The sequence below is a fragment of the Typopeltis vanoorti genome, chromosome 17 (genome assembly GCF_054136105.1).
Source record: "Typopeltis vanoorti isolate ZY-2024b chromosome 17, IOZ_Tvanoo_1.0, whole genome shotgun sequence".
Classification (NCBI taxonomy): Eukaryota; Metazoa; Arthropoda; class Arachnida; order Uropygi; family Thelyphonidae; genus Typopeltis; species Typopeltis vanoorti.
Window position 1 is genome coordinate 69,551,356 of NC_143565.1, and position 288,358 is coordinate 69,839,713.

General features: G+C 34.5%; 3 protein-coding genes across 3 annotated transcripts; all 3 read right to left on the minus strand.

The window, feature by feature from the left end:
* Window positions 1-29,714: 29,714 nt before the first annotated feature.
* Window positions 29,715-155,969, minus strand: LOC150097465 (salivary peroxidase/catechol oxidase-like). The gene is made up of 17 exons (XM_090406928.1): window positions 155,944-155,969; window positions 144,540-144,557; window positions 86,068-86,253; window positions 82,540-82,619; window positions 79,736-79,844; window positions 77,478-77,695; window positions 75,586-75,756; window positions 61,732-61,899; window positions 57,244-57,345; window positions 56,668-56,790; window positions 54,973-55,214; window positions 52,423-52,555; window positions 47,691-47,818; window positions 43,993-44,195; window positions 34,916-35,085; window positions 32,870-32,978; window positions 29,715-29,799 (listed from the first exon to the last, which is right to left on the minus strand). The coding sequence occupies exons 1-17, from the start codon at window positions 155,967-155,969 to the stop codon at window positions 29,715-29,717; spliced, it is 2,271 nt and encodes a 756-aa protein (XP_090263054.1).
* A 69,341-nt stretch (window positions 155,970-225,310) lies between these two features.
* LOC150097466 (zinc finger BED domain-containing protein 5-like) lies at window positions 225,311-225,811 on the minus strand. The gene has a single exon (XM_090406929.1). It carries the CDS (start codon window positions 225,809-225,811, stop codon window positions 225,311-225,313), a length of 501 nt encoding a protein of 166 aa, XP_090263055.1.
* A 33,084-nt stretch (window positions 225,812-258,895) lies between these two features.
* Window positions 258,896-277,072, minus strand: LOC150097467 (peroxidase-like). Its single transcript, XM_090406930.1, has 14 exons — window positions 276,886-277,072; window positions 273,013-273,118; window positions 271,322-271,539; window positions 270,267-270,440; window positions 269,851-270,018; window positions 267,463-267,564; window positions 266,977-267,099; window positions 266,561-266,802; window positions 264,898-265,030; window positions 264,572-264,699; window positions 264,289-264,491; window positions 263,131-263,300; window positions 262,745-262,853; window positions 258,896-259,007 (listed from the first exon to the last, which is right to left on the minus strand). Exons 1-14 carry the CDS (start codon window positions 277,070-277,072, stop codon window positions 258,896-258,898), a joined length of 2,175 nt encoding a protein of 724 aa, XP_090263056.1.
* Between the last annotated feature and the right edge of the window lie 11,286 nt (window positions 277,073-288,358).

Genomic DNA, 288,358 nt, shown 5'->3' on the forward strand with positions numbered 1-288,358 from the left:
CAGCATGTAGCTTTTTCTAATACTTTCTGAAGATGACCTCAATATAGGGGTCGAAACGTCAAGTTATTATTTTATTATTAATCAGTAAAATAATCTTTTCAACACGTGTATTTTGTGTCCCTAAATTCATAAATATGAATGCTGATCACCACGTAACCTAAAAAGAAAGAGTTATTTATTATGCTGTTTGTTTAAATTAATTCTTTTCGTTCCAATCTGCTATCTATCTGCTGCAGAAACATATATATAGACACATTAAAATATCTCTGATACCCCGATTAACTATTTATTTCTCCCGAATATGAAAAACAGAAAAAATATTTGTATTCAATACATTTTATCAATAAATTACACAAAAGCATTTGCAGCTACTTACATGATTCTATTGCTATAGTAGTTATTTCAATATGTTGATAGTGGCTTTCAAAAATCACTTTATATAAAACTTTTTGTTGCTGAAGCACGTCCAGTAGGCCCAAAGTTGAAAAAGACAAAGAATCAGTTCGTTCATCGCCTGTATAGGATCAGTTGGATTGTGACGTCACAATGTTGAGTTTCATATCTAAGCTTTGTTTCCAAAAGCATTCGTTAACAAAGAGAAACTATAGTAAATGCGTTTGTTATATGGAAGTGACATTTTCTTTTTGTAAAAAAAAATATGTTTAAATTCAAATTCGTTATCATCATCTAAAGTCCCGATGATGTGTACGCTGAAGAAGTGTACAGGATTATACAATGATAGTATGTTAATTGTTTTCCCCTGGGTGGAAAGTCGTATTGCAGATAAATAAATACATAAATGAATAAATAAAACGAGTTTCTGGGTGGGAAAACTCGCCTAATCCCTTACTAAACTAACTCATCTTTACTTGAAAGATCTTCTCGTATTATGGGATTCCAATCCAGTTCTTAAAGCGCTTCGGCAAAGCCGATTGAATTACGAAGGTCGTGTTACAAATCTATAAATGAATGCATGAAAAGAAATTTGATAATTATTCTTTCGCAGAAGTGAAATGGAAACCGAAAATAAATAAACAGCCATCTCTCGGATCTAACTTCCGGGGTGGGTTTTAGGGTGGACAGCATGTCCAAATCATGGAGACGATGGGGATGATGGTTCTCAACAGAATTTCTATTCATAAGTAAGAGTTTAGGACCACCCTTTTGTTATCCTTTCTCCGCTGTTTATTGGCATTTTGGATTTTTCATAAAATTTTGATTCATAATAAACCAATCACGACTCTCCATGTTGGTTATCGCAATATTATACTGTAATAATTAAAATGGTAGCGACATCCTACAAATTAATTTCACAGTCGCTGTGGTAAATTTCGTAACGAAGAAACACACAGGAGCGTCCAACATCTACGATACAAAATGTCACACCAAATGCAGAAACTTAATTTTATTCAAATATCGCAAGTTTTCTTTCTTCCGGAATGTTCGTACATTCCCAAAGATTTTAAAAAGTCATACAGTAACGCGGATATTTGAAGAGATATTTCTCATTGCAGGAATTTTTCATTGTTTTAGATAATGGATAATGGTTTCTCTCTCTCTCTCTCTCTCTCTCTCTCTGTATAGCTTTTCTTTTGTCGCCTTAAACTCACCACTCCTCAATGCACGCGTGATTTTTATTTTCAGATTATTTTGGTTCACCGATAATTTATTGTCTCAACCAAATGTGGAAATCCTGTTAATTATTGCTTAGCTATATATATATATATATAACGTGAAACCAATAGATTCTTTCCCCTTCACTCCCTCCCTCCCTCTACATGGCTTCAGAGTCAATTGAAACAGCAGGAAATGTATGGAAGAACGGAGAAGTTGCACACAGTCTATAATACAATAGTGCTGTATGCGGGAAGCAGTTAAGAGAAGGATGCAGGGGGGGGGGGCATCTATTCGTGTTCTTTGGAATAGCTCATGGTTGCTTCTGTGCGTAGGACAGATGCCAGCTGAGTCTTCTTACCCTAACGTGGTATTAACAGCATCCTCGGATAATGCACATTAAAACCAGACCTTATTTTTAAACCTTATTTAAAACCAGACTCCCTTCCCAGGGTGGTCTGGCAGAGTAGATGGCGCTAAATTATTCGCCAATTTGCATCCTGCATTGCTATTAGGTTAGTTCTAGTACTCTAGCTGTTGTCTTGCGGAACCTCTTCTAGAATTCTGCCCACTTGAAGGTCAATAAAGTATTACTCCAATGAAAGCGACACCATTTCTACCACATTAATACAGAACATAATTTTAATATTTGGGAACTCGCTATCGATCGCCTATTCATGCTGTAATAACAGCAATAATAAAATCAGTTTCATTCCTTTATTATCGGGTCGTGCAGTCAAATAAGTTTTATATTCTCCTGTAATTATCATAAATAACGTCCTGAAGAGGGTGTGTGCAATGTGCAGTTTTATCATTTTATCTTGCAACCATTGTAGCCTGTTAAGTCTGTAGTCTGCGCGGAATGCGTATGATGTGATTGCATATCTTAAAATGCTTTCACATAATGCTTTATAGATTAGTATTTTTATGTGGGTTGGGGCAATGTCTTTTAATCTGTATAGTTTGCTTGCTATTATCCTAAGCTTGGTATGTAGGTAGTTTGTATGGCTATTCCAACTTTGATCAGCATCGAAGTGAAGTCCAAGGTAGCGTGTTGTTTTCACCTGTGTGATGGTTGTGATTTTAGGTTCTGCACTTTGTGTATAGGAGGATGAATGTTTGATAGTGAGATATTTAGTTTCTATGGGCAGGGTTTGGGGGTTTTTGAATATCATTAGCTTTCTTTTTCCAGGGTTTATATATATGCCGTTTTCGGTTAACCAGATAGTGATTTGATTGATGTCGTGTTGCATATTTTTGTAAGTGATATTTGCATTGTTGTGAATGGATACTATGGCAGTGTCGTCTGCATACTAGAAGATTTTACTTTTTAGGGGGAGTTGGCTTATGTCGTGTGTGTATATGTTAAATAGAATGGGAGATAGGACAGCTCCTTGCGGTACTCCACAGGTTACATGTATCTCTTTGCTGTGTGCTGATCCTATACGTGTGATGTGCTTTCTGTTTTTCGTGTATGCTTTAAACCACTGGAGTAGACGACCTCCAATTCCGATATGGGTAAGTTTCGTTAACAAGGTTTTATGTGTTAGTGTGTCAAATGCTTTTGTTAGGTCAATGAATACCACTAATGTTATTCTGTTTTTATCCAATGCAGCGTTTATTAGATCTGTGAAATCTTCCAGGAGTGTTGCTGTTCCTTTATTTTTTTGAAAGCCATATTGTGTTTTGGGTATGATTTGAAAATTTTCAACGTATGTGGAGAGTTTCTGATGGACAATGCGCTCCATGATTTGGTTGATTACAGGCAGCTTGGCGATAGGTTTGTAATTACTTATTATGTTTCTTTTTCCCTGTTTGTGTATGGGTGTGATTAATGATGCAGTCTTCAGTGTTTCAGGTATGTGTCCCGTTTCGAAGATTTTATTTAACAGTTTTTGTATAACTGGAAGTAGGTCGGTTAAGTGTTTCTTGATGTCTTTTGGTCTGATTCCGTCTATCTCCGGTCCTTTGTTAGGATTAATTTGTCGTAATGCCAGTGATAGTTCTTCTTTTGTTACTGTGGGGAACCACATCGACTGGGTTGCTCGTGAACCTAGTGGAGAATGTTCATTTGTGTGAGGAAAGGTTGTTTCTTGTAGCTTATGGACAGAGTTCACGAAGTGCTGATTAAAGTTGTTTGCCAACTGTTTGAGGGATTTGGGGGCGCAGGCAAAGCTGTGTATTATTGTTTCTGTGGCAGTGGTTCTGTGTATATTGTCCAGCATTTCATTAATCAGGTGCCAGGTTTCCTTTATGTCATTCTGTGCTGTTGTTAATTTGTTGCTGTAATAGTTTCTTTTTGCCGTTCGAATCTGGGTTGTTAGGAGATTCCGTTTTCTTTTGTATTCAGCTTTTAAAGCGATATTGTTCGGCGACTTCTTAAGTTTTTTCCATAGGGCATCTTTTCTTTGTATGTCTGTTAGTATGTTGTCTGTTATCCATGGATTTTGTTTCGTTTGGGGGTTTATTTTTGTTAATGCTTTGTTATATATTTTGTTAAATGCAAGTTTAAGATTATTATACACAGCTTCAGCAGAGTCTAAAGATGCTATCTGCATCCAGTCTGTTTTTCTGATTTCATCGTTCACTAATGCTTCGTTTACAATGCTATGATACTGTTTTGTAGTCTCAGTGATTTTTATGGGTTCTGGTTCAGTGTAACTGCAATGCTGTGAAATAATGGTCTGCTAGTTTGCTGTTTGGAGGGGCCCTTATATTTATATGATCAATGCAGGTTGAGGTTGTTGTGTTTCCGACTATCTCTTCTCGTGTATACGACTGTATGGATGGGGTTATGTTATATGCCGATAATAGGTCTAGGTATTGTTCTGTGTTGTTATTTATGTTCCCAATGTTTATATTAATGTCTCCTATTATTATCAAGTATTTTGAGGTGCCTACTTTCGTGGCTGAAAGCCATCTGTTTAGTTCTTCTAGGAATTTTGGGGTGCTTAAGTTGGGTGGTCTGTATATTGCGTTTAATATCAGGGAGTTTTCTTGTTTGATGTTTTTAATTTCGATGCATATATTTTCTGCGTATTCTAATTTATAGTTTATTTCTGTTACTTCTAGTTTATGTTTGGTAAATATTATTACACCACCGCCTCGTTTTGTTTGTCTGCAGTGTTTGTGTTGTTGGAAGTGTGGCATTTGGTAGGAGAATGCCAGTTCGTTTGTCGTAGATACTTCAGTCAGTATTAAAATGTCTATTTCGTCTATATCTTCCTTCAGATAAGCTTGCAGGGTCAGCCAGTATTTTTGAATGCTTCTGATGTTGATGTGGAGAATAGATAGTCCTTTTTTGGGGATTGTCAGTTGTTTCCATTCTGATATTGATTTCGAAATGTGGCAATTATCATGTTCCGGGGTGATTACATCTGCTTGATGGTGTTCATTCATGTTGGTTGGGGTGCTGGTCCTTCTTTACGAGTTGTCAATATTCCTTTCAATGTGACAGCCTGTTGAGGTCATCTGAGGATTTTATTTCGATTGGTTTTGCGTCTTGTGTCTTTCTAAGGAATATTTTGCTGTCTCTTATCCATATAAACTGGTAATTGTTTTCTGTTTTTACTTTCCTTGCTTGGTAGAATATTTTCTGATAGTGTGGAGTAAGGTATTCAGACAAGTATATTGGGGTGTTGTCGTGGTCTCCTTTCAGATCCTTTACTACTGGATTTTTAATCCTGCTAGCTTTTATAAGTGTAGTTTTTGTTAGGCTGTTGGTTAGTCGCACTACGACGGGAGAAGGACGGGTATTATTTTCTCTTTTCCTTTTTTGTGGTAACCGATGCACTGACTGGATGTCTCTTGGTTCAATGGGAGAGCCGATTTTTTGGCTTAGTTGTATTACAGTGTCTCTTAGATGTTCCGTAGCTATTTCTGGGAGCCCATTTATGAGGAGGACATTTTTGTGCTGCTGTTGGTTTGAGAGCTCATACTGTTGCTTTAGAGAGTTTAGTTCTTGCCGTAGGTCCGTTGTCTCTTTAATTAAATTATGCTGTCTTTCAGTTAGCTCTTTGACGCAGTTTTTAATTTCTCTAACGATCTGTAACATAACTTCTACCGAGTTATTATTAAATTTAATAAACTCCTAATATTGGTTGAATTTTTCTGTAATTTGTGCGGTATGTTTTTGAAATAGTTCTCCAACAAAATCGATTAAACAGTCTTTTAGGTTTTGTAATCTATTTTCAAGTAATGCATCTAAAGATGGCTCACATAGGTTTCCGTTGTTGTTTTCTTTGTTTTTAATTCCCTCTGTTGTTGATAGCTGTTTACTGCCTGCGGTTGTTTTCTGCATTGGCTGTTTTCCGCCTGCGGTCGAAGGCGACGTTCCTTTGTTGTCTCTGCAATGGGGACACTTCCACTCGTCACAATTCTTGTTTGATTTTCGCTGCCAAGTAGTCTCGGATAATCCTGAACATAAAAAATGCATGTTTCATTGGCAGTTCATAATGTTACGTGGTTCCCCCGTTAGGTCTTCTTGGCATTTGTAGCACTTCATATTTCTTGTTTGACGATCTTGCTCTAATTTCTAATATGGCGTCTTCCTTTGTTCTCTTCTCGCGTAGTTGAAGCGCCCAACGTATACTTCGAACTTTGAATACTTATATTTTACTTATTACTTAACAGATACTTACAGTTTTTATATCTATATGTTCGTCTTGAAGAACGGAGTTCACTGATGTACTTTAAATTTCAATTCACAAGAAAAGATCTACTTTGCAACTTAAGATATGGGAGCCTGAAATAGCGTGCTTGCGACTTGTCTTCCTATCCGAATAATAATAATAATAATAATAATAATAATAATAATAATAATAATAATAATAGAGGAATAAGCTTATTTTGAAATGGTGTTTTCATCTTTAGAATCGAGATTAAGATCGTTCAAATTTTGATTCTCGTCGTCCTCTAAAGCAATTTATTTTATATTCCTCTTTTAGTGGTTTCTGAGTTTGCCAATCTCTGACAATAGTAAATAGGATTTCCAGAAAACGTAGGTTTTTTACCAGCATCTCAAGAAAATAGAACATTGCACACTATTTTAGACAATAATATATAGTGTAAGGATTAAGGACCATGACATAGCACCAGTTGTCTGTCGAATTATCTATACTGGATTCCAATTAAAACTACTAATGGTATTGGCTTACTATTTGTAATTGACTAAGGCAACAGATGGGTTTCTCCCTCCAGGTTCCAATACTCCCTTTGCACATGAAAGGCTTTAGTAGATTTATTTATTTTTTAATATCAGACATGTTTGTTGAGAATGGGAAACAACGTTTTTCCTTACAGTCTCGTTTGGGGTAAGTGGAACTTATCTCAATCACTTCTCAAAACATGTAACCGGTGAAATGGCAAATTCTCCACAATAATGTAACAGCATGATAAATCGAAAGGCTATTTTACCGGCGAATTTTTTAATAGAAAGGGGGATGGTAAATCCCGTTTTATTTCATAGCCGGGTACGAAACTCGGATCGAAATCCATAGAATTTCATGCCGAAAAACTATCGGCGGGTCCAAGTGTAAATGATCACTTGGGTAATACAACACCAGGGCAATTCCATGCAAAGGTGGAGCAAGTTCCGCCACTAACTTTAATATTCTCTCGTAATGTAAAACCCAGCTCCTAAGAGATATATACATGTATATTCCAGGTCTACCTACTCACTGATGTTTTTCGGCATGAAACTCTATGGATTTCGATCCGAGTTTCGTACCCGGCTATAAAATAAAACGGAATTTACCATCCCCCTTTCTATTAACAAATTCGCCGGTAAAATAGCCTTTCGGTTTATCATCTTAGATAGCAGAGGTATCTAAGTTCGTGTTCATTTTACATTACATTCGTTTACATTCATTACATTATTTACATTTCATTATGATTTCATTTCATTTCATTATATTATATTTCATTACATTTCATTTCATTATATTTACATTACATTATGAGTAGGTAGACCTGGAATATCAAGGTTTTAAGTGAACACGAACTTAGATACCTCTGCTATCGAATTACCGAAGTGGTGCACTCCACTCCTATATTGTTAATTACTAAAAAAATAAATAAAATATCCATCGATATTAAAGTTATCCATCCATATTAAAGTTAGTGACGGAGCTTGCTCCACCTTTGCATGGAGTTGTCCTGGTGTTATACTACCATGTAATCATTTACACTTGGACCCACCGATAGTTTTTCGGCATGAAACTCTATGGATTTCGATGGATTTCGATCCGTGTTTCGTACCCGGATATAAAATAAAACGGGATTCCCCCCTCCCCTTTCTATTGTAACAGCAGTGTTCAAGAATTTTATATCAAAGTTGGATCAATTTCAATAATACCTCCTGTTCATTTTTTCAAGGTTTTTTTTTTAATTTGTTTTTAAATTTTTGCGTTCGTCGACAGTTAACCTTTGAAGATACATTTTCGTTATGACTTGCTATAGCATGTCCTTGCATTCCTTGGAGACTTCGTTGTATAGAGCAGAGTTTCCCAAACTGTGTTCCGCAGAAGGTGAATAAGTGTTCTGCAAGAAGTTCTACTGTAATTTTTCATTTTAGTTTTCTAAGCATTTTTCATGAATAAACATTTTCTAGTGGAAATACTGCTGGCCTGGTTGGCCGAGTGGTTAGCGTATCCGCACTCCAGCCAAAAGGCTGGGGGTTCGAATCCCGCCGTGGGCATGGATGTTTGTGGTTGTCTGTGAATAGTGGTAGTGGTGGACGGTAGATGGTGTTGGTGTAGATATGGTTCATTGTGGAGAGAGTTGTAGAGTAGATGCCCTCCCTTGATGAGTCTTTGGACTCTCTGGAGGTGTCAAGTAATAATAATAATAAAATATTCTGAGGAGAATAATATTCGTGAATATGTCGAAAAGCTCAGACCCAGAACGCCTAATAACATCTGTGTAGCAAATGTTAATGACCAAGCCGTGTATTTTTAAACTTGGAAGTTTTCATGAATTATCGTTAATTTTCACACATCGAAATCGTTTCAACAATCGGGAAAGAGAATACCGCTGTTTATGACCGATCATAAAAATTGCCTGCAAGCCGATTATAACAATGGGCGGCGTATTCTCTGTCAAAATTGGAAGAAATAGCATCTGTGTTGCAAATGTTAGTGACCAATCAGCAAGGAAGTATAAAAAAATTTTTTCCACTAAAATCGAAGATAAAAGTAGTCTGAATCCGGTTCTCAAATCTAGTAATACTGAATATTTTCTTCCCAAGTTCGATAATAGGGTGAAAGTTTCGAAACCGTTGTGTCGTGATTTTTTAATAGAAATCGGCTTACAGATTTAAATGTTAATATGAATAAGAGACAAGGGACTTTGTTTAATTTTGGTATTAAGAAATCTCTTATTGAAGGTGTTTGTGACGCAACAGATAGTGAGTCATCGATCACCAGCCTACACAGCGATCTCCAGGATGTACAAATGAGGGCAAAACTACCAGCACACAAGAGAAAAAGTCAGCATTCACTCGTAAGTACTTATAATAATGTTATAAATTTTTAGTGATCAGAATGGGATATGTCAATGAAAGTCACCGCAAATTAATTTAATGAGGTTGATGTTTAATTGATGTTTAATTAATTATTAAATAATAATAAAATCAGCTAAATTAAGAATTATTAATTAATAAACTTAATTAATTAACAAAATTGTATTTTGGTGTATGTTATTTTGTAATAAATTAATTACAAATATAATATAATACCATGGAACACATTGGTTATTTTGTAATAAATTAATTACAAAATAACCAAGGTGTTCCATGAAAATTTCAGGATTTGTGAAGTGTTCCGTCGTAGGAAGAGTTTGGGAAACTCTGCTTTGATAAAGGGATTGTTGTTGTTTTTTTTTAATTAGTTATTTAAAATTATCACCAGGCAAAAACGTCGATTGGTTTCGCCCTCTCTTTAAGAAAAATGCCTTTCATTTTTTATCAAGGAATCCAGCATCATCATTCATTCACATAACTCTCTCTCTCTCTCTGAACAAAAACAAAGTGCTCATTTAAAGTGATGTCTGGAAGTCATTGATTACATCTCTCAATACAACTGAGTTGAACTTTTCAATCATCTCCAACAATCCAAGACGACTGCTTGTGTTATCAGTCTTCTGGGATTGTTATACCACACATCACTGATTCCTCATTCTTCGATTACAAATGTTTAATCGTTTTTTTTTTTTTTTTTTTAAATTTTTCCCATCCGCTAAAGGTTATATGCAAACTTATAGTACATTTTGTACCGTGGGAAGGCTAAAGATTTTTTTTCTATTTTTATCACACACACACACACACACAGTGTTTTTTTTTTTTTTTTTTTTCAGTTTTTACATACACCAAAAACCCTGCCATAGGGACCAAACGTAGAAGTTTTTCCAAACTACTTCAGGCCTCCAGTAAGCAGTGCAGTGGTCTCACACTGGACGATGAAAATCATCTTCCACCTATCACAAACATCATAATCACAGATGACCAAAAACATCCTTATCCATGGCGAGAAACGAACCCATTCGTCCGACCAGGCTGATTTGACTTGTATTTAACTTATAATCCTTACTTTATTTTTCAAAAAGAAGCTACTGTACATTGAGACAAAACTAGTTTTGTTTTTCTCTCATACAGTTCTAACATCCAACAGCTCATAAAGCCCAGTCCTTTTATTATTGAACTCATAGTCACAAAATTGATTATTAAATTATTTTTAGTTTTTTTGGATTATAGTAACTCACCATAATTAATGCTTTTCATTTTTGTGATTCAGAATTTTGATTCGTCTTGAATCGATTTAATCTTTGATGATGTTCTTAGTTTCCTTCTTCATTATTTAATTAATCGACCAGTTTGACTATTAATTTAAAACAGATTTAAAATAGTTTTTAGCGTTATCTTTTATTTGAACATGGATGCGTAATCTTAGTAAACAACGGACCAACTTCAGCGTGTTTATTTACACCTCAATAATTACATGGATGCGAAGTGTCATTGAAATTAATATAACATTTGAATACTACTGAAATAATATAGCTATTAAGTTTAAATGCAAGAGATTCTTAAGAAGTAGGTGATTTGGAAGAAATAAGGTGTGAATAAGTATGGCATTAATTATAAAAATTATAACGCGCAAGCGATGTCTGTGTAGCTCAGTGGAAGTGGCAGTGCTCCTAAAAGATATGTATTTTTTTCGTATTTTAGTTGATAATATTATGTTATTTTATTGTAGGAAGAGCCGGCGTAGCTCAGTGGAAGTGGTGTAAACTAATATAGGCCTGTGTAGCTCAGTGGAAGTGTTACGCCGCGCTCTGCGATTTTAAATGTGCAGTGTCATGGAACATTCCTCGCCATTCAAGCTGATCGGTGGCGATGCAAGTTCGTCACTGGTTCATTCGCAATTAACAGGGAAGGTCAGTTTAACAAGTAAAGTAAGTAACTTTGAATCTCATTTTTCGTTAAATTCATGAAAATGGAAAATAATAATGTTAAACTGGCCAAGTCAACCAAGAGTAATGGCGAAGAGAATTTATTACCGGTTAGTGGAACGAAGTCGGTGAATTTTGCAATTATTAATTAGACCTTTTAAAGTCATTAAACCTACCCTCGCACATGGACTGGTCAAAGACAGTTATCTTGAAATGTGACCCTAAGTTTGGTCCTTATATAAAGGAAGATATAATAAAGGGCTTGGGAAAGGAAGTGACGTATGGCACCTTGGCCAATTGATGTACACTTATGTCTTTCTTCTATCTTTTAAAAAATAGTGTTTAAGGAATGGTTTACGAATATGGACAACGTTAAAGTGAGAAAAGGAACGTGCGAAATTATTAACATAAATTCTTCCAGAAAAGCAGAAATTCTCGTGCATTGGGTGCCACCGCATGTGCCAAACAAATTGGCTGCATTACATTTTTAAAAACATGGTAAAAAAGAGTTTATAGACAATATCGCTACGATTAAAAATGATGATTGGGCACATGTTCTCAGCAATTAAAAGAAAGTTATTCTAGAATTAAAAGAACGAGTGAAAATTGAGGAAATTCCGTATGTTATCCGGGTAAAGAAGATAACCGGAATTGTGGTGATTCCAGAAAGATCCCCGTTGTGCTTTAGATTAAGAAAACAGGTCATCTGAGAAGGCAATGTGTGGAACCAAAATGCAAGAATTGCTTTCGCATCGGACATAATTTTAAGGAGGAAAGTGGATGATCAGGAAACGAATGAAATAGAAGAACTGAAAAATGATGTGCAAGATAATGAAACATCAAAAAAATCTGCAGACACAAGCAGAGAGGATTCAAGATAAGAAAACAATGTTGTAGAAAGGCATTCAGACAAATACTCATCCTGTGACAGAAACTACTGGGAAAAATGAAGAGAAAACTGAAGCAGAAGATGATAAAAGGCGTCCAGGTACACAGAAAGATGATGCCGCAAAAAGAACCTGAAACAACTATGAAAAATTAAGAAAGCATTAAAAAAACAATCTACAAAATACATGGAAATAGAATCTGAACAAGAGATTGAGAAAATTGGGAAAAAAAGACCAAAGTATTAAAAAACAAAACACAAAATGTATAACTACTGTGGAGACAGAATCTGAACAGGAAAAGGAAATGGAAATAAGTCAAATTGAGAAAAGTGAAGAAACAAAGGGTGTTCTTTCGGAAACCACTGGTAGCATTAAAATGCAAAGAGAAGTAAAGAATATATTCCCAGTGGAAACGAGTGGCCCTTATAACCCAAAACAAAGAATGATGAAAATAAAAGTCACTCCAAATATCACAAGAACAGGGAGCAAAAAAAGTAAACAAGAAAACAGAAATCTGCAGAAATAATAATATAAACAACACACAGCATGAAAGTGATGAGCCTAAATTGTAATGGTCTAAGCCATAAGGATACTCAAAATTTATTAGTAAACCAAATATTTAAATCCTTTCCAGATATTATAATGCTACAAGAAACAAAAACAAAATGCTCTATAGAACCCATTCAAAATTTTGAAAAAAGAATAACTGCCCATTATATCTTAACCCACGAATCTTCAAGTACTAGTAATAGTGGTGGACTAATAACTCTAATAAAACGCACACCAGACATTTAGTTACTTTCTCATGAGGTACCCATAATGCATAAAGTTTTAGACACAGAGTAGTAAACAAAGTACGCACATTATTAATGTATATGGACCAACAAAACCTGCAGAAAAAAATATTTTGTAAGCAAATGAAACATCATCTATTGCAAAAAAACATTGCCATAGTTGCAGGCTACATGAATTTTATAGCAAATAAGTTAAAAGACCAAGAGAAAATAACTGAAGTACCACATTTGGAATACACTAAAATCTTTAAAGATTGTGGACTTACTGATGGTTTCAGGTTTTTATATCCGATGAAAAAAGAATTCACCCACTTCGCTCAGGGAAATGCATCTAGAACAGAGAGAATTTACCTTCCAACCTATCGAGGAATAACTGCAAAGAATGTTAAAAATACTCCATTCGTATTCAGTGATCACTACATAGTAGAGGCTAAACTTCAGTATTCGCAAAAAGAAAAACTAAAAGCATTTATTAATCGGAACTTTCCATTATGAAAATTTAACGAAAAGCTATCAGAGGAAAGTGAATTTAATACGAAAGTAGAAAATATAATAGTAGAAGCTGAAAAATATGAAAACGCAATCAGTATATGGGAAATATTTAAATTAAACATCAAAAAGGCAGCTATCCGAATAGGAAGTAAAATAAAGAAACAGCAAAAGAGAGAACAGGAAGAAGATCTTAAAACGTTATCTAGCTTATACTACTCAGAGAAGTAAACAGACAAGAAACAGACAAGTAAAAGCAGAAATAAATCAATTTAAAAATAAAATAAAAGAATTGCAATACAAGGAAACAGAAGGTGCGTGGTTACGAGCGCGTTTAAAAGCTGTAGAAAATGATGGCTATTTGAAAGAGACTGCAAAAAGAAGAAGGATAAAGGCTATTCATTGTGAAGGGGAAAACATTGCAAGAAAATGCAAATTTACTGAGGGTTTCCTACAAACACTTTACGGCTCCATTCACAGCAAAAGTGGGTGATACCATTGAACGAAATAAATTCATCTAATTTCTACCCAAGATAACTAAAATGGAGGCTGAAGAGATTGATGCCCCATTACAATATCGGAATGCAAAAATACAATAAAGCATCTCCCGAAAGGAAAATCTCCCAGAGCAGATGGTTTAACTGGCGAATTTCTACAAAAGTTACTTTCAAAAGTTTGAAAACTTGTTTATGAGGATGATTAAACAAATGTTAGAAACACAAGCAAAATCAGAAAACTTTAACTGCGGATACATCGTATTAATACCAAAAGTTTCCTATCCAGAAAAACGGAAGGATATAAAAAATGGAGATATATAACATTGTTAAACACTGACTATAAAATAATCTCAAAAATCCTCAAAAACAGAATACAGAGATGTCTACAGAAATTTGTATTGCCTAATCAAGCATGTGCAGTTAAAGGAAAAAATATAACAGATACCATAACACATCTTAGATGTATATAAGAATACTATCATTTGACCAACAGACCATGCATATTACAAAGTTAAGACATCGAAAGAGCTTTTGACACAGTGCATCTTTGAAGTAGAAAAAGTATTGGGGTTTGGAGCAAACTTTAGGAACTGGTTAAAAATATTTTATGAAAATGCATAAAGTCTTATAACCATAAATAAAAAACTCTCCGCTCCTGTCTGAATCAATTGTTCCGTACGACAAGGAGACCCCCCCCTCTCTCTCTCTCTCTCTCTCTCTCTCTCTCTCTCTCTCTCTCTCTCTCTCTATGGCCCTCTTTGTATTAGTAATCGAACCACTAATCAGAACAATAAACACAAATAAACAAATTCAAGGAACAAATATTCATGGAGAAAGCGAAGCAAAATTGCTAGCTAATGCAGACGACATAACACTCACACTAGAAAATGAAAAATCCATGGAGGAAACAGTAAAAATATTGGACTCCTTTGCAAAGGCTTCAGCTCTTAGGGTGAACGTGGCGAAGTCTTGCTGTATGGTGGTTGGTGACTGGAAAAAGAAACCAAAATACCGGCTGGAATGTTGAGAAAAAACTACTTGCCAGTATTAGGAATAAAAATTGGAAGTATATAGACACATATGTAGATCAATGGAAAGAGTTGTATGAAGCCATATTTAAAAAAAAATTAATATGCGAAATAGATATCTTTCCGTGAGAGGCAAAGCTAGGATTTGCAATATGTACTTAGCCTCCAGACTGTGGTACAAAATACATAACATTGCATACTACAGACAGTGGGCGGATAAAATTCATAGGCTCTTCGCAACATACATATGGGGTTCACAATATGAACCAATGCGCCGTACAACACTCTTTCACGAAATATAAGCTGGAGGTCTCGGTCTAGTTAACATACACCTAAAGACCTTGATTATCAGAGCCATAACTGCAGTAAACGCACATAATAAATCATACTATGGATATGCAATTGCTTTTCTACAAAAGTGCCTCCCTGACAAGGTCATCAGCTCTCTTCCTTCGATGAAAAAGCGAGCACTCAGAATGTTCACCGAAATGGCTGAAGGATACCGGTTTGTAGAAAAAAATTACGGTATTGAGAAATTACTATATACGAAAACAAGAGCAATATATGCAAAGCTAACTAGAACCATTTTTCCAATACCACAAAATCGAGAACAAAAAAGAGGGGAGATCAAACTAAGTTCAGTGTTAAACAATATATTTCGTCTTCCAATAAATCCGTTCAACAAAACCTTTTTCTTTAAAATTCATCATGCATGTTTGCCAACCAAAATGTGGGTTGTAGCAAAAGGAATACCACTAGATGGTCTTGCAACCTGTCAGTTCTGTAAAGATCCAGAAACACTTTATCACATGATTTATTGTAAAAAAGCAGAAGAAATCTGGAGTCTTGTGAAACAATGGATGCCAGAGAATCAAATAATTAATGAAAATCTAATATTTTGGCTAAATGAGAAAAAGTTAAGCAGAGTACAAACAATCATAATTATCATAACGATGTATAATATCTGGACATACAGGTGTGACCATATGTATGACAGAACAGGCAGTGAAAACATCCAAACAAAATTCAATAGATACTTACAAGATGTCATGAGGAATTCTATCCAATTGAAAAGGATGAGCCCAGAGGAATGGGAGTCCTTGGGAATTCGCTTGCATCAAATTAACTAATGCTACTCTTCAGATAGCTGAACAGGAAGAACATTCATAATTGTATATATGCATATATATATATATGTGTGTGTGTGTGTGTGTGTGTGCGTGCGCGCGTGTGTATATATGTAGTCTTTCTTCTGGTGTGTGGGAGAGGGACAGGGCATCAATTATCAGGAATGCTAAATGAACTTTAAGGACGCGAAATATGTAATCAAATAATGGTGTGGTAAAATAGCTAACAATTAAAATTGTTAATAACAGTAACACAAAGGCGTTGAGATTTAAAAACTGAATGTAATTAATAATGTAATATCATGTAACTGTTCACGGTTAAAGGCTATGAGAATTAATTTCACAGAATGAATTACTTGTAACAAATGGTAATACCTTTAAGGAAATTAAAGCATATGCAGACATATGATGAATATATATATCGATGATGTATCTATTTTACTGCTGTGTATTTATTTTTATTTGTATAATAACAGTAATACAAAGATATTGAGTTAAACCTGAATGTAACTAATTGAAATGTTATGTAACTGATCCCTGTTAAAGACTATGAGAAGTAAATTCACAAAATGAATTACTTGTAACAAATAGTAATACAGTACCCCTAAGGAGGTTAAAACAAATGTAAATATATGATGTATATACCTACTTGTGATGTGTTTATTTTTACTACTATGTTATTTGTTATTGATCTGATAACAGTGGTACAAAGGTATTAAGAATTAAACCTGAATGTAACTGTATGTATATATCTATTTATGATGTAAATATTGTACTACTATGTATTTATTTGCTATTGTTTTAACCCCTTAGCATACAAAGACGTCTGTGACACATCTTTTGTTTATTGCACCAAAATTGATTTTGAATTTTGGTTTAACATATAAATACAACCGAATATAGACGCTAGACAATCTTGTGACTATTTCCTTTCAGCCGAGAAAAGTTGCCAACGGCGTGTATCGGCTATTTCGTTTGCGCAAATTCATCATTATTTTTCAAATAATGATGAATTTGATCCAGCAAATCACCCTCGCCCAAAACTAGCCCAAAAATTGGCAGGAAAACGACCGCTTTCTGATTTTTAATTTGTACGTTAAGGGGTTAATAAAATATACTCAGTGGAAGTGGCGCTTGCATCCTCTGCGCTAAGCCACACGAAGATAGTAACATATCCTGTTAGGGATAAGTACCATGGCAGCACTGTTTGCCGTTTTTTCATTGGTAGCTGCCTATAACTAGTGATAGACATTGGCCAGCTATCTCTGATTGGCTACTGGTGGAGATTGAACTGCCCACTCAGTCTCCAAATGCTAGATAGGGTTTAAAGGCCTTGCCTGCTCCCTATAAGGGAATAAAAAGGCGTTAGCTTAATATTATATTATATTATAACGCGCACAAGCCCAAAATTTATGTATTATACGGAAATCTAAATTAGAGGCATAAAAAGAGACTTGCTCTGCAAGCTGAAGACCACCCGAATGAAGTCCATGGTTATGTGCAAATAAAAGAAAGAATGAATGTGAAGGCATAATTCTACTGAATGCGAATGGTAAGAGTGTGGTATGAACAGATGCAATAACGATTGCTAACGAGCGTCCAGTTTGCTAAGAGCTATCAGCTTAGTGCATGCAACAGTAAGTTTAATGATATCTCTTCACTCGGTTAAAAAAAAACTCATGTTATGAGAGAGCTAGAGCTATTACAGAAAGTTAATAAGAATTTGGCAATAGGGACTGATAGGATACCCTCACGGATGCTAAAAGTGCCGCCTGAAGTGGTGACCAGACTATATTTAGCGTCTCAGAACGTCAATATACCTGGAGTTGTGGTGGTGAAGAGTTTAGAAACGTTGATATAAGCTCGCATTCAGAAATGTGTTGACAGAGAATATATAATTTGCAATGAGCAGCAGGAATTTATTAAGGGAAGACCATTTACTAAGGAATATTATAAAATGTAACTTGCTCATACTTTATAATATTATTACATTATTACAGTCAAGTTAGGTAATGTGAATGGATAGCCATGATGCTTTTGGACTTCTAAAGTTTTTGATAGTATACAGTATCAAAACCTGTTACATAAGGTAGAAGATATGAGATTGGGTTATAAACTATTAGCTCGAATAATTTATATGATGATGTGCAAATTTGATACACAAGCTATGAAGCAATATGCAATTCAACATGATGAAGTACAATTGGATGTTGCTTCATATCTTGTGTATCAAAATTGCATTGTTATTAACTCTTTTAGACTGATAACTGAAGGTTTTCCGAGTGAGTATAAATTTCTCTATCACAATGTTATTCATTCCACTTGGTCCTCTGCTAAGCCCATGGCAAAGAGTATAAACATTGTAAATCAAGCTAACAAGATGTTAAATAAAATATGTTCTATTCTCCTGCATTGACAAATATACGAGTACCTTGATAACAACAAAATGGAGAAATATATATATATATATAATTATGGTTTTTATATGATTGGAAGCCTGAAAAATATGCAAAGATAACTGAATTTAATTATTATTGCGCATGTCTGGATGTTTTGTTGATGGGCTGGAAATGTTTGGATGAATAATGAAATAAAGACATAATTTATAAATTATTATATTTATTAAATAAAAATTATTTTCCTTGTCTCTGTTTCGTCCCAGAGGCAAGAAAAATATGTTGCTATAATTATATTGCTTTAATCAAGATTTTCACATAATTTATGTTCTTTTGACAGCAATGCCAAAATAGACAATCTCCCAAGATAAGAAATATATTAGAGATGATTCGTTTCGTTGTCTATGTTGTTCTTAACAATTATATTATGTGCTTTGATTCTGAATATTTTCTTTGTTTTTATCCTAATTTAATATTTTTTATGTTTGTGATATGCGAACACTCTAAAGTGCGGGACTCAAGGAAACGACCCTTATGTCGGGAAGAGAAAGGAAACAACTTTCATTCCTAGGTACCTGATGGAAATGGTTAGAAACCGTTCTAAGTTCTATTATTGTAGACGACTAGAAAAATTCTTTCTAAGCCTCTTTTCAGTCAGTTCCCGAATTCGTCGATCTTTAGCATTGGAAATTATGGTTTTCTCTCCTGGTAGCTCAGGGTTTAACTTCACAACGCAAGAAAGTCGTGAAATTTACATTATATCAAGCAATAATTTATAGTGTTAGGGATGACGAGAGGACAGCAGATGTCTAGCGTACTCTACATTCCTGATGCCTTTGGTTAATTGATAGTCTTGGGCTCGCCATTAGTGACAACTTAGGGTGTAGACTGACTGGCCATCGAGCTTCGAAAAAAGTCAGAACAAAGGCAACCTCGCCTACTCTCTTTGAAAAATAAAATACTTTAGTGGATATATCGTCGTCATCATCAATAAATATGATTCATCTGAGAATTCAGTTTAATTTAGACGAGAAAAAAAAACAATCAACCAGCTTTTTTTTTTTTTTAGATATTTTCATTTTTCGTCAATCAGATGATAGTTTACAATTTTCTGATTTTATAAAAGAAACTCATACTGATTGTTATATCCATTCTAATCCATCATCATCCTAGTCAAAATATTGTAACTATTATTATTATTATTATTATTGCATGGGCACCTCCATGGAGTCCCAAGCCTCATCGTGGGTGACCCAAAATATCAACACAATATCTATCATACCTCTCCTTGAAATCATTAACAGGCAAAGCACTCACAACTGACTCAAGCAAATCATTCCATTCATTCATCACTCTTCAAGCAAAAAATTCTAGTCCTCACACCTTCACTAACTGCACTTTTACTCAACTTCCAGTGATGATCTCTTATTCTGTCCCTCTAGCCAAGTGCTGAAACATTTCCTCTGCATGAATCGGATAAAATTCTTTAAGTAACTTAAATATTTCTATCATATATCAGTTCCTCCAACAGAGTATGCAGCCTTCCATCGATGTATCCCAAACTTAAAGATTACATTTAGCTGAATTAAACTGAATTTCCCATTCATTTACCCATCTATCCATTTTACTCAAATCTTCTTGAAGGCTCCCGCATCTGTACTATTAGAATTTTCTTATTTCTTGCATCATATTTTTATGTTGGAACGTGGTTTTAGCAATAACTAACCCATGTCTTGAACAGAAATCCAGCAGGTATTTACCACCTCTTGTAAAACACAGGATTCATTATTATTCACTAGAATAAATTGATGTTTGTTCACTATGTCTTTCCAAAGACTGGAATGAAAATATCCTTGTATAGTGAAAAACATCCCTCCCCCCACCCAAATGGCGAGACCCATAGAAAAGGACACAAAATTAAACCAAAATGAAAAATGTATTAAATATAGAAAAGTTCAGAGGCAAATAATAATAAGAAACATATACATATAAGAAAGAAAACTAGAAGAGTGTGTTACAACCTTGAGAGGTTGTAACAAAACAGAACCCTCGAGGGTTGTACAGGATACTATGATATGATTAAGTATACTATATGATTAAGTTTACATTATTACTAATCTTTTATTAACAGTTTTCCTCCAAATTATTCTGTTACTTCTCATTCCAATATCTTTATATCTCGGTCTTCTATGGAACTTCTCATTGAATCAATCTTGGTTTTTTTCTGAATCTTTTCCCTTCGATCTTGGCATCAAACAACAGTTTTGCTAACCTTCCTCTACAATTTTGTTTAAGAAACCATACCACATTAGATTGGCTGCTCATATATTCTTGAATGCGAAAAATAAAGTTCCATTTTAATATTTTCATTTTTAGTATAATTCGGCAATTGATGCCATTTATTTACACCTTTAATTTTTCTCAGAACTCTCATATTTGTGGTCTCTAATCTTTGATAAAGTGCTTTATTTCAAGCTCAGATTTCAGATCTATAACTTAAAACTGGTTTCAACACTGTCTTGTATACCACTTGTTTAGTGATTTGGCTAATTTCTCTCTTATTATTCCATATAAATTTATTCAACTGTCTCTCCACCATATTACCAGCTTTGCTAATTCTGATCTCTATTTGCTTATTTAATTACGATTTTCACTCAAAAGTATGTGCCTAAATAACTGAAATGTTTTACTCTCTCTACAGGTTCTCCATCCAGGTTGCAGTTCATTTTTTCGATGTTTCTGCTTATTTTCATTGTTTTTGTCTTTTTGTTGCTGATTTTCATACAGAATTCGTTGCAGCTGTTACTCAATTTATTTAGGCAATCCTGCACACTTGTACTGGATTAATTTAGTAGTATAACATCATCTGCATAACGTAAAGAGCGAAGATTGATATTGGCAATATTGATATCAGTTTTAAAACATACAAATGATAAAATGCAGACAAAAGCTGTATATATATATACTGTATATATATATATATATATATATATATATATATATATATATATATATATATATATAAAATTATTCCGTAACCAATATCGTTAAAATGAAAAAAAAATCTCTCTTAGCACATTAAATGAACCAAAATAAATATTTATGAAAAAATGTAAAATACATTATTATTAATTTATGCATATTTATATAGCATTATTTACTTAACATTCTGTACTGAATATTTGTAATGTACAGAAAATGTGACAGTAATGAGGATAATAATCTTTGTGGATGTCAAAAATATGATTATTATTATTATTTATGTGACTGTTTAGTTTAAGACATTATACATATTTAAAGGCGACATTACAGTTCAGTAGAATGCATAAAAACAAGATTATGAAGAGAAATCCTAATGCGGATTAACCTTAATTTAACAGAATATTCCACTTTCGAGGAATCGATTTATACATGTACTAAGTGTGAGGAAATTACAAACTTAAAGAATAAATAGAAATTCTTATATTTGTAATGGAGAAAAATATTATTATTGTAAGGAAAACTTTATCAACAGTTTATTTCAGTGAAAGATGGATTCCGTATATTACTATTATTATTATTGTTATTATTAAGATACACTCACACATCAAACATTGTTAGAAAAGCTGAGGCACGTTGGAATAGACGGGCCTCTGCACAGGTGGTTTACAAACTACCTCCAAAATAGAAAGCATATCGCACGTATCGGGTCAAACCGAAGTAGAGAGCTACCAGTAACCTGTGGAGTGCCACAGGGAACTGTACTCTCCCCAACTCTATTCAACATTTACACGCACAATATTAATCAGCTACCACTCAAAGGTAAGATATTCCAATACGCAGACGATATAGCGATAATATCCATCCATAATAACAAAAACATAGCCCAAGCAAATATGCAACAATGCATAAATCTGATCACAGACTGGCTCACGAAAAACTCCATACACCTAAACTCAGATAAGATAAAATTAATGATATTCAGAAATCCACTGACTCGACCAGTTCGTAACAAATATATAAACCATCCAATATCCACTCTCCAACATAAAAAACACACAGAACAGCGAAACCACTATAATCACTCAGATTGAAACAATAAGATACCTTGGAATTTACTTCGATGCAGATATGAATTGGAATAGCCACATAAACTATCTACACAATAATCTCCGAACAATACCTGGCAAACTCTACAGGTTAAAAGACATAGTTCCCACACGCCTAAAAACACTAATATACAAAGCACTATGCCAAAATATACTAAGATATGCTATAACAACGTATGCTTTCGGTGCACCCTACAAACTGAATAGATTAATCTCGTTACAGTACAAAATCATAAAACTGATCTTTTGGGAACAAAGAGACAATAACGACTTTATATACACTGCAATGTCAGAACACAAAATACTGACATCAAAACATTTATGTCACTATGCAGCTTTTCTAAAACATTATTTCGATGCCAACTACAGGACAGTCGGAAACGCATATCGCATAACAAGACCTCAGACAACTAATTATATCACATATAAATACAATAATCACTACCGAAAAGCCACACGAAACTTCTACATCCCAGACATGATAAACAAATTACCATTTGAATACAGAAACCTTACAAACTACAATAGCCTGAAAAGAGCTCTAAGGACATGCTATGAACAAGAAACCCGCACCCAAAATACCATACAAACTTAATGAAACACAATATATTCGTTCAGGCTTCCAGTTCAGCGACGCATTCCAAGTTATGGTATGTAAGGGTGTGTGCTTGCTCGCGCGCGAATTTCTCAATCATAGATTTCGTAGCTCCCAACACAGCAAAGAAATCAATAAATAATAACCAACTGGTGTCATCCTCAGATAAGCTTACATATAAGCTTAGAGGATGAAAGCAGAGAAATTACTTCTCATCCAAAATGTATCATATGTAACCAAATGCATGTAATGTACGTATCACATGTAAACCAATATATGTAATGTATGTATTATATGTAAACCAATGTACGTAATGTAAATATACATGTAAACAAATGTAAGTAATGTATCATATGTAATCAAATATATGTAATGTATGTAATAACTGTAACATATGTATGCAATGTAATAAAAAAAAGAAAACCCTCCAGGGAGTCAGAGACTCATCGAGGGAGGCCACATAATACACCAGCTATCATACTTATTCTAGAATTCATTCACACTGCTTGCACTCACAACATCCAATGGCAATCCATTCCAATCACGCACCACTCTCTGAGAGAAAAATCTACCCTTCATACCCTTCTTGGCGGTCTTCGTTCTCAGCTTCCAAGGATGCCCTCTCGTCCTTTCCCCATCCTCCATAAATTGAAAAATTCCATCAATTGAAATCCTGTATGACGCTTTCAGAAGTTTGTAAGTCTCAATCATATTACCCCCTTTCTCCTGTTTGCTAGTGTCTGCAGTCTACAAATTCTCAATCTGTATTCATAATCACAATCCTGATATCATTTTTAACACTCTACTTTGTATTGTTCTTTCCAATATATATCAGAATCACAACAGAAACCAACCAGGAGACCAGACCTCCTGTGTACAATAGTCTAAATGCGGTCTCATCAAGGCCTTGTAAAGAGACAAAATGGCATCCTTATCTTTACACGTGAAAGTTCGTTTCAGCATTGCAATTATCTTTTGAGTTGTATTTGCAATCTTTGCCACAGGCCCCTAAACTTCAACTTCCTATCTATTAATCCTCCAAGATCTCTAGCCTCATCAGTTTCTTCTAGCCTAATCTCACCAATATAATACGACATTGGATATCAAATCATGCCGAAGTGAATGACTTTACATTTACTGACATTATACTGATACCAATTTTCCCACGCCCACAATTCCAGCCTTTTCAAATCATTCTGCAAAGACTACATATCAGCAGCATTCCTGATTACCCTACTTATGTTTGCATTATCAGCAAATAACTGTATGTCACTTGTCAAATCCTTCCCAATATAATTAATGTACAGATTGAATAACAGTGAACACTGATCCTTGTGGTACACTACTTGTTACCTTAAACCTTGCAGACTCAGATCCCACGGATATCATTTTTTTATATCTGTCATCAGCCAGCCTCTTATCCATGCTAATATTGTATAATACACACCCCTTTTCTCCAATTTATGCAGCGGTCTTCCATGCTGTATTCTGTCAAAAACCTTAGCAACATCCAAAAGTGTCATGGTGTATCCATTCCCCTTGTCTAATTCAATGGTAACATTGTTATAGAATGTGAGCAAGTTGCTAAAACATGACCTTCCCTTAGTAAACCCATGTTGTTCATTGCAAAGTAGATATTCACTGTCAACCCATTTCTCAATGCGGGCCCTAACCAATTTTTCCAAAATCTTCACCACCACCCCTAAGACACTAATTGGTGGATAGTTGGATACATCGGTTTTTGCACCACCCATGTGTAATGGAATTACCATACATTCCTTCCATTCCTGCGGAATCTTCCCTGTTCTCAGCCTCATATTAAACATTCTGGTCAAAGGAATGGTCAGTTCAGCTGAATACCCTTTTAGCACACGTGCTGATATTCCATCAATCCCTATTGATGAATTCTTATTCTTATATAAAATATATTGAAGAATCTTAAACAGTTTTTATCACAGAGTGCACTTCATGATCAGATGTCATTATCTTATGGTACAACGTCCAAATGTTAACGGATGTATCCTTGTTGCTTCATTAATTTCTTTGTTTCTCAACAGAGTTTCTGATTTGTCGAAGTTCAGTACTGAACGTTACGAATAAGTTTAAGTTTAAAAGAAAATTCTACATTCTTATTAGACTTTTACAGAGTCAACAGTGATGGTCCCACGCTTCATAATCCAAATTATATTAACATTATATGTTAGTATAATATTCTAGAATCGTTGTTTAGTACTTTAATGCTGATTAAATCTTATTTTAGGTCTCCGACTGGAGAATAACTTTTGGCATCAATGCTGTATCCAGGGAAAGTTAAGTGCAGCACATGCAAGAAGTAGAACTGTTTATACAAAAATACATCAAAATAGAATAATATCTGTGAGTAAATACATAATTTAAGGCAGATGTTTATTCAATGCACAGATTCAAAATGTGTGACTATGGAGTGTGGCCATGTAAAGATGTTTGCTGACTAACACAACCATTACGAAAATAAATGATTTTAATTTCATATTGTATGAAATTATCAACAATGACTGAACAGATTTACGTAACGAATTCCGCATAATTTAGCAGCAGTTTCAAACTCAGTAGTGTCATAGAAGTCAGTTAGTCATAGAGAGTTTAAAGTAATTGAATAACGGGAAAGGTGGCACATTGCAAAGGAATGGCAGTGACCAACTGAGATAGTACAAAGTATATATATAAAAAATGGTATGTTTGGAAAGCTGAATGAGCAAAAGTAAGTGAGATGGAAACATTGTGGATACTTTTAAAAAGTATGGGCGCAACGTACGACTGATAGATTGCGCGTCATTGGATTTGGTGTGTCATCGAGGTTGTTATTTGAAGAATGCTTCAAATGACAGTGAGTACGAGTACAAGAGATTTAAATGTGAACATGAGATTAAAATAACTAAGAAGATAAATGAAAGAGCAGGAGAGAAAAAAGAAAGAAACCTAAAGAGATGGAAACAAAAATGCGCTTATGGAGAGATGAACGCGAAAAATTAGATGAGACTGAGAACCATTTCGAGACTTTATTGTTCACTTTATTTTTTTTTTAAATGATTCCCGAGGTTTGGAGAACTCTAGAAATTTTAGAACTCAAGTTGCTTATTGCTAATTAACATTTATGAATTGCCTTCAAAGAGCAATCGAGAGGACGACACCAAATTTGCTTTCATTTGATCAATACCTCGGTTTGAATTCCATTTAGGTAGAAAGGATCTCTTATAATAACTTTTTATCTAAAGATGAGTTAAGTAATCTAATAGACGGATCAGTGTTTTCCCTCTTCAGGATCTTGGGAGTTATTTGCTTTCGTATCCAGCCAAACAGTTAAACAACCAGAGAACACGAGCAGTTAGCAATCATAATATATTAGCATCAGTGTTAGCTGCTTCATTTATAATTCGAACCACACACACACACGCGCAGTCCGCATTTATTTTACAACTTCTAAGTAATAAATTGCAGAAGCGAGATTGATTTGTCTTGTGCTACTATATTATATTATTATGCAAATAGACTTAACCGCCGTATTAGGGCATTAGTTAGGTTTCAAAGAAGCCGAGTTATATATATATATATATATAAGTTTTTTTACCTTGGGAATAATGTATATTAGGGTTACCAAGTAATTTTATAAACTTGGTTGTTATTCAAGTCTAAAGGTGGTGTAAGACCAGGCAACTCATTGTAAAGGTGGGTAAAGCTCTGATCACTATTCTTAGTATTTTCCATAATGTAAAGCAGATCTCACTAAGAGATGTATACTGCAAAAAATTATGGGTGGGGTCACTACTCAGACCGGTTTCAACCTTTTTTTGAGGTCTTTCAGTGAGTAGTTAGATCCTAAATATATACCAAGGTTTTAGTAACACAGAGCCTTATCAACTTTACCTATACAAGTTGCTACAAGGTGTTTTTATTTTGAATAAGAATCTCTGGAGGAGATATAGACGTAAATAAGTTATTTTTTTACCTTTTAGGGTTACCAAGTAATTTCATAAACTTTGTTATTTTACTCCTAATCCCAAGTAAGCAAACAATTAAGTTTGCGCCTGAACAGGAGTAAAATAACCAAGTTTATAAAATTACTTGGTAACCCTAATATACATTATTCCCAAGGTAAAAAAAAAACTTATTTACATCTATATCTCCTCCAGAGATTCTTATTCAAAATAAAAACACCTTGTAGCAACTTGTATAGGTAAAGTTGATAAGGCTTTGTATTACTAAAACCTTCGTATTCGTATATATATACTGTATATATATATAGGGTCTAGCTACTCACTGAGGAGACGTCAAAAAAGGTTGAAACCGGTCTGGGTAGTGACCCCACCCATAATGTATTGCAGTAAGTATACATCTCTTAGTGAGATGTGCTTTACATTATGGAAAATACTAAGAATAGTGATCAGAGCTTTATCCACCTTTACAATGAGTTGCCCTAGTGTTGCACCACCTTTAGACTTGAAATATCTTCAGGCGCAAACTTAACTGTTTGCTTACTTGGGATTAGGAGTAAAATAACCAAGTTTATAAAATTATATATATATATATATATATATATATACAGGGTGGCCATAAATTAACTTTCCCTCTTTGGAGGTATCTGTAGCTAAACTTAATACAAAATGAGACCACATTTTATATCGAGACTTTGGAAGGCATGGGGGAGATGAATTCTGCGAAAAAAAAAAAGATTTAGTACCAAACGTCGCCGATAGGGAAAATTTTAGCACTGGCGGAGACGAAAGCAGTCAAATATATTTGCAGTAAACACAAGTAAAAGGATTATGCAAATTTTACTGTGCGTACGTGACAGCAGCGCCAACAATTTCACTTAAAAAGGGATTGGGAACGTTCAGGCAGTTATTCGAATGACTGATGAATTGTTCTCACAATGCGTCCTACCTTGCCTCAGCATGCTTTACTTGTTAAGTTCTTTTACCTTAAACAGTGCAATGCTGTAGCGGCCCTTCGGGAATTTAGAAGGCTCCATAACCTGCGTACAGGTCCTATGTGAATTGTAGCACTGAGAGCTATGATTAAGAAGTTTGAAGAAACTGGATCACTAGGAGTTCGACTTGGCAGAGGACGGAAAGCAGTGGAAGAAGAGACAGTAACTGACGAATAAAACATTATTTCCTCTGAGTTCAATCACTACATTAATTTCTGTTTCTCTCGCAAATTGTTGTTTTAGTTTAATTATTATTATTCTTATTATCATTGTAACGCGTCACATATCCAGCTGGAATGAGTGACGCGGTTGTTGCTTACACCGTCGAAATGTTATTATTCCATTTTATCTGCCTTTAATGTAATTATCTGCTTGTTTTCGGCTCCGCCAGCGCCAAAATTTCCTCTATCGGCGACTTTTGATACTAAATCTTTTTTTCGCGAAGATCATCTCCCCATGCCTTCAAAACTCTCAACATAAAATTTGGTCTCATTCCGTTTATTGGTTTTAGCTACAGATGCCTCCAAAGAGGGAAAGTTATTTTATGGCCACCCTGTAGTTTTCCCCAGTGTGCTTTAAAATATATTATCATTTTCTAAAGGTGCAATGATTCGGGAAGCACTGGGCTGAGGAACTGAGGATGATCTGGATTTAAGAGGTTCCCTCGGATAGAGCCTGGATTTGGAGGGTAGGAAACGGATGGGTCATCTGATCTGGAAGCTAACTTGATCTATTGGGAACAGTAAAATATATTAGGAACTCTGAAAAGGAAGGTGCCCTGCAAGTTAATCTGTAACTGGAACCGACCAAGGCCTCAGCATTAGGATTAGTACCCTCCCGTATGGTATCACGCAGATATCATTTTCAGGCTATGAAAATAATGATGTACTGTAAATACAGAAACTAGGGTTAATTTGTCAGGAGTGCTCGAGTTCCATTTTATTTCTCACCAGATATTTGATTTGGAATTATGCTTGAAATGATTATTTCAGAAATGAGATTAACTTTGTAACTTATTTTTGCAGAATATAACGATACCAATCTCATGTATAATCTCTGCTACAGATAGAGATTAAGAAGACTGATCCGTTCAAGGATATCACTGAAGCGATATTTTACTGACAAACGTTAACAGACGAATGTCATGTTTAAATTAGGATATTGGATTTAATTTTTGTAGATGTGCAACAGGTGAAAAGATGATTATTTACTTTTTTTTTTTTTTTTTTTGCTCACATTCTATTAAACTAAACTGTTTAGTGACGGCATTAGCTGGCACAATACCTTTTAGAAGTTCGGTAAGTAGACATTAGTAGAACAATGTTATTTAGGTTTATTTCTATGTTACAACTGAAGATCACTGTATTCATGATAATTTTATGGCAGTAACAAAACATTGTTCGAAGGAGGTCCTCTGAATTCATCTGGCTTGTACTCAACATAGATGTATTATATGCGTAAAAAACTGCATGGATTCAGTTTTTTTCCTCCACGTTTAAATGTCTACGTTTGGTTTGAGAGCCTTATCACTATACAGTTTTAAAGCTTGGAGTCAGTCCCGCCGACCATACCTATCGCAAGCTTTTGTTCAGTTTTTGAAAGCACTTTTGTTTTTCTTTTCGAAAATCCCTTGCTAGTTGGAAGTATTTTGTCAAGGCAATTCCTAGTTCTTTGTAATTGACTATGTAACACAACCAACCAGTATGCACAGGTGCCTTCCCCTGTCAAACTTCAGGGCACTTTATAGTAAAACCACTGGATATTTTTACAGGAGAGAATCGTTTCTTTTCTATTTTTTACGATAGCTGTTGTCTTGCCACTTAGTTAGATCCAAACGAGGGAAATGTCCACTGCTGCATTCCACTTTATGGTTGCTGAAAAAAAGAAAAATACGAATTTAATTAGCAGTAAAATGTTTTAAGTTAACGAATTTCCATTTTTTTTTTTTCAAATTGCATTTCAGGATTATTGAAAAAATAAGCAACTAAATAAAATATTTTGCAAATGAAAGATAATTCTCAAAAAGCTTTTATATGTATAGTCACAAGTGTGCAGAAAAGGAATAGATTTTTTGCAGTCAGCGTAATTTGCATATCCAATAATCTAAGGAGTTCTTGCAGATTGAGGTTGCATTGAAGACAGAGTTCCCATACGTAGAAATCAAATTTCAAAACTTGATATATATATATATATATATACAGTATACAAATATATATATTACAGAATTCATTTGGGTATTGGAAACATCACAACAGGAATATCAGGAGATAAAGGGGAAGGAGAAAAAAGAAATAAGCATCGCAAGAAACATTCCAAGAAAAACTGTAATTCACATGAAAGCGTAAATACATGCTTCACCTAATTAGGATTAAATAATAATTTTGCAGAACCATCTTCGTTCGCTGACAAAAGCATCTACAATACTTTTTTCAGCGAACTTTAGAATCTACAATAAAATCTTGTAGATTCTAAAGGGGCAGAGTGGAGAACCGGCTACCTTCTACATATTTGTCCTTGCCGCACACTGAAATGGAAAACCAGTTACAAAGAATGTAGCTGGTTTTCCAATAACTCATAAGAAACGATGAGTACAGTATAAAATACAATTTACAAATTTAGATATAATGTTGCCTGACAGAGAATATGATACACCGATCAAAGAAAGATGCAGTATGTATGGATGCACTGCACAAATGAATAAAAATAAATAAATAAATAATAAAATGGAGTAAATACGCCTAGCGAATCAAAGACTGGCCTAGAAATGGGTGCAAAGTTGCATGTTGAATGATACGAGCTGAATCTAGAATCCAAAAGGAATAATCCCAAACTAAGAACTAATTTATATTAGCATGTTGGCATTGAAAATGAAACATAGGCATGTTTCATTCTCATTTTATTCAGCACTATATTTATATTTATTTCGATGATTTTAATTTGTACGTGAAACTTAGACTGTGGAAACATTATTTTAACGAAAGAAAACGGATAGAGTTTATTAGAAAACTTGTTTATTTAAATGTTAACATTTAATATTTCTTAGAGTAACACCCAGAACCGTACAGAGAACACACTGACCAATAAACCATTTGCTATTGTCTTTTTACTTGATCGTCATGTTCGCTCCAATGAAGGTTTTAAAAATTTCTTTATTACAAATGAATGAATTAAGTTATCCATATGATCCATAAGTTATCCATATATAGTCACCATTCAAGAACTTATAATAGGTCAAATCCTTGTGCCTTAAACTACTAACAGTGTCACAATATGTTAAGAACAGTTCACAGAATATATTCTCTATTCTTTCGTCAGAAAGATATTTTCAGAATCCTGCAGAACTGGAATATCAGTCGGTATTATTGTCCTGATGTTACTCCTCTAATTGCAATCTAAAATTCACACTAAATCCTGTATTATCTCCAAAACAACCTATCATGCTCACCTGGCATCTACTTTATGCCAGGTGAGCATGGAAGCTAGCCTATATTCATCCCCTGCAAAGAAGAGAGATTAAATTCATGAAAAACACCATCCATCAAATTATTGTCTCACTGCCATCACATTATCCCTCTTTAGACACCAGCCATGAAAAGATTTGAAGAAACTCGGCTGGTTGGTTGGTATTTTTGGCAACCAATCTTAGTCTTAACATTTTGAAGGCATTTGATTTGCATAGAGGCAAACTGCTAAAGTACCATCATAAGGTCTGCATTCTATTCCTTGTATTCCTTGCAACTGGGTCGCCAGTTCCCTCTCTGATCGTTCACCACATGTCATTGTAGATATCTTCATTTCTTGCGATTTGTCCATCAACTGCAGGGGCTCTATTTTCTCCTATGCACTTCCTGCCGAACAAGAATAATTATCCCCCTGACTTGAAATCTTATCCACAGTTTTGCTGACGTTCTAGAGTGTACATTTCTCTTCTTCTTCATTTCACTACCCTTCTAGTCAGGAGGACAAATATGCTCGCTCACTCGCAAGAAGCGGGTAGATTTTTGCAATAAGACAAATAGCTGTAGATGCATTTAATAGAAAAGCAGCTTTCTAAACAAAATCTTTTTAACTTTAAGAAACGCTGATGCTGCTAATTGCATTATGGAACTCCTATTCACTTATTGGAAGATATTAAAAAATAGGGAGGGATGGTTGGGAAAATGCTTTTTTTTTTTTCAGCAAATAGGATTTTGTAAGATTTGAAGAAACTTGCTTATAGCGTTCAAAATTCTAAGCATCAAAATCTCCCACAATCAATTATTTAAACAACAATATCCTCATCATTATTCGTTGTCAGCGATTCTCCTGAACTTTGGCGATGACCAGTTTTCAGAAAAGATTAGATTTCTCTTCTTGGATGTGACTTATACCTCTAGTCTGGTTTGGTACAAACATTACATCCATAGCTTCCTAACTATCAAAAATCTGGAATGGCTGTTCGGCATGAGGGTTTTCTCCTTGCAACTTGAATTTTACTTAATCATAAATAGGCATTTTGGCCTGGTACACACAATGCAAAAATATACTATTTGCTTCCTTGACCAGTGAATTATAAAATAACAGGGTTACAAGATCATCCACAAAGAGTGCTGGCACATGGATCTCGAAAAATGTGCATAAAAATGGCCATGTTATTTTTGTTCCCGTATTGCAGAAACATATAATGCTATGAAAACAGGTGTATTGTGTGTGATAATTGCGTTGTGCGTTTCGCAACACAGTGCTTGGTGGTCGGTTTGCCTATTTTCCTAGATCAGACTGCGATCTCCATATGACACCAGCTAAGTTCAGTTGAAAAGACCTTATAGAGATTCCTCACGTTCTAGACAGGATTTGAACTCTGTTTTCCAAAGATCGAGACAGAGATATTTCATTTAGTTCTTCTGATGAAAGTATTTGAATTTGATTCAAGGAGTTAGTATACTCGGAACAGAATATACTTACTCGATTGGGTCTGGAAGAAGGAACGGTTTAGCTTGAATTGTTGTGATGTCGTCGGAATTATCACAGATTATTCTACCAACCGTTACTTTTCTTATTTCTTGAAGTTGTTCTGAAAGAAGTAAAGGATATGATCAATAAAAACTAACTGTAAAACCGAAGAAGTAATACAGAATACAATAAAATAACAACATAAAAACTGGGGAGTCGGGGAGAGGAGAAAACAAAACCACAATTATCTCAGTATATTCTGATAATAAATCTTCAGAACCTGAGATATTTGATTCATTAACTTCTCATTTGTCTGTTATAATAATTAGATCTTAATTGACTGTCTAAAGTGCATGAACTTGCACGGAGTTTGTTTTGTGTGTGTGTGTGTGTGTGTGTGTAAATTTCAAGCCGCTTAAGTTTTTTGTAATGAAACTTCCAATGAAAATAAACTTTTATAATAATAAACATCATTTTCAGAGAACAGAAGATTGTTCTAATAATACAGAGCAATTATTTAGAACATTTTTCTGTTATAAGTGACAATAATTAAAAAAAATACCGAGAAAAGTTTACGTGAAAAAATTTTGAATATTGACCAGATAATTTTTGGTAATTTTTTTAAAGTCAAGATTTTGTTCTCTTTTCAAAATTTTAAACATTTTGTGGATGGAGAAGCTGACGTGCACACAGTTGTCTACAGCTATACAAATGACATGAACTTATGTCATTCATAGGACAAATCTTACTGAGATTTCCTAAATGGCTCGTATAAAACAGAATTTAGTTCTGGTATGAAATATTTTCAAAGAATCTGGATAAACAAAAATATATTACAAATTAAAATTTTAACTTTTAAGAATTAGATTATATTGCATCAATAATAAACCTATAATGAATTAATAGTAATTTACGAAACTCAGGAAAAAATTTTAAAAATATTCATTGAAACCTCGAAACTTGACACTACAAGTCTCCACGTATTAGTCATAATTATTAGCATTATGTAAATACTTTCTTATTATGCAGTTTAAGAATGAAAATGATAATTTTACGATTAAGTATTCTTTTGTAAAATGCTTAATAAAATTATGAGTTTAAGAATAAATATCAACTTTTGTATTATTCTACTGATCGTAAATCATTATAGGTTCGATTCTGGTCTCTGACCAGAGGAAAAATCTTTAAAACTAATTTTTAGATGTTTCTAGTCACTGGAGCAAGAAAATGGTCCCCACAGAAAGGAAGTTGGTTTTTTTAATTTCTCAACTCAGTAAAATTGCCCATAGAATATACAGGAGCATACATAAATGCTACGAAGGAAGAATAATATAGCCTGACATTTGTCGATCACACTGTGGGGATGCATCGAACCGCTGTAATGGCGGAGGTGGAGAATGACTGCCTACAGATTTCCTAAACTTTATAGATATTAAAATAGTACTTACTACTTACCCTCTTTGTGGAAGGAAAATGCATTAAAGCATTTATTTATTTCATTATTTTGTAACGCCAAAAGATATTGATATGTTGCCTTTTAAATGAAAGTACTGAGGTTCATTATGATATTTTTCTCTCCTAAACCACACACTTATTTATATGCTGTATGTATGATGTCATTAAAAACCAGACAATGTTTCTAGCACTAGCTAGTATTTATATACGTGTAGTCGTGTGTAATACGGGAACTTCGATTAAAAACTGGAGTACCTTCCTGGAAAAAAAAAAAGGAAGAAGCTACTTGTCTAAGATGTTGGAGTAACTTCGAAAGTGAAAACAGATAGAAAACTTTCTCTTATTGATGACTAGAATCGAACATATAAAGTTTTATTTTTATTTTTTTCAGCAAAAGAATAAAAAAAAGTTCTAAATAAAGGGTTTAGCCGAGTTAAATCCTTTTTGAGATATTCATGCGGAGACTACAATATTCTCGTCATTTTTATAGCAGGTTAATTTCACGTACATTCGCTAGTAAATGGTCGCTTCTGTTTTTTAGAATTTAAATGTACTGCTAAATAGGCTAGTATAATGACATCATGATATCGCAACATACGTTACCTGGCGTAAACGAAGAGGGCCATCCATGATTTTCATACCAAAATCGATCCCCTCTTCGCAAATTGGCAAACTGTTCTGCTATAAGGCAGGATAATGTAGGACCTAAAACAGCTCCAGGTAATGAAAATTCAGAGATACCAGCACTCCACAAGTCAATGTCTTCTACATGTCTAAGACAAATAGTAAAATTCGGTTTGGCATCAGAAAGAAATGAGAATAACAGTTGTATTATAAACTAAATCATTAGTAGGAAGCACATATATACAGTAATGACAAAATAACAGGTCATTGGCGCATCTCTCTCTCTCTCTCTCTCATTTGTTTACATTAGGTCTTGATTGTGCAGTTTTATTATTATTAGATAGACTTTCGTATTATTAGATAGACTGCGATATGGATATAAGTTTCGTCCACTAAAGTGAGAAAAATGAAGAGTTACAGAAAAGTTAGAATGGAAGACGCAAGAAAGAAAGAAAGAAAGAAAAACAAACAAAATGATATTATGAGTAAATCGGGGAGATAGAGGAATAAAACGTATAGTGCGAGATAGGGCAGTTAGAGAAAAAACTGGCTGTTTGGAAGTAAAAGAGGGTACGGTTGCAGAAAAATAGAAAGTGATCATAGTAGGTTGGAAAGCAAAATACTGAAGCAGAAAGAAGGAAAGAGAGATTCAGCTGTGAGCAGAAGTTTAAGATATGTTTAGAGGAAGTGTCAATCATGTAGCACGAGATTGGGGTGTTATTATAGGCAGTGAAGTGAAAACGTGCGAAGGGTAGAGCTGTTAGTAGTAGTAGAACTGCCGAAGTAGTGATATCAGGGAGTTAAGGTAGGCAATGATTGTGAAAATGGTATGACAGTTAGGTGAAGGAATTTGAGTACTTTGATATATGGGATAAACTTGAGGGTATAAGAGAATGTGTTTATTTTATTTTTTATTTTTTGTTATGGATGGTCTACATTCGAGAGGGAAGAATGGTAGCATGAAGCCAAGTAGTTACTGCTGAAAGAAGAGAATTAGACAGTGGGTATGAGAATAAGCTTCCAGGATAGATGTGAGATGTTAGAAATATAGTGTTACTGCATAAAGGAACACTCAATTATGCAGCAATTATGGTAGGTATTGAAGAGTAATAAGAGAAAGAGAGAGAGAATACATAATTGGATTGATGACAATGTGAAACTTTCCAAATGGCAGCAGGGAGTTATTGGAATTTTTTTTTGTCTTCTTGCAGATATGTATAATACTATGCATTATACATGTCTGCAAGGAGATGTGCTTTGCATTATGGGAGATACTAAGACAAGTAGTGATGAAAGCTTGGTCCACCTTTAACCACGAGTTGCCTCAGTCCTGAAGTTACTTCAGGGGCAAACTTTGTTTTCTTACACTTGGATAAAGGATTAAACTAAATTTATTATAGCAGGGACTTATGTTAAGGAGAGGTTTGTTTCAATAACCTAGTTTCATAATAGGATGACCATTGTACGAGAACAGAGGAGAAGCTTATACAATGATTTTTCTAGATTTTGCAAAGATATTCAGTAGAACACCGCATGAAATCGAGTAGCATAGGAATAGATGGCCAGTTGGTAACGTGTATTTAAGGGCAGTTATTTATGACTGCCTGATAGAAGCAAACGAGTTTCAGTATTGTAGATTGCTATTCAAGGTCACTTCTCCAAAGAAGGCAATAAGTCTAAGAGATTTTTCTATCCATATGAAGTACATTTAATGATTGAGGCTGTGGCTGTTTGTACACTGGTGTCCAAATCCTAAGGACAAACACTATTTCTGAAGAGATTACAACCGCAAATTCAGACGACTCAACTTCTGGCAGTTTGTATTACTGATGATTTCGAGTAGAAATCGGGTACACATTCAAATTTTCGAATCATGCTCAATGGGATCACGAGGCAGCATTCATCAGGATACAAGGCAAAAGGCTGCGCTAAACGAATTGTTTGAAGGAAGCTCTTTTCCTGAACGAATAAAGTTGCAAACTTGTCTTTCTTGTAATGTCTTAAAGACATCATGATTTCACATATGCAAGATTTATTGGAAAACTTGAAAGCCGCAGAATAACTGATATTGCCAGACAGCTTGGAATCTAACATAGTGTTAGATTCTGTTTGTCTGATTGCATTGGTCTGAAACTCTGGGCAGAGTTTCAGACCAATGGAATGCATCCCAGGCGTTTGCTAAGAGTTCACCCTAGCTCTACTACTGACCACGAGGACCGATTTTTGGTTATAACAGTAAAACGTAATCGACGCACCAGGTCGGCTTGTAAGGTGCATCTATTCAGGGTACACGACAACTGGGCGATGGAATAAAAGATCAAATATGAAATTCTATTCTGTTGATCTATTACCAGGTAAATTTAAATAAGTTTTTTTTTAGAAATGAGTTAAAAGAATGGTATAAACATAAAATTTGAAAAATCTCACTTATAATTAAGTTTATTTTTATTGTGTAGAATTACGAATTGTATAGAAGTTATATTGAAATTTCCCATACAAAAAAAAAAAAGAGTCAGCTAGTTAATAAATATTTATATTATATAATTTCGTTTATATCATATATCAAAATTTATAGGATCGTTTAAGAAAGAGATGGTTAAAAAGAGTGGTCTGAAAATGATTTAAAAATGAAAAGGTATAATTGCACAGTATTAAAATAAAGAAAAAATAGTTTTTTTTAAAAAATTCATTTATTAATATTATTTTGTAATTAAAAAACATATTTACAAATATTACATATATACACTAAAACAAAAAAGTATATGAAATTCAAAACAATTTTTTTGAATTTATTAATTCATATTATAGTTATAAATACAATAGAATATTTACGTGGTATTGCATATAACTATAATTCAATACCACGTGAATATTCTATTATATTTTCCCTATCGTAATTAATAACTTTTTTCAAAATTCTTTGGTCAGCTTCATCGTAACGTCTACGTTTGTGCTCATGTTGAAAAAACCTGCTACTGCTCCTTCATAATCAACATCATATGTTTTTTGAATTTTTTGTAGTCCATTTATAAAAATCCATAAATTTGGATGACTTGCTCTTCTCTGCTGCCAAAGCTCAATTGCAGTTTTCGATGACAGGCTTCCGCAAAATTATTTGTCCTATCGCTTCCATTTATTATTCTTTGGTACACAGACCAAACGTTTGAGGGAAAAATCGGTGGAGCCCTAGTTCTGTTATTCCTTAGACGACCTATGTATGTGTTCGTAAATCATTCTAAAATTGGTTCAAATTCATTGGATAAATGATTCTCAAGTTCAGAAATAGCGTAAATAATATCTTGTTATGGAACGAAAGCAAGCGAAGTGATCATTTTTTAATTTAAAGCGAATTGTGCATCAGAATTATATCTGGTTAAAAGACTGCATGAAGCTAAATGCTTACGAAGATTTTGTACGAGATGAAAAAAAGCAACCATTTATGTTATCTTGTGTAAATACTTTACGTAACACTTGATGAATGGCAATTTCAAAATCAACATTTATATTTTCGGGATCTAGTAATGGCCACGTTTCGTGTATCATATAAAATAATTTTGTATATGTTTCAAGAGTCCTATTAGGTAATAAACAATATAAAACAGGGAAAACAGGACCTCCATCCTTTCTAGCCAAAATAGCAACAATTTAAGCAAAAAGAGGGGGATAAAGTAAAAATGTGCCATCCATAAATAATTCATTCATGCTTTGGCCCCACACTGCATGGATTTCACGACCAAAAATTAATATCCTCACGGAGTCGACCTGTTCTGATCCAGAATCAGCCAATAAAAAACGTTCAAATTGTGATGGACTGAATTCATAATTTAAGTATTCTTCAGGAATAATTATTGTTTCCCTAGAATCAGGATTAATTGGGGCTTTTAAATTTTTTAATCTTCTTCTTTGAATATTTCTGCACAGACTGCTATGATTTGGAAGCATTCCTTCTACCGCAGAAGAAACATTTTGTAGAACTTGAGTTCTGATTTGTAATGGGTTGCTCATTGTCGTATCCGCTAATTTTTGGTTGTTGTACTAACTTCTTGCGTTATTACTCTGGCCGCATTTCCAGAACAGCTACATGTGTGTTCCTGTTTTTCAGAAATTAATGATTCATCACTGACACTTCTCCAGATTCTACCTTTGCATCTTTTTTTTTTTTTTTTTTTTCACATCGCCAAAATTGAATTGAACCTTTCTTATCAATCTTGTCTTTAACATAAAGATACCAATTCTAAGCATATTTTTATTTGTCTCTTTGACTTAATATTCTTGAATTATCCATTTCTGAAGAATAGAAACAAGAAATATAAATATAAAAAAAACGTTTTCACTATTGATATAATTAAGAATTTTTTCAGTACTATTTTTCAAATAGTACTGAAAAAATTCTTAATTATATCAATAGTGAATGTGTAGCTCAGTGGATGTGGCGTTTGCACACCACGGCGCTTGGCCGCACGAAGGAAGACTTGGTTTCGAGTCTAGTCGTCGACTAGAGGAAATTTTTCTAAGCCTTTTTTCGACCGGTTCCCGAGTTAGTCGATCTCTGGCACGGGCAAGCGGGTTTTTCGTCCTGTAAACTCAAGCAAATCGACCGAAGAACCCACATTATTTCAGACATTAAATATATTGTGTTAGAGACCACGAGATGGCGGCACATTCGAACCGTCTCTCTTCACTGCGTACCGCTTATTTAGTGATAGCCTTGGGCCATCTATCTCTGATTGGGTACCAGTGGAGATTGAACTGCCCACTCAGTCTCCAAAAGTTAGATAGGGCTAAATGGCCTCGCCTACTCCCGTATACGGGAATAAAAGGCGTTAGCTGATTTTTTTTTAATTTTTTATCAATTGTGAAATATTTCTATACTTCTATATAATTGTACTTAGCAATTTATTTCATTTGAGAGATAATCAAGAGTTTGAAATTTATTTAAATTAATTTAGATGTCACGTATACAATTTAGTATACGATTAAGATTATAAATTTTGAATACATACCTTTTATTTACTGAAACTTGTTCTTTGCACGTGGTAACTGTAACGTTGACGCAAATATCGGAAACGATGTAATAAACAAACAAACAAACAAACTAATCTTACTGTTTAATAGAAGTCAAAATATCTTGCGAATGCGTATTAAACTAAATAACCGCACACAAAACGCCCAAATGATAAATTGCCAAACAAGACACCTTACGCAGTGAAGCTCAGAAATACTTCTTCAGACAATAAAAATAAACTTAATTATAAGCGAGATTTTTCAAATTTTATGTTCATACCGTAATTCTATGGGAAATTTCATACAATTCGTAATTCTACACAATAAAAATAAACTAAATAAACTTAATTATAAGCAAGATTTTTCAATTTTTTTGTTTATAACCGTTCTTTTAACTCCTTTTTACTTGGTAATAGATCAACAGAATAGAATTGCATATTTCATCTTTTATTCCGTTGCCCAATTGTCCATCGCCCAGTTGACTGTGCCCCTCTATTCAAGCACAGGTACGCGAATATCTCGACAACTGTGGCAAGATGTTTGCAACAAGTACGCCTATATGCCCTATGGCCTGTAGGCTGCGTCCCTTTATCCACAGTTCAGCGTAGAGCACGTGTCCATAAAATTGGACAATACACCAATAGGCTAATGTACTCTTGAAAGACGATAGTTATTTTAGTCTTTCCTCGATTCTAGATGGCACATGATCTGGGTTGAAAGTGGTACTGCTTACCATTGCGAGAATGTTCTTGAAAGGGATAGATACGACGGTGGTGGGATCATGGTGTGGTGAGGCATTATGATTAATGAATGCACCGAGATAAAAGTGCTGGAAAAAGGGATTGTACTGGTGAACGTTATTGCAACGAAATTCTTCAACGTCATGTTCGATTGTTGCGTGGTGCTGTAGGCGAAAAATTCATTTTTATGGATGACAATGTCACACCACATCGTACTCGAGTGGTGGAGATAATTTTGGAAACCGAGGATATTACTTGAATCGAGTGGCTAGCATGCTTTCGATATCTCAACCCCATAGAACACGTTTGGGACGCAATAGGGAGACAATAGCTGCCCAAAATTCCCCTCCAGAAAGCAAACAAGCCTTATCCTTTCTCTGAAGGAGGAGTGGACCAGTTTGCCTCGAGAACTTCTGAATCACTTGCTGCTAAGGATGGTACGACGTTGTGAGAGCTGCATCGCAATTCGGGTGGACATAGTCCATACTGAAATGTCTCTCCGCATAGTTTTCCGTAAACGCTGTTGCATTTCCTTAACTACGTCTTTAAGAAATTTGGAACTTTTGCCAAAAACCTATTGTAATTTAATTTGTAGGAAATTTATAACATATTTTTGCGTAATATAATTTATTAGTATGCTGGCAATAAATTTATGCCACATTTGGCTGTAGTCATGAAAATTTTTTCATATACAGGTAAAAGTGTAGTTCATTCTTAGCTTTTGGACCCAGTGTATATGAATGCATTTATAGCCTACGAGTAGTTTTGATACTGCTGGTAGTGAAATTCCAGAGAAACGATAAGCTCTCTTATAATTGAATTGCTCAGTTATTTCATTACTTTTGTATATTCACTTTGTTTCAAAGTTTCAGTTCTCGGTATATTTTTTTATTTATTTCAGTTCAGGCAAGGTTGTTGACCATATAGAATGTAATTTGCTGAGCAGACATGCAAATTACGTTCCATATGGTCCCAAACACGATCTATTGGACTGAAAGTCGTGTTGTGTGCAAGCCAGTCAGGTTTTTGCGCATTACTCTATCATATAGTGTCATCACTGAAATAGACATAGGTCCATTCCATAAACAATGCCAAAAGTATGGCATTCGTCGGTGTTCATCCTTCTTCAGGCCTTCCTTCACCTGCACAATTGTCCATCTGATGGCGAAGGGTGTATGTGATTTATCTCTTCATATGACGGACTTTCGACGCTCTCAGGACCAATCACGGTATTTCTTACGCCAGCGTAGAACGACTTCTTGGTTTCTATGATTGATGTTTCGCAAATGTATACAGCTGCTCTTCTACAGAAACTGAGACTGTAAACCTCTTTATATAGTGTTGTACTAAATCTTTTTCAACTCTACCAGTAGATTCTTTGAAATTGGTTGATTGTTTTCAATTTGAAATAATGAGATTTCCTGTACTCTTTCCAGAAGAGTACGGGAAATAATAATAATATGTTGCTGTTACCCCTTCCCCACAATTAACATTATATCGTTTCCAAGAAATGATATACAGCCTATCCAGGTGTAATATCTATTTGACTAATATAGTAGTAGTATAGGCTATGTGTGACATCAGTATGCTTCATTCTATAGCTGTATAGGTTAGGAGTGTAAATATGTGCATATATTTCATTCTAAAAAAACGGGTGGTTTTGATACTTATTTAACATAACACTGATAGAATGTGTCTAACTCCTGTATCGAACTGTTATTATTATTATTTTTTAAATAGCTCCTACAACATGGATATATCTGATGTAATGAATAATACTATCCGTGATCCGGAGATCACGTTCTGTTTACATTCGTTAATAGCGTTGGTGTGCAAATCTTATCCCGATGAACAACCTTGTTCATCCTCCTAATAAAGGAAGAGCGACGTGGAGCAGTTGTTCAATTTACAACTCTGGCACTTATCTTTCATTAAATTTAATAGTTCATTCTTGAGTATTTGAGGAAATGACTAATCGTTTCCATAGGCGTACCATGTTATTGATATAGTTTGTTCTTTATGATCGCGATCCATTATTTGTTGCAAGAGCAGAAGTGTTTCCAAGAATTCCAAATGCACATCATCAAGAGCACAGTTTATTCATTGAAAAAGAATGAACCACAAACAAGAACTACTCGTACTTCTTGGTTATTACGATTATAGGCGATTTCTTGCTTTATCAAATACCAAAATTAGAGCCGAGAAAATTGTGTAGTGGGGCTCACAAATACGTTCCTACGCAGTTAGCATTTCCAGTGACTTGTTACAAAGAATTGGGAAAAGTGTCGTTCGTTCTTGGGACAGTTTCAAAGTGTTCAAGAGTCGATTTTGTCATTCAATCACAATCTGCCAAATTTATCTAAAGATTCAAAATACCAATATCTAGTCTGAATAAGTTGCTTGTGGAATCCGCTGATTTTGTATGCAAAATTTGACTTTCGAAACCAAATTATGCGATATATTATTTTCGGCAAAGTGTTGCTATCTGTGTTACCGTTGCAAGGTCGGCAATCGGTAAGCGTATGAGTTGTATATGGTAAACCATGAGTTATATATGATTGCTTGGTTCATCGTACTTTGAAAGATCTCGGAGTGATTGTAGATAGAGATCTGAAATTTCGGGGACACTTTTCTAAAATTGTGAAGGCAATATAGGGGATTATGACAATGATGCGGAGAACACTGACATGCAGAAGTAAGAATGTTATGATTCCATTGTACAAGGCTTTGTTCATACCGCATATGGATTACTGTGCAGAGATTAATTGCCTAGTTTTCAAAAGGATGATAAGTTGTTGGAGTGGATTCAGAGACGATTGACGAAGTTGGTTTCTAGCCTCTGAGATGTGCAACATGAGAAGAGAAAGAGAGAATGCAAATAAAAAACCCAGTGGAGGAGGAGGGACACAATCGAGACATATAAGTTAGTTAGGATTAATTATCAGATTAATGTGGATGAGATTTTTCATAGAATGGCTGGAGACAGGAGGAGAACAAGAGGCCATTCCTAGAATCTGTTTAAGGAGGGCGTGAGCAAGGGGATGAGGAGTAGATTTTTTCGCATGGAGATTGGTGAACGAAACAGTGAATGTATTTAAATCAAGGTATAATTATATGTGCGTGTGAGAGTGGGCCCTTCCGCAATGAGTCTTGATTCCATGGAGGTCTAATAATAATAATAATACTTTTATCACAATAGGAGACACATACACAACACTGTAGACCTCGCAGATCCTATTACTAATTCGTGCATAGAATTCACATGTACTGTATTTGATGTACTGTACTTTACTGCTAATATTCTGAACTTACTTGTAAATCTGAATATAGCGCTGAATCGTTTTATTTGACATGATTCCTATTAGGTCATAAAAGGTACGAGCCTTTGGCAATCCACAGTACTCCCTAAACCTGTTATAACAAGGAACTCCATGTTCACGAGCCCGCATTATATTCATAGCCGCCAAATCAAGCCCGTAACCATCTCCTGGTTTCTCGAAGAGGTGGTTCGTAACCTAAATGAAAATGAAAATAGATGCATGTAAAATGGATGATCGACAGTGTTTGCACACATTCAAATTTAATAGATGAATTTGTTATAAACTAAGTAGAATATGAAATGATGAGGGAACTAGTGAAAGGGGAGAAAGAAATGAAATTTACTATTAACATGTGAATGTATTTTTGAAGGTAGTCATGATATCATAAACGACTCATCTTTTCCCCAGAATTCTGAGATTTATGTTACACCTTAAAACTTAAGTTATGTTACACTATAACTTAAAATTTAAGCCTCCAACCACACGGAGCTGTGTGGTTGGAAAGACAAGGGGCTGGAATCCCATCTATGACGCGAAAACCTTTATCAGGGCTTTTTTCAATTAAAGGTGAGTTAGCCGATCTTATACGGAATGAGAGGGATTTTTTCTCTTCAGACATAAAATACTCTCCCTCGAGGAATGCAGCATAGGAATGGCAAGTGGATTGCATTAATTTCCTAAAGTTCCTAATTAAGGGATTCAACCTGGCTCCGACGAATGAAAAATGGATGAGATAAATTTACAGAAATCATAGTTTTACAAAATAGAAGTATATATATTTAGATTTTATTCATCATGTTGTTATGAATGTATTTATAGATTAATGATATGTCATCTTGATTTCAGATTAATTCTACTAAAAAAACTAAAAATTTTGGATAATGTTTTTCTTCTTATTTTGACATACGACACTCTTCTTCTGAATCATACACATCCAGGTGATTATGACTTCAGAAGAGGAGTGTGATCAACAGTCTGTTCAACTTTCAGACTATTAATACAATCCTAATCATTCAAGAATGTGGACTCTGTGTAGATAATTATTTTTCTATGTGCCGCTAATCCTGAGGTAAAGTCTTTTTTCAAATACAAGAAGAACACACGTAGTTAATCAATATAATATAATGTGATGGCCTAAATGCCTTAGTTGCGTCAGCCTCAACTTCAAAAACAGCAATGTCTGTTAACGCAAGAGTTTATTTGCCCACAACGAATAATCCAACGCTTCCTTGTAATTTTGGCCTTCCACTGTTGATCCTATATTCCTCATTACACTCAGCCTTTCTCTATTTACTTACTGGCTGTTTGTAATGTTAAGTTTTTTCAGTTAATTTATATTTTGCAGTTAATATATATGTTTAATGCTTGTTGGCGTAAGTCACAGGTCATTGTAGTCGATTTCATTTGAAGATTTACGAAAAGTGCTTGCATGCTTTTTGTTAGCCACATTGCAATACGTGCTTGCTCAAGCTGAATTTATCATCAATAATTTACTCCAAGAACTCTTTAAGAAGCCAATAATCGGTTACACTGATCGCTTGAATGTAAAGCTTTTTTTTTTTTTTTTGACGTTGTGCATTATCAAAATGTTGCTTTTTCTTTAAGAAATCTTACTGGATATTTCGTAATCTAGGTCCAGTGCATGACTTCTTCGAACATTCAAGCAACCGATTTTTTTATCTTCTGTGTTTTACTTTTAACAGTTTCATTAGCAAATGCATCATTAGCAAATGCAATTACTTTCGTTGCAGTGGAAAGGGAAAGTAGCAAATCATATTGGGTACTTGATCAAGGTCCACTGCATGACGTCCACGAAATCTCACGTGATTAGCACTCTTCTTATTTTTTTTCACCTTTGATGAATTTGTTACCGCATGAAAACTGCGACTCACGTAGTTTTTTCTTCTATTTTTTAAGATTGGGTGAACTAAATGTACATAAACTACTCGAAAAACTAGCATTAACATAACTCAAAAAAGAGTTAACATTTCATGAAAGCTGTATAAGTTTCTAGAGACTTGTCGGGCGATTTGTTAGTAATGGATATATAGTGGCAAAATGTAACATGAAAAGTTCAAACTTAACATGTAGATAATTAAAATGAAGTACTGTTATAATTTGTACATGCATTTATTTAATTAAGATTTTAAATTTTAATTACATGTTTTTTTTTCTTTTTTCGCTATTCTTTGACAGAATAAAATTACAAAATGATTCGAAATGACAATGTCTTTCCGATTTGAAATTTAATGAAATGGAAATGAAATGAAATACTGAGTGGATACCAAGAGAAGAAAAAAGAAGAAAACGGTTCTCTTTCCTTGGACATTGGTTAAAGACAGAAGGAACTGGAAAATTAAGGTGTGGGGAAGCCGATATTTAGTAGCGAATGGAAACAGACTAAAGAAGAAATATAATAAAATTTAGTATTTAGAATCCTGAATAAAGTTTGTCATTTTATTTTTATCAATGAAATTTTGGTTCAAATCAAATCATATTAAGTGGCAAAATTAAGTAAAATAAAATTTCTCTAGGGCTCAAGGAATATCAGGACTTTTTCAAATGAAGGTAATTTACCCATCTCAGGAACGATTGCATAAAGGCTGATAAGGATTGAGTCCTTATCAACCTGTATACAAATAAATGGGAGATCTTAATTTATTTTTATGACAAAATAATATGACCAACAGACCACTAGAGATAATTTGAAAATAAGACAATTCGAAATAAGAGAAGTACATTGTAATACCGATGATATTAAAGACTGCAAAAAAAAAAATAAATAAATAAAATAAAATACAAGAAAGTAAATGATCCACAAGATTTTTTTTTAATTAACACTTTACACATTTATTTATTAATAATTGAAATATACCGATTTCATATGAATGAACACTGACAAATGTGAAATCCTGATTCCTATTTATTTAATGAATTAAATTAGTTGTATCTAATTATGCAAATAACTAGTTTATTTTTTGTTTATTAAGTCCAAAAAATGGCGAAAATTAGTCAGGTATCGAACAACTCCCATCCTCCAATTGCTCAGGCGATGAACTCTTTCCTCGTTGAAACTTGGATTCTACTCCCAGGAAAGCAGAAAGATCAGTTGGAGAGAGATAATTTGCCTTCTCATTAGGTTGAATTTCTTCAACAACTTCCTAAAGAATCTCCCAAACAGTAACCTTTACTGATTGATATTTGAACTTAACTATATGGGCGAGAGTCCAAACACATCAAATCGAAGTACAAAGTTTTCAATAAAAGTAAACGAATTAAAGATGCCAAGAAATTATATTCTTGGTTTCATCCTTTATCCAAGTGTACGCAAACAAAGTTTGCGCGTGAAATCACTTCGCGACTGGGCCACTTGTATATAAAGAGACTAATTTCACATCAATTGCATTAATATCCCATAATGCAACTCACATATCCTTGCGGATATGTGCGTTGCATTATGGTATAGAGCATCATATCCGCAAGGATATGATGCTATGCAGGATGGGAAGGGCCACTATCCAGACGTGAAGTTACTTCAACGCGCAAACTTTGTTTGTTTACACTTGGATAAAGGATGAAACCAAGAAAATTTCTTGGCATCTTTAATTTATAGTATAACCATGTGAAAAAACTTTCAATAAAAATAAACGAAATTTTTAGCTTTATAAGAAAAGATTATACGAAACTTACCTCAGTAGTTACTTCTGAATCCATCTGATTAGCTGCTTGGTTGAGCAAACTGTGAATGAATGTGTCAACGATTCCTGGTTTGTACAAGTTGTATGGTTGACGGAGCAATTTAGACACGCGAAGAGTTTCTGGAAAGTTAAGGAAAAAATTTTGGTATTTACACGAGAGAAATTAAAATAAGCATATATAGAGAGAGCCGTGTTGTGTCGTAAATCCATTATTATATATTAGACTGGTTGAATATTAATTGTTATCAATGGCATTTAACAAAAAAAGAAAAACAAACTAAATAAAAATAACATAATGAAATCCTCTATCGACTTTTATTTCTCGAAGGGAGTAGGTGGAACTCTATAGTTGTAACTTTTTAGAAATCGATAGGCAACGCTTTTTACTCCTAGTCTTCACAGATAGTTGGACTTATGACTACCAACGATTTGGAGACTTTAGGGAAGATACTTCGACAGTACTGCTGTCGTCTTATATTCCTGAATCAGTACATTATTCTTTGAAATAGTAGTAGTTCTAAGTGGATTTCCGAATGTGTATCTCTGGAAGAAAAAACCGTCCAGAATTCACCGAACAGAATAAAAAAATCCTATTGCCAATAAATAGAATTGGACTTATAATGGTTTTTGTAATGGTGGTCTAATTTGATACAATAAGTATAGAAAAAAAGTCTTCAGGAAAAAAAAAACCCGAGTTTCCTAGAGTGAAAACCCTGCCACCACAGCATGAGGTCGGCTAAGTTATCTTCATTTGAAAAGCCTTGATAAAGGTTCTTTGCGTCCTGGCCGGGATTCAAATCTAGATTTTTCCCACCAAAGGTCTTCGTCGATTCCGACTAAGCTATGATGGCTCTTATCATACAACATATAATATCATATGAGCCTTCATAGCTCAATCAGTATAGCAAAGTCCTTTGGTTGGAAAGATCTTGATTTCAATTGTCTAGAACTCGAAGAACCTTTATCAATCAGGGCTTTTCAAGTGAAGATGAGTTAGCCGATCTCACACTGGGATGGCAGGGTTATTCCTCCATCAAAAAGGGGAACTATCCAGAAGAACACACACACACACAATTTACAGACGTAGCAGACAATGCAGATAGAATTAGCTTCCCCATCTTAAAAACCAGTATCAGGTTTTTAAGATGCCAGGTTACTTGACCCTGACAGGCCACCGAAACGGTATAGTCATGTGGTATATGTATTGATGACAGTGTTATTACTTCGAGTTTTCCGGGAGCGAAAATCCAAAATATGATGAATGAAATTGAAAAAGAAAAGAAAAGAAAAGTAGAAGAGACAGTATTTCTCGTAGGTTCAAATGATTTAATGAGACGAATATGAAAGGAATACTATGGAATGTGAAGAGAGAGAGAGAGAGTGAAAATCGTCAATTTGTTACCAAGATATGATAATACTGAATTAAGGACTATGATGTAAACGATTCGATGAGCATACCTTGTAGAAGGAATGGTTATCAGTTTTTGATGTGTGAGTAAGTTTAAGGAAAGAATGAATTTATATAAAACGAAAGCCATGCACTTGAATGCGTTTAGTATCAGAAGTTAGGAGAAATGTTTATTGGGATGGGACTTAATACGAAGAGTCAGGGAAACTATATCATGATGGAAGGAATGTAAGATCTATATGTAAAAGCGACTAAGTTATGTAACTGTGTTAATGATACTAATGTGCTTAATCACGGGGTGATTATGAAGAAAGGATGATTGTGCTAGTCTGTTTCGAACTTGTTAAGTATGTGCAAAGAGATTTGTATATGGTAAGGCATTAGATAGGAATAGGGATCGGTAAGTTGTCATAGATTGAATCATACAGATTACAGAGATGAGTGTAAAAAAACATGGGGGTAACGTCTGTCTATACATAGATTCCAGGAGTATAAGGAACAAAGCGAATCGTTGTGATCTCAGATTGTAGACATTAGTGAAGCCCGGCTCAGAAGCAGATATATTAACTTAAACAGAGGGGAAGACAAGATAGGAGAGAAGAACAGAGTTCTGCTAATGATATCAGCTATTTGAATCTAATTAGAGTAGAAAGCTATAATTGTTATATTAATAACAATTTGGTAGTGAGGTTGACGCCATCTGGTGTGAAGTGTAGTCTAACAAGTTCAAATAAATGGTCGAGTGTTATTACAGACCTAGTGGATTGGTTGCTGGTACGGATGAAATGTACGTATCTCCAAATCAACCTGATACGTGATAAAAGTACAATCATCATGGTGACATTCATTATCCAAACACTGATTGGGTAGAGATGAAATCTCACTAGAAGAATGAAACCAAAATATTAAGACGACTTCCTTAAGCAACGTGCGAAAGAAACAACTCGAGGCCAAAGAGTGTTAGACTTGATTACGAGTATAGTGTCAGAAAGGTTTCAGTAAAATGCGTGACTATTCCGTCTCCAGTTGGTGTAGTTATCATGCTGTACTGACGTTGGAAGTGGCTAATTATATGGATGTTCCATTCAGAAACGACACATGCTGAACTACAAAGCAGGAAATGATTACCAATTGAGGGGAATGTTATGTTCGGTTCCATGGTATCGGTTACTAGATAGGAAGACAAATATCAGTAAAATATAGGAAGAATTAAAATACTTAGAATTATTCAATATCAGAAGATGTTGCCAGAAATTGAAGAATAAATAGGGTTGAAGCGAATGCCCAAGCTTATTAAGCAATATTAATAATTCTGATCAGAAGAGTTACAACTGTTGTACAGAACGCTGTCTCAGTATAAATGGCATGCGAGTGGCATATGCAGAAGAGATTGTTCAACTAATGACCACCCATTTTCCCTAAACATCAAAAACATAAAACATTAATGCAGTCCAATAAGAAACGAGCAACTAAGAGTACAAAGAATATACACGATGTCTGGGTTTAGTTCGTAGCCAAATATCCATCGAAAGACAGTTGCGCATTAGCTAAATATCAACTATGGGAGGAGTCTCCGTAGCTCGGTCAGCAACGACGAATATTTCGTCTAACAAAACAGCAAACCGGCCTGAAGAACAACGTACGCCCTAACACGTCACAATAATTATTTATTCATTGACATGATCGGCAGTTTCTGGCTACATTCTGGACATTGACGTATTGTTTATCACACCATTCTCTGTACACCTAAAATATTATTGCTTTTGGATATCCTAGCATCACAACGGTTTACGAGACACTTTTAAGGGTCAGTCTGGTTCCTACTATCATTCCCCGTTTGAAGTTATGTAGGCCTCAGGTTTTGTCTATTAATCACATACTTGAATGCAGATTTTTAATAAGCTGAATTGCCATAAAACATTTCTGCCTATTGAAAAATTTCTTATCCGTATCTGAATAATTTATCGGTATCAAATATTAAAATAAAAAACATTTTCTCTGTTTTACTTGCATAAATGGTGCATATGATATTATAATTAATGCATAATTTACTGCTTTGATTAATCAGCTAGTTGTATATAAGGCTTGAATTTAAACTTATAATGTTGTAATTTGTTCAGTATAAATTCCAATTTGGATCCAAATGTTTGGATTAACCCAAGCAGATGTTTTACTACGTCTCTAAAGTCTGATAAGGATTGATTTATTCATTTGAACCTTACTCTTTTTTTATCAGATGAATCTTAAAATTTTACGTGTGTTTAATAACATTCTTATAATAAGCCCGGTTTTGTTAATAATTGGACAATTACTTCATTCATTACAGAATGTCAATGTGCATGGGTCACCTCTGGGCGGTTAGTATGTTTGTTTTGTTGGAAGATAAACTCGGGTTTCCAGAAACAAAAACCTTGCTGTCTCAGAATGAGACTGGTTAACTCACCTTCTGTCGAAAATACATTATAAAGATTCCTCTCATCTCAAAAACGGCATTGGAGCTTAGGTTCAACCAAAGAGAATTATTGCTACTGTCTGCGTTATGAAGATGATTGTGTATTTATTAAAAAAATTGTTTAACAGCATTAGAATTTGTTTGCATATGAACCGTTTAATAGCAAGAATAAGGACGTTGTAGTGATATATGCATTCTTCTCTCCGACAGCATTTGTTGTGTATTGCTAAAATCAAAAACTGCTTGCTTTTACTTTTCTCAAAGGTTAAATTTTATTTTATTTATTTTGCTTTGCGATTTTGAGAAGAGAGACACAAGAATTACCAATCAATACTTCAGTGTTCCTCTAATTGTTAGCTTACTATGAACATATGTAGAGGACAAATCTGACTGAACTGCAATATAAATATTGAATTTTTATCATATATATAAATTTCCGTCTGTGGCTACTGTTAGAGCTTCAGTATTTCAGTCAGTTTCGATTATGCCCTTTGGTTGAAAAGACCCAGCTTCGAATTCCGTTTAGATAGGGGTGACCAGTCTCATTCGGAAGTGAAGGATTTTTTTTTTCTCCGAAAACTGGGTTTTTTTATTACGAAAGATGTAATCCGGAGAGAAGAACACACTCAAAGATATATACAAAAATATATATCCGGGATAAATAGATAAATCCTGGATTTACCTATTACCTAGATTATACCTACATCCCTGATCCTAAAATTATGGTTATTACGAAAGTCATGGTTACTTGACACATCGTTGGACTTACGACCCGTAAACACCAAGGATTTTTATTTCATTTTGGCTACTTCTTTATTATGCAAATTAGACCGATTTTTTTTTCAAAATCTTTTTTGTACTTACCCAGTTTTTCATGGAATTTATTGTATCTTTCAACAACATCTGGCAGAAGACTGTGACCGAATCGAAATGCTGCAGACTGAAATGCTGCACGGACGCCAGCATTAACTTTTGGACTGTATCCTTCATAGTATCCCTATTGGAATGAAAGCAATTAATTATTCGAATTTAAATATTTATTTTGAAAAAAAAATGGAGAAATAATTGATGGATAATATACTAATAAAAAACGATAAAAAATCAGACATTATTGACGGATGGATACCATTGTACAAATATTTTCAATTTTCTTAACTCTTCTAAACTTTTAGAAATGCTGTATAGGTGTGTATATCTGTTATATTATATTCTAAATATATTTCGAATATAATATAATATATTTATAAATTTATGAGCCTGTGTAGCTCAGTGGATGTGGCGTTTGCACACCACCGCACTTGGCCGCACGAAGGAAGACTTGGTTTCGAGTCTAGTCGGCGACTAGAGGAAATTTTTCTAAGCCTTTTTTCGACCGGTTCCCGAGTTAGTCGATCTCTGGCACGGGCAAGCGGGTTTTTCCTCCCGGAAACTCGGGTTTTTCGTCCTGTAAACTCAAGAAAATCGACCGTAGAACCCACATTATTTCAGACATTAAATATATTGTCTTAGGGTTAGGGACCACGAGATGGCGGCACATTTGAGCCGTCTCTCTTCACTGCGTACCGCTTAATTAGTGATAGCCTTGGGCCATCTGTCTCTGATTGGGTACCAGTGGAGATTGAACTGCCCACTCAGTCTCCAAAAGTTAGATAGGGCTAAATGGCCTCGCCTACTCCCCGTATACGGGAATAAAAAGGCGTTAGCTGATTTTTTTTTTTTTTTTTTTTATAAATTTATAGATATATTTAGAAATTTATATATATATATTTCGAAACTGCCGATGTTACCGACTATCTTCGGAAGGATAGCTAGCCGTAACAATAATGATAGTAATAACGGCTGTTTAATTGTTATGGGTAGGTGTGTCTTCCCTGCAGAGGACTTTATCGGATCGGATCTTCGCAAAGCACTAACAACCATGTGGCAAGGAAGGATCATATTTTTTCAAATAAGCTCTCTGCAAGCTTCAAGCATTTACTTAATAACGGATCCCAACTGAATACAGGAAAAAGGTTGAAATTCGGTTTAAGTTTAAATAGCATGACTCTGTAGTTTTTCTCTACGCCACTTCTGTAAATTATGTGTGTATAGTGCTCAAGAAGTCTAATAAACCATGCTAATCAAACTGCAAAATATCCTATATTATGAACATTCGCAAAGCTTCAAAACACATGCTTAAATATTCAATGTATCATGCCTTTATATCAAACAAAAGTAATTAATTCAGTTCTGTTGTTCTCAAATATCGTTGCTAGTCCAACTGCAACATTTCTTGTGTGGATGATGTTTTCCATCGGCATATTTAAAATTCAGAATAATTTTAGTGACTGTCAGGCTCTTCGCCTCTTCATTTATATATAAAAAATGATAATGGTTTCGATAAAAATGTCGAAATGATAACACATCCAATTCATTAAAACATATATTAGAAAACTGTTTCAGTTAAATTATTTGTTATATAGCATAGTCCAGTGTTAATAAGCTATCATGATCAGAAACGATCACCGTCAAGATGAGAGCGTAGCTATAAACATTAACTCATCTTCATTTAAACAAGCTCTGTATACGAAGTTTTTATTTTATTTTATTTTTATTTTAATAAAGATAAATTAGCCGATTAAGTAATCCTTCTAACTTCTCATATGAAGTTAGAAGGATTTTCCTCCTTAAAAACTTGGGCTTCTCATTCATTTCAACAGAGGTCAAAAGAACGCAATTAACAGACCGGCCTGATAACTAAGTTGATTTGGTCTAATTCCAAATCAACAAATTCAACGTACCTTCCTAGTTTTCATGTGTCGCCACTAGATGGCATAACGTGCAGTTCTATTTCCGAAGTTATTGAAGATGAGATTAAAATATCCCATGATTTATGTCAATAATGCAATGCCTCAGTCTTTTTTATTTATCATTTTTTTTTCCCTCCCGATAATGCTGTAAGTCGAAACAAACAACTTCCTTATAGCAACTCGGAAGCTTTGTTATTTTCCTCACTTCTATTTTTAGCTTATCTTATTATTATTTATAGCTTCGTTATACTTATGTCTTCTGATTCTATTTTCTTGTTCTCGACATTCATTCTAATCTCGTTGTATATTAGCAGTTGCTATATTTTGAAGCATGTGGTTGTAGCATTAGATTATAATAAAGCATAGTAAGACGGGAAGGGGGGGGGGTTCTTAGCTCTTAATTGACAAAATTGCAGTAATGGGAGAATAATAATGTGGAAAAGAAATGATAAATATTACCATCTGCTGACATAGCCAGCCCTATCAATGCAGCATAATCCTTGGGGATGTAAAGATATACAATATATTTACATCACGCGCACACACACATGACAGAGCAGGATTGGCACTGGCAAATGTCGCTATGGTTCTGCGTTGAAACTTAATTTCCTTACTCTATACTTACGTGTTTTTTTAGCGTAAGACCATATTTGTGTTGTGTTTCTCTGCCGATTATCATAGGAAGGAATTCGTTGTACACAATGTGTTGGACTTCCGCGGCCACAATATGCCGAGTCTCTTGATAGAGCATTTCATCATCCCAATGTGGATTTAAATGACCAAGGATTTCGGCGATCCTGTTATGTTCTCGCATCCATAGGGTGTGTATAACTGTCAGCATCAATTGTTCGTTTACTCTTTCGTCTCCTGCAGAAAGAGGAAGAGAATTATTACAACAGTGATCAGTCGTTGATTGAAGATGCAAGTTGTGATGTCGGGTAATTTGAAACTCCTAGACTCTATAAATAAGATTATATATGTAAGTGGTAAAAATGTTTCCAGAATGGAGCGTGCGCGATTTCAATGATACTGTAAAGTACATATGTTGATAACAAAGATAAACGGGTCATATGGTTTCAATAATGTGTTGTAAATCTCTTCTTCTCAGTATCACTCATGAGCCAAAACATTATCATCACCTACCTACCTAGTAGCCTTCTCAGTTTTCAATGATCACGGAATGTGTCCTGATGTATTCTGGACCAAATAAATAGTTTGAACCTTGTGATATTGAGGGTTGTCTTGCTGAAAGAGTCCAGAATATAGGGCCAAATTATGACTATGTAGGGAATACACAGTCCGAAACAATCCCCCAGATAAGAATTAGTGGTCAACGTATGCTCAGTGGGATGAGAGGATCCAGTGGTGTCCAAGAGAACAATCCCCATATCAAGATGCTTCCACCATCCGACTGTTTCCAGCGAACATGCATCTCTGTTTGGCTGGAAACAGACTGGGTGGTCATAATGTTTTGGCTCATGCATGTATAATAGAAGAGATCTGGATTTTTCCTATTTTTTAAATCTAAATTTTGTATCTTCATGAAACTTATCGAGAGATTTTTATTTTACTTTAAATTAAATTTCCTTAAATTTCTCAATTTCAACTCGATATTTTAACAAAAGTAAGATGTAAACGTTTAATATGACTAAGATAATTTCTATAGTTGTTTATACTATCTGATACGGCAGTAGCAGGATTTTTTTCTCCCGGAAACTCCCGTTTATCATATCGACCACAGACAAATCAGCTTTCAGAACACACGCAAATTACAGATAAAAAATACTGTTGTTGGTGATAATGAGCTGTAGATGGCGTTGATGGTGGTAGTGTCGTAGTAGGAGAATTAAGTATTAGTGGAGAGGGTGAGATGTATTTAGCGAAGTAGAGCAGAGTTGCGGGAAAAAAAATTAAAATGAACATTACAGACACATATCGTACATTATAAGCTCATCTTTTTCTAAAATTGCAAACATTACAAACAAGATTTTTATTTTAGCACAAAAATATATAAAAATGTAGTTTGCAATGAATGATGTTTGACACCAAATAAAAAAAAGAAAAGAAAAGATGTTGCTAATGTCTTTATATTTGTGAATGTGCAAAAAAAATGAATGAATATTGGTCTGGAACTCCCCCCCCCCAATACTATTTTTATGAATTGCGATTTTTTTATGAAATGCGATTTTTTTATATATAATATAATTTTCATTCATTGATATGATGTACTGTAAGTATGCATGAATTTCAAATCTATTCTTTTTTGATGGTCTGTTAAGAAAATAATTCCTTAGTATCATTTTTTCTTTAAAGTACTTACCTGCATCAAAACAATATACATTTCTTGGCCTGGACATACATCCAACATCTGCTTCTACCATTTTCATAGGTAAAAGATCTTTCAGACCAAGTTCATGGTATAACGGAGATGCTTTCAAAAGACCTATAAAGAAAGATTCACAAAAATGATGCATTTTGCAGCTTGTATATAAATCCATTTAGCAACGATGACAGTTTTAAAAGGCACGCACAAAACATTTTGATAACTTTGAAAACGATGTATTATGTATCAAACTAGAGAACTATTTTAGAAATTCGCAGCGGATACTATATAAGAGATGATTTCCGAAAGTTTCCTTTCGTAGGCAATTCAAAAGGCAATTTTTTTTCACTTTTTTCAATTATCAGGATCTATTAAAGCAACAGTTTCGTATTTATGTTTTTTCAGTTTTGATATCTGATATTTCATGATAATTATAATAATAATTATGATGATGATTATACAGTCTTCTTAATGATATTGTGTAGAATGATCATTTTTTTACTTCTGTCTTAATATATCAGAATGATAAACCCAAACACATTAAGACCAGAGAATGAGAAAGAGATTTCTTACCTCCACGGAACTCCCTTAATCTGGTGGCCACATCTTGGTTGTTTCCATATACAAAACTGGCATCAACATATGAAGAAAGAATGTTAGTTTGTAATCGAGGTCCTGAAAATGACAAAAAATATATACACGAAGAATACTACAAAGCAAGTGTTTAAACAATGTGTTAAATTCAATTGTTTTTTATTGGGATTATTTGTTGACAAAGTGTAAAATTTTGTAATAAATTGTTATTTTGTAAGTTATAAAAAATAAATTTTGTCATAAGCACGAAATCTAATGGATGGATCACATAATTTATTATTTTTTTTCCATTTTCAGTTTTACTTTAAATTTCAAGCATTTTTGCTATCACTTAAAACCACCGACGATACTTTATCGTAAGGTTGCCAGAGACCTTAGAGAATATGTTCAACTGCCACAATCTTTCCAAGTTATTTCTTACAAATTTAAATCGTGCATAGAAATAAGGAGGAGGAATCTTTACATTTCATTATTACGAAATACAATGAAATTGAATGCAAAACTTCAAAATATTTAGTAATTCAGCAAACAGATGAATATTAAAATAAAATATGAACACCGTTATTCCCATTGTCAAGAGTACCTTAGAAACTTCGACTGTTAAGCAACGAGTAATATTGATGATCTACGTGAAAGGAAGGTTTCAGCTTAAAGCCCTTTATGAAGGGAATTTTTAGAGATTTTCCATCTCTGTTTATTTCATTTATAGGCTAGCACAAAATGCTGACATCTAATGGTATAAATTACAGAAATATAAATCACCATAAAAATAATCAGTCAACTAAATTTCTTAACGTAGTCAAGAGGATCCAGAGGCGAGTGATCAAGATGATAGCAGGTCTCTCGAATGAACCTTATGTAAACAGGCTGAAGATTTGTGGGTTGCAGAAATTGCTTGATAGGCTGAAAAGGGGAAATATGATTGAGACATTCAAATTGCTGAAGGGTTTCTATAGGATTAATTCAGAGGATATTTTTGAGAACAGGACTGGTGGTGGGAGAACTAGGGGACACCCATGGAAGCTGGGCAAGAGTGTGGTTAGTAAGGGCATTAAAGCTGGGTTTTTTACTTTTAGAGTGGTGAATGAGTGGAATAAGCTGCCAGAGTCTGTTGTGGGTGCTATGACAGTGAATGAGTTCAAGGCAAAGTATGATAGATACTGTGTGAATGTCGAATAGTGATGGACATGATGTTTAGGGCCTCCCTCGATGAGTCTAAGGACTCCTTGGAGTCGCCCGCAATAATAATAATAATAATAATAATAATAATAATAATAATAATAATAATAACAGTTTTCAGAATTGCAGAAGAAACCATTCGCTTGGTTTCTTCTGCTTCGGTAATTAGTTCTGCGACTAACTCCTAGATGGCGGTTTACATGTTAGAAGAATTTTCCCTGTGTGCTCACAAATCACAACCTCCAGCTAATTCGTGTATGTGCATAAAAACATAATAAATTTTGAAATCAAGCAAAAGGAAACGAATGTCTTTACTAGCAGTTTGGGTCCCCATTTGCCAGGAATTGCATCGCTATGCATTACAACGAAGTAGTGTATACAGAAGGACCTAGAAAAGGCGATTCATGTTCCAATTTCCACATAATTTCAGAAATACTGTCTTTATCTGAGATACGGCATGTTATAATATTTATACAATAATTTTTTTTTAATTTCTGATAAGGAATTCCCTAAATATTCCATCACTATAAATATTGACTTGCTTAACTATGCATTAAAATCCTATATTACAGAATGGAATTCTTAAAGTAAGTTATATATCAAATATGCCCAAAGATTTATATGAAGGACGAATTTGTAAAAACATGATGATATTTACAAATACTCGAACTCCTTTTCATGATTAATATAGCTTTTTTTCGTTACCCTACGGAGAGGTGACAAGCAGGTTCTTATTTATTATTTATTTTATTTTATTTTTTTGTAAATATATAGAAACATATAAGTAAATAGATTAAAATATATTGTAGTTCTCTATATAACCAATAGATGGCGGAACATGTACAAATTTCATTGTCATGGCATAATGCTTTTCAATTTTTTATAAATGAAGATTAAAAAAATAAAGTTTTATCTGACTGCATTTCGTGCAGTTCGATGATGCAAGTAATTTCTGCGGTGCAAGTAAAGTAGGCTTCCTCCTTCAGGAAACTCAGGTTTCGAATCCCAAAACACACAGAAAAATCGACTCTAGAACTCACAGTATTTGAGCCAATAATACACCAGTTAGGATTCAAGAATACAAGAGAGCAGCAATTGTGAATGGTATTCTCCTTTCCGATGTTTGAATATCTTCACTAAAAATGAAACCATCAGTGAAGACTAGAGATGGTCGCCTACTGATTTCAAATCGGTTATGTTTAAGAATTTCCGCCTACTCCCTTTGGAAAAGAAAAGTAGTCACATTATTTATTTTATTTTATTTTTAATGTTTAATGCCACCGATATGAATGAAAGATTTTACAATGAATTGCATTAGTAACCTAAGACGTCGCAACACGGATCTCCCTATATGCTGAGTTTGATTTATTTATTTTGCAATAACACATAAAATAATAAAAAAAAATTAAAGAAATTATTCTGTATTAAAAGAAAGGATAATAAATATATCCAATATTACTTTAGTGCAGGGGTGGCCACAACGTGGCTCGCGAGCTGCATGCGGCTCGTGTCCATGCGTCACGAGGCTGTTCGCGATCTACCAGGTAAAAAATAAAGAAAAAGAGAAGAGACAACAAAAAAGAGGAACAAAATAAAAAAAAAAGAAGACAAGACAGAGAAAATCAGGGTTAATAAAAATGACTGCATTAAAAAGTTTAATTCGAAATACATTAAACGAAGTTTACTCTGAACAATTAGACTAATTTCCAAATCGAAACAATAATTTTAGTTTACTTATTTACGAATAGAGGCCTTCCTTGTATCCATTTTCTTAGTAAGTTCCTTAAAATTAGGTGCGTAATTAGTCAAAGCAGTTTTTACAAGCTCGATACAACCTCACCATGCGCACACTTACTTACATCCGTACCACCGCACGTCGGTCAAAGGTTGCAGCTCTTCTAAGTCTTACCGGAATTATTTTGGCTCCAAAAGGACGCGTAGTTGGCCAACCTTGGTTTACTTCAATAATAATAAATATTTAAACGAGTACCAAATATTTATTATCCATTATTTTACTAAATTTTAATGCAAAATAAAGTTTTTCAGAAGACTGGCATCAAACCATTACTTTTTTTTTTTTGCACATTCAGAGAGCGTAGTTATGAAAAACATAATTTTGAGACATGGATTTCTATTAGAAGTGGCGACACAAAGTTTTCTCCCGGTCTGATGATAATTAAGTTGACACAACAAACAGAAAATCCTTTAATCAAACACAATAATAATAGACGAATAGACAAGTTCCAGGGCAGAGCTCATGCTGAAGGTTGTATTTTCGTAAGTTCTATTAGGTAACTTTTGAATCTTCTTTTTAAAGCTTCCAAGACAATTTTGATATGGCTATAAAACAATATTAGAATCATACTGTGATTTATTTTAATCTTTGATATTTATTATAATTTCTTTTCATCTATTTTTTAAAAGACACATATATACAAAAGTTTGAAAGAATTTTTTTCATTTATTTTTTTCTCTCAGAGTAATGCGTGATTGGAATGGATTGGCATTGGAAATCGTAGTGTAGATAGCGCGAATAATGTATATACTTAATACATTATTAGATTACAACCTTTTGTGGATTGTTGTGACTGGTTTGAATTACAGCCGAAGCAACTATGGTTGTGAGAACAGTGTATTATATCTGTTAACTGAATGGGTTCTTTTGATCTGTTTTGCAATAATAATGCATACATACTTAGCTAGTAATAGACAATACGCATCTAACTGCTTCAAGATCAATGCTACTTATGCATTGAACATGAGACGGTTACACGCGTACATCAGCGCTACTTGGCTTGCGAACGCATTTTTCTAAGTTTAAAGATTTTGACCTTGATGGGCCATTGACTCTAAAAGGAAAAGGAAAAAATATGCAGAGGCGTTTGTTAAAATGTTGAAGAAAATAGGACGTAAGGTTTAATATTTTTAATAAGATAAAAGAGCTAAAGAAAAACTCTTTAGTAAAAAAAAAGGGGGGGGGCTGCAGAATTTAAGTATCTCAAACTTTTTCTACATTAAAATATCCCAGATCATGTTTTTATTATTGTCTGTCAACGTTTGTGTAAAGAAGCTTTAGGTTCATGTTTATATCCCTTCCGCACTCGTAGAACTAAAGTAAATATTGCTATTTTTATATTCTTTCATGGTAGACGACTTTGCTAAAGATTAATGATAAACGCAAATATTGTTTTTACACTAAAATACACTACTTTTTTGTGAGGAACACAGAAAGATAATAAGATGACTAGCAACAGGAACAGCAGCAATAAAAAATTCTCTTTGATATACCTAATCTGCATCCAGGCTTCATTCCAGCATAAATTCTGGCGAAATCTAAACATTCTCTGTGGAAGTATTTGTAAAAGGGATCATCACGGGGTATTTGAATAGTCATGCAGTTTGGGTGTTGATGTTCCTGTGGATATTTACAGCATTGGATGTCCTGTCGTTCGTCATCTATGAAATAAATATATGAAAAAAAACATGACACGAGAGCAACTATTCTAAGTCTTCAGGGTTAACAAACTTCTATTATATATATATATATATATATATATATATATATTTTTTTTTTTTTCAAATTTAAAAAAACACCTAAGAATACGCTTAATATAAAGAACTATTCCAATAGCACAAAGTAATGTGACATATTATATTTTCTAAAAGCATCAATGTTGTTTTTACTATTCATCATTGGTCATTTATGATCTTCGGTATGTGTTCGTATCACTTTATTAAGGTACATTTTCCGAAAGGGCCACACGGCTTTGTTTCTTTGTTTATCAGTAATACACGCATTCTCTGCCTTAATTTTTCAGATTGAAAAAATGTTTCAATAAGGAACCTCCCCCCCCCCCACACACACAATTCTGTGTAAAACCATTCCTTGACAATGTATTATGTCCATAAATTACAATTTACATAGGGGGGTTTCCCGAGTTTCATTTAGCGAAAGATTTTTTTTTTTTTTTTTTTTTTTTTACAGCCTTACGAGACTAGCTAATTCACATTTAGCTAAACACCCATTACAGAGAGAAACTCTTCACTTGACAAGCCCACATAAACATTCGAGCGTTGGTCGGTATCTGAATCTGGGTCTTTTAAATCGAAACATCCTGCCTGCTCTTCAGCTGTGCGACGGAGGCCGTGCTTTCATAGGCATCCATGATGGAATCCTCTCTAACAGAAATTTGAAGATGACAAATATTCGTTTCTCCAAAAGAGAACGAATTTACCCTTGCTTATAAGAAGATGATAAAATATATAGTTTAATGTTCAATCCTTTCCTCTGCTTCAGGCAATATGCACGCGGGATTGAGAAAGGCTAATACAAAATTAACAACTGTACAATAATTCGTTTAATCTTAGAAAACAAACGATTGGATATCAATACTGATATCTTCATTTCAGATTATTTTCCCTTTATTAACCCCTTAACGTACCAATTAAAAATCAGAAAGCGGTCGTTTTTCTGCCAATTTTTTGGGCGAGTTTTGGGCGAGGGGGATTTGTTGGATCAAATTCATCATTATTTGAAAAATAATGATGAATTTGTGCAAACACAAACGAAATTGCCAATGCACACCGTTGGCAACTTTTCTCGGCTGAAAGGAAATAGCCACAAGATTGTCTAGCGTCTATATTCGGTTGTATTTATATGTGAAACCAAAATTCAAAATCAATTTTGGTGCAATAAACAAAAGACGTGTCACAGACGTCTTTGTATGTGAAGGGGTTAAACAGTAAATCAGAGCAATAGCACTTATTTATCGAAATGATTATTAATTCCTCTCCTAAATTGTCAACGGATCCCATAATTTAGGTAAAAATGTCATAAATCGGTGGTTTTCATACTGGGACACACAGAGCATTGCATGTTTGGAAATATTTACGACATGAAGCACAGTTTGAATTAACAATGTATATAAAACTGTTATGTTATTGACATCGAGTCCACTCCTGCTGCTAACAGTCCTACAATTGTTCAATTTATAAATGAAAACCTATTACTTGAATTTTACTTAGATAAAGGCATTTTGCCTTTATTTTCAATTTTATCCTTCTTTATTCTCCCCCACTCTATTTTACTGGCATTACCAACAAAGAAATATTTCTGTAAAGGAGGTTTTAACTTTGTTTCCATCGATTCCTGCCTCTCGCCCCCCCCCTATCAAATTCCATTCCTTAATTAACCTACAACTTAATTTCAACTGCAGTTTATTGGTATCGACTTCAACTGAAGCCTTTCTTACTCCATTCTAATGTAAAATATTCCGAAAAGCAAGTGTTTAGACAGGCTACCCTGAACTGTCTTCATACTTTTATCACGCCATGTTCGTATGATTTATTTTAAGTTTAGTTGTCGGAATCACTATTTAGCAAAGTCTCGGTATTGGCTCATTAGTCAAGTCTTTATTTTTTCCCCTTCTTTCTATTTGTATTTCCTGAAATGTTTGAAAATATCAAATTGACAGTGAAATAGATTGCATACTCCTTGGAAATATTAAATCAGCCGCGAAATTACTAACATACGTATACTATCTGAAAGCTAATAATTCTTAAGGGGTGCATGCAAAATAAACCGAAACTTATTGGTATAAACGATCTCTCGGATCTAAGAATTTATGAAATCCCAAAGAGAAGAACTCAGAATGAACTGTTTTAACCAACCTTTGCTACCAGCAAAGGTTGATCGATTGATAGAGCCTCTGCTACTAATAGCTCACGCAAAACGGTAAGCAAGTTTCAGCGCGGTTAGTGGTTGGAAGGGATTCAATCGTTCGATGCTGTTGCCACACTCTCCCTCCATGAGTCTTTGGACTCCCTGGAGGTGTCGCATAATAATAACAATAATAATAATAACAACAACAAAAGTACAACACGTTATTTAAGAGAATAAACACATAGTTCTAATTAGTGTTACTGGAAAGGAATCTAATCCAAGAAAATTTTTAAAAAAGAGAGCGCTTCAAGCTGAAATTTTTTATTTCTGTTAATCTTTTAAGAAGAAAAGCTATCTTTTGAAGAGGAGGAAGATCTCGTATCCTATCTGGCTATATAAAAATTGCTTTGTCATAGTTTAAAGACCGTTGTCCGTTTCGTCCAATGACGAATTTTTCAATACAGGAAATGATGGTTTTTAAAGGGATTAGACATGATTGGTCAACAATTGCAGTGGATATTAATAATGAGATTAGCAGCGGTATATTCTGCAAAACAAGTTCTGAAGATAAGAGAAACCAAATAACCTCACAACTAAATATTTCGACATAATCACTAGACATATTAAACATTTAGTGTGGAATCATAAATAAAATGTCATTTTCAAATGGGCGTTATCACCAATGGTTAGTTTAATATTCTCTATACAGAAGATGTAGTTTTTAAATTTCAGCATTTAAAGCTAAATTAAATATTTGGTTTTAAATGCCGCTCATTTCTGAGTCTCTCTGTATAGAGAAACATATCTGAAAGTTAAATGTTGACTACTGAGTTTGTTAAAATCTTAAGCAATTCTTAAAGAACAGGTATTTCTGGATTACTGAGACTAGTCTAAGAAGTACTTTTTGGAGTGTTTACCTTTGGCAAATGGAACTAAAATGCAATTAAAAGCAGCCGTTGAACTGGGAGAGGAGGTAATAGGATTTGTTTTTGTTTTCTTCTGTAGATGTGAGGCGGATATTAAACAGTGGGATTTTAAAGTTATTTCGTGCCCACTATAATGGGATTCGACAATACTTAAGCCCGCGTGATGTGTCAACAATGACACTTGTCGCCACTTTGATAAATATCTAAGTGCAGAACAAAGAGATGCAGAAGATCACATTAGGATTGATTACCTACTGTAAGTAGTATTTAGTAAACAACTTTCGACTCCTGTATGAATAAAAGGGAATTCCCAGTTTGGAAAAACAAGGTGAAATTCTTACCGAACTGGAGATTTATGAAGATACAAATTACCACTAGAGAAGCACAAACTCGTTACTACAAATGAATGTGGAGGTCAACGAGCTTTTTTTTTTTAATGTGTATATTCTATAAGCGGATGACGTAACAGCTTCCGGCTTGCATACTTTGCGACTTAAAAACAAAGGAAGCGTACGAAGGTCGTTGAGGTAAAGTCAGCAGCAGAGTCTAATGGCAGAATATATTTTCTGGGAATTAATGCTATTAGTGGATCTGACGTTGCTATGGATATGCCTTAAACTCCGGTTTTGTTCTAGCTTACCAACATGTTTCTAAACCTGTTTAACAAATAAAGAAAAACAAGATTAAGTTGGGTATTCAAACGTTGTGTTGTGCCTATAAGAGTGAATGTTTGCATTTTACTTTAATCATTTCTTGACATGTAAATGTAAAGATTATTTGCAATTCATATAAAGAGTAATATTTAAAAAAAAAAAGCGATTTTTTTTACATCACGTGGTCACTGAAGTGGATTAAAAATCGCTGAAAAACGACAGTTAAATGATTGCTCAAAGCATTCAGCAAATATTTTTGGAACTCCAAAATGTTTTGAAATAAAAAAAATAAACAAGAAAATAATAAATAATAAAAATGAAATGATATAATTAAACACGCTAATGTAATAATAATAAATAGGAGAATCTCAATAATATATAAATAATTGAACTGATTAACAAAAAAAAACAACTTCTTTATTTTTATTAATGATAATGCTTATTAATATCATCATACGATATAGATAGCATTAATATGTTATTTTCACATTTCATTTCGAATTTTCTTATTGGGTGCGTTCTGTTAGTATTTGTATGGAGTGAACGTGAATTTGGATCACGAAAAGCAAAACCTATATAAGATTTTCCGAACAACAAAGTTAGAAATGATTTATTAAATAAGTAAAAAAGTTTTGCACATTTCTTATACCTTTAAATGCCTCGAAAACTTATAATTACATTTGCGTTATTTGAATTTAATGTTTAGGTTCTGAATACGATGAGGTGTATAAAAAGTGCAAAATATCAGCTCGCAAGTGAAAATGATCATTCGAGGGGAATATGTGAGAATATTTATCGTGTGTTTCCTCATATGACCACAAGATGGCATTCAAAGGAAGCGTATGGCTTCACGATCAGTTACAAGATTACTGAAAATTGTCTCATTTACTGGGCTATACAGCGTTATCCGATTTTTTTGTTAAGGACAGCCGGTTCCCGAGTTAATCGATCTCTGGAACGGGCAAGTGGGTTTTTTCCCCCCCGGAAATTGAAGAAAATCGACCATAGAATCCACATTATTTCAAAGTAACATATCCTGTTAGGGTTCGGTACCAAGAGATGACAGCACTCGTTTTCCCGTCTCCTCATTGGTTGCCGCTTATAATTAGTGATTGTCATAGGCCAGCTATTTCTGATTGTCTACCGGTGGAGATTAAATTGCTACTCAGTCTCCAAAAGGGTTAACAGGTCTTGCCTACTCTCTATAAGGGAATAAAGGGCGTTAGCTGATTATCATTATTAAGGACAGAAATTTGTCACCAGTTTAGATGCTTCATTTAAGAAGACAAACATATTAAAACGATGGACTTTTATATTTTATTACATTCTTGTAATTTTACGTTTTATTACAACCCTCTTCTCCTTTCCGTAGTTGGGCCAAAATACTCGATAAAATAACATAACTACATTCCAGATTTGGCCGAAATTGGATGAATGATGCAAAGATGTAAATGTTTATGAGATTGACCCCCTCCCCTTCAAAGTTCCATTCATTTTAGTCTGAAAGGCGGCAAAGTCCAAAAATTGTCGAAAAATGATATCATTTGAACGTTTTTCGTTATTCTCGAAGTATTTTTAATAGATTTATCATTTCAAATTTGGCAAGCAAGTCCTGTTGATCAATCTGTCAAGTAAATACGGCGGACTGATATTATTCAAGTTACTTGAGTCAAAGAAAGTGGAATTTGGGTCCTAATGATTTATATAATAAGAATAATCAGTACCATGACTTGATTGTTTAAATTTAAGATTTTAATTTTTTTCTGTATTTTTTTCATAATTTAAACACCTTTAATGTAATAACTTGTTTTATAGTATAATATTTTTGAAAATTACAACACGACCTATCTTTCTGCTCGTCGGTTGTAACTCATGCCAAACGAGTTTTGATATACTGCGAGAGATTCATGACGCGCATGCTTCACAGCAGCTGTCTAGTTATAAACATCAGAAAGGTAAAATACTGCCTTCCTCCGCAGTTCATCATTACTTCTGGCACCATTTACGTAGGAAAACGAAGACATGTTAAAGATTCTAGAGATATTGACGAGAATAATTCCGGACCTCCTTTTCTCTCCCTCCCTTTTCATTTTGAATGCGCAGTAAAATGTTCCATAAAGCGATTTTAGTTTATTTTTTTCTGGGTCGCGAGCATAATTTATTTCTAAGTGACTATTTTGATGGAATCACTTCTGTACGAGTCAGTATAGGAAATGCACTATCGGAGCCCTCAAGACCTGCATTTTCACTTTCGATATGCAATGCAGCGGCAGCACAAACAACCATTTGGAATCGTAACATGATTACGCTATTGTAAAGTAAAGAACCTTGGAATGAGGTTATTGCTTTGTATGGACAGTATATTCCATTCGAGCAACGATGGCACATTTTGCGTGACATATTTTCTGCACCTGTTTGTAGACAATTTTCTGTTTACATAGTACGATTCCTATAATTAGTCTAATTGTTTTTTAACATTCTGTGTACCAATACTTCTATTTCTGGATATTTGAACACGTAAAAGGAATTTGAATCTAGTAATATAAAGAGTACATACTAAATCTTATCTGCGAAATTTGAAAATTGATATTTCAAAATATGAAAGCGGATTATTGTTTTAAAGTAGCTCAGTTATCAATGCTTTTAAATATTACATTTATATGGAGTATTTTAGGATCTATAAACATATTTACTGATACGTATGCATTAAGATGAATAATACAGGTTTTCTTAAAAAACTTGGGGCCCACAAAATCATATTAATATTTATGTTACAGTGAGATTTTCTTTAGATGTCCTTTGGACTTTTTTGTTACACTAATGCGTGGTTCATTAGTTTCCAATCCGTTCTGGGGAGACTTAATTTGGAACGAAAATTGAGATGCATAAATAGATAATAAGAAAGTATAACCGTATAATTTTGAAATGTAAGATTTTAACTTTTCTTGTGGAATGATCCATAAAGAGAGAGCACGAAGTTTAGTTATTCCCCCCCCCTACATTGGAATAACGACAAGAGAAAATTCAAATTTATATTTTCTGCATGAGCAATTAGGGATGCGAAACATTACTGAGATCGTTTATTGCCATTTTAAACGTAGTAACTAGGTTATTTAATCACTTGTTTCATATTTAGAAGAAATTATTTATAATATATTTTACATGCTGAGGAATTAAGTACAACTGCAGATAATTTAATATAGTACAATTTTAATCATATATTAGATTTCCTTAATTTCCTTAATTCTTTGATTTTTTTTATTGTTTCTTGCAATTATATATTAACAGTATTATTTTTATAAAATAGCATTAGATGAAGGTTTCACCTTTTCTTATACCAATGAAAGTAATTCAGAAATCAAAACTGAAAAATCTGATTTTGATATTTCCTAATCTCTCTCTCTATGATACAATAATGTTAAAATTAGCATTTAACATGTCTTTCAGTTTTTAGCAAAATGTCTATGAGAATCATTTTTTTCTATTTATGTATGAATATGTAAACGCAAATTGATATCAGTGAATCATCATCAGTGACGAACTATCCTGCTTTATAAGTGAAAATAAATAAAAAAAAAATGACTAAAGTGAAAATAATCATATGAATAGTAAACAACTGTTGACGGAAAGACTGCAAAAGAGGGGAGTCGAAGTCCCATCCATATTTGTTAAGGAGATTTCAGTTAAATGCTGATAATGATTTCGGTAAGTCCTTGATGTGATCGCAAACTCTTAAAAAACTACATTTACATTTTTGGTGTACCAAATGTATATACGATGAATATCTGTATGATTTTTATGACAGAATTCTTCTGCTGAAACAAATGAAACTACAAACAATAGATGTCACTACATGTACGCCAGACAATAAAAATAAATTTCTACTTCGTAGTCAACGTCACAGGTGCAGCTGTCAAGTCTGTTTTCAATCAGAAATATTTAATCCATTATTGTAGGATGTTAAGAGTCTGAATTTTTAATGGAATTATGCGTTAATTATTTCCTCATGGCTTAACTAAGTCTGAATCTAAGAAGTTATGTAATTGGTACAATGAAGCTAAATTTTTGTTGTCTGCTCATCATCCGAGGGTGACACTAATAGTTTCTTCTTCTCTCTCTCTCTCTTCCGATATTTTTGAATGATTGCAATTTGCTTGACCACATGCTAAAAAAGAACAAAACTCACTTCCATTAGTTGTTTTCCCTTTTTATTTCATTTCCTTTAGGAACTGCAAAGACACCAGCTGCCTACAGGGACAAAGTAAGACAGATGATATCTAAGTAGGTTAGGAAATAATGTCGTGCCTTCTTCGTTCTTTCCATATCTGATCTCTCTCTCGGATATCATCCTTTGTTTCACGAAATCATTGTGTAAGCCTTTTGTGTTGGTCCGTCACGAATTCCAACATCTGTCACTGTTAACGGATCTAGGCTAATGCTCACGGTTTTTAAAGATGATAAATTAATCACCAGTAGGTGGCGTTCTAGGCGTCTATCATTAAGATGGGTAACCATTCGATTTTTATCTTTTATCTATTATCTTAATAATGAGGACAATGGTAGAAAAATGTTCTTAATGAACTGTCAGTTTACGTTCGTTCAGTAGTAGCGAATGGGTTTGCACGAATTTTTTTTTCTTAGTTGTGCCATATGCCATCGACAAGGCCATAAACGTCTGAATTTTTCAAATCGGGTATAGAAATCGTGATTTTGTAAGAAAAAAAAAAGGCTGAGCAGTGTATAAAAAATGGAAAAATTAAGAGGGAAAAAAAGGAACAATTTGGTAACCTTATCTTGAATGGACCGGTTATGGGATAAATATTTCTGAAAGTAGAATGAGTAAAAGGATAGGGCGTGTTTAACTATTCCATTATTATAGCTTGAAAGAGGATTGCAATGGCCCCGTTTCGTATTACTGATTCTGAGGGAAGGAAAAACGGTTGGTTTCGTTATCACTGTGACCATTTCCAGTTTCTGTTCTGAAATTTATTTTTATAGTTTTGTAAAATAAGCTAATAGTTTAGTGAGTTGGTCTCTATACCCAATAATTTGCTTTCACCATCTAAAACAGATCAAAAGCATAATTTTATTTCATATTGAGAGGTAATGACCTCATGAAATTTATATCTATCAATTTTAAATTTATTTTGTTAAATTTTTTGATAGTTACAGAATGGATATGAATTAAAAAATTTCCTTTCGAATCTAATGCACTCAGCCACTGCTCGTAACCCCCCCCCCCATAGTTCTTCTCAAACACTACTCCCTCACTCCTGATCGTTTATAAAATAAAAACCAGAATCCTCTATACAGGATCGAAATTGCTTATTCAGAACACAGATTTATGAATGCTCGATGTTATCATTGATATTAATTCGTCCGGATATGCGATACTTGATAGTAATATATGACACACGCTGGTGGCAGTGCTATTTTTCTCGGGAGTCGTAATTCTCATTGGTCACCCATGAAAATTTTATCGATATTCTGCTTAACAAAGTCCTTTTTTTTTCTTGGATTTTTTTTTCATAAGACAGCTGATCTATTTTATTTTTTATATCTTTTCTGATATTCATGTATCCGAAAACTTTTCAAATTTTCCTTCATCGAGTATTCAGCTAGTCGTATTTATAAAAATACATGTTAATACCAGCGCAACTGACTGTGATCCTCTCGTAGTATTTTTATAATACAGAGAGAATTATTACAGGAAGATGATATTTGATGACACAAAGATTTCATAACTTACAAACGTATCATACATATACTTCTACTTCAGTAGCGCAGTCTGGTGGTCAACGCGACGTTTGCTATTCGGTTGGAAGATCCTGGGTTCGCATCCAGTTTAGGCAATGATAGAACCTTTATAAGAGATTTTGAACTGTAGATGTGAATTGGTCGGTCACATATGGAGATGGAAAGTGTTTTTCCTCTGAAACTTTGGTTTATCAAACTAGCTGAAAACACACACACACACGACTAACAGTTCTAATAAACTGATTTCGTAATGAAATTAGGATTTAGCATTACTTCAGCCATAATTCATTTAAACCGAACCAAGGACACTGTATATATACTCCAGATTACTCAAAAGAAATAGAATCTTGCTCTGTCAAGTGCATAAAACTAACAGCAATAAAATAAACTGACTGCAATAATGTTGGAGAGATGCTTCTCATTCACGACATTATTAATCATATTATATATAAACTATGGAATAAATATTTTACTCTCTCAGAAGCCTCCGTAGTTCAGTCTGTTGGTCTTTGTAAAGACAAAGTATTTTACACGGACAAGTTCTTCGCGTCCTAGATAGGTTCAAATCCCGTTTAAAACACAAAAAACGCCTTTACAAGAGTCTTTTTTTAACTGAAGACGAGTTAGACTGTCTCATACGAATGGTGGAAGGGTTTTTCTGCTCCAAACTCGCGTTTCTTATCCAGTACAGGAAACTGGCCAAAAGAATACAACCACTTTACAGATATAACACACTGGTCTCACAGCCTTGGTTGCTTCATTCATAAATTCCAAACAACCAGCAACCAATCTTGCTCTCTCTCCGTTTACTAATTTTTCCCCAAAGCAACGAATAATCACAGGCATTATTATTCTTCTGACCTCGCTACAAGTTCGTACTCCAGGCGTCACAATTCGTGCTCCGTAAGAGAGCCAACACTCGACCCTTTATGATTTTTATAGAGATATATGTAAAATAAATAAATAAAAACCCATTGAGAATTCTGACAGCCTCTGACGAGCAGCAATCTTAGGAGGTAAGGTAATATCTCCCCTTTGAAAATTTCTCCTCCTGCTTTAATACAGCGTTCCTCCCACTTTTGGAAATATCTCTTGAACTGTTCTAAAGGAATGACTTTCAGTTACTCTGTCACATTATGTTTAATTTCATTTAAGTCTTGAAACCCTCGTCCTTTGAATACAGATTTGAATCTAGAGAATAAAAGGAAGTTACGCGAGACCGCATCTAATGAAACGGGTGAGCGAGGTGTGATTGTGAGCCAGAAACTCGTGAGTTGAAAGAGCTGAATCTCAGTAGAAACTTTTCAGCAATCCTCCTCCTTTACAAATCTTTCCTGTCTGAATTTGTTGGTAAGATCCAAATGAGATTCCTGTTTTACAGGCCAGCTCTTGGGGGAGGCACCAAATCATGGGTGCGGGATGTCAATGTTAGTCCAGAGCAAGGATCATCTTCAATCAGTCGAAGTTCTACCATCTTTAAACCTACCGAACCACTCGAATGTCTTTGAACGGCTTAAGATATTATACCCTAAAGCTGTTTTAAGCATTTGATAAGTTTCATCAAAGCATTGCGGTGACCGAGGTCGGATTTGTTATGTTATGTTACGACATGTCTATATAAATATCTTTTACAAACCAATAGGCTAGTATACCAAGTTTCTTTATAATAATAATAATTGTCCCAGAACCTTTTGAACGGACTCATACAATAGGAATGTCTCATTGAAAGTGAAATAACAAACTGGTGATGCGAATAATACTGATAAAATATAATAATAGCACTAATGATTAAATTAAGTAATGTTTGCGAATAGCATCTACAAATAAAATGTTATTTATTTATCCCCCCACAGATTGTTATTATTAGAACCAGAAACGGGAAATGCTACAGATATCTTTTTCTGAGTGCACAATGCCCACATTAACTTAATTAGAAGGAAGAACTATATCCTTCTTCACTATTTCATCGTATATCGTGTGTTTATAAATTTTGATTGTTGGTTTCGAAGTGAACACGGAAATACAATAAAAATAGATGAACCAAATGTTCCTACAAGATTCAATGACACTAAACTAGTACGATTATCACTGAGATTTATGCCGTAACCTAAATCTGAACGAAATCCAAGATAGCTTATTTATTTCAGTGCCGTTGAATTAAATTGCTCGTTTATTTTTTAGCATTTGACGAATGATGTTCAGTAATGAAAAGTATTTCTATTTATTTGTCTCTCTTCTCGACGAAGTCGGTAGTTAAGACGATATTTGATGACTGCGATTATGTGCTATTAATGGATCTAAAGATACAGTAAAATATGCGAATATGAAATTAGTAGCATGTAAAATATATCTTTTTTTTTTTTTTTTTTGAGGGGAGAAGAATGTGCATACTTGAACACAGTAACTTCTGATCTCGCTTGCTTCCAATACTTTTCGTTTCACCCAATGGATTCTCCCTTTATAGACTGTATCTGCCAGGACCCTGTCGGATATGTATAAAATCTTGATTTATATATTTCGAATACAAATCAAGAGCTTGTTTTTAATTTCTATAATTTATTTTCAAATTGCTTTTCTTATAAGAATACTTATCACATCTGTAGGAAGTATGTTGTATGACATTCTGGTAAAGCGTGTTAGAAATGTTGTGACCTACATAATTGAAATGGAAATGTTACACTATTGTATTGTAGGTTTACTTAAACCGAAAGGTTTTAGTAAACCTAAAATACATCCGTACACAGGGTGGGATAAGGATTTTTTCCCCTATACTATTAATTTAATTTTTTTTTTGTATATTACATAGTACAGAAACCCTTCTCTAGAAACCAAATATAAAACGTTTTCAAGTCACTTCAGGCCTCCAGTAAGCGTGGTGTTGGTGTTACACTGGAGAATTAAATTAATTTCCTTCCGGGATTCGAACCCGTCATCTGTTGATTGGAGAGCGAATACGCTAACCACTCGGAGCCAAACGGGCAGCACATTATCCACAATAATTAATTCACTTAAATAATTAAATATTTATCACATTATAGTAACCACATACAAATTTTATGGAAAGGATGCAACATGCTCCTATAGATTAAGAAGTAATTGTACAATTATCTGAATTTTTCTTATACTCTAGTTAAATTTCCTCAAAATTTCAAACCATTAAATATTTTCAATTAAACAGAAATCCAGTTTAGTGTAGCGAAAATATTCACGAATATTTTATACTATAATGCAGTTTTATTGCTCTCTATTTTATATTTATTTCTTCACATATCGACATTTTTACGATAGCAATGTCATATACAGTATAGGTATCTTTGCGCATTCAGTAATATATTTATTTTGTCAATAATAATGTAACCGTTGAAACAGTCATTTTAGAAATACTGTAATGATATAACGCAAAGTAATTAACTTAGATCCTATAATTCAATATTTTAAATAACGTAAAAAGGTTTATGAACTTTTAAATATACCATGCATGCTTTTAAAGAATGCATCGCATCATAATATTACATTAGAATACTACAATTAATCGCAGGTCTGATTAATCGAGAGAAAAGCTCTTTAATCAGCAGACTGTAAGCATGGATGCAGGGCCGGCTCTAGGCTTAGGCACAAGAGGCACCGGCCTAGGGGCGTCAACATCGTAAAAAAAAGTAATAGTATTAGTCGAAGTAATAGTACAGTGTACAGTAATAGTACAAAAATGTGCCACTTTTTTTTTGACAATAACTATAAACTACTTTTAACAATAAAGAATTTTATGATGCCTGTCTTGTCTTACAATGCGTTGATAAAACTGGTCTAGGGGCGCCACAAACCCTCGAGCCATGATGTTTGTGAATATATTTCAATGGGGAGATGAATTCCATTTCCCGGTGTGAAACTATCGTCCAGCTTGATCTGGATTGAAAAGTTCCATACTTATCTCTATAGCAGAGTTCGCGAACTATCCAACTTCCCACCCATGGTACTAATATACTATAAGCATATAAATTTTCTTGGGTTTAATCTGATGAACAAAATCAGCAACTTTCTTTTCCATGTAACTTACAAGTTTTAATAGATTATAACTACACCAATTTTAGAATACTAATCTTAATAACAATTATAGTTGGTTATTTAAAGTTAGTGAAATCAATACCTAACGTCTGAGCTGCAAGTGTGATGTCATGGTCCAACATCTGTCCCCAAAAAACAAGAAGAAGAGGGATGTGGTTATCCTTCTTGCTCACGTCGTGGTGCATCATAAAGCTGACGATTCGAGGGCTAGGGAGTTCAGATCCGTCGTGACTAAGACGAGGGATGGAAATACCTAAAAACAAAGCAAACTCCACTTTAAAAACGTGTATAAATGCGAAATTAAAATAGGTGTAGGAAACAATGAAAAATGTCCATAAATTGATTTATAGGAAAAAAAAACATTATTTACCCTTAAAGATTTGAAAATAACTAGCAAATCTGGTGGGTAAGTGAACTAGCTTCAAGAAAGGAAATGAAATTTTATCATTCGTTTCTTTAATTTTTATTTTTGGAAAACGAGAAACACGGTATAAGGTATTCATATTTAAGAATTTAGGGACACAAAACACACGTGTTGAGATTATTATTTTACTAATTATTAATAAAATAACATTTGACGTTTCGACCCCTATATCGAGATCATCAACATCAGGATGCATGTGTATAGGGAACTAAATTACATGCTCTTGTAACCAGTAAATTAAATCTACGCTGTTACTTAATATTTTTCTTAGCCTGACCTCTAGCGATAATTAAATAAAATAAAACTTGAAAAATATTTTTTTTTAATTAATAATTAATAAATAAAATAAATAAAAAACTACAATAAACTCAGCTAAAGTCCTCATGTACTAAGATTCTTCTGGATTTGTACAGTTCAGATTGTATACTATGATTTTCTTCAGGACTTGTACAGTTCAAGTTGCTATTGAATGTTAAGGGGGGGGGGGGGAAAGAACCACGTCAAGTCTTCTTGTAGTGGGATTTTTCTTCGGCTTGTTCTGGTTGCTATAAAGGTTGCAAATGGGTCCTCCACATTCTTGGAATGGTTAGGCCATCATTTTTGTTCAGATTTGGGTTGTGTTTGAGCATTTCACATGCTTCTTTAAATTTCCTCTCGAACCAGATTTTGGTACAGTGTAGGGACTTGCTATTTTTCCAATCAATTCTGTGGTATGTTTGGAATGCGTGGTCAGAAAGGCCGGTTTTTCCAAAATGGAGGTATTTAATTGTTGTTTGTGTTTGTCCTCTTAACAAAACAGTGTAAGGTAAATGACTGAAGCAGATATTAGTCTAGTTATGTGAAAGAAAGCTTCACTCATAGTCAAGATTTCGGCTGAAGCAGACCAACTATAATCACTAAAGTTTTGCTTCTTATATAAACAGTTTTCTCTGAGACAATTTACCTTAGCTCAGTAGCTTTCTCAGTAAGAAAGCATAACTTTCTTCAATTTGACGTTACAAAATTATTGAATGAAAGGCTAGTAAAATCCATTATATTCTCAATATTTAGAAAGTTAATGGTTTCGATGATGGTCAGACATCTTATTAGCGAGTTACTTGGTGTTGGTATTCACTACACTGGTATCTAAAAGCTAAGGACGAACTACATTTTTACCTGTATATGAAAATATTTTCACAACTACAGTGAAATGTAGATTTAAATTTATTGCCAGCATACTAGTAAATTATAGTAAACCCTAATGTGTTATGAATTTCGTACAAATTAAATTGCACTATGTTTTCGGGAAAAGTTACAAATTTCTCACTAGATATACTGTTAAACTTGGCAAACGGTAAAACTTCTGCAATGGTTTACTTTTTTTTTTCTAAGCATTTGCCTTGTAGGTAAAGTTTCCCAGGAAAAAACATTCCAGAGGAACCACTACTCTGATTCCTATCTCGAGAATTTAAAAAAAAAATTTTAAAAAAATCATAAACAAAGAATATTTGTCAGATACTAAGATCTAGTTTTCACTGTGAACTGAATTCAAGAACTGAACAGATACTTACCGTCTCCGTATTCAGGAGGTAAATACCGTACCATAGCAGAACGCGCACTTCCCCAAGATGGATTGATTAAATTGTTGCACATTCCGGTTAAGGTCCGATATCGACTCATCTGGCACTTGACAGGCTTCAGAAAGGTGGGGCAGATATCTTTGATCGCTGTCTTACTCGTGTCGATTCGAGGTAGACCATGGATAATAGTGTCCCGAGATAAAGAAAACCTGCAAGTAAAACGGTTAAATCTAAGTGACGGCCTGTTCCAGTAAAGATATGCTAAAGAAAAAGGTGAAAAATGAGGATATCGATAAAGTACGGCAACTGCCTTTACGTTTGTTGCAAGATTCAGTCATATAACATTATTTTTGGTATTTATCAGTTAATTATGAGTAAGAACAATGCTATTATTATTATTATTATTTTGAAAAAGTTCAAATTTGCCCATAAGGCCTCATTGGTACTGAATAAGACTATCACATGTCTTATATCGGTTATTTCTCGTATGCGTATATATTATAAAAATAAAGTACAGTAATTCATTTTAAAAATAAAATAAACCCCTTCATTTAGTATTTAGTTTTGTTTATAAAGATCAACATAATATAATATGTGACTTCTACATTGATTTAACCTTGGTATCTTTCTGGCTCTATCTCCCACTGATGAGATCTCAACAAATGTCGAAATCGATCTCGGTAAAGGGCCTTTTCCATATTGTTTTTGCTTGAGTAAGGGATTAAAACAAGAAAATAATTTTTTGTTAAGTTAATATAATAAATAGAATATAAATTCATCAAGCGAATCATTATTTTTAGTGGATAAATAAAACAAGTTATTACAAGATAATTTAAGTGCAAGTCGTGTAAAATTGTCTTAGATAATTAATCTTGTTTGTTAATTTAAATTTTGAAGTTTTGTAGGTTTTAAAGGGCTTAATAATGGTTCAATTTCACGGACTTGTTGAAACACATGATAAGCGCAAAATCTAATGCTGCGAAATAACTTTAAATACACTTTTACATTTCTCTGTAGAACTATTGTGTGAAAAAGTTGCCTGGAACCTAGTTGACTGTTAGAAGTGTAAAACGTCTGTGGGAGATATGTAATCTCTGACTGGTAAGATTTCAAGCTAACTAATAGCGAAAGAAACTGTTCCTTGTAGAAATTTGAGATTAAAAAAAAACGAATCAACTCAGAATAAAGACTTTGAAACGAAACGTTTTGAACGTACTTGCAAATAAAACAAACCTGTAACATCTGTAGTCCTTGATCTCACTACTTAAGAGACCTGAACTCTAAGCCATATATTCGAATTTCACTGGAGCTTAAGATTTCCTTGATCTAACAACTGTTTCTAACTGTTGGTTTCCATTGGAGACCAGCAGAAATTTAGGATCACTTTGCCGTATACATTTAGACCAAGAAATGAAATAGAACACACTATATAGCATTTATCTTTAGTAAAGTATATACATTCGGCCCAGATGCGCAATATATATCCTCTCCGGGTCAAGTCAACCCCGCATTCTCGAGGTGTGGCTTGTTTCTACTAAAGGGTTTCACTGAGTGATGGCTTTCATCACTCCAGTCAACTTACATCTGTTTGCTATAGGCTCTTCTGTCTTTCGTGTGTTGGAGAAATATATAAAAATAAATAAATAAATAACATGGAAACTTAAAAATAAAATCTAGCTCTTTTTTTTGTATTTCTTTCATCTTTATCTCCAGACATATAGATCTATGTGTGGATTCTTTTCGACACGTTTCTTTATTCATAACCTTTTTTCGCTTTATACAGAGAAACTGCTTTCAACCGCTTGATTGAAAACTAGACCTGGCAGGACATGCGATATGTGAAGTTCCTCTAGTAACCTGCATAGCAGACCGGATCACTGAGACAAAGAAAGAGTGAAAAATTCCCTAAATGCTCTATTAGTGAAGAATTTTCTGTTTCACATTTCCTAGAAAAATTTTCTTGATTATTTATTTTATTTTTAAAGTTTTTATTATTATTTAATTTTATTTTTCCTTTAGAAACCGAATGTGCGTTATTCTGAAACGGTGTAAATAGAAGGGTCGTAAACCGAGGGCCTCCTGCATTGTATTTAGCAACATTTGCCTCGAAACCGTTACCAATTTCTATCTGTACAGTTCATCGCCAAAACGATGGCCAATCTCATGGAACAAAGATACTGCTAATATAAACGGTTAACATATCACTTATAATATACAGATGATAGACTACAAGATGCAGTAATGCTCACCGGTCTGCCATTATCCTTGTTGTTTCGAGTACCATTTCCGCAGGTACAGCAATGTGCTCGGGTTCTGGATAGACAGATGACAGTTGATATACCTCCTGAGGCACTTCTCCTGCAATAGAAATAAAGACATTGTAAGGAAAATGAAAGAAGTATAAGAAAAATCGGAAGATTTTAAATAAAGTAAAAAATTGACGAAAATCATTTTTCCCCCCCAGATTCTTAGAAATCCTGTTTAGTATAATTTATTTATAATAATAATAATAATAATAAAAGCGAAAGAGTAATTCTCAAGACTTCAGTAAGCTGTTTAATTCTTTGAATTATTCAATATGTACAGTAGTCATATATAACTAATTCGTATAAACATACCGAGTGTATATACATATGACTACTGTCTAATTACGTATGACAGTAGTAATACTTATATGACAATATGTACTGCTTACGGCTGATAGTTGAGAGTTGGGATGAAAAAAATCGATTTTCAGGAATTAAAAACCCTGCCACCTCTTTACAGCTGGTAGTACGACTTTCAGTCTAGGTGTGGATATATATTGCTTCGTGAATAATCTGTTCAGTGTTATCGTTATTGTGGTCATTGCAAATTGCAATCAATTTTTATTGCGTTCTATGCCTTTTGAAGTGGGTGATATGAAAATCAACTTCACAGATAGGTTGAAAATAGCATTTCGAACTGAGGAAACAGAAGCGGATGGAATTGAATAATTTTCTTGAGCAGTTTTCTTGTAGTTGAGCACCTCAGGAATGTAAAGGAATAATACAGTGACGAATTTGCTGCTAGAGGCGAGACTACCAGCTAACATTACATGCTTTTGTGTGCTGTAACCATCTGAGTAAAGGTGAACATCAAAGTCTAGTCCAACAATACGAGTGTTAGGGTTTAGGCTTATAAGATGGCAGCATTTTTCTTCTGTACTCTCTCCTGAAAGTTTCTAAAAATCTTTGAGAGTCACGAACTCATGTTTCGATGATAGCTAAGAGTGGAGCTGACTTCATACATATAATGGAAAGAAGATTTGATGAAATATTAAATTGCTGATGCTCAAGTTTTTAACAATAGTTCTATTAACATTTGTTAATAATTCGAGATTTATTCTGCCTGAAGACCGTTTATTAATTTTCATATTTCTGAAGTATACTCCACAGTGAATGGATACCTAATAGAATAAAAAAATTAATTATATATAGTTAGAGCGCATTATTTTAATAGCAGATATAAATGCGTTATAAAAATTGGGTTATTATTAACACCATCCTGTTATTTACGCCAACATTGAAGTGATAACAGGATGGTGTTAATAATAACCCAATTTTTATAACTTAGTTCAATGTAGGATGTCTATCCTGTCTCAGCATACATGACAAATTATATTGCGAGGTCTTTGAATTGTAACAGTTAATGGACCTTTATCTCTTGCTTAAGATCAGTAGAGCAGGTCATCTTAGTGTGTTACTGATGTTTTCATGCTTGATGATATGAAGAAATTGCAGACTAGACAAAGATTGAGAACTTGGGATAATCATCTGAACAAATCCTTGCACTTCAAATTCTCTCTCTCTAGGACAGAGAGAGAGAGAGGGAGAATTTGGAATGCTAAGTGGAGTTATCAAAATAAACTTATACTATTAGTGTTTTTATGTACATTGAACTAAGTTCCGACCTCTGTTATACGAGAAGAATCAACGATGAGCTGTTATTAACTTATTACAACTTCTTAGTTGTAAAACTTAATTTTTGTGTCATTCCGCATTTTACACTATTCCAGAGCAACCATCTCAGTTATAGAGAACGTCTGTGCATTCTAGAATTAAAGTAAATACATTTCACAACCAATAAACTGCGGTTGCAGGATTCAAAAATTGGTCCCACTAGAAACCATGATTAATTGTAACGCATCAGTGGGAATTTCTTGTAATACAAAATATAAAAATGACGCGAAAGATGATCATCATATTTTCCTAATTTCGATTCTGACAAAAATTATTTGAGTAGATAGCGGCTGTTGAGATGCCATGATGGGTGGGTTCATGATATTATTTCTATCGTATCTAACAGTACTGTAATAATTGATGATTATGACAGTACTGATAGATGTAACCATTACAATCACTGCAGACGAAGTTCTGGAGCATTTAAGAATGCTGAATGATAAAAATAAAAAAACAAATCTCATCCTAGATTATAATAGTTATGTTCGTTTTTATTTGATCGTACACTTATATTTAGAAAATATAGATGATAGTGAAAGAGGAGGTTCCGTTTGAATATTTGCAGTGTTATAATTTTTAATGCACTCAATGAATGTGCGAATTTCGGTTTCATTTTATATAATTCATCATGCTTTTATTTCAAAAGAATTTCCTATGAATGTAATTAATAACTCTTAATTTACACAACTTCCAGTTATTTTTTATGTTCAGATTCCAATATTTTGCTCAATGTTAAAATAAATGAAAAACGTTTTTTACAATTAATCGATAAATAACATAGATCATATAAATTATGACTTATGTTATTTATATGACACACACGACATAAAATCAAAAGGCAGACAATAATATGGATGCGTGTGAGATAACTTTCGCTGGTGTATGTATTAAAACTCTTTTAGGGAGTTGTGACATGGAACCATTTCTTATTTCTTTCTCATGCGTATTGCAAGTAACTTATGTAAACAATGCTAATCGTTTGTATAAATTAATTCTAATGCGTCTCGAAATGATGTTATTAAAGACATCTATCTTTAAATTTAACAGAGCATAAAAGGAACAATTTTACTTACCGATTTTCGCCTTCGCCTCATGCAATGCGTTATTAATGTCATTGTATGTAATGCAAATTTCTCTAAATCCCGATTTTAACCTGAAAAGGAAAAAAAACGAGTAATTAATTTGAATAAATTATGGTAAGATTCAGTTTGATTAAAAGTTTTTCAGTGGAAGCTTTCTCATTTTATTATTATTATTATTATTACGTAACACCGACTTGGACGTCTAGGATTCATCTCTGGAACCACACCTTTACATTGCACAACATCGTCCACCGTCTACACGTCACAATTTACCATCTGTACTGTACAGTATTTTTTGTCTATGAATTGTGTTGTGTGATCGGTTTGCATGATACTGAGAGAGCAAAATTTTCGTGGGGAAAAACTTGCTATCTCTAATAGCATGTCTCATACGGAGGTGACTGAGTATTTCATCAAAGAAACTAGACTTTATCATCTAGCAAAAAAAGTAAACAGACCAGAAGAAAATACAAATTAACAAACATAATACACTGGCCTTTTGCTTCAATGGGTAACTTAAAAACAATCACAACTTTCGTATGAGACCGGCTAACTCACATTCCACTAATAAAGCTTATATGAAGATTCCTCTCTTCATGACGAGAAAATACTTGCAAGCTGTTAAAAACAACTGCGTGTATTGAAATTTAGATTTGTGAACTCATCCGTTTCCTAACTGACATATTTTTGTAGAAATTTCTTAGAAATATTTACACTAGTTGACGGGAGAGAATTAGATAAGAATGTAAACAATGCAATCTGATTACGTTATTCTTCAGTGGCACTGGAATATCGTAAATCATATTTACTTAGGTGTGTATGACCTGAAATGCTTTCACAGAATCGCGTTGAATTTATTTTAACTGTTGGAGTAAAACAGCCTACCAATAAATAAAGCAACCTTCCAACCGAGATTTGTTTTTTATTTCCATATATCTTTCTGTTCCACATTGTCCTACAGTTCTGTACCAGTTTAACAGTAGCTCATTGCAACTGAAGGTACTTAATTGGTTTTGTTCCAAGAACTGTCAACTTTCATATTTCGTCACGAATACTGGAAAACTACTTTCTCTTCTTTGATAAATGATTATGCAACATGGGTATGCTTTAAGATATGGATAATTTAAAGAGTTCACGCATGCAATTCTTAGAGGAGATCATCTAGTCACAATCGGGTCGGGTAAGGGTAAATACGTCAGTATTATATTTTACTGCTTAATGAATGTTACGATACATTAGTATGGCGATCTTTAACACATTTGAATGAGCTGCATGTTATAATCATTAGAACATGTTAACACACTGTCTTCTTGACAAACTACAACTGGGTCTTTAAATTCAAAATGGAGCTATTTTGATGTATTTGTTTCCTTTCTTAATTCTTTGGAATCAGTTCCATGATTTAAATTATAGCATTAGGGAAAAAACACGTAAAAGTAGAAATAAAGAATATACTGTTTGTTCATGTTTTTTTAAAATCTAAATCAAGTTGAGTCTTACACATAGGAAATTGATCTAAAGGTGGGACCTTTTAAAAGTTGATTTTTTTTTTCTTCTAACTTCCTTAATGAGCAACACTCGTAAATAAAACTCCTTTTAGTCAGGCACTATCTTCTGCTCTGTTGTTTGTCGCGATCTCCACCATTTAAACTATTTGGGTGATGTCAATGATTTATTTAGTTCTATTCTTTAAACTTCATTAAGAAAATTTAGCAGAATCTGAGAAGCGTGATTCCTAAAGTAATATTCAAGGCACCTGCGCAGCGGAATTAGTGAGTGCTCTGCTTGGAACGCTGGATAATTTTTAATTTGATTTTTGTTGGAGAAGCGCCAGTTTTGCATATGTATTGACTCTGTTTTGCCGTTAGTGGCTTGAATTAAACAAATTTGAGATATACTTGAAGAATAACGAGCATCAACATCAACATTTAACACCGAGATATTACGTCTAAAAATCCACGAGCTAAACAGAATCAGATGACGAACGTTTGTGGTGATGTCATACGAAGAATCGAGACGCGCACAGCGTTTTCAAGAAGGTGTTTTTGGATAATGAGGATCATACAATGAAAAGTAAAGAAATCGCTGTAGAGTGTCGTATGCGTATTCAAAACCAGCGTTTAATTCTTCTGAACTTTTGGAAGTGCATGTATTCATAATTTATGACAACCTAAGATCTCAAATACAGGTAGTAAATGACCTCCCTCATGAATCAAACAAACCGGGAAATTCTTCCTGTTTATTATTCGAATACGAATTCCCAAGACTACAGAGCTATCGTAAACCACGACCAAAAGAAACATATTCTAAAATTAGATAATATTCGAAGCCTCTCAGATCAAAGAGGAACTTACTGGGAAAATAAGGAGATAATTAAAGGCCGCAATGATATTTTCGTGTCATTTTATTGCTTTAAAAGAAGGAATTTGTGCATCGTCTTCCTACGCTATCTACCCAGAGGTGGAATGAAGTAACTAAAGTAATATCATCAGGATCAGTCGGAAAATGTTTTGATTGCATCTCTTATACGTTGACGTTTGCAAGCAAAGAATGCCATTGGAATATTGTACGTTCCAACCTGTAAGAAGATAGACAAGACTCTAAGGGGGAAGGGGACAGAGAAAGAGGACGCAATGAAATTTGGATAATACTTATAGAAATAAGCTATTCACTTTGTAAAACTGTCAAGATTCTAAGCGAAGAACAATGAAATTACGTCACTAAGAGTTTTCAATGTCTGGAATTTCTAGAAATATAACAAAAAGCAACATAGGTCGCACCTAATTAAATTGCCTGCAACACAAATGTCTCGAAGAACTCTCAATTTTGAGCTGGTGAGTATTGTGACACTGCGATACTCATCAACAACGCTTGGTGTATTAGAGTAAATAATTCCATACTGAGTTAATTATATTTTTAAAAATATTGGAAGAAATCTGCAGTGATGTTGGTTATTCACTCAGGGTATTTGACAATAAATAGAGATCTAAAAGATTTCTTTGTTATTATGTTCCAGATAGATATTTTCAAATAAAACCGAGTTATAGAGTTGCCTACTTGATTAATAGAGTCGTTTTTAAGACGGATGTAAGACCACTGTTTCCTATGTATTGGCTTCCAATACACGGGAAAAGACACCTAGGTTGGAATCCAGTCTGGATGTGAAGGCGCTTTATGAAGGGTTTTCAACTGAAGATGAGTTAGCCTGTCACATACGGAGTGACTGTTTTTTCTTCTTGGAAACTATTTTTTAATCCGTAAAACAGACAAACTAGAAGAACACACGTAATTCACAAACATAATGCACTAGCCTCGTAGCCATAGTTGTTTTGACTGATCTTAAATAACGACGACGATCAACTGAAACCGTTTTCTCAGTGAGAAGACGTTTGCAACATAATCAGAAAGAAAACTCTGCGCTTGTCAATAAGGCTTAAAAGTAACGTACTATGAAAATTAAGGTATCAAAACTTTGCATCTTTAATTTTTCTGAGACTATCTTAAAAAGAAATAACTTACCCAGGAACAAAGTTAGCAAAATATCGTAACCCACTGGATGCTGGTTCATGCAGATAACGTCTTTTCCCTGACATAACAATGAGGGCGCAGTCGGCTGTGTATTCTGGGTTCAGAGGTAGTTGTCGTTGATACGGAAAATTGAGCGGCTCTCCTATAGTGAGAAGTGTCGCGGCTACTATAACTAACCTGCAACGAAATAAAGATTAGTTCAAGAGATGCACACGCAGGAGTTTTATAATATACTATTAGTGAACCGTAGATAACAGAGGTGCAATTGCTAAAACTAGTTGAGGTTTGTTGTAATTCTAAGTGCATATATTATCAAGCATGGTTTAATATCGCGTATTTTTTTTAAATTAATAAACATAAATAAGGCAAAGGAGACGGATATATAATATAAATGGATAGAAGCTGGATAATACTAAAAGTAATTTGTACCATAAATAATTTTTGTCCTTTTGGTCTCAAGAATGGTTGCGATATTATTATTATTCCAGATACTTTCAAGGAGTCCGAAGACTCATCGCGGCAGGACACCTACAACTGTCTCAACCACTACACCGAACCTCTACTACGAATCATCTCCATCAACCGCCCACCTCCACCACCATAATATCATGGATATTATGCTGCCTATGATGATGCATAATATTAAATTTACTGATTATCGAAATAGATAGAATATTTTTTTATGTCTTTAGTAAATAAAGAGAAAATTTACGTTCGATTATGAACACTAATACAACTAGAATGTAAACAATCAATTAGAAATGATTTTAAACAAGCATGCTTCTCTAAAGTAAAGAGATATTCTAAAGTAAAAATCATAAGATTTATGATTTTTAATTCCATTTGTTTTTAAATATTCGGAATTAAAAATGATAAATTTTAGTTTCTGAAATCAATAGGTAGTCTAAAACCACTGCTGAAAATTTTAAGTAACATCTTTAGGCAGACAGCTCAATTTTCTTTATGATTACTCACCGATATTCACAGATGTGTACAACAGCGATCATTTTTTAAATATTCTTCATCGGCCCAACTGGATAATTTTCAAATACATTCTTCCAGATCTGTTCAGTAATGTAAAAATATTATCATCACGCTCATCTAGTTTCACGCACAGTTAGTGAACATCACGCTATTTTATGGATCAGCAGTCAACCGAGAAATTTTTGTTTCCCTACAATACCATCATTATTAAGATTTACCTAATTGCTAAAGTTTATTTCATCATACAGAAGATGAAGTAAAGTTTAGTAATGCTTGTAAATACACACTGCACTTTCAGAATTTCTTGATGCATGTATTTAATTTGACAAATTTGATATTACATTTCATTTACTTTTAAAAATTCAGTTAAAAATGTTCAGAGTCAGAACCAAGACAAAATTCAAACAGGGGAGAAGTGGGTACTTGTTCGGAGCAATTTTTTTTCTTTAGAAGGCAGTTACTTTTCCCTCTCAATAATTAATAAACAATTTCTCAAACATGATATATTACTTTGGCAATATTTAAAAAAATATGAAAGTAACAATTATAGAAATCTTACTTATTGTATTTTGTCAAAATAGTGACGCAGTTTCCTCTAGAATAGTTGGTTTGTATTGTATATTCTCAACTAATTTAGACTGCAGCAAATTTACATTTTATCGGGAAGATAAATATGCGAAAGTGGAATATTTTTAAGTCATGCTATGCTATATCAGATTACTCATGTAGTGACATAACTAGGAAGAGGTTGTTAACTCAACAAAAGCGTTATTCATTTAATACAGTACACGAACGATTACTACAGTAATGAACTTCCACTTTATCTACGCGAACATAGAAAATAATGAAGCGATAGTGTATCACCAGATTGTTCTCATTCATATTTGAGCTGCGCATATAAAACTGTGAACTGCATGCATATAGTTCAGTTCATATGCCTTTTCTAAATACCTAACACTTATGTTAAGTTTAGAATTCCAGGACAGGCTAAGAACTGCCTACGGAATATTTCGGTCAATATTTTAAGCTAACAGGAGACACTGGAATAGCATAATGTAACGACAAAGCTACACTCAATTACTACATAAAATAATAAAAATGTAACTATAACTTTTGATTATAATTTATCCGGCAGTTTTACTATAAGTATCGCCTAACCACCAAAGCTGTCTTGAAGATGCTCAGATTATAAGAATAAATGATTTAGGATATTAAAATCAGTGATTTATTTATGGGCTGTATACATGCAGGTGAAAAATGCTTCACTGATTATAACTGAAAGGATAAATTCTTCTGATATAAAGATATTCGTGATAATCTCGAAAATTAGGCAATACGTAAGATACAATAATGCCTGTTGAAATAATTATCGAAATGTGTTGTAAAAATTCCGACAAGTGCTTCTCATTACAAGTTGTACTGAGAAGCACTCGGATGAAAACGCGCATTCATAAAGTGAGTACCTGCACGTGTCAATGTTCAGGTGCTTACTCTATGGATAAGTGGAGTATTTTGATTGCTATACTTTTACAAACACGCATTGTGTGAGATTCTCAAAGAAGAATAGCTCACTTTGACTCAAAATGATATATTTCTCAGAAACGTAATTTCGAATGTCATAAAATTGATCAATGGAAGGATTTCGCAGTGAAATAATATTAAACGTCTTAAAGCGATATAATATCTTGTTGTTTTGTTGTCATTTTAATACAAGACCAACTTATATAGTTTAAATAGTTTAAATATGACATGATTGACATGATTGTGAAAGATTAATCACATCAAGAAATATGTAGCAAGATATGTGTTTAGAAAAAGAAAGACATTAACAACAGCGACATAAGTACAACAAAAGCAGAGGTACAATCCACCACAAAACAGAAAGTGGACTGTATTAATGACCTTCATTAATTCTTGTGTTTCATTATTCAACTCCATTTCAGTGAATATTTAAACATTACTGATATCTAAATATTCTCCAAGTTTTCATGCTAGTGATGTTTAAGAAAATGGATTGTAATTGTTTCCAAGGAAAGCTGATATGTACAAGCTAAACATAATTTCTAAAATATTTGGAATGTATTGGTAGTACAATACTTGTGGTGATTGATTGTACAGTTAAAAGATTATCACGAGGTGGCAAATCTCGATATACATTACAAATCTTCAAATTAGTTTAGCAAGGGATTTCACGAGAACGTTATTTACCACCGTATCCTTCCATCTGTTAGGTGGTAGTGTTGTGGGAATGGAAATCGATCTACTAGTTCGGATTCGAACTCGTAGAGTCGTCCCAATGAGGCTTGAACATCACGCCTAATTTCACCACAGTAACTGACCACTACGATTTTGTAGGAAGAGGAATAAACACTTATTCCTCTTCCCTTTCCACCAAATGTCAATAAACGGACATTTGTCCGTTTATTGACATTTGGTGGAAAGTTTGTCTACATCTGTGATCATGATTAAAGCAAGGAAAGTGGAGTACTGAAGTTTGTGAATAAATGAATATAATACCTATATAATTTTTGCAACATTGGAGTACGTAAGTGGAAACCTAAGACATTAGAATGCGGGATGATTCCTGACAGCCATTTATAGAGCTTTGTTAAGCTCCCATAAGCTACATCTGGTGTTTATTGATCTGGAGAAAGCGTACGATAGAGTGCCAAGGCAAGAAGTCTGGAGGTGTCTGAGGGAGAAGAAGGTACTGGAGAAATATGTCAGGTTGGTGCAGGAGATGTACAGAAATGTGAAGACAAGAGTTCGAACCTGTCTGGGACAGACAGAAAGTTTCCAAGTGACAGTTGGCTTGCATCAAGAGTCAGCATTAAGTCCGTTCCTATTTAATATTGTGATGGAGGTGGTGAGAGAAGACCTTGGACTATGTTGTATGCAGATGACATCGTGCTGTGTGCAGAATCAAGAGAAGAAATGGCAGCTAAATTGGAAAGTTGGAAGAAAGTACTGGAAGAGAGAGGTATGAGACTGAGCAGAAGTGAGACAGAGCATATGTTGCAAAGTGGACGGCGGCCAGCAGACAGATATGGAGCTGGAAGGAAATGTCATCAGGAAGGTTAGGGACTTTAGATACTTAGGTTCAACAGTGGAAGAGGATGGAGAGGCTGAGACGGAAGTGGGATGCAGGATACAAGCGGGATGGAGGAACTAGAGAGAGAGAGATGGCTGAAGTGCTATGCGATAAGAGGGTGCCGATCAATCTAAAAGGAAAAATCTATAGAACAGTAGTGAGATCAACTATGACGTATGCTATGGAAACTGTGGCTCTGAGGAAAACTAACATCAGCAGGATGGAGGTAGCGGAGATGAGAATGCTTAGGTGGATGTGCGATGTGACCAGAAAGGATCGTATGAGAAATGACTATGTGAGGGGAACGGTGAAAGTTATGAACTTAGGAGCGAAGATACAGAAAGCAGGGTTGAGATGGTTTGGTCATGTGATGAGGAGGGAGGACGAATATGTGGGAAGAAAGGTCATACAGATGGATGTGCAGGGGAAGAAGAAGAAGCGCGGGCGGCCAAAGAAGAAATGGAGGAAGCTGGTGGAGGAGGACTTGAGGATGAAGAACTCACCAAAAAAACAGCGACCCCACTTAAGTGGAACAAGCTGCAGAAGTAGTAGTTAAGCTCCCATAGTTTTGGTTTTTATGGTAAGCGGTTGTAAAAGGAGAAAGAATGATAAACGTAAACGTTTAGGATTAAAACTTAGTTATTTTAGTCAAATGAACTGAAGGCATTGGGTGCTATAAACAGCGCTTTATCTTCAGTTTCAATCTCTTCCCTTTAATGTCCAAGACTGATTAGATCGGGAAAAGGAAACCGTTTGAAAATGACCATTCCTGATTAAGAGTCGAGCCTCCTTGTCAACAGGAATGGAATGAAAAAAAATCTCCCTATCTAGATTAATTAGAAAAATTTGAACGTGATTCCATTTGGTTTGTCTCTATTTGCTTTCAATTGGATTTTTCAGTATTCTTGGATAATATACAAAAGGAGAGGGGATGCTTATTAGACAGATCATGCTTACCCTATTTTAAACTTGCCATCCCTGTAAATCATACAGACCCTCTATTCTCTTGAAAAATAACTTCATTATTTTACACTTACCAGATGATCAACCACATCGGGCAGAAGTATGTGGACTCACTAAAATTAAAAACTAGTTTGCATTTTTTTCTTCATGTATATTTTGTAGCTTAATAGCACACGCTAGGCCTAATACAGTCATAATTTAAACCGGCAACATCCGAGTTATGCTTTATACGCATGTGACTGTTCATGTTTGAATCTATTTTTCATGTTGCCTCCTCCACCTATTTATTTCTTTGTTATTCGAATACAAAACAAGAATATATATAAAAAATGTATGGTAATATATAAATATATGTTTTGAAAAATTCTTAAAAAATTCTTGCATCAAGAATGGGATTCGAACCTACTTTCACCACCCAGCACTCTGTCAATATTCATTAAGCTATAGCAGTTATCAATAAGAATCACATTTTATGCAATGGTGCATAAAACCGCTGCGAACCGCTTTACAATGGCTAGTATAGTATTATACAAAGGAAAAAGAAGATGTTGCTGTATTTACAATTTAAAACGTAACTTTATTAAGTATTAACATTCTGGTTATGTGAATTCGTAAGATGTGAGATCGCGAAGAAATTTTGCACTACAAAAATAAATTCAAATATATTTAATAACCATGATTATTGTTATGGGTATTGTATTATTTAAAATACGCGAATACATTTTAAGAATTAATATTCTATGTATATCCTAATACTTAGTTTTAAAATATGTTAATGTTATTAAATAGAATTCAGATATGAATATATTTGTTAGTGAGCCTGCCTAGCTCAGTCAGTATCAGCGATCCTGGAGTGGAAATACTTGAATTCGAAACTCCTCTAGAAAGCGGAGAATCTTTGAAAGGCTTTTCAACTGAAAGTGAATTAGCCGGTCACAGAGAGATGAAAGGTTTCTTTTTCCCCTCCAAACTCTGGGTTTTCATCCACCAGGACAGGAAAACCGGCTAGAAAATACATGGAAATCAGAGACATAAGGAGTATTCAAATAGGATTAACACCGTCCAATCATAGTATTAATTAGGTTTCCATGAAGCCACGTTACTTGGCAATCACAAGCATTGAATTTAAGACGTTGAAGGAAGATAAAGTAAAAGATATATCTGTTACGGTATTTATAAAAATATATTTAAGAAAAAGAAAGGGGAGGGGAATAAGGAAAATTTTCCGAAGATAGGGGGCGCCTCCACACAAAGTTTGAAATCCATCAGATCAGTAGATTTCAAGCCCAACTCAACACCATAAACACTTCGATTCTCCAGAGACTGAGCTATCTTTGTGCTTATTCTCAAGGCATCTCTTTATATACAGATTGTTATTTCCCATTCCCAAAAACATTTATTTAATAATAAATGTATATATATATATATATATATATATATATATATATATATATATATATATATATATATAAACAATAATAAATCAAAAATAAAGGCCACACTAACCTTTAATCCTAAGCTGATGGTCAAAAATAAGATCCAAGAACAATTCTAGTCATAACGAAAAAATTTGCTAATTTTTCTTTTGTTTTCATATTGAAAGTAATCCCTTCTCCGTCCTTCCTGATGTTATTTACTATAAATCAGTGGTAGTTAATTTAAAACTATCTAAAACTGTGCAATAGCTCTTTCAGCTAAGATTATTTGAAATAAAAGCGCACAGTTTTAATAACAGAGGATTTTTCAAAATAAATTATTATTACTTGACATATCCTCTTAGAGATTTTATACGATGCTTAGGTAAAAACTGTAATCTAAACTCTTTAAAATCATGTCCTGCAAATGCAGTTCATTTCATCTCTTAGGTGAAAACGTTATCTTCTTGTTGAGGGTTAACATTTGACTGCAATTACAATAATTCTAGACGTGATAGAATGCACTCATTGTCTTTCTAATCTCCTTGACGAATTTCACAATTTCTTTTAACGAATAGATTAAAGGGGAAGGAAGTCGGATGTGTGAAGTCGTGAGATGCCAAAACGTTAAATGCCGGATGCAGATCGCTTCGTACAATGGAAGACGACCCACTTTTGTAATAATGAGTTTATTTTCTCAGGAGCAGTAATGACGTTTGTATACTAATAATCCGGAAGATTGAATGTAATATGTGCTTTATGTGGTAACACAGAACGCATTTGTCAATTACAACCCTTCTACCTTTCCTTGACAAAATTTTGAGAAGTAGAAATCAAATAAACGACTACACAGGACTGTTTTCAATATAAAAATGTTAATACCGAAAGTCCTTTCAAAAGGTTAAGAGTTTATCATGCAAATTTAAAATTATGGCAGTTTGGTCATTACTCTTAATTAAAATTAATTTGAAATATTTGGCCAGTATGGGTTCTTATCTCTTTATAAACAGAACTATGCACATAATTTCATTTTATTCTCATCAAGTAAGTGAATACACTCTTCATGGAATCATAATTGTAAATTCGAACTTCGATTTCCATTGCGCAGGCAACCGTGATTTTTAAGTCATAAAAATGTAGATATCTTGCAGGAGGACTTAAACAGGCTGGCAGTATGAGCTGAGGTAAATGGCTCTTAGTTTAACGTGGCGAAGTGTAAGGTGATGCACTTTGGGAGGATGAGATCACATGCTGTGTACTATATTAATGGAAGCGAACTGCAAGGAGTTAACGAGGCAAGGGAATGGAGATTATTGTGGACGGAGAACTTAAGTTTAGACGGCATATCGCAAAGTTTGCCCAAATATCACATCAAATTACGTGATTGTTGACGAACACATGGCAGTTAACAATGCCTTATAAAGTTCCACTTTAAAAGGCATTATTAAGATCATATCTGGACTATTGCGCACAGATTTGGGCACCTGGATTTCTTGGTGATAAAGAAATGGTGGAGAGAATCCAGAGGCGAGTTACAAAGATTGTTGTGGAATGTTTCCTAAAAGGAAAGATTGAAGGTCTGTGGCTCCAAAACTAGCTGATAGATGTAAGATAAGGGATATGATAGAGGCATATAAAATATTAAAGGGGTTTTATAGGATTGACACTGATGACTTTTTTTTTTCTGAACAGTGTAGGGAGAGGGGGTCATCCCTGGAGATTGTGTAAAAGTGTGATTAACAAGGATGTTAGGACTAGATTTTTTGCATGGGGGGTGGTGAATATGCGGAATGCGTTGTCACCAGACGTGGTTGTGAATGCTTCGTCTGCTAATGAATTTTAGGAGAAGTATGATAGGTATTGGTTGAATAGTGTCAATGTAGGGTCTCCCGCGATGAGCCTTACTGACTTCGTGGAGACACCGTTATAATAATAATAATAAACTTCGGCAGAATTTCATTTGAATTATTTTCCGTTGGGGTGACAAAAACTTTACATTTAATTTTATATCAATTCCGCACGGCGCACGCATGCACACACACAAACACACACACTCGCTCGAAAGTTTTCAAAACATATAGTATGGCAGTGTCCTGTATCAGCAAGTGAATGAGAGAAGGAAATACTGCGTTTGATTGAAAAGATATAGTCTTTAGGGAAAAGTTCTAGATGGAATAAAGGAGGATATTAAAAAGTTGGTTCGATAGATTTTCAGCCTGTGTGTGGATACTGACGAGCAGCTAGTGTTTTTATTGGCTTAAAAGAAAGTGAAGGAAACATGGTAGCAAGTTCAGAGGAGCAACCATTGAAAATGTCCAAAGAAAAGATAAGCAGAAACAGAACATGTGTGACAAAGCGATTTGCATAAGTCTGTGACAGATGAATAATCTTTTACTTTTAAGAAGACCGTCATCTTCTAATAGCATCAAACATTTTAAAAAGGTTTTTTAATGCATCTTACGAAATACGAAAACAGCATTCTAAGGTTAGGCGGATTTGGAACTTATTGTGGCATTGAGAATTGTACAGGTGAGAAGTAGTCTTGAATGGAAGAAATCAAATAATTTTGAGACAGAGGAGGCTGCGGTTGCAATGTTTTATTTCAGGAGAGGCTAGAGATGTATATTATCCTTGGAAGAGAAATCTGATCTTTTCTGAAGATATTGAATAGTATTATCAAGTGTCAAATCTAAGAAGAAGAAATGAAGTCTTTCATGAAGTAGAATCATGTTTTAGTAGCATTAATATTTCTAAGTTTTCCTTACTTTAATATTTGATATTTCTAAGTAGTGGAGAATGATAAAGATGTCAATGTTTAAGGAATCAGTGATGGAAAAAGTTGAATCAATCATGGAACATTTGAACACTACATTGTTTCTCAAATGAAGGAAAGAAATGGAGTCATCAAAATATGGATAGAGTGGGTTCGAGGTTAATGAGAAAGGTTAATTTATATATAGGAGGAAGAACGTGAGAAAAAATAAAGTCATAATGATACTACAGCGTTAGTAGGAAAAATATGAATCATTCATCTTCTACAAGTAGCGCTCAACCCGAGGAATGGGGTGGGAACTGTGGTTATTCACAACCTTCAGATTTTGCAACCGAGTTGTAAAGGATGAAAAGATTGAAGGGATATGTGAAGAGCAATCATATCCAGGATATGTGAAGAGCAATCGCACGAGTCTCTAAAGCTTCGAATGGAGAATGTACAAATTTGGTTAATGTTGGATAGGAAATCTTCTGTGGAGTAAGAGTGGTGGAATCCATATAATTGATCACTAATTAATTGATGATTTCGCATATTATGAAGTTCGTTGTTGATGACGTCATTATTTTTCTTGAGAATGACAGAGGTGTCGGTTGAAAGGAATGGGAGGATAGTTTGATTTCTATTCTTTGGAATAGGTTGAATATGGCTTTGCTTTTGTGCCGAAGCTAAGTACCACAAAAACCTCTTTACTATAAATACGATACAGGATGGATTAATTCAGAACAAATTTTGAGCACGGTTCAGAGGTAACCATTCAGGACCTGAAGACCTTCTTGTATTTAAGCTGTTAAGGACTCTTCTAATGTTTTTCTTGATAAGGATCAACGAATATATATGCTGTAGGTTGTCTTGTAATAGGGAAGGTTTAATAGGAGTTGATTTGTGCCATTATCTAAGCAAGAGCTGGAGAAATGTAATGCTTCTAGAAAGTCAATCTTATCTTTGGGGGATGCTGCCATTTAGATGCGAGAGGTGGAAGCGTGCAAAGGCAGAAGTTACACTCAATAGAAGGCGAGATTACCAGTTTTTAGCCGATGTGTATTCTGTGTTTTTCCCGACCCAAGGACTATTTTACCATACCTACTGGAAAACCTATGATGGAGCAAACAGTAATCAGACAATCGAAAGGAAGAACAAGGAGGAATGCAATAACGAAGGTCATCTAATTTGACACGAACTGAGAACAGTTGTGTAGGACGTTCGTAGAAAGTCTGAGTTACCAAGAGAAGAGGAAACATCATCTGCTGCATATATTAAGGAGAGTTGAATAAGCAAAGTTTCAGCATGGGTTATGAACCTTGAATTTCTCATGGAAGAGGACCTAAGTTTGAGTATTTGTTACTCACAAAACCAACCTTTTCAGATGAATAAGAGGTCAGAGCGGTTATCACAGTTTAGGGAACAATAAATTATATTTAGCACTCTAATCAACAAATGAATAACATGTAGTATGTTGTATTTGATAGGCGGGGAGAATTATCCTTCACCAACATAATAAAATGATATGAAAGTGATTTATATGAAATTTCGTTTTTTTTTTTGCGATAATTTGTTATAGGATATTGCATTTTTCGAAGATATTATCATTATATTGAAACTAAATGAAAGTGCCAACCACTTATTTTTTTTTACGTATTAGACTAAATTTAAAGGTCTGTTACAACCAAGTAACTTAACATTTATTGTAGTAATGATAGAGTGGTAATCATATCTGTATATTCTTCAATCACGTCTTACATTCTGTAGTTGACGTCTGTTACAACCAAGTAACTTAACATTTATTGTAGTAATGATAGAGTGGTAATCATATCTGTATATTCTTCAATCACGTCTTACATTCTGTAGTTGACTTACTGTTCTTCATGTTAAAAACTCTATATCTATCGAGAAATGCTCTTCCACATCCGTATAGGACCAGATAACCTCATTGAAAAATTAAAAAGATAAATATTCTCCAATTTAAAGCCGTGTTACGAAGGCAAGGTTTTCCCAAGGAAGGGGGAGTTTTAGTTACTGACTGCTTTACGGTGGCACTTGATTTAAACAATGTTGTTTATAATTTGCAATAAATTGCCATCTTCCTATATACTGAAAGACAAGACACACACACACACACACACACACACACACACACACACACACACACACACACACACACACACACACACACACACACACACACACACTCTCTCTCTCTCTCTCTCTCTCTCTCTCTCTCTCTCTCTCTCTCTCTCTCTCTCCCTCTATTGAATCTGTTTTGGCTATTCTACATTTCCTTATCATGTTATATCGTCTACCTGGCGCAATATTGATTCATTAGAAATGAGGAAAGTAATTTCTAAAATCTTGTTTCCCACTACAAAGAATGTGAAAAATATTTATCAGCATCCTCTTTAGATAATCTACAAATTATCTAAAGCTAAATTATGCTGAGCATTTTTCCTGATCACGCTATATATGCGTTTCTACCTGCTTTTAAATAGTTCGGTATACAATAAATAACAAACTGAGTCCCATTAAGAACAATTCTAATATTCGTTCCAAATTAATAAGTCGTGGCAGCTAGTTTATTTGATTATAGTAATATATTTAATTTGATTTTTTTTTATCTAATTTGAAAACACGCACGCACGCACGCGCACACTGATATATAAGCAAATGAATCTACTTCAGAAATAAATGTTTTTCGTGTTTTTTATTGTAAGCCTCGTTGCTCCAATTCAGAGATACACTACGTAAGGATTTATAGCAATAAGAACACAAGCGAAGGAGGCAACATAATTATAACGGGCGATGCTACAATTTAAATATTCTGCTACCTGTTCTTAGGTTACTGAACTAATGATGTTCCTTACAGCAAGAATCTAAGAGAGTGATAAAACTTTGCCCTGGTTTTCATTTCTCAAGACCTAAATTCTTGCCCTTTGGCGCTCAATGCTTCTACAGGTGGCCGGATGCTGACACTACGGGAATTTTTTTTTTAATCATCATTACAGACCCCCCCCCCCTTTCTAATATACTAAAAGAAAAATAGCGAAGGGAAACGGAGTCTTCTTATTTTCTCAGAAGCGCCTGTTTTGTTTCAGGCTTACCCCTTCACGAAGTAGGTGATGAGGTCATGTGATATGCTTAGTTACTAAGTTTAGTAGTGAAGTCATGTGTCAGTGTCTGTAAATTGAATTGCGCGGTTGTTGACCCTTTCTGATACGTAGCATCCTTTCCTTCAAGTCTGTGTCATAGCTGAATATTTTATACACCAGACTTTCCACTAAAAACATTTCATATTGCCGAAATGACGACAAGCAAAGGAACATATACGAGGTTTATATTAATTTACCAGAAATAGCTGAAGGTAGTCGGAATAAAATAGAAGTAAATGTTTAGTAAATACTTAAAAGAAGATTTCTTCTGATAGACAACTGATTGGTTGAAGCTACGGAATAAATAAAATAAAGTTGCACTGATTGCAAACAGTGTATACCGTTTGCAATCAGTGCAACAACTATTCTAATTATTATTGATACACTAGCACGACACCTAACGGAAAGAATGGAAACGACGCCTAACAGAAATAATTTTCTTACCACATTGTATATGTAACTGTAAATATATTTAAAAAACTGAGGTGTCGTATTTATGCACAGACCATTGCATGACTCCAGATATTCAGTTTTCTGTAAAGCAGAATTTTAAAATGAAATGCCTAATATAATATTTTTCATTTAACGTAATAATTTTAAATATTTTTAAATTTGTAGCAGTTTTAAATATCCTAAATTCATAATTTACCAAAATAACACATTTTCATTGAATATTTGTATAAGTGGCTATTATTTGTATAAGTGTATTTGTATAAGTGGCTATTATTATTATTGCTACAACAGAAGGATGGAAAATGTTTTTTCCATCCTTCTGTTGTAGCAATAATTCTTCTCTGAATGGAAGGATTTAAATAAAATTTTTGGCAAGCGGAATTTCATAAAATATGATATATGTCACGCGATCTCAGTTTTGGCTTAAATATGACCAAGTGATCAATTTCAAAGGAAATTAGTCGTCACATCAAAGTCATTAGAAAAAAGCATGAGTCAAAATTAGGCGCCTTTCATCTATTTAAAAATGCCATCAAAATGCATTCACGTAATATGAACTTCTGTTAAGAAATTTATTTGCCATCGACATTACCAAGGATTAAAGAATCGATTGAAAACTTAGGCAGTCGCCATGATTTTACAAAAATACAAAAAGATAAAAGAGCCAATAAGAAAGTAAGGAAACAAATAACTTAAATACCTCAAAAATAAAAAACAAAAGGGTTCGTGAGAGGCAACACATGTCGGGCTACATTATAGGAAGGCGACTAGACGCTTTCTGAGTGGGTGTCACGTTCAAGAGTATCTCCTCTTACTGTATTCCCAATCCCTGAGTCTATCTCCTTTCAAGGCATTCTCCCATCCCTTTGTTTCATCCAACAATGAACCAAAAATGAAGACAGATAGACAAATGATGGCAATTCATTGCAATCAACATAAATCTCCCTAAAAACTAATCCAATCAAACAACTCAAACCAAGCACAATATTCAGAACATACCAGAACCCTACCACTTACAGATATCCAAACCTGACATCCTGTTTTTGACAGAAATCCAAACTGTAACTACAACTATAGTCCACCTTCCATGCTCAAATTACACGCTTCATGATTTATTTTGCTACAAGTATGGCGGCACTGTGCCGTTGTACGACCCGACAATAACCGTCTTCCAGAGAATGCCAAATTTAGAATCCTCTAACTTTTGACCTCATCTGGCTTAAGGTTTCCTTACCCCCCATCCAATAACATTCATTTGCTATATTTATTTCTCCCTAAATTTCAGAAAATACCCTGACCTCTTCATTACTTTATCCACGAAGCTCGACCTTTTGCTATCCAAATAGGAGGTCCTCTTCCTATTTGGTCACCTAGAAAATCTTCCTACGTGATTTTAAGGTTCAAAACTCCAATTAGCTCCCCCTTTTCACTCCAACGATCAAGATGGAATTTTTTCTCTAAACAATGACTTAATACAAATTGTACATCTAATACCCAAATGCCTGATAATGTTCTTCACTTTCCCAATACCCATGATCTTTTTTCTTAAACTAGTTCTCCTTCCAGAGACACTATACTGGTCACCAGTCCTATCGGTAATTCATATCACAATATTGTGCAAGTTTTCCCTCCCTCCAACCACTCCAAACCTCGTGCTTTTTGGCACTACTAAGGTACTTATTGGATGATCCCCAGAACTACTATTCTTCCTTTCCATGATCTGACTCTTGTTTCGCTCTTCTAACCCAAACACCTGCACTTTGCAAGTCATAGAAATTATCCTCACTAACATGAAGTCCTTTATCCCCCATTTTACCCCAAATTCTCGTCCATGTTTAAAGCTGTGGTTCAATAGATGTATGAAAAAAAAAACAGCTTCTTGCAGGTTGCGTGCAACATCAGCTTCATACTCAAACTATGCTGACGGACAATATAAATATAAATGTAAAGAAACTATCAGGAAATCCAAATTCAACTCATAAAGGCAAAGAGAAAACTCTTCTTCTGTCCAAATGGTAGCAGTGTCTTCTGGTTCCTTTCAAGAACACGGGAAGCAACTTCTGCTCACCACCGGTTCCATCTCTCTCTCCCACATGGCGCCACTGTTACATCACCCAAAGATAAAGACGACCTCCTGGCATATCACCATTTTCCTCTCATTCCTGCAAAATGACGAAGGCAAATCACTTCCTGCCATGCCAGTAACTGGAGAATATAACGTGGACACTAAAAAGTCTTCTGATCCCGATGGCATCTCTCCTATTATACTCAAACGTTGTGCTCCAGAGCTAACACATGTTCTCTATCGTGTTCAGCTGGCACTTTTCCCATCATATGATAGCAAGCATATACCCAACTTGTTCAAAAAAGGGAGATAAAAACTTGGCGTCCAACTACCGGCCAGTCGCCATCACCCGTGTCCTTTCAGTATAAATACAAACACATCGAACCTTCTTCTTTTATTCCATCTACAGCTGTCCACTGGAAGTGCCTTCTTCATTATGTGTTAAATATCAACTACAGCCTCCAGTTCTTGAAGAAAAATGTCAGATTTGTTTCTCTGTCAGTCCTTACCTGCACTTACACATGGCACTGATGTGCTATTGGGTCGTATTTTTATACTTCTAGTATATGGAATAAATATATAAAAATATGATTATGGTGTCTTTTTTTAAACTATGGAAAAAGTCAACGATTATCCTTGTATATAAAAGAAAGAAAAAGAAAAAAAGAGAAAAGAAAAAAAGTCAAACTTACTTAGCTCAGATTATGTATAATAATTAGTTTTATGAGCAATACTCCGAAGTTATTTTATTAGAATAACATTAGAGAAATGTCAAAATGTTATAAACCAACAATAAAAATAAACAACACAAACTTTTATGGTTTGGGATATTCTCAGAAATGATCATGAAAGAAATCAAAACACAAAGAAGCATCTCGGCTAGCGGAAGAAACAAAAATAATCTACGAACACGCAGAGGATATTGTGCTACTTATTGAGAATCATAGGTGCTAATTACATCTTGAAGATCCTCTGAAGAGGATTTGTAAGATAAAATTAATAAACTAACAGAACGCTGTGATAAATTTAATCTAAAAATAAATACCCAGGAATGAAAAAAAAATGAATGCACCACAAAAAAATAGTGGCTAAAAACCTGAGAATAACTTTAAAAGGCGATCCTATAGAAAAAAATACACAGACTGATGATGGAAAATGTGAACAAGAAAATAAAAGAAGAATAAAGATAATTAAAACTACCTTTCCACCATGACAACGAAGAGCAGATAACTTCTTCAATATCGACCTTCGAAACATGGACTGCTGAAAAAGTAAAGAAAAACTATTGCGATTTTGGAGATGTGGTTAATAAGAATGCTGTTGCTGATGGTCTGAACAGAAAAAGTTACAAAGTATTCAAAGAACAAATTAAGAAAAGAAGTTTACTGAATGAAATCGGAAAGAGTAAAATGAAATTCTCATCTAAGAGAAGAGGAACTCAAAATATGATCATCACAGGAATACTGCAAGCGAGAAGAGTCCTATTGGGTCATCCCTATATGAAGGACATATAGTACTGGATAGGGAAGAGCACCATACAAAAATTTAGAGATGCTCAAGATAAGAAGAAATGGAGAAAAAATGGCCAAACTTCGGAACAGTGATGATACTTGAATGAATTAATGAGTGATAAGTATATCACTCATTAATTGATAATTTTCCAATTTTCTCATAACCAATAAATATCCAAATACTATGCATTGTAAATAATAATAATTGTGAAGGTCTTGGATTTTTCATATTAATTTGAAATTTATATTTGTATTTTATTCAAATATAATTTGAATAAAATACAAATGAGGTTACTAAAAGAAAATAAAGCAAGATGAACTGTAGTTTTTGTTGCTTTATTTTTATTCACGAATTTAACTTAAATTGGCTTTGCAGTTCACTACAGCATTGTTCACGATTCCTACATCCGTATACTGAGATTTTTACAGCTCATTTTTTCTTTGCACACTTTTTTAAATACTCCTTTGAATGTGCTTTTATGTTGGGAAACTTCATTCTATTTTTTGTGTGACCCGTGATATAAATTAGCCAAGTTGAAATGCCATTAAAATGCATCAAGTACAATAGTTCTTTATAAATAGGGAAAGTGCAGCATATTCAAATAAATCACGTGTTTTGAAAAAGAGGCATTTATTTACCAGGAATAATTAAGTAGAATAATTAACTATTCCGTATTTGTCTTTTATTTGAATTTTTTTAATTCATATAGATATTTAAGTGTACGAGGGGAAAGTTTACGAAAGAGCTTTAAGGCCTTAGTCGTAAAGAACTGATTAACTCTCTCTCGCTCCTCTCTCAATTTTTCCTCTTCGTTTCGCTCTGTGCTGCTTTTACATGTGATAACGTCACACGCATTATTAATTCCGTTATTTAAATCAAACTCTACATCATTCGGCATCATTCCGGCCTCCTGCAGCAATTAATGATGCATATTATGCATATTAGAGAAGACGTTCTGGTTATTTTACTGCCGGAAATTTCAGAGTGCAGTGACAGTTAAATGCACCTCTTCTCTTTTCACTCATGTTTATAGTCAATGAGTGTATGTGACCTGCAGTTAAATAACCAACCTCGATTTTTCCGAGGTCACAGTTTTTTTTTTTCTGTTTAAGAAACACGTTCTATTTCCTTAAGAAATCATCTTCTTGAAGAGGTAAACGTTTATTCGATGTTTACTTTAATTATGATCGTAGTCTTGTCGATCAATAAGTTTTCTAAGGTTTATAATTAGTACTTCACTGTGATCTATAGATTACCATAATAAAAATTTCGCAGGTCATGTTGGCAGTAATTCAAAGCATTCTCATGCACGTGGCATACAATATGTTAATAAAATGATTGAAAAAAACTAGCTGTGCATTTTTAATTATTTATGATGGATGATATCACCTACATAGTATTGCTGTAACTGGAAGACTGAATTTCATTTGTTATTAGGAAAAGAAAAAAAATGGTTAACACATTTAAAAAAAAATGTTGTTTTTTTTTTAAAATTTGAAATGTACATTTAAAAATATCAAAAGTGAAAATTTCAAAGCTAGACAGTGTTTCAAAAGTAACTGAACACTTTCAAACCTAGTTACTGAATAAGAAATTACCCAGTAATTAGGTTTCATATGACCATATAACATATTAAGCATATGTAAGATTATGTTCGTTTGAAATCTAATTGAGCAATAAATATTTGAAGTATTCAATTCATTTTAAAACAATGCATACTATATGGATTTAGATTTAAATATAGGTATTTAGATTACATTAATCATCTAAATTTCTTGAATTAAAGTTACATGAAGAGCTAAAGAAGGTGCAACTGTTCTTATTCTTTGGGGTTTATTCGAACAGAAGCATACATTAAGATCTGTAGTGCTAGAATTTAATACCAGATAAGACAACTTCACTGTTTATTCAATTTCGATTTTTAAGACTATAATCTCTGTTTTTCTCAGACTCGATGCGCACTGGAGAAAAGTATATGAATCAACCTCTCACCGCAATATGATTGGTTAGTTCATGCGATGTCTGCTTACGCACCTAGAAATAGATTAAAGATAGAACCCCCCACTTCTTCAGTAGTCAGACTACTGAAGAAGTGGGACTAAGAGACATTCTTGAATTTGTTAAGAATTTTTCAACGGAGATCCAAGAGACAATTATTCATAGTTAACATTTTTTTTTCCCTTTCCACATAAGTCCTACTCATAAAAGGTTGTAAAGCTACAGTGTATTAGAATTATACCGTGGGTAGGGTAAGGGTCAAATAATCAAGATCCTGCTCAAGAAACTGAACACAGAACTTTTCAGTCCTCTAAAAAGCCGGATGGTAGTCTCTACACCGTCAAAAAAATTCATCCCACCTATACAGATATAGTTATGATACAAAGTCAGAAAATAGAAACGACTATAGAGATTATAAAATATGGTTATGATAAAAAATAGCAAACTATATTTTCGATTAGTATGATTTAACTACAAAATTGACTTAGAATAAATTATCTAGGTTGTGCTTTGAGTAGGCCATATGTAGGCCTCCATTAGGAAGATGAGATACAGGAGATAAGCCGATCTAAAGAGATTATCTGATTTACTGTAGTTGGTATTGATTGAACTGCACTATTCATCTTCCTACGAGTCTCACTAACTAAAAATCATCATTCGCATATTTATGGCTGTTCTCTTGCATGACGCACATGTTAAGGATACTACGTTCTATCTCTTCTGTTAACGCATGTCAGTGGTCAGGTAAATTTATTGATTTGCTGTTTTCTTTAATCGTGGCATTTTTACAAATGCACTCAAGTGCATGACATTTAGGCAGGTTGAATCAGTGTTTAGCTACTACCTTACTCTGGCATTGTTTCTAACTTGTTATTCATATTATGAGGGTCAGCACTGTGACTCGGTGGAATAGTCGGAAGGTTGGAATTTTGATTTAATGGAGTGCAGATCTGAACGTAAATCCTGTTATTAAAAGTGTGGAAAATATTTTCTAGGCCTTTTTTAAAGGTAGCTGAGTTAGCAATTTCAGATGATGGTGGAATATTTTTTTTCTCCACCAGTCTTAGCTATTTCGTTTCGAAACAAACGTCCAAAGGACGTGAAGCTGGCGGATACAATACACCTGCTCAATGGCATTAGCTTCACCGAAGTTAATTCTAAATATCCTCAATCCTCCTTATCAAATCATTCGCCAAAACAGGAGATACTAATTAACACTAGTGATGGAATTCAATTTGTGTTTTGCTTGAAGATGGATTAGATTTTGTGGGAAGCTTGGATGAGTATTCTGCTGAAGAATATTCAAACCTGTATAATTCCATAGGTTAATCTGAGATGGCGAAGTCGTGAAACTTCGGGAGAATACTTCCCATTGAAATACTCCCCTAAATTGGAGCTTATAGCCCCGAATTGTTGAGGAAAATTTTAACTTGTTCAATATTCAGGTGCATCAATCCTTTGGTTGAAAAGGCTTAGGCTTGAATTCCGTTCACTTTCAAATGAAGGTGAGTCAATCGGTCTCGTACAGGGATGCAGGGTTTTTCTCACACAAACACAGGTAAACTGGATAGAAGAACGCATGTAATTAACAAACATAATACACTAGCTCGATTTTAATTACATCAAGATCGGCTAACTCTGAAATCTAATGATAAAAGGCCTGGAGAGAGTTCAAGCCAAACTGCCCTTGCATTACTTCTTATGCTAACACATAATCATTCATAAACCTATAAAAGGAATCTTTTCTGAATCTGCACCTAAATAATTCTGCATGAAGCTAACTTGAAACCTTATAAAAATGTTTTATATATATTAAAAATATTTTAAAAACCAGTTTAAGTCTATACCATCCTGCTTGGCCGAGACAGGCCTCTCTAACCAACAGGATACAGGCTGTAGGTTCGAATCTCACTGCCATGGATTTTTTTTTTTTTTTGGAATTTCATATCCCATTTAAGTGATGTTTCTAAATATCATTAGATAATAAATGCTTTATTTTTCCGGTGTAAGACTACTGTCCTGCTTGTTAGACATGAAGGGACTTGAAATATATGATTCATAATTATGCTTGTACAATCCATGACTGGTTTATATTTGCATGGTGCGAACCTTTCATCAAGTAGATGTGCTTAAAAAGCTAAAAACATAGGAAGAAAATAAATACAAAATGAGAGAAAAAAAAACAAAATTCTGATCTAACTTAACCTAATCTAGATTTAATATAATTCAGTCTTCAACATATTTCTGAGGTGATTTTGCTGTGCTATATTTTTTCAACGCATCATGAGATTTTCTTATACCGCAGATTTAGCATTAATAGTTCGTGATTTCTTTCACTGAATTCACAGGCAATTCATTATATCATTGACTGTTCCTAAGGGAAAACAAATACTAAAACTCATACTGCACATGCATTTGGGAACTTCACTCTCCCAGCTTAAGTAGATTAGCTAAAATTCACTAGACAAAGAATATACACGAAAATAGTAAATAAAAAATAAATGAAAACAGTTCCCCTATAGTGTCATTATTATCGTTCAAGTACATCGTTTCTTTCTTCTTTTTTTTATACTAATTTTCTTCTTTTTACTTTTTTTTAAATTATTTTCCTGGTACACACTTGCACTGGTCAAAATATCTGTTTACATTTTCAAATTACTCCAGTAAAATGCAGATAACTTTTTTTTATTTATTCATTCATATATATTTTTCCACAGTACGAAACTTTTCTTGCAATGATAATCTTGGAACTTCTATCAACTTGTACAAGAACTACATGTATCCAGCTGAGTGGTCTATCCTATTCTTTGACATTTCTTATAGTATAACTTGAATTAAAATCTTAATTTGAAATTAATATTTTAATCATATATAAATTGTAATTTAAATACTTATCAACAAATGAGATGTTCTTATCGTCAAGGTAGTTAAATAAGCAATTTTGTTCCCTTACTCTGCATTGATTCTCTGTCCAACTACTACAGAAGTGAACAGCTAAATGATCGCCACAGGTGACATCAGTGTACCCTTCGACGTGACGAATTTCCGATATATGATGTTGCCATATACCGGAAATAATACAAAAATAGCGTCACATGCTATTTGTATTACATCTCGCAAAGATCCGATGGTACTAATATTGTCGATGTCAGAAGCCTTTTACTATTCGCAGTTACAAAATTCAAAGATAAAAAAATGTGCTGTAAATATGTTCCCATAAAACTCAAATTACTGTTTGCATGTGAGGTATTATCCCAACTATCAGAGAGAAGTCCAGATAAAATATTTTGATAATTATATGGCATATGTGAAACTTTTTTTTCCAACCGCCAGTGAAAGTAAACTTCTATTTCTTAATATCGGCCTGACTTGTTCACTATAATGCAAAAAACATTTGCTTGCTATGCACGTTGAAACTATACTCATAAAAGAAAGATAAATAAAGGTAATCAGAATGCATGAATTGATATGAAAGGTCTCATAAATTCAACTCTAATAGAAATGTGAAATTCTTTCTAACAGCTGAAAGTAAAATTTACATTTATTCGTATTCCACAAACTTGAAAGAAATGTATTGATATAAACGGTTAGATCTTTTTATTTCCACTTCGCCAGAAACGACGCATATATTAATATCTCTAAGTATTGAAACTAAAAGTTCGGATAATGTCACTTGTAGATTAAGTTGCTCTTTATACACTGAGTGTATTGGCATTGTAAAAAATCTATTGGTCGGAATGTTTAGAATTAGAGGCAAGGAAAACCGTATATCGATGATTGTGTTATGTCAGTCAGTTGGGTTCGAATATAAAAGAATGAAATTTCTTAGGAGTGTGAAAATACGATCTCTTGGAATGAGAGGGTTAAAATTCTTTTTGTTCGTATTCTTGATGGAATTTCAACCTATCTTTTCGGCTAGCTGTGCTACAAAGGCATTTGATCCATTGGAAAATCTATTCTCCTGTTATTTGAGCTAACAGTAATGCAAAATTGATTATTAGTATAATGAAGAATAGAAGAATACTTTTCGTAACATAGGTGACATTTCATAAAAATGGTTTGCTTACAAAAGTAAGCAAACCATTACCTTATTTCTAAAACAGAAAGGTTTGCTCCATTGATCTCTTCCTCTATATTCATAACTAATTTATTTCTCTACTATTGTTACTGTTACTTTTGCCATCAAGAGTAATTAAATTACTATCTACTTTCCCGTGGGCGAATGATCTTCTATTGCATAATTCGGCAACGCGTGGCCTGCGCCCGTCACGTCACGGAAAGGTTTGATGAACAAATACGCGGATATTATGTAGCTGTCAGAATTAACAATCGACCCCCTTTTGGGCATGTGGGCTTGTAAATATATACTAGGCGTGCACACACGTGTGTGTGTCTATATTAGCGCGTGTCACTCGACCCATTCGCATGTTGCATCAACGGAGGAAGTGCAGGATAATTAAGATTTCGTTAACCTACTAACAACCTGACACCACTTGACCTTAATGGCATCAGCTTATTTGTTCTTTCTTGCGGTGGGCTGTCTGTACAAGAAGGGTTTGGCCCCTAGAATTTCACACCTTTCTGCTGCATAATGCTTAAAGGACTTTCATTCATATTTAGCTAATCGGGCTCAACGAAAGTTGCACTTTTAATGCTTAAGCTTAGCAACATGAGAAGTGTCTTTGGGAATACTGCAGTCATCAAACATGCTTAGATTTCGAGATGAAGACTATCAGAAAAGTTATCTTCTGTGTTATTGATATAAATATTAGTGGAGAAATACTTTAAAAAAATTCAAAAAAAATTCCTAATATCAAAACAAAAACTGTCTTTAATTTGCATTCTTTTATTTCCGCTGATGGTAACAATCCATCTCAATTATTTGAGGCATAGCGTTTACAATAATGTAGATCCTATGGTGTGGTTCTCGGCATCGGAACTAACAAGGGACGGTAAACAAAACCTGCAAAAGTTCATTTTACATTATGGCGTTGTTGAACAAGAATGGTTAATCAAATTACTGTAATTGTTTGTTTTTACGCTTAAGTTTGGTGTCATTTATAGCTCCCTTTTCCCTCTGATATTATAGATCTTTTTGGTACAAGCGAAGTGCAATCAAAATAGCACTCTTAAGTGCTATTTTCAGAACCTTAATGGTTTTGAGTTCTGCATTATTTTTGTCAAATCATGTAGATTTGACAAAACTTTTTGTCAATGTTAGTTATCAAAATCAAAGCAGTTAGGAAATGGAGCACGAAATTGTTATAACAGAATATCGAGTATGTTCAAAAATAGAAAACAGTCGCAAATGAAAACATTATAAGTAAGAAAAAGTTGATAATAAACAAACATGATTTAATCTGCTTATTTAAAAAGTTTAGACACTTTTGTTGCAAAGAATTTTAGAAGGAAATGAGCTGTTCTACCAAAATGTATCGTCCATTTATTATTTAACATTTTTAACCATTAACTATTATTTACGTGCAGCGTGCACACAGACGGACTGCCAACACCCAGTTTTGACCAACATTATCATTTCTTTGTACAGCACAATGTGCCAGTTTTCTTGGTGAGTTCATCCGCTACATCCCACTGAATACAAAACAGAAAAACAAAGCACTGAATACAAATATGAAACTTGTTTGCTTGTCCATTAACTAAAGTGAAGAGGGTCAACAGCGAGACAATAATTGAAATTGCAGTCATAGGTGTCAATGTGTCCTGTTTTCAAACGTTTGTGAATTTTTACACCGTCGAATGCAGGTGACATTATTTTTTCATGTTTGCGAGATCTCTGCTGAATATCATATTTTATGGCAGTTCTATAATTATTGTGAAACAGAAAATGAAATAATAAAATGAAAATTCACGAACATACCAAACAATAATATCCCAAATAACAACATCAACAGATTATAACCCTATAAATCCAAATGTGGTAGATGGTAGTGGATGGTATAGTGTTGTTTGGTGGTGGAAAATGGTCTCCTGAAATGAGTCTTGGAAGTCCATTGAGGTGACCTTTAATAATAATAAGTTTCAAAGAGAATATTTCATGTTCCAAAATAAAAAAGAAGATAATTTTATAATTAGTTATCGGAAACTTAATCTATCAGGTGTTCCGTGAGTTACGTGTGTTCTCAGGTAGGTTTATTTCAGAATACTATCCGAATCATTTCTTCGCATCCATAAAATTTTCAACTGTTGGGTTTCTATACATTGTTTTTTCCCCATTGTACGGCAATGATGGCGATGGTCAGAGGTGAGAAATCTTTCTTTTCTTATTTTACGATTTTTAGAAATTTTACGATTACATTTCCTCCATAACGAACATGGACAGGAGTAAACCAAAGAACTGCATGATCTATCATTAACATTTAAAAAAAATAAAATTAAAAAACACGAAGATACAATTACAATTTATCCCCTTTTCTCCATTAATTTCGCTTTATATATATCATTAAAATGATAAAGCGAAATTAATGGAGAAAAGGGATAAATTGTAATTTGTCCCTTGTAAAATGTGATTATTTTACAAGGAACTGTTAGAGTAATCGTCTTCAATTATAACCGAATACGTCCATAGCTCAGTCATTATCTATGATGCCCTTTAGTTGGAAGAGATGGGTTCTGATCCCGTCTTTATAAGAATTTTTATAAGGGCCTTTTTAACTAAACAGTCCGTTTTAATACACAGATGGAAAGATTTTTTCCCCCTCCAGAAACTCCACTTTATTTCTGAAATAGGCAAACATGGCAGAACCCCACACACAATTAACAGACCTAACACACTGTTTTCATATCCTTAGTTGCTTCGTCCCAAATATTCAAATAACATCAACTATAAATTATAAACATATAATCCAAACAATTCAAAGAAACAAAAATCTTTACCAAAGGAAATATTTACAAATAGCTTTAATTTGTATATATATATATATATATATATAAAACTCTGAACTGAACAGGAACCTATCAAGTAAATGCATTGCTTGTTGTCAAAGTGGATCTATTATTCCATTAGAAATGAAATGCCATCCATTGAAATGTTATGAAAGGAAAGTTATCTATTAGAATATCTTTTACATCGTCTTTATATGAATGTTTGTGATTGTAGATATTTATCTGTATCACTTCTGACATGGAGCTTATCCTGCTGGAAGCACTAATGAAACTGGTGGATGAGTTATTGCATCAAAACTTATCGTAGCATATAGCATGTTGCTAATAAGCAGAAATCATTTATTCACATTACGTTAGCTCAAAATTCATTTGAAGTTGTGCATTAATGTTAATCTGAAAAAGGAATCGTTATAGGGAAAATGATAAAATGAAAATTCAGCCAATGAGTATAGATACTTTTTTATACTTTTTCTATCTAAGAGTATAATTACTCAACTTCGTACCATAGATTCATTTTTCTTTTAATGCAACATTTTTTTTAGGATTTCTCAATCTAAAAAAAGCCCATTTTTAAAATGGATATTTAAAAAAATAAGGAGCAGCAAAGTGGGGCTTCTTTAAGGTGACCTTAGGAATTTAAAGTTCACATTGAAGTTATATTTCTATAACTCATAATTCGAATTAAACAAGTTAATGGAAAAAGTACATCGTTAGGGTCTGACAAATTGCAAAGAATACAACTAAATGTTGATTATCCTGACTCAATCCGTGCATATTAAATGCGATAATTAGAGTACTATATCATTTTATATGATTATTCGACATTATCAATTTCAAATCATTCTATATCATTGTGCATAATTTTATATAATCGATTCCATATAATTTCACATCATTCTGTTCAGTGCCGGATTACCAAATAGGCACCGGCCTACGGGCCCACACCGTTTAGGGGCCCCACCAGACTTTGTAAAATTAAAAACGTATTAGGAGATGATCTGTGGGGGGGTGAGATTTCGACTGCCTAGGGGTCTCCACAGGGGTTTAATACGCCACTGATTCTGTTTCATCAATTTTATATGATTCTAGATTCATTGAGAATAATCCACACACAACAAGGGATTCTATCATCAGCACTTTTGTGTGTTATTGGGTAGGAAGAGAAAAAAGGAGCGATATCTGATATATCATAGTTATAATTCCTTTTATAAGAAATAAAAAAACAACATTTCGTTTTATTTACATTGAAATTGACTAGAATCTAAACACTATTTGAATACTAAGAAGCTTTATTGAATGAGAAGGGATTACTATCATTTGAATCATTAGTGAATTACTGAATTATTATTGAAAGTACTAAATCCATTGTAACTTCTGATTGAATAAAAAGGAGTTACAAGGGAGAATACTGTCTGCTTTTAGTGACAAAGAAAGAAAATTAACTATCTAATTTCTATGATTAACTGTACCACACCGGGTGGTCAAGGGGACAGTGCTCTGCTCTCCAACCGATTGGACGTAAGGTGAAACTAAAAATCCAACTGCGGAAGATGGATGTTAGTGAAAGCGTTTAGGTATGAGAGAAATCATATCGCTCGCGAAGCTTGAAGTGGATTGAAAATGTTCCATATTTGTGTTTACAGCAGGATAGCCCAAGCAGGGTACTAAATATACCATCAGTTTATAACCTTTCATGGGTGGATTTCATATAAAATAAATAAAAATGGCTGGTCCTGGTGAGCATGGGTAGAATATCATTTTCCAACTACAAGTGAGGTCAAACTTTATTGCAACATAGATGCCTTTGAAAAAAGGTGGTAGTAATTGATTCAATAACTGATTTTAATTTTTGGTGTGACATCACTATCTTACTTTTGAATACTTCCCCTAAGTGTCAAAAAAACAAAAAAACAAACAAACATGGTTTCCAGAGCAGGCTTTACAAAATTTCGGAATTATGTAACGTGATCTACCCATTAAGCGTAATCTGGTGAATGAGACTGCCATTCAAAATGAAGAAAAAGTTATACGTCCTTTTTTTTTTTTTACTTAACTGGACAGACAGTTTCCTCTTCTCCCCTCACAAAAAGACATAGGAAAGAGAAATTCTTTCTTTCAAGGTTATACGGTGGTCATCATCATCAAGAACCCTGAGCTCACTGCCCGTTGGTGTCCGATGCCTCCTTCACTATCTTCTTCCACCTTTCTTTGTCCAGTGCACAGTGTCTCTACACCCATTCCACACCAGTCCTTTATATCGTCTATCCATTTTCTGTTTAAGTGTATGGTCTACCTCTTCTGTTTAAGCCATCCAGAATACCAAACATAAATGTCTTTATCTTCTGGTCCTCAATCATTCTACAGATGTGTCCAAATAATTGCAGCTCCCGTTTTATAATCTTCTGCATTAAATTTTATTTTGGCTGTATCTTCAAATAGAGCTCTTCATTGGTGATTTTCTGTACCCATCCTATTCTTAGAAGCTTCCTGTATCAAGTTCTTTCAAATGCTAAAATTCTTTTTCTTGATTCCTTATTTATTATCCACGTTTCATACAGTACACCGCTAAAGATGCATGTTTCCAGTATTCTTAGTTTTGTTTGCAGGCTGATCACTTTACTTTTCCAGATGTTATCCATGGCCTTCAGATTTGTTCTTCTCTTTCCAGGGAAGAACAAATTTTACTTCCCAAATATGTGAATTGTTCTACATTTTCTATATCAATTTCATCCACTTGTATGAAAACTACCATTGTCTTTGTTTTTTCCAAGTTAATAACAAGTCCAAATCTCTTCCTTCCTCATTTAACAGTTTCAGTGTTTTTTGTAGTTCTCTTTCGTCTTCTTCAATGTCATCTGCAAATCTCAGATTGTTAATTCTCATTCCGTTTGTCTATTGCCCTTTCTAAATGTGCGATGAAAATGCTTGGTGATATTGGGTCACCTCTGCCTGTTCTAAACCATTTCCCCAAGTCATCACTTATTCTAACTGCTGCAGCTGCATTCTTATAAACATCTTTTAATATAGCTATTAGTTTTTTTTTATCAATTCAATAGGATTCCAGAACTGCTAATGTCACTTTCTGGTCAATATTGTCAAATGCTTTCTGAAAATCAACAAAGCAAGTATAATTGTTTTCGTTTTTTCTCCTAGCTTTCTCTGCTATTAACCTCATTGTCATAATCTATTGAATTGTAGTTCTATCCTTCCTAAATCCTGCATGCTCGTCTGCAAGGTATGCTTCCAATTGTGTTCTCAATCTTTCTGTCAATATTATCATCATCATTTTACCAAGGTGACTTGTCAAAGCAATTGTTCTATAATTTTTACATTCTAGCTTATTTCCTTTCTTATATAATGTTACTAATATTGATCTCACCTACTCCTCTAGCATTTTCCCTTCTTTCCATACCATATTACATAGTTGGTTCATTTCTGTAATCATACTTTCACCACCGTATTTAATCATTTCTCCAGTGATGTTATCATTACCAGCTCTTATTGTATTTTAGCCGTCCGATTGCTTTTCTATCTCTCCTCTTAAAATATCCATATCATGCTCATTACCTAGTGGTGATATCTGCTTCAATTTTTCAGTCAGTTTCCCAACGCTATCTAAATCTAGTTTTTCTTCATATAACTCACTACAGTATCTTGTCCACCGCTGTACAATTTTTTCTTTATTCATCAATACTTTGCCTTTTTCATGTTTAATTGTGATATGTTTTGTATACCTCCCTTGTTTTATGCTCTCCAATAGTACTGTTCTATATTATTGCATTGGGCTTATAACCATTTCATGTTATCCATTCTGACTGCTTTTTTTCACTCATTACACTTTCTTCTATATGCTCCTCTATTTGTTCTGATGTATCTCTTCTTATCGTCAACATTCTTTTCTTCTGTACTAACTTCGGTGTTTCTTGTCTAATCGATTTTTTCTTGATCTTCTCTTCTTCTGGTACTGTTTCTTCAACTGCATCTTCTATCGTCTTCATTACTCTTTTCACTCTTAGATTCTAGATTTTTTCTTTCTCCACACTTTTAAGTTTCTCTTCTAACACTGTTCTGTACCTTATTCCTATTTTTGCTTCACTTATTCTTGCTGTATCTCTTCTATTCTGATGTTGGGGTTTATATTTCTTTTTTAATTTCAACTTGATGTTTGCAATCACTAAACTATGGTCCAAGTCTATATCCGATCCTTGAAAATTTCGATACTGCTGTACTGATATTATCCATCTTCTTTTAATCGTAATCATATCAATCATGCTCTTGGTTTTCCCATCATTTGTCGCCACGTCCATTTTCTATACTCCTTTTGTTGGAATCTTGTGTTACAGATCATCATCTCGTGGTACACAGCAAATTCTAACAATTTTTCACCTCGTTCGTTTCATTTTCCGAGACCATATTTTCCCAACCATCATCATCTATTCCAACTTTGGCATTCCAATCTCCTTCAATAATTAGCACATCTTGATTTGGTATTGTTTCTATTGTCTCTGTCAGATCTTTGTATAATAAGTCAATATCCTCATCTGTGCTGTCAGATGTGGGTGCATATATCTGGACTATTGATATGTTCAATGGTTTTGCTTGAAATCCTGCTACTATGATTCGCTCATTAACTGGCTTGTAGCCTAACAGTGCCTCTCTAGCTCTTTTGTTAAGAAGGAAGCCAACTCCTGCTTCGCGTCATGTCCTGACTATATTACTTCGCATCCATTGATCTCTCCAGATGATGTCCATCGCATATCCGCCAATACTAGTATATAACACCGATATCTCTTCATTTCCTCAAGAAGTAGTTCTAATTTTCCTGACATCCAGAGTGTCCTGCACATTCCATGTTCCTACTGATAACAGTTCTGTTAGTTTCAATTTCTGTTTCCTTTCGGTATCTCACTTTTCGATCCAACCCCGATCGCTTGATTGGTATCGCGGGCCTTGTTGATCCGGGCGACTTCCGAGTCGGCATGTTTTACTTGTTGATCCTATAGGCATCAGATAACAATCGTGTTTTTACTTTACAGTCAGAGCACCGATACTCCGGTGGTCAGCATTTTCATAATTATAAGTAAAGTAATTACTTCAACATGAGTGTTTTTGTCTCCATAAATTCTTCGCAATGATTTGTTAAAAGAAAGTGTCCATGCTGGACAATTAACTATCCTTCAAGTATACAGGGCATAAGGGGTTATCTGAATCTTCCGATGACAGCATATTTTTATATGTACGTTTACAATCACATTCAAAAATGCTGCATTTATATTTTTCTAGTGATTTTGATTCTTATAAAAATTTGATCTGTTTTACTCTCTCATAACGAATACCTTTATATATATATATACACAGTTAATTGATAAAACATGGAAACACTAAGCTATTAGGTCGCGTTATCGGTGGTTGCAATGAGATCTACGATGCATCAAACGCAGATGATATGCATATATACCCCCGACATTCCTAGGAACTTGTGTATAAAGGCAAACGGAGACCTGTTTGCTGTTTATTGCATATAGAATGGAATTCAGATAATAGGACCTAAACTTTGAAAGGGGCGTGGTTGTTGGAGCCAGGTTGGCATGTGTATCTGTGACCAGAACTGCTGAAATGTACATGTTAGTCGAGGAACAGTCTCTAAGTTTATATCAGCATGGCAGTTGACAGAACAAACATCATCAGCGAATGCAAATAGTGGGCGAAAGCGCTTACTGCAAGAGAGAGAGAGAGAGAGAGGGGGGGGGTACGTTCAAGCATTACTGAGTTGTACCAGGAAAAACAGGCGGGCTACTGCTGAGCAATTGTGTGAAAAATTCAACACCGGTCGTAAGAAACTCATTTCAACAAAACTCTGTGCCGCGAACTATACAGAGCTGAATATCATGGTCGGGTTGCCTTACAGAAGTCTTTGATCACTCCCGTCAACGAACGTCATCGCGTCCAATGGTGCAAAGAACAAAGGCAGTGGACTACACAACAGTGGAGGGATGTGACATGATCAGATGAATCCAGGTTCACACTTTTTTTGCTTCAAACGGACGAATACCTGACATCAGTCGAAAGAAACTTACCAGCCAAAGTGTTTTTTTTTTCAACTGTGAAAGGTTTTGATGGTTCTGTAATGGTCTTGGGGGCATTCTCATGTCATGGTTTCGATCCACTTGTTTTACTGGAAGGTAAAGTGGATACTGCACGTCATCTTTCAGTCACAAAAGATCACTTCATCCTATGTTGACACACTTTTTTCCTGTGCAGCCAGCGACATTTCAGCAAGAGAATGCGCCCATTCATCGAGCAAATGTGGTCACCCAGTGGTTTGCTGAACATGGCGATGAGGCGTTCTATCTGCCATGGCCATTCCAATCGCCAAACTTAAATCCTATAGAACATTTATGAGACATTTTGGAGCGAACTCTCAGGGAACATTTCCCGCCTCCAAAAAACAAAGGCGAATCGATCCAGTTTCTGTCGGACGAATGGTGTAAAATTCTTTCTGTTGAGTTCCAAGCACTCTCAGAGTCTCTCCTTCGAAGAATACATGCTGTAATAGTCAGCTACGGTGGACTAACGCCATATTAATCGAAACGTGTCATTGTTTCCATTTTTTTGTCCATGACCGACAAAATATGTGTGTGTGTGTATATATATTTCATATACGGCTATTTTATAGCAGTATATGAAACAATGTTTGCGTTAAAAAGTTTCGGAATCAAGAGTTAAAAATAGTTATTAGAACGCTGTGCTTATGAAAGGAAAATGCACGAGCTCCTCTTGAGCATTTCTTTTCATAGTGGTAATGAAATTTCTTTTCACTTGGTAATGAAAGAAAGCCTTTTCTTTCATTACCAAGGCAACTCGTGCTGAAAACAGAAGAAACAGCAATTATCAAAGTGAAACTTTTTTAGGTTCTTTTTCCTCCAACAGTTCCTCTCTTAACTATCCACTTTGCTTCATAGCGCACAAAAGTCAATTTTCTTTGTTGCACTTTTCTACCGGGACTTTGCTTTTGTACTTTTCTTATCTGTACCTTTCTTCTACGTCCAAATTCATCTGTTTGTGATCCTATTCGAAAGTTGTTGTGAACAAATAATTAATACAATCCGTTACCACTGGTTTACAGATCAACTTCAAACTGTTGCTCCTAGAAGGACTACATGCAGATCAGTGTTTCCTAGCCCGTATACCCTGAAATTGCACGAACGAGATGAACAAATTTCTCATGTCTAACTGACCTATCATGCTCATTGTATCAATATATTATAAGTGCTTAAGCTTTCGTAGATTTACATCCTCGAAAGGATCAGTCTAACCACTATTTGGTTAGAATTCACTTCAGGTAGACATAATTAATAAGAGTTAGTAATATTAACCATACAATTTCTCGTAATATAATGTAACCACATTTGAAACGAAATTAATGAAATAAAACATTCCATTGTAATTTATCTTTTTTAATGAATAAATGTGGCTATATTAATAACAATATTGAGAAATAAATTTATTAGATGATCAACGAATATGCATAGATTATGTAAGAGGAACTGATTTATCAACTTCAGAAAAATGCATATTCTATTTGTATTTTTCATAACATGAATATTAAACATAATTGTAGTTGTGTTTGCAGCGTGGTTACTCAACATAATAACCATTTCTCCGAAATGAATTTACGTGCAGTAGAGATAGAATTTTAAGAGATGCTTTATATCACTAATGCCAGCAGAATTTCTGCAGTCAAGCTTACTAAGGTTATATACTGTTATGTTTGAAGAGCACAGAATCAGGTCGTGTTTACAGCCAACTTGTTTATGACGTGCGCATGTTCTAAAAACGTATTGTTGTAATTAAGAATCCTACGTATGACATGCTGCGAAGTCCTAATTAAAATAGTTAACAATAAATGGACTTATATTCTATCATAATAATGATCATGAGATTTTAATATTTCATAACCTTTTCATGAAATTGGGTGTCCAATTAATTGTCATTATATGCATGCATGCGTATGCCTATTTTCCCTGTACATCTCAGTATCTCTGCAGTATTTCTAATTATTTAATTGTAGATCTGGAATTCAACCTAACTTAAGAAGAGTCATCTGACCTTCTGTATTTACACAACTGTAGAACTTTTTTAGGACTTTAACCGCCCAGAAACTATAGAAATGTTCAATGTACTATTATTGTTACTGAACTAATAAAACTTTACAAAACTTAAGTTTCGTAACAAACCAAATGTACCACAAAAAAAACTATGAAAAAAGCCACGGATATGATCACCCCTGAAGTAAGGAGTTGTTTTAGGGGATGCGATCATCATAATATCAAAGGTTTCAGAAAGAAGGAACAGTTTAAAGTCAAAGAAATCTTAGCAGGTAGCTTTCAGTAACCCAGTAGGTGTTCGAGAAGGTACCAATGTTTTTTTTCACCAGTAAATTTGATGTTTCCTCTTTTCGAAATAGTGAAACTGAGGACACATGCATTCACAGACGTAGAAATTATAGAGGCAGGATTTTATTATTGCCTATCGCAAAAATAATAGGCCATTAGATCGAAAACAAAAAGGAAGATGGCAATGAAAAGTGCCAATAAACGTTGTTTCCCTTTTAATATATATTTCTCAGCCTGGCCAACTGCACGTTTACTTGGACTGGATATTATAATTTGCGAAACACCACGAACGAATGAAAACTTTAACACCATTTCTCTATTCATTTCTCTCCAGAAAACAGGTTTAGTAGAAACGCCTTTTGTTTCACTTTTTTTTACTATTCTTTAGTAATTGTAAACCCAGTGTTAATGGTAGTACTTCACGAAATTTGAAGTAAATGACAATCACTTTAACATCAGTCATTATAACACATTTCTTAACCACCCTCTCTCAAGGCTAACGGTGCATGTAACCTTACGAAAGTGTTTCTAATGAGTTTTCTTTGGATGAAATGTAAACAAAATGAAACAGCAAAACATTGTAAGTAATTATGCTTAATGTTTCAATGAATACAACACTGAACTTCCCAGTACTTCAATGACCATATTCGCCTACCGAAGTGATCATCAGTCTTATAGTTTTGAAAGAGATGACGTAAAGCGTCTTTGTAATGCAGGAATGCTGCATTACAAAGACGCTGTAAAATTATCTCACATCATCTCCTCTTTCGTAAGATAAATGGGCTTCTTAGGAAAACCTAATTCACAAGTAATTCATAAGACGGTTGATCTTACCATGTCTAATAATTGAGTGTCTTCTTTTTAGCAGGATGTCTGACTTGTGGGATGAAATATCCGAATTTCAGGGAGGAAAAAACTGCTTATTGCCTGAATGTTTTCTTTTACAAGAAATCTATATTTGTGCATAGTATAGTGACATATAATTTAAGACTAACAGAATGTTATACGACAAGGAAAATTAGCATCAGGTGACTCAACATGCTATTAATGACATACACAATATCCATTTGTCTATAAATAATCAAACGAAATAAAATTAAAGAAATAAAAGAACATTATTTATTGTTATTTTGCATAGCAGTGGAAAGATAGAATGAATAATCGGACACCTGGTATACTCAAGCAGAACATGAAAATTCTTCCATCACGTCATACTCATCCTAATCAAACAAACTGTTGCATTATATACAAAAATAATATCGTTTTTGGAGAAATTTAGACGATTAGTTTTTCCGGCTACTTTTTAGCATATTTTGGACATTTGTTTATGTAAAAATTACAATACACTTGAAGCTAATAACTAAAAAAACATGAACTAGAATTTTGTTTTATTTCTCTCTGTTTTATCTAAATTATTAAATGTTTTTTTAATTAAGCGCTTAAAATTAATATACGGAAAAATAATGAATGTTAAATAGTTTCGTTATAAGGCAACTTCACTCTTTATGAAAGACAATTAATAAATTAAATTTAATATATAGTATCATCAATAATTTGCCCTTTCCTCTACATTGCTCGAGTCAAGTATTTTTGTAAAGTAAAGTAAAATATTTTTAAAAATAGAAGGCTAAAATGCATAATATTTTTTACTGCTGAGAACTTAAAAAAGATACTTCGATACCACCCATTTGGAGGACATAAAACTCACGGAACCAAGAAAAAGGTGGAATGAGGCCGGAACAGGCCATAGGATTCCTGAACGAATAACGATTTTAAAAAATACTAAAATTATTTATATAGCAAAAAAGACCGTACATGAAAATTTTATCGCCATTGGTGTCTCTACCCCGAAATCGCAACGCACCAATGAGATACATTTGAAAGAAAATTCTGTGATGATGATAATAATAATAATAAACAGAGTATTGTTTATTAATAGTGCATTACTTTTAATTGTGAGTACAGTGACATTAATTCCATCCCAGAATGATTGAAAGCTGACTGAATTATTAATAAGGTAATGAAGATCGAATATCGTCTTCTTATTTTGAATATCAACCCAATGCGTTCGTCGACTAGTTTTTAAAACGAAAGTACGACACTTTTCAGAGAGAAGGCAAAGCACCTTCCTCGAAGATCGTTAATTCCATTTCGGTTGAAAATTCTCAGAAAAAATATCTTGGTTTTTTCCTGACAGGATGTGAACTTCACAAGAAGTATTCGTCATTCATTATGGGGACAACTTAAGTGACTGTCCGAAAGCTATGAACAATTAAATATTAGTTGAACAAAAAGCGACAAATTAATTGAGACTTTATTAACCCCATAAACTTCCTAACTTTGAAAAAAAAAAGACTTGTACATATAAAAGATATAAACATAAACTTGTAACCAAGTCTGTTATCGAAATGCTGACCTTTAAAAATTCTTATTTCCTCCCTCATGGTAACAGAACTTTCACCTCCAACAGAAACAGCTACTTACGTCATTTCGTGAGTTACAGAACCATTCCAAGCGGCGACCAGAGTAGATTATCCACTTGGGGGAAAAGGGAGGGGGAAATCGAGATCCTCACGTGGTCACCACAGTAACAACAACTGGAGTAGCCTCACACTGCCCCACACACGCCGCTCCCCATCTTCTCTATAACTACGTGTGTGCATAGGTTGGTGGCATGCCCAACACTGGCGGCAGCACTTCACATACATCGAAAAGTTCTACAACACCTTCGTGGCGGAGGAGGAGACGACACACTTGCAGCTGCTCGTGCTGCTAACGAGGTCAAGAGTAGTAGTGAACGAAAGGGTTGAGATAATGCGCGCGAACGAGTACTTTCCCCCTAGGCTTAGCGGTGCATGTCCCACTGAGAGGTCTGTGGGAGAAACTTCTTGTAGAGATGCGCAAATCCATCCTAGTTATGAAGAGGAGAAAACACAAGTTCTTAAGAGGAAGTTTAAGAGTTTATGTTGCTTAAGCCTTTTACTACTTAAAATATTCGCTTGTCTGAAAAGGTGTCAAGCTGTTGTACGATTCGGGTAATGAACACATTTGTGGCGTTCCGCTTTTTCCTTTTTTGTACGTGATTTGAATTTTTATTTGAGCTCATTCAAGTGTTAATAACTAAACGTGGTTCCCTTTATCACGCTAAATATTGGAGTTCAATACATTGGTAGGAAAAATTAGCAACAAAATTGTGGTTTTCTATGGAAAGTATCGGATTGGACACAATGAAATATCATATGGACAAAAGTCAATAATTGAGTTAAATAATGATTGTTAAAGATTAAAAATGAATCTCTAACTCGGTTGTGTCGTTTGATTTCAGGTAAGGAAGAAAATAAGAACATCTAAAAATCAGGGGATTCTCTATGCAATCTCATTAATTGAGAAAGTAGTAATATTTGTTAATAAATGCATGCATTTATAAGCATTCCATTTAGGCTTTTATTTTTGTAAACAGAAGACGACTTAAGCTTGCGCAGCAATAATTGAGCTTTGCGTTGTGTATTGAAGGCGGATGCTTGCTCGGTCGTAGGTGCTTCCAGGTCCTCGCTGCAGCACTGTGATTTCATGCGCGCGCATAGCCATTTCCCATCCCTTCACTTCGTCATAAACACAGGCCATACGCAGTCAAAGTAGCCCTAGCCAGTGAGCTTCAGCCAGCCTTTACAAGTGCGCGTGTTGCTTGGGAAAATTAAGTTACCACCAACTTTTTACGACGATGTTATTGACCAGTTCATAAAGAAGAACGATAGGGTAGAATTTGTATTCACGTAGCTAAATTGAAAAAGATAGAATATCATTTGTAAAATGAATGTTGCATTTGTATGATTAAATATACATAAATTTCTACATATATAGTTTTAAATGGTCATTAATTCATTATTCCGCTAATCAGACTTCAATCATACCTCTCACTCCCTGAATGATAACAAGAGCAAGCGTTAATTTCATGACCAGCATTCGACCCTGTTAAAAATACAGATGACACAAACTCGGAGAGAAGCTTTCTCCAAGCCGATTTGCAAACGTCTCGAGTTACATTTTGTTCAATTAATGGAATCTTATAGGGAGAGAAAATAAATGTTGCTGTATAAACTTTCATTCATAAACAGCATCTCTTTTTCCTAGTTGATAGAGATCTACGAAATGAGGAATTGAACAAGAGAGAGAGAGAGAGAGAGAGAGAGAGAGAGAGTATTTTCAAAATGCATTTTGAAGGAAGTGAAGAAAAATAAACAATTGTTGAGGATCCATTGTAAGGCTAATAAATTAACTATCGATTCAAGTTGCTCACTGACGGTTTTATAGGAAAAAATCACTCAAGTTTCCGGATGGAGCTGTTGTCTCCTAAAGTGTTTGCTGTTTTTAATAGCAAACCTACTTATCTGGTATAATACTTATTATATTTTATTATTATTTGAGTTAAATAGCATAAACAACATTTTACTCCAAAATTGTTGGCTTAAGATAAGTAACGAGTAGTAGGGAAAAAAAGATAATTTGGAGAGAAGTGAAAACATAGTCGCAAGCGATGACTCTTAGTAAAAAAGACCTGGGTTTAAAAATCTAGTTTAGCGTTCAGTGGAATTTTAGAACAGCTTTTGGAGTGAAGGCGAGTTATCAGGTCGCATACAGAGATGACACGATGATGAAAATGAAATAGACTTGAGAACACATACGGTTTTTCCATACACTCACCACATGTCGTAAGGGCATCCTTGTATAACTGAAAGACGATCTACGAAGAAAAATTCAGTTAATTATTCTTAATTTTATTCCATCTAGAACAGTAGTATGAACATTAAAGAGTATCAAAGATTTTCTTTTCATCATCCTATGGCGAGATTACGAAAATAGCAGTATGGAATAAGACAAATCTTATTTTTTTCTTCTGTGTGTTCTCGCATAAGCATTTTGCTGAGATGAAAATACGTGATTAGTTTTGTCTCGAGAGCCCAAATAATTCGAGTTCTTTATACAGAGAACTGTTCATATATTGCTCAAATACATTGTCTCATATTGTCTCTCGAAGTAGACACAATTATGCTTGTGCGACCAGAAATCTCAAGTCATTTTAAATTAATTAAAACTAAGTTAAAATGACTAGCGATTGATTTAAATTTCGGTGTATTTTTGTTTCACCGTGACATCGTAGGTGGAGTTCATTTAAGATAAGGGGAACAATCAACTAGAAGTGTGTGGACATCAATGTCAAATGACCACTCGCAGTAAAAAGTCAACCCATAGAAAACAGGAAGTAATCCATGACCCAAATATATTCAGTATATACACACCGTCTTACGACAAGGCCATTCCTTCGTCCACCGGGTTGCTTACCAATATTAATAGATACTGTGGTAACAGTGAGTCATACTTCACTTTGACGCTTGGTTACAAGCATACACGAGAAGCTTTTTTTTTTTTTTAATATGTAATTAATAGTAAGAACCTCGGTTTCAGAAGTTCCGTATAAAGCTATCGTATCAAATAAAAGGCGCTTAAAATAAAATAGTTTAGCTAAATGATGAGATAACTTCTGAATGATCACTTGCTGGATATCGTGCATACAGTTTCCCAATTACCCTCCATACCTAAGCATCTCAGTCTGTTTCGAAGCAATTCTTTGGTTGGAAAGACCTAGGTTCGAATCCCGTCTGAAATATAAAGAACCCTTATCAGCTAAGGTAAGATATCGGCATGTGGTAAGATTTTTCCCGCCTGGAAACTGTTTTATTTTTCATCCAGCTACCAGGCAACCTGCAGGAAGAACACACGCAATTTATGGCTAAATAAATTATAGTTGCAAAAGCTAATCTTGGCAGGTCTCGAGACAAAGTCATGTAAAGTACTGTGGATTATTATTATTATTATTTTCTCCATGGCTTGTATCATACAGAGATGCAGGATTTTCTCTCAGCTAAACTAACTAAAGAACGCACGCGCACACATATTCATATTGATAGATATCATGCGTTTGTCTCGTGTGTAACCGTAAAAAACAACAACATCGTTCTGAACTGATTTTTCCTCGAGTTAGTGATACCTTTGATACACAGCTCTCGAAATCACTGCTTAGCTCTAGCGGAGACCGACTAATGGTTAAATAATCTTGGAAGAGACCAAACATGGAACTTTTCCAAGTCATTTCGGGCCTGCAATTAAACGGAGTGCTGACCTCATAACTTAAAATAATTCATATACCACTTGAGAAACAAGTGTACCTTAATGGAGAAAGAATTGAGGAAGTCAGCAAGTTTGAGTACCTGGGATCCATTATTAATGCCAAGAATTGCTGTTCAGAAGACGTCAGAAGAAGATTAGAAAAAGTTAAAAAACAGCCAGAGACTTGTCTAAAATCTGGGAGAATGGATCTATCTCCATGGGAACAAAGTTGAGGATTTTGGATGCAGTTGTTTTTCCAACAGCGACTTATGGATGTGAGACTGGAACCTAAAGAAGTCAGATAAGAAAAGAATAGTTGCTTTTGAAATGTGGTATTACAGAAGGCTGTTGAGGATATCATATACTGAAAGGCGTACAAATGAATGGATGTTAGAAAATATCAGTAGAACTTTGAGGCTCCTTAAGGATATTGACTGAAGAAAGTTAAAATATTTTGGATACATTGAAAGGATGGAAGCAGGACTTCTCAGAACAGTAATAGAAGGTAAAGTTCTGGAAAAGGAAGAGGGGTAGACCATCAATGAGATGGATGGATGGTGTGTGTGTGTGTGTGCGCGGAGTGACTGATCTTCAGAGAGTTGAGGCCTCCAGAAAAGCAAACAACAGGACCACATGGCGAGTCCTGGTATGGAATATCGCCGAGCATGGGAGTGACCATACGGCATCTGTAGATGACCAGTGAACTTATGAATCACTCAAATGAAGACATTCAGAAACACGAATACTACAACGGGATTTGAATATTTTTGATATATTTTTGCCAAGAAGATCGTAATCGCATACAAGAAGAAAATCTTCAAGATTATTCGTTGGATAATTCGTCTATAGTTTCGATTAATGAACTGGAGGAGAATTCTACAGATACCAAAAATTGGATTAAAACATCGAAGGAGAAATCTGCAGATCATATGAGTATTGTTGATTCTGAAGCTGGTTGTTCTACAGATCCAATCATAAAAGGATTTGATTTTACAAATTTAAATTATAATGATCCAACAACTTGGTGTCCTGTAAAATTTTCCAATATCGGTCCATTACGTCAACTATTAGTTGAACATGGACCTGAACAGATTCATAATTTTGATTTTCTGAAAGATAACAATAATAGAAGATTGTCAATGACTCATTATACTCGAAGACTATTTAACGGCGAGACAATGCAGCGTTTGTAGTTATTGTATTCAAAATGCACGGATTCTGCATTTTGCTTCTGCTGTTTATTATTTGATCAAAGGCGGATTAACCTTGCTGATTCTGGATTGAGGGACTGGAAAAATGCTTCTTCTATTGCGCATGAAAAAAGTCATGCGCAATAGAAGAAGATTACCAAGAAAATTACCATAAGTGGAAAGAATTAGAAATTTGAATAAAAGAAACCATTGATGAAGAGAACTTGCTAGTTATTAGAAACGAGGAGAAACATTTGGCGCAAATATTAGAACGACTCTTTGCTTTATTTCAGACGTTAGCTATTCAAAATTTATCATTTCGAGGAATAAATAAGACATTGTTTTCGCATGGAAACGGACATTTTTTGAAATTTGTCAAATTTCTAGCAAAGTTTGATCCAATAATGAATGAATATCTTCGAAGAATGAAAGATAAAGATACATATGTGCATTATCTTGGAAAAGATATTCAAAATGAAATAATAAGCATCTTCGCCAATGCGATACAAAAAGAAAATTTTAGAATCTGTTGTTGCCGCAAAATATTTTTCCATAATTATTGACTGTACGTCCGACATTGGTCACACGGAACAAATGAGCATAGTACTTCGATTCGTAGACACTAGTAATAGCACGGTTTCTATAAAAGAACACATTTTGGGATTTATAGAAATAAAAAATACCACTGGAGAATTTTTATCAAATGAAATACTAGGAACTCTAGACACATTTTCATTACCAATACATGATTTACGAGGTCAAAGATACGATAATGCCAGTAATATGAAAGGCGATGTAAAATGTGTGCAGCGACGAATTTCAAATATTAACGCGAGAGCAATGTATGTACCCTGTAGTTCACATTCATTAAATTTAGTAGTGAATTGCACTGCTAATACTTTAGATGCCACAACATTTTTTGACGCCGTACATCGTCTATATGCATTTTTTTCCGGTTTGACTCCGGTTTTTCCGTTTTGAGGTTTGATGGGAATACCTCAAAAGACACATGAGTAATTTTACACTCAAACCAGTCTGTAATACACGATGGGAGAGTCGAATTGACTCATTAAATCCTCTAAGATATAATTTGTCCAATGTTTGCGAAGCACTGCAAGAAATATCTCAAGATGATAGTTTAAGTGGATTAAGTATGAAATGCCATGAAATTAGACACAAGTAGTCTTCTTAAAACTTTAAGGAAGTTCAAATTTATCGCATCCTTAGTAATGTGGTATAATATACTTTGTGAAATAAACTTGACAAGTAAACAAATTGAGAATACAAGCCTTGATATAAATGGTGCCATAAATTGTATTAATGATACAAAGAATTTCTTAATGAAAATCCGAAATGAGGGTTAAGAGATACGGAAAAAATCGCTGAGGTTTTAGGTGTAACGCCTAATTATAAACAAGAAACAGTTAAACTTAGAAAAAAAAAAAGAAACAATTTGTGTATGAAGCAGAGGATGAATTCATAGGAGATTTTAAATAAAAATTTAAGGTAGATTTTTATTTTTCAATTATTGATACCACAGTTGCATCTGTTGATGGAAAATTCAAGCACATGTCTACAATTAACGAAAACTTTGGTTTTCTTTTAAATATATATGAATTTCAAAAAATCACTTCAGCAAAACTGCTTAAAAAATGTTTGATATTGGAAAATTATTTAACACATGATAATTCTAGAGATATTGACTGAACAGATTTATGTAATGAATTACAAATAATAGCAAGGCGAATTCCAAAAAATACTTCCTCATTAGATGTCGTGTCATGCATATGCAAAAATAATTTAGAAAATAGTTTTCCAAATGTGTTTATTGCTCTGTTTTCGACATTGCCAGTACCGATAGCAATTTCAGAAAGGAGTTTCTCGAAATTCAAACTTACAAAAACTTACACTCGCTCTACGATGGCTCAGGAACGACTCACTGGTCTAGCAATAATATCTATAGAGCATGAAATTGCATCTACAATCAATATAGATGAACTAATTCAAAACTTTGCCAAAGCAAAAGCCCGAAAGATTAATTTTTCATAATTTTTGTATTTAAGATGTAATAATTTTCTTGCTATACAGGTATTAGGAGTAATCATATATGTATACAAATGTATTGGTTTTGATTAATAAATTTTATATATAAATGTTCATAATGATATTATTTTTATAAATACCCACATGTGTAGGTGTACGTGTGCTTGTGTGAGTATGACAATATATATATATACAGCAATCCCTCGATTAGTACGCCTAATGCGTTCTTTAAAACAGGCGCATTAATCGAAAACGCACTAATCGAATATAATAACCTATGGGAAAAAGTATAATTCGTTCCTCAAATTTCTTTTTTGAACCTTAATTTTTTTATAAAATAATTAAGGTACGTCTCAGGGCCTAGTTAAAGTAAAATCATGAAGCTGAAAGACAATAAAACATATTCAGAATATAAATTTTATTATTCTACTTCTTAACAAAGAATTGAGCTAAGGTAGTTTGGCGGGCATTTTGTTTCTTTTTTTTTTTTTCCCTACAACGGACGGTATGGCCCTATTGCCTCTTCTCTATTCATCAGGATCGGCCTCTGCATTGCTGCTTAAAAACTTCGCTTGTACGAAAAATATTATACGCCGGCAATTTTTATGATAACTTCCCAAATGTTGAAAGATTTCGATGTGCGAAAATTAACGATACACAAATGTTATTAGGCGTCAGAGCTTTTCGACATATTCTCGAATATTATTCTCCTCAGAATATTTTAATTATAAAATATTTATTAATAAAAAATGCTTAGAAAACTAAAATGACAAATTCCAGGAACTTCTCGTTGAACATAGTTTGGGAAACCATGGTATACATAGTGTACATGGAAGTAGTGTAGTATGCCATTAAAAATAACTTTGTAAAATGTTTTAAATCGGTAACTAAATTATTTCATTATAGTGAGTGATTTCTTTAAAATAGTTAAGCATAAAAATGTATAGACGGAAAATTTTTAAAAGCTGTAATATCTATTTTTAAGATGTATATAGGCGCACTAATCGAATTTGGGTATCGAAAAAAATGACGCACTAATTACTGCATAGAGACATTGTACAGGGGCGCCTCAGTTTTCTTTGCCTAGGGGCATCAGATACTCTCACGTCGGCCCTGAGTTCACTTCATTCGTTCCGTATTCATGTTTAAAGTCAACTCTTGGTGGAACAGATTTCATTGGAATAAATATGTTGATTAAACATTTGTTTTGAAAAGTGCATCAAATATATTTATCTTCAACTGTATCATTTGCGAAACCATTTTCTAAGTACCAAAATCGAGTAAAATTATCCCATAATTCAGGAGTAACTTGAGTACGAAAGGGATGGATAAAAGGACACGAGACTCGTATAGTTGCTTACGAATTTTGCCAAACAAACCGACTTGTATAAACCGCTATACAGCAATGCTGTTGAGAGAAAAGCACCTGTTTTATGGTTTTTCTTTGATATGCGGAACGATTTATTTCATTTCAAGAAGAGGCAATAGTTTTAATACGAATTTTAAAAAAAAATGATTTCGTTTGAATAATATAAAAAATTTTTCAAAGAGGGGCAAATGTAAAATAAATGAATTAAACGTTGCTTTACATTCGACAATTAATCCTCATTATGAAGAAAGAATAAAATACCATGAAACTGAATATAATGAAAATGTATTGTGTTAAGACATTATCACACGTGAAAAACCGCTCTCAAGTGCACAAATAGGAAGGGGATGTGCACAAAAGCATGGCCATACACATTTACACACGAGCAACTCCCAATCGTAAGATCGTCTGTTGCATCACAAGAAATTAGCCACACTTTCTGTCCTAATTTTTAAACCATCACATCGCATCACATCCATCAACCTACTGAATACTTCCCGCAACCGTTCCCAGCCCATGCAATTACTGTCAAATCTGATGTAATTCTTTAAAAACAGGTTCAAATCTACTCTCTCTCTCTCTCTCTCTCTCTCTCTCTCTCTCTATTTGTTCATTTTTTTGTTGCGAGCATGAGCAGTCAGTCAGCCTGGTTTAGCTGACTAGTTTAGTGTTAATGGGGAAAAATGCTTCGATTTCTTTGCGCATTTCCAAACTCATCTTCAAATAAACATCTCTACCTGTTCCGCAACACCTGGTGGATTATTAGAGCAAGAGCAGAGATAAACTAACGGGCGTATGTGACTTAGTTCAACATCTCCACCCTGTTCGCCCAACATAAAAGCGTTTTTCGTGTACCTATGAATATTCAGATCTCTCTTAAACTGTTTGCACCGTCCCCAAACCGTCATGAGAGCCCTACATTGTTAATGAATGGCATTTAAACGTATTTGTAAAGGGATTTTCCTTTTGTATTTTTACTTCCTGAGTGAAACAGATAATATTATATGGAATCATTATTTGGAAGTTTTAAAACTAATTTTAGAATTTTTTATACGTCAATCCCTCCATTAAAAGTCGTAAATCTATTGTGTGCATTTAGTACTGTAGGCAAACAAAGGGGAGATAATTCAGTGGTATTTCTAGAGGTCAAATACGATATTTTTTCAAACCATTTCAGACCTCTAGTACGCAGGATGTTGGGCTCACATCTGACGATCAAATTCAGCTACTACTTACAAACAGGAACAAACACCATACTTATAGCAGCATTCAACTTTGATTTTGATTCAAATTTGACATTGATCTTCCATAGTGATACAATATGAAGTGAAGAAAGTATGAAAGGATTTCTTATTTTGCAGTGGCATTAAAAACTATAATTATACGATAAAAACAAGCAGCAAAATGAATGTAACTCATAGGTATTTAGTCTGATATAACTTAGATTCCGGTTACCGAGCAAATGGCAAGCAACTGCGTATCTTGCTGTAGGCAACTGAACATAGCTACTACATACGCCAAGTAATCTAGTTAAGTGTTCTTTTCAGAGTGAAGGATTATTGTCCCTTCTAATGGACATGACTGTCAAACTATACTTCTTATCCATGTTCTTTCAGCAGGTGGACAGAATATTATCCAGGTTTGCTGGACGTGTATATACGTCCAACAAAGAAATGGTACGCTTACTTACATGAATTTTATGGAATACAGGAATTCCTGTTAGTTTTATATGTAGCAAAATCTGTCGCCCCGAAGTCTTGACGCCCATAGGCGATTGCCTAGGTTCGGTTCACCTAATGATAAAACCGGCCCTGAGTGAACTCAATTAGGTTTTCCAAAATGTTCAAAAGAATACTTCTCATGATGTTATATTCTTTTTCCAACTCATCCATCTCTTAGGATGGATAGAGTGTTCAATGTGTATGTGTGTTCATGGAGCTAGTTTGCCTGTTCTGAGGGACGAAAGTCCCGAGCTTCTGGGAGAAGAAAAAACCCTTTTCGTACGGGACAGGGTAACTAACTGTTTGATTGAAAATACTTGATAAAGATTCCTCACATTATAGAGGGAATTCGAACCCAGCTGTTTCCAACCAAAGGGCTCGTCTATACGAACTGAGCTACGAAGGCTCCATGATGTTATAATATTTTATTAAAAAAAGATTTATTAAAAGTTTTAATTAAAAATATTAAAAAGATTTATAAAGATTTAATAAAAAAATATTTATTAAATCTTATTAATACTGTATGCACTTGAACGTTTAATTATTTAAGTTAATAAAATTAAAATTTAGCTTTTTCTACTACTACCATAAACTATATAATTTTATATTCAGATCACTGAATTCATGTATTTTTTTATTTTCTTTTTATAACAGCTCCATTCACTCTGACTAATGTGATTTTAATATTAATATGATAACCCTATTACGCTGTTAATAGATTTTAGTAGTTGAAATGTAGCAACTGAATTTCATTGCAACTAAAATTAAATTAAAGCACTTTTTCCACGAGTTACAGATTTGTTACCAAGAAAAAAAAATCAAGCATAATAACTGAAATTAATATATATATATATATATATATATATATATTAATTTCAGTTCATTTTAATATATAGAAAAGAAATAAAGATAAAGAAGTTTGAAACATCTTTTTGGCAAATTACCCTACCACGCACTACTTGCAAATACGGATAAAATTCCTATCTTAGTCATTCGATTCCTAATTTTTTAGTTCTAAATATGAATATTTTCTTCTTTATTTGCATTTCTCACTTATTTCGTCATATTTTTCTTTATGGAAGTTTAAACTAAAAAAAAGTCCAATTTCCTAATTAAAACTTTTGAAATGCTTGTATTCACAAAATTACGAATCTTCCTATAAAACAAAATAAACTGAAGAAAATATAATGAAAAGAATAAACTGAACATTATTCGAAATCCAGAAAGAGTATGAGCATTCAAACAAATATTGTTAAAATTAATTAAGATAACAGCAAATTCTTTTTAAAGTTTCTTTTAACTATTTAATGCTAATCGAATCGAATTCACAAAATCCGAACCGTCGCTTTACTCTTTACCGACAGCATGTTAGAATACGAAATCATAGACGATATCACATATTCCTAGCCAAAGGAAAGCTGAGGTACTCTAGCATGTCATTTAGCAGTCGATTAATGAGGATAGCGGTATGCATGAGAAATATTTCCTTCGGTCACTTATTGGAAGTGACGCTCCAACTAGAGCGTCGCTTACAACAGTATCTCTCAATGTTACAAACCTCACGGGGATGATTTTATGGTTCGATGGCTCTCTTCCTTACTCTGGAAATGAAAGTGGATTTCGAGCTGCAGGTTTGAGGAAATTTCTTTGGTGCTCCTTTATATTCGAATGTTAGATCTGTCGTTTTTACTTTGGTTTTACATTTTTTTAGGATCTTACTGATTTAAGCAACGAATTTTAAAATTCTTTAGCGTACAAAAAATATTTCTGAAAACGAACATCAGTACTATTAATTCATTTATTACGAGTTGAAATAAACGATTGATTGAGTCGTTTGTCAAAAATATCTTGCACGTTAACGTCTGTAGCAACTGGGTGCCACTCTTTCATGACTCGCTACTCATTGCCAAACGAATTAAAATTTAACAGACGACTAAACAAGTATTCACAGTCTGTTGAGAAAATGCATTTATATTAAAAAGAATTTATGTCATGTAAGTTTTATTTTTTATACTCTAATTAGCTGTTTTATTAAATAATTAAATATTAACACTTAAAGCAATTAATTTACTTTATGTACTTTTCAAAAGTAATGGGTTAAGTAAATAAATCCTTAGTTATGTTTATAAAGTAACATAAATATCATCAAAGACATTAAAATAAACACAACACAGCAAGGATATGTTAATAATTGTTATCATGACGTATGATAATGAAAATTACGCATACAGACAAATCGGCCTTTAGGACACGCAATTTACAGAAAAAAATACAACGCAGTAGATGGCGTTGGTATAGATGGAGATTGGGAGTTGTAGAGTGGGTGCCCTCCCTCGATGAGGCTTTGGACTCATTGGCGGTGTCACGAAATAATAATAATAATAAATTATATGAAAAATTATGATAATTGCGAAAATTATCATAATGTATTTTTTTATTTTCTTTTTATAACAGCTCCATTCACTCTGACTAATGTAATTTTCATAATTTTCATAATTTTGATCGACTTACATTTTAACACTTTTATTATTTATTCAAGTTGCGTTGTATGATGTAACTAAGTACTATTATGATAACAAGCACGTGATCGATGTGTTTAGAGCACTCGCTCTTTTCAAACAAGACAGATGACACTAAATTAGGATTATTTGGTGATACAACAACAACACTTGTCAGAAGTTGAAAACTGCAAGTCAGATTTCCATTGAGAAATTTTTGAAAACTCTTTCTTCGACCCCCTACGAGCCTTCAACTTTAGCAGGCCATTTAAAGATGTGATTAAGATGTATTAATCTTGAAAATAAAGAACTACTTTAATAGTTATTTTCTTGACACGTACTGAATATTTTATTTACTACTCTTATGCCTTAATATGTATAAAAATAGGTGCACAAGCGATTAAATTAATATTGATCGATCGGAACCTTTATTATCCCATGTTATAAGCCTCTCACATTTTACGCGTTTTCGATAGTTTTAAGAGAACTCCCGCATATAACGAGTTACCTGTATAATTTATTAATTGTATAACTTATATTCAGTTTTTAATCTTATTCGAATACTGTATTGGTATTTTACCAACGAATATTTAAAACTGGAAAATTTTAAAACATCTCTTTTCTAAAGTATATCGATTTGTTGCTTCTCGAAATGTGTTTAAAATAACGATAATTTTTGAATAATAGGAATGGAATATTCGAAATGGGAACGTGTTTCTAAACTCTAGATAAACACGATAATTTAAAATTAATTACAAGATTTAAAGTATTTCTTTCTATACTCTCTCTCTTAAGCACCTACGAATATTCAAAGGATGGACACCAGACAAGGAACTTGAAGTTTCATCTCTCAGACACAAATACGTTGCTGTGAATGCTCTCAAATAGGTACTAGGACTGACAGTGGAGACCGAATAGATTTATAGTGACATACGAATATCCACATTAACCTCAATTCAGACAGGTTTTGATGAAAGCAGCAAAGAAGGAAAAAGAACTTATATGACAATCAAGAGCTTGAAATTGAAGATGAATCCCCATTATTATAAGTAATTACGTTACTTGAAGAGGACGGTGTAAACTGATTGCAGAGGACTTAGATGGCTAAAATGAGAAAGAGATATCCATGGCTGTTAAGAGCAGCTCTGTTTTCGCGACATTGTTTTTTTTTTTTTATAAAATGTAAAAATAGCTTTTTGAGACAGTTAACTATGATCGCAGATCATCTCCTTAGGGATCTACAGTCAAGTGTTTCAGTATAGCTTATATCTTGATATCGTGCATATATTTCTGCCCGTATTGCTTCACTAAGAAACGTAATCGCTCAATAGTAGAATATGGTATTTCTACGATATTTTTGGTCTGTACACATTCAGAAGCACAGCCTTATTTGGAAATCATACCGAAGTGCTCAGCTGTAGTGACTATAATCTGTATAATTTCTCACTTATGTTTATCAGATCTTATTGTAGAATACTTGTGGCTAAATATAATTTACACATTCTGGAGTTTTATTCGTGGAAATGAATAAAACTCAATGAAATTATCTTTCCATTATTATATGACATTATCCTAAATTTACTTTGCATAAACGTAAATTTAATTGTCAATATTTGTATGTTAAAATATTTTATCCATTAGTTTAGCATCAGCATGAATCAAACGAACAAACTACTTTTCTTTATGAAATAAAATAAATAAAACAAAATAAAAATAGTGTTTTTTATTCCATCTCTGGTCCGAGATTTTTTTTTATTCGCACTTTTTTAATATCTTTTGGAGATAGAGGAGCGCCCTCTGTAAAGAATGGCATATCCCGCTCTAACAAGGCCACCAGCATTTTATCTAATTCGATATTTAAATTCATAGTTATATTTAAAAAAAAAAAACATACGTACGAACTGCACAGCGTAACGGTGGTATTTTGTTAGATAGGATGTCGTTCGAGTCAGTTCCACATGAGATGCAGCACACGTAGGTCACCAGGTCAATGACCAGAGTCATTAAGTGGAAAGCAGAACAACAAAAAAGCTGTAATACATTTGAACTATCAAGTCACGCTGTGTCAGGTTTTTCTCTGGCCTACACAGAAACAAATATACATCTTTTTAATATCCTGTGTGTATATGGAATGGGGGGGGGATTGAATACTTCCGTTATTTTGTAACATATCCACCAGATAAGCAATAGCTGATATTTAAGTAAAGGGCTATTCTAAAAAAATTAGGCGATTCCCGGACCACTCCCTACGAGTGACCGAAAGATCGTCCAACTCATTCTTGGCTCTATCCAGTGGCAGGCTCACCCCACCACCGAGCAGAACCGCTCATATCTCATCTCATGGGTAACAACAATTGCCTAGTCTCAGTTAAAACTACATTGGCTACAGCATTTCCAGAATCACACCACATAAGCTATAGTTTCTAAAATTCCACAAACAGCTTTCATTTGTAAAACCTGAACTTCCTTAAACGGACTGGTTAGATGGGCGAAGCAAGAATGCTTTTCATATTCCCCGTTATCTGAAGAGGACATTGAAGGATAGGATGTTATTGAGTTATATAAATAAAGCTCTGATCATGGCAGGAGGGTAACAGCAATAGCCGAGCCTCAGTTAGAACTTCATTGGCTACGGCATTGCCATCCATTACCCTCCCAGGATACCCATTTTAGTAGCCTTACGACATGCATGAGCTACATTGAGGCCGGTAATACGTAAGTAAAGCCTTGTATAAAAATTAAAACGCTCCTTAGACCACTCAATAGTGGCCGAAAGATCGTCCAACTCGGCGTTGGCTCCACTCAGTGACGCCCCCCCCCACCACCACCACCACCGAGCAGAACCGCTCATATTCTAAGGAAAAGCATCCACCGATATGGTCCCTCACGGGCCACGCCGGAGAATACCCTCCCCAGAGACTCAAAATGTTCTCTCAGGGCAAATCCCCCGAAATCTTATCCCCACCCCCTCACCGGGAGCAAATTTCGGAAGATACCTGAGAGAGCGAACTCTCGAAACTCAGCGTCCATTTAGTCGCCTCTTACGACATGCTTGGGTTTGCATTGAGGCTATTCTTTCCCAGCCACTACACGGGAAACCTGAACTTCCTTATAGTCCTTATAAGGACTGGCTTAAAGGGGCGAAGCAAGAATGCTTTTCATATTCCCCGTTATCTGTAGAGGACAGTGTAGGAATAAGGTATTATTGAGCAATTAAAGCTCTGATCATGGCAGGAGGGTAACAGCAATAGCCGAGCCTCAGTTAGAACTTCATTGGCTACAGCATTGCCATCCATTACCCTCCAAGAGTATTGGATTGAATGAATCAATCACCGCATCTCACGGTCGATTGATTCGAACTCATTACACGATTATTAAATTTCACAGATAATGTATTCAGAAAGGTGTCTACTTCATGAGTAGAATCAATAAAGTAATTATTGGAAGTTTGATAATTTTTATTGATAAATATTAATAAAAATTAATAGAATTATGTTTTTGTATTTACTTCATATTTCTAATATGAAGTAAATAACTTCATATTTCTAATAAATTCCACAAAAATATTCGATTCTCTATATAACTTGTCATTGCCAATAACTTAAATGAAAATAGGACACAGAAATACAATTTTATTAATACAGACCAGTTTACAATAAAACATTTATTAGGTTTTAATAAATGTTTTATTGTAAACTGGTCTGTATTAATAAAATTGTATTTCTGTTATAAAACGACCAAAAATGTATAATTTGAAAATAGGACACATTAAAATAGCTGCATTTCTATCTACATTGTTGTCTGGTAGTCATGGTAATCTTTGGGTGATAACGAAGCTGCTCTAGGCTATAACTTCATTACAATATAACAATGGGAGTGGTAAGAGAATCTGCATCGTGAGTGACCGTGGTTTAGGGTCATTGGCAATGACACTTTCCGCCTCGGTTGGCTTCTAATAATAGCAACGTCGCAGGAAAAAGTAGGTCATCATGACGACGATTGGGCTCTAGTTTGCGTAACAGTTGACATAACCTTTATATTGTGCCGATGTTTTCTCAAGTCTGAATAGAAAAAACACGCTATATTTCTCGGATGACAATCACGATATTATTGAATCCTTGATCAACATTCACTAAATTTTAAGATATAAGTAATACTAAAGTTATGTTTTCCTCAAGAAAACAGCTGTTTGCATTTGAATCTCTTATTTAGTCGCCTCGTTAGGCTTATGTCATGCAAGATTAATAATAGTACACAGTTCAGTTTTACTTGTTTCTAGTTGTGTTTTGTTTGACTCCGTTAAATGTACTGAAATAGCAATTTTAAAAATTAGTCTAGTGTAGCAAACAGCACGAAATTTCAAAATAATTACGTCATGTTTTGAGTAAAGGATTTTTAATCTTCATCTGATAATTTTTTCTCTGAAAAACTGACATGTTAGAATGTTACATAGAAATAAAATGTTTTAAGCTATTTCACGACGCATTAGATTGTCACGAAATCCCTATTTGTTGTTGTTTTTTTAAAGGCAAATACAACTAAAACTTCTGTAATAAACGTATTTATTTATTTATAAGAAAATAAAATGTATTCACTTATTTTGAGTCGATAGTATAATTATGTCGTTACAGGTAACAGCTATTTATTGTTGCTTAAAAATATGTGAATATTTTTGGGGTGCGAATGTTTCGCTTGTCTATTATGCGAATCTTACGTGTGCTAAATGGTAGTATTTTAATGCACATAGAAAACAGCCTTAAGTTCACCCTCTTTCTTTCCTGCGTGACTTTTACTTGCGAAGATGACCGATAGAAATAATAGGTCAACATCATTCATGCTATGACCCGGTTCTTAGTAACACCACCAGTAACTAACCAAAATTGTGGATTTTACAAGGTAAAAAAAAAAACGGTCCCATTAGTAGGACATCAATCAGTAGAGAGTAGCACAATTATTCGCTATTACCTCAAATAATAGGAATCTTTTTGCAAATGTAAATAAAAGCGTCACTGTAATACGAGAATTAAAAAATAACCGTCATAAAAAAATTAGAATTCCTCAAAACTTAACTCATACTATAACTTAGCATTTAAGTTAGCATCAGGAGAAAAGTTTTTTTTTTCTCTCCTGACTCTTTCCAATTAAGCTATACCTCTCGATCATCGGACATCATTAACAAACAAACAGTATAATTCCAACGACACAGGGAGTTAGAAGAAGATAGAATCTGTGATTTTTGTTTACTAAATATCGGAGGGAATCATAATTCATCTTTAACAGGCTTCAACATTACTACTCAGTGATATGAAGCCTGTTCAACCAGTGGGCACTCAGGATTTAATCTTGGGAGGGGGCCGAATTGAGTAGACAATTTGAGAATACACACTACACATTGCATGCGAGCTATGACTGAGCATCTGCAGTGCTCGCCAATACATGACACCCGCGATCTCCTCTGGCCCGGCTTGGGCAAACGAAGTAGCGCCCGAGAACTACTTCATTCGCTTTGCGTTCACAGCGGCTAGGATTCCCGAGTGCTATAGGGTATTCCCACCTTATGTGATTGCTAATTCACAATAGCATAGAAATAGAAGACACAATATAAATTTTAAAAAATAATAATAATTTTAATCAGGAAAATATTTTTGGAAATTTTTGTAGTGTTTTTTATTTTCTTTTTCTTTGGGGGGGGGAGGCCCCCTTGGCCTCCTCCCTGGGTGCGCCAATATGTTCAACGATAGTTAATTGCGGCTAATTTAAAATGGAAAAGATAATTTGCATTTGATTTGCTTTCATATACAAACGAAGCACTGCCTAAACCAAGAAAATTTAAAAACCGTGCAATGATAGTAGCATATGGAAAAGCCAAGCAGCGAGTTTAAATAAAGGACTTTCAGTGTTCTTTTACTAAAATAAATGAAGTGGAAATTTTTCCTTGTTAAAATTTTCTGTTTATTTCCTCTGAAATGCAGTGAGATCGATATTTTGTGTATTACATCAACATAACAACACTACATGTTTTTACTAGACTAACAACATAATGAGATATCAAAAGAAATACAGCCTAACAGACTCAACTCTCTCTCTCTCTCTCTCTCTACATTTATGTGCTACAATAAACAAAGGGGTCGTCATAGTAATAGCATTCATGCAGTAACAAGGGAAAAGAAATGGCCGTTAAAGAAATTATGGAAGTGTGACCATCCTTGGGAGAAAGTAGAAGTGGAAAGTATTGTGAGGGGGGGGGGGGTAGGAGACGTAGCCTAACTCTTGTTTTCACTTAACCCAGATGCTTATGTGGCTGCAGCATTCAGCATCAATTTACCAAAGCAATTTGTAATATTCCACAGTTTCAATACCTTTGAGTAATTTTAAATTTTTTATTATTTAATTTATTTTAAAGGTTTAGTAACCATATGATTGATATTAATTTTATTAGTAATAAAATTTATATAATATAATTGTATTATTAACTGCACAGTCGCTCCATTGAAATTTATGAATGTATATATATTTATTTCGTTCAAGTTTCGGGTGTCTAAACTTTGAAGTTGTCTTTATATTCAATAATTTCAATTTATGTAGAAAATTTTTCCTGCTTGGTTAGAGAATAAATTATACTAAACAACATTTCTTGTCCCGTCTACTTTAATTTCTATTTTTATTTCAGAGAATATATTTTAAAACATTCAAACACTTGATATACGCTGATCTAAAATACAGTTTTAGTTTAACTTTAATAATGGCTGCATAAAATATATTTTGTGATGTTTTGTTTTGAAAATATCTACAGGAAAAGCATCCTTACTCATTTTCACGGGATGTGTTCAGCCGTGCAATCTAAAAATAAAATTCCCTTAGTCAGACCCGTTTCTACTTCTGCGGGACCCTGTGCGAAATGGAAAAGTGGGGCCCCAGAAAGTTAGTAACATTTATGGAAATTTTAAATGAAAGGATATCTTGTTAATTAATTAAATCAAATATAGAAAATATTTATGCACATAAATATACAAGTATGCTCTTTAGCATCAATTTAAGTAAAGTGAAAAATTAGTTAAAAAATAAATGTGTTTGTATGTACATGATATATTGTTTTATAATGTAAGTACGCATTATCTTATAAATACGCCTGAACAATGATTTATTTAATAATATAAATAATAATATAAAAATATTAAAAAATATCCATTTTTACTATAAAGAATGAAATATATGCATAACAACGTATAAGATTTAAAAGAAATCTTAATATATTAAATTTTATTTAACCTAATGCGCTTATCAATAAAATCATTTATAACGTTATCAAAATTCAAATTTTTTGCAATTTCATGCTCTATAGATATTATTGCCAGGGACGACAAACGTTCTTGAGACACAGAAGATCGCAAATAGGTTTTTATCAATTTTAATTTGGAAAATTACCTTCTGCTGATGCGACCGTAACTGAACTGATCAATAATATTTTAAATGTCGTAGTAATATTTGGATAAATATCCGACAAATTATTTGCAATTATGAATTTTAAAATATTAATGGGTGCATCTTCTGGAACAGTATTTCTAAAAATAATTAAATCATTGTAAAATTCAGATTCATCAATATCTGTATTTAATTTTTGATACAGCTTTACAGCAAAATTTTAATTAATTTTCTCTATTTACTTATTAATTTCATATCATAAAGAAATCCAAATGATTTTTTGTGAATTTCATACATTTCAAATATTTTTTTGACAGATTGCAAGTAGTATCTAATATTAAAGAAATTTATCCTAAAATTATCTTTCTTATCACCTATGTGTAATTCATCAGGCGTTTTTCATAATCAAAAAATACTTTTCTTCGACATACTGGACTCTCTTTAAATTTAATTTCTAATAGATTTGACAGTTCTTCAGCAATCTCAAAACAGCTACCAATCCTGAAATTCTAACTCTTTAATATGCTTAGTTGCTACGTCTATGGGAATTTTTGCATTTTGTAATACTTTACTTACTAAATTAACTTTTGACAAAAGCTCATACCAAATTACAAGGCTTAGCATAAACTGAAATGAATCTATTTGTTCATATTTTGAAATCACTTCTACTTTGATAGTATTATCTGATGCAGTTTTAAATAATTCTTTTAGTGCATTTAAAAATTCTGGAATTTGAAAGCGTACAGCTCTAACTGATTCTATTCTACATTCCCATATAACGGTTTTGGATTTGTTAATTGTTTAACAAATTTCTTTAATATGTCTCAACTGAAAGTTGCGGCAGCAAATAATGTACATATTTTTTGTATAATATTAAAAACATTTATAGCTATAATTGATGATTTAGCGACATCCCCTAAAATCAAATTTAAATAATGACAGACGCAAGGAGTATAAAATGCCTTTTTTTTTCATTTAAAATGTAAGCACGGACTTCCTTATATACTCCTTTCATATTCGCTTCGTTATTGTACCCTCGCCCTCTGCAATCTGACAACTTAAGATTTAAGTTATTCAAAAGTGATTTTATATTTTCATATATACCTTACCAGTAGTGTCATTAGTTGTTAAAAACGTCAAAAAGTGTTCACGAATTTCAATATGTGCTTTAAATATATGTAAAAATCTAAATATTAATGAAATTATTGAATACGTTTTGTTGTAGTACTTTGAAATTATTGAAGTACTTTGCCTGTCGTATCATATTTACAATATTTTGTTGAATTTTGGTTCCCACATCAACAATTGATTCATTTTGCACGGGCGATAATACGAATTTCGTTTCTTATCTATAATTTTTTTCCCCAAACATCGCATTAAATGATCTTTTAAAAGTGGATCAAATTCTGCAATTAATTCTATGAATCCTAAAAAATTACCATTATGGGCTGTGTACAAAGTATCAAAATTACCTCTAAAAGCTAAATTATGTTCGCATAAATAAAGAATTGCTGCTACTATTTGTCTTAAAACACTTCTTAACCGTTCTGCTTCAAATTTTATGACATTTTGATTGCCTTATCAATTGTATTGTGATTTTTTAAATTACATTCCAATTGTGTCCATGAATACATGCATTTCATGTGCACTGGATTTCGTTCGTGCAACTTTAATCTTTTATTTACATGTCGCCAGTCAGAAATGCCATTATTAGATAAAAAATTATCACCAGAAGAAATTAATTTGCAACAAAAACAAAAAATAGAATTGGCAGAGTTTGAATATACAAGTCATCTTCTGTTTTACTTCTCTCCGTTTGCAATTGTCCTAACATAGTTAGCTGTGGAAAAACACCTCTTGTTGTCATCTTTTGGAAAATCATTTTCAGTCGGAGGAGACGGTGGACTACGTTGTGCAATTTGTGTTAGTGTTGCGTTGTTCAAAATTTTAGGCCATGTTGCAGGATCATCAATAGTAAATAGTTCACCTTCCTCTGGTGTCTCAGTTTTAGGATCTTCAATACTCATTGTTTGACCAAATGCTTCATGTTCTCCGCTTCCTTTGAGTATTTCAGAACTCTCATTATTACTTAATGTTGAAGCCGAAGAACTGTTTGTAGTTATTTCAGAACTCCCGTTATCAATTGATATATCTGAACAAATATACGAGTTCAACTTCATAAATTTAAACAGTGAATTTCTTTGACGTTCCTCGGCCGCTTCTTTTTCTTGTTTTCGCTTTCATTTTTCATGCCCACTTGGGTATTTTCTTCCATAATAATCTCTCTCACCACTAGTCATACTTTAGAATTAAATACGAGAGATTAAATTATAAGTTAATAAATTAAAACAAAATTACTTACCTGATAAATAACATATATCTGAAATAGTAATATTAGAAAATAAATAAATCTAATATAGATTGAAAACAGCTATTGAAGAAAAATTCTGATGTCGGATAACCTAAAACCAGTTTACAAAATATATTTTTTAAGATATTTTGCAAGTAATGTCATATACAAAAATTTCCGTGACAGTACGTGTATATACTTACTTGTTCATAAAATCATAAACTAAAATAAAAAAAAAACTCCTTAAAAATTAAAAACACCTGTTTTAAAGTGCACTGTTTCCCTATTTCACACTATGTTGTACGATATTGTTATATATCTTAGAGTGGTTTCAAATACTACCGCTCTAGCGCTACGATCTTAAAATTTATTCCCTATACCAATTACTGTTTATCCTAATGTTATGTCATCGAACAATAGAGCCAGACCGTTGGTCTGGCTCCGGCCATGAGATACTGGGTGAGCAGTAACGCGGTGCAGTGCCAACGGAAGAACGACGCGCCGTTATCAGTATAATTTTAATGTATTTTCATGAAAAATTCGGGTGTTTATTTTACCAAGAAAATACATAAAAACTGTGCCGTGGAGTGGGGCCCTGTGCCACCGCACAGTTCGTACACCCATGAATACGGCTCTGCCCTTAGTGGCAGTAACACAAAATGAAGGTTGATATTATTATTATAAAAACCTCCATGGAGTCAAAGACTCATCGTGGATGTTGATATTATCTGAAACTATGGATATCTTTGGACGATATTTAGTATTAAAAATTGAATTATTAATTTCATACAATATTTTGTAAAAATGATTTCACTAAAATAATTATACATACATACATCTTCAAGGCCCACCTTTCCTAATTGGGTTGTGGGGGCAACAGCTGCAAGCGGAACTTCCAATGGTCACGATCCTCTGCCACCAAGCTCAGGTGTTCTGGTGGGATTCACAAACGTGTCCACCCAAGGTTTTGGATATAATCTATCCAGCGAGTCCTTGGCCTTCCACGTGGCCTCCCACCTTCCGGCTTGGCAAAGAGGGCCTGCTGAGGGAGCCTCTCTTGTGGCATTCTGACCAGGTGCCCGTACCAACGTAACTGTGATCTCTCAATACGGAGAAGCAGCAGTTGAGTATTGAGGGTTTCCCGAATTGCAGAGCTTCTGACTCTGTCGAATCTTGTCAGCCCCGCAACCCCTCGAAGGAACCTCATTTCAGCCGCTTGGATTCGTGTCCGCATTCCTTTGGTCATTACCCAACTCTCATGACCATAGGTGAGGATGGGGAATGTATTGAAGACAGCCAGCTCTGCCTTCTGGCTTAACTCCCGTGGCCAAGCTCCGCAATATTGAGCTTGCTAAGCCAATTCGAGTATCTAGCTCTATGTCCCATTTTCCATCGTTCGTGAATATGGACCCAAGGTATTTAAACTTCTCCACCTGCCTCATTGGGACTCCATTTACATGTAGAGTGCACTGGGATGGTTGTCTTGAGACCACAAATGTTTCAGTTTTGGCCACACTGGTCTTCATTCCGGCGTCTGCACAAACAGCTACAAACATATCCAGGATCCGCTGGAGGTCATCTGTGGAAGAGCTAAGCAGAACTAGGTCATCTGCAAAAAGCAGACGTCCAATGCTACATCTTCCAATTCTGACACACTCACTGCCTCGGCTGTGCCTATCAATCCAGTCCATAAATATTATGAAAAGGAGGGGTGACAGAACACACCCTTGGCGGAGGCTAACGGAGACTGTGAAAAGTTCAGACTTTGTGCTGTTTACCCTGACATAAAACTCTGGGCATTCATACAGGGACTTGATGGCAGCTAATAATTGGCCATCCACTCCATACTCCTGTACTACTTTCCAAAGCTTATCCCGAGAAACCTGATCATATGCCTTCTCCCAGTCCACAAAACATGTGTAGACATTCTTAGCATATTCCCAAGATTTCTCAAAGACTTGCCTTAAAGTGAAGATTTGGTCAGTTGTGCTTCTACCAGGACGAAATCCACATTGTTCTTCCTGGAACTTTGACTGAACTATGCTCCTGCACCGTCTTTCCAAGCACCTAGCATACACTTTCCCAGGTAGGCTGAGCAGAGAGATGCCACGATAGTTACTGCAATCCTTCTGGTCTCCCTTCTTGAAGACTGGTATTATTATGCCTGTCTGCCATTGCTTTGGTGCTCGCCCAGATATCCAAGCAGCCTGACACACTCGAGTCAGCCAGAGAACACCGTCTCGATTTAAGGCTTTTAGCATTTCGGGCCGAATTTCATCATCGCCAGCAGCCTTGCCTGAGTTTAGCTATTTTATTGCTAAATGGACTTCTGCTGTGAGACTAGTCATTGCCCCGAACTGCACCTCTTGGATGTCCACAACTGCTAGGCCACCCGGGTTAAGAAGGCTCTCAAAGTATTCCCTCCATCTGTGGAGGAGATCCTTCTCGGTCATTAAAAGTGCACCATCAGAGGCCTTAATTGCCCTTGCTGTGCATGATTTCCTCCCTCAAAAGGCGGTGGATAGTCTGCCAGAATACTTTGTTTGCATTTGTATAGGATGAGTCTAATCTTTCTCCAAAGGATTCCCAAGCCTTCTGCTTTGCTGATTTTACTGCCTCAGCAGCAGCGTTTCGTGCCTCAGCATACCGCAAACGCATCTCAGGTGACCTCACCCTAATCTATGTTAGGTAGGACTCCTTTTTTGCCTGGACAGTTTTTTGGACTCCTTGGTTCCACCCAGGTGTTCTTTTTTCACTGCCCGTTGCCAGGCCGAGCCGCTTTCTGCCACAGCATGAGAGTGCAGAGGCAGCGACAGCTGTTCTGAACAGCTTCCACTCCTCCTCAACATCTGCAGTATGCTTGGGAATATCTTTGAACATGGAGGAAATGTCATCTGCAAAATTATTCCTCACAGCCTCATTTTCCAATGCCTCCCATTTCACGCGGTATAGCTGCTTAGGCCTACCAGCGTTGATGGTAGCATTTGGTTTCTGAAGCCGTAGAGTGCACACAAGGTGGTAGTCAGTTGGCAGTTCTGCCCCTCTTCTCACACGAACGTCCAGCACTGAGGGAAATAGGTCTGCTGAGACTAGAAAGAAGTCAATCAGAAACCTTTGTTCTAGTGTATCCCTGTACCAGGTATACTTATGGACTTCTCGGTGCTGGAAGAAGGTATTCATTATGGACAAGCTGTTAGTACAGCATAAGTCCAATAATTTCAACCCATTCGCGTTAAGATCAGGGGCGCCGTTCCTCCCAACCACACCCCTCCATGTCTGGTCATCTGTTCCAACATGTGCATTGAAGTCACCCATTAGCAGGACTGATTCCATGTCTGCCACCCTGTCAAAAGCAGCATCCACTTCCTCTAGGAAGGAAGAGTATTCTGACTCCAGATTAGGCGCATAGGCTTGCACCACAGCCAAATCATGGTTTTTCATCTGAAGCCTTAGCACACATACCCGTCCCCCCCAATGGGATCCACTCAGCAACACAGTCTGACAGCTGGGGTTTGTGAGTATCCTCACACCCGCCTGAGCAGACATTGTCGGGCTCACACCAGAGTAGTAGAGCTTCCACCCCTAATCCAGGTCGACAGTTCCAGAGCCTCTCCTCTTGGTCGAAGAAAGCCCGACTAAGTCTAGCCGGTAGCGCTTGGCTTCCTCGACCAGTTCCAACTCCTTCCCTGTCAGAGAGAAGATGTTCTATTTGCCTAAAGCCATAGTCTGGTACCGTTGTCGTTGCCATTTCCAATTAATAAATCGAAAATATTTTTGGATTTCTTCTAACAATATATCTCAATTAAATACACTTTTTTTTCTTATATCTAAAATTTATATAAATAACTTTAAAGAGGTGGGAGTGAATCGATTTGCTTCTATAAAATCAAAAATATAAGCTAAACTGCACGAGAGTTTTTGCTCTCTTAAGGTTTCTTCAGAGTCTAGCTCCCAGTGAGGGGGGGGGGGGGCTTAAGATTTCTGGGAGTTTGCCTTGAGAGAGCAACTTGTGTCTCCGGGGAAAGTGTTTTCCGGTGTGGATCGTGTGGGGCTTTGTCGTTGAATGCTTTTACCTGGAATATGAGCGGTTCTGCTCAGTGGAAGGGTGAGCCTGTCACTGAGTGGAACCAACGCTGAGTTGGACGATCTTTCGGTCACTCGTAGGGAGTGGTCTGGCTATCGTCTAATTTTTAGAGAGGGCTTTACTTAAGTATCTGCTTTTTTGGACCTGTTTGTGGGAAGTATTGTGGTTTTGCTTTGCCTGTCACTGAATAGGGCTACTCTTCAGAATTGAAAAGAATCCTTTTGGGTTATTTAGTGAGATTTTGAGTGATCTTGTCGACTACTCAGAGTTCTTAGAGAGGTAGCCCCTGCACCTTACTAAGTATCCCCCAGAATATCAAATTCTTTCTCCTAAACTATATAATAATCATGCCTCTCATACAATCCAAACAAAAATGTGTTAAGTGTGGAAATTAAAATGTTCACTTCTAGCGCATTGTTCGGTATTAAAATGGACCCTACACGCAATCCAAACCGTAAAATTCTCCTCTTCCAAATGATATCCCTATTTTATTTTATTCTTTCGCCATTTTAGTCATATAAAATATAGCGTTTATTGGGTCATTTTGGAAAAATAGCATTGTTAAATTATAGACATAAGTGAAATCATTTTTACACATAAGTAACTTTATACACATTAGAATACTCCATTAAAGTTGATAACATTCCAACCGTTAAACAAAGTTTATATAATGGCTTAATAGCATTGAAAGCAAACTTAATTAGAAAACATTAATAGCTCAGTTGGTTGAAGGATTCAGACGAAATGGAGATATCTAAGACATGATCTGCATGGCATCAGCTTAAAAATCTCATTTAAATTCCTTACGATATTGAAAAAAAGAATTTGAATCTTTGACTCGGGAAAAGTCAAGGTTCTAATGCTTCCAAAATAACATTGGGAACGTATTTTCAGAAGATTATCATTGAGTTAACTGGTTTTTTTATGTTGATGTGGAATATTTCGTGTACTGCAGTATTGTTGCATAGAATTAATTTTGCGAGGACTGTGATTAAGCATAACTAACTTAAAAAACTATCAGTTTGCTTAAAATACAATTACAATGATAATTAACTATTAACTATTCGTTTCACATATTTATTATTAGCTGTTTCTTTGAATGTTTCAACGTATCATGGAATACTACAGCTATAAATCCATTACGTCATAGAGAATAGAAAATAATTCCATAGTGTTTGATAAAACTGAATTGAACTAGTAAAATATACATTTAAACTATCAGAATATGAAACAATTCTTTGATAGATATTAACAGTAGAATGTTAAGCATGTACATTAGTGTTAATTATTTCACACGTTCCATGTTGGAGAATGTTTTTGGTCTGTTTGTTCTAGAAGCAAAAGATATATTTTGATTCAAACGTTACACCTAATTAGAATTTATGCTGGAATATAGAATTTTGGTGGAAAAATTCAATTAATGTAAAAATTCACAAAAGTTATATATGCAGAGACAAACATGTACAATGGCAGCCCCATTCCAACGCTGATGGTGTTCACAGGATATTCAAGATATTCATTGTATTTTATATTATGAATTCTAGTAATGACGCCATTTTATTCTCTAATAACACTTTCCTGTTTGAATTTTAAAGCAATTGCAACTCCCCTAATTTTGTGCTATAACAAATATGCGAGGCTATTATCACCGCATTTACAAGTGTCAACAGGTTTTAAGTATTGTATTAGGGGGATTCCTATTAAACCACTTTCAGACAGCATGAAAAGCAAAGAAAGTTACCGTAAACAATATATCGAGGTCACCTGAATTGATGCAAGGGTTACACATAAATTACCCGCTTCTCATTTTCTTCTGCAAAAGTGTTCTGTCGATGCGCATTGTACGAGAAAGATGAAGAGTGCACACGACCTCGTGTGAAGTTACTGACCCTAATAATACGGAGGGCTAGCGTTGATCACGTGTAGAATGATGCACGTGAGTAGTCCTGTAACACGTGCAGGGAAAACTCTCCCAGTGAAGAACAAGATTTCATCACCAGAACAGTTTCCTCTGAACTTGTTAATAACCCGGATGTGCCGACCCACATAGGGATGTCGTATTTCTGTCGACCATGTCATGTATCATTTCAGGAGAATTTTTTTTTTTTTTTTTGTAAACGTTTGATAGGATGTTGGTGAGGTTGCCTCCTGTCAATGTTTAGCAACTTTACTCAAGTGTTTCTTCCATGTTTATCTTTTTTTTGTAATAACATCCCATTAATTTGAATTCCTTTTTCCGTTATGAAGAAAGAAATCTTCTGTTTTAATTCAGCGAGTCCTAACAATCCACTTGCAAATCCTGTCTCTTGTTTGACTGTACCCTTGATGCACGCTAGAGAAATATGTTGTCGCGCTCTTTTTCTGTTGAATAAAAAGATTAAAAATATTTGCTGTGAAGATGACTCCCGCTTCCTCTCTGTCGACACAGAAATAACTGAGGGGAGATTACGAACCAAGGTCTTGTGGGCATGTGTCTTTAAGTTTAACTCAAGGAAGCATTTATCTCATTCATAAAATACAAACAAACAAATATTACGAAACCAAGAAAATAATTTCTTTGCTGAATGCAATTTAAATGTCATAAACTTATCAAAACAAATTCAAGATAGAAACAGGACAGTGTTTAAAATCTCTTGTGTTCCCCAAAGAAAAGAAAGCATCTCTTCCAATCTTAAAGGAGGTGAAAATTTGAATTCTGAACATTTTTGGAACTTTATCAATTTCCTGTTTTGATTAAAATTTCACTACGGAAGTGACAAGCGATTTTTTGTTGAAATTCATACCCAGAGATGAAACTGACTCGGGAAATAAATCAGTTGATTTCAAGAAGTTGGTGTTGTATGGTCTCTGTTGTTTCATTTTTTACCATAAATCTATATCGCGATACTTTTATAATTAGTGAGTCTCCTAATATTTTTTATTGCTGTTTCACAAACTTTGTCTGGTATTTTAAAAAAAAAAAACTTCCTTTTGAATGTTTGCTCTTTTCAATAGTCATTGGTACATTTCCGTATATTGGAGTAGAGTGGAACAGAATACCAGAGAATTAACTTCTAATACCTTTGTATTAGAACATCCGTTTCAATGTTTTCATTCCATTTACTTTAATAAGTCTTCAGAATTTTGTTTATATATCTTTTGCGGTGGGGATCAAAGACATAAGTTTCCTGGTGTAAGACCAGTAATATTATTAATAATGGGATATAGCACACCTCACTAGATATCTGAATGTATTCTCTTGGTCTAATATTTGTAATATACTAAAATTTTAATTTCACTTTATAATTTTTTTTTGTGTAGTTAGCATTAAAATTTTACCTAATACGTAACTGGTATGAACCTCCACAGCGAAGTTGGAAGGACAACCGACACACATTCTTTGAGTTAGAAAAGATCAAACTTTAGAATTCTGTTTTCGTGAGACGAGAAGAACAAGGGTTAGACGCAACTCGTTTAGAATGTGAACTCACTGCCGAAAACATGAGAATTAAATAGAAAATCTGTTCATGACAAAGACGGAATTAGGAATCATGTACTTGTTCTCCCAGTTAGAAATCTTATTGTAAAATTGTGGTTGGAAACTTAAGCAACACCTAAAACGCATTCTAAGTTGTTCTGACTTATAATTCTTAGTTGTTAAGATTTCTCAAAATCAGTGAGATGGTTAGAGATTTGAGAACTGCTTGTTGTGTTCGCTTTTTTTTTTTTTTTTTTTTTTTTTTTTTTAAAGTATCTTCAACTTTCAACGCTTGTGGTAGTTTTTCGCAGTTTGAAGCAGAACTCCATACACACATACATACATATCGTTTTTTGAAGTTCGTAATTTTCTGACTGAGCAGAAATTTGCAAAGAGCACACACACCGCGATCATAATTTACAATGTATTGCTTCTCAATAACATAGGCTATGAATTTAAAATAAAGAATGACTCAGCGGATCTCTTCTAGGAGTTTTGTAATTACTGTAAAGCTTCTAGCTTTATCTCAGCTTTATCTAGAGGTCACTCATCAGGAAACTTGAAAACCCGGCTTGGCTAAACAATTAGTGAGTGTATGTGTGTGAGAGAGAGAGTCTTCTGTGTTAACATCCGACTGAATTCTTTTATTGGCAGTGACGTTTCGAGAAAACCTTGACATGACAGATTATTTTCATTACCTGACACAAAACTACCACCATGCTTGTTGAAATCCTGCAGTGGCTAAAAATACTATGTTTAGTCTCTGGGGAAAAGGTTAGCTTAACGTTCATATTGTTCATAAAGTGTATATCGTTGTTGTAACACTAAATGATGTTGATGTATCAAAATGCCGTTGTCATTTTTTACGGCAAGTTGGATAAAGAGAATGGATACACTACGATAATGTTGGATTTTGCTAAGGCATTTGATAGGATACCACACGAAAGGATATTGCATAAGCTGGAGAATATGGGATTTGAATATAAACTCTCGACTTGAATCGGTGGATGGTTGATAGACAGATAACAGAAAGTTGCATGCTGTGGGTGTGAATCTGTCAGGTTTAAAGTGACCAATGGTGTACCTCAGGGTTTGATTCTTGGACCATTGTTATTCAATCTGTACATTAATGACATCAGGAAGGATCTATCATCGGATGTGCAATTGTTTGCCGATGATAAGAAGATAGTTAGGGCAATCAAGGATGCTCCTGATAACCAACACTTACAAAATGACTTGAATAGGCTGGAAATTTGGGCAAACAAAAATGGCTTAATATTAATCAGTTTAATATTAGTAAGTATAAAGTTTTGCATTTTCGCGTGATGAGATTTCCAGCAGCATATTATACTAGCGGGGGCTATGCTACAAGAAAGTGATGAGGCTAGGGATCTTAGCATGATGGTGGATAAGAATTTGAAGTTCAAAGGTCACATAACAAAAGTTGCAAATAAAACTCAGATGATAATTGCGATTTTGAAGAAAACCTTGACATGTGAGGATAAGGAAGTCATTTTGCCTCTTTATAAATCCTTGATAAGATCACACCTGGATTATTGTTTGCAGATTTGGTCTCCTGGGTTTCAAGGGGATAAAGACGCTGTGGAAGAGTTACAAAGATTATATCCGGATTATGGGATTTAGATTATGAGGACATATTGCGAGTATGTGGATTGCAGATGCTGGTTAACAGGAGAAAGAGGGGTGGTATGATAGGTCTATAAACTTTTGAATGGGTGTTATAGGATATCGTCTGATGATATCCTATAACACCCATTCGTGTTATAGGATATCATCGTTATATGGAAGGTAGGGAGAGAACACGGGGGCATCCACGGAAGTTAAATTTATTTCAGGTCAAGAAAGGGGTAAGAGCTAAGTTTTTCTCACACAGAGCAGTGAGTAAGCGGATTAGTTTGTCTTTAGGGGTAGTGAGTGCGTCTAGTGTGAATGAATTTAAGGGCAGAAATGACAGCTCGTTTGGCTGATTTATAGCCTTCGATGAGTCCTTCACTCCCTGGATATCTCAGATAATAATAATATAATCCAAAATGTTACCTATCCTATAAATTTCCAATGACACAATAGTAGTCATAAGGAGTGCGAGGCATTTCTTTTGGGTTGGAAAAACATGGGTTCGAATTTTTGACTGGGATTCAAGAAATCATAATTGCGAAGCATTTCTGTTGAAGATAGGTTAGTCGGTCACATATGAAGATATTGGTTTCCCCTCCCGGAAAACTGAGATTTTTCATCCCACAAAACATGAAAATCAGTTGACACACACACACAATCAATTCACATATCCTCATAATATTAGTTGTTTCAGCCATAATTCCAACTAATCTAATATCTAGTCTTTCAATTTTCAATCTTTCAAGTGGTTATCATCATAATTCGCAATCAGCGGTTTAATCCCAGTAATTGCCATTTCTGCTTTTGATCTTATTAAAGATGCTCAATTTTCTTTAGCAACAGTGATGAAATTCAATAAACAAATTATCCGAATCAGTTTTCTCCATAACAACAACAACTCGAATGAAGTGCTTAAAATAGAGGGAAAAACTAAGTACGATGATTGATTTGTGTACGTGAAGAAAAAAGTCTAAATAGTAACATCCTATTCGCGGGAATCAAGAAGACAACATTCCTCTTACGTCAATCATTAATTTTCGTTATAGATGGCGATATTTTGAGTTTTTTTGTCTATATGTTGTATTTTAATGTTAATAATATCGTGTTTGATATTAATTAAAAAAAACAAGACAAGCCTCAAGAGGTAGTGCAATATCAGCCAACTGGAGCAAACGTGTAACATGCTCGAAACACTTTGCTGTCTTCTAAAAATCAGTTGAATGTCCTGAGACCCGTATAAGATTTTAACCGAATAAGAACGGATTTTCGTATTAACTTTTCATATCAGATATTTCAGCTTGATATTTGATACGGCCCCATCCGGATCCAAGATATTAAAATGTTTTTTTAGAAGGCGGCGAAGTGTTCATAGCTTGCGCCACCTTTATCTACGTTTGCCTCATTAACCTTCGGGGGGGGGGTCCGCTTCTTGGTCTTTTCGGCTGAGGAGCAAGGCTCAATCTCTCTCTCTCTGTGTGTGTGTGTGGTCACGATGTGAAATGCACTTTTTATTGTGGGTCGCGGTCAGGAAAGTTTGAAAAACATTGAGTTATACAATATGACTATACAATACAATGCAATATACAATGCCATGTTACGTAAAAAAGTTTAAACTTTTTTTTACGTAACATGGAATTTGTGTTAGTTAAATTTAATTCGTGGAGAAATTACATTATGCCTAATTATGTATATTGAGAACAATCAAAATTTTCTGCTTCATCTACCCTCCCCTACATGCGATGTTACTCTAACATCTTTCCATAGTTAACTAAGTTATCTTATTATTTTTTATCCTATTTATTACAATAAAAATGTTATAAAAGATATGCGTATTGATTATTAAAGAAATTTATGTTACCAAGTCATATAAAACCAATTCAGACAATTGCACAATTTCGTGCAACCATTCCATCTTCCCTTGTGTGTTAGGTTCAGTGGGCTGTCACTCCGAGTAACTTGGCTTATTTGAAAACTTAATACTATGACAGAACGCTTAACATATCTACATGACTGAATTCTTCTGGCCAGTTTGCCTGTTTTCTGGATGAAAAACTCGAGTTCCCGGATGGGAAAAACCCTGCCACCTGCGTATCAGAAAAGCTAACTCACTTCACTTGAAAAGCTCCGATAAAAGGCTCTTCGTATTTTAAACGGCATTTGAATCCAGAACTTTCCAACCAAAAGACATCGTCGAAACCCACTGAGCTACTGAACCAAGTTCATATTTTCAGTAAACTTACCTTGGATCATAGAGAATTATTTCCATTGTTTTTGTTAATTTCACCTGTTGTTATTTCGTATAACTCAGTATAAGGCAATGCCTTGTCGATCAAATTCAAATATTTCAACTTCCAATATTGTGATGTGTGTATGCGAATTTATTTGTATTAAAATAAATACTTAAGTCATAATAAAAAAAGAAGACTGCAAGTCATTATTACTAGTTTCGAGTGTCAACCAGACTCTCCCAGTTTTATTCATTATGACCGCGTAGGGAGTTGGTAAGACCTGAATTTTGCTCTCTCAATTTTGAACATTTTAAATAGGCAGAATATATGTGGGTTATTACTAAGACCAGCCCCTTGTCAGTGGGGGGTTTCTTGTAAACAATGGACTTTCAGGTTTGATAGTCCATAGAAAAGAACAATCATAAATCCATCTTAAAACATTGTGGAAAAGGGATCAGGACATTTCGGTCCACAGTTAAGGGTAAGATTCAAACCATACAATTCTATTCTTTGATACGACACTGGAAACTTTATGATATTTTTCATCAATATTTTGTCATCTTGTCAGAGGAACGCCCATTATAAGCTCCAGTTTTCGAGTTTCAAAGATACAATGCAAGTCACCTTTCACTTCATCGCTGACCTATTTCATTGCCTTGCACTTTTAGCATAGCATTTCTACTAGCCAGAAGATTTCAATTGATTTTTTTTATGACAGGAATGTCCTTACAATTTATCTATGTATATCTTAAATGTCTAAACAAGAAAATTGACTAATTTAAAGACACACGCTGTTTGATGAAAAGATGAAACCAGACAAATAAATATAAAAGAAAATAATCGAAACCGGAAGAGTGGTATTATGATTCCAAATCGATGGACTCATTAGCATGGCAATAATACCAAGTATAGGGACGGGGGAACAGTCGGTTTTTCCTTAACTGAAAATATTTCCCTTAAGTTTCTGGAATAGATGGCGCTCTAACAGTATAACAGATAAATATGACCATCGTCTACTTTCTCATAAGTTGCCTTAGGTAAGTTAGTTCCTAATGGAGAATAATATATATATATATATATATATATATATATATATATATATATATATATATATATATATATATATATTCTTATTGCGTGATACCTCCAAGGACTCATCGAAGAAGAGTACTCTACTTCACAACTCTCGGTCTCCACCACTTGGTCCACCAACTACACGGAACGGCATTACCACCATCATCGACAATACACAACGCCATCTACTGCCCATCACTAGTATTTGACTGTAAATTGCGTATGTTCTCAAGGCCGATTTATCTGCATGTGGGATTATAAAAAAATCCCGATTTTCCGGGAGAAAATAAAACCCTGATACCTCTGTATGAGATCGGTCTAACTCACCTTCAATTGGAAAAAAAAAAAAAAAAAAAAAAAAAAAAAAAAACCCACCCACCCACCCACCCACCCCCCCCCCCACACACACACACACAATTTTTATTTTTTTGTTTAATTTTTCACTGATTAAAGGGGACCGAATATGTGCTATCTAAAGAGAATTCAAAGAGTTTCGCGGCAGTGTACTTTTCAGCACTAATAAAAGGCGAAAAAACGTGTGTGTGTGTGTGTGTGTGTGTGTGTGTCAATTTTTGAACTTGCGCAATACTCAAGAAACTTGTTCCAAAGGTGGACAAAATTCTGTATGTTAAAAAACTCAGAATAGTGAAAATGATCTTTTTAAAGGGGGGGGAAGGGATGAATTATTAAAAGCATTTCCAATTCTTTTGAAAATGCTTTTATTTTTAAAAATATATCGAGATACAAATTGCGGCAGAAACTTCGAAATCCTACGGACTTTAAATTTATACATGTCAAAGAGAATCTATGAAAATTACAGATGGTCACATGATTCGATTTAGATCGTAAATGTACTTATAGAATCTAAAATAACACTTTATTCGCAATGTCAATCACAGAATGGATTAATGGAATAAATTAGGCATCAAGGGCTATGTAAAATAAAATTAAGCACAATGGCTAGAAAAACAAGACATTTACTTCTAGCCGAAGTGATTATGGTTAAATACAAGAGGGGAAGAATATATAGTGTTGATGAATATTGAGTTTCAATCACTGTTCTACTGTTCACCGGAAACTCATCCATGTATCGATTGGAATATGCTTACAGAAATAGAAAATGCGAAATTCGCAGCTTGCGCATTCACAATCAGTTGTTTAAGAAATCTGATGCTTCGAACAAACTCTTCAGTAGTTTTAAGTCTTCTTCAGCTCAGTAAGACTTAAGAATAGAAAAGTTTCGAAGATTCTTCGCCGCTACTACCTGTCCAGGGGACTTTTGCGCATGTGCAGTGTGGAGACTCACATTTGCGCAGTGTAATTTGGGCATGCATGTCTTTGAACAATGTTTCGCTCCAATCCAAATATTGCACTCTGAAGACTATGGTAATCTACAAGATTACAATGCACTATCCATCACGCAAAATCAGTAATTTTAACGAACGTGATGGTGTAGCAAATCACATTATCTGTCAGCTTCAGTTCTTAGATTTAAACACAGTTGAGCATCTTAATATTCATCAGAAACGTAGTTTATTGATACTACTGAGCATAGTATACTCATATCATAGGCTTAGTATCATAATAAAGCCTAGTGGTGGCTTTATTGTCTCAAGAGTAGATTAAAATGTCCCAAAGAATTGAATTCGATTTATTTATATTTATATATATATATATATATATATATATATATATATATATATATATATATATATATATATATATTACAATTTATATTAAGCTTGAGGTTTTACGAAATATTTAAAATGATATCCGTCCCTATAAGCCGCCGAATCCACTTTTGACAGGTAATCTCATTTGCACACATCAATCTCATTAAACTGTTAATCTTGGTTTACTATGGCAAACAAAGTATGCCCACTTTTGCATAGAATTAAGGCATAAAGAAGTTAATACTTTAGGTATAAAGCATTCAATTATCCCTTTATTTTATTTTATTATTTTTACAACTAACCATGAATTAAAAAGCAATTTAGGAATCAATATTTCCTCTTCTGTTTGATATGAAAATGTTGCCTTTTGTTTCGCTTAAACAGCAGACTGGCATCGATGACAACTAAAGGCATATTTTACTAGAACTAAAAGCGTCTATTTGACGTGCAGGATCTACTTCATCTGAAGCTGTCATGCCTACTTTTTTCTTTTCTTTTTTTTTTAAATTTAAGTACCTTTTACATTTTGATGTCACCTTTACAGTTTTAATTTTAGATGCATTGAATTCCATTTCAGTTATTGTTAATTCGTTCCTTCAGTCTCACACAATCCTTTAAAATATATTAAGTATAAATTTTAAGTATGTGTGTGTGTGGAAATAATGTAATGCTTTTATAATATGTGCATATTTGGGAATGCGTCGTATTTGTGCTTCTTCAAAGTGTCAAAGATATAAGTAGAATAACGGCTGTTAATATTTACATATTAAATGTTATAGTCAATGGCGCAATGCAAAATAAATGTCAACACAAAATTTTGACATTTAATGCCATTTAAATATGTAATTTGATCTGAGAAATCTCGAAAATATGTGTATGGTACGTGATTTACCAATCGTTAAATGATTCTATTAAACATCCAGGAAGTCAAATTCGATATTATTAAAATGAAAAACTTAAAACAGTCTGAAATTTGTGTCGCGTTACTTCCAGTATTTTCGGGAAAGACAGACATAACAGGAACAGTACGGTTTGGATGGGAGAGGTTCAGTAACCTTTCCTAAGAAGGGTGGCTACAAAGTAACCCAGACGGTAACTGTACCATCTTATGACCCTAAACTGTGACGACAAGAGTAGAACAACCTTCTAGGCATGAAAAGTGCTCGGAGTTATCGGTTTGCCGATGTTATCATGAGAAGAGGTTATAGCGGTTATAGAGGTTATAGATATTTCTCTTCCTCTTAAGAGAAAGTATAAATTTTTTCCGTTTCCAACAACTGCTTAAATCCATAACAGCAGCAGCGTAATGTACATTACAAATGATCGTGTAATGTACACTGTATGCTCATTTATAATACTGCATAAAGGAAACCAAAAGAAAAAATTATTTAACCAAATCATTTTTTTTCTATTTCGATTATAAACTTTCTTTGTTTTGTTTTCGGTGGAGACAATTTTTCCTTATAATAAATGGAAAGGGGTAAAACGAATTCTGCATATTCATCATAAATATGTTTTTAATAACAGCTGCTTGAGCTATCTCAATTTAATCCGAATTGATTGTATTCAACAAATCCGGCGAGGAAGGGATGCTCTTAAGCTATTCCTTCCTTGCTGGATTTGTTAATATTTTATTTGTACACAAAAACGATGCCAAAATGTTCACTGATGCTAATTGTCTACTAGTCATATATTTATTCTCCTGAAGATTGTTAATTAATATTAAATAATAATTATAAATAATTAACAAACTATCGACTATACCAACATGTTCAACAGTCTACTACTACTACTTATTAATCTCATTCTTTCTGCCCTTTGTAATATTTGTTATTCATTTCAGCAACATTGGCGTGTTCATTGCTAAGTGATTGCTAGTCATCACTGTATTAATAACTAACGTTAATATTCTCGGTAATCAACACTTGCAATTAATAGTAATTAAGTAACCGACATTCAACAATATTCTCATTATTCCATTAACTATCTTCCGCCACTACATTCATGCAATTACGAATATGCTAATTATCATAATTAATATATTATTACTAATTAGATAACAGCATGCATATGTCATTTTATTTATGATAATCTACTCATTGCATTTATCTAATTATGGATGCTTTGTTGCAGGTCACTGCATTCTCCACACACCAACTGAAAAAAAGTAATTCTATGAGTTCTCTCATTTTTAACTCACTGGCTTATTATGATGTCCTCTAGTACAGTGCTTCCCAAACTTCTGGATGTCAGGACCCCCTTTGGGAAAATTAAAATATTTCACGGACCCCCTCGAAAAAAAATCGTAATACAGGCATATATTATCATAATATTTATTGTATTTATATTCAATACAAACATACACATTTGACATGGCAAATTATCTCATATTTTTATATAGATAGATATGTTGTTATTGTACATTTGCAGTACAAGCAAATGTACTATAATTAAAAAGTTTTAAATTCTTTCTTTTTTACTAATCGTTTTACGATTAGTGAAAAAGAAAGAATTAAAAACACATGAAAGAAGTTTAATGACAATTTAATGTGATGGATGTGTTTCAATACTGCTACACAAAAAGTCAATATCAGGTGAAATATTTGAAATTGTAATTCTTAGATTTCTGCTTTGAAATGAAACTTATATGAATAAGCATATATTTACTAATATTCATTAAGCGCCGAAATAAGCAGGAAGTAAAATTTGTAAACCCGCACCAATGTGCGAATTTTTTCCATTAAAATATCAAAAATAACAAAAAAGAAATGATAAATAATAAAAATTAAATACGTTTCTTTTAAGATAAAAAAAATCTACTTTTTTATCTTAAAAGAAAATTTAAATTTCACACAGATAAAAAAAAAAATTTTTTTATCTGTGTGAAATTTAAATTTTCTACGAGACCACTACTCAGCCAAGCTCTAATAGTATCCGCCCATCTAAATTACTATAATCCATGAATTACCTTTCAAATTGAATTGAAGTTTGCAATTAAGTCTCATTTTCTTCTACTAATAAAGTTCGACAAGTTACAGGTAACCATTCAAATCTGGTTAACATCGTAATAAAATCCCTACACCCACTTAATAAAGCTTCTCTGAATACACTCGATTTGGTTAGCCGGTCTCATGTGGGCATTGAAGGGGTTTTTCATCCCGAAAAACAGAAAACTGGTCAGAAAATCACATACAGCAGATATAATTCACTACTGTTTAGTGGATTCTGCGGGAACTGAAAATCAAATAACCTCAAATAACCTCTTATGCTGATGACGTTTAATAAACAACCTGGATGTTTGGTGATTTAGGTTTTTACTAGTCCAATCTCAGTCTGACAAGCAACTTAAGCAAGCGTTTACATAACTTTTACTCCCATAAAAGTGAAGAAATTTATTTTTAATTAAACTAATAGTTTTCTTAACTTTGTTATCCCTATTAATGCGATTCCTGAAATTAAACTTATTGTCAACCAAAAACATTTATATTCTGTCACTGTACTCAGATCTTTCCGTTCAGTTTATGCCTATCTAGAATTACCTTCTTATTAAATATCATGTGCTTACATTTCTCCATATTACGTATTAGTTTCCCACTTTTCTCTCTGTTACACTAGTGTTGCAGGTTAGTGTAACACTGGTTACACTAACCAGTTTCATATCATCAGAGTCGAACATGATTTCGCTCTTAATATTTGAAAGAAAATCATTAATGAATGTATTAAGAAAGAGCCCTAAAACTGAATTCCGGAGTATTTCAATCCTAACCACTTGACTTCAAGAAATATCTTCTTAAACCCGTCTTCTTATCGTTGACTAACACTCAATCCTTATTTCTACCATAAATGCTTGTTCATATCCATTTAACGTTCTGATGAGAAAGTTCGTATGCGGAACGTCTTCAAGGCACCGCTGAAATTTAAATGAATTAGTATACTGCTCAAAATAACTAGCGGATATTTTGATTTTCTTATAAATTATAAAGTTAATTTACAAATGTAACACATTTATTTAAAAATATTCTTAATATACGAACACGCAACTGCGTAAAAAATCATGTTAAGACTTGTCGAAACGTCTTAGCCGTATTTGCATGTGGAGGGTATAAATGCGTTGCTCATTGCAGTCACTTCCACAGTGCATAATTATCACTTCAATTGTAAACTTGTATCACCTACCACCTATTATTTTGTTAAAAATGGCAGAGCAACTTGATATCCCGGAATCAATGGCTTGGAGAGCCATTGGTCGATTGCTGGATAAAAGCAGCAAGTTGTTGCTCAAGTGTCGTGTATCTCAAAGCGTAATTTCGCGACTTTCGAATCACTTCCTGGAGAAGGATAATGTTTGCCGAAGACAAGGTCAAGGTCGCCCATCAACAACAACTCCGAGAAACGATCAGTATTTGACAATACTTGCTAGAAGAAATCGAACACTTAACGCAACACAACTTCGAAGCGAACTTGCCGCAACAACAGGGAGGGTGGTATCGACACAGAGTACGAAATCGCCTTCATGCCCATAGGCGTATATGCTCGAAGACAAATGGTTTGCATTTCACTTACTGCAAATCACAAAAGATCCCGACGAGTGACGAGTCCAAGTTCAGTCTGCAACCAGATAACCGACGTACCTGATATGGCTTGAAAGTGGAACAAGAAATAATCCACAATTTGTTCGTGAAAGACCCCAACATCAAAGTGGGAGTTTGATAGTATGGGTTGGAATAAGTATAGGTGGCCATACTGATCTCTGTTTTATCAGAAACGGTTCCTTAACAGCCCAAAATGTATCACGATGAGATTTTGGAACCTACATTTCGTCCATATGCTGCTGCGATTGGCCAAGAATTCATTTTTCTGGATGACAGTGCTGGTTTACACCATGCAAATTTGGTACAAGAGTGGTTTGAGGAAGAAAGTATTGAACGAATTGACTGGCCTGCCTGTTCACCGGATTGTAATCCAATCGAGCATGCCTGGGATGCTTTAGGTAGGCGCGTTTCTGCTTGACTGGTGCTACCACGATCGTTTCAGGAGCTCGAAATTGCTCTCAAAGAAGAGTGGGGAAATATCCCACAAGAAGTGTTTGATCATCTTATCCGGTCCATGCAATCAAGATGTACCACTATTTTGGTTGTTAATGGAGACCATACGCCCTATTAAAAATTAACAAAAGCGTTTTGGGCTGTTCTTGTTGTTATTTGTGTTAAAATTATTTCACGCTAGAATGCATAACTTGTTAAATTTGTAATAAATATCGATTATTTAAACAATATCTCATCAATTACATTTTATCCATAAGTAACAAATATTTATTCATGTTATAAAGTACCCAATAGTTATATTTGCAGAAATTTATAATTATCCAACAGAAACTAAAATATCCCCTAATTGTTTTGAGCAGTGTACTATATAGTCTTTTCGAAATCTATTTTTCTAGATCTATTCCTCTATAACATTCCAAAAATTTAAATTTAAAATCACGCATTTATCAAAATTGGTAGCTCCTTCAGGAAGTCATGCTGTATGTGAAATTGAATTTGATTTTTATGGCGCAAAGATATCAAAGCTCATACGGAGCCAGGAAATAGGTTTACAGCAGTACATACGAGTATGGTAAACGGTTAGTAGGATAATCACAAACATCCTCGCCCTTGGCGGGATTCGAACCCGAAGCCTTTTGACTAGAGAGCAGATACGCTACCACCCAGCCAACCAAGCCTGTGTGTGTGTGTGTGTGTGTGTGTGTGTGTGTGTGTGTGTTGTTAATATTAATAGATTTCTTAATCTTAGAAATTTGATTTTAAACATAAAAATTAGTTTTAAAATATCTCGTTAAATTACATTTAGATTTTAAACCTAATTTCAGTTTAAATAAACAGTTTGTACGTTATATGAAAAAAAAATCTTTTCCGAAAGGAAAATGTCCTTCACTCATACTTTTTTATTTATTACATAAAAATGAATATATTTAGAATTAAAATAATTATATATTATTTTACACATCACTAGTCTACACATGGGCTTGCTTTGGCCGAGTGGTTAGTATACCCGCTCTCCAACCAATAGGTAGCGGGCTCGAATCCCCGCCGCAGGAATGGAACTCAAATTTGTGATTGTCTTTAGATGAGAGATGAATTTCATCTCCCGTTGTGAGACGACTGCGCCGCTTATTAGAGGCCTAAAGTAACTTGAAAAAGTTCCATGTTTGGTCTCTAGAGCGGGTTTCCGGACTATGTAAAAATAAATTTATAAAAATAGAAAAAAAATCTTAACCTACTACATTACGAATATAGTACGGGTTTATAAAAACACTTCCGTGGGTGGGAGCAACATAAAAAAGTCAATAAATTTCTTATTTTAAAGTAAATTTACATATCATAATACTTTAAAATTTCAAAGTATTAAATTTATATGATTTTTATATGTTAAGTAAAATTATTATATTTTATTAAAAATATACACTTAAAAACGTAGATGTTTTGGTCTATAGGAAGTTGGATGTGTAGGGTATACTCAAAGACGCTACTGACCATCCTTATCACTGATCAACATGTTTAGTCATATTGGATACAGACAGGCCAACTACAGGTGAGGTTAAATTTTAGCATTAAAATCATGCAACATTTTTTTCATTATTATTACTAGTCTAGTGTATCCGTAAGTAATGAGATACTCAATTAAGAATTTTATTGCTTGTCAACTGTTTGATATTGGAATTTACTTGGACGTTGACAAGCGATTGGAGAATGGATAGTTAATGGATGGAAAATGGCGTTAAACAGAGCGAGACAAAATAGGATGATTCTCTAAACCAGATCTAATTGGGAGTGGTAGACCATAAAGCTGAAAGCTTTTACTTTCAAACAGCTGCCCTTCGGCAATATTTTTACTTATTTTACTGCTTCATTCGTGTATTATATCGGGAATAAATCAATAGGACTGCACTTTTAGTTGTTTCATGCGAACTGGAACTGAAACACCGAACGGAAATTCCAAGTTGTAGATTTAGATGTAAGAAACTATCATAGGAATTGTAACACTTTTTTTTTGGGGGGGGGGGTCTTTTTGCACTAAAAACTAGAAGTTTCCCACACTTTGTCGATATTATTTCCATTTTAAAGATTTCAATATTTCCTTAACTTTTTTTTATTATTATTATTTTAATTACTATAATTTTAAGATGGATATGTAATCAAGGCATTCATTTTTCTTGCTTGTTTTTCTTTTATTTTGAAGTCTGCGTGCTTAAATATTGTTTGTATTTATATGAATATTTTCTAAATAAAGAAGTAAAATTATATATTTTCATTTTCTTCAGTTCGTTGCATTTTCTTTGATTCACTGACTTTAAATTAGTGCAAACCACAAAGTTTTAATTGAATAATTTTGTGTGGTGAAGATTAAATTGAAATAAAACGCACGTTTACAGTAATCCATAGGCTAGTTTGTAACTAGCTCTAACTATCATTATTAAAATAAAAATTTTAATAGGAGGAAGTTGCTTTGGTCACTTAATTTAACAAGTAGCAGCTTTCTTTTCTTGTTTTTTTTTTTAATGCCGTTTCCATTAAGTTTTATGGATGGTTAACCTTACAACAGAACTTTGATTTAAAGCGCCAATAATTTAATAACGTTTTGATAAAGAAGAAACGAATACGAAAGCGGAGAACTGTGATTGATTCTTAATTAGTTCTACTTCCATGAGAAGGAGAAATAAGTTAACTTTAGACTAACTTGTTTAACTTTAATCTACGGAATTCTTTCACGTTATATGATGATGTATTCTTGCTTCTTAATGAAAAAAACATGGATTCAAATTTCATAAAGAAAAAAAAAACATTTCTTGACTTCAAACATTGAAAATAAATTAGCTGATCAGTAAAAGGACACGTATTTTTCTCCAAGAACCTGATTTTTCCCCCGCCCAAACGTAAATAGGATATCGAATCCAAATGCGTTATACAATGCTCAAATGTAATACTGAATATCTCATGACTTAAAAGTATCGGTATAATACAATCAACTACAGGTATTCACTTAGTGTCTAGAACAAGAATTCCAAGAAAAAAGTTTTATAAACAGTGCAGAAGAAGTAATAAAAGATTATTCATAATCTCATCTGATTGAAAAGATATACGTTTTGTGCTCCATATCATTCATCAGAAATAAATATCCTCGAGAAACACTGGAGTGGCTTATTACACGAATCATAACCAAGAAAGTGGTTTGTAAAGCAATAGTAATTGAGTGCGATAGAATTAGATAATCCAGTTTGTTTCAATAAGGAAATATCGTTATTAGGCATATTTAAATAAATTATAATATCGGAATAATCCAGTTTCTAGGCTCTGTATAGATGGTACTTTTTTCAAGCCACTCCAATCCTCCAATAAGCCGAGTGATGGTCTCACAGACTGCAATGAAATTCATATGTCACTTAAAGACATCATGGAACATCTATACGTGCAGTGGAATTAGACCCCACAATCACTTGTTGGGAGAGCAGAGATACCATCTACTTGGGCAACCAACCAAGTTGACAGAATAATCAAATGTAATCGAAATTCGAAATGAAGAGTTATTATAAATAACTACAAGTATATTATCCATACTAAAATGATAAAATATCCATTGTTGGCTTATAATGTCCATTAAAGCCAAAGCAACTAAGTTTATGACGACATTTCATCTATTAGTTGTTCTCTGGCTGTTTCAGTAGTAGGTAAACTGTCAAGTGTGTGTGTGTGTGTGCGCGCGCGCGCGCGTGTGAAGAAAAAAAAAAAAAGAAGAGAAAACAAAACACGCTTCCTGGTCATCCCAGGTCTGAAACATGCTAAATTTGCCTTCGGTTAATGTAAAGCCTTACAAAAAAAAAGTTCCTCGCGTCCCAGTTGTAATTCGATTCCAGGTGTTCCAACCGAACCACCTATGTCGCGCCACCCTCGTGACTGCGCTATGGAGGCGCTCAATAATATGATAAAATTTTGACAAAAAAAAAAAAAGAATCTTAGAAATGGAACATGTCAAGTGTTTAGTTTACTTATAAGTTATCAATGCTATATGTAAGAAATTATTAATCAGTAAATATATGGAACTGTTTGGTATAACGCTATACATATTTACTTACAAATATGCATAAAAATATTGCTAAGTATTTAGGATAAAATGTTTCATAATATTAAAGTTATTCTGAATGTAATTACTCCTTGATAATGGCACTCAAACTTCGGTTAATATTTTACCTAATTCTTCTTTAGCAATTCTCGAACAGTTATTTACAAACATGCAACTCAAAAGTACACAGAATGGTTTCTGAAATTACGTACAAAGCCATTTTAAGACACACTGAGCATTTTAACGTTCCACAAACTTAATTCTCTCCAAGCAGTACGATTACAGACAACTACCATGACCGCTTTAAATCTTGCAAAACTATAGACATTTATCTTTTAAAATGGAAATATATGGGGAAATTCTTAAAACCTGGATTTTTGCAGCAAGGACTGTTCATTTAAAATCATATTTAGTCCATAGCATTGATGTGTTCAGTATTAATGTATAATCAACTGTAAGAAAAGCGTAACAAAAATAGGAAATGGTCTGTTGTTTACGTATTGGTTGCAATATTGCGAAACAGTGGAATGTTTCCTAAAATTTGTTTATTGTCTTGAATCTGGAATACCAATATGAGAAAATAAAGTTTCATTTATTGAATTTTGGGAGAATTTAAGGGAAGGATATGGTACATGTCATACCATATCCCTTGCTATGCCTCCAACTTGGACTGAGGCGTCATGTGATCTAAGGAATGATTTTAAGAGAGCTTTGGAGATAGTTGCTATTTTCCCTCCTCACTAAAGGACATTAAATCTGATGCTCTGTGCAGCATTATTTATCTGCAACAGATTCATCTTGCTGCTAAATCAGAAAGACGCTAATAAGACATTGCCCCTCATCATCATAAGATATAAGCGCCTCAGACGGATCCATTATCAACTTGAAATTCAGTGGCAGTCGCCAGAAATGGGACTTAGAAACAAGTGATTCTTTATATGAATTAATGAAAGACTAATCTTAACTTGCTTCTGTTTTTGTGAGGATTTGTTCCTAGAATTGACAAACAGGCATCAATGCGATGTGCACAACTGTTCCAATTATTCCTCCTTTTACACTTCAATCGCAAAAAAAAAAGTTCTGTAGATTTATTTTCCATTCAAGGTTAAACAACTTCATTCCAGAACAGCTGCTAAATATTCTTCAAACGTCATCACGCAGCACTGTAGAAGCTAATGATGCTTGTATTCATGAGTTCATAAGAAAAGCTTAAAAATACGTACTTACAAAATGTGAAGTTCACCTGGCAACTGTTCTTTACTGTTCAACTTTTATTAGCGATCTCAAATTGTCTTTAGTTATCATACATTGTGAGTCTGTCCCATCAAATAACAGTAATTGCCAAATTGATTATTAGTTTTTGTTTAAATATCTCAACCAATACAAATTCCCCAAAATAACAAAGATTATAAATATTGGACTTATTAAACAATGCAAAAAACTGGCTTTTTAATAGTTCTCTCTCTCTCTCTCTCTGGAGGGGAGGTGTCCCTCTAAATGAATTCTATGGAATCTTAACTGGTAGCTTGAGAAGGGAGTGGATGAATTGTGTTAGGAAGATACTGTTAAAATATGTATACGTGCAATGAGATTTCACTGAAGGGAAAAAATATATTAAAAAATAGCATGTTTCTGATGTCACACAGAACCTGCTTTGAAGAATTATGGAGCATGCGCTGATCATGTAGGTAGCTAAAGTAGTTTATAATTACAGACCAGGCGTTAAGCGTATTTTTAAAAGCAAAAATGACTCTTTTTTTGTACAATAAGAGAAGTAATTAATACATCACTGACTCGTAATAAAAATGTAGGCGTAACGGAACAACATGTATGTATGACAGCCATTCTCGGAATTCTCTTAAAGTTAATATAGTCTGTGTGCCTTAAGCAAACGTTGTTTGTTTTTCAGCCTAATTTTAAAGCTTACTTTAAAACAATCACTAAGAAAACTGCCAACCTTGCCCTTCAATTGAATAAATGGGTTATGCATTATTGCTTTTCAGTAGATGAGGGCAGTGTCCCTGAAGAAATGCGAGGTCTGTTCTATTTGCAAGTCAAATGATTATTTAAATATAAAAAAAATGAACAACTAAATTCTACATTCCCAGCAGTTTACTCCGATAGAATTACTATTAGCGATGTTATATGATCACAGTAAGCTGCCTTAATACTATTTAACTAGTTCTTTATGTTGAGGAATTAAGGTTGTAATCAGTTGACGCAAATTTGTGAGTTATCGGGATTATTGTACTCGGAAAGGAAAGAATGAAAGAAAGATACAGAGAAGGAAACTGGATTGTTTGGAGGAAGGAATATTTTTAGTCTTTAGGAACAGGTTTAGCTTGACTAAACAAGTGTAGTCTTTTTTTTTTAATTAGGGAAATGAAATATTTATGAATGAATATTTTTTGAACATTTATTATGTAGTCGTATTTGTTTTTGCAGCTGGGTATTAGTAGAGTAGCTTTAATACTACTCATAACACGAACTTGCGTACACACTACACACACACACACACACGAGCAATTACAATTTTTTAAAAATTATTATAATTATTTCCATATTGAAACCGCCCTTTGCAATAATGTCCAGCGATGAAAAGTAAACATGCGCCTTTCTTGTCCACGTTGTAATCCTACCCATCCAATTTGATGAAGATACACGCTAATAAAACAGCTCCATCTACTTTTCTTGCATTGTTCCTCATAATAATTCTTTCTTCCCCTTTTTTATTTTCTTTTCCATCAATTATTCATAAAACTGCAGCACACCTGGTTCACCAGAATCATCTCTTCAGCATGAAATTCAACTTCTTTCACATGATTGGAAAAAAAAAAAAAGAATATTTATTATTTACGAAAGTCCTTTGTTTAGTAACAGTCTATTAAAATAATAAATATATCTCAAACCAGAATTAGTATGGTAACAGTTTAATTCAAGTGAATCAGACCATTTCACTTGATTCTAAAATGCAAATATATCAAGTACTGCATATATTAGCTGTTTCTTAGATGTCCAAGACTTCTGAATGAATATATTATTCAGGTTATCACTGCATCATAATCCAAATTCTGATATGTAAAATTAATAAAATATAACGGACGTGCTTAATATAACATGAAATCTATCACTGTAGGTAGAAAAAATGAAGATTAATTTTATAGGCGACTTTTCAGACTAATTGCCGAATTAGACGGATCCAGGAAGCCAGCATGCTATTTCAAGCCAGTCATTTATATTTTATACGCTTTTTTTTTTCTTTCAAAGGAAGGAAATCTTAAGTTAAGTAAGGGAAAAAGCCTTCATTTTCATCTGAGACCGCTTACTTGGCTTTGGATGCAAATTCTTAAGAGTGTTTCTCGTATCTTTGAGAAATTCGAATTCCACTTTCTCCAGAACTGGTAACGTGTAATTCTTCCAAATTTTACATGAAACAATACTTTCAGAGTAAGAGAAAGTAGAAATTTTCTTTCCTACTTCTTCAACCTTTAATGCATCTACTACTTATCATTCCATCAAAATTGATAATTTGAAATCGGTTTTCTTCATCCGAATCGCATAAGTATATTACAGGTTACAGGTGGGGGGGGATTCATTCACCGTCTCTAATTATTATTTTTGTTACATCGTATTATATAATTGACATTTATGATTCATGAATTATACGATGCGTCCTAGCAGAATAAATTATTCTATATTATATACACATTTCTGTCATCAGTTTTTTCTCTATCAGATGCTAGTCGGCAGGCCTGATGAAGGAAATCAAGTTTATGAAAGAAGAAAGTGTGTCAGCAGTCTTCAAGAAATCATTCTTGAAGTCAATCATAGTTTTTTAAATTCTAAAGGAATAAGGCTTCCAGTGATGATGGTCCCAAATGCACTCACGATGCAGGTGAGCGTAGTGGGTGGTAATTTAGAAAGACAGAAAAACTGGTTTCAAATTTATGATCATTTGTGAACTGGTTCCAAATTATCACGCCGGTGATACTCTTGTCTAATGATTGAAAAAGAGTTCTGCGGAGAGAGAAAGAAAAAGTCTAGAGAGAGAGAGAGACTAACATGAAATATACACCATTTACACAACCTACCAAGGGATTTCTTTATTTACACCGAATTTGCCTGAATCAAATTCATTTATGATATTCGATAATCTTATATTATAATAAGCATGAGAAGCCAAAACTTTGTTTTAGGTTTTATTTGAATGCTGAATTTTTTTTTAAGATAAAAACAAGTACAGAACCACCACAGCGCTGTGCAGCTATTTATGCGATTTCGGCACGAATCAAGAGGACAATTTGATATCCTTTTGGTCATCAGAACAGATACAGATGGACAGAAGGAATTCATCAATTTTATTGATGTTATAAGAGAATCAGAGATGTTTCATATTAAGATTATTGCGAAAAATCGAGATGGTTTGTGGCAGTCTCCATTATCCATATAGTCGTGGTACTAACTTGGTTCGAATTTTGTTTCAATTGATTTTCGGGTGTATTTATAATACGTAATAAAATTTTATTTGAATGTCTATTTATTTTATATTAAGCACATCAAATGTTTAAGTAGGTATCCTTCCGCAGTGAACAATAGGAGTATAGAGATGTGAAATATGACATGATTTCTTGAAAGCATACTGTTCATAATACTAGATGATAAATGTTGATACATTGAAAATAAATATTATGAATAACATTCGTGGATGTAAGGCGTTTGTAAAGAACAAAACAGGGTGAATAAGTCCAGTGTGTATCTCGGCAGAAAACTAACCTGTAACTAAAATTTTGTCTTGTGTGTCCTTGAGTTACTTCATTTACAACGCCTTCATTTTGTCATAGAAAACAAAATTTGAGAGATAAGATCGGAACTGCAAGAATTTCTAGCAAATTGGCCCTTTTCTACCCAGCCAACTATTTGGGAAATGGATATTCAAAGAATTTCACTAATATCCTATAGGCTTACGTTTTCATCATTTCTTCAAATGCAGTAGCAGGTACTACGTACCACCCTTCATTCAATTAAAACAAACATTCATGTTTGTTTGCTTTTAGCCTGTGTCTTCTCCACTGCTGGGTAAAGGCCTCTCCCGTTTGCTGGAGGGTTGGGTCTACTTCTCCCGTGGTGATCCAGTTCATCTCGAGAGAGTGTTCATATAGTTGCATGAATGAATGTATGAAGGTGAAAGACAATCACAAACATCTATGCTCACAACAGGATTCGAACCTACAGCCTTTTGACGGAAGAGCGGGTACGCTATCCACTTGTCCAACCAGACCGGAAGGAACATACGGATTTTCAATTAATGATTAGTCAGATGGTCTCTTAAGGATGCCGAAGGGCACCCCCCCCATCGAAATTTGAAGATTTTTTATCATACAATTTAACCGTTGAGAGACATGCAGTTAACGGACTAAATACACTGGTTTAATAGTTTTAGTTACTTCAACCAGCTGATTCTAACCAGCCAAATCCAATTCATTGCTTTAAATTGATAATATCAATGCTGGACACTTTTATCGGATGAAATAGCCGGATAGATGCGTCTAAATCTCGTTTAGACATGTATAAATCACTGACTCAAATTTGCATAGCATTAAACACAATTTTTATTTAATTTGTTGTTCAATTGTCGTTATTTTGTGACCTATTGATTATAATACGTCATGCGCGCATGAACTTTTTTTTTTTTTTTTTTTTACTAACGCGAAAGCATTAGCAACCAACCTGTTTCACCAATATTTGTTTCAAAATTAGCATATTATTTTCTAAGAACTCCAGGAAATCAAATAAACTCAAATCAAATTTTTAAAAAAAAAATCTAAATTTCAAGTTCATCAATGCATTATAAAATTTAGAATTTTAAATCCAGTTTATTAAATACGCGCTGAATTTCGAGATAAACGTCAGGGCTACTATGCTGCCATCTAGGAAGTAACGTATTAAACTCACGGGATATGAATATTTGTGTGATAGTAATGAATTTATTCTCAGGCGTTTCTACTGAGAATAAGATGCTATTTTTATTATTTTTTCCAATTTATATTTATATTTTATATTTCTTTTCTTTGAAAGATTAAAGGGAATGCACTAGCTTAAGAATTCTCTTCATTGAATTCTTACTTTGATGTTTTAATTTTCTTTGTTTCTTTTTTTTTTTTTTTTAATTCTTCTAGTTAAAATATTGTATGAATTTGTTGTCCTAAATGCGCTGAAAAAAAAATAGACTTTCCTTTCCGAATGTTTAGGACAATAAATAAATGAATATAAATAAACAAAATTTCGTTTGCAAAGATAAGTCGGCATCTCGATGAGTAAAGCTGAAATAAGTTTAGATAATTCACATATCCCCTCCCCCAACCACTGGTAGATTGGCAAAATGGGATATTCATTTGTATGCTGCTGAAGCAATCGATATACTAAAAATAAGGAAAAGTCATGCCTGGTACTAATAAAACAAAAATTAAAAACCGGAATGAATGAATGACTAGTACTGTTGAAAACAGTTCAAAGATTATTATTATTATTATTATTTTGTTTTTAAGGTGTATCAAGATTTCGTTCACAGGGTAGCTAATCCTCTCCCAGAAAGAACAAAGAGAGTCACATGCATAGATGCAAGTTATGTTTTTCCGATGTTTACGAGCAGATTAATTTTTGTTAAAGCAATATAGTATATAATAAATCATTAAAAACAAGCGAATTTTGTTAATAAAAGATTGACACACTTGAACAAATTTACTGAACATGGACAAAGGGAGACAGGAGCATGAGATGTTGGCAGTCTCCCGTCAGTCGTTTGTAGAAATTAACGCAATTAGCAATGATGAGGAGAAGTGAAGACAAACAGCGTACCGAAAAAATTCGAAGCGAAAAGAAAAGTTCACGTTATTCCTTTTGTGTAAATTAAAAAAGGCAACTGCTGATTTATTTATTTATTTTGGGGAATCTCTCCTGTTTACAGCACGCATAACTTGCATTTCAACCGTAATGTAAAAAATGGAGAGTTTTCTTGATAGGCTTACTAAAACGTGTAACGTCCAAATAAAGACGCTGTAAATATACAAAACTAAAATAATTTCTCTAAATATAGATTATCTAGTAAGTCTGAAATCATTTGATGTTTCTGAAAAATTCTTTGATGGCCAACTACGAGAGCTAATCGTCATATGGGCACCGCAGTGTTCGGTACAGTACTAATAACACACACAGTTTTATTGGGAAAAGGAAGGATCCAGTAACTCTAGAAGTAGTGATTTTTTTTTTTTTTTTGCACCAATTGTGATTATTTTATGAAAATCTGAAAGCTGTTTCCACCGTACATTCACTTTACCTCAGTTACATTGTCAGTGATGTCTCTTTCAGTGTGTGTGTGTGTGTGTGTGTATATATATATATACAGGGTGTTCGGGATAAATTTGACATATTTATAATTAATTATATTTTTCCGTAAGTTACATGTATTAACACACACTTCTCTTCATTTAAAAGTTTGGACCCTTCTTCATTCATATACAAGATGTCAGAAAGGATGGATAGCTGGAACCCACCTGAATCATGGAAGAGAATAACTTGTATCATGATGATTCGTGCCCGCCATCAAAATAAGGATATTACGACTGCTGCCCAATGCTCCCTGAATACAGTAAAAACAATCAGGCATGAACTAGAGACTTGCAATGGTGACTACGAGGATGTAGCAAGAAGAAAGATCCCTAGCAGACGATCTGATTGCGTTCGTACAGCAGAATTCCTCGCAAATCTGCAGGAACAGGTGTTGAAGAACCCTGGCATTGGAATTCGGGCTTTGTTCGTGGAGTTGCTAACTGTAGTCAAGCCCTGGATAACAAGGGTAGCCAATGGTAGGCCGTATGTATGGCAGCAGGATTCGGCCCCTTGCCACACCTCTGGGAAAAGTCAAAAATGGTTGTCTGAAAATTTCTACGACTTCACCAGTCCAAATGTTTGGCCTCCAAACTCCCCAGACCTTAACCCCATGGATTATTTTGTATGGGGCGCAGTTGAAAAAGACACCAATCGCACTTCCAGTAATACAAAAGCCCAGTTAATGGATAAAATTAAAACAGTTTTTGCGGCCCTTCCCAGGGAGACTGTAGCATCAGCTTGTTCGAGGTTCCGAAGCAGAATTGAAGCTGTGATCGATGCTAATGGTGGTTATTTTGAGTAAATCTTGTTGATAGTATTGTAATTAACTCTGCCTGTAATGTTTTTTTGTCAATTCATTAAATTTAATAGATACAAAGAAGATTTTCTTTTTCCTTACGAAACTGTCAAATTTATCCCGAACACCCTGTATATATGAGAATTCATGGTTTTCATCCTTTATGGGGACAATCGCATGTTTGAAGGTGAGGTCTAATAAAACTTGTTAATAATCATATTAACAAGTTTTATTAGACTTCTGAATGTCATTCTCTTGATATAAGATTGCGATCAATTCGTCCTTACCCTAGATACACGGCCGACTGTAAGGTCCTTGCGCTTGGTATTTGATGACTGAAATTTTTTGTTTGAAATTGATGTTTAATTCTACGAAAACTTGAAATTATAATGTGCTACAAAGCATAGTACTTTGTGTGCTGTTATAAGGCTCACACATACATATAATAATATAACTTCACTTTTCTTTTTGCTTAGTATTTATAAGAAATAAGCTTTTAAAGAAGTAACTGCAAATATTTAAACAAGAAAAAAGTTTTTTTCTGTTTTAAATTGCTCGATAGAAAGAACAACAGTTACGTTCGTGTTAATTACATTTAGTTATTGTTGTTAATTTGCGTCGGAGATTATAATTGATGTAAACACATCATTCTTACCATTACCGTAGTAATCATATCAGGAAAATTTGGTTTGTTTTATATTGCTTTGTTCATATTGATGAGAATTACATTTGTTTCAAATTACATTTGAAACAAATGTAATTCTCATCAATGTAATATTTAGAATCAGTTTCTTAGTTCAGTTTTATTTCTTACCATTTACTTTATTTACTGAATTTCACAAGGTTTAACACTTTCATTGCCAAGCTGAAAATTGGAATTTCGTGTGGTGGCCCAATTTTTTTTATTTTTTTATTTAGTTAGCGACGTCAACGCGATAACACGTGATCGGCCGTTTGGTGAGAACTCGCATCGCGCGATATCGCGTGATTGGCAATGAACATGTTAATATATAAATTTAGAATTAATACTATTATTTAATGACTAAAGTAACGGGTTTATTACTTAAACTGTTAGCATATATGGATAAATAACCGATCTTTCGCCAAATTATTCACACAGGCTTTCTGCTGCTTGCATTTCCGTGTTATTGTTCTTATGAGCTCCAATAATTCGTTTTATTACAGCTCATATGACAATATTTTACAATAAATATATCTCTCATCTTCTAAATCGTGCAAGTATTGCGTCGTTTAAAATCTCGTGAAGCTCTATTTAAAATAAACGGACCCCCATGAGTCTAAAAATCAAGGATCCGTTAGTTTTAAAACAGAGCCTTGTTTCCGATGAGAATGTTTTTTCCCTTTCTTTCTCTTTTATTTTCTTTTCCCAAGTAGTATTTAAATGAGAAATTCCTGCCGGTAACTTTTGTTCAAGATTGGCCTGTTTTATGTCCCCGAGCTTCGTCCTTGGCCCGTTTGTACGCCGATGTGTGAAGACAGAATGCGTCTGTAAGTTAATGGAAGTCTAGAAACACAGAAAATAATCGGAAAAACGGATAATTAAAGTAATTAATATAACAGGCTGTTTTATAAAAGTAAGGAAAAGATAATGCACGTAACTGGTACAGGATGAAGAAATTTGGGAGAATAAAAAATGAATTCATTGATATATTGACACAATCAGGACGAGATGCTATTGAAGCCGATGGGAATTTATTTTTATTTTATTTTTTTTTTATTTAAAGAGAGAAACAGAGATCTGAATGCAAATAGTCACTTCATCATTGTGCAAAATAATAATAAAAAAAGAATAAGTCTGAATGAAAATCACGGCTATTTGATCATATAATCATCACCATCGCTTCTGGAATTTTAATGCCGCTTTAAGTAACGGTGGCGAAGACCAGCATACTTCTTACAAACTAAACCGTTGAATATCTCGCTACTCGTTCGGAAGCTTGAAGGTCTTTCTCCATATCTTGTTCCTGTCGTTCATAAAGGAACACGTCAAGCGTGTTACTCAAACTGCATGACCAAAATCTTAAGAACAAACAGACTCGGGTTAGCGGTCTGCTTTCATTGCTAAACGCTCAGGGCATCGGCCTTCATTCAAGACATTTCTGTAGATAAAGCGACGATTGCAAATACTGTGTACAGTAGCAAAAGAGGTTGTGTACTGTTTATTCGGACAATCTTAGTCTAGAATATTATACATCTTATTTAAACAATACATTTCATTATATGCGTGGTCTACTTTATGAATTTTATCGGAGCAATAGACTTTCCTTCTATTTCACGTGCATTTTAACAACTTTGCAAGAAAGGATCGAGAATTAAAATTTACATTACTCAGAATTAAATTCCATTTCTCAATGTATTAGTAAAGTAAAGTAAAGGTGACATAAAATATTATATTTAAAAAAAAAAAAAAAGGTTAGGCAAACATAAATAATGGAATACTAAATAGATTCTAAATATGTCTCTGAGAAGTTTTCAAATCCAGTCTGGTGAGCCGAGTAGTTAACGTACTCGTCTCCAATATAGAGTTCGAATCCCGCCATGGATGCTTGAGATCACCACACAGTTTATCAGCGGTTTGAACTCTCTTGAAAATTTTCCACATTTGGTCTCTACAGAGGTTCCGGATTATGTAAAAATAAAAAATGTAAATAATATCCTTAGCCCATCCACGGCACTACTATAGGCTTACAACCTTTCGTGGGTGGAAATCATAAAAATGGTAAAAAAACTGTTATATTATGCATGCACCTTATCCGTAAATGATATTATTATGAATAAAATTCCTTAAACTATGGAAAGATCGATCAATATATATTTCTGTTCTTAATGAACACACACGTTCACTTATCACTAGAAAATTAACTCCCTCACACACACTTTGTGCAGGAAAGAGAACAGCGATACTATGCTTTCGTTCGACAGTAGCATTCTTCATCCTTAGGATGAAAGAAAGAGGGGGGGGGGGAGCTTAGTGGAAGTGATTGCGATAATTGAACTTGTAGAGAGCGGAGAATTCGTGGTCCAAAGCGCCAACTCTTGGAAACGGTTTGGCGCCCAACATTGATCGGATTACGCATTGTATTAATAATAATAATAATACTATACTTAGACTTAATTTAAAAAAATTATTTTTTTCCCTTTCATATGAAAAAAAAATCCTAGAACTTTCAGAATCTTCATAAAATTGTCTTCTGAAAATGGTAACTATTATTGTGATATGATAATTATTATCGAAGTCACAGACAAATTCGCCACGCTTTGTCCACTTCTGACAGTTATTCTATATTAATCACATTAAGAATTGCATTGACGGCGGAAAGGCAATTAGAGGTTCCTGCTTATATTTCTCATAGAAAAACCTCATAAATGAAAAGCATTATGTAGATTGCGAATACGTTTTAAAAATTTCTTACGAAATGCTGTTCTAAGAGACCTAATATCTGGTTTAAACTTTATCGCCTAATTGTTGTTCTTTTTCCCAAATTACAGCCAAATCAATTTAAAAAAAAAAAAAACAGGAATGTGCGTTTCAGTTAACAAATCACTGCAATGATATCTGGGCCTGTAGAATTGTATAAAATATCATATGTATTTTCGTAAATGTTTTTTCATCGATAAAAAATAATGGAATTATTTTTATTAATGAAATTCACAAATTTATTTTATATTATCCCCACCGAATTAAAGTGCTGATTACACAGCGCAGCTTGAAAATGCTCTGTGCGGAACTTGATACCTCCACATTAAGATAAAATCATAAATATCACGTCGGTAGACAGGGGTGCTTTAACGTAAACCGTAAGCAAAGAGTAATACTTTGGATACTTATCATAATCATTATCATAATAGTAATCCATTTTTCTCCGAATAATTAATACCACTGCTTAAGAAGGATAATATATTTAAACTGCAAATCGTAAAGATAAAACACTCTTATGAACACGGAGAAAATAGGTTTTTTCCAACTCTTTCGACGTCTTCACAATGTGTGCATTCCCACTTTCCTTAGACCCAACTTTTATTATCCATCTTTCCTGTATGCTTTATAAAAGCATACACACAGTCAAAACCTTAATAGGTCAAACTAAGAAAAATAAAGAAAAGCCCAAAATCTTACCGTAACATGGGTCCGATCCGGGATAATCACAAATTTATCCAACGTTAGTGAAACCCATACACGTCAGCAAACTCTAAGATCACAAAGTCCTATAGAGGTCGTGGGGATTTCCCGTACCTTCAGGGGTTTCGAAACACACCACAAGTTTTTTTTATCGATATATTTTTTTGTAGTTGACACATGTGTTATGATTTCACATTAAACGTAATACAGTAAGCGGCACGATGGAAACAAAATAGTTTTCCCGGGGTCGGTCCTATCCTTATATAATGTGCCTGCTATCGTGATACTTGGAGTACAAATCACAGGTGTGTTGTTTTCTCCCTCCCTCCCCTGACTCTCAATGCTGGAAAACCACTTTACGATTCGACAGTGGAATTCAGCACACTGCGTGACGTAGTTAGCCTCGTAGCCCATTTTCATTTCACCCCTCAACAACAGCGTTCCTATGAAACGCGTTGTGTGGCAAACTTCCCTGCCAAGCCTTAAGATGCAACGGGGCGAAGAGAGTCCGCTACCAGACAGGGCAACAGGCTCCTTAAAACAATCCCATTCTAATGGATGCGATGCCCTTATAGGAAAGTTTTAACCTCTGAGGACTGGAGCTAATATAAGACTCCTCTCTCTCTCTCTGATTTATTCATTTGTTTCCTGGTTGATTGGCTCACTAATGATGCCAACATAAACTTGTTTATTATTTATTATTTATGAATGTTTATTTATTACCACTTTTCCTATGTAATTCCAGTTCACATTTTATTATAATTATAATCCTTTTTATTTCATTTTCATTTCAATAACTATACGAGGTTTCTATATATATATACACACACTTAATCAAATAATGCATTATTATATTTCTCTGTTTAACTTTTATTTTTATTTTATAGACTTCAAACATCAAAGGAATTACGTAAACAGTGATGCAAATATTTTTCCACCGTAACTAATTCTAATAACTATAATTTTTGAATTATAGTCGCCAAAATAAATAATTCGTATTAACTAGTATTTGTATAGTATTTATTGCTATACTAATGTATTGGAGCCTCCTTACCTCTGATGGTTTTGACAACGCTCTTCGGTTGGAATGACCTGCGTTCAGATCCCGTCTAAGATGTCAAGAACCTTTATAAAGGCTTTTCAATTAAAGGTACGTTAGCCAGTATCATCCGGAGTTGGCAGGGTTTATTCTCTCGAGAACTCCAGTTTTCCATTCAGCAAAACTGGCATACTGGTCAGAAGAACACACGCAATATAGACATAGTAGACTACAGGAATAAGGACAAGAGCAATTAATCACCCTCTTCCATAGAATTTGGTTTTGAATGCCCACACGGTGTAGTGTCGGTCTACGCACAAGCGTAAATCAAATCAGGTCAGTAATGAGAAGTTCGAACGCTCCTCCACAGTACACCTTCGATTATGGAACTGGGTCAGATTTCTTTTTGTAGATTTCAAGACTTTTTAAAAAAATGCGGCTCATTTCAGCATAAAAATTAAGGATTAATAAATATGCGATTTCTTTTATTGTGATAATTTTATATATAAATTAACTTCTCTAGGGCTCTTTTTCATTCTCATAAGAAATATCCGGCAAACTTTTAGTCTCAAAATTCTTGAAAATCAGTAAGCAGCCACGCTCCACTTATCACCATCCTTGAGGTACATTGATCGATTTGGGGGAGTTCTGAAATTAAAAATTCTTGTTATTCCCGGAGAAAAACCATCAAGTATGACGAATATCAAAACTTTGGAATCGGATGAAAAAAAAATTAAAAAACAGTTTCTTCTAGTCAGGGGCTAGAATCGATCCTTATAGTCTTCCTTCTGCAGATTTAGCTGGCCTATTTCATTTTGGTTATTATTTATTTCTTATTATTTCAAATTTCAACTTTCCACCAGGGACGTTAATTCATCTAGAATGAAAACCAGTATAAACTCGACAAATTACCAATTCCTTCTGCATGAAAGTAATTAAAATAAACTTAGGCGTCATGCGAATAAATAAGTTAAGATGGAAAGAAAACACTGTAAGCAAGAAAAATATGCATAAGATAAGCCAAATGAAAATAAAAGAAGAGGGGAATGAGTGAGAGACCTCTAAATTATCAAATATATTAAATGTTGTATTTCCAAATCATCAAATTTATCCTGCTTTCTTCTCCATTTCATTCATTTAGCGTGTCCGATGAAACAGAGTGACATGGCAATTACGTACACTTATATGTACCCAAAGAGACTTTCCTTGGTGGTCGTATGTAAAAAGAAGGGCATAGTCACCCGACATTAACCTCTCTACGAGAAGACGTGATCTAGGTCAGCTTATCCGTGCTTTTGTCAGGGTACAGACACTACGAGACCGTCGCTAAGAAAAGCCTTGAGCCAAAGATTAGGATGACCTTGCTAGGAGCACTAACAAAATGAAAAAAAAAAAGAAAAAGAAAATTAAACGTACGACCATAGATGTCACACCTATTAGATACTCTCAGTCCGTTGTATACTTAGGGTGACACTAGTTATAAATGTGTGCTTTCGCTGCATCGGTTCATCAAAATTAAGAATATCAGAAAGTAATTCTTCTAAGATCGATTTATTAGTTACAAAACTTTAATTTTTTTTCTTTATTTGACAGAGAACGTTGAGAAAATATATTAAAGTAGACTAGAATGTTCACGAAGATGTGAAGGATGCGATATGGCACTGTAAAATACTAATGGAACAAAACGAAATGTTTTTTGTTCAAATTCCAAGATAGTTTCCCGTGACCGTAGCAAATCTCACAAAGTATGAAGATGCTAACCTAAGAGTAATGGGCACCATTAAATCTAAAGTCATACACAAAGTGAACATTACTAGAATCAAATGTGTCCTTTCAGACAATCCAATCCTGTAGGGAAGGAGTAATTGTCAATTCTCTTTAAAATAAGTGGATCTAATTCAGCGAAATTGCTTCCTGTGGTTATTATTACTTGTGCTTTCCAGTTATTCTAACAGTTATTCGTTCTCTGTCGGTTGAAAGACAATGATTTCTGACTGAGGTTGGCTGAGTGCCGAAGGAGAATCCTAAAAGAAGTTTTTCGTAGCGGGGATGAACTTTTTTTTAGGATTCAAGTTCATTTTTAGGATTGATTGTTAAAAGAGTTTGCTGTTCATTGAAACAGCTTCTGTGATTCATATTATTTCTGAGTGATTTTCAAGTAGGTGATCTAGTTTGCTGAGTGGATAATAGATATCCGATTTCTAATGGGTAACATTTCTGTGGGTAGGATTCACATGAAAAAAAAATCTCATCGGAAATTTGAATGTTTTCTCCTGAAAAACAAAGCAGATGGTCGACTCACGTCTTTTACACACGTGGTATATCTGTAAGTACCCTCGCTTTTTAAAATTTATTCTTTAATCCTTACTTTTAAAATAGAATTTTACAATTCAGTGCACTCATAACAATATTTTATAAGAACGCCGCTTAATATCTAAAAAAAATTTATTCTCAGCTAATTATATATGTCATATGTCAAGTATTAAGCCTCACTGTTACCCTCACACACACACACAAACACACACACACACACACACACACACACACACACACACGAGCTATATATAATGCTAATTGTATCTCCCCCCCCCCCCCAATGAATTCATACTGTGCTATGAAGTGCTTAATAACATTGCCAATAACAATACTCACATTCCTTATAAATGACAACTTGAATCGTATAATTCAGAAGCAAAAAAATATAAGAATTCCATGTTGAAATTTTGCTTTTCTCCTAAAGAACACGTCCATGTAAAAGAACAAATAGCAAATTCCTGTTATCTTTTTACAATATAATCCTAAAAATAAATATAATAAATTGCGAAAATACACTATAAACTTCTCAAGTAATCACTGACATAACAGCACAGTACTGCGAAGTCATAAGATGATCTATTGCTATACCAGTAGTACTAACAGAATACAAGCCGCCCTAAAGAAAAATTAAAATAAAAGTCCCCTTAAAACAAACTCTCTTTTTTTTTAGAACGCATTTACATTTGAGAAGCACCAAGAAATGTATAAAATCTGACATTCATATGAAAAAAACTCACACAGAAATTCAAGTAAGCTTGTTTACATAGTACTTCTTCCCTAGAGAAAAATGGTGGGAACAACATGAAAAAATAACAAATTAAGATGTCCCGAAAAACAGATATGTCACAATTCCTGGATTTGTTCGTTTGGTATTGGAAATTGGTTATTTTAATGTTAATTTTCTACAGTGGCGCCACCAATAAATAGAGTCATTTATCCCTAATTTTAATTATTGCTCTTGAAGATATTGTTAATTGTAATTTATTTTTTATAGAACTGACAACATTTTTTGTGCGTGTTTCAAATTCTAGTTTTGCGTTCAGTGAAGATATTTCACCAATCTCAATGAGGATATTTTTTAAAAAATAATTGGTAAAATTTAGTTCGTCAGCATTTAAACAAATCGATCTTATATTCTTTTACATGGAAGCAATCAATGAATTTATTTATCGAATTTGAAATTACTGAAATCTGAAAACCTTTTGGTATCTAGATAGTTCAGGGTGAAATGCTATGTTAACGTTTTATTCAGCAGGCTACCTTTTACATTCGGCACTACTTTAATATTTTAGTTACTCCGGCTGCAGTGAAAGTATGAATACGCCGTGTTGAAAGAAATTGTATGGATAATCACATTTTTTTCTGGAAAATTGCGACACCGACATACACAGTACCAGTCACAAACAACGTGATAGGAAAAAAAAAGGAGGATGGCCTAGAGTTCAGTGACTTCCAGCGAGGTTATCATAGTCTACCAGATTAGTCATTAATCTGCTCTTGAAACTGCAGCACAGTTAGAGCAAGAGAAAGTAATTTTAATTGGCTTCATTAAAACATGAAAATGTAGTTAGTTGAAATAACCGTTAAGAAAGTCAGGGTAGAACAGAAAAATGGTGGAAAGGGATATGAGTTAGCTTTAAACAGTTGTGATTGTTCGAAACTTTCATCAATGAATTCTCTCATCAGGAGTTCATGATGACCATGGCTCTCATGAAAGGTCTGTTACGCAACATCCCGAATAATGTTCGGCGGTCGACTTGAGTGGTATAGTGCCACTGTGTCATGTAGATACTACGACTAGGATGCGTGATACACAAAACTTCAAATTAGACATGCGTATTTAGGTATGATGCTACCAAGAAAACATTAAACCACCAGAGCATATCATTCTGTTACAGCCTTCGTTATACAATAACGACGACCAGTTGAAGAAGAGTTCGAATCGCGTCTAATCACCCATTTAAAAGCCCTTTTATAAGAACTTTTAAGGGGTGACGGTGAGAGCCTGTCTCATACTTGGTGGGTGGGGGAGGTGGTGGCAGTTTCTTTGAAATCTGAATTTGGCTAATTAACTCGTACTAATAGGCAAACTGACCAATAGAACACTCAATTTACACACACATATGGTAGTTGGTATTATTCCCCCCCCCTCTCTCTATGCATGTGTCACAACAATAAGACCAACCACCTTATCCTATTACACTGCATCGGTTCCCAACCGGTGGTAAGTTTACCCCCGCGAGTACGTGCTGGGCCGTTCAGGGGTACACAAAAAATAATCAGTAATATCGGAAAAACAGGTGAAGTTAACAAAGTGCAAAACGTTAGTTATGAAACAATAAATGTTAAGTTTGAATCGCCGGTATTTTAAAAACAAGGGGTACAATTTGTAGAAATGGGTTTAAAGTGGGGAAAAGGTTGGGAACCCCTGTATTACATTATGATTTCGGAAGGCAAGAAATACATAGCCTATCATGGGTTTTCAGGGCTAAGTTTTACTGATGATAATTATATTATCATATGTTCAGTGTGGTGCAGTGGCATTGTGGTGTAGGATTCGCAAAAATTTGGACTGAACTCCCACGATCTTTCACGTAAGTGGGAGTTCTGTCCAAAGGAAGGATGAACTTCGTAACTTATATTGGCCTTATGGATGATTCTGTGTGTTATTAATGCTGTAACTGTTCTGAAAAAACGACGTAGTTGGATATGAAGCAAAATTCTCCACGTCTTACTACAAAGAGCAGCGGCGACATGTTCGGAGGAAATGGAAGTGAAAAAGTAGACTCGCCGGCATGAGTACCAAAATGCACATCCTATACAGCACTTTTGAGAAATATTGGAATCGATTGTGAATGAAATTAATACGTTCAACCTTTTACTGTTTTATTGAAAATATTTCCATGTACTCTTGTTGAATAATTTCGATATCACCTCTCATTCAAAATACTTCCTGCGCAATATTTTCACCTTTTCATTCGTAGGGTAGTGAGCTTTATCATCGTTTCAACCTTTAGTGAACGGTGAAAAATTATCAGATTGGATGTTGCCCTTTGCCTCAGTTATTGATGCTTGCATTGTTCTATAATGAAGGCCAACGAACTGGTTCTTATTTATTACATCTACGAGACAAGCCTTTCCCTTCGGGGAAACCCTTTGGCTAATACAGATCTGAGAATCCTGCCCTTCTCTCTTAGAGATAATATCTGTTCAACTTTTTTTTCTGTCTTACGTATTACTTAGCAGAACGAGATTAAAACACGATAGTATAGATAATATCCTGTAAGGTTCTACATCCTTTATTTTTATTTTTATTTTTTTTCAAAACTCCAACACATTTTTTTGGATACTTAAGTGTCTTTTCATAGAAAATCCTCTCTGAAATTAGAGAGATTTTAAAGTGAAATCATTAAACTAATAAAAATGTTTGTATAATATGGACATTCATCGCCTTTAATGCATTAAAATTCATTTCAGTACAAGATTCTCGTAGCTTCTTTTTTTTTTAATCTTATTCATAGAAATCATACTTATTTTGGCTCTTTCATCTCTTACACGAATGTTACAGGGTGGCAATAAACGGAATTATGACTGTGTACTGCTTATGATGAAAGGTTGGTTTAAATGATCCATAAATTTCATGTTAATTTACACACACACACACACACACACACACACACACACACACACACACACACACACACACACACACACACACACACACACACACACACACACACAAAGAGCATGAAAATCAGCCCGATCTTGAAAATATCTCAGTAAAATTTAATATTTATTATTGCTAATAAATATATAGCTACACTGCCGATTTTAGTTTAAATTGAAAATCCTAGCACGAAAAATTAACGCCATTCTTATGCATTAAGAAAACATATATTAATGTCAGATTTTCTTCCTGAGTTTCACAATAATCGTGTTCTAATAAACGGACAGGGAATCCCCTGTGTATGGTTGAATGACACTTGCCGTATGCACCTCCTGACCAAACTCAAGTGCCAACCGTTTGTTAACCAGGAAAACACAGCACTGTACAATAAATATGAAAATGCTCAATAAATCACACATTGGTGCATGTTATGTATATTTATAATACTTTAAAACGTACCTCACAAATACAGAAAGAGAAATAGAACAAATATTCATATCTGAATAAGTAATAGATTCGCAATGGTCAGAATCGTTCTATTTTCTTTATACAGTGCTATTTAATAAGTCCGAAAGGCTGTCAACTTTGAAATGCAAAAAATAATGAAAATTAAATCTTTTTATGCTTTTTTTTGTGGATATGCGCTTCGCAACCATATGTCTGGGTAAGGAGTGTCCTACGTTCGATTCTCGTCGACGACGTGGGGAGCTTAAGGATCTCTCTCAGCCACAGCCAAGTTAGCCGGTTTTGGGCGTCGACTGCAGGGTTTTTTCCCCTAGTTTATCCTTGGGTTTTCCTCCCGCAAAGCAGGCAAACCGCCCCGTGAACACACACTTCGACAGGCATATGATACTACCGGGAATAAGGAGCAACCAGCCTATTCCGCGGGATTATCGGTTATGGAAGCTTACGCGGTAAAATGTGTAGGCCTGAGCGAAAGCGTAACATGCGATGAGGACGATACGATGCTTTTTTCTTTCTGAAATGAGATGGGACAATCCTTTCTACCAAAATTTTGGAAATCGTTATGTTAGTCCTTCCATTAGCGGTGGTTGGGCTCATGGCCATTGATGATTTGTAGACTTACAGGTGAACGAGATCTGGTACACATCTCTGATGCCATCTAGTGTTTCTGACCATACTTGATATTACTATATGAAAAAGCATAAGTTGTGTGGTCGATTTTTCTGAATTGGTGGGTTAAAATCTTATCTTCTGAAAAAAGCATAATTTTTTTTCAAATATTAGACTAACTCTGAACCAGCCAAACCTTTTAAAGTGGAAATTATAAAAAATAAAATATAATCGAATCCTGAGAAAAGAATACATCGAAATACTTGAAATGGAAAGATACTAGCGTTCGCAACGGCCTACGAAACGTCCAAAGATTCTAAGACTAGTGTATAATTTGCAAAGATTCCCAAAGCAGTTTGAAAATAAAAACCAAACCTTACACTCTCAATGGAAAACTCTGAAGAAAACATTGATTAATTCAGCTAGGATGGTATGTCGTGAAGTTGTCTGAAAGGATAGATAAATAAGAACCCCATAGTGGACACAAGAAGTTAAAGAAGCAGGCTTGGCAAAGAAGAAAATGCCACAAAAGTTCCTTGCAAATAAGTCGGCAGATGCATACAGAGAAAAATTACAAGAGAGCTAAGCTATGTGTAAAAGTAGCTAAACAAAAGTCATGGGGTGATATTAGTAAGAATATAGAAAATAAATATCAGGAAGGTGGCAAAATGTTCTGGAGGTTATTGTAAAAGCTTAGAAATGGAGGAAACAGTGCTGTAAAAGGAAACAAGGATTATAAAGGCAACTTGAAAACTGAAGATAACGACACCTAGATTTCTGGAGTTACATTGAAACTGTTAAACGAAACAAGCAGTGAAGAACCATGCTAGAACAATTTCAAGAGGAATGCAAAGAGGAGTTCATATCAATATTTGAGGTAGAAAAAGCCGTCAAAAATTTGAAATGTGGAAAGGCAGTCGGAGTAGATGATATTCGACCAAAATGAAACGTTTTGCAGTGGTATACTGTATATTTCAGAGTGTCAGAAGATCGAATTCGAAATGAAAGGAAGAGAACTCTAATAGTTCCCATCTATAAAAAGGGAATAAAGATTTATGTGAGAATTACAGAGGAATTTCTCTACTAGGTGTTCCAGGTAAGATTTATACAAACATACTTGAAACGAGGTGGAGAAAGATTGTGGAGGCGAAAATTGGAGAAGAACATGCTGGGTTCAGGCCAAATTTAGGTCGCCCAAATCAGGTTTTCACTTTATGACAAATAGTTGAGAAATCATGGGAATATGACAAGAATCTGTACTCAAGTTTTGTAGATCTAGAAAATACATTTAACAAGGTGCCCAGAGAAAAGCTTTTCAAAATACACAACTATATGGAGTAAATGAAATATTATAGTGAGCAATACATAGTAACTTGTAATAACTTGTAAGTCAGCAGTTAGAATTGAAGGAAATATAGGAAGATGGTTTGATGAAAAATCAAGGGAAAGACAAGGATGCACATATCATTTCCACTCTTATTCATCATCTGTATGAATCACATTATGAAAAGTGGCATTGAGCTAATATTAGAATTGGAGATGTCAAACTTAGCTCTTTGCTTTATGCAGATGTTGTATTCCTAAACACATCTAGTGCAAGTCTCCAGGATTCGGTAATTAAATTGAATAGCGTTGTGACAAATTTGGTATTTAAATCAGCAATTAAAAGACCAAATCTCTGAAAACATGCAAGAACATTGAAAACTTCAACCGCATTCTGAATGCAAATCCAATAGAACCATTAAAACATTTCAGCTATTTAGGCACAATTTTTAGTGAAGATAGCAAGTGAAATCTGGAAATAGACGACAGAATAAGAAGCTGGTATAGTTGATAACCAGCTGAAAACATTCATATGAAATAAGAGATAAATTAGCCAAAACACCAAACTAGCAGTACACAAGTGTTCAAGCCAGTTTTAAGTTATGGATCTGAGAGTTGGGTTAGAAATAAAACACTTGATCAAAGACTAGAGACCGCAGATATGAGGGTTCTCAGGAAAATTGGGGGAGTGTACAGATGGCATCGATGGCAGAATCCTATTTAAAATGAAGACAATAGAAAGGAACTGGGCATTGTTAGCATCCAGGAATATGTTGGTAGACCAACATATTCCTGGATATGTTGTTATACCACCAAATCTAAGGTGGTATAACCACATACGAATGTGGTCTGAAAAGTTCTCGGTATCTACCATATATGGCAACACTATCGGCAAGATGTCTTTTTCTAAGTTGGTACATCTGTCATAAGCATCCATGTCAAATTGCAAGTCATTCTATCAAGTAGTTTGTTTTATTTACACAGCTGTCTGAAGCAAAAGTATTGTCTGTATCCCATGAAATGGATAAAATTGAGTATCGTGCGGTTATAAAACTCTTTTTATAACCGCACGTAAAAGGAGGTTTAACGCCAAAAGAAATTCATTCGAAGTTCATAAACGTTTATGGGCACTCTTCTCCTTCATTTTCGACAATTAAGAAATGGGTTACCGAGTGTAAACGTGGCCCTACCAGCCTTGAAGATGATCCACGTGAAGGACGTCCAAAAAGTGTAAAAACACCAGAAATCATTGATCAACTGCACGATATGGTACTGGATGATCGGCGAGTCAAATTGCCTAAAATTGCTGAGAATATAGGCATTTCAAAAGAACGTGTAGGATATATTTTGCATGAAGAATTACAAATGAAAAAAGCTTTGCGCAAGATGGGTGCCGCGTTTGCGCACAGCAGATCAAAAACGCACTCACATGAAAATCTCTGAACAGTGCTTGGAACGTTTTAACAAGAATAAAACTGATTTTCTGCGTCGATTTATTACTATGAATGAGAGTTGGATTCATCATTGCACACCAGAATCCAAACTGCAGTCAAAACAGAAGCCGGTTATTCACACTAAAGAAGACAAAATCGGTTTCATTAGCAGGAAAGGTCATGGCATTGGTGTTTTTGGATGCTAAAGGCATTTTGTTTATTAATTATCTAGAAAAGGGTAAAACAATAACCGGGGAATATTATGCCGATCTTTTAACCAGACAAGACGAAATAATTCGTGAGAAAAGACCCGGTTTGCAAAAGAAAAAATCATCTTTCATCAGGACAATGCACCTGCCCACAAATGTGTTTTGGCAATGGGAAAATTAAGGGATCTGTACTATGAATTGTTGGAACATCCACCCTATTCCATAGATTTGGCTCCCTCTGACTTCTATCTCTTCCCAAAACTAAAACTCTTCCTCGCTGGTCAACGTTTTTCTTCGAACCATGAGGTGATTGCAGCTGTAGAGGGGTGTTTTACAGATCTTACTGAGAACCACTGCAGGGACTGGATAATGGCGCTGGAGCACCTCTGGAATAAATGTAGTAGTATTAAGAGAGATTATGTTGAAAAATAAAAATAATTTTGAAATTATAAATTCGTTTTTTCATTGTTAGGCCGAGAACTTTGCAGACCACTCTCGTAAATAGAATGGGAGAGGAAAGGTTAGCAAAACAGTTGTTGATGCCAAGGTGTGTTGTCATAGTAGCCTAAACACCCTTTGAGGATACATATCAGGAAATTAGTGATGATAATATCTGTTGTTTTTCAGTCATTGTACAGAAACAACTTTGTTACGTTTTGGTGCAACAATTGTACTCAGACAATAGGAACTGAAAAATGGCAATAAATAAATGAATACCGCAAAGTGTCAAACGATGCATTCTCATCTTTTCCACAATGACAGACAGACAAATCCACGACAAAATAGTCGACATTCTGCCTTCCACCTATTGATTAGTATTAAACAACGCCCCTTTTCCAATACGCGGAAACTATGAACTGGAAGAACCCTCTTCTCCTCTCATCCCCTACCCTTTTTTTTTTCGAAACGAAATTAAATCGGGGCCGAGAAACAAGAAGGATGTATCATTAAGAAATGTGAACTTATGATGAGTCATAAGTTCACATTTTGGGAGAAGACATTTGGCGTAATGTCTTATTATGTCGCGAGAAAAGTAGTAATGGATACCACACTAAATGAAAGCAAATCCATCCATATTCGATCGCCACTAGCATAATCAACACACCTTCGTTTCAGTCTCATTCTACAAGTCTGTACAATAGATTCAGCATAGTGCAATAACCCCCACACGTTCTTCTAGTACCTCAGAAGCAAGCGAACTTCTCAAAAACAAGGACAGCACAACACCCACGTAAATTTCAACAACAAAAAGACAAATGGCCGATAATAAGTCTCTCTCTCTCTCTCTCTAACCTTCTTCTAGACTTTTGAAACTGCCGTCTGTGAACTCACAAGTAAAGGTCGATTAAATTATTGCATAATAAATTTCCACCGTAAAATCATAAACAATCTTGCCTCACTAAAAATGAGTAAAGTGCGAATACGGTAACTAATTTCGATTTTATGGTCAAGAAAATTTATTATGAGGGTTACAAAGACCTTCTGAATAGTGCCACAAAATTGGTGATTCCAAAATCTTTCCTGTCTTGTCCGTCTTATTTTCACTGATGTGGCTGCCAGAATAATAATGAAATTGTTTAGTTGTCTTCCCGAATAATTTTACATTAAGCTGGGACCGAGAGATTAGAAGTACTGTTCGATGGTATTAAGCACGTATATCAATTTCATAGCCTTTTAATATTGGAGTGTCATTATTATGACGGTTTATGCAATAAACGTCTAAATAGTCTATTGAGTCCTTACAACGCAGTGAGTATTGGCTGTGGCCTGTCACTTAAACACAAATTAAGGATGACAAATTATCTTTGCAGTAATCTGAATTATTTCATTATAATTTACTCCTCTAATGATCCGTTTCTTCTATGGTTCCTTTTACAATCCCAAAGAACAGGAACTGAAGACAATTATTAGGATATTGTCCGTAAGGTTAGAATGCATAATCGAAGATGTGACTAATAAAGAAGGAAAAAACAAAGAAAACATAGCAATGAATACCTACAGGGTTCTTGTTGAATGGCGATTAACCTTATTTTTTCGAAGAGCTACCTTTCACATTTGAAATTATTGAGATAATGTCAAATGTAGGCTGCCTAAAAAAAAACTTCGTAGATTTCGCCAAAAGGCAAATGCTATAATTATCGCTGATAAACTGGGGGAGGGAAGAGTGGTAATGCGTTACAAACACTGGTTTTGGGATGATGACAATGTTCTCTTCGCCAAGACAGACCTTGCGGGCATGACAAGAGAGAGGGAAGATGCTTTCCCGTTTGGGATGTGTGCATGTGCGCGTGCACGTAGCGGAAAGATGTAGGTTAAGGCCATTCGGATCAACCGCAATAGTTTCTTATGTGATTATAGAGTTCACTCCTTCGGTCAACTTCATGTACTTCAATCTCCAGAGAATACAAGTATAACAGCAAAAATCATCTTAGTTTCATCGTCAAATTATTTTTTATTTATGTTATAAATATGAGATTTCTATTTTTATTCTGATTATTTTCAACTTACCCAAACTTACATTGTAATGTAAACCCTTCGTTTTTTTTCAGGTTTTTTTCTCTATTTGTTATGCATTTTCCATTAATTTATTTTACAAGTTAAGGATTTTATTTTAACAATAACTTTTCCTCCGTGCATATTGTTTTTTATTTTTGTTTTAAGGAAATGTTTCTTATTGTTTAGGTTTTGAAATGATACAAAGGAATACGATAGTCTAGTGAGCAAATATTTCATATTGTCCAGTAAAGTAAGCGAAAGCATGAATCACTCGACTGTTTTAGAACGTTTCTTCCGAAATATTTTTATCTTAGAAGGAGATAGAGCAGTAAGTGCTATTTTTAAAAAAAATTATTTGTGATACCCTCACTTGTTGCTCCCATTGTCTTTGATATCCTTAACTTCCCCAGCAAGCAAGCAAGTAAGAAGCTGCATATGCATAGTGGTTGTCCAACTCGTTAAAATAAAGTTAACAAATATTACAAACAAGCGTGATGTTGTAGTATTTTGAATAAGGTTCTTATTGTTGCTTTCAGTGTTAAGGTACTTTCCGATATTCTGTATAGAAATTTAGCGTGGAAGAGCATGTTATTCATCCTAAATGAGTACTGTGGGTTCATAAGCAATATGATATTTAGGAATACAGTTTGTCTAATTTTTTTCTTTTCTTTTTATTTCTATATTAATTTTTAATGTAATTTAATTTAATTCTTAATTATGTCAAGTATTTAATTCAAATTTGTCATTCATACTCGTTCCTTTCTGAAATATATATATAAATCATGAACCGAAAAGTGGGCCATGTTACCATTCTTCCTTATACTTTACACAATAACTGACTGAGCACAAATTACAAGTCAACTTGTACTCAGTCAGTCGAATTTGGACATCGCAAAGTTATTATGAAATAGCACGAAACGTATATTTACTTAGGCACATTGGTTTCAAAGTAAGAAAAAGACGATGAAGAAATTGGAGTTTCATCTCGTATAGTTTTTCCTCCTGGACGATGAGTGCACTTGAACTAGGTCAAAAAGACTTATTTTGGATCGAAAGAGATTAATCAAGTAAGGGTAACAAAATGCAAACTTCAGATGTCTTCGTATCAGAGTCTATATTGAAACCAGAGGCTGAAGACCCACTTATCACCTACTAAAAATAGTCCTTCTGGAAGATTACACACACACACACACACACACACACACACACACACACACACACACACACACACACACACACACTTCGGTAGAATGTCATTGCGATGAACAATCAGTACAGTATTATCTGAACATCTCAAAATATCTCAAAAGTGAAATCGTCTACTATTTCATGAAGCTGTTCTTTTTCAGTACTGAAACTGTGATATCACCATGACAATGACACTCACTAAGAATCATTTTGAACTCTTGAAATTTTCAAATCGTGCAACTAACCAAGCTATGTTAATAACCTAATTGGTCAGCCAGTAATCGGTACAAAACTCCTATCCTGCGAGAGTAAAAGTAATATCTGTTATGACGCAACTATTATAGTTGAGTATTTTATGTACATCTCGCAGGAAGTTCAGGTTCAAATTCCTTCTGTGATTAAGGAAGAGAGAGGGATTTTCTAAGGAATTTCAGACGGGGCTGAGTTAGCCAGTTTTTTTTCCTCTTACATACTTTTCAAACCAACATGAATGCGCACACAACAAACAGACAACATGTATATGATATTATTAGTCAGATAAGAGAAGAAATAAGTACTTAAACCCACTTTTTAAATAGATTTCTACAAAAAAAAACTTTTTAAATTAAACTTAAATAAACATCTTATTATTATACGGGCACCTCCATGGAGTCTGAAGACTCATCGTGAAAAACTCAATCTATCCCAACAATTTATCATACCTCTCCTTGAACCCATTAATAGACAAAAAAACTTTTTTGTAGTGGTGGGATTTGAACCCAACGCCTCAGAGAGAGAGAGAGAGTGGCGCCTAAAACCAGCGCCTTAGACCACTCAGCCACTCTACACTAATATATTACATGATATTTTTTGATCTTCAATAAATATATTCAACTTGTACACTCATGAGCCAAAACATAATGACTACCTCGCTAGTAGCGTGTTGGACTTCCTATGGCAGAAATAACCATTTGCACCCATCTTGGCATTGACTCCACTAGACAACAGAAGGTGTCCTGAGGCATTCTGAACCAGCTAGACAGAACATGCCCAAGTTCAGTGACCAAGTGAGACACTAAGTCCACCTGATGATGCTGCATTCTACATGCCTCCACAAATGCTTGTTAGGATTGAAATCATGAGATTAAAAAAAAATGTAAAAGGAAAATGTTGTGCCAATTATGCATTTCCCATTTCAGGTGTCAAAATGTTTTACCCAAGATAGGCGGCTACAGCTGTACAGCTGTACTCTCTTGATATATCGATATTAAAAAGCTAAATTTTGAAAATTGTTTACGGCACCATACATCAACTGAAATTCCATAAAGTGAAGGTCGTATACTTGAAATGAGGCTATTTGTGCATCAAGAGTATAGCTCCGTAATGATTCTGTAACTATACCAACCTTTCCAACGCCCGAGATGAGATATACAGTACTTCATTTGCAATAAATTTTACTTCTTATATTTTTCCCTAGAAAAAAAATAATAATAAAAATTATCTCCATGCTTCCCAGGCTTATGATACATCTTGGACATATATTACTAAGCGTTGCATTTTTGAGCATTACCTTGATATTGGTAGGTGTGAATGATGACATACCTTCAGGATATAGGAAGAAAAGTGATTAAAAATAAAAAAATTATGTTACCTTTCATCATTATTTACTAGCGTGTATATTCCTTATTTTTCGGACGACAAGACGCACCCCAAATTTATGACACGATTTTTAGAAAAAAAATATTTTATTATATAAAGATATTTACAAATTCTTACTTAAATTTTATTTATTGTTACAATCATTTGTATTAGCAATATTCAGTTCATATTCACTCTCGGTACTATCACTGGTCTCGTTAATGTCACCGTTCGTATTACTTTCGTCTGAACTATTGTTGTCACTCCCTTCACAAACTGCGTCATCTTCGATACTATCCATCGCATTACTTATCCCGCATTTCTTAAATGACTTTATAATCGCCTCTTCTTTCACAGCTTCCCATGAATTTTTCACCCAGGTGCATACTTCTGAAATCGTTGGCCGTTTCATACGTCCTGTTGCTGTAACACCGTGATTTGGCTTTGCCATCCATTTGTTCCACTCTTCCCGCATAAAACTTTTGAATGGTCTATTAATAGATCCATCCTAGGGTTGTAATTGACTTGTAAGGCCTCCAGGAATGGCAAGTCAATTGTCATTCCTGGAGTAATTAGTGTACTCAAATGAATACACTAATTCTGTATTCATTTCTTTTAAAAGCTTCTTGGTTGATTCTGTTTTATGCGCTCTGAATTGATCCCACACTAACATCACAGGCTTTTTAAACAACGCACCTAGACTTTTTGTCCCTATCTTTTGTATCCATAATTTCATTCCTGTTTCGTCCATCCAGCCTTTATCTTAAACGTAGATAATAATGCCACGAGGAATTTTATCTCTCGGTAACATTTTTCTCTTGAAGATTAACATGGGGGGGGGGTAGATTTGATCCGTCCGCTCAACAAGCTAAAACTACAGTGTAGTGAGGTCTTTCGTGACCTGTTGTTTTGATCACTATTGATTTGGTGCTTTTTGAATCTACTGTCCAATTTGAAGGAACATCAAAAGTTAGAGGCACTTCATCCATGTTCGCAATTTGATTAAACTCAAAGTTAAATTTCCTTCTCGCTGATATGACAAATGTATGGAATTCTATAATTTTAGCTTTATAGTCAGCCGGCATTTTTTGGGCTAGAGTGGTTTTGTACGCATGCATAACCCGTGTCTTTTCATAAATCTAAAGACGGTGATCCGATAAACTCTAAATTTCCATTAGCAGTTGCCCATCGTTTCGCTTCAAAAATTATAATTTTCGTAGAAATAGATATTCCCATGTTTCGATAATTTGTTACCCAATTTTTCATTTTTACTTCTAATTCTGGCCATTTTTCTAGGTGCGAACGCAATGTTTTCTTGTGTTTACATAGCAGTTTTAATTGTTCCTCTTGTTTCCTCCACTCGCGAACCATTTTTTCTGTTGGGGGTGAACCATAATGTCTTTCTGCTGCTCTGTTTCCATATTGTTTTGCATAATTTATAACTCACGTTATATGAAAGTCTTTTTTGTTTTACACTAATTTTTTCTAATTTTAAAATAAAAATTTTAACGACTTATAAAAAATAATTCAAATGAACTGTACAAAAGCACATATGTTTACACACTAATGACTACTGACGCACTAAATCGGTGATTCATCCACATGCAGCGAGAAAACTTCAGTGGCGTACTTGCTAATTTTATTAACATATTTCGCCAGTAATTGAACTTCGGTACAGTGTAAAGATTCGTATTTTAATGTTTCCTTCGGACCATAAGACGCGCCCAATTGTAAGTCGATTTTTCTATGTAAAAAAGGTGCGTCTTTATGGTCCGAAAAATATGTAAAACAGAAAAACCGAACGAAATATTAGGTATTTACGTCTGGAATTTCTTCTGTATAGTATTTCCTTTGCCTGGAATGTATTACATTCCAGACAAAGGAAATGATCGCAAATTAATGAGATAAAATGTTTGAGTCTAACAAAATATATAATTGGAAAATGAAAAGTAAGAAAATTAAATCAAATTTAGGGTAGAATTATTACAAAATGACAATATACATGCCATAGCAACGAAGACTAAAGGAACACTTTCAAATAACATCATATCAACAATGAGGAAAATATAGATTCTCACTAGAAAACAATTTAAAACATACGCATTAAGTTGTTTTAAATTGTTTCGAATTGTTTTAAAACAATTTAAAATAGGCATTAAGTATTACTTTTGCATTACTTGGGTTTAAAACAAATATAGCATCGTTACATGATCATACGAAATCGTAGTTGTTCCTGGTTTCAATTTAATTGTGATTTTAATTCTTAATTTTTCCTTATTTTTTTAAAAGTTTAACATCACTTCTGTTAATTTTCTTGATCTCTGTCATTGTATTTAATACCTCGGACATATTTTTGTCTTTTTTGCTTTCATATAATTTAGGTAAATTATTCCAATTTTTCTAATTTTTAACAACTGTGTATTTATGAATTCGCACATTTATTTTCTTTGATTCAAACTCATTATCGATATTTATTTCTCTGCTCCAAAACAGATATTCTCATTGTTTAGAATTTCTGCTAATTTCCATTTCAAAAATCAAATGCTTGTTTTAAATTGTTTTCTAGTGATAATTTATATTTTCCTCATCGTTGATATGATGTTTTTTTTTTGAAACTATTCCTTTAATCTATGGCATGTTTATATTGTCATTTTGTAATAATTCTACCCTAAATTTGATTTCCTTACTTTTTATTTTCAAATTATATTTTGTTGGAATCAAAAATTTTCCTCTCAGTAATTTGTGAACATTTCCTTTGTTTGGAATGTAATACATTCCATACATAAGAAATACCATATAGAAATTCCAGACGTAAATATCTAATATTTCGTTCGGTTTTTCAGGTTTAGTTGTAAGTATATAATCTATGAGAGATGTATTGTGTTTTTTTTTTTTCATTTTCATTTTGTTAATTTTTATGCTTAAAATTTTTCATTTACTATCAATTCATTACCGTACGAAATTAAAATAATCTTTTTTTTTTCATTTTAGTTTATAGTGATTTTGAATCTTAAAGATATCACTGGAATTTTCACTCTGTCAGTGCTTAGAAAATGTTATGAATTCACTCACTCATTATCTTACACTTCTCTGAATTGCTTCAAAAAATTCTTCAGTTCATGTTTTGTATTCCTTTCTCAGCTCTAAAAGACACGTTACACCTAGAGTTTTAGTCTGATTTTTGTTTTTAAAATTCTTTAAGATCGTAATGCATTAGTATAGTTATATTTGCTTTTGTTTTTCTTTGTTTCTCTAATGATAATCCGTGTTACTTACAAGCCTTTAAGGCCAAAGGCCTGCTCAGATTAGCACATAGTAAGTATACGTTTAGAATAAGGTGGTTAGTTCTTATTCCTGAATATATTCATGAGCCAAAACATTATGCTCACCTACCCAGTAGCGTGGTTTGCCTCCTTTGGACGAGATAACTACTTGCCCTGCACCCGTCTTGACACTAACTCCGCCATCCACCCTATCACGGAGGATATCCTGAGGTACGTCGGAACAACTAGACAGAATAAAGTATAAAGGTTAGTGACCGAACGAAGCCATGTGATACCATGTACCACACAATCCCACAAACGCTCGATGGGATTCAAATCAAAAGAATTAGGAGGGCAGAGAAGCACACGGAATGTAAGGGTATGCTCTTTGAACTATAGTTTCACAATGCGAGCCTTGTGACATGTGGCGTTGTCTTGCTCGATGAGTCCAGATTCATCGGTCCACATTGTCACATGTAGTGCAATACCTGGTACAAAACACTCCCCTAGTAATAATTAGCTGACAAGGTGTGTTCAATGGAGAAGAAGGCCCAGTGAACTCAAGGAATACACACACGCAGTGTATAAATTCATTGGGTTTTCCTCCTGAGTGGTTTGCGGGGGTTGAATGAAAACCCCGAGTTTCGGGAGGAAAACCCCTCTACTGCCATATTGAGACCAACTTACATTTCCGAAACTCTGCAAAAGATTCTTCAAAAGGATCTGAATTCAAATCCTACATATGAATTGAACTTAAATCTTTACAATCAAAGAGCTTCGTCGAAACCAACCGAACTATGAGCGTTATATGCCTTTTTGTACCTTCATTAAAATATATTCCACCTATTTAATTTATATTCCGTTTCCACTTTTCTTTGTTGGTTAAATCTATCTGAGCGTTTAGCTGCAAGTTGTATTGTATGTGATCACTTATTTGACATCATCCAAGAAGGCTGCTCAGCCCCATGTTGTCTCAAGGGGCTGAGCAGCCTTCAAAGTTTTTAGTTGTTTTTTTTTGTCACCAATGCAAACAGCAGCACAGTTTTTTAGTATAGGAACCAGTTAAAACTTAGTATAAAAAGTGTCACGTAAAATAATACGATATTTTATTCCACTGCAATGTTCCTTTTTACAATTAAATACATACAATCAGTGACCTAATAACACACCTGAGTCCAATCGATAGTGAATGATCTTCGTTAAATGCATCCATGGGGTAACCCACGCTGCTCTCTTTACATATTTTTTTACATAAGAACTGGTATTTTGTCAACAACGTAGTGATACATCATTTTCTCAATAAACACTAAATCTTCTCGTCAGTCAAAATGCATTGATGAATATGAAGTAGAAAAAGAAAACCAATTTAAAAGAAGAAAAGGCTTCCTGTACTAGTACAGATAAGAGCAATGTTAAGGATCGCTTGTGGAATATAAACCACACATTAATTGGGTTGAACGTGTTAACCCATTTAGGGTTGGCAGCCGTTATGCGAATTTAATGAAACAAGATATCATCAGAGGCGGTGTCGTCTTTCTTTCTTTTCTTCTTCTAAGATTCATCGAGAAGAGAAGGGTAAATACTTCATGAATGACCACAGAATATCATTTCGACAATCGGGACAAAGGCTGATGAATAAGGAAACTCACTTAAGCGGTCATCGCCCCACAGGAAAGTGCTAGAAAATAACCGCAAGATTACAGAAATGAGCTGAAGCAGTTAAGTTCGTATACGGTTTCACAATTTATTTCTTCTGGTGTGTCTCTAGAGAATTCATTTTCACAACACTATTTCCCTTATTGCCTTCTGAAACTCTTCCTGCTATCACGAATTTCTTATTATCTTTAAAATAAGCAGTGTTCGATTAACCTTTCCCCTTGTAGAATACAATTCATGGATTACCTTCTCAAACCCGGATGTAATGTTGTCTAGATATACGAATTTCTATTTTATATCGTGAACGTTCGTTGATAAATAAGTTTCTACGCTTGACAACTGATTGAACAACAAGTCAGACGTTGTTGAAGGAAAGGCTGAAATTTTATTCAATCAAATTTTGTTCAGTCAATACCGGGAAAATAGTTCTGAGAGAATATTGACTGCTTTATTATATTATGTTTCGCTAATATTCGTTGCTGCTGACTAAAGCAATTTCTTTGTCGGTCTGGGTGGCAGAATGAAAAGCGAACTGCTGTCAATCCAATAGACTGTAGGTTTGAATTTCATTGTAAACATGGATAGTTTGTACATGTCCTTTAGGTAGAAGATGAATTTCGTCGTCCAATGCGAGGTCACTACCTCCTTGCTTATTGAAGGCCCGAAGCGGCTTGAAAAAGTTTTTGGTTTGGTCTTTAAAGCAGGATTTCCGAATTACATAACTCTTAACTCACCCAATATTGATAAAGACGTACAATAAGTTCACAATCTTTTGTATGTGGGACGCATATAAAAACAAAGTTAAACAAACCCTAAGAAACAAAGGTTATGAGATTAGGGTACTTTGTATTATGTCTTTATGTGCTTCTTCTCTGACCAGATCGCCTGTTTTGTTGTTGAACAAATCCAACTTTTCTAGTGAGGCGGGAACCTTGCATCTGTATGAGACCGAAAAACACGCCTTTACTTTTGAAAGCCTTTCTAAAGGTTCCTGGCTCGTCGTAGATGATCGAATCGAAGTCTTTCCCACAGAAGAATTTCCGTTAAATACAAAGAAGTATACATTATCTACCAATATTTGTCCGGCCACTAGCAATTTACAACTGATGCCAGCAGGTGAACACTAATAACGGGTATGTCCACATTTGGCTTTGATCACCTCCTACACCTTTTGAGGGAGGCTTTCCACCTGTGCGGCAGACCTCAGGTGGAATTTGTCTCGATTAATCCATCACAGCAGCACTGAGTTAACGAAAGATCGAGGACGTGCTGCTCTGGACCTCAATCGATACTCCAATTCGTTCCACAGGACGAATGGGGTTGAGGGGATTGAAGTTCGATGGAGTTGAGGTCAAGACTCTACTCAGGCCAGGACAGTCATTTAACACCCATCTCTTCATACCTTTCCATAACAGCTGCAGCTTTGTGGCATGAGGCATTGTCATCTTGATAGTAACACGGGTCTATTCCATGAAACTCCATAGTGCAAGCAGCACCTGATTATCTAGAATATCAAGGAACAGAACTGCCTTCATAGAACCACGGACAACGACCAGTGGTCCCACTCCAAACCAGCTGAATGCACCTCACGCCATTACTCCTCCATCATCAAACTTTAGGGTACAACCCACACACTGTAGCGACAAACATTCTCCAGGCTGCCTCCACACCAACACCCTGACATCAGACTGGAAAGAGGTGAACCCTGATTCATCGTTCCAGAGTACCGTCCGTTTTCCACTGGATAATTTTCCAGTTCACACGCTCTTTTCACCCAGGCCAGACGAGTCGCCTTGTTGTTGTGATATTTGGCTTGTGCTCCGCTGCTCTTCCGTGGAAACCCAGTAAATGGAGTCCTTTTCGTACAGCATTAGTGCTCACCATGGTGTTACTGCACTCTGGAACTCATCACGGATGATCTGTGCTGATTTTGAGTGCCATTGCTTTTATCACCTTCCCTCCTGTTCCTGTCAGTCATTTTCTGCGGCAGTCCTGGGTGTTTTCCTGCACTAGTGATGGGAGAACGTCTCCATTTGTTAATCACATCGCTAACAACCGTCGATTTTGGATGCTCCAGTTGAGCAGCAATGGCACGTATGGACATACCCCCTCCCCCCCAATGTGACAGCCCAATGACACCTCTCTGGAAGTCACTGAGTTCACGTCGTATTGCCTTACCACCTGTATTCAACTGCTACGATGAAATACTGCTTTTTACTATCTGTACATACACCAGTTTTTATGTTATTAGCAAACCTGGAATATTCCATAACTTCAAATAAAAGGGGGTGTCCAAACAATTATTGGTAGATAGTGTACGATTTGTTTCACAGATAAAAAATTAATTATTTAGAAAATATTACGAATGTCAAAAATGTTAGACATGTTATAACATTACAACATGCCTAAGGATATGTCATGAAGCGATACAATAATTTACAGAAAGCGTGTCCGAAGTTCTACCTTATTATTTTTAAGCGTTTTTTAAACACGCTAGTGTAACCGAGCCATCGTAGCTCAGTCAATATCAACGATTCCCTTTAGCTGAAAAGATCTGGATTCGTATTCTTTCGAGGAAGTGAAGAACATTTACATGGACTATTCAACTAAAGAACTAAAGATAAGTTAGCCTGTCTGATAAGAAAATGGCAGGCTTTTTCTCCCAGACACCATGATTTTAATCCCACAAATAGATAGATCACCCATAAGACAAAACATATTTAACCAACATAATGGTAGAATCCGCTAAGAGTTGATTCTGCTATAGTTCCAACCAACTCAACTCGGCCATTCTAACATAACCTGAAATAAGAACTGTGGTATGATTTAAAACTTATTTCTAAAGAGCTGCCATTCACTTTGACAGATACTCTGGATATGGAATATACATGTTCGAATAGCATCCTTATAATACGTCTTAAGAAAAACGGCCTATATTTTGCGATACTTTTAAAAGGAAACAAAGAAAGAGGGAAGAGGAAATGTTGTAGAAAGAGAGTTTTGGTAGGTAAAAGGATTGATTTATCATCACCTGGATTCATATCCGCATTGCTATTTCCGGTTATTGTGCACATCGGAATGACTAGGAGACAACTGTTTCATTCTTTTATGCCAAAAACAGCTTTCTATAAAAACACGTTAGGAGGCAACCCGATAGACAGGAAATTGAAGAAGAACGTCCCAGACGAGTTTATTAGATAGACAATTTTGATTTATTGCTGCCATTACAGAATGGAATAAGGGAAAGGTGTGTTTTTTCTTTTTATTCCCCCCCCCCTCTCTGCCGGTCATTAACCTTATATTTATTTAACGTAAAAAAAGTTCCTAATATGGTTACGATGTTTTGTAAAGGAAGTGAACTTAACTGAGGTAAACAAGCAAAGTTCAGCAAGAAAACTATAAAGATGGATGAAGATTAGATGTCGGATTGTGGCTTTGAAAAAACAGCATCTCATGTATTGGTACAATACACGAGATGATGTACAGTCTATTTAATGTACATCAATACTATGTGTGTGTGTGTGTCTGTGTGTGTGTGGGGGGGATAAATTAGGAAATAAGTAATCTTATTTCCTAATTTGAAAGTAAATGCTGTCCATCCATGAATCCATTGGTCATTATAGCAGATATCGACTTCATTATCTGCACCTGCTGTGGAGTTTTCTCAGAAGGTTAAAGAACTATAATGTTCTGAAAAAAAAGTTCTAAAGGTTAGAGAAACGAGTAAGCTCGCAGTAAAATATTTCAGCATACAAATCATTGCTCCCACCAAAGACGGAAATGAAATACTTAACAAACACTAATCAACGAAAAAGATAAGATGCACCTCTTAGAGTAAAACGCCATCATTTAAACTCTGATAATCGAAAAAATGAGGGAACTGAAATAAGAAATGCAAATACATTTGATTAAGTTAATGAAAGAATTATTAAAAAATAACATGGGGTCTTAAAGAAATATTAACAGAAATATTGTTGACAATGTATTAGCTCTAAATGTTTATATTTTATTCCAAAATATTTGGATGTTCCGGTAGTAATATTTTGTAACCCAAAAACCAATAACAGCTATGTGCACATACACACAAACATTCTTTCTTTAACCAGTTTCCCTTTCAATTGAACACTGTGTAACCACAGCCATCTAATCAACCCGATAACCAGCGAAGTGGAACAAAAGACCTTGAGTGCAGATCTGCAAATATCCAGCTAGTTTTGGATTTAGAACATTCCCAGTAAGGCATGAGTGTAGGCCTTGAAACTCGCACAGCGGATTATGTTCGTTGTAGCGTAAATCTCATGTGATAAACATATTTACAAGTATGGTGGCAAGTTGAAAGACAGTTATTAAATTTAGTTTTGTTGTATTTCTTTTTAATTTATAAAAATAAGTGTCATCAACACGTTTTATCATATTCCTGTTGATTCAGGTTCTTTTTTCCATTTATTCAATGAGCTGTTTTTGTAATTTTTACCACTGCTTTTTGACCATACTTTTTTACTATATATGTATTTATGTGTGGGTTGGGGGTAGGTTAGATAGATAGATAGGTAGCAGTTGCGCATGCTTATTAGCATGCTCAACTTCATGAGATTTCGTAAAACGAATTCGAAGCAAAAGCATCTTCTGCAAGTGGTACGCCATAGCAAAGCTGGTATAGTTCGCCCACCGTTTGTTGGTTCCTGCTTCGCGTCTTTCCAAGAATAGTCGATTCATGCTGAAGGGGAGAAAGAAATGAAGGACGTCCGAATTGGTCGCCAACACGCGAAATCACGTGCTTTATAGGTAAAATTTTCCAACTGTTATACAAGCAACATAGTTAACTACAATAATCATAAAAGAGAAATTAATTTTCCGACCAGTAATAATAAACAACTCATCCCACAATACGAACTGATTACCCTATTATTGGAATGGATTCTCTTTTTTCTAACATGAGCAGAAGTGTCGAAGGATCTCTAATCGGTGGGCGAACTATACCAATGCACTAGGCTAGTGCTGAGTCCATTAGCAGCGTACTTAAATTAATACAATTTCTCTCTAGTACCAATATCTAATATGCAGAAAGGCAACTCTAAGGATGCTTCTGTGTAAAAGATTGCAGTGTGACTTCGGAAATCGATCATCGGATGAGGGATGGGGGGGGTGATATAAAGCATTGACAGTGCAAAATAGAAGGGAATGCCGATAATTATCCAATCCTAGTACAATATTATTAAGCATTAGTTAATTATTATAAGTTGGCACTGAGAATCAAAGCTTGTCGTCAAATGAAATGCATACCTACACAAAATATCAAGTCATCTGTATTCCAGTTATTTTTTGCACAAACTGTTTTGTGCTATTTTTGCACTGTATCGCACTACTCGGTGTACCTGCTGATAGACGTGTCTGCGTGTTCAAATGTTTTGGTTGGTGATCACATTATACTGTAGAACTACTATTATAAGTGGTTTGGCTTAAACCCATTGCTGTTATTGGATTGTACGCAATGCTGAGGCTGAACATTACTCCTAGCTACATGTGTTTTATTTGCATTCACAGACGTTTTGGCAGAGAAGCTTTACCTGTCCCCCCAAAAAAAGACATCACTCTCTTTTTATTTACTTGGCTTTCCAAAATTCTTCTCTCAATCCTATTGGGCATACCCAATATGGCAAGTTTTCCAAAATGAAATAAACCAGAGCAACACATACTTTTGCTGTGAATAAATCAATTCCTTCTTTCAGGCAAAAAGGTTAGTAATAATCTTTCTATCTAGATCTATATAGGGAAAGTTTGCTGAGAATTCAGCCATCAGAACCACAGTTATTATATGAATAATGTGATGTGGTAGTAACACCTGTTATTAATTTCAATATTCTTTTCCCTTAATATTACTTGATTCGGCGTACTTTCAGTTTGATTGTGTGTCTCATATGTGCTCTATAATAACAAAAATATTAGTAAAGAAGACTATTTTGCATATCTACTTATCCTCTTATAAAGCAGTGCAAGAACATCACTGTGCACGCAAACATGTTACTAGACTCGATTATGCCATTATTAATCGGACAGATGTCAAACTTCTCATGTGAAAAAAAAAAAACAGGCATAAACTTGTATACAAATCGTATCTGGAAATGTAGTGCACATCGCATGATTAGAGAATGTTCTCAAAAATTTAGTGCTCAGTTATTGTGTGGAAATCATAACCTGGATGAAATTATAATCAGGCTTGTATACCGCACACATTTCTTTTTATTATGGTTTGCTTCTCCTTTTTCTTTCCATGTACAACAACAACAGGTTATGGTAATATATGGATTGTGATTCCTGATATCCATCTTTTGTTATGTTAAACCTCTTCCTAGGGCGCAATTCTAGATGAAAAGCATCTTCAGTCTTGATAAAGATCACACAGAGAGAGAGAGAGAGAGATTAAACAATACAACTATCGTATTCACTTTTCTCTTTTGAATACAACCCCTATTTAGTTGAGCATCGTACAACTCCATCTTTCCCGACTCACGTGATGGAAGACCTGTTTACTGTCGACCTCTTTGCAAGTGAACCCTTCCTTCTCCCTCTATTACGTCCTTCGTAAAGGTGTGTATGCAGAAGATGCCATCGTTTTATTTGGATCACTGCCCAACTCTAACCCGGATCTGTAGAGTTGTCATGGTGACAGGATCACTTTCCCGCAATTACTGGGTAATGTGATATTGTCGAGCCACTACTTCATAACATATCAAGGAAATCTAGTAAAGAATAAAAGAAAAAAAACATATATTTGTCTTATTTTACGATTTGCTTTTCAACAATTTGCTCTGATTGAAAACCGATGAAGTATAACTCGGTGATCTTGAAAACGAACGAAAATGACGAAGATATAATAATAATTTAATTAATTCGAGTATCTCACAGGATCACATATTTTTCCTCATTGGAGCTCACAAGGATATATGAGTTTTGAATGTAGTGATTTAGAGTTAATTTAGCACTAAAATTCGATTAACTACAAACAATTATGACTTTTTTTTGTTCATCTCTCTTTAAAAAATATTATTTATGTCTTTGAAATTATTTATATTTTAGAAACTGGCATTTTAGCGTTGTATCAATATCTAAGAACAGAAACTATAAATTTATTGATCGACTAATTTTTTTTGAAGAATTACAATGAGCATATTTCATCGCTTTTATAAGACCATTGTCAGGACATATTAGCTGCTGAAATAAAGTATTTTAACATGACGTATTTTATTATACTATTAAACGCTATTTCTTCATTATTTAGGTGTGTAAATGTCCTAAAAATGATGTCGTCGACTAATATAAACTCTAATTGATGATATGGTTTTACTGAAAAAAAGGGGAGGATAATAAGGAAAAAAGTCCTAAGCTGTGTATTCTTTGTTAACATTTTAGTGAGCTGCGGTGTACATTTATTATAGTACCCTTCAAGTCTCTGGCTACTAATTAAATTTTCACAGTCTTTATTAAACTTTATCACTTATACACGTCCACACAACTGCAAATAATACCCACACAGTACATCATGTAAGCTTAGAACTCGTTGATGTGGAAATGTTTCAGAAATATTACTAGTTTTTATCGCAGATTTACTCAGTATGGACACCGGGTATCAGGCACTGGTAGGTGGGAACGGGAAGGCCATAGGGCAGTGGGAAGTTGTAGGAGGAGACAGCTACGAGACGGTATTTAGGTCTCAGTAAGCAGCCTTCTATGCTCAGAAATTCTATGTTATCACATTAAATAATCACACTGTTCAGATTTTCCATGCTGCTCGGATAACAGTAGTGAGGGGAGTGTTTCCAGACCCAGCGTACGAAAGAAGGGAGTGTCCGTAAAGTACATTTCTGTGAAGATATCAAACCGCCTTGTGTAGAGTGAAGTGGAATGCAAACACCTTTGTTGACAGCAAAAGTGCCAACATACCCTTCCGAAAGTCTCACTTCTTTCTTTGAAATCGCAGTATTTTCCACATTAAAAATTACAGTAATTTTTTGAGGTCGTTACAGAAACAGTAAGGATTCTTTGGATGTTTTTCATTCATTAAAATCTGTTCTCCGCAGATAATTCTTTGACATTCTCCTCTACAGAGCTAGTTTAACTGAATATGTGTAAAAAAGAAAAGTAACCCTTGAAGGTAGATAATTATTTCCGCATTCACCTCCGTATTGCAGTCAGAGCAATAGCATCCATTAATAGGAAAGAACTTGCTTCCATCCCATCTAGATCGTCAAATCAAATTAATCGGTGTCATACTGAGATAGAAATTTTTTGCCCGCATCACCTTCACAAAACAGGCATGCTGATCAGAGAATATCTGCATTAATAGATATAACAGACTATCGAAAACAAGATTAAACTGTCCTATCAATTGCCAAAAATTAGGCCTGAATAAGCCTTTGCAGTAGGTATTTAAATGTTTGTAATATTATACATTTTGTAAACTGGATAAATTGCTCTTAGGTGACACGTGACGCCATTTATATAATTTCAAAATGTAAACTGAAATACAAAATACGCAATTGGAATTAGAAGTTAATCAGTCGTATGAAGCATTGGACTTAGTACGTAAAAAGATATGTTGCGATTTATCAGCGTAACTGATTGTTGCTAGTGTAGGGATTAGTGATATCTTTTGATAACTCAAAAACATTTATTGCAAATATCTTCCTAAGCGTATCCTTGTTATACTAATATTAAGATAAATCATAAAGTTATTTGGTTTTCATTACTCCAACGAAATCTAGTCAGTTCCTGTAGAAGAATTGGATGAATATCTTGGGCTAATCTTTATCTCGCTCCTAACGAATAGCTAACGTAATCCTTACTGAAAAACGAGGACCTTCGTTTTCCATCCCCACAAAACTCCGCTCGCTGTCGTTCTCCAACGAATGTGCTACAGTAGTTCAACATGAAAATTCGTGATATTTTAAAAAGGTTAAAACATAAAAAAAGATTTTTTCATTCAGATTATATAGCAGTCTGCAAGTCTGCAAAATAACCATAACAAATTCAAATGTGACTTTAATAGGACCAAAATGTGACTTTAATAGTACAAAGAGCAGTAAAGACAATGAAGACTGGTCCTTCTTCAAGGCTATATTTTTATGTCAATAATATTAACGTATTAGCGTGGTGGTGGGCTTAAGGCTAGATAATACGAAACTGCTCTAGAGACCAACTATAGAACTTTTTAAGTCCTATCAGTACGCAAAGTGTGGTTTCAAAGTGGGTTATGAAATTCGTCTGCCAACCTAAAGGCATTTACAAAATTTTATGGGCTGGGCGGGATGCAAAGTCGTACCTGTTGGTTGAATAGTGGATACACTATCCGCTCAGCAAACCAGGTTGGCAAATTCTGTTCTTCCACCCCTCAGTTTCTATCATCTACATAGATTATTCCATCGTAATACCAACTAAAGATGAAATTGACATACTGACATCGGTCTTCTCTTCCAAAGCTTGTAAGGAAGATCAAAATGATCTCGCAATGCAAGTAGAGCTCATTGTGTCTTCTGATTTTTCACTAAACATTAGAAGAATCCTTAATATATTAACAATACTCATGGTTCAGTTGGTTTCTTTCACTTGTACTTAAAAAAAAAGATTATCAGGTAAGTTTATCAACACCCAACGTCTCCTCCCACCTGGACGTTCACTAATGAATTAGTGAACGTTCAGGTGGGCTTTCATTTTTGTAATCGCTAAAACAATTTACATTTCCAAGGCATTTGAGTGACACTGGTATATAAGTCTGCTTACCAAGCTGTTATCGTATAATCTCCCTTCTACTCTCTGCAGTTCATTGGCAAGTTATATGCTGCCTTAATGGATCTCTTGAGATGTTCCAGCACTCTGTATCCTCAACCACGCTGTTTCTCTTAGCATTAATAATCTTCTCTTATTAATCTTCAGTTCCGTCCATAGGCTTGCTGTCGATAGAACGGTCCCTTCCCTTTCTTCATTTGACAAACTCTGCAGTGCTGAAATGATTCAAACTGCAGTGTCTTAAACCCTGAACTTCTCGTGCACTTCGATGCTAAAATGCAGTCGTGTCGTATATCTCGTTAAAAATACGTTAAATTTACGACATGCAATTATTAATAATTACAAGTCGTAATCTAAATAATCTTTGTGAAAAGTAAAGTACATTAAAATGTTAATGTATAATAGAAATATGACAGAGCAGCCACTAAATATAGCTCTGTTGATTTATGTTGTTCATGAGCAAATAGCTGAGCAAATAGCTGAGCAAATAGCTGGGAGAAATATGCTAGATCATATGATCTGGGCTAATTCACATGAAGAAATGAAGAAATTATTGATCCATACTCTGTAGATACATAAACTGTATATACATACATACTTAATCCTTAAATATTCTTTCGGTATAAATGAAATTTAGAATGGAAAAGAGCTGAATACTATAGCTTAACCTTTTCGGTTGTCCAAATCACTGAATGATGTACAGCACTCCAATTCTAATTACCTTCCCCATCATAACTCACTTCTACTGTAAACTGTAAAGGATTCCAGAGAACGAAAGACAAAATAGTTTCTATAGAGGTTATTATGCAGGTGTATCAGTCCATGACTTACTTGTACCACCCATCTGCTGTTCTGAAAGGTGACGCTAGAAAGGATACCCAAAGTCCTTCGTTTTGACTAATATAATCTCACCTAGAGAGTTTGCTATTGTCAAAAAATGCTTTGATAAGCATTTGAATGACGTGCATTCAACGTCTCCCTATCAAGCGCATTTCCAAGGAACAATGGCCGGGAGACTGATAAGGCAAAAAAAAAAAAAAAAAAAAACTTTAAATAAAGCAATTTAAATTGTTCTTTATGTGATACTTTCTTTTCAGCAATGACCCACTCATTTTTAAATGAAAAAATTATTGGTCCATACTGTGATCCCGGATTCCTCCAATAAATTGGAAAAAAACCGCTTATTATTGAATATACGAGGCTAAAATCTAGTATTTTATAATTTTATCCAAACACTTTTAAGTCAATCCAAAATTGCATTAATGCTATCTGTTCTTAGAAGAACATCCTATTCGGTTGTTCTAACAACGAAGCATGTGCTATTTCTTTAACTTTTTTCATAACGGAATGAATCTTCTTTTTTTTTTTATTTTAGCAACGATCTCTTCAATATCTGTGTGCATCTTCCTCATCAGATAAGCAGAAAATGTCGCCTGATCGAAAATATTTATTTCTGGCCATCCAGGTAGTGAACATTCTAATATATACATTATAATGCAGTAGGAGAACACATGAGGTGTCCATATTGGGAATTGCATCTATCATCGTGGTTCGATACTGAGCCAACTCATTATTGAATAGGCGTTGATATTATACATACCCATACAGCCATAGACAGCTATCTCAGAGAAATTACTGTTTAATTAAATCTACATAATCATAAAGCTGAGCAGATATGATTGCTTTAGTTTACAGTTTTTTTTTTGAAATTGCTTGAACTTGGAGATAATCTTTCTAATGATGAAATAATACTCGTGAATACTCGTCTGGAGAGAACCTTCAGCATCTTGGACAGGGAATTATTATCTAAAGACAATAATACCCTAAGGCGAGGTTCGGATGGTGTGCGATTGAGAAGAATTTCAAATATAAGTTCTTGAAATGATGCTAATGAACACATCGGTGAACGGGGTCGAGCATTGTCACTTATATCAAATAACACCCTCTGACATTAATTCTCAAATAGTGAGTTTCCTTTTCTCTTTTAAACCTTTCCATTCATTTGCATTTTTCTTCATACTTTTAATATCCTTCTGTAAATCTTGAAGGATTTGATCTCTTCCGAAATAAAAGTCTGATGGCATTGTTCACTCCCCGTGCAGAACGCAGGATTTGGAGATTTTCCTATAGAATGCACGAGACCCAATGAGTACCAGCAACCGGGAAAACATGTTTAGACTTGTTTGTAAGTGTAAACATGCTTGAAAGAGCATTCTAAAATACTATTATTACATGCAATTTACCTTTATTTATTTATTTTAAATTTCATTGCATAACTTTGTTTGCCAAATTGCCTTTATTTGGCAAACAAATTTAAATATTCCTGGAGAATTTACCTTGCAGCAGGTCGACTAATATAAAGATTAGGTTAAGTTATGTTAATGAGGCTTGGCATTGCAGTCTGAGCATTTGTAAATAGTTTACTTATGATATATGGATGTTTTAATGTTTGAATGATATCTTAATGTTTATTCAATTCTGCTTTTTTAACCCAAATTAAGAAGTTATTCTGAATCATGAAAATTACATATGGGGATGAGAAGATATTCTCTCTCTCTCTCTCTCTCTCTCTCTTATCGTCGCATTTTCGTCGTGCCCCAGTGATATCGCGAAACGAAATGTTACGATTCTGCCACGTCTGTTTACTGCCGTCGATTCACTGCTTGACCTCCAAAAGAGAAACCGGACTCCAGAGATCACCCCGAGGTGTGCATTCATCATAGGAATCGGCAAAACGGTTTTGCCACAAATAAAACCGGATATATTTGTCTGTTATACCGACCCAGTTCAGAAGGTGTGCTTTACGATGGTGTTGTTGACCTTGGTTGAGCGAGCTTTACTTGAGTCGATGTTTGGTCGGGGCATGTACGGTACGTAGGACTCGTTTTGTTGTATTTGTAGAGCCAGTCGTGGAAGATGATCCTCGTCAGCAAACATCTTTAATGAAAACTATGCGATTTATTCCTGAGAAATATTGATATTATATAAAGAACAACAATCGGCATTAGTTCGTATACGATTTATGCTTATCGTAATCGTAAACAATCGCAGGAAATATTTGCAGTCAAATTATTATCACGCATATTTAGCGAGTTTGCCTTAGTTGATGTCATTTTTCAAGCAACTAAATAACACAAACTTATCGGTATATTTTTTTGCAATTATAATACAAATTAAATATTTGTGAAAATGTTATTAGTGACACTTTAAGGTAAATTATCTTATCCCACTTATATTCCCTTATTTGTTAATCCGAATGGCCTGTTTCGTCGAAGTGGTAACTTGGTTTTGCTTAACCTAGTTTATTGTCTACGTGATTATTATATCTCTAAATAATGCTAATATAAAATACATGTAAAGGAGTCTTTGTACACTGCGTGTGTTCTCAGACCGGTTTGTCCCTGTTTTGGGGAAAACCCAAGTTTCTGAGAGAAAATAAAAATAAAAATAAAAATTTTTTATTATGAAACCGCTATGTTATGAAACCGCTTAATGCATTTTCCATTAGATTAACTCTTATAAATGTTCCTCGCATTGTAATTAATATTCCTCGTATTAATAAAATACAAAATCGTTGTCATTGATTTCAAATTGCATCCTCAACACCTAAGACTAATGAATTATATGTGCATGTGTTCTTTTCGTTGGTTTGCGTGTTTTGCAGGATGAAAAACTCGAGTTTCCTCAGAAAAGAAAAAAACCGTTCTACCTCAGCAGAAACCAATTGACTCAACTTGAGATGAAAAACCATATAATGTTCATTATTCACATCCTTGACGAGATTAGAATCCAAGTCTTTCCAACCGAAGGACATCATCGATACCTCGAGAACTACGAAGGCTCCAATAAGAGATGATAAAACCCATAATAAGCATTCGTTATTCTCCCCTTAATAACTCATTCGTCTCATTCTAATATTTGTTAATAATTAAAAAAAAAACTAGTCTGAAAGCACTATTGTTACAAAAATTATGCATATACTGTTTGTATTCCATTGGCTGTCACGAATTATATTGTTGGTTGTCGTTACATTGTCTGCTATCAAACATCATCGGACACGTGAACATATAAACAAAAGATGCTCTTATTGATAGAAATTAATACTGTTGTTCCATCTTTGGCCGTATTAACTGCTTCATTGCGCAGTGGAATACTTTCTACTGATTTCTAACTGAATGTTGGTGGTATTTTCTCTATTATTTTTTTTAAAGGATTTGTAAGTTCCGCTAATGAAGAGGCAGTCTCAAGTGCTCCAAATCTGATAGAAAACATCTATGGAATGAACTGTAAGTTCCTTCCACAGATGTTTTCTATCAGATTGAGGTCAGAGACTATACTGATTTTAATGTTCAGATGTTATTCTATTAAAACCACGTCTTTGCAATTATTGCTTTGCCCACAAATTAGAACGTGTACAGTTATATAACAACGTAACTTAGCACTCGTGATTCCGCACTATGATCAGATGACTCGTAATCCATACCACAAGAAGTACCCTACATCATTACACTTCTGCTTTCAAACTCTGTCGTTGGGAAAAAACACTTAGGTAAAAAGAATTCTTCAGGCATTCCCCATATCCAAATATAGGGTGTCCCAAAATTCACGCAATATTTAAATTTAGCGCCAGTAAAGTGTGGCCAACGAGAAAAAAAAAGACAACGTGACAGCTGACAGTTCAGGGTTATTAAAAATGGAGCGCTACATGAAAGAACAACGCATTTTCATTGTTGAGCAATATTTTAAAAATAATGAAGGTTTGGCAGCTACAGCTCGCAATTTTCGTACAAAATATGGTCGGAATAGTGATTTAATTTCATCAACTGTGAAAAGATTAATTAAAAAATTCAAGGAAACTGGATCAATTAGTGACCTTATACACTATGGCCGTCCTTCAACAAGTCGTTCAACAGAAAACATCGAAGCAGTTCGTGAGCGTGTTGCTGAGAGTCCAGGAACATCAATTCGGCACCTTGGTCTTGAATTCGGCATTTCGAGAAGCTCTCTACAGCGTATTCTCACGAAAGTTTGCATCTTTATGCTTACAAAGTTCAATTGACTCAAGAACTGAAGCCTACTGACCACACACAGCGAAGAGAGTTCGTTGAATGGATTATGGAACAACAACAAGTGGATGCTTATTTTTTCGAACAAAATCATCTTCAGCGATGAGGCTCATTTTCATCTTGATGGCTTCGTTAATCGACAAAATTGTCGCATTTGGGGTTCAGAAAATCCACGAGTGATTGTTGAGAAACAAATGCATCCACAAAGTGTCACTGTTTGGTGCGGATTTTGGGCTGGAGGCATCATCGGTCCATTCTTCTTCGAAAATGCGGCTGGTAAGGCAATAACAGTTAATGGTGCTCGCTATCGCGACATGATAATCCCGTTTTTTGTGCCTAAATTGCAAGATATGGATGTGGACGACATGTGGTTTCAACAAGACGGTGCCACATGCCATACAGCCCGAGAAACAATTCAATTATTGCATGAGTCATTTCCTGGTCGTGTAATTTCCCGTTTTGGTGATCAGAATTGGCCGCACAGATCATGTGACTTAACGCCGTTGAACTTTTTTCTTTGGGGTTTTTTGAAGTCTAAGGTTTATGTCAACAAGCCCACGACCACCCATGCCTTGAAGGAGGAAATTGAGCGCTGTATCAACGAAATTCAGCCACGTTTATGCAAAATGGTCATGGAAAATTTCGACAAAAGAGTGCATATGTGCCAGCAAAGCCGTGGAGGCCATTTACCCGATATGCTATTCCATGCATAACCCTATACTGTATACTTTATGAATCAATAAGAAATTACCATTTTTAATTAAAAACCTGTGTTTTCTATCAAAATTACTTCTTGCATGAATTTTGGGACACCCTCTATATGCATTAGCTTGAATGAGCTCGTAGTCCTGTCGTTTGCTTCACAGGATCGATTTCCATTGTTGATGAGCCAGATTATGTACTTTTTTCACGTATTGATGGATGATTTATGTAGTTGTTGTTCATCGAGGCTTGTGAACTGCGACTATTCTATGATGATCATGGTATGCAATAGGCTATATGTCGTGCAAGCACACGAGATTGCGTGTAGCTTCTCGGATTTCCAAACACATTTTCCAGAGGAAGTGAGGTAACCAGCTTCTCAAGGAGCGTTGGATTCTTCAGTAGGCTCACCTCATTTTATCTTCAGCTCTGCGTTTCCTATGCCATTTCTTCAATGCGTTGCCAACTGTGTACTTAATGTTTAATTATTGCTAAATAGACATTTGCACACATCTGACTATAATTCTATTGAATGTTATAATTTCCTTTCTATGTACCAACCATTCAGAATACAAGTTATTTTACAAGTTTTAAACGACTTCAGACCAAACGATTGATCCCCCTTCAGACGTTACCAAATTTACATATTATGTGTCAGCATTATTTTTCCTTGTAATTAAGATATGTTCAATGATTATTTTATAGTATACTTTTCTTCACCAGAAAAACCATCATTACAATTTATTTTATTTTATTTTATTTTATTTATTTACAAACTAAACTACAAGATATTTATATTATACAATTCAAGTTGTACAATTCAATATACAATATTTTACAATACAATTCAAGTATTACTATAATTTTCTGTTGGGACTTACACTTATTTTTGGCTATTTATTTTGTTATAGTTAAATAAAATGTTTTCTCATATATGCTAGTATAGTAGAGTAGAGTACATTTCGGATAATTTTTGTAGTTAACAATAAGTTACTAGTTTTATTGATATAGACATAACAATAGATTCGTTATATTCATAAAAAGGTTACCATTATAAATATATTAATATACATTTATAAATTATGGCCTTTAACCGACTTTAATCCATCAGGGAATAACCGTCATCATTATAAGAGTGTATTTTTGGATTGTCTTATGCTTCAGATGTACCTCGGATGTCTTCTCTAGACCTTTTTAGCCAATGGGTACAACCCAGTAAAATAGAAAAAATAACGTTACCCATCTCCTTCTTCACCAGACACACAGAATCATAAAAAATATATTCCCATCCTTTCTAAAATACATTACCCACCTTTATCCATTCTCCTCAGGTTGAATTTCATCCTCTAACAACATGCCAGAGTGTAAAAAGTTCCATGTACATGCCACGTAGCCTACTGCGGACATACACCAGAAGATCACTTAACATCCACATTGTAGGACATAAAAACTGCATTCACAGTCCTCAATATTCAAATCAGGATTGGTAAACTACGGTATGGATACTCATCACATTACATTAAAAGGAAGAATACTATGCTGCACACAGAAGTGATCGAAGGTTCTGCAAATCTGGGAGATCGTTTTTAGAATCTGCATCGGCTATAAAATATTCTCAAACCCTCATTATATATGGTTGCTGTAATGCAGCAAAGATGTGGGTGAACATCATTTTTAGAACACCTGTAACCTAACATCTCTGAATACGTTTACAGACCCAGATTACAGGCCTTTACGATATTATACTGTACGATATTATTTATTTATTTTGTTTAAGTTTACAATTGAATTTTTCCAGAACTGCCTGATTAGTGCGATGTTTAATAACAAGCATATTTTTGTGTTCTGTAGATGTTTGAAATCTGTAACGAAATGTTAACAGCTCAATAAATAATTTAATTTAATTTATTCATTTAGTGTTTTTCATAATGCGAAAGCACAACAATAAATAATTGCTAACATCTAAACCGCTTATATAGTTATTCTATATAAACGATTATATAGATTAGGTTTACTGTCTGGTACTAATTTACGACACCACGGTTGAGAAGCATTGCTATACAGTGTTATACGTCCGATCTGATCGCTGTCTGGCAGACTTTTATGTGTTCTTCATCAAGAATGCCATTGTCTGTAGGAATATATCTCTCGGTATTTCCATACATAACGTTTCGTAGCATTTTAGGTTACCATATTCTCGTATGAGTTTAAAAAATTGTCGCTCTAGTATTTCGACATACCACATTTGTGACTATTTCAAGTTGAAATGAATAGAGTATTATTTTAAATGATACCAAACTGTCTCATCCTTTTCTGTGCAAGTGGACTCGGTGATTAATGTTTTACATATTGCCATAAAACATCGTGGACTAGAAGCAACTGTTTAAGTCTGCATATAAAAAAGAGGAATAAAAGTCCTGATTTTATTATCTTGTTTCATGAGAGGCGTTGTCCTAAAAATAACTCACTCCGAATTTGCAAAACAAAATAATTATGGATAAAACTGTAACGAAAATAGAAATTATCTTATCAAACAGTGCCTATGGAAATACGGTACCTTCTGTTCATTAGGCAAAAAGGCCTTTCTCTTACTGCATTACATTCCTGTAAACCTAATTTTGGTCATCAGAGTGTGAGTTTTTTTTCTCTCTCTCTCTCTCTATCTTTCAATCTCCATAGTCTGCTTGGTTTGCATTCTACGGCTGGTTCATCTATTCTGCAGGGGAGAAAAACCCAAGTTTCAGAAGTAAAATAATAATAATAAATAAAAATAAATAAAAAAACTGGGCGACCTCATATTAGACCCATTTTCAGATGGAGAGAATTTATTAAAAAAACGTTTGTATGTACTTCGCATCCTAAGGGGAACATGAACGTAAATCTTTTCAACCCAAAGTGTTTCGTCACTAAAGGTGTCCTGTTGTCTTATTGCCTAGGTAGCTCTCTCTCTCTCTCTCTCTCGTGTGTGTGTGTGGGCGTGCGTGTGTGTTTGTGTGTGTGTCCCTATTCCCCGTGGCCCTGCAGTCCTACTGACACTACTCGATAGTGACCTGAAGAAATCCAGTATTGCTTTCATTGGAACACAACCAATTTGTATACAAATGTGTAAAACAGGCATCATGACTGGACATCTCTGTGGTCGTGCGCTGATGTAACAGTATGTACAGGGGAAGTAAGAACTGTGTCATCATACCTGACGTTTGAGTACAGCTGACCCCATGAAAGGTGGAGACCTTCTTTAATGGGACAACGGTAATGCAGGAAATAATCCTAAAACAGTACTCTCTCTCTCTCTCTCTCTCTCTCTCTCTCTCTCTCTAGTGCACTTGTTCTATTCCGTGGTGATCACAATATTATATATTTTAATATGTAATTTCCGTTTTTAAATAGATTTCCGGTAGTATTTCACCTACCTGTACTATCTATCGACGTTCAGGAGCGCTATACACGCACCTCAGATGAAAAAAGTGTCGCATACATAAATGATAAATCAAGCTCGTATAAACCGATTTCATCTCTAGATTTTATGGAAGTAGGATTCCCTAAATTGGTTTGGCATAATACACATATTATCGTATGAAATCGGTTTATACGAGCTTGATTTATCATTTATTTATCTAGTGCTGTTATTGCAGTTTGTCCCATTAAACGTAGAGAAGCAGAGAAAGTTCAAATAGAATAAGGTTATAACGAGTATGGGTTCGCTCTAAAGGAAGTGAAGTTAAATAGAACTATTATTATTTTGTTGCGTAAAATTGAATCATTTTTTTTCAAATGGTCGTGTGACTCCAGGTTAAAAGTATATTATATTTAGTTTTCCAGAGATTTTTTATTATTTTTTATTGTTGGGAAAAAATGATAATCAACCTATTCATCTTCAATTTGACACCGAGATGTTATCTGAGTTTTTCTAGTGAATCAGCGATCACCAGACCGTGTAAAAAACGGATGGATGTCGTTACTTATAAAGGTGAAAGAAACTGGTAACAGAGAATTTAGTAAGAAAATTAGAACGATATGTACTTTAAAAATCAGTTGATTAGAGATGCCAACGTAATAATATGTTGGATTGCCATACTTCCATATCCCCCAGGAACGTATCTACACCCTCTCAAGTGTGTGATAACTAACTCTTCTAATTCCGTTAGATTTGTTGGAGCTAAATCCCTGTTACAAACATCTCGTTCCACCACCTCCCAAATACGAGGGGTCTGGAAAGTTCTTGATATTAAAGCAATTGATATAACCACAAGAAAGAACACACGAGGATATAAGAACATGAGTTACTTCATAACTCTGCTTCTAGTATGTTCTTTCTTGTGGTTATATCAATTTCTTTAATATCATTTTTGTTCTAGATGTTTATCGGAACTTTCATGCCCCCCCCCTTTATGTCCAATATGACTGAAATTCCTTCAGTGAGTGGATTAATCCATTATAATAAAGTTACTACCATGCTGTATGTAATCATTCCTGAAAGATATATACATTGTATCATAGTGTGTTATCCTATTGGAAGTGTCTATTTCGCACTTCCAATAGGATAACACACTATGCAGGATAAACGATTAATGAACATCAATTGGTATACTTGGTCAGTAATCGCAGCATTCAGATCTTGTTCTTTTGTATCGAGGGAACTAAAGAGAGCCAGAAAAACCCATGTACTAGGCCTTTCACTACACTGCAGTCATTGTAATGACCAAATACGATGACTTCATCTTCATATTGCTTTAATCTTTCTTTAGTGTCTAATGCTGATATTCCTTCTTCTACTTTAGCCGTAGTTGCTTGTTTTGGTTGGACAGATGTGAGATCCTTAATAGTTGTCTAATGTTATACCCATTTGGGGAAGTTCCTGTTGCATTGCTTATTTAGATACACTTCCTCTCACGCCATTGTATTTTGCTGCCATTTGATGAACTGAAACACATCTATTGGACTTAATGCTCCTATCAGTCCTCTATTTGTGTCTACTACATAAACAGATATTGACTTTTTGTTTTCTGTTCATCACACTATTCCAGTCGAGTCCAGTCCGATATACCATTCCCAAAAAAATTACCGTATTTATAGTCGGTTCTTTCCTTCTGGTGGATTCCATTCAGGTTCGAGTTTTCCTGATGAATGTATGTAAAGTAAAAAAATCGAAGAAAGCGATAATGGGATGAGCATATCGATATTACACATGGATCACACTTAGAAGTCCAGTTTTATTCATTTTATACTTAGTGACAGGGTACGTCACTAAGTATAAAATGATGATGGGATGCTCCTCAATGAGTTCACAGGCTAAGATGAAGAAATACTGTGGATGGCAGAAGAAACAGTCCATGGACTCTAGAGGGAATTTTAAGAATTGTCAGAAAAGCATTAAATGAGGATGACTAAAATCAGTATTGTAAAATCAAGCTCTTTGTGAAGAGATGAGAAGAAATACATAAAATGTAAACATTCTAGCGCTTCGGTAGTGCAATTGGAAGAACGATGGAGATGGAATATGCACCCTTCAGCTGCAAAAAGACCTAAGCTCAATTCCCATCATCACAAAATATTTAGATATATAATCTTTATATCTGAAGATGAGCTAAGTGACATTTGCAGTTGAAATTAAGTTCTAACGGCCTCATATGGGAGCAGGCAAACCGGCCGTAGAACGCACCCAGTTAAAGACAAAAAATAGTGTGTATAGATTGCAATGCAGTCGGTAATGTGTAATGTACATAATGACTCATGTAGTGTAAAGTAGTCTCTCGAGATGGGTGTTGGAATGTACTGAGGCGTAAAATAATAATAAATGCTAAGAAAATACTGTTAAATTACACGTGAGAAGTAAGGTGTATCATGAAAGAGGAGACGAAAATTAGTTCCTATGGAAAACATGTTGATAAGGAGAAAGGAAAGCTATGCATATGAAAAAAAAATGGAAAGGAAAACAGAAAGAAGCCGGTGTCCGAGGTAAGAATCGAAATCATGTGTACATAAGAGAAAAACAAGGTAAGGAGAAAATTATGGACTAAGACTCAATGATCGGAGGAGTACTTAAAGAACGTATAACAGAATTATGTTTTCCTAGCGCAAAAATTAATGATATTAGTCATGCCATTCGAATGCAGAAAAGTAAGGCGAAAGAACTTACTGACTTGGTTAGCACAAATGATTTGAGAAGATAGAAGTATTCTATGAGGGAGGATGTGAGGGAATTCTTGAACGAAGCAAACATTAAGAGTTGCAGACTCATGAACAGTACAAGGCTCAGGCAAGAAAGGTGACCGGCGTGGTAAAAAAAGGCATCATCATTATAACACTAATTACCGGCATAGACCATATTGGTCTGTTCCGGTCTCATTATCCATCCAATATCCTTTTTTGAGGTCTACCCTTTCCAATTGGCTTATATTTTAGTATCTGTTTAGGGTGTGAGGTGTTGGCATTCGGTTTACATGTTCAATTCATTTTTGTTTATAATTGTTTAGTTTTTCTTCTATTGATTTTGTTTTTAGTTCTTTTAAAATGTCTTCGTTCCTTTTTTGTATAATGTGCATTTTGCAGTTCTCGTAAATCTCATTTCACTTGTTTTTATTCTTTGTTTATCTTGTTTGTTTATTGCCCAAATTTCACTGCTATATAATAATGTGGGCACTGCTAAAGTATTGTATATTTTCAAGCGTTTCTTTTTATATTCTATTTGGGTTGAGTGTCCTATTTATCAGGCCTATAATCTGTAAAAATTTTGAAGTTTTTAATTTTATGTCTTTTTCTCCTGCATATAATATTTCACATCCAAAATAATTGAAATTATTTATCTGTTATATTATTTTATTATTAATAACTATTTTGCTTCTAACTGGAGTTTGGCCACAAAAAGCCATTGTTTTAGTTTTATCTATGGACATTTTCATTCCAAATTGTTCTACTATAATGTTTAAATTATATATTTCTCTTTGTAAATTGTCTTCCTTTGTCTGATATTATTACCTGATCATCTGTAAATAATAGCGTATTTATTTTATTATTCCGGGAAATTTCTATACCTTGATTGTTCAAGGCAGCGGTTCCCAACCTTTTTGATTCGCGGAGCCCTTTCTAGAATCAATTTCTATGGCGGAGCCCCTTAGGTCCATACAATAAATTCAGTTCCTCCAATTTAATCATTACATCTAATTCAATTCAAATACATATTCGTTCATTACTTGTTATTCGAAATTTTTATTATTCATTATAGAAGACAATTCCTATTTAATTTTACTAACTACAGTGTGCAACTAGAGTGCAGTAGTGCAACAGTAGACCTAAATTAAGACATGATTAAAATAACGTATAAACGTTTAATGAGACACCTGTGGTTGCATTTGTTTTGCACAGTTTTCTTATTTTAGGTTCAATTGATGATAATTACAGGCGAATTTTTGGTTCTGCATTTAAGCGGCTTCTGTATTTTGTTTTGGTACCTGTATAGGCGGAGAATCCCGCTTCACAGAGATATGTAGTTGAGAAAGGCAGCAATACTAATTTTGCTTTCTCAGACAAGATTTTGAATTCATCTTGTAAATGCAGCCAAAACTCCGGTAGACTTTGGTTTTGAAACGCGATTTTTAGTTCGCTGTGAGATGTCAAATCTATGAGGACCTCGTATTCCGCTGCGTTAAAGCTGGGTGGTTTTTTGTTCACGCTGAACACATTCAGTACCCATTTAAAGTCATCAAGCACCGTCTCTTGAGCTGTCGGAAAATAATGTTCAAACGAGTCTTTCAAAGCTTCGAGATGCGCCTGAATATTTTTCTGTATTTTTTCTTGAATCTTGATCTTATTTTCATTCAAAAAGTTTTTTGTAAGAGGGAAGCAATCGATATCTTCCTTTTCCACGCGCTCCAACCAATACAGAAGTTTCCTCTTAAAAGAAGACACTTTGGGGTTTTCATCAAAAACTATGGCAGTTTTTCCTTGCAATGATAGATTCATTTCGTCCATTTTGCTAAAAATGTCGGCCAAATACGCCAGTTTACACACCTAGTCTTCATCATTTAAAACCGTCGCCAATAGAGCGTTACAGTCCATCAAAAATGCTGCTACCTCTGCAAGCAGTTACGCTTTTCCTCGAGACAACTACCTTACTTCAGTGTGCAGCAGGAGGGACTTATGGTGGTTTCCCATATCTTCACACATTAGTTTGAAGAACCTGCTTTTAAGAGGTCGCGATTTTATATAGTTTATTATTTTTATGGCATCATTCAACACTATCATAAGCTCAGAAGGCATTTTTCTCGATATTAGAGCGTGTCTATGAAGAACGCAATGGTTGCTGCTACATTTCTTTGCGTTATCTTTAATTTTGGCAATGGCTCCAGCATTGTGACCCATCATTGCCTTTGCACCATCAGTGCATATATCTGCATAGTTTTCCGACGGTATTTCATTTGATGAGAAGAATTCATCCAAAAGATTAAATATTTCACCCCTGATGTGTCGATTGGTAGTGGTCTGCAAAGAAGAAGGTCCTGCTGATAGCTTTGTAAGTAAACATAACGAACAAATACCATTAAAACCGCCAACCCGGCGACGTCAGTCGATTCATTCATTTGTAGTGCGAATTTGGTACACTTGATGCGACTGACAAGTGTCTCTTTCACGTCATCAGCCATATCGCTGATTCGTCTAGCAACAGTGTTATTTGATAAAGGAATGTTGGAGACTAACTTAACAGCTTTTTCATCAAGCAAACATTTGACAATCTCGATTGTACAAGGTTTAATAAGAGTCTCTGCAATGGTATGAGCTTCACCAGCTCGAGCTACACGGTAACTTATTAGGTATGAAGCTTCCAGTACTTTTTCATCATTGGTTTTAGCAAGTGTTGTCATAGTTTTCTGAGAAGCCAAAATTCTTCGCACTTCTTCTTGAAAAAACCAGACGGTTCATCTTTCAACTCGGGATGGTTTCCCTCGAAATGACGCCGCAGTTTAGCAGGAAACATGGAACTGTTGGTCAACACATTCCCACAAATCACACAGAAACAAATGATGCCGACCATCATTTGTTTTTGTGAATCCCATATTCGAGTAACTTTCTTCATATTTTCGTTTTTTACTGGGAGGTCTTTCCCTTACTATCCCACTTATATCGCGTTTTGCAAACAATTATTGAGGTGATGCGGCACAGAAATGGATTCTTTTGCGGAAAGCTCTTCTGACAGACAAACGCCGGAGTGCATTACTTGGTTATCATCTTTTTTTTTTCGTTGGCTCATCTGGCGAAGTAATGGAGTGAGCTGCTGATTTGTCCTCCTTTTCAAATGTAACATCTTTTTTCTTCAAAGTACCTGTTTGAAGCCAGCGATCCATGCCTAAAAGAAAATCACGCAGGAATATGAGAATACCCGACTTTATCTTTCATAACCCAGAATACAAAATAAAGCAAATAAAAATTTTAGAACAAAATACAAATACTTACCTACTTGAAAACCAATAAAAGCACCTGAGTCAATCAATAATGTAACGCTTTTCTAACGGAAATGTATCGCGGTAGTGCGGGGTTTGAAGGAGTAGAACAAAACACACTTTATTAATGAACACATACTAACTACACAACTAAACACTTACAAAAAGGTGATAAACGCACAAAAAACTCGCGGAAGAATCGCTAAGAAATCACAATGTTATCGCTATGAAAATTCACTGTGAAGCGATTGATTCTACTTTTTGTTTCTTATTTTTTAATGTCATTCAATTTTTATTTATTTTATTTTCCTGGAGCGTCCGCAGAGCACAGATTGAAAACCGTTGGTTTTAAGGCGTTCCACTGTATTAATATTTCATTAATATAAATATTGAAAAGTGTTGGAGATAGAGGACATCCTTATCTTACTCCTTGGTTTATAGATTGTTTTTCAGACAACTTTTCATTTATTTTTATTTTTATTTCATTATCTTTGTATATATTAAATATTGCATGTAGTAAAATATTAGGTATATTTATTCTTTGTATTATATGAAACAGTATATATCTTTTTTACTTTGTCAAATGCTTTTTCGTAATCTATAAACAAAAGATGAGTTTCCAAATTAAATTCTCTTCTTTTTTCTATAAGTAGCTTTAAACAGAAAGCTGCATCCATTGTAGAGCGTCCTTTTCTAAATCCATTTTGACATTCTAATAATTTTTTTCATATTTTTAATTTTTCATTCAGTATTCTTCTATATATTTTGTAGCATGTATTCACTAAACTAATACCTCTGTAGTTAGCAGGTTTTGTTTTATCCCCTTTTTTAAATATACAGTAGGCATTACTATGCTTATATTCCATTCTATTGATATTTGTCCATTTGTATATATTTTATTTTAAAATTTTAGTAATCTTTGATGAAAGTTTTTTTCAGCAAATTTATACAGTTCGGAGTTTAACCCATCTTCTCCCGCTGATTTGCCATTTTTTATTTTATTTAGGTTGTCCTTTAATTCTTTCATTGTTATCATATCATTTAAGGTATTTTGTTATTTTTGATGCCGGTATTATCAGTCCAAAGATTGTAAAGTAATCCAAGAATTCTTTTATATCTATTTCACAATTTATATTTGCAGTTTCTTTTATATCTGCATTCATGTGTTTTAGTATTTTGAACGCACTGGGTCTCATTTTGTATATGTCATATTCTAGATATGATACAAATTTTTCTCAGCTTTCTCTGTGACTCTCTTTCTGGTTTCTCTTTTGGTTATTGCTCGTTTTTTATATTCAATTTCATCTTCTTGTTTTTTGCTACTTAACCATCTTTTAAAAGCCAGCTTTTTATTTTCAATTATTGTTTTTATTTCATTGTCCCATATATGTAATATTTTTTATTTTTATGATATTTTTTGATGTGATAATTTCTTTTATATTATTCCACTCTCAGCTCTCAGCTCTGCTTGAGTTTCAAGGGAGTGGAAACACAGCAAAATAATTGTCTTGTACAAGAGAGATGCTAAGATTGCAGACTCAAACTATAGACCAATAAAGTACTGTCAAAATTGGGAAAAATTTGGGAAAAAAATTTCTTTCTTTTCTTTTTTCCCCTTGTATAATGTAATAATTATATTAATACATTATACAATATATAATTATATCCATTATAATAATAATAATGCAGCATTTATTCATTTAACAATGAGTTATATATATGTATTTACAATTTTGATTTTTTTAAGTATATTTAAGTTCTGTAACTACAGCACTAAAATGTGATATATGGGTTTGGATTTTTTTTTTTTTAAATCTTAGGTGAGATATAATTTCTCACCTTTCATCCTTGAAGCTTATTTGTAAGCTTATCTGAGGATGACAAATAATAATAATAATAATAATAATAATAATAATAATAATAATAATAATAATAATAATAATAATAATAATAATAATAATAAAAATTCCTGCATGTACCCTCAAGGGGTGTACAGGATATCATAGCACTACATGAAAAATTTACATCATTACTAACTTCCTCTTTATAATTTTCCTCAAAATCAGTCTGTTACCTGTCAAGACTCCAACATTATCAGATAGTATATTTCTATCTTCTAAGGCACTTTTTACTCTATCAATCCACCAATATCTTGGCCTTCCTCTGAGTCTTTTTCCTGCCAATCAGCCAGAGAACACTTGTTTTTCCAATCTTTCCTCTCCCATTCTATTTATATGACATACCACCTGAGATTAGCTCTGCTAACGCATTCCTGGATGCTGACAATGTATAGTTCTTTCCTAATATTCTCGTTTTTAATATGATATTGCCATTGATGCCATCTGTTCATTCCCTAACCTTTCTCAGAACTCTCAGCTCCATAAGCTAAAATTCGTTTGAACACTGTCTTATATACAGCTAACTTAGTGTTTTGACTAATTTCTCTTATTTCATATTAATTTATTCAGTTGACATCCTACCATACCAGCTTTGTTGATTCTTTTGTCTATTTCCATATTTTATTTACCATCTTCACTAAAAATCGTGCCTAAGTAGTTGAAATTTCACTTGTTCTCTAGGTTCTCCATTCGCAATGCAGTTGATATTTTCAATGCTTCTGCCTATTTTCATTGTCTTTGTCTTGTTATTGCTGAACTTCATACCATATCTATTACAACAGTTTTGCCAGGGAATCTTGCAGACTTCTAGCAGATTTATTTAGAACATCGTCCGCATAAAGCAAAGAACTGACATTAACGTCTCAAATTTTGATATCAGGTTTAATACCACTTTTCTTCATAATGTGATCCATATAGATAATGAATAACAGAGGGAATAATGTACATCCTTGTCTGACACCAAACTTAACATTAAACCATCTTGCTGTCCTTCAATTCTAACTGCTGACTTACAGCTCAAATAAAGACTAAGTATTACTTGATATAATTCCCCATTATCACCATATAACTGTAGTGTATTGAATAGCTTCTCTCTTGGCACCTTATCATATGCCTTTTCCAAATCGACAAAACTTAAATACAGATCTTTGTTATAGTCCCATGATTTCACAATTATCTGTCGTAAAGTGAAAATCGGATCCTGACAGCCCCTATTTGGCCTGAACCCAGCTTGTTCTTCACCAAGGTTCTCTTCACAATCCTTCTCAACCGTTCCTCAAGTATATTGGCATAAATCTTATCAGGAACACTCAGTAGAGAAATACCACTGTAATTCTCACATTCAGTTTTATTTCCCCTTTTTGTATATGGGTTCTATGAGAACTCTACTCCAAGCATCTGGAATTCGTCCCTCTGTCCAGGCCCTCTGAACTATGTGAATAATGTAAAGTCTTACATTGGCTGCAGTGCAGCCAATGCAAGACCTTTATACTTCCATATTTGAGTATTTCTGATCGAATATCATCTACTTTTGCTACTTTTCCACGTTTCAGGTCTTTGATAGTTTTTTCTACTTCAAGCATGTATATGTATTCCTGACTGTGCTACCATTGCTTGTTTCATTTATCAATTTTTCGAAGTAATTACTCTATACTTCAAGGATATTTTTTTCACCAGTTTTCATGTCGCCTTTATCATCTCTAATTCATTTTACAGCACTCTTTCCTCCATTTTTGAGCTTCTTCAACAACTTTCAGAATATCTTGCCACCTTCTTGATATTTATTTTCTATGTTCTTGCCAAAGTCCTCCCATGAGTTTTGTTTAGCTAGTTTTACACAGTGTTTAGCATTCTTGCATTTGTCTCTGTATTCTCTAAGAGCACAAGCTGAGTTATTTGCCAGGAACTTTTGATGTGCTTTCTTCTTTTCCTTCACTGTCTCTTTAACTTCCTGTGTCCACCATGAAATTCGGGTTTTTCTATCCTTGCAGACAACCTCCCCACCACATGCCGCTCTGGCTATATAATAATAATAATACTAATACTAATACTACTACTAATAATAATAATTCTTTTGGTGTTTGAATGATCTCGATGGAAATATTTCCGATAATCTGTTGACCAGAAAGACTCTCTTCATCATAATCAAGGACTATATGTGTTTAAGCATTGCTATTCAACCTGTCAAAGGATACAATAAAACAGGAATCGATAGTAACCGGAAGTACAACTTTTACCTCCAACGTGAAGTACTAAAAGCATGAGGAAACTCTCATGTCAGGAAGCTTCATTTTTTTTTTGTCTGACACATGCAAAAAAACTAGTAAGAAATAAGATACAATCGATTCAGTGCAGCTTGCGTGCACTCTGATGAAAGTGAGTAGGTGTGTTGCATGTCAGGATGTGCGAAGAACTCTACCGGTGGAAGAGAAAGTTCATACCAGTTTCGTGATATAAACGCTGCTCTCTTTGACAGCTGTGAATCAGATATTAGGGAGATAGATTAGGTTCGTGGATAACGTGAATTGGTATAAACAACACAGACACACTTGACGAGGTTGAAATGAGGGTTCGTCGGTGATAATAAACAAACTAAAGAAACATAATAAAAAGATAATACAGAATATTTCATTCGAGTAGCTTTTATCAGCAGTATTAATCTTCCATCGAAGAGACCACTTCTCTCTGTGAATCTATCATTCAATGTTTCCGCGTTTGAAAAATCATATTACTGAATTAATTTTATTTCTGAATACGCATATCTAGAATTGTAGAAATATATCTGAATTATATATATTAGAAACACATATGATTTAGGCTAAATTCTAAGTCAGTATGATCACTCTATGTGCTGTAATTGTCCATCACAACTTAAAAAAAAACAACTGAAATTGGTGGTGTTCGACGAAGTGCAGACAATTTCCTGGTGAATTGTTAACGATTAGTTGAATCTTTAATTCTTTAAATATGAAGATTAAAAGTTTAAATGTAACGAAATAAACGTGTAGAAATGGAATTGAAACGACAGCAAGAAATATTATACGCAATGAGAAATAATAACCAAGGATGAATATTGACAAAACGAGATATCATCTCTATCAATTTTATATTTATTAATTTTATTTCTATTAATATAAACTTTTTTTAGATATCTTTAAAACAAATTTTGAAAAAAAAAAAAAATTTTATTAAATGTTAAATAAAAATACTAATTCAATTAGTACACCATAAATATAAATATATAATTTTAATATAAGAATGACGCATTTGAAATAATAAAATGGAATTCAATTTTAATATTCCAGTAATTTCTCAGAGATTGGAAAATCCGGACATTTACCTCTGAAAAAGCCTGGTAATAACCCACAACTTCCCCAGAGCTACACGCCCATCAGTCTTCTTTCCTGTCTTGGCAAAGTAACAGAAAAGGTCATCCTATCAAGACTACAATCAGCAGTGGACAAACAGAAAATATAATCCCAAATGAGCAATTTGGGATTGATTAGCAAAGCTCACAACACAGTACAACAAATTCACCGACTAACAGAACATATCACCCATGGTTTTAACTGGCACCGTCACACTGCTGCTGTATTTTTAGATGTTGCCAAGGCCTTTGATAAGGTCTGGCATCAAGGCCTTATCTTCAAATTAATTGAAAACAATATCCCAATTAAACTAGTGAAACTCATATACTCATATATTAGTGAAAGATACATGCAAGTAAAACTCAACGGAATTGTGTCATCAAGGCGCAAAATTCTGGTGGGAGTACCTCAGTGTTCTCTTCTGGCCCTAATACTTTTCACAACTTACATAGCAGATATTCCTCTCAATTCAAGAACAACTACTACGGCCTTTTATGCCGACGACACCGCTATTCGCTCTACCGCTATTCAATCCTCACCTAGCAATCATCAGACTCCAAGGAAGTATCAATGAGCTAGCAAACTGGTTCACCAACTGGAGGATTCAAGTGAACCCCCTCAAAAGCTCAGCCATGCTGTTTTCAAGAAGAAAGGTCTGCAATGAAGAAGACATCCTGCTCTCTGGTCATAAGATCCCATGGCAATCAGAGACCATATATCTTGGGGTATTAATGGATAAGAAAATCCTTTTCAACAAACACATCAATCTCACTGGCTCCAAATATTCCAAAGTAATAGCACAGTTCTACCCATTGATCAACCGCAAGAGCAAATTGAACCTACATAATAAATTGCTTCTTTACCGGATGGTAATACGTTCAGTCATTACCTACACCTCACCAGCATGGTGTCACACTTCAAGATCAAACATTTCGAAATTGCAGGGAATCCAAAACAAATGCCTTAGGATGATTCTGGATGCACCGTGGTTCATCAGAAATTCACAGATTCACTGAGAAACCGACATTCCATACATCTCCTCCTTTCTTCGTGATCTTGCAGAAAAATTCTTCGTGAAGTCAAGTTCACATTCAAACCCACTAATCGCACGAGCTGTCAATTACAATGAGACTAATTACTTCAAACACAAAAGACCGAAGGCTATTCTTCTCTCAACTGATCATAGCTAACACAACTTCCCCCCAGAGGGCGAACTTAATTGCTCACAAATCTCCCATTCCCAAACAACTCTCATTACAGATAAAGGGGAATATGAAAAGCACTAGTGCTTCACCCATCCTGTCAATAACGTTAATGGTTAAAATAAAATGGAATAACACAATGGAAAACGCAATTTCATTTTTTGCCGTTTTGAACATTGAAATTGAAATAAAACTTTATATGTGATAGAAATGTAGTTTTTTGTTTATAAATATTTATAAATATAAATATATTTTTTATAAATTGTAAATATAAATATATTTTTTGTTTGCAAAATTTTTTAGAAATTGTAAATATTTTTTGTTTGCAAATATAAATATAAAATCGTAACTACTCTCGGAAGACCCATCCTCTAGAGAGCGCCTCCCCTGGGTGGCGGATAGGGGAGCCCACCAGATATGGCAGGGTGGTCCGAATATGTTGACTCGTGGACTACCAACAGGGCCACAGGGGGCTATCATCTTGATAGCAAGGGAAGTGGCTTTCCCATGGACCCTAGCTGGGTCTATTCTCTCTCTACCCTCTTCTTTGAGATAGGCCCCCTTGCTCTTTAATCTTTCCTATATGGCATTCCTCACCCAACTCTTGTAACTCACGACCCTAATGCTATTAGAGTAATCGAAGGCTATGGGTCATTCTATTTCTATCTCTACTCTATGTCTTCTCTTTAAAATTCTCTCCTACCACTTTAAGGCAAGCTTGAAGGCCTCAAGATGGCAGCTCCATCACCAAGCTAGACTGCAGATGGCCACTAACCCTCTCAGTCAAAATTTTAACCCACTAAAAAGACTCATGAAGATAGTAAACGGACAGACGTTTTTGGTAACGGACCAGCTTGGAATAAGGATTCGAGAAAAAAATTATCGAAAACAAAAAAAAAAAAAAAGGGAGAACACCTATTGGAATATAGCGACCTGGAATGCGAGAAGTATCCACCACAAAATCATAGAACTGGACCAAGCACTAGAAGAAAAAAATGTAAAAATAGCAGTAATTAGAGAATCTAAAAAAAGCAGAGAGGAACAGAGTAAACTGAAAATTACATCTATGTATACAATGGGGTAAAAGCAGAAGAGAGAGAGGGAAATCTGGTGTAATGATCTTTCTAAATAAATCTCTTAGAAACAATATAATCGATTACAACTTTTGAAGCGATAGAATAATAGAAATGAGAATTAAAATAGACAGAAGGCTATATGACAGTAATTGGAACTTATGCACCTGAAGAAGGGAAAGAGGAGGACTCAGAAAACTTCTACACCCAACTGCAGAACATATTAAATAAGACCAATCCTAAGGATCACATTTTGGTAATAGGAGATCTCAACGCAAGAATTGGCAATAAACCATATAAACCAAACATAGGACCTATAGGAGAACTTACCTGTAATAGAAATGGAAATAGATTAAGATATTTTACTATAAACAATAACCTTAAAATAATGAACACCGTCTTCAAACATAAAGACATCCACAGATACACCTGGGAAGCAAGAGACACAATAAGCATTATTGATTACATAATCAGCACTATCAAAATGTCAGAAATTATAATAGATACAAGAGTATACATAGGATCTGAAATAGAATCAGATCATTACCTTTCAATTGGAAAAATAAAATGGGAACCAAGATGGAAAACAACAAAAAAGCACAAGGAAAATAGAAATTTTGAATCCTTCAAAGTTAGACTTTTGGACGACAGTAGTATTAAAGACTTGTACCAAAAAGAATAAAGAACTGGATGACAAGTATAAAACAAAATCAGAACATAGGAGAAGAATGGTCAAACCTAAAAGCCTTAATGACAAAAGCTGCAAAAGAAAGTTTAGGAACAAAGAAAAAGTGGAAAAGAAAAAGAGGCCTTAGGGACTGGGATGATGAAATTAAATGCTTTATTGAAGAAAAGAAAAAAGCATATAAAAACTGGCTCAACCTAAAAACAAATAGAATCAAAAATCGAATATAGCAGAAAAAAAGTAATAGCAAAAGTAGCATGCAGGAGAATAAACAGAAACAGATGGAACAATTTTGTAACAAAATTAGAGAGAGACTGTGCGCTCAAAAGACTTAATGCATATAAAATCCTCAGATGATCTAAGCAATGAAACTAGAGAAAAAGCAGATATTAATACTATTAAAACAGAAACATGGCAAAATTACTACCAAGATTTATGGTATGATGAAAACATTCAAAACAGAAAACTACCCTTTGTAAACATCTCGGATAACTTGGAAAACATCACTCTAGAAGAATTAACAGAAACATTAACCCAAAGCAAAACAGGAAAGGCTCCAGGAGAAGAGAATATAAACTTGGAACTTATCAAATATGCAGGACTTGAATTCTCACTTAGGTTACTTAACTTTTATAATATGATCTGGAAAGAAGGAAAATGCCCATAAGATTGGACCAAAGCAATAGTTATTCCCATCTAGAAAAAAGGACACAAATCTGATTGTAACAATTATCGTGGAATCAGCTTACTTATCTGTTATAAAGTATATGCAAAAATCTTAGCATATAAACTTAAACGTATAGTAGACCCAAAATTAATAGAAGAACAAAATGGATTCAGAAAAGGCAGATCATGCATAGACTCTGCATTTACATTAAAATTATTAATTGAAAAACACAGAGAAATGAACATAGAAACACGCATAGTTTTTATAGATTACACCAAAGCATTTGATAAAATTATCAGAGAAAAACTATGGGAAATCCTAGAAGAATATGAAATACCAAACCAACTCTTTACAGCCTTATTTAATATATATCAAGATAACAAAATATCTGTGAAGTACAATAATTTAACATCAAGCTGGAAACCAATAAATCGAGGAGTACGTCAGGGTTGCACTCTCTCACCGGTTTTATTTAATATATCCATAGATAAAATTATAAAAGAATGAAAGATAACTAATGAAGGAGGATTCAAGATAAACCGTAACACCAGATTTGTTACTCTTCTTTTTGTTGATGACCAAATTATCCTTGTAAATAATGAAGATGAACTACAAAAATCATTATGCAGTCTAAATAATCTGATAAAAACATATGGTATGGAAATATCAACCGACAAAACAAAAGTCATTGCCTTCAATGGTGCTAATACAATAAGAAGCAAAATAGTAATAAACAACAAAATAATAGAGCAAGTAAATACATTCAAATATTTAGGTTGCACAATGTCATATGAAAATGAAGCTGATATAGAACCAAAAATATCAAACTTTTTAAAAGTAACAGGCATTATAAATAAAATTTTTAAACCCAATTATGTACAAAAACACACACGAATAAGAATCTACAATACGGTAGCTAAACCAACCTTACTTTATGGCAGTGAGATATGGACAATAAAAAAAGCAGATGAAAGAAGAATTGAATCATCCGAAATGAAATTTCTGCGCAGAACTGAAGGAGTTACAATAATGGACAAAATGAAAAGCAGCGAAATCAGAAAAAAAAACTTGGAATTACAACCTCCCTAAATGAAACAATTATTCGCTATAGAGGTAATATGGAAAGAACACGTACTGAGAATGAATAGAAGCAGAATACCTAAACAAATTCTAAATTACCACCCAAAAGGTACTCGATGCAGAGGAAGACCCTTAAAAAGATGGAATTGAGTCCGGAACAGGCCACTTGGCCTATAAGCCTGGAAAAAAAGAAGAAGAAGAAGAAGAAGAAATCGTAACTAACTTGGGCACACGATGTGAAATATGCCGTGATTGCATATTTTACTTCGAAATTTCATCCTAGCTTTTCTCTCAACTTCAAATTCATATTTTTCCTTGAAATCAAAAATTTAATTTAGGCTTTGGTTCCGTATTTGTTTATTTTAAATATTATCATGCAACTTCTGCAAAGAGGCGCTTTGACTACGACTGATCAGGAAAATATTTTGTAATTATTCTCACCGAAGTGAGAATAATTACTAAAAATTAATAAAATAAAATAAAATTTTCTGTTCTAGGAGCAGGTCTTAAGAAGCTGGAAGAATTCTGGATTAAAATTTCATTTCGGAATTGCTAGCGATGAAACATCAGTTATGAAAAAAGCATTACAAACTTAAAAAAATAAACACAGATTGAGTTTCTTATGAAGTAAAAATTACTTTCTCCAGGTGCCATTTTTAAATTTTCAAATTTCCTTTATTATTTTGATATTTTGTGGCTTCAGTTATAATGCAGTTATTTTTGACTAAAGGGACCACTCATGTACCATTTGTAAACTTATACATCTATAGACCCATATAGATGCTTCGACTGTTGTACTGACTAGTGTGACAGTATTTACTGTTACAATCGCCCTCATCCACGCATGCGTAATGGAGGTATTGTATTGCACATGCGTACAACAATTGCCTCGTCTCGCTTATCGAACGACTGAAATGGCTTGTAAATTCCATGCTTGGTTTCTAGAGCAGAGTTACCGGATTATATATTAAAAAAAAATCTGTTAGTCCACCTACGGGTACTAATATACCTTAGGTTTACAACCTTTTAGTAAGAGTCACACAATAATAAAAATAAAAACATGTTTTTTTTTTCGAGCTACTCATGCATTCACTAAAGTGATGTCCTGTTGGTGAATTATATAATGAGCTTGTTCATCCTCTTACAGGAGGATTATTGTATTGTAGAATGTTTTTGTTTTTCTTTGGTTTCCCTAAAGTAGACAAGAAATAGTATTCATATTTTAATCTTATATCCAATGAAAAAGAATTGTATATAATTTCTCGTTTAGCATAATCTGCTTTTAAATAATTTAAAAGTATTCTTAATACTTGTTTATTTTCTAGAGTGTTTTAATAATATATTAACACACCATTTGTTTCATATACATATATGAGAAATATATAAATTCTGCATGGGAAATTTTTTTTCGTTTCTTTTTTTTCTTTTTTTTTAATTGTGAATAGACATTCGTATATTTGAGGAACTAACGAACGTCTTACTACAGCTTTGTGGCATTTGATTAATGTTTTCAGGGAGGTGGGATGCTTTCCCCATGAGTAGTGAGCTGTTGGCTGGGAGAGTATTCGAAGCGATGAGATTAAAGAGATCATTCATCGAGTGTTTAGTGATGCGAAATATACACAAATAATCTTGCTGTAAAGATATTTATGTGCAAACTTTTGTTTGCTTACGTTTGGGTAAAGAATGAAAACAAGAATACTAATAAAATGTAGAACTTGTTATCTTTGAGATTTATTATCTCTTATATACGCTGTTACCTTCCAGCCTATTATTAACAAGATCCTATTTCCTTGTAATATTTATAGCCGAACGGTTCTCTCCCTATCATCTTTCGTATGATAAAATATAATACAAATTCTCACGTCAAAACTCAAACAACGAAGTTATTGTCTAGTAATTAACGCAACATTTTTCTAATTATAACGTTTCACTGTCCAATGCCACCTCAGATAATTAATTTCAAAGAATTAATAATATGGTTCTAAGACTTGTTTTCAGCTTTCTCCCATGGGAAGACAAGAATACTAACGAAGCGAGTATCCATTATGATGGGAAACCAGCACTCTCCATGGTATGTGATTTACGCTCCATCCATAAAACATATGATGCACAAATACTGCTTATGAACACGTTCAGACAGGTTATTGATGATCATCTGGTCAAGGCCTTTTTTTTTTTTTTTTTAGACAGGATCGAAATAATAAAGTAACAGCTGATGTGTCCTTGCAATACACGTATCACTTCCCTTCATTCGTTTGTCATTTCTCTTTTGTAAAATATTACTGAGGTTGAAGAGACGGTATTAATTGGTGCATGGAAACGTTTTATTTGTGTAAATACATCCGTTATAAGAAATGTAAAAAAGGATACAATTGTTGGTCTATAATTGTTAGCAGGTGTTTTCCTGGTTGTTATCGAGTTCGGGGAAGAATAACTTTCTCGTGGGTTTCAAAAATTAAGTTCAAAGTAGATGGTTCAAGGAAAATTTGAAGTCTTTCCCCTCCCCTCTCCTGTATACAATACTACGAAGTAGAAAACACAACTAATGATCACTTACAGAGCAGGATGTACATTAAGTATCTGTTGCTGAGCTCCAAGAAAGCGACTCGTAATGCTGATGGGTGAGGGGATGAAACGCTGCATGACTGAACCGTAGGTTCAGTAGTAGAACTGGTCTCGACTGGAATTGTGTGTTATTTATTAAGATATTAAGAAAAAGAATACGGCAGAAGGCAACTTAAGCGTAAAAAAACATTCATTTGTCTTAGTGGTGATCGTAAGAGGACTTGCTTCTGTCAGTTGTGAAATGGCCTACTGTTGTCCATATCGTGGTAGAAAGCCTTGCCTTGGACCAAATTTGAAACATCACTTCCTGTTATGAGGTAACTGCATTGTAATTTCACGTAATGAGTCCAAACTTTAAAAGAGGAATACCTCATTCAGTTATTAAACACAGCATGGGAGTGGAAGAGGAGAGCAACTTCCACATTAGACGGCTCGCTGAATGAGAAACCTATTTTTTTTTAGTCTGATAAGCATTAAAAGAGTCTCCGTAGCTCAGTTGGCATCGACAATACCCTTAGGTTATGGAGACTTTGATTTGAATTCTGTACGGAATGCAAAGAGCCAAAGGGCTTTTCGAATGAAAGTGAGTTTACCAGTCTCGTACGAAGGCGTAGGGTCCCCCCCCCCTTTCAGGGAAACCGAGGTTACTCAAAGAAAAAAATGAATAAAGGTAAGGTAAAGATGAGATGAGATGAAAACTTTTATGGAGGTAAGCGAAGAAACATATTCAATTTAAGTTATCCTAGCGATTATTCACTATAGACGACGTAATATGTTATAGAGAGTGAGTGTAGGTAAGGAGTATGACGCTTGCTTTCAAAAGGTGGAAGTTTACATGAGTTCTAGTAACATATATAAATTCTTTTTATATAACGAAACCTGTGGTGAATTCATCACTAAAAACACACGTACTAACCACAGTGATAACTTTTAATACGTAAATGTTTCATCCCAAGTATCTTGGGACATCATCAGTACAGTAATTCAAACAATACTAGGAATAACATACAGTTAGGGCGCATGATTACAATGGAATCTCAATATGCGTGCAGTGACGTGTTATAGAAGTAAATTGAAATATAGCGGAACAAAAAAAAATAATAAAAATAACATATACAAAGATTATTTTACACAATTTTGTATGACAATTTCCCATACTTCAGGAATAGTAAGAACGTCGTTGCGGTTTAAATTTGGTCTGTGTAGTAGGGCTTCAGCACTTTCTTTATATAAACATTCATATTTATATAAAGATCTGTGTAAAAGCTTCGACTTCTCCCAATGGATTCTTCGGTTTGGATTTTTAACTCCATGTTGGGAGAGACCAGATTTCTGCGGTTTGAAAAGACGAATGTGGTCTATGTTCCGAGATGCGTTTCTGAACAGATCTACCTGTCTGTCCAAAGTAAGACAATTTGCAGGAGCATGAGATCTCATAAACGCCAGGTAACATTAGAGGTGAGAATTTGTCCTTAGGAGAAGGTAACAAGTTATAGATTTGGTTGATTGGTTTGTAATTATTGGCAAAATTGTATTTCTTCATAATTTTTGAAAGACGTTCGGAGATGCCTTTGACGTAAGGTATGGGAATCCTATGGACTTCTTCTTGTCTGGGTTGATGTGTGGGGAAGTGATTGATGATTTTTTGAGTTGTTTTAAGATTATATCCATTTAGTATGGCGGTATTTTTTATTATTTCTAGCTCTTGGTTTAGAGATTCTTCAGAGAAGCAGAATTTGTGTGCTCTGGAAACTAGTGATTTAATGATGCCAAATTTCTGAGATGGATGATGAGCGGAAGAATTGCGAATGTAACGATCTGAAAATGTAGGCTTGCGTTAGACAGACGTGGCGATGGAACCGTCTTCTTTTCTTTGAATGTGTAAATCCAGAAAGGAGATACCTTGTGCAGATTCGTTTTCTAACGTAAAGTTGATCCGAGGGCGAAGAAGGTTTATTTTATCTAGAAACAGTTGTAATTCCTGTTCGGGATGATCCCAGACTGCAAAGACGTCGTCGACATATTTTTTTAAATTTGTTATTGCATCCGGTTACTTCACCTGTAAAGGTAAGATTTACAAGCAAGAAGAAGGAACAGCAATGGGATCTCCTTTATCACCAAACTTAGTAAACCTGTTTCTAGAACGAACGCCTGGAAGAAAATATTTTCACTTTTGAACCCAAACCAAAAATTAGGCTACGATATGTCGACGATGTCTTTGCAGTCTGGGATCATCCCGAACAGGAATTACAACTAAGTTAAGGGGGATAGTAAATCCCGTATTATTTTACAGCCGGGTATGAAACTCGGAGATCGAAATCTAAGAGTTTCATGCCGAAGAACTATCGGCGAGTCCAAGTGTAAGTCATCACTTGGGTAGTACAACACTAGGGAAACTCGGAGAAAAGATAGAGCAAGCTCCGTCACTATCCTTAATATTTTCTCATAATGTAAAACGCAGCTCTTAGGAGATGTATTACTGTTTTACATTATGAGGAGAGGTCACTACCCAGACCGGTTTCGACCCTTATTGAGGTCTCATCAGTGAGTAGGTAGACCTGGAATCTCTCAAGGTTTAAGTGAACTGAACTTACATATACCCCTGCTAACGAATTGCCAGACCGGTGCACTCATATATTATTATTACTACGATAAAGAGCCAAGAGGCTAATACGGGATTTACTATCCCCCTTTAACTTAATTTATATCGCCGGAAAAATAGCCTCTTGGCTCTTTATCGTAGGAATTACAACTGTTTCTAGATAAAATAAACCTTCTTCGTTGGTACCACCTTCCGTGTTGACAGTTTTTCCGAGTTAATTAGAAGTGTTTGTCACTTCTACTTGATTTCCATTTATAAAGATTGGGTCATTCTTTTTACTGTTGATTTTTAATATTTTCGTTTTCTTCTCATTGATGTATAAGCCTATTTGTTTAGCAGTTTCCTCTAACTTTTCTGTCTTAATTTTCATGTCTTCAAATCTAGATGATAGTAGTACAATGCGTCAGCATAGTCCAAATCTTCTAAAAAGTTTCGTAAAAACTTTCGGAAGCTGTTCCATTTAATAGAATTTTTTCCTTTACTTCCATCATATAAATCTTTTATAATATTTATTATTTTGTCAGGAAATCCATAAATTTTCAGGATTTTCCATAGGCATTCTCTGTCTATGCTGTCGAAAGCTTTGGCAAAATAAATAAAACTGAGAATACATAGTGGAATTTAGTTCAACACGCTGTTCAATTATGTTTCTAAGAATAAAAATTTGATTCATTGTGCTTCTTCCATTTCTAAAGCCTTCTTGTTCTATTCTCAGAATTTTCTCAATGTTATTTTTTATTCTGCTTATTATGATTCTAGTGAAGATCTTTGATGGTACTGACAATAGGCTGATTCCTTTGCAATTGGTGCATTCTGTAAGATCACCTTTTTTTGGAATTTTGACTATTTGTAATTCTTTCCAGGTACTCGGAACCTTCTCAGATGCCCATATGATATTAAACAGTTTATACAGGATAGTTTCTGATGTTTTAGGTCAGCTTTGAGCAGTTCAGCACTAATGTTATCATTTCCACTTGCTTTTCTATTCTTTTGAATCTTGATTGCATCCATGATTTCTTGCACTGTGATCTCTTCTTACATGAAATTCGAATTAATTTGGCATTTCTTTGAAATGGGATTCGATATTTGGATTTGCAGAGTCGTGTTTAACATTTAATAATTCTTCAAAGTACTCTTTCCATCTTTGTTGGACTTCTTGCTCTTGAGTTAGTAGTTGACCATTTTTATCTTTAACCCCCACATTCATTCATCTGATAGGTTCCTCCAAGTTGTCTTATAATTTTTTGAACTTCTCCAAGATTTCCAGTATCATCTTATGTACTTCTTGGTATTGCTTCTGATATTCTCCACGTAATCTTTCTGATTTTCAGTTGTTTATTTTCTCTTTTATCTTCTTCCTTTCTTCAATTAATTTTAATGTCTTTCCTTTAATCCATTCTTTGTGTGACTTCCCACTTGTCACTCCTAAAATATCTTCTGCAGTTTTATTGAAGGCTTCTTTACACTTTTTCCAGTTGGCTTCAATCTTATTTTCCTCATAATTTTCATTTGATTCTTCCAAAACTGAGAATCTATTCTTCAGTTCATTGGTAAATTTCTCTTTTATTTTATTTAAATTAAGAGGATATTAAATCCCACATTGTTTTAAAACCGAATAAGAAACTCAAAGATCGGAATCAGAGAATTTCATGCCGAATATAGTAAACTATAAAAGTATCGGCGATTACTAGCGTGAGCTAATGCAAGTAGTCCTAATACGTAGTACAAACTCGGGTAACTCGCAGCAAAGGTGGTAAAGTTCTGATCGCTATTCTTGGTATTTTCCATAATGTAAAAACGCATTTCCTAGGAAATGTACGCTGTTATTACATTATGGTGGGAGGTCACTACCCAGACCGGTTTCAGCCTTTATTAAGGCTTCATCAGTGAGTAGCTAAACCAAAATTAATACCAAATGGTTCCATATAAGGACTGGCTTAAATAAGGACTGGCTTAAAGGGGCGAAGAAAGAATGCTTTTCATCTTCCCCGTTATCTGGAGAGGACAGTATAGGGATAAGGTGTTATTGAGCTATTGAAGCTCTGATCATGGCAGGAGGGTAACAGCCACAGCCGAGCCTCGGTTAGAACTTCACTGGCTACAGCCATCCATTACCCTCCAAGGGTATTAATCACCGCATCTCACGGTCGATTGCTCTCTCCTAAATGGGATTTTTTGATACCAAATGGTATAGCGAAAAGAACTTATATACACTGCTATACGAGTTGTCGAAAAGGTGCACCCATTAAGTTACGTAAATATAAAGAGCCAACAGGCTTCATTTCGGCGATATAAACATTATTTAAATTAAAGGGATATTCAATCCCACATTGTTTTAAAACCGAATAAGAAACTCAAAGATCAGAATCATTTAAATAATGTTTATATCGCTGAAATGAAGCCTGTTGGCTCTTTATATTTAAGTAATCTTTTATTTTATTTTCCTTCAGTTTATCAATGTTATATTTAATTTTCTTATTATTTTTTAGTTTTGAATTTCTTGCTAGCTTTGATTTAACTATTGCGGTTAGCAGAAAATGGTCTGACGCTGCATCAGCTCCTCTTTTAACCCTTACATCTTGTAATGTCCTCTTGAAAGTATTACATATAGAAGTGTGATCGATCTGGTTTCTTTGTTTTTCCATCGGGGGAGATCCATATTAGTTTGTGAATTTCCTTATGTTTAAAGATACTACCTCCTATAATGAGGTTATTTAATTCACAGAAGGATGTAAAGAGATCTCCATTTTCATTTTGCTCACCACTCGCTTCGTTTTCTATAGCACGTTCATCCTCCATCTTCTTTTCCTTACTTTACTATTCATGTCTCCCATCAAAATTAACAAGTCGTGTTTAGGGACTTCATCAATCACTTTTTAGAGTTGTTCATAGAATTGTGCTTTCTCCATTTCTTCGGCATCATTTGTGGGTGCATATACCTGTAGGATGGTCAATATCATAAGCTTTAATTATTTATTGGGTTCCATTCCATCAGACTTTTCCTTGCTTTCTCACTTACAATCACTGCAACTTCTTTCTCATGTCTTTCATCATCTCCCGAATACAATATGCAATATTTGTCGGTTGTTCTTATCTCACCAAAACCTGTCCGTCTTGTTTCAGCAATTCCTAAGAAATCAAGGCCGTATTTACTCATCTATCTCGTTGACTATCTGCCTAGTCAACAAGATAGATGCTTTTCCAATTTGGTACATTGTGCGAACGTTCCATGTTCCAATTTTAAGTTTAATTTTAGGGTGAGTGATTGACTTCATCATCAAGTGAGGTTCCATGAGGCTTTTTCCCACCCGCATCATAGATGTTGGCTCCCCTCAAAAGTCCTGTAAATATTCGTCTGTTGGGAGACCACAGGTCGTCGCACTCTGTCCCAAGGGAATTTTTGCTTTACTCGTGGTTTCTGTAATCATAGGTTATCCTGTCGCTCAACCTTCCTTTTTTAACTGGGCTTAGGACCGGCATGGGGACGAGCATACGCTCCACCTATGGCAGAGTTGTTAATGCAGGCGTAGATCACTAATATAATGCCCCTTCGTTCTGAAGGATATATCAGTGCGAAGGCTCGTTTCTGGCCTGAATTAGAACATTAAACTGCGGGTGGTCTTTGACAAGACAACACGCATGTCATATTGAATATCCGATCAATTTCGAATTATCGTTTTGATGGTGTTAGAAGCGTTGAAAATCCTGATTTTCTATTGGAGACAGTAATGGGTACTGTATATATCACTGTGGTTTGTTGCCTACATTCGTAATTGAAGGAAATGCGAAATTTCAATTAGTGGTTAGTAAAAATAAAGATGTAATTTTTCCCCATCCATTTCAGAGGGTCCGTGACCCTCTGAAATCTATCCACAGATCTGTTGGTGGGGAGGGGTCTGTGGATCCGAGGTTAAGTAACCCTAGGCCAGACCCTTTTTATTTAGTGTCTTCTAAATACTTTAGTTACTGCAAAATTAAATTCATTGTGTAAAAGCTTTACGGAGAATTCAACGCCTTCGTATGGGATTGTATACCTCACACAAAATATAAAAATTTTTCCACATCAGTTCAGACTGGTGTCGCTTCAAAAAGAATGGCATGTGGTTCCTTACTCTCTCGCCTGTTTTCTTCCACGAGCCAACGAATGTCATCATTATTTAGCAGTTCTAATGCCAATATGCTTAGATCCCAGAACTATGTGAGAATGCAAGTGCTGGAACATAATACAAGAATAAATTTATCGACGAAATTTTTTATTATTGCGATGAATGTTTTGTAAAAAAAAAAAAAAAAAACATCGGCTTTCATGATCGCCAGCTTCATCTTCTGTAGAATTCATTTTGTGGGGTACACTGAAAAACAAATCGTACGAAAACAATACGATCACCGAATTTACTCCTAACATAATTTAAAAAAAAAAACACTATGGAAAGAGAAATGACTCATTTGTTAAGAAAAAAAAAAATTCTAGCAGATTTGGTAATACACTCATGTTTTTCTAAAAGTAAATTGCCTGTATTTTTTTTTTATGTTGGGCCCATATACGAGAGGTTGGTTGATCAACCTATAGTACGTTAGTACCGTATATGGGCAAAGCCTGTATAAATCAGGCTCAGAATATATACTGTTATATAACAAGGACATTTATGCCAATTTAATACATTAGTTGGATTTTTAATGCATAATCCTATATGCTTACCCTAAACGCATATGCTCAGGGATATCAATGATATCCCTGAGCGTATACGTTTAATTAAGTCAACAATGGCCAAAGTACAGCACACACACACACATGCACATTGCACTTGTGAATAGAACCTTCGATTCTTTGCTATGAAAGGGAGGTCAGAGAGTTCTACACTTGCTAAAAAATGTTTCATATGAGTAACCCAGTTTGCTACCAACGGCAGGAACAGTCACGTATTAAACTCTTTTCCCCCTTTCATAATTCCGTCACGTGAAAGGAAGTAGACACAACAGAGTGTGACGGTGTCACTTACACTGCAACTCTTCTGCATGCAATACTCCATTGTTTCCTGAACCGAATGACGAACGCATTCTGCACTGTGACCATTACTTTCTCTTTCTCACATAAATAGTTTATGTTCGCTAAAGGCTGATCTTAATTGCCTTCTGCGTAGTTATAGAGGTTATTATTGATAAGAACAACTATTAAACCACTCGTCGCTATAAAATATGGATAAGAGAATGCTATTATCACCGTTGTTAACAGATACTTCGAATATAACTGCGTATTAATTGTAAATAGGAACATCCAAACTAGTAATAGGTTTCCTAGCATTCTCTACATTACATTGGCTTTCTATAAACATTGTCTGAACCTGCTTGCAGCTTATTTCAATGTTTAATGAGTTTATTAACCTTGCATCTAGAAAGATGCAAACTTGCTAATAAAGGTGCTCTTCTTTTAAATGGAAGTTCTTGAAATTTTTTTTTTCTTTTAATGTGATTTCTTTTGACCTTTCTATTCGGTAGGCATTCTCTGCGCTTCAGTTTTCTTGACTTAGAGCTCATTGCATGATATTTAATTACGTAGTTCTTATTTTGAATTAGCAGCTGTCAAAATGAAAGTTATTCGTGTTCAACAGTTTCTAGTGGCATCTGCGATCTGTCTTGCTGTTGTTTGTCTAGAATTAGTCGAAAGAACTGAGGCTATGAGACCCTTGTATTACTCGTATGTCTATGAATTGTATGTATTCTTTTGTCCCCTTCGCCTATATCATCGTAGGATGAAAAAACCCGAAGAAAAACCCCGACCATCTTCATATGAGACCTTGCCAAAAGAAGCACCGGTATTATGATCTAATCCTGATGCATGTCCTTATTGTAACTGGCGACTTCAGTAGGTTAGGTACTAAAGCTCATAGCCTAGATGGAAAATCAAAGACACGTATTCTAAGATGCAGAGCAGAAGCCTTATTGACAATAAGGTCGTGAAAAGACAATTATGTACACTGAAAGAAATTTGAAATAAAATGTATTATATTCTCTACTTACTGAAAAAGAATAGGTATACTGACAAGAGTATTAATGAAAGAAATACTACTAAATAACATCTATTAACATATTTTTTAGTATTTTATTTTAGAGATTAAAAATGTGGTTTCCAACATATCGATTTACTTTTACGTACTACTACTATCTATCAGAAAACAACATTTTTTTACTTGATTTTCCGAGGGGGGGTCTCAATCACCAGTTATGCTCTGGTCCGGGATAAGTTTGCTTGCGATTTTTAATGAAAAGAAAAACCTTGGCGTGCACACGACAATCACAGCGGACATTCCTACTCGACGCGTTATGATAATTATCTCAAACAGAATATTCAGAAACAAAAATAAAATAAAGCAAAAAAAAACAAAACATAAATCAAAATGCTCCTTAAAATACTTTAAAAGTATTTTAGACACATTTTATGTCTCTATCTCTATATATAATAAAATGTTTTTTACTGTTGTTGTTGTTGTTTGATTTTTGACCAACTACTACGGATGTAAACTTATGCTTCCATCTCTATGCAACAAGATGTTCTCACCAAGAAAAAACAGGCTGCTGTTCGTAGCTTAATTATAAAATGCTCTCCATTGCTTCCCAACATTCCACTTTCAAGGCTAGCATACACCAAATATTTGTACAATGCTCTTTTAAAAAGAAAAAACAAATAACTTCAGCTTGCCTGTATTTTAATCTGTTTTCTTGTTATTACATATTAAACACATGCTACATATTAATTTTTTTTTAATATTTTGATAACTGTATTTATAAAATATAGTTATCACAATCTAATTGGTTTCTTTTGTATTCCGAGGGGGGGGTTCAGACTGACAAATGTAGTATTTAATACTAAATACACACTAAATGACTAAAATACTAATACTAAACCGACCAATCAAATTTGGTGCACCTTAATTTGAATCAAAGAAGAGCAATTTTATATGAAAATTTAATGTATGAAAGTATCAATTATTTTATAAGATTATGCATTAGAAAGAATTATATTTTATATATTTGTAATAACAATTGTTTTGGCGACTTGGTATGTCACATGTTAATTAATCAGAAATGTGAAACCTTCCTCAAAGTCTTAAATTTCAGTGTCTTCTCACTGATTGGGAAAATAATCCCTTACGGCGTATTGACAAAAAGTAAGTAATATATAAGTTATCGCCTATTATTATAACTTCTTTCTTATTAGTTATAATAATCTCTCTCTCTCTCTCTCTCTCTCTCTCTCTCTATTGCAACAATGTGGCAACTCCTCCACAACACTCCTAAAGTGGACAGTTGTAATTCATGCCTGGGGCACCTTGACTTGTTCACCCATGTAAGCCATACATGGCAACAGATTAAGAATGGTACTGCATTAAGAGCAAATTCTAACACACACACACACATACACACACACTCACAACACACACCTCTTTCATGCAATGCACCGTTCAGCTATCATTCAAGACGCAGTTGGTAGATTTCTACATCATTTCCCTACGAGGTTTGAATTATCTTTCTGCTGGGCGTTGATTGAGTTCCCTGGCGTGATGTGAAAAGCAATTGCAGCAGACAAATCACGGGGAATAAAGCCACAAGACTTCTCCGTTATCCGATTATCTCACCCGCAGAGTTGAATGGCTGTTTAGCTAACATCATTTGTGTCTCGCTTTGTGCTCTGTTCAGGCACACGTCACAATTAAGAAATGCATCATTCGCGTAGTCACGCCACAACCATTTCACGTGTCTGTACGTGTCTATGAAAACAATACCTATTGACAAATGGGACTAATAGGGTTCTGGTGAACTTGCAGGAAAAAAAAGAAAGTGGATTGCGGAAGCAAGTGCGATCTAAAATGGCCAGTATTTGTAACTTCTCCATGACAGTACTACATACGTTTCTCTTGCCACGCAAATTGCAAAAACACTTTGTATTTCCTACGAAAACATTGTCTATGTTCATTGTGATATTAAATGCTACATTAAGAAATGTTTCGGATTTGTTTTTAGTTCAGTGTTATCATGTTCACCAAGTTGTTTATAATGAAATACCTTGACTGACCAACTGAAATATGAATGGACTATTTGTTGCAACAACTGTGGCTTTGTTTTTGTTTGTTTCCAAACATAAATTGCAAACGTTTATAAGGAAGGGTGGGCTCTGAGTGGCGTTGGATTGGTTGATATTTCGGCGGGTGCAGCTGAGGCTATGAGGCCAGAGCATTTTGTGGGTTAAATATGCATTCGTTCTTTTACTCGGTTTGTCTGTTTTTCGTGATGGTTCACCCTGAAAAAAAAAACAGAAAAACGGGGAAGATGAAATCTTGAGAATCTTCCTTTTGAGGTCTGTAACTTGTCTTCATTTCAAAATTTCCTATGTTCCTACCGCCCTACACGGATTCGAACTCAAATCTTTTCAATCGAAATGCCAATGTTGCTACATCCTCGCAATTGCTTTCTGGACGGGATTGAAGTTTCAGGAAATGGATAGCAGCATATACGAAAACAGGAGAAATGGATTGAACATATCGAAAGAATGGACAGTTTGAGTCTACCCGAAAAGATACCACCCAGTTGGCGGAAAGGAGTAAGAGAATGAGGTTAGCACAGGCCACTGGACCTAAATCTGTGAAAGGACGATGATGATGATATGAAAATATAGATATCATATTAAAATTGCATTTCTGATCGTGGTGAGTATTTAATAATGGGATCATCATAATGCTTATTTCTACATCTGTCTATTTCTTTATGATTCATTTTTTATGCGGTAAATGTTCTCTTTCCTAAGTTGGAAGTTAGCATGGGAAGGCGTATATATATTATGTTAGTAATATATATGCCTTCTCTTCTTGTATATCCGAATATGTTAAACACTAAGAGAAACTCCATCAGCTGGATCTCACTGCGATGTTTTAATTATCTAGAACCATCAAGAGAAAAAAAAATTCATGTGAGTCATGGCAAAATTATGTTAAAATTATTACAAAAAAGATAAATGAGATCTGATATCGATCTGAACTACGAAAGCATAGAGTGCCACCTATTGGCCAAACAGAAAATAATTACCGTCTATTTATATGCGCTTCTATTAAAAAGGAAATATAACAAATAACTATTATTATTTTACACGAAGTTGAAAAACAATGTTTGTCCTTGAAATCATATAAAGTGTAGAAAAAATATCAAGAGCTTACGAAAATGCACTCTTCGACAGTAGTTGTTTTGGTATGCACTGCACTACTTAAATGGCACGAATTCTGTCCAGGAGCCAGTGTTTTAATTGTCTTCAAAGATTATTCATTATTTTAATATCCTTATAGTTTTAAGGCATTTTATGCCCAGCAGTCAAGGCATTTCCTGCTTCGTATAAAATAATAATGGCTAATTATTGTCCTTCCTTTTAAAACGTTTACTGCCGATACCCTTTAGGGAATTACGTCTTACATATAAATACAAAAATATAAATTACACTGGATAAAAAATAAAAACGATATTGATATGCCTATGACTGAGTTTTTCTGATGAGGTAAGAGATTGAAAGTAGGTAAAATAAATACGTTAAAAAAAGTTAACAAAATTTCATACACGGGTGAGATCCAGCGATTTTGAACGGAGACGGAACCGTATTCGTTTTGATGCAAAAAGATAGTATTGCATTTTATCAGAATAGATACTAATGATGGTTTTCATCCGCATTGGAGAATAACCCAGAATGATATTTAGTCACCCGAATTTAATGATTCGTAAGCGAGATTTTCTTAAGTAGCTCTTCTACAAGGTGCAGTCAGCATAGAATCTCTTGGTTCGCTGTTTATTTCAACTTTGTATTGTGTGTTGTTCAGAATTATTACTTTGTAAAAAGTGATTGTGTATTGAGGGTTCTGTGATTCCCATTCCATCCAAATGGAATAAAACTGCAGCAGAATTTTTTAATTTTTTTTTTGAAAATGTAACAATATACACAGTTAATATCGAACTGGTTTTCGAGTTCCAAAGTAAACTGCTGTTCATGATTCCGAACATCGGAGTCGTCATCGACCAGCTAAATGGAAGAAAACGGTGCACTGATTAAATCAATGAACTTGTGCAATAAAATGGAAACATCACTAGCCACGAGTTATGGTCAGCAGGCGGAGAATTTAAAAATAAATAGATAAAATTATTTTTAACCTCCACAGTAAAACACGCATGTAACTGTTTCTCCATATTTTAATGTACTCACAATCAGTTACTAATGGTGAAAGTTTTTTTTTTCAAAACTAAAAGTAATGACACCTAGATTTCAGAAATCCAACCTAAATAGATTGTGATAGTTATTTATTATATGTTAAATATTACATATACGCTGTCACAGAATCAGAACATCAGTCCTGTTCTAAGAAGCCTTTAGATTAAGAAAAACCAAGGTTCAGATCCAGTCTAGGAAGCAAAGAAATTTATAAGGGATTTTTCGTGTAAAAAGTGAATTAACTCATTTCATGTGGAAGTGGTAGAATTTTTCTCCAGGCCTCTAAGGTTTATTTATACTGTAACAAGAAAAATAGCCAAAACAACACTCGAAATCTGCACATACACGCACAAATATATATACTTGGCATAGCCAACTTATCATAAAAGATCATCATCATCATGCCTATCAAGGATTTAGGCCTAGAGTGGCCCTTGGAGTCTTAGAAGTTATCGTTGAATCTCTTAAGAGGACTTCCTGGTTTTCTTTTTCCTATTGATTTGTAATTTAAAACTTTTTTGGTGTAATGTTTCTGTTTTCATTCTTTCAAAGTGATCTATCCATTTATGATTATATTTTTTAATTTTTTCTATTCCTGATTCTTGATCAAATACAGCATACTTTGCAGTTTTTCTCATCAACTTCATTTCTGCTGTTATTTATCTTTGTCTTTTTGTTTTATTGTCCAGATTTCACTTCCATACATTAGGACTGGTAGGGCTAATGTATTGTGTACTTTTAGTCTGGTTTGTTTTTGAACTAGGTTTGGTTTAACTATAGAGTTAATTACACCTGTTATTTTTAAATAGCTTGAAAGTTTTAGGTTTATATTTTTTTCATTTTCATATGTAATCATACAACCAAGGTAGTTAAATGAATTCACCTGTTCAAAAATCTTGTTATCTATTACTAGTTTAGGTCTTACTGTATCTTGTCCTTTAAAGTCCATAGTTTTGAATTTTTCTGTTGAGTGGTTAGCGTATCCGGCCAAAAGTTTGCGGGTTCGAATCCTGCCGTGGGCATGGATGTTCGTGATTGTCTGTGAAAATATTAGTGGTGGTGGTCGGCGGTAGATGGCGTTGGTGTAGATGAAGGTAGGTAGTTGCGATTAGTGGAGACAGAGTTGTAGAGCAGGTGCCCTCCCTCGATGAGGCTTTGGACTCCCTGGAAGTGTTATGTAATAATAATAATAATAATTATTATTATTATTATCATACCATAATCTTTGGATATCTCATTTAGATTTAAAATAGCTTTCTATAAGTTATCTTCAGAATTTGTAATTATTATTTGGTCATCGGCAAAAAGGAGAGTGGTTGAGTTCACAGTAGGTGAAGGTTTAATACCTGATGACAATTTTTATTCCATTTTATTATTATTTAATTTAGGTAAATATTACAAAGAGTTGCTGAGAGGGGACATCCCTGTTGGACTCCTTGGCTTATCTCTCTCGTATATGATAGTTCATGATTTAATCTTATTTGTATTTGATTATTTTCATATATATATATATATATATATATATATATATATATATATACTTCTGATAGCTTTTAGGATATTATTTGGTTTTTGTATTTCTTTTAATATATTAAATAAATGCTTCTTTTAACTTTGTCAAATGCTTTTTAAAAGTCAATAAATGTAATATGTGTTTCTAAATTGTATTATCTTCTTTTCTCTATGATTAATTTTAGGCAAAATGCCGGCCGGGTCTATACCTGATCGTCCTTTTCTAAATCCATTCTGTACTTCTAAAATAAAGTTTTCAGAATATTTTATTAGTTTGCTATGTAAGATTCTGCTATATATTTTGTAACAGGAATTTAGTATACTTATACCTCTATAGTTTTTAGGGTCATCTCTACTATCTTTTTATAGATAGGAATCATAATTGCTTTTTTCCCATTCTATTGCGGGGTTACCAGTTGAATAGATTCTATTTAAAAATAATGTCTTTCTTTGAATCTTGTTCTTGCATCCAGGTGATTTTCTGTTTCTTGTTTCTTCCAGGCTGATTTCTAATTCTTCTTTAGTTATTTCCTTTTCATTTTCATTAAATGTTTGCTACTTAGCTTTTTTAAAAGATTTATCTGTCCACAATTCTGTATAGAAATTTAGAAATTCTTCTAATTTCAATTCGGTGTTTAATTTTATGGTTTCTTTAGTATCCGTATTTAAGCGTTTCAAAATCTTATATACATTGGATCTTATTTTATATAAATCATGTTCTAAATTAGAAACAAATGATTCTTTATGTCTTTTTCTGACTTCTCTTTTAGCTATGGCTCTTATTCTTTTATATTCTATTTCATCTTCTAATCTTTTACTGCTTAACCATTTATGATAGGCTTCTTTTTCATTTGGATTATTTCTTTGATTGTATCATCCCAAATCTTCAGTTTTTCCTTTTATTGAATGTTTGTGTCTTTCCTAAGCTCTTTCATTTGCTGCCGCATTTAGTATCGTTTTTATATTAAGCCATTCTATTTCTATTTCTTCATTTTGTTTTATTTTATTTAAATATTGGTTAATTCTTTGTTCATATAGCCATTGTATATTTGTGTCATTTAATAATCTAGTTTTATAAACAAATGTTTTAAATTTTCTTTTTGTTCTTGTTATTTGTAGCCATTTAGGCAGTAATCTTAATTTTATTTTAACGAGGAAGTGGTCACTACTTATTTCATATCCTCTGTGAACTCTAACATCTAAAGAAAACATTGATGCCTTTTCATTTAAAATAAAATAATCTAATATTGATTTCCATCCTCATAAAAGATAGTATATATTTATATATTTAGTGCACGATTTGTTTCTTTATGGGTGTCCAAACATCCAGACGTTAGTCTGCACAGAAATATTTTCTAGGCCAAAACGGGGCGAGTATTCTTCCGTATCTTTCTTATTCTCCAGATGTGGTACCCCCTCAGGCTTTCTGCTTTCTTTTTTAAAAAAAATTAAGATAAATGCCACTAAAGGGAAGATAACATTATTTTATAACAGCTTTATGATTTTCATTAAAATTGCAAAGCATGCTAACCGAATTCAAGTGAGACCTTAATAATAACACGAACATAAACACTGGGCTCATTCTAGTTACCACAACTCTCAAGTTAGAAGCTGCTAAAAGGATAATGTGGAGCAGCAAAAAAATCAGAGATAAAAAATCAATCATTTTATAGTCTTAAAACAGTCATGGAGAAATAAAATATTCAATGAAGAAACTTATCACACTTCGTTTCTAGTACATCGCATCCTTTTTATGGTTATTGAAAATATTGAATAGCATTATTTGAAATGAGCAGGACTAAACGAAACAAATAAATGAAGTAATGCATACTCAAACAATTTTTATGGTTCTGAAGTATAATTTTGGACACTGAAATGGCACTCTGGATTCTGTAAAATATATTTTATAGCTTTGTGATTACGCACAGCGCACACTTCCAACAATGATGAATGTAGCATTGTCTTTACATTGCCATTGCACTGTTTGTTTTTCTTTGGTGTAATTTCGTTTGATCATTTCACCTTCTCGATAAATTTCTTTATATTAACATTTTTTATCAAACTTTAAATATTTTACTCCTTATATGCGCTCTACAGACGTTTAATAGTCAACTGATTTTCATTCCGTATTTGTTTTCCATATTGGAATCGTCGGATTATAATAAATTTATATGAAATGCACGCAGCGTATATGAAAACATTGTTCCATCTCAACTGGAAACTGAACGACGTTCGATATATCCTTCGTTTTTCATGTTGATTTTTCGTCGTAAATAAATTACTAAATCTCAGTAAAAATGCCATAAAATACATCACTCGTTTTTAGAAAAAATAAAATACTGCATCAGGCAAAATCCAACTGATAATTTATGAAACTTTCTTATAAAATAATAATAATAATTTTCAATTCATAGATCCGAATGGCATCTAAGATATTTCTTTAACTTATCTTAGGATTTTCTTAAGATTATCTAAGAGATTTCTGAATAGATTTTAGAACTTTTTTTTTGAAACACGAATAAATATCTTAATATTTATATTTATTAATATACTTTGTATTCATCATATAACAAAATCATTAACATTCTAAAGTTGGCGATGCATGAAGTTTTCGGCATTATTGTAAGATGACGATGAACCGTGGAGCTGACTGGTGCTGCCATCTAGGAGCTTGATAAGTACTTTGATTGCTTTCAGAACTCTTCATGTATGAGAGATTTGGCAAAAAAAAAAAAAAAAGTAAGTATTATTTTCATATTTTATGGAATGTACTATTTTATTGTAAGGATATCTAAAATTACGCTATCTTTTTTTCCCTTAATATTACAAGAAATTAACTTTAAAAATCCGTGTTAACCTTTAGATTAAATGCCTTGAACGGTTCCAAATGTAGGGACAGCAAATAACTTTCTAATAAATTCTGTTCATTCCAAAGTAATCACGAATTACAATTTCTTGTTGAATAACTTTGAATAATTTTGTAGTAACGGTATCAATCGACACGTGTTGAAATATCAATAGAATAGATAGGATGTGGATTCCACACATTTGAACTGTTGGTTATTGATTTTATATAATTTCTTATTTAACATCATTTTATGAAATTATTTTCAGAGATACTTTTCTAAGTTCGCAGAACCAAAGAAGAAAATGTCTCTGGAATCTCACTCATTAATAACTTTTTCTTGGAAGATTTTACAAACATAAGTTTTCATTTTATAGAGAACGGGAAAATTATGCCCATTTTTTATTACAAAATCGTTATTGTGAAACAAGCAAGTGAACATAAATGTCATGTAATGGTCTCACTGAGAAGGTCTAATTGCGTTGCCGTAACACGAATAGCGACATACATTAGGTTGAAATAACTAGAGATATTCTGTTATGAGAGACTTGGAAAAATGTCAAGTATTTTTAAGTAAAGGTAAGCATCTTATTCTAAGAATGAGACATGCATATATATTTCTCTCATTACAGGCAGCTTATTATATTACATAAGGCAAATAGATATACTTCTAGATGGACGGTACATCGGTATAATATCAATGGACGTAAGGAAAAAGTATGGGCTACTTCAAAAGAGATGTCACATCGGTGGCCTTACCATTCGTGACACTTTTAAAAAATTACAACACACACACAAAATCAAAGTAGGCAATATTTTCAGCCAACGGAAATGTAACGATGCTACCTCACCAAAGAATACCACACGAAGAAGACCTTGTATAACTTACCCAAGAAGATACCAGAGGGTAGCATGAACATCTTGACAGTCCGTTGTAGAAACGAACAAAGAGGAAGCAGTTCAAGTAATCTATTACATTGTCTCTGTTTCCACCGAAGAGCAGTTGCACGTAAATTAAATATTAATCATGATAAATACATAGAACTCTACTGTTTCTCATGGCATGGATTCGAACTTTTGGTTGTAAGGTGGAAGCAAAAGGTTGTTGTTCCAACCTTTTGTTGTTTCAACAAAAGGTTGAACGCTACAAAGGCCTAACAATTCTGAATAAATGAAATGCTCCGTATATCGTGACAGTTTTGTGAAACAGACTCGTCTGTTTTCAGCACGATCATGCACCACGTTATGTTGCAAGCAGCACTGACGCATGTTTTGAAGATAATGTGATAAAAAAACTTGATTGGACTGTACAGATTTTCGATGTTGATTCGCTTCCCCCCCAAGTACATATATGCATACCTTTCAGGCTATAGTCGTGAAAGGAGGGTTAGCTGGTCTCATACGGAGGTAGGGGGGGGTTTTCACCCGGAAACTCGGGTTTTTCGTCCCTAGAACAGGCAAACCTGCCCCGTGAACACAGGCATTGACAGACATGGGGCACACCAGGGGGCATAGAACCAAGCACTTTATCCTCGGGACGGTCGCGGTTGTGAAGTCCCCAGCTAAAGAGCCTTAATGGCTCGTGAAAAGCTTATGACAAGACAAGGCTATAATCGTGAAATCATGTTATCCAATGCTGTAGTTTTCTGCCTTATATTTCCGCCAAACGTTTGCATGGGCAATTTAGGAATAAAAGAGAGTTACAAATTAGAGAAAATGATAGTAAGGAAAGTTAATTTATCTGCATAATAGATGAAAAATTGCAACTTGGCATTCATAAGACGAGAGGTTTATGACACAGAAAATAAATACAAAGCGCTATAAATGAAATAAACTACACTGGGATGAAGCAGTTCGTCGCGATTACTATTGTGAGATATACTCCGGATCCCAGTTCATTTATATTCCATCGAATACGATGCGATGCAGTACGCATTGTTCGATATCTGCCATTTTTGCTCACTGAGTAAAAATGGTGTAGATTGTGAATTCCGTCAATACCACTCTAATATATTGTCTAATACATCTCCCACCTAAGTTTTCATTATCAGACTGATAATGAAAATGAATACGACAAGGTCGTCTTAATTTATCATTTGATTTTAATTTGAAAATAAACATTTCTTCCTCCTGTCTTAGTAGATCGATTGAAATGCAATTTAAGTTTTTTGTTGTATAAAATTTTTTAATTAAAATTAAATTAGTAAACACACAATACATGTCAGCCGTCAACTGAGTGCTCGATCATTTACGAGATAATTTAGAAACAGAGACAGCTAGTAAGATTCAGGTATTTACATGCCTATAAAAACAAAACTTACTGAACTGCAGTTAGTTGCAGCAACGTGTATGTATTAGATTTGGTTAACCCAACTGCAATTACTGCCGAATCAGCTAAGACTTTGAGACCAGTGTATTAAATCTGCTAAGTTTTATGTGTGTTCTTCTGGCCGATTTTCCATTTTGTTTTTTATTTTTAGAAAACTCCGAGTTTCCAGCAGAAAGCATTGGAATCTCTGTTGTAATAACTGAGAATTTACGTTTATGTTTAACATATAAAAGTACAATATTTTAGAACTCCACTGCTAAAACAAACAATGAAACTCGTCATTGCAACTGCATTGTGGTTGTTGTGAATATTTAGGAAAGGAGTATTTTTAACTTTATCATGATAAGCTTCTTCGTTCTTTATTCAGCTTTATGTTGATGCAAAGTTAACACAGAAAGATTCGCTGTTATGTTTGTCAGAGGGTGTCGGCTGAAAGCACTCAGTTTATAGCTTTTGTTTTCTTGTTGACATTAAATTCAAACTTCAAGGGATCCTCCTTCCAGTAGCCGAGGTCAATGTCTGGTAGGTCTTTACACTTCACTCTGGGATTGCTGAAAATAGAGAATAAGATGTTATGTAAGTGGAGCAAGTACTACGCCCAAAATATAACACTTATGTGAGTTCTACTTTAAGAAGTTGGAGTACTTGACACAAATTACTTTGGATCACTCTATTTCGCACATTGCAATGTAGATATGGAGATATATGAGCCGATTAATTTATTTACTAATCAACAATTATTGATGGCATAGCTTCAGTTGGTAATTATCATCAATCTTTCCTGTCTAGAATGCGGAGAATTGTTGAATGGTTTGCGCACAGAGATCTATTGTACAAAGTAGCAAATACAAAAACCTACTTTTCTACACCTGAGTATGAAAGACGACAGGAAAAAATACACACTAATAGTTAACTTCTTTCTATTTAGATTGTGAAATAATATTGCTTTAAATAGTTTTTTTTTCAGAATCAGTTCAATAAAATTTCGTTTACTGATATTGAGAGTTCTTCGTACTTGTGATATTTATAAATTTATGATAAAAATATGAAGACAAATAAATATATTTATGAAGAAAATATAAATACATGTTAGCCTGGATGGCCGAATGGGTAACGTATCTCTTCACCAACAAACAGTTCGCGGGTTCGAATCCCACTGTGGGCATGGATGTTTGTGATTACCCTTAGCTGAGAGAGATGAATTTCATCGCTCAGTGAGACCAACGACCTGCTTATTGAAGTGGCTTGCAAAAAGTTCCATGTTTGCTTTCTAGAGTAGGGTTTCCGGACTGGGTAAAAATAAATAAAAATACAAAACTAGTTATAAAGTTAATAAAAAAAAAATAGAACAACAAACCGTAACCCACTCGAGGTATTGATGTGCTATAACATTGGAACGTTTATTGAGTAGGAATCACATAAAAACTTAAAATGTTTTTAAAAAACAACTTCGCAGCAATTATGATCTGGGTTTGTTCATTATTAAGTAAAATAATGATTAAAAACTGAACACATAGCTGTGGTTGCCATCTAGTGGTGAGATTAATATGACCGACATGGGCTTTTTTATTCATTCGTATGCATTATCTATGATAATTCAATATTCTTCTCCTTACTATAGGTTAGATGTATGATGAAAACCCGAAAGTTTCAGAAGTCTTGATCAACGTCAATAGCGCAGTGCATTCCGATAAACCGACAAGAATAATTAGATATATATATTCTCCAGCAGTAGTAGCATCCTTGAAACATACGGTGAATATTTCCTAAAGACTAATGTAAAAACTGCACGGCGAAACCTTGCGATGACAGGCAGCTTCACTGAAAGCTTTACACTGGACATTTCGTAATTTAATTTGGCTCACTTCAAAGCATTCTTCCGAAATATCTAATATTAGCCATCTTCATGACCCCACGAACTAGCCCTCTTTAGTTTTTCTTATTTTTTCACCATCATCCTGTTAAGTAGTAGATCTGTGTCTGTTACGGTTTCAAGCCAACTGTTAGTTGGTCTTTCTAGCAATCCTCTAAGGATGTATGAAAGAATCTGCGAGGTATCCTGCTCCTGTCCGTTCTCTTTACATATTGTAATCATATAATCATATCATTTTTGTCTATATTGATAGATATATTGTATTATGCAGATATCATATTTAGCTTATTCATTATGTCGTTATATTTTTTATCCTGACCAATAAAGTATATCCTGCAGTTCTTATGAATTTCATTTCCATTGGCTTGGTCTTGCTAATGTCTCGTATGCATTATTTCTGGTATGCTTCCGTACTTTTGTTTAATTTAACCCTTTCTTAATTAAGAACACTTTCAAAGTGCTCTGTTATACTTTTGAATTTTATTAGTAATGTCACTTTTTTCTTTGTAAGTCAGACTATAACTGAGTTAACACAGTTTCCTTGCTCAAGAATTGCATTTCCAATATATATTTTACTTTGAACGATTCCTTTATTTTAAAATCATAATAATCATAATTTTGGTTTCGAGATTTCGTATTTTCATATTAATTTTTACAGTAATGAGGTTTAGGTGATGTACAGAATATTGAAATTTATTTTCAATATTCTGTACATCATATATATATATATCCATGTACGGAGGTTTTAGCATTCAGGAATCCATTTTGTTCCTCACCTGTCTTCTCAGTAGTTTTGTTCTCATAAATTTTGCAGTATTGTAACCAAATATTAAATGATAGGAAACTTTGCATTTGCTTTTTAATAGATTGCGACAACTGTAGTTTTCTATCAATACTCGAGTGTGTGTCTTTCCCACCACATATTCTATTCAGGAGATCTGTAAGCGTTAAAGAGTTTCTCTTATATTATTTTTGAACGGTTCCTTGTTCATTTTCCAGGTTCCAATATTCTGATAATCCTAGTAATCAATAAGTTTACAACTTGAAGGAGAAAATATATTTTCAGTTTTTGTTAGACACGTGGAAAATAAGAGAGTGAAATTATACAAATTAAGTGGATATTGATCAGAACAAGAGTTTCGTGCCGAATATAGAAACTATAAAAGTTTCGGCGGATCCAAGCGTAAGCAACCTTTCAGGACAGGGGCAACTCGTGGTTAAAGATGGAGTAAGTTCTGATCAGTTTCCTTAGTATTCTCCATAATGCAAAGCACATCTCCTTGCGGACATGTATAATGCTATGCAGTATGGGAAGGAATCCCTACCAAGACCGGTTTCGACCTTTGTTGAGGTCTCGCCAGTGGGAACCAGACCTAGATGTCTGGGTGGTGACCCCTTCCCATAATGCATAGCATCATACATGTCCGCAAGGAGATGTGCTTTGCATTATGGAGAATACTAAGGAAACTGATCAGAACTTACTCCACCTTTTCGCTATTAAATTTTCGACAAGGAAAATAAACATTTCTTTGGTCTCTAAAATAGTGTACAAAATTTTCATTACGTGAGGCAGAAAAGAGTTTAAGATCAGATTGTTTAATTATTCTTGTATTATTATTCTCATTCAGTTAATACTTTAAGGACATTTGGATAAACAACAGATTACATTATGAATAGAAGCTTGAAAAAAATTTAATAGTTAATTACAAGTGTTCACAGTTCAGGTTTTGTGTTCTACAGTAAAAAAAAATGAATTGTATTCTTTAGAACACAAGGAAGGAAGGAAAAACACCTGTCATGAGTCCTAAAGGGAATTCGAACTGAGATCATTGTTAACTGAATTCCAAATGTCGGATGGTCCTCGTCACTGCGCTATGATTACATCTGATAGTGCGACGCGGCAACCTCTTATGTTTGGGTGGTACGTTTTCTTCTATTTTCATACTATTATAAAAGCTTCTAGAGGAATTGCGTTGCTTATGATGTTTTTGGCATCGGTATATGAACTTTTTGTTTGGACCTAAGACTTGCATTACATTTAGAAGTGCCGTTTTCTGCCATTTCTTTGATATATATATATATTAATTTCATCCACGAAAGGCTATAAACCTAAAACTTCGGAGCATTAATACAGCTGGTGGTGTCTTGAAATGATTAGATAATTTCTAAACCCTGCTTTAGACATATCAAACATGGAAGGTTTGCAAGCTATTTGGTCTGCAATAAGCGGGTGATTGTCTCACACTGAATAATGAAAATCATTTACCATCTAAATACATCCATGAAACATCCATGTGGGATTTGAACACATACCACGACCTATTCGATGGAGAGCTGTAGAATTATACATTTGGCTATCCAAGCCGGAAACAGTTTAATCGTTAAACGACAAGCTCAAGGACAAAATATGCTCACCTAACAGGATGTGGTAAACGAAAACTCCACATTTGTATTGTAGGTAGTTGATCGGCATTTTCACAGATTATTTTGCTGAGCGTCACTTTCCTAATTTCTTGAAGCTGCTCTGTAAAAATCAGACGTATTAAGTAGTTACTAAATAGAAATTATTTTTATATTTTATTTTTCCCAGTAGTTCTGAGAACTTGACTAGATCAATAATTAGTAAATATATGTAAAAAAGTTTATAAGAAATATTTTAGCAGAAGTTGAAAATCTTGGTCAGTAGATTCTGAAACGTAATATACTACATGATTGGAATTTTAGATATTAACTGGAGTCATAGGATGTATTTATTTTTGAGTCCTATTGAAGATCAAGAAATTGAAATTAGCTAGTCCTACCTGCAGTAAAAGATGAAGGAAATCCAGGAGTTTCGTACCAGAAGCGATCTCCATGTCTTAAATTCTTGAACTGCCTCGCTATGATGCATGAGAATGTTGGACCCAGAAGAGAACCATTCATTTGGCGTTCCGATATTCCAGCAGTCCAGAGATCAATATCATCAGGATATCTGAAATAACACGTAGTATTCAGTGTACATTTGATTTTACCACACACACACACACACACACACACACACACACACACACACACATACACACACACACACACACTTATATCTCTTACTCGAATTCTATTAACTTTTATGTATTTTATGTATTCTTATGTATCGTGGGTGGACTGAGGGTGAGATAATTTGAAGACCAAATATGGGAATGAATTGCACCCACCCTGCTCAGGAAACCACATTTGGTTTGTGTGTGGTTAGGAAACCAAGCTCAGAAATCTGCAGCACAGGTAAAAGCATAAGTTTGGATGCACCCCACCATTCTCAGGAAACCAAGAGTGGTTTGCTGAGCAGGATGCAGTCCAAACTTATTTCAAGCCACGAGGCCCGAAGTTAGTAGGATAGTGCTCTGGCTTCGCAACGTTCGATGAAGTCCATCTACCATTGAACAATATATTTTTCATGTCCCCCCCATGAAAGGCTGTAAATATATAGTACATTAGTATCATAGGTGGCCTAAGGGTTTTTTAAATTATTGTTTTTTTTTTGTTAATTTTTTACATAATCCGAAACTTTGCTCTAGAAACCAAACATAGAAATTTTAGGCTATTACTTTTCAGCACCACAGTAATTAGCACAAGCAGTTCCCCCCCCCCCGGTTTAGTCATAAAAAGAAATTATTTCTTTCTTAAGCAATGACATGTTTGCCTATTTATTTATACTTAGTTATTTATTTCAAAATATTTTTGCCCAAACAGAGAATGGAATAATGATGAGTTCAAATTGTCCGTTTTTAAATTTGCAGAACCAAAGAATCATTCTTTATTTTCTCATAATAACAAGACAAAAGATACAAATAGAGCAATGAAACAAACGCAGAATAATAACCAAATGTTTTAAATAACATACGATGTCTAGCATTCACTGTAAACAATCAAAACTAACACAGTACATCTAAGAATTTCCCGCTATTGAGAGCAAAAACTTTTACCTGTACAACTGGGAATATTTAGAAGACGTTCCATTGATTAGCCACGGCTCTAGCTCCTCAAACTTTTGTACACGAGGGAGGCCACACCACTCTCGGTAATGGTTGTAACCAGGTAGTCCATGATCACGTCCTCTCTGGAGATTCAATGCAGCCAAATCCATTCCATAAGGAAGATCAGGCTCTTGGAACAGACGGTTGGTTAGCTGAGAAAGGATACAGTTCTTAATTTCTTATGCTAAACAGATACTGCAATCATCAGGGATAATTGTAATGCATTACTTACCTCAGTGGTCACAAAAGGATCGTACTTTTGTGCCGGGGTGTTTATTAAGCCACCTGCCAGCTCGTCTAGAATCCCAGGTTTGTATAAAATGTATGGTTGTCTCAGAAGATGATGAAGTTCTATAGCATCTGCAATAAACGAACAGCATTTGAAACTAAGGCAGGGAGTTGATCTGTTCATGAAGTATGCAAGCTTTCGTGATAAACGATTGAAAGGATTCCAGTATTTGTTATGCTATTTATCATGGTTTCATTCATCAATAATGTTTTCGTAAATGGAAAGTGATTCTAATAAACGAGTTCAGAAAAAATGTTCGAATATTTTACCTACAAATTCGTGGTGCTTGTTATAGCGACGGATTCTTCCCTGGATGTGAGTGTGTCCAAAGCGAAATGCAGAAGTCTGATGTGCATGCGAGGGTCCCATGTGCACCTCAGGATCATGACCATTCCAGTAACCCTAAGGATGGCAAACAAGATGAGCAGCAAACACAGATAGATATATAAATTTGTCATTAATTTCAGAAATTTCTATGGTTTCCATGGTATATACGGACTTTTTATTACCAATAAATACGTACAATTATTGCATGTATTTATTGGTACCCGTTCCTAGGTTTAGAATTTTGGCATTATAAAACTTTGTGGATTCCGGTCAGACGAATTTAAAAATAAAAACATAAAACATTCTTCTCTTAAACAGTTGAACAAAAACAGCGCTTACAGGGGTTGGACAAAGTAATGGAAACACTAAGATATTTAGGAATATAATTTATTTGTTGTGGCTACATTGAAAAAATTATGGTGGTAGCACCAAATGTTTTACGTCCTTGTTTCGTTTTGTTTACGCGCCGTAGTTCTCATGAAAGTGCATTAGTGATTATAGTGAGTGAGAATTCGTGTTAAAAAAGTTCGGAAAATGGGAGATATGTGCGACTTAGAAAGAGGACAAATAGCTGATGCGCGTTTATCTGGAGCATGAGTGATAAACAACTTCCACGTTATTAGGTGTATCGAGATTGATAGTTTCTAAAGTATGTTGGTATACTCAGATCATGGAAAGACAACATCATCGAAGAGAAACATTTGGCGAAAAACAAAAACAAAAATTGACGGAGAAAGATGATCGGACATTGAGAAGAATTGTTTCGAAAAATCACAGAAATACTACAGCACAGGTGACAGCAGAACTGAATATTTTTCTTTCGGAACCTGTTTCCACAAAAACTGTACGACGTGAACTTCATAAATCCAATATCCACGTTAGAGCTGCAATTGCTTAACCACTAATTACTAAAAAGAATGCTGAGATGCGTAAACGATGGTGTCACGAGCATCAAACCTGAACATTAGAAAACTGGAAACGTGTTATATAGTCAGATGAGTAGCCCTTTACGCTGTTTCCTACATCAGGAAGAGTTTACGTTTGGAGAATATCCCAGGAAGCCTACAATTTGGAATGCATCGATCCAACAGTAAAACATGGGGTCGGTTCTGTGATGGTCTGAGGAGCAATATTTCGGTATTCTGTTAGTCCCATTATTACTCCTCATGGCAGAATTACTGCAAGCGATTATTTGGACATTTTGGGTAATCAAGTTCATTCCATGTGATCCAAACGTTATTTCCAAACAACAACAATGCAACATTCCAAGACGACAGTGCCTCCCTTCATACAGCTTGGACTATACATTCGTGCTTTGGAGAGCATGAAGGTGAGCTTCAGCATCTTCCTTGGAAAGTGCAATCACTAGATTTGAAACACCAGAAACTATTCAAAAACTTATTTGGATCCATTCCAAAAAGAATTCAGGTTGAACTGGTGGTTCAATACCGTGTGTTTCCATTATTTTGTTTAACTCTATATATAATTCTTCCAAAGTTGAGAGAAATGTAGTTTTGAATTCTCATGTTTATAAAAAATATAATTAAGAAATCGATACGTTCGTTGAAGAGGCAGGGGTGTTTCGCATTTAGAAGTTATACTTACCTCTGTAGTCAAAGTGAGATTATAAGTTTTCATGAGCTGCGGTCCCAGAAGCAATGGTAGGAACTCATTGTAGGCGATGTGTTGCACTGATGCAGCCAAAATATGACGAGTCTCGTGATAAATCTTATCATCATTCCAATGTGGATTCAGGTGACCAAGCACTTCCGCCAGGCGATTGTGTTCCCTCACGTATAGCGTGTGCAGAACTGTCAGATGGATCTGCTCATTCACTCTGTCATCACCTGTAAATGAAGTTGAGGTCAATAGTTCGTTAAAGAAAGGAACAAATTTTTGATATTCGAGAAGCATTTTTAACTCTCCGCACTTTAATCTGTCATAGTATCACTAAATTTTAGCTGAAGACTACCTTTAGCAAATGATCATGCCTTTTCTTCATTATTACTTTTCAGCCATACCTGCAAGGAAACAAAATAGATGGCGGGGCCTTCCAATGCAGTCCCTTTCGGTGTTTTCTGAAAGTGGAGGTAAAAGAGGCTTCAATCCATGCTCAGCAAAGACGTCCCACACAAGCATGAGACCTAAAAGAATATTAGCTTATGAGTAATTTCGAATTAGATATACCGTCTTGTACTGATAAAAAAAAATCTGTGGCAATTTGATTGTATAACTATAGTGAATACTTCTGTAGATTTTAAAATATTGCATGACTTTAGCTGGAGTCCTATTAAACCGGGATCATTTATCTTCAACACTGGATTACTGTTAATCATCACCAATGTAATTTTTTCGGTCTCCGACATTTATTATTTTATACACATTACGTTAACAACTGTTACGAAAATTATGATTCGCTGCATTCCTTACTCATCGCCAACAGAGCTGATTTTGCCTATTTCCTACCCTTTACAATGTGGGTTCATCAGCAGTTATTCTTCACTTACCTCGGTCTCGAAGACGTAACTTATTTGCTAATTCTTCGGTTGATCCGTAGATGAAATTGGCATCAAGGACAGAGGTCACAAGATTAAATTGAGCCCGGGGACCTGAAAATAAATTAGGAATTGAAAATACAACTTCGATTAAATTAATAAAATTAATAATTCTTTCCATATTATGGAAAAAATGTTACATATTATTGCTTAATTACAGAATTAAATAATACACGTCATTGACACTATTAGCCTTTCTTCTCCATAACAGAAAAACAATCTGGTCTAATAAATCCTTCATTAATTATTTGTTACGTAAATGATGTGGAACATAAAAGAGTAAATTAGAAAGCGCCCTTATTATTTTTGATAACACTCAAATTCCCAGACAAGATGAGATTTCTCTTCTTGTAATTACCCTGACATCAATCCTCTCGTGTCATAAACACATCACAACCATTGCATCCTCAGCTTCCAAAAAACTTGGATTTCCTTTTTGCTCAAGACGTTACTGCACTTCTAAACAGCTGTTAATCTTATACAAATCACAAACCCGCCCAACTATCGAATACTGCTTTCACATTTGGAGTGAAGCTCCTAAAAGCTCCCTAAAAATGCTTGACTCAATATAGAGAAGAGCAATTAGACTGATAAATGACCCATCTCTCACCAACTCCCTCCCCTCACTTTCACATAGACGTTTAGTCTCTGCTACTGCTGTACTGTGGAACAGTCTTCTCCCTGACGTATTTCTCAAGGAATGCACATACAGGCTTTTAAAAACCAAATATAAGAGAAACAAGTTTTTCCTTTCCCAACCCACTACCCATATACGGTACTAACGTACTGTAGGTTGACCAGCCAACCTCTTATATATGGGCCCAACATAAAAAAAAAAATATTTAAGGGTCACTTGAGAAATAAATTTCTAAAGAATTTGTACTAATGCTGAACGTATCGAACTTCACTGAATTGGAGACCACTTCGAACAGTGTTCTGATGTGATTTTTAATAATTCATTTGAATAAATATTGGAAGGCAACCCAAATTTCACACCTAATATATATGAGATTTCGTAGAAATACTGTGGCATGAAACTCGAGGTTTATTTCATGTAAATCACAGACAATAATGATAAAATGATAAAAACCATAAAATAATTCCTTTATTTTTTCACCAAATATAGAAGGAGCCATTTAATATATCATAATGCAAGAGGATCTAACTGAATTTAAACTGCATGTCTAGTGATATGGATTGACTATACCAGATGGCAGCACAGTGTACATATGCCTTAATGTGGTTATTTGAGAAAGCTTCTTATCAATTTGCATTCATTTCTTAGCAACAATGATAGCTTTGGAAATGACATAGTACAAATATGTTAGCAGCTAGCTGCTATTCTCTACCAATTGAACATCAGAAAATAAATGATATCTAATCAGTAGCACTGATCTCAGATTTATTCTACATCTTAGAACAAAGTTTGCACTAAAATACAACAAATATGTTTCCAAGGTAGATAAAAATTGGTTTCTTAATAATAAAAACCATCCCTTTAAACAATTTTGGAGTACATTTATATAAATGTGCTCCTAAATTGCATTGAATCATTAAATTTAAAATCTTTGAAGTAGTGACCGAATGTTAAGCTTAATTCATTAATCAGATATTTACTACAAATACCACTGGATTAGTTCTGATTCCAAAGGGAGCAAGATAATATTAATCACACTATTAAAAGTCACCCTACTGCGCAGCGTATAAGAGACAGTAATTCCCACACTTAGGTTACACTTCGATTAGTAGGACACTTTAGTTCCTACCGCAACTTGGAAAAAGAAAATTCCTTGTTCAATGGTTTCACTCATGCTTAGAAGATAATCTTAAAGAGCAGAAAACTTATTTATGGTCGTTAAGCATTTTGATTTTCTTTCTTGATATAAGAGTTTCCGAATATTCTCATGAGCATCTACTGAATCTGCTTAGTTTTCAGGGCAATCCAACATCTACGACAAAACCAAGCTAGCCGATCGCAGTAGAGAAGTTGGTATACAACTGATGCCACTAATACACATGACGCTGTTCATAGAGCGACAAGATCACATATGCTTTGAAACTTCAGGATTTTCCGTTTCTAATTTATAATCACTGACCAGAAGGAAGACAGCCTATTGCACACATCGGCTATCAAGCTAGAATTCAACTGTTTGAAAAGTGCGAACTGTCAGTGAATTGTTCAAAGTAATAACTTCCCGTCCCTGCATCACAGGATTCATTGCCCAGTTGGTTAAAGTTTTTTAAACTGTGTTGATTTCTATGTTTTTATTTGATTTCTGGTTTTTTTTTTCTGAACTCACTGAAACAGATGAAACCTATAATGGTGACGTCATCACCTACCTAAAGTACATCCGGGTCTTTGCCCAGCTAAATTCCTTTTGAAATCCATGCAACGTTGTCCATGTCTGGAATAGAAGGGATCATCCACAGGAATGTCGATTGTATCACATAAGCGATGCTGTCTTTCCTTAGGGATCCCGCAGCAGGGAAAGTCGAGATCATCCTCATCTAAGATGTAGAAAATATTTTGGGTTTACCATTATAAAAAGATATTTAACAGAATAAGTCATTAAGTTATAATCTTACAACCAGTGTCTTATAAGGTTTATTGAAGCAAGTGATACGCGTGTGACTCACATCCCATTTTTTGTTTTTTATTTAGACACCGACCAATAATTAAAAATCAACAAAATTCACATCGAGGATTTCGGTTTTGCTTTTATATATTTCTGGAATAAATATAATTTAGATCTTACCTCTGGGTATGGCTTGAAGGGAGATGTCATGATCGAGAAATTGACCCCAAGACGCAAAAAGTACCGTCAAATCGCTGCTTGGAACATCCCGGTCTTTGTGCATTCGGGAAGTGATTAGCCTTGGAGAAGGAAGTGGAACATCTCCATTTACAGACACCCTTGGTAATGAAATGCCTGAATAATACAGAAAAACAATGATCACATAAAAGTTTTACCACGGTAATTGAATACGTGAGAAATGTAATATTTTTGTATCAGGAAAATCGAGCATTTAATCCAGCAGCTAACAACAAGATCACCGAAACACATCCACGCATTTCTCCCAAATATAAAACGAAAACACTATCAATTAATTAAATTACAGATTTAATTAGTGGCGTGAGTTCGGTTGCACTTAATTAAAAGTTTTCAACTAAGGAAATAGTTAGTTATTAATTAGCAAGATACTTTGCGTGGAGCAGCTTAAAAGATGTAAACAACGATCACGCATCCATAATTAGTGCTTTCGGAATTACTATCAGAAAACAAATCTCAAAAAGGAATTTTCAAAAATTACATTTAAGATATTTATGTTTTTGCAATCTATGATAAAAGATTCGTTTCATACGTTCTGCACTTATTATTTGTTTTGCTAAACTAACTATTTATTTAACAAAATGTATTTTCAGTTCTTCAGTATATACCGGTGTACTTGTATAATCGAAATTCTGCTTTATCGCTGCTGCCTGAAGTTTTGGAAAGTTTTTCATTCTTATGCAAACTTTTATATTGAAATTTTTGATAAGCCTAAACACAGAGTGTTTCTTTCAACTTAAAGGACATATAGAAGTCGGAGTAGCACAGAGGGCAGGAAAATACTTGTCATTCATATACTTATAAGACACTTCGCGTGAAACATATAGTCTCGCGAAGTATCCAGTCTTATAAGTCTATTACATCATCCCTTGGCGACACGTGCAAAGTGTGCAAAACTTTGAAATGATTTTGAAACAACATGAGAGAGAGAGAGAGAGAGAGTTGAAGTTGTATTTTACAAATGGAAGGAAACACTTTACCATCGGCGTATGCAGGGGAAAGAAATCTCACGAAAGCAGTTTGGGAAGCTCCCCAGGAAGGATGAATGATGTTGTTGCAATGACCAGTGAAGGTACGATATCTTTCTATGGTACACGGCATTGGCTTGAGATAAGCAGGACAGTATTTCCAAAGGTCAGTCTTGGAGATGTCTATTAAGGGAAGACGATTTACGATTTCTTTGGAGGTCAAGGAAAACCTGAAAGAGAAAAATTGTGAGGTAAGATGTGAGGCATTGCGCACACATACACACACACATAGAGAGAGAGAGAGAGAGAGAGAGAGAGAGATAAAAGTATTCTATAATCATTCTTGGAGAATGTTGACCATACACTTATATCCGGTTGGAAGAGAATGTAACATATCTTCTCGCGTCAGAGGACTAATTTATGTTGCTCCACGTAGTAAACTTTAGTATGCCTTGGCTTATTTGCCAGTTGGCACTGTGTTCATTGTTAAATATGGACTGCAGTCTTCATTGTTAAATGGGGACTGCAGTCTTTCGGTGGAACTTCATAACATGCAGTTCTCAGTGTATCGTGGAAACACTTATGGGATTTCCTGTGGCTGCTTGCATCTTCCAATGCTCGGTTGGTGTCAGTTGGTATTTTTGTCCTGTCTAATTGACTCTCAGACCAAGTGTCACCTTTCTTTCTCGAAGACCATTTAGCAAGATTCCAACTGCAGACTTACTGATGCTTAATTCTGCTGAATGGCAGGTACAGACATTTTCCCGAAATGACATTACATTGCAATCCTCCTCCTCCTTCGAAATGCTGTTATCTGGAATCGAAATGATCTTTAAAAAATCAATAACCTACCTTTTATAGGAGAATTAGCAGCTTTTGATAGGACAGAGTGAAATATTAGAATAAAAATTATTAATGGTTCAAATACGGTAGTCTCCCCTTTTTACGATCTAATTGGTTCTTGGAAGCCGTCGTTAAGCAAGCCATCGTAAATCGAATCTTGAATTTTTATAGGCACCATATGTACGGTTACTTTCTTGGAAATACAGTTTCGAACTATAATAGTTAACATAATATATTACAAAGTTTTTCTTTGTTATTTAGTATGCGTAGAATGAGACAAATGAAATTTGGAGACAAAATCTATCAATTTCATGGCAGATTCGTAAACGCTTAAAATTTCGTGTTTCTCTTCTAATGTTATGGATTTCCATTTCTTTAAGGATTTTATATTCTCAAATAGACTTTTACCGCCTTTTCCGGACATTTATTAGGGCAAAAATATGTACCGTACTGTGAATTATTTTAAATTAAACTGACAATGAATGAAGCGAGAAAAACTACAAACAGTTCGCTTTAACCGCGGGGTGTACACTAATTTCCTGCATCTGTAAACCAACAACGAGTACAGCAACTATTTATTGAAGCAAATTTATATGCAGTATTTTGTTACGTAAAACTTAGTTATTAGATATCGTTCTGATTCAGTTATTAGAACTCATTCATACCACTTAATTTTTTTTTTTATTCTTGGTTGTACACTGCGGCAAAAACTTTTCATTGAAGTATACCTGTTCCGATCGCTTCATCTCTCTCTCTCTCTCTCTCTCTCTCTCTCTGGCTGTAAAGCGTATTATCAACAGCATAAATTTTTATTTTATTTTAATATCTCATTCCTTATAAAACTGAAACGTAAATTTTACCTTTTGGCTAAAATTCGTGTCGTTTCCAAAGTCAGTTCTGCTGTGCAGTCAATGTCTCCAAAAGAAGGCTCTAAAGTGAAGTCCACTCCATGGGGATGTTTATACGCTGCAAAGGAAAATAAAAGGATATATTTTCAACAAGCAGAAACGGGATTTTTCAGAAATTTTCAGTTTCTTTTTCGGGACAATGTTGCGTAATTCCCTTACTGAATTATATTGTTATTATCTGAAGACTTTAGAAGGGCTTCGGAAGGAATATTATTGTCGTCATTAATCTAGTAATAGCTCCGTTAGTTACGTTTTATCTGACTTACTTTACCTAATCTGTACTAGTTATAATATTTGAACTCAAGTTAAAATGTACAAAAGACAAGGAAAAATCCTTAATACTATATTTATTAATTAAATATAGCGAATTTAAACTTGCATATATTAATCACTAACAAAAAGTAACGTATGCATTTTCTCAAAATGAACAAAGACAAAGCACATCTTCTACCCTTCTTATGGATTCTCATCTTCACTAACCTAATTTTTGTTTTGCCATAGAAACGGCATCATTGATGTCTGAGTATCGGATGCAGGTCTGCATTCTGTTTGTGGAATTTCTGCAATTAAAAAACAATAATAAATTAGTTAATATACTGTCATATTTTAATACATATGCAGAGCGACCTCTAGTGGACATCTTGCATATGTAGTATGGTGTTTCTTTAGTGCTCAAATTAAGTCACCAAACATTTGCAGTTGGTGAATGGATTTGAACGGATAGCGGATTAAAAATGGTCAATAATAATAAGCTTAACTTGTTTCTCATTTTTACGGTGCTCAAACATTTTGCTTACTTTTCTTTGTTAAAACAGGTTACTAGGCCAAGTACTTGAAAAACTACACTGTAATTAAAATGCGTTGCATTGGCATGTCTTCGTTATAAGGGAAACCTGTTTCCAGTGTTTTTCAATTATAAGGATATTTAAGTATTGATAATCTAATAACTTTATTTTAAAGAATACAAACCAGCAAAATTTATAAGACGTAAATTGAGAAACAAATTAAAGATATCCGTATTATTATCAACCATTTTTAATTTCAGTTAATTCTGTTTTGTGCACTTTTTTATTTATATGAAAAGGTGAAAATGTCTTTACCTCTCTCTCTCTCTCTCTCTCTCTCTCTCTCTCTCTCTGAATATATATGTTAGACTAGATTAATCTAGTCCATTTATGCAATCTGATCCGGCTGATATCGATTTTTGAGTTGTAAACCATGGATACCAGGCCAAAAGAGGGTAATTACTTGAAGTCAATAAAGCTGTTAAGATAATACACAAGTTGAATTATAAGGATATCTTTACATTTTCTCAGATATCACCTACTCGAAGACATAACTAATAGCCATAATTAACAAAATTGATAGTTTGTAAACTAATAAACAGCTAATCTAGGTTAGACACAATAAACTATAAGAATAAACTTCCGAAAAGTATTGTGCTCTCAAATACTTCAAAAACTAAAAATGCATTACGAAAATATTTAGAAAGCATAGAATTAGTGTAACTGGTATTCCATGTATGCAGAATAATTTTATTAGAATTTTTTTTTGTTTATTCAGTTAAACTACCTTTACTGTGAAAAATTATTATCATTATTATTTTAAGCGAATTACTTTTAATAAATAGATAGTTGTTATGAGATATCGTCTTGCTCTTCAGTCTTCAGTTCGTTTTCTTTTGTCAATACTGCATAAACTTCGTTTTCTTACGTTGGACTTTATCCTAATTCTAATATTATTCAATGCATTTTAGTGCTCAAATGGAAGAAAACACCTGTGTTCAGTAGTTGAAAAGCCCTCATAAAGGATTCAAGAACACAAGCAAATATTCATGGAAGAGGAGAACAAAATAGTAGAGTATACGACAGGTGAAAACTGCTCTTTTAAATTGCATGCTAGGTAACATTCACCCATTAAGAAACTGCGGAATCATGTGTTGAATTAGTGTGAGGACTGCAAGCATCGCTGTATATATATATATATATATATATATATATATATATATATATATATATATATATATATATATATATATATATATATATATATATATATATATATATATATAAGTTCGATTCTAGTTGCGAAATACAAGAAACTTTTCTAGATTTTTCTTCGGTCAGAGGTTAGCTTCCCGAGTTAGGCAATCTCTGGAAAAGAACAAGTATTGTTTCAACTCCCGAAAACTCGGGTTTCAAACCAGTATCTTAAAAAAATCGACCGTAAAACATATTATATTCAGCTTAGGACCACGAAACGGAGGCGCTTGTCTACCGTAATCAGTAGTGGTTGAAGGGCAGCATTCATTTTTTTTTTTTTAATTTTAAAAATATAGTTAGATCTAAAGGAACTACATCTGTTCCCTTTAAGAATAAAATAAGTTAGAGAATTTATTTTATTGTGTTTATTACAACAAAGAAACTGTAGCCATGAGCCACAGATTAAACTCTGTATTTTAAGAAGGATATAATAAATTGATATTATTCACATCTTCATGTTCCACATCAGTTTTTCATCACGAATCATCGGATATAGAAGACAGTAATGTATTAACAACCTTAGCAATAATTCGCTCTTTAAAAAAACAAATATCTCATTTTCCTTAGTATATACACTAAGAAAATCTGTCTCTCACATCAACTGTTACTTTTGAATTAAGTTTTTAGAACGGTGGGAATACTTTTAGATTTATCTCTTGTCATTATGTCGCCTCATCCACTTGTACACCATGCTCTTTATAATATGCGATAACTCCATTACTAATATGTATATCACGGAGCATTTAATCGCGCATAAGAATGAGTGATTTATGAATCTCGCTAAGATTCGCTTTCAGGTCTGATGCGGAACCGCAAATATTTTGCTTCAGGAAACTTTCGTTTTTATCCTCGACAAACTGACATGCTATATCGAGATCACCACCAATACAGACATTAGCAGACCAAGAAATCATGGCCTTATTAATACAAAAATGAAGGTTTTTTTTTCCAACAGACAGAGACTTATTTGTGCATTCTGAATTCTGATTGTTAATTCTTAAGTTGTTGTTCTCCTTCGCAGTTAGGTTTAATTCAACAACCTCGAAATAGTTCTTAATAATTTTACCATATCAATTGCATGGATCAGAAAAGTGTCTGCTGTTGTTACCCTCCTCTGTACTTCAGACAATAAAAGCCACTGTTTGTTTACTACAATGGAATGCATTCGAATCAGAACAAATTCCAAGCATCTTCAATTTGTAAGACGTCTTGAAAAAAAAGACAAAAACAAAAATCAGACTCCATCTTTACTGCACATCGGAGACTCGTGATTTTTACCTTGCCATTCATTTACATTCCGTTTAAATTAGAATTTAAACAGAGTTACACGTAATCACAGTTGAATGTTTAATTAACTATTCGCGTAATTATCCCTTTACCAACATATTCCGCTTAAAGACAGTCCTGCACTTTATACATACGCTAACTCGATAGACACAAGAGATTGTTTCTTTGTTCTCACTTACTATGCAAAATTCTTCAATTATAAATCATAAGTTTAGAAAAAAAATCGATATGTGCATAGTAAAATAAAAATTTGCCATTGTCAATTAAGACTTGAAATTTGCTTCAGAATTTGTGCACGAAAATACTAGCAAAATGTAATATGAAACAAACAAACAAAACATGTAAATAAATAAATACACTTCTAATAGTGAGCAATGGCTTGATGGTAGTAAATAGCACACCATTAAACATTTCGATGGTAGAGCCTACCTGATTTCTGAGGATCGGGTAGGTTATACCCGATCCTCAGGAATCAGGTAATACTTGAAATACTTACTAAATTCCGTATGCAATACGTACATTTGAGTTATGTGAAAGAGTAATCCTTGATACGGAGATGAATGGTGATGAAGTACGAGGGCACATTTCGAGGCAGGAAGTTGATTTTGAAGAGGAGTAGAAGGTGGACGCTTTGTTGTCGCCGAGTTTCGATGCTTTCCGCCATTTGACAGCAGTAAAAGCATTGTCAGTGCTAATAAAGATGAACTAATGAAATAAAAATAATTAAGAAATATGAGGAATGTGGAAGAATCTTAAATAAGTCAATACAAAGATTGAAAGTTTAAAAAATAAATTAATTAAATTAAACTGTTGAAAGAATAGTTGGTTGCAAGAAACTGCTGTTAGATTTAAGTAATTCGCCGATGAGAACTAAATGCAGTTCTGCATTTATTTCAGTTCATCGATCTATTTAATTTTTAATTCTTTTATATTCAAATATATATATATATATATATATATATATATATATATATATATATATATATATATATATATATATATATATATATATATATATATATATATATATATATATATATATATCAGAAAACGTACACAACTGGCTCTAGTCTTCCATAAGAAACTCCGCCCCATCTGGAAATCATCATTAATATCGTTGAAGACAAAATAAAGAGCATACCATGCAACCAGTAGATCTATCTTCTTGTATGGTTCTCAAACCTGGACAATAAGCACCAAAAACAAAACTACAGATCTAATTAACTCCTTTGGAACTACATATCTCAGACTGATTCTTGGATACAGATGAATGGATCGCGTCACTAACTCTGCTGTGCTAAATCTGGCTAAGCAAGAACCACTTGTCAATATAGTAAAAAAACTACAACTCAAATGGCTTGGGCATCAACTCAGACATCCTGAAATCTCGCCCTTTTTGGAATCCCTCATCCTGTACAAACCAGAAGAGGGCAAACGCAGTAGAGGAAGTCCATTCAAACAATTTTGGCAATATATATGTGAAACCATCAGCAGGCTGAACTGCAAAACCCCGTCTGACATCTACCAGTTAGCTCAAGATAGAGAGACTTGGAAGACCATAATTTACCATATTTAATTTTTAAAATGAATCTCTTTTCCATTTTCATATTGCATGATATTGTGAATAAACTATGTATGTATATTCAAACAAATTATTAATGTTTTGCTTGTTTCTTTGAACACTTTTGCAATTAGCTCAACTCTCGATGAAAATAATCAAAAAAATTTGAAGGAAGCCCGTACATTAACTATTTTATCTGTCTTGTTCCCATTCAATAAACATTATATACGTGACGCTAGAATACACAATACACTATCTGATGACGGACACGCTTCTGTCAACTGACATCTAGATGTCACTACGACTTCACTTTCTGGTATAAAAGGAGGCACGGAGCTGTGTGTTGTTCAATGATAGGAGGTATGAGTAGAATGGGTAGGTCAAGGGAGCTCAGTGACTTCGAACGTGGACTAGTTATTGGTTGACACATCAGTAAGAAATCTGTCAGAGACATTTCAACCCTCCTCAAGTTGTCCGAGTCGACAGTTGGTGACGTTATGTGAAGTGGACACGTGAAGGCATAACCACAACAAAACCACGGTCGAGTAGGCCGCGTTTAATGACAGACATGGACCATCGAGCGTTGAAGAAGGTGGCTAGTGGAAATCGCCAGACATCGATTGAAACAATCACCCCGGAGTTTCGCAGTGCTACTAACTGTCCAGCCAGCACCATGACTGTGCGTCGAGAGTTAAAAGGAATGGAGCTCCATGGTCGAGCAGCTTCCCGTAAACCGAAAAGTTTCCTGTTAACGCTAAACGCCGCCTGCAGTGATGTAAAGAACGATGTCACTAGAGAGTGGACAACTGGAAATGTGTGATTTGGAGTAAGGAATCATGCTTTACCATGTGGCAATCTGATGGGAGGGTCTGGATGTGGCGAATGCCTGGAGAACGATTCCTGCAAGCGTGTGTAGTGCCAACAGTGAAATTTCGAGGAGGTACGTTACAGTGTAGGGATGTTTTTCATGGAATGGACTTCCCTTTCGTGACACTACACGGAAATCTAAATGCGGACGGGTACATGTGTCATGCTAATGACTATCTGAATCAGCATGACAATGATACCTGTCATAAAGCAAGATCTGTGAGGGGATGGTTTCCGGACAATAACGTTCCAGAAATGGACTGGTCCGCCCAGAGCTCCGATCTGAATCCCAGGAAACACCTTTAGGATGAATTAGAACGACGACTCCGCTTCAGACGCCAACGACCCACATCACGACCTGCTCTGGCTACAGCTCTTAAGGGCTGCCATTCCTCCAGAAACGTTTTGACACCTGGTAGAAAGTCTCCCTGGCAGAGTTAGAGCTGTCATAGAAGCAAGGGGTGGATCACTCCGTATTAATGTCCACTGCTGGAAAGTCTGTCACTGGGAATGTCTGATTACAGTTTCGAGGTCTCAGGATACTTTTGATCAGATAGTGTATTTGAACACTTGTAAGAGTAAACAGAGTTTTTGGTATTTGTTAATTTCTGCAATTAAAGATGCTCAATTTACTCAATGACCAAATATTCTCTTAATATAGCGCAGCTTCCTTTCAAAACTGCCGCATTTGTTGGTATACATTCCAAAACAAAGAGGTCTTCCACGGGAATACTAACCGTTGAGAGACAAGATAACATATCAATTATAAGAGGAAAGATGAATGGAAAACCATAACTACTAGTTTTATTTCATTCCAAAAATGCTCTTTGTTATTCAATTGGTCCCCAGAGAGAAAGTGTAAGTTCACTGTCGTCGTTTTCCTGAAACCGGAAACTACTTTTGCACGATATGAGCTCTTTTGACCTGTATTATAATGCTGAAAGTAATGAGTAGAGAACACTCAAAATATAGGCGTGTTCTCTACTCATCTGAAGCAATCTATACAAACAAAACTGCATGAAAAGAGTGTTTCAGAACCAGCAGCTGCGCTGTTTATTTATACCACACATGATGTACCCACAGACTCGTGCTTATTTCAATATCTTGAACTTTACACTGTGTTATTCAATGTAATATGGAATGATTAAAAAGACAGATTTTTTCTCCCAATTGATCCTATAGATTAGTAGGTAGGTGCTACATTTTCTATTCCTTGCTGATATGATGCATTGCGAGAAGTTGTTTTTCACTGTAGCTCTAAACACAATAGCTAAATACGTTGTCGTTTAACTCAGTTGTATTGAAATGTTATTTGGGTCCAAGTCTCTCGTCCGTCCTTAGAGGGGTTGGGATGAGTTCCCCAGTTAGGGATTTCAGGCAATTTTAACGCAGCCGGCTTGCCATTCCTCTCTTCTGCATCCCTCTAAGGATGAGTATTTATGTCTAGAGATATGTGTGTTCACGGAGTCAGGTTGCTCGTTGGCGGATGAAAAACTAGTTTCCATTAGGCAAAATCCTTGTACCTCCGTACCTGCTCACCTTCAATTGAAAAGCCCAGATAAAGGCTCTTAGTGTAGACAGGATTTGAACCTATATCTTTCCAATCAAAGGGTTTCGTCTATATCAGCCGAATTACGCATGCTCTCTTATTTGAGTATATTTGATTATGAAAGTTTCTTCCCTCTTCTTGGATCTCGGAGATCAGTTGATGTTTGTTGATCACCTGCATTTTTAGGCCATACAAAGCTTCAAGATGCTAAATGATCACAGGTCCAAGTTATTAAGAGGAATATGCACACACACACACACACACACACACACACACACACACACACACACACACAATGTACCGTTTTTGGAATAGAGCATGCTCTATTTTGAGAAGGGTATATACAAAAAAGTTAATTTTAAAAAAAAAAGTCTTTATTTGATGTATAAAGAAAAGTCATTTATCCAAGCGATTCTTTTTGTAATATAAATCCGATAATCAAGACCGCAAAAAAAGTGTTAAGCATAAAAATTGCGCCTTTCCGAAAATATAACAATGATAATAATAATAATCCTACGTTCGTAGAAGGCCCATAAGGCTCACACCTTCTCCATCTGAGAAAAGAATACTATCGCGTAATTCGCCACGAAATACAGTTCTAGGTGATAGCAAAGAAATACTGAACTTATTTTACTACTTTAGTTTTGAACGCACAAAGGAGCTTATCTAACATAACCCAATTTTATTTACCAAGCTTGAAGACTTTTAGGCTCACTCATTGTTAGTCTTATCAGTATACACGTATTTATGCATAAATATATAAACCGTGTTAACTCTTCATAATGTTCGTTTATCAGACACGAAGATAATCATGTAAACATGATACATGATTACAATATGACAAGGTGGACTTTGTATTATGTTTTTATAAAATTATGAAGTATTTTTAACATTTTAACATCATGGATTGTTTTAATAGGTAGAGAAGAGAAACAAAACATCACTCAGTTTGTTCCGAAATAGAAATGAAATTCTTTAAGTGCGTTTTATTCAGAATTTTTAGTTTTATTCTAACAAGTTTTCAGTGTGGTTGCGTCAACTAGTTTATATATGTAACTAGTAGAATGAAGTAGAAAAGGCAGCGGATAAGTTATTCTCCAATAGTTTAATAATAAGAAAAATAATCTGGAATTCAACACCTTTAAGGCATATATAGTAATGTGGTTAGTCTTATATCTAAATATATATTTATTTGGGAATTGCGTGTATTTTTCGGTTTGCCTGATATCGGGAAGAAAAGCTCCATCCCTTATGACACCTACTAACCCTCACTTTAAACCGAAAAGCCTTCATAAAGGTTCTTCGCCTGTATAAAAGATTTCGAATCTAGTTTTTTTTTTTTTTCAACCAATGGGCTTCGTCTAAACTGTTTGCGCTACGAAAGCTTTCCCAAACAGTTTAGGGAAATATAATTATAACGATCTTCCCTGTTGACAACATAAACATTTCTAGTTAGAGAGAAAGGCCCTTCAGAAAATGACTTCTATTGACTTCGACTCAGAAATAAATCTTGCAAAGAAATAGTTTTTTTTTTTTTTTTAATTTCTAGAGTTAACTTACGATAGATAAGATTAAATTAAAATCGAAAACAACCGAACTCTGAATATCAGGAATATCTTATTGCATGAAGATGCAACAGAGAATGTTAACTAACAATATGAGATCGCTAACTGTTAACTACTTTTCTTAAAAAAATAATAATATGATTTTTTATTTAATTTATTTATTTAATTTATCTGCTTTTTTAATGTAACAATACTATAAATGTCATTAATTAAATTCACTCTACCTAGAAAGACAGTTTTACCTTTGATTGGTTGGCGTGGTGAATAGCAGACATGTATTGGAGTTCCCGTTGTTCAAGCACTTTACCTCCATTTCAGTAGACATCTTTTCAACAACACTAACAAAAATGAAATTAAGAGACTAACGTGTGCTCTCTAAACATCCATGCGCCTTCCAACAGCATTAGATAAAGTGAAATTTAATCGTGACAGCTCGGAAATTGGTACAACCGAAATCGTTCTACTTCAATGAGTTTTGCCCTTTAAGTGTCTATGGTACAAAGCGCAGCAACTTTTCATTTTTTGTTAAATTGTTGTGGTTGTTATTATTTTATAGTTACCATAGAGATGATTATTTTTATCATAAAGGAGTGGGAGGGGGGGAGAGTAAGCGTGAGCTACTAATTTGTATTATTTTTTTTTCTTATTAGCAGTGCACCAACGCTAAGCCTTAAACTAAAATTGAAATGTGGTTTAATCTGTACTATTTCAATCACTTAATATAATAAAAAAACTTGAAAATACATTAGTATACTTATTAACAACTTCAATGATTTTTAGATAAAATTATTGCTAATTTTATTGTTAATAAAATTAGAGATTTTCATTAGAAAACAATTGAAACTTTCTGAAGCGCAACCTAGCGACAAACTTTAAATAATAATAATAAACTGTAGCCCAGTGAACATCATATAACGTAATGTTCACAAAAGTAACGGTATGTGATTGCTGAAAAAAAAAAAAGACAAATTTCTAAGTGAAACTGCATTTCTTTTGTTACAGAAGAAAACGCTTAATTACAGAGGACAGTTTCTACAATTCTATAAGCAAACGGTGTCATGCAGTTTTTTGCAACATCATTAGACACTCAACGGCTATCACCCGCAGTACAGAAATCATCATGACAAACGCTACAGTTAATTTAGTTTGTTTTATTAAGACTAGCGTATTGAGCGAAACAGTAAATAATAATATACTTCATAATGTTATTTAGGTGAGGCAATATTATTTCATAGAAAATAACTTAAAATGCGTTTGTTTGTTATCCGCTTAAAATTATTAGAACACCTTAATTTTTTCCCTTTTTATCATTAGGAAATTCACGTGAAGCCTATTAAATAAGGGCATAAAAAGTTTATGGATGATGGGCTATGAATAACAACTAGCATATGTTGCTGCGGGTCTTTTTTAACGGGACAATTGTATTGTCCCATTTAATACACGGTGGTCCATAAGTCATGGAACATACCGTAGAAAGGACTCATCTTAGCAAAGCAACTGCATACGTTTGTTAACATCACCAGATTTTTTTTATTATTTATGAAAAACCACTTCACGTAAATACCTTCCATTTTTCACAAAGACGAGTCCTTTCTACGGAATGTACCTTAGGAATTTTCAGAATATTTTTTCTTTAATAAAAGGAATATAATGCCTTTGCGTACATATAAAGAATTATGTACGCAAACCTACGGAGGAGATTAGGCAGAAAATGAGAATCCAGTTACAGGGATTATTTTACTTCGCAAAACAAAGGTTACCAAGAATGTTTACCGGGCCTTGTTGGCGGAGTGGTTAGCGTGTCTGCTTTCCAGCCAAGAAGCTGCTAGTTCGAATCCCGCCATGGATGTTTGTGATTGTTCTACAAATTTTGTAGAAAAGGGAATCTGTTACCCTACCACCTGTTTTAGCAGGTGACCATACGGCGTCTACGGATGTCAAATGCGAAATTTTTTTAAAGACTGTTTATTCATTTTGTCAATAACTTGAATTAATTAATATTACTTCAAACCATTAGTATAAGCCTAATGCAGGCTTAATGGAAAGAACGTCTAGAATTCCCCTTCCATGTGGGGTACCTGTTCGTAATGGAGGGGACCTCCCAGTGATGGTACTGGCTCTTTTCATTCTTCCTCTTTTTCTTTGCTTTTCTTCCCGTATTCTTTGCTCTACTTCTCCTGAGTCTTTTTCACTATCCTTTTTCCAGACCACCCTCACTGGGATCCAACGCTCTGCCGCCGTCTTTGCCGTGCGGTGCGACCCGTGGACATCCGGAAAGGGGATCTTGGTTAGCTTGCACTACTTTACCCGAGCTTCGGCAAGACGGGCAGTCCTGGATGGCTCAGCCAGGACTCAATCGGCTAGTGGACTTGCCTGCAAGTTTCAACGGTGTTGCAGTAAGTCTCTCATCCCATGGTCCGGGGTCGGGATTCTAGGCTTGCTGTAGTGCCGGTATAGCCTGTCGTTCCACTCCTGAGCGCAGTTTTTGCTTGCCGGTCAGTGGGCGTCCATGTGTGGCTCCGTGGTTAGGGGAGGGGGAGCTCTGGCGTCGAACCAAAAACTCCTTGATCTTTCATCCTCAAACATTTTAGGGGCCCTAACCAAGTCCCAACCAAGTACTGATAGCATAGATAACAGCATATGGAAACAGAAATAAGAAACAAAAGATATATGATACTAGTATAAATGTACCAACAATTTTAATGATTCATGCAAGAGGTGAAAAACCAATTGGGAAGATATCGCCCTTTTTTTTCAAAAGGTTTAGTAGGACTCGCAGGACCTTCCAAAACTGTTAAGAAATTACCTTCTTGTGATATCCTTGTGGAAACATTGTGTCAGCAACATTCCGAGAAACTACTGAGAGCAACAGCAATTGGTGGAATACAAATCGCAGTAACACTTCATAAAACACTCAATTCCAGTATAGGAGTGATATCATAATCGGATCTCCTTGATGTTCCTGATGAGGAGATATGTTCAGAGCTTAAAGATCAAGGAGTGACGGGTATGAGGCGCATCCTGATACGTAGGGATGGTCGCCTGTTTTCAACCAAGAACATCATCTTTACTTTTAATACACCTAAGCCTCCAAAATTTGTAAAAGCAGGATATGTCAGCTGTCCTATTAGAATGTACGCCCCTAACCCGCTGAGACTTTAAATATCGGAGATATGGACATGCTCAAACTGCCTGTCGTGGTTCTACTACCTGTGCCCGATGTGGTAGTAAAGAGCATGATAACAAATCTTGCCATGTAAAAAAAGCAAAATGGTCAACTGTCAGGGAGATCATCCAGCTTACTCTCGTGCATGTCAGAAATGGAAAGATGAAAAAGAAATACAAAAAATGAAAACAGACAGAGTAAAACATAATATATCAGGTTACAAAAAGAAAGCCACCATCACGCCTGTACTGAGATCCTCTTATGCTGAGAAGGTAACGATTAAAAAGTGCCAACAGCAACTCGAACATGCATGTCTGTTCTACTATCTGATAATTTCAACCTTCCTGCACCTTATGATTGCGAGTGCTTCTCTGTTGAGCACATCAATCACATGACCTATGGCCTTATTCCAGAGACAACTTCAAAACTGATCCCACTCGATGAAACAAATTTGTCAAAAAAATATGGCAAAGATATCACTGAAAGATAAACCACCAGACTCGCACAGAAAAAATTGATACCGTGGTACCCACTGAAAGCAAACTAAACATACCAACTGACCCTAACACATTTGATGTTTTGAACACTCTACCAGAGTAAGAAATGGACACTGGCCGTCCGTACTTCGCTAAAACAGTGGATAAATATAAATCTGACAAAGGTAAGCCCTCAATCCCCCGATCACCAGACAAGTCTATAAAATCAAAACAATAGGAAATTTTTTACAATGGAACTGTCGTGGGTTTCGCCAGAATATCGATGATATCAAGATGTTGTTGCAGAAACACAAACCTTTCTGTTTGTGTCTACAGGAAACGTACTTAAGATCCAATGAGAATCCTACCTATAAGAATTTCACTGTTGTACGTAAGTACAGAACTGGAAGTGGTCCTGATCATGAAGCAGTAGCTATCCTAGTGGGCAGTCATATTCCTTTCCATCATGTTCAGATTAATACCGCTCTGGAACAGTAGCGATTCGGCGCTCCGTGGGATTTCTTAATACAGTATATTCAATTTATTTACCACCGAGTGCTGAGTTAAATGAAATTGATCTTGATAATCTTATCTTGCAACTGCCTGAACGCATACTTTTGATGGGTGACTTTAACGGTGACAATACTCTTTTGGGTAGTGCCAACACTAATAGATGAGGTCGAATCATTGAAATAATCCTTGATAACAATAACATCCCCCTTTCAAATAATAAACTCAATACTTTCTTCCATATACCTACATGTTCATATTCTGCAATTGATCTTACAATCTGCTCCCCTTTCATTTTTCCACTGCTCACATGGGACGTTGAAGAGAACACGTATGGAAGCAATCACTTACCTGTTCTTTGCACAATGTCCTCACAGGAACCATGTTCACCCACACAAATACCTATATGGAAAATGGACCAGGCTGATTGGAACATTTTTTCTCATCTTGCAAAATTTAATGCTGCTACTGTCAGTCAAACACCTATCAATGAAGCAGTAAAGTATATAACAGAGTGCATTGTCCAGGCAGCAACAGCCTCCATCCCGAAAACATCATCTCGGTTTCCATTCTATCCAAAGCCTTGGTGGAACGTAGAATGTCAGACAGCCAAAAAAGATCAACACAGAGCATGGAGTATATTTCATAGATACCCCACCACATCAAACCTAATAGCTTTCAAGCGTGCTCGAGCTAAAGCACGTTATGTGAAACGTCAGAGTCAAAAACAATCATGGATATAATTTACTACATCAATTAATCAAATGACCAGTCCAAACATTGTATGGGATAAAATCCGTAAAATGAAAGGTAGATATAGTACACATTGTTTGTCTACCTTACACCATAATGGAAGTGTTATTTCTGATCCCAAAGCTATTGCAGATACTGGGGAAGAAACGTTTGCAAGAATCTCAGCAACAGCTTCATATAATCCTGAATTTTTAATACTAAAAGAGCAGCAAGAGAAACAAAGGCTAAATTTTTCTACCAACGTTCTTGAGCCATACAATCAACCATTTCTTACGGAGGAACTAAAAAGAGCTCTCCTAAGACCTCAACCTAGTGCAGTTAGGGCCTGATAATATCCATTACTAAATGATAAAACATCTACCATCATATTCTATGGATTCTCCTGCTCTTATTATACAATAGAATACTTGCAGAGGAAGACTTTCCAAATTCTTGGCATAAGTCAATTGTCATTGCAATCCCAAAACCAGGAAAAGATCCAACACAAGCAATAATTACCAACCCATTGCTCTAACCAGCTGTCTTTGTAAGATACTAGAGAAAATGGTTAATGCCAGACTTCTCTGGTATCTTCTCTCCCATACACAATGTGGGTTCCGTTGACATCGTTCAACTTTAGAGCATTTAGTTAGTTTAGAAACTTGTATAAAAGATGAATTTCTGAATCAAGAACACCTTGCTTCAGTTTTCTTTGACATGGAAAGCTTTTGACACAGCCTGGATATATGGCATATTAAAAGACCTCTGTAACCTACTGTAGGTCTCAAAAGACATCTTTCTGTATTTATTAAAAACTTTCTGTCCAGTCTAACTTCCCAATATGTGAAGTATGTGATCCTTTTTGTTATTAGAATTAACTCAAACACTGAACAGTTTCCTCTCATTGTAGGCAATGCTCCATATGTTGATGACTTCACAATTTACTTGACTCATGTAACATGAGGGTAATCGAAAGACAACTTCAGAAAGCAATTGATCAAGTTTCCCTATCTGCTCTTAGTAATGGGTTTAGGTTTTCAACAGAAAAAAGTGTCTGTGTACACTTCTGTAGAAAACGCACTCATTTCCCAGATCCTGAATTAAGAATGGGACACACTGTTATTCCAGTAGCTACAGAATCAAGTTTTTGGGACTCATCTTTGATAGAAAACTTACATTTCTAGAACACATTCGTCAACTAAGAGAAAAGTGCAAGAGAGCGTTGAATTTCCTTCGCACTCTATCCTCTGCTGAGTGGGGTGCCGATCGAGCTTCGTTGCTCCATCTTTATCGTGCACTTATACATTCAAAGCTGGATTATGGGTCTCAAGTCTATGGTTCTGCAAGACAGAGTAAATGCGATGGTTGGATTCCATTCATCATCAGGATACACGGATAGCTACTGGCGCCTTTCACACATCATCCACTCAAAGTCTTTATGTTGAAGCAAATAAACCAGCTCCATCACTTCGACGGAAATTGTTTTCTCTTAATTATGGCCTAAAGATAAAATCTCTCCCAAATCATCCTAGATGGACTAGTG

Bases quoted from the DNA above. Each gene is read 5' to 3' on its own strand.
- LOC150097465 (XM_090406928.1), bottom strand. From the start codon at position 155,969: ATGGAAATAATTCTCTATGATCCAAG. The intron at 52,556-54,972 runs GTAAGTATAGAG...TCATTCCAATAG, and splicing joins GTCTTACGCTAAAAAAACAC to GGATACTATGAAGGATACAG. The intron at 44,196-47,690 runs GTAAGTTTCGTA...ATTTTCATTTAG, and splicing joins ATTCAGAAGTAACTACTGAG to GTTACGAACCACCTCTTCGA.
- LOC150097466 (XM_090406929.1), bottom strand. From the start codon at position 225,811: ATGACAACACTTGCTAAAACCAATGATGAAAAAGTACTGGAAGCTTCA.
- LOC150097467 (XM_090406930.1), bottom strand. From the start codon at position 277,072: ATGCTTTTACTGCTGTCAAATGGCGGAAAGCATCGAAACTCGGCGACA. The intron at 271,540-273,012 runs GTAAAATTTACG...TTTCTCTTTCAG, and splicing joins ACACGAATTTTAGCCAAAAG to GTTTTCCTTGACCTCCAAAG. The intron at 265,031-266,560 runs GTAAGTATAACT...TGCCATCCTTAG, and splicing joins ATCTCACTTTGACTACAGAG to GGTTACTGGAATGGTCATGA.